The sequence below is a fragment of the Saccopteryx bilineata genome, chromosome 7, assembly GCF_036850765.1.
Source record: "Saccopteryx bilineata isolate mSacBil1 chromosome 7, mSacBil1_pri_phased_curated, whole genome shotgun sequence".
Classification (NCBI taxonomy): domain Eukaryota; kingdom Metazoa; phylum Chordata; class Mammalia; order Chiroptera; family Emballonuridae; genus Saccopteryx; species Saccopteryx bilineata.
This window is the reverse complement of record NC_089496.1, coordinates 49,867,776-50,117,570: the sequence shown is the minus strand read 5'-3', so window position 1 is coordinate 50,117,570 and position 249,795 is coordinate 49,867,776. Positions and strand designations below refer to the sequence as shown.

At 46.1% G+C, this 249,795-nt stretch overlaps 2 protein-coding genes, 1 long non-coding RNA gene and 1 other non-coding gene across 5 annotated transcripts; 1 reads left to right on the top strand and 3 right to left on the bottom strand.

Annotated features, from left to right (window-relative positions):
• Positions 1-11,461: 11,461 nt before the first annotated feature.
• DPY19L1 (dpy-19 like C-mannosyltransferase 1) lies at positions 11,462-84,872 on the top strand. Its single transcript, XM_066238717.1, has 22 exons — positions 11,462-11,952; positions 25,772-25,796; positions 26,405-26,492; positions 28,390-28,527; positions 30,615-30,735; positions 32,093-32,186; positions 42,550-42,607; positions 49,178-49,269; positions 50,380-50,479; positions 52,438-52,515; positions 56,600-56,686; positions 58,112-58,171; positions 58,717-58,797; positions 64,617-64,718; positions 68,154-68,225; positions 69,686-69,735; positions 72,745-72,769; positions 73,704-73,823; positions 75,335-75,509; positions 76,312-76,411; positions 77,899-78,024; positions 83,695-84,872. The coding sequence occupies exons 1-22, from the start codon at positions 11,664-11,666 to the stop codon at positions 83,849-83,851; spliced, it is 2,238 nt and encodes a 745-aa protein (XP_066094814.1). The 5' UTR covers positions 11,462-11,663; the 3' UTR covers positions 83,852-84,872.
• Positions 66,464-79,469, bottom strand: LOC136310300 (uncharacterized). Its single transcript, XR_010726540.1, has 3 exons — positions 79,140-79,469; positions 68,677-68,858; positions 66,464-66,604 (listed from the first exon to the last, which is right to left on the bottom strand). It is a non-coding gene; the product is annotated as an uncharacterized lncRNA (long non-coding RNA).
• Positions 84,873-109,161: 24,289 nt separating the features above from the next.
• LOC136311320 (U6 spliceosomal RNA) lies at positions 109,162-109,263 on the bottom strand. The gene has a single exon (XR_010726723.1). It is a non-coding gene; the product is annotated as a U6 spliceosomal RNA (small nuclear RNA).
• Positions 109,264-110,382: 1,119 nt separating this feature from the next.
• On the bottom strand, positions 110,383-210,205 carry NPSR1 (neuropeptide S receptor 1). Of its 2 annotated transcripts, XM_066239764.1 has the most exons (9): positions 210,062-210,205; positions 195,617-195,749; positions 146,119-146,222; positions 134,546-134,639; positions 130,167-130,368; positions 118,584-118,660; positions 111,889-111,975; positions 111,292-111,472; positions 110,383-110,473 (listed from the first exon to the last, which is right to left on the bottom strand). In XM_066239764.1, exons 1-9 carry the CDS (start codon positions 210,203-210,205, stop codon positions 110,383-110,385), a joined length of 1,113 nt encoding a protein of 370 aa, XP_066095861.1. The 2 variants fall into 2 exon arrangements, with proteins under 2 accessions (XP_066095861.1, XP_066095863.1); XM_066239766.1 differs by lacking the exons at positions 134,546-134,639; positions 146,119-146,222.
• Positions 210,206-249,795: the final 39,590 nt, after the last annotated feature.

The window sequence follows — 249,795 nt, the reverse complement described above, 5'->3', positions numbered from 1 at the left end:
TTGTTATGACCAGACATGTATAACAAGACAAAGAAAATGCTATCATGCGTGCCAAGAATCTGAAAGTCCATTTTAAGCCAAAGTCAGACAATGAATGAAAAAGCAAGTGATCCCGTTCCTGCTATGAGCCCGAAAGAGGAAGGAGCCCGGAGGACAGAGACTGATTCTCTGCCTTGAGGGACCAAGCAGACACACAGGCCGGCAATCACGGCCACTGTTACAGGTGATGGGGGTAGCAGCGGGGAGAGGTGTTTCTACAATGTGAGCATAAAAATAGGACACTGGGTCATTGTGATTCTTGGGAGTTGACCAATATGCGCATGAGCCGCAGGTGGACTAACAGACCTCTCCCCTGACAAGCTCTGGGCACCTCTCCCAGAGCTAACAGAAGCCAGAGTGACCTCGTTCATACCCACCTGGTGGAGAAGCCCTAGAAAGAAAAGGCAAGGACACTGATGATCAGTCATGAGCATCTACGGAGTTCGGACCATGGGCCAGGCCTTACACTTAACATTCGAACCACACTATTTACCCCTTCTCAGTCCTGGACCCTCTGGCTCCTCCCTCCTCCCTCCTCCCTCCTCCTCCTCCTCCTCCTCGTTCTCTTCCCTCCCCCTCCTCCCTCCTCCCCCTCTCTCCTCCCTCCTCCTCCTCCCTCTCACCCCTCCCTCCTCCTCCTCCTCCTCCTCCTCCTCGTCCTCCTCCCTCCACCCTTCCCCCTCCTCCCCCCTCCTCCCCTCCTCCTCCTCCCTCCACCCTCTTCCTCCCCCTCCTCCTCCCTCTTCCTCCCTCCTCACTCCTCCCTCCTCCTCCTCCTCCTCCTCCTCCTCTTCCTCCTCTTTTACTGAGTAGAAATACCTTGATCAAAAGAAACCTAAAAAGCAGAAATATAAATTTGGCAATGAATCTTATAATTGGGCTTGGATTTCGTGACAGGCAAAAAGAAGCTGGCTCTCATTAAAAAAAGAACATGTAATAGAATTAATACTAGGTAAATATTTGTTGATTTAATTCATGAAACATGTGGGTGTTTAAGAAAATACATTACACATGCCCCAGAATGAGCAAGATGACTTGTTTTTATCCAGCTCACAGTATTGCAGCGCTGCCTCCCGCAGAGCCGCCGAGCCACCGTGGCCGTGACTCCGGCCTCAGGGCAATCCCAGGATGCTGGGTGAGTGCTGGCCTCCCTGCAACCCTGAGTTCATTGTAAGTAAAAGTGATTTTTTTACTTTTTTTTTTAATTTAATTTTTTTTCCTGTATTTTTCTGAAGCCGGAAACGGGGAGAGACAGTCAGACAGACTCCCGCATGCGCCCGACCGGGATCCACCCGGCACGCCCACCAGGGGCGACGCTCTGCCCACCAGGGGGCGCGATGCTCTGCCCCTCCGGGGCGTCGCTCTGTTGCGACCAGAGCCACTCTAGCGCCTGGGGCAGAGGCCAAGGAGCCATCCCCAGCGCCCGGGCCATCTTTGCTCCAATGGAGCCTTGTCTGCGGGAGGGGAAGAGAGAGACAGAGAGGAAGGAGGGGGGGAGGGGTGGAGAAGCAGATGGGCGCCTCTCCTGTGTGCCCTGGCCGGGAATCGAACCCGGGACTTCTGCACGCCAGGCCGACGCTCTACCACTGAGCCAACCGGCCAGGGCCTTTTTTTTTTTTTTTTTTTTTACATATTTTATGCCTTTTTACCAATCTATTGGCAAGAAGCAAGTGAAAATTTACCATTTTAGCAGAGAACGATTACCTTAGACCAGAAGCCAAATGGGAAGATCAGCGGGCGCGCAGAGCGCACATATTTTTCCTGCAGACCCTGCCGAATGTGCGCTCGGGGAGTGGGCGTAATCCCGCAGCCCTGCAGCGCTCCACGGGCGGGCTGCGTGGCGCCCACCGACCTTCGCAACACACCTGCCTTCAGTGGCAAACGCAGCGGGGGACCTGTCAGGAAAGGACTGGGGGGGGCGAGGCTGGCAGCGGGCTGGCACGGACCTGTGCTAGCAGCCACCTGCACACAGCGCGGGGCAGAGGACCAGCCGCGGCGCCCTGGAGCCAGTTCCTCCTAGAAACCAGCAGGGGCGGGCGCCTCTCCCCACCACAGCGTGGCCCCTCTGTGTGGCCCTTCCGGCGTGCCAACTTTGGGACAGCTGGACTTCTTACAAGAAGGCTCAGCCCAGAGTGATCGAATCTTGCGCACTATGTGCTGTAGCTCCCAGGACTGTCGTCAGCAGTCTTGGCAGACGGCAGGGTGGCCCAAAGCTCATCCCTACGGGCACAGCTGCTCCAGAAAGCCGCTCATCTGGGAGGCCGGGCACAAACTGCTGGTGCGACGTCTGTGCCCCCTCCAGCTCCCTGTGCCAAGGGCGGCACACAGACACCTCTGCGCTCAGCTCTGTTCCCAGGCTGGTCGTTCCCACGGGGATGCTCTTGCCGTCTGCCTCTGCCGCGGGGTGGCCGTGCCCTGTCCGCGGAGGTGCGAGTCATTTGTTACTAACAGTAGAGTTCCCAGGTCTGCAAACCACTTACTTTCCCATACATCAACTAAAGAGAACCCAACTTAATCCCCGGGCTCTGAACACATTTTCTCGTGAAAAGCCTGTAATTGCCCTGGCCGGTTGTCTCAGCGGTAGAGCGTCGGCCTGGCGTGCGGGGGACCCGGGTTCGATTCCCGGCCAGGGCACATAGGAGAAGCGCCCATTTGCTTCTCCACCCCCCTCCCCTCCTTCCTCTCTGTCTCTTTCTTCCCCTCCCGCAGCCAAGGCTCCATTGGAGCAAAGATGCCCCGGGCGCTGGGGATGGCTCTTTGGCTTCTGCCCCAGGCGCTAGAGTGGCTCTGGTTGCGGCAGAGCGACCCCCGGAGGGGCAGAACATCGCCCCCTGGTGGGCAGAGCATCGCCCCTGGTGGGCGTGCCGGGTGGATCCCGGTCGGGCGCATGCGGGAGTCTGTCTGTCTGTCTCTCTCCGTTTCCAGCTTCATAAAAATACAAAAAAAAAAAAAGCCTGTAATTGTTGGATGGGCTTTTAGAGCCAGGCTTTTCAAGGAAGCTATTTATTTATTTTTTTTAGCGCTTAAGGGAAACCACCACTCGTGGAGCCTTTTATGAATGGTCCCCTTTGATAGACAGCACGGAGTCGAGGGTGAGGCGGAGCGGCCCCGTTGCGGCTCCTCTCCCAGCATCCTCTGCGGTTCGCTGTCCGGCCTTGAGCGAGTTTCCCAGCCTCTGTGCTGAAACCCAGTAAACCGGGGATAATAAAAGTATGCACCTTGTGGGTGGTGTGACAATGCACTCAATGTGTATGAAAGACAACGGTGCCGGGGACCTGGTGAAGGCTAGTTTTATAGTTTTATAGTAGCTCTTCGTTATTGTGAGAACTTTCTTTCCCCAAGGGTTTTTCCTGGATGTTTTTACCTTTTGTCATTTTGTCTTTGGACATAAAGAATACTTGCGCATGTATCGTTCCACTTGGGGCACGCCTGCACAGAAATACACAAGGTGCCTCCACCTGGGTTTCCTTTGTGCTCAAGATACGTGTAACTCCGTGGGCCTCTTCCTACGCTGCCTCCAGAAATGTGTCTCGGGCTTGGGGAGCCCCAGGGAAATGGAATTTGGCACCGGGAGCTTCTCTCTAAACTGCTTCGTGACTCTCTCTACCAGCTCCTCACACTTGCACCTTGATTCATTTTTTTTTTTTTTCTTCCTCTACCCATCGCTTCCCAGTTTATGCTCTTTCTGGCCAGACTCCTGCTTTGAGTTGCCAAGCTGTGGCAAAGCTCAGATGAGTCTGGATAGCAAATGCTGGCATTTCAGGTTGAAGTTCCAAATGATGTCTGGTTGTGCACTGGGGTTAAATTAGCCGCTGTGACCTGATCTAAGTATTGGAGCGACTACAGAGGAGGGACTCAAACGGGGACCAGTGGTGGGGACACAGGTCTGCTTCTGCTGTGTGAAGGCCACTTCTGCGTCTTGGTCAGACTGCCACTCTGCATTCCTTGTTCCCTCGTTGTTTTTTTCTTTATCCCGGACAAGACTCTGCACGAAGATAAATGAGTACATGTCAGAAACCTATCCTCTAAGCAAGGAACGAGAACAGAGAGGCTTGTCTTCTTTCCCTGAAGCTGTGGGTCTCAGCTTCGCCCTTTGGCAGTCGCCTCGGCAGCTTCTAAAAGGTGCTGGTGCCCTTCCTGTCCGTTGGCCAGGGTGAGCCCTGGGCATCGGCGTCTGTTCAAGGCTCCCAGGTGATGTTAACATTGCCGGGGCTCGGGGAGTGAGACCTGGAAGGCCGATGGGTCTGCACTGAGCAGCTGTCAGTGTCCCCACACTTCCTTCCCCTGACTTCAGGTTCCAAAGAAAAGGTCAGGTGACACCAAAGATGCGATATAATATATATTTGTGTTGCCTCTTCACAACAGGTTTATGAGTCGTACATGGCCTATTGTTACCTGCCTCATTTCTTGGCAGTATTTTCAAGACCTGCTTCCAAGATCCATCTTAAACTACTAAAGAAGAATAATTGTGGACATTCAGTAGCTGTTCCTTCAGCACATGACTCCAAGAAGAAGGATGAAGCGTAATCTTGGTGAAAATGTATCTCTATTGCTCTCTCCACTTGTTCTCCAGGCAGAATTTGTTTCTGCCTCCTTCACACGTGTATAGATTATTAAATATTAATAATAGAGGAATTTGAGAAAATATTTGTCTTCAAAAAATGCAAAATGGAAGCAGAAGAAAGAATCTTAATGTACTGTGGAACGTGATCTCCCAACACTCCGAATGGCTTCATCTGGAGCGAAGGAGTCTTAAAGCGCCAGTGGCCAGGTTTTACAAGGTGTGGTCAGGAACCTCCTGGCTAGAATGACAGGTGACCTTTGACCTCACCCTGAACTCCTCACTCCTAGGGGCAGGGGCCAGTAATCTGCATTTTAAGCGAGCTTCCTAGGTATTTTGCCTGACTTTCATTCTTCATAGCGGCAGTGTCTTCATTGCAATAAAATTGTCCACAGGATCCCAGTTGAGAAGCTGGTGAAGGTGGAGTGCCTCTAGCTGAACAGTTGTGACGAGGCAGGTGGGGCTCAGCAGGGCCAGTGCTGGAGGCGCAGGAAGCTTCCCTGGGTCCCACACCTGGCTGCTCGGGGGCTGGGGGACCCCCCAGGACAGGACAACGGTGTCCTCTCTGCCTCTGCCTCCGCACTTCCACTGAGCCGCCCACCCTCCAACCTGCCCACTTCCTTCTCTCTCCGCCCTAAGGGCTGACTTGGTGAGGCCCTCGTCTCCACACACTTCTTCTTTCTCAACCATCTGACACACGCGATGGCTTCCAGAATACACGCATTCGTCTGATTAGTCGTAAAAGAAATTAAGAACGCGTGAGAGGCAGTGAGATGAACTTGAAGTGTAGAAAAGAAAGGCTTGTAACATAAATAATTTTTGGCAAACTAACTTTCTCTAAAGCAAAGAGACTTTTAGCAGGATTTACTCTTTCTGAATAGATTCCCTATTCCTGGCCTGGGGGCCGGTTTCCCAGACTGTGGCCTTGGGCTAGCTTTGCAGCAGCAGGTGTTCTCAGAGTGTTTCTCCCTGAATTGACCCTAGAGACAAACACTGTAAGAAAGCTGTTTCACTGCTTTGTCTTACTGTTATGCTTTCTTCCCTTCCCATTCCTCGGTCAGTATGTGATTCTCCCTATAAAAGCCAGCCCCAAACTGTACTCACCGCCGCATTGATTTGAACGACTTAGATTTCCATGTGGTCTGTGTAGCTGGCAAATTAAAGACTCCTAATTTCTTAATTTGGCTAATGGATTGACTGTGTTGCAAGACATCTTGTCTCGCTGTTCCGATACAACAAACCGGTATTTTATAACATTTGCAGGGAGCACGTGATTAGGTTGAGAGGAGAGGACAAATTGTGTGGTGTGTCCTTGTGCTTACTCTGGAGAATGGGAGTGGGCCACTGGCCACAGAGGTCTAGGAATCAGCCCCCTCCCTATCTGTGTCTGGGGGCAGGTGTGAGAGTGGCCCAGAGGGCAGGGGTAGTGTCCTCAGCAAAGGCCACTGGGTGCAGGCAAGCCCTGGCCCAGACCACAGGCTGGAGTGGGAGTCCCAGGCTCCCAGAATCCCTAGGCCACGTGGGTGTAGGGGAATCCCAGTATCCTTCAGGGAACTGTTGCTGAGGCCTGGACGGATCTGCAGGGCTTTGGAAGCCAGGAGCCATGGTGGATCTGGGCATTTCATGCTCCAATTATTGCTTTGTTTATTGATTTGCTTTTTTTTCCTTCGTATTTTTCCGAAGTTGGAAACGGGGAGGCAGTCAGACAGACTCCCACATGGGCCCGACCAGGATCCATCTGGCATGCCCACCAGGGGGCGATGCTCTGCCCATCTGGGCCATTGCTCTGTTGCAACCAGAGCCATTCTAGCACCTGAGGCAGAGGCCACAGAGCCATCCTCAGCGCCCGGGCAAACTTTGCTCCAATGGAGCTTTGGCTGCGGGAGGGGAAGAGAGAGACAGAGAGGGGCGGGGGTGGAGAAGCAGATGGGCGCCTCTCCTGTGTGCCCTGGCCAGGAATTGAACCCGGGACTCTTGCACAGCAGGCCGACACTCTACCACTGAGCCAACTGGCTAGGGCCAATTGATTCATTTTTTGATTCTCTTTTAAACCATCTGTTTATTCCTTAAACTTAACATTTATTGTTTCTTCCCTTCCTCATTCCCCAAAGGATTTAAAGGCATCCACTATGTGCCAGGCACACAGGGTTTCTGATACAGAGGGATTTTTACAAGTGTCCTTCTGTTCAAACAAAACCTGTTGCTCTCACAAGGCCTGGACCAAGTCTCTTCTCTTCCCCCAAACTTATCAGTCACGTCATCCATGGTCTCTTCTCTTTGGAGCTCTTTCTGTCCTTCGGCTCTGAATCACGTGTTTTCCTATACAACCATATTTTGTTCCAGCTTACGCCGTTTCTCGAACTAAACAGAAAGCCCTTTGGGGATGGGGACTTGGAAGATTTTTGGTGTCACTGATACTGAGTAAGGTCCTGAGGACACTGTAAGCCCTCAATAACAGGAACTGCATTTCAGAGAGACAAGGCCCTCCGCCACGAAGTGGTTCTCGACGAGGCACTCTACCCAGATTGATAATGGACTCCGAGTTCCTCAGAAACACTCCATGGAGCGTGAACAGTTTAAATTACAAGGTCAGCTATGAGGAAGACAGTAGATAAAATTTGAAAAGCAATAAAGTAACGATTTACATCTATCCTCACCAGAGACCAGAGAAATCTGACACTGTGACAAGTTAATGTTGGCTTTCTGCTGAGAGGAGAGTGTTACACAGACTCTGTTGCACCGGTTTGCAGTTACTAGGAAGTGCGATACTTTGTTGCACCCATTGTCGGTCACCGGAAAGTGGGCTGGGAGTAGGCGGGTTCCTCTTTTCAGGGGAGCAGCTAGCTGGCTGGGGGCTACAACTGCCAACATCCAGACCTTGACCCCAGGACACTTCTCTAGGAAGGAGCTCCAGTGACCTAATCTTGGTGTTGAGAAATCAGAGCCACAGACAAGGTTCCCCTTTGGCTGTCACTCTATGGGAGATGGGAGAAAAGGGAGAAATTTGGGAGTTTTAAATGGGGCATTTAAAATACCAGTTTATAGAAGAAGGAAGCTGGTTCCCGACATAGTCTTTCTTTGGCCTAATCTGCCTTTTCCTTATCTGTTTAACTTATATTTTAGTATTCCTGTGCCTTATTTGAGGCAATTTACTTGTCTGCCTTTATTTAATTTTATGGTCTTCCTCTTTATTTTATGCTCATTTTCTCCTTTTAATCTCCTTCTGCTCTGTCCCCAAAGTTTTTAAAAATTATTTTTTAATTTAAAAAAGTTTTTAAAAAAATGCCCAATGTGGAGCTTTTAGTGAGAAAAGGATTGAGTTTGCAAGGTGGGGACCAGACGAAGGCTTCTTCCTGAGTGGTCACTCTGGTGGGCTCCTGTCCTTGGAACCTGTCTGCCTTGGCCCAGGATTTCCAGTGTCACATAAAGAAACACCTTCCTGGTACACCTGGAGCCTCTGGAAAGAAGGGTGGATTAAAGGTGGTCAGTGACTGCAATGCTTAATCTATATTCATTCTGACCTTGAGTCAGTTCATAGGCCCACCTGCCCACAGTGCCTAACACAGCGTTTATGTTCAGCTTTCAGTTTCTATCCCTTTTTCTTTTTCCCAACATCCACCACTGTGTGGCAGACACTGGCCTAAGGATGCCGCTACGAAGAAACTGCGTTGCTGCTCTGGTAGAGCTCCCGGTTCAGAGACAAAATGAAATCTGACATATAATCTTCCACGAGAGTCCTAGATTCTGCCCACCACCCGCCCTGTGTGTGAAAGATCCTCCTCCTTTTGGAGGGGGCCAGTGGAAGGAGGGCAAGAGGCATTGCCTACTATTTTATCTAGGCTTAAGGACCCCCAAGTGGGCATCATTTGTAAAGCACACCTGGGGGGGCAGGGAACTCCAGGGCAGGATCCACAGCTCAGAGGGCAGAGAGCCATGAAGCCCAGCGGGACTGGTCCAGAGATGACCCGGTGGTCCCCGCTCCTCTGCACTCCTCCCCACTGCCTCCCACAGTCCTGGACTGTCCTGGACTGTCAGCCTCAGGCTCGGGAGGACCAGGGACCTGCCATTTCCTTTATATAGCATCCCCTGCTTTGAACGTTTATTGAAGAGTTACTTCCATGGAAGTAATTGTTAGATACATACATGATCTTATTTTCTTTACAAATCTCCCATGTAGATGTTTTTAATATCCTCACTTTAAGGATGAGGAAACCAAGACTCAAAAAAGTCTAGTAACTTGGTCAAGGTCACAGGGCTGTTACGTGTCAGAACAAAGACAAACTTGGGACAAAAGTTACCATGTTTTTAAACTGATACCCTACACTGATCTACTTTGGGATTCTCTGCTTAGTAGCTGTAAAGCCAGTAGCCACAGCCACCATCACAGCCACCTGGCCCATGCAGGTTCACATTAGATTCAGACAGATGGTAATGAAACAACAGAGCCAATAACTGGTGGGCCATTAGCTTTAACCCTAGCTTGCACCCGGCGGGCAAGTAAAAACACACTGGGCTCCAAAACCCACTTATTCAGTGCTCACAAAGCTACTGACTTATCCGAGTTTCCTAGAATCAAAGGTTTCTAGCTCACCAGCCTTATTCACCTCTGTTCCCCATCTCCTTCCTTCTCCCTGCACAAACTCTGCACAAACTGGCTTCTCCTTAAGCACTCCACCATCTTGGCTGCTTCTCCTGGCCTCCTCCACATGGCCTCTCTCTTCTCTCCTCTCTGCCCTCTCCTCTCTAATGCTAATCTCAGGAACAGAGGGAGAGCAAGCTCCCGGCCTGCCAAACCAAAACCTTTAATCCAATATAAAAACAAGGAAGTCTCTGATACAAAGTCACTCATCTGAGGCATAATGGGATTCCTCATGAGAGTGCACCACTCCACATCAAAAACGGTGGGAAAGGCTTAGTCCCAAAACCAAGCCCCAGGCTACAAGGATCCTGCCTGCCCACAGCCCGCCCCCAACACACATTAATATAATTACGCCCTTTCCAAGCATAAGGGCAACTAATATCATCACATGGGAGATGGGCTTCCACGTGGGCAGCACCATCTTTAACAAAGTGAGCATAATATATTTTATCTGCCCAACAGTAGCCAAGCAAAGAAGGGGACTTGTCAGCACTGGTGGGTCTGAGAAAAACCCACTGGCAGTGTCTTCAACATAGGTGTTACTCTTTCAGCTCAGTTCAACAAGCTGCTAAGGTCCGGCTCTGGGGAAGGCTCTGGGGAAGGCTCTGGGGGACAGTATGATATTGAGTGAGAAGGATTCTTTGTCCTCTAGAAATTCAAGCCCATGCAAGAAGAGGGTTAGAACTAAGTGACTTTCAAGTGTACTACAGAACACACAGCCTGATGAATCATTGTTTCTGCTATCACCTGACTTCATTCATTCAATCACTCCTTCATTCATCAAGTAAGTGTTGTATGATAAAGTTACAATGGTACCAAGGAGGTAGTTCCTAAATCCATGCCCACCATGTAAAGGAGACAGATAAGTGAGTCAATATTTCAAATATTAAACTTATTTTTATATGTTTTTTTTCCTAAGCATTAAATCAGCCAACAAATTATTTATACAGCATTACCTTTAATAGCCATTTAATTAGGCTTCTTTTCATCTAATGGGTAATAAATTCAAAATTAACCCAACAGGGTAACACTGGATTCATCTGACACATTGTTTTAGAATGTAAGCATTATGTAATATCACTTCCAATCTTTTTTGTAAAAGTGTCTAAAAATAGTTGTTCCCTGCTCCAATAAATACATCTGAAAATCCAAATTCACAAAATGTACAGTATGAAGAATTATTAATTAGTATGGCAAAATAAATTCCTTTAACAAAGAATCCATTGTCCTTTTAAAGGGCGTAATAGCAAATGTCAGTTGTCAACTTCCTTAATAATCCGTGGTCGGAGAAATTTAAGAGTGGGGAGCCAAAGGCCCAGGAAGACTGTAAGTACGATGCATTAATAGATAAATCAGAGCGATGTGGCTTGGATGACAAAACCAGGACTTAAGGAGAACTTTTCAGAGCAAGGACTGGAACTTCGCAGTTGTTATCCAAAAGGCTGCAAGACTTTGCGCAAAGAATGCGAGGGTGAAGGGGACCTGGGATAACTGGGATCCCTCCGATTTTCCCAGTCTCCCTTTATTCATGCATTCCGAGGCTAAGTGAAAGAAAACACGTTATCGACCGAAGTTTTTTATTTTATCAGCAAATCAAGTTCTGCTTTCCTGTAAGTCACAAGGTTACAGCATGTGAAGCTGAGAATTTGGCTTTGCAAAGTTGGGCGGCACCGTCCGTCGCAAGAATCAACCAGGGGGCTGCACGCCGCAGCCTTGTAAGTTGCGAGGCCACACGTGGGGTAGTAGATGTAGCGGAGTGATTATGGGACAGGGCTCGACTTGATCCGCCCGCCTTCCAGCGCGGGCACGGAGGCTGCAGAGCGCACGCACAGCGCCCCCGCGTGGTCATTCCGAGAGCCTCTCCGGGGTCCAGCCACCCCGCTCCGCGCCTCCTGAGCCACGCGGGCTCCGCAGGGCTCCGCGCGCAGCCCTAAGCGGGTCAAAACTTCGACCAGCGGCCCCCGCCCCAGGGGACCCTGACTTCTCGCCACTCCTAGAGAGACGGGCGGCTGCACCCTCGGCCCGGCCGAGTTCCGCCCGAATGCCGAGCTTGACCAGGGTCGCGGGGAGGTAACGAGGTTGGCTCCCGCCCGCGCCCGAAGTCCGCGCGTGCGCGCTGGGCGGCCGGGAACGCGCGTCTGGCGCGGAGGGGCGGCGGGGGCGGGGCCGCTCTCAGGGTGTCCCCGCCCCCGCCCCCCGGCGTTCCGCGGTCGCCGTGACAACCGGAGCGGCTGCAACGGCGGCGGGCTCGCGAGTCCGGCGCCGCCTCCCGGCCGCCGCGCCAGGCAGGCAGCCGCCGCCCGGCCTTGCAGCTCTCCCCGCCTCCCGGCCCGCGGGGAGGGACTGGCCCGCCCTCCGCCGAGAGTGAGCGGCGCCCCGGCCGCCGTCCGGGCGCGCGCAGCCAACGGGCGCGACTATGCCAAGATGGTCCTGCAGCCGCGGAACAAGCACCGGGAGGCGGCCCCCAGAGCGCCTCGCGCCTCGCAGTCGCCGCGGAGGGCGGCGCGGGACGCCGGCGCCGGGGAGCCCGGGCCCGAGCGCGCGCCGCCGTCCCCCGGACGCAAGGGCGCCGCGGGCAAGAAGGGGCCCCGCGCCGAGCCCGCCGCGCCGCCCTCCGGGGGTGGCCTCGGGGGGCGCCTGGCGGCCGGGCTGCGCGGAGCGCTGGGCCTGCGGCGCGCGGGGCGCGGCCGGACCTGGACCACGCTCCTGCTGGGTGAGCAGCCCCGGCGCGCGGGCGCCGCCGCCGCACGCGGAACTTTGCGCCGCGGGCCCCCGTCCCCCGCGCCTCTCCCGCTTCCCCGCCACCCGGCCCCGCCCCCGGCCCCCGCCACTTTGCCGCCCTCTCTGACTTTTCCCGGGACTCCCTGATCTCCGCCTCCCGTCTCCTCCGCCTGCCCGCGGCTCCGGCCGTCTCGCTCCCTTCCCACCCGCTCCCGGTCTCTGCTTTTTAAAACATGGCCCCGAGATCAACAGCTGCCCGGCCTGGCCGCGAACTAGCAGGTCTGCGCTAACGAGACTGGGGTGCTGCTGATTGGCGCGCACCGGCCGCCTTGTCCTTATCTCGGTCCTTGCCCGGGAGGGTGCTTTTGCTCTGGGTTACGAGCGATCCGTGGAGCCCAAAGCAAACAGCACGTTCCCTGTCCTAAAAAGTTGCTCAACTCATCATTGAATTTTAGCGTGCTTTTTTCTCCTTGGCCGCAACTACCGCTGGTGGCACTTTATTTGTGATTCCCTTCGGCAAGTCACTTTCCAGGGTGTCCTGTGCTCCCGAGCGTTAACCCTCTCTGCTGACCTGGGGACGTTTGGTGTGAAAGACTTCCCTGCCCTCCCGCTTCCACGCACAGAAAGGATGAGGTGTAAGGAGGCGCTGAACAAATTAAAGTTGAAACAGTCACAGGTTCTGGGCCGACGTCAGGTTTCCTTTGTTTCCGGATATGCATTCCGATAAGGCGACGCGGAGCAGTTTGGATAACAGGCCTAATTTTCCTAAGTCAGCCGGTAAAATTCCCTAACACTGCTATTCTTATATAATGCCATGGATGCACTTTGGCTACTGAATTATTTAACTATTGGCCCTTCAGATTCCCCTGAGTGACCCCAAAGAATTTGCAGTTCAATATAGGCTGAGAAATAGAACACAGCAAATCAACTTCCCCTTCAAGATACAGCTGCCACTAGAAGCCACTCAATCATAAAAACCCAGAGTCATCACTGTGTGTGTATGTGTGTTAGTTAATGGGCTCAGAAAGGTTGATACTGTTACTGGGGTACTTTTTATTCCTATTGTACAGTCAAGCCTAGAAACAATCAGAATTCCAGTACTGTTCATCCCTCCTGTTTTCAGTCGGGAGCCTGACCATCCTTGCTGGTGTGCAGGTTAGGGAAGCTCACCTTGGGGAGGCAGCGTAGTACAGCAGATAAGAGGCTCCACATTCCCTTCAGTGGTGAAGTTCCATGTGAATTTCAAGTTACTTCCTTTGTGAACCTTTCCCTGGTATGTCCTGAGCAGCAGGGGCTAAAGGGTGGGCAGTATATGGAAAGACACTTCGCTTCTAAAGCATTTAACAGGTTTTAGTTACTGTTACAAAGGCACATGCAGAATACAGCTAGTGCTCGACTTAACAACCACTATTGGTTCAGACAAACCAGTTGTAACACGATTTGGTCTTAAGTTGAGTAGGCTATATGTACAGTACTGTGAAATGATGTTATAAAAATCTTTAAGTCATATTTTATCATAATTTTCTTTCATTATTGTTATATATCATAATTTTCTTTGTTCATTTTATGCCATTTGTATCATCTGTACACCATTTTGTTTCTTATTTTTACATTCGTCAGATTTAAGTAAAACACTGCATTACCAGTACAACGGGTTTAATATTTGCAAAAAGACAATTTCCTCTTGGTAGACATCTTGGGAGGGGTTTGATGAAAAATATCCAAGACACAAAACACAAATTGCTGTACTGAGTCTGGGATAACAGTTGAAATGGTGCACGTGGAGATGGTAGTGCTGCCGGAAGCTGGTCCGCACTGTCCTACGCCCAGCTGGGCAATGCTTGCGCTGCCAGACGCGGAGCCACGGTGGCTAGCGATTGTGGTCGTAAAGTCGAATGGTCATAAGTTGCATAGGTCGAAAGTCGATCAGTATTTGTACCTGCATTCCTGCGACAGAATGAAGTTGCATTTTTCTTGAGTGGCCAGTATGAACATGAACAACTTTGTAGTGGAATAGGAATGGGGTCGCTTCTTCAAGGAGGTCACATTAACAAGTCAGAGAATAATCTCCATTGCCATTTTATTTTGTACCTGTTTTCTTATCATAGCAGTTCCTTCAAATCTTTTTTATATTGGATGGATTATATTTGGATTTAGTAATGCCCATACCTAAACACAGTTTTGTATTAATATAACAATGTGGCACTTTGCTTGACTTACTCCCTCTGGCCGTTGGAAGGAGGCACGGTGAAGGAACTGTTCTTGGGTGCATGTTGGCCACTGGCCACCAGAGGAGTGAAGGTTTGATGACCAGACCAAGGTTTAGAGACTCTGTCCTGGCTAACCATGTACATATGGCCACAGGACAGCTTGAGAGATGGTTCTGGAGAATGATTGGGCCTGGAATGTCTGGTTCTTTCTCTAGCCGTTTACCCTTGGATCTTGCAAAGAGGAGCAGAATGTAGACAGTTTTGAAAGTTGCCTCATTTTCTTATTCCCCCTCCCAGAGCGTGTGAGGTGGGGCTGACCGCAGCGAGCCTTTATTATGGGGCCTTGCTACGAAGGCAGTGTTGCTACCGAGGGGCCTTCCCACTGTTGGGCAGTGTTAAACGTTGCTTAAAACCCATCGTCATAGGGCCTGACCTGTGGTGGCGCAGTGGGATAAAGCGTCGACCTGGAACACTGAGGTTGCCGGTTTGAAACCCTGGGCTTGCCTGGTCAAGGCACATATGGGAGTTGATGCTTCCTGCTCCTCCCCCTTCTCTCTCTCTCCCCTCTCTCTAAAAATCAATTAAAAAATCAATAAATAAAAAAAAACAAAAAAAAAACCCCATCGTCATAAACATGTGTTTTTCTTATTTGGGGACATGATTTTCAATTTATTTAATGCTAGCCATTGTAAAGAAGGGTTCTTGAAATTTTTTTTAGACGTCTGAACCCAGTAGCTCCTTGTATCATCCAGGGGTTGCCGTGGTATAGTCAGAAGAACCGTGACAATGTTTCTCAAACTTCTTTGACCACAACCCAAGGAAACAGTCCAGTTTGCATTAAAATCTGCTCACACTCCTGAAAATGCACCCCAGTACATATATGCAGGCACTTGTCTATTTCCGCAGGTCAGTGCCCTGTCAGGAAACATTTAATAAAAGGGCTGTTTTCAGAAGTGTGAACAGGCTTAAGGAATCCACAAAGGACCCTGAAGAAACCAGGCCCTGTGAACACAGGAGGGTGCTGCCAGCTCCGGACCCGAAGGGGAAGGGCGGCCGGCTTCCTCTGGAGCTTTGTCAGGTGGGATGGAGGGAGCATCCGGGTGGGATGGAGGGAGCACCCGGGTGGGATGGAGGGAGCACCCGGCGTTTTCCAGGCTGATGCCCTGCCTCTCCTTAGAAGCAGACTGTCATCCCTGAGCTGTGACCCTCGGGAACTAAGTAAATCTCCTCCCCCTTTTAAGTGGAGACACGGTCCAGTTTGTGAAAATGTCTCTAATGTCTATTGTTTTTCCAAAATGGGCTCTGAGTTGCCATTTATCATTTGATGTGGCTGTTATTTATTTAGAGTTGGGGGAAGAGTGACAGTCTCTGTACCCATGTCCCTCGTCACAGCAGGACATGAGGATAGCCCATGGACTCGGTGGGTCAAGAAGTAAGGAAGAGGATGTTTCCCTTCACAGAAGGGGAGAGGTTACATGTTAAGCATGCAAACAAAGCTTGTCATTGGGGAAAGACCTTAGTGTAAGATGCCATTTACAGAACAAACATCGTAAGAAAGGAACCTGACTGGCCTGTGGTGGCGCAGTGGATAAAGCCTCCACCTGAATGCTGAGGTTGCCGATTGGAAACCCTGGGCTTGCCCGGTGAAGGCACGTGTGACAGGCAATTAATGAACTGCTTATTGATACTTCTTGCTCCCCGCCCTCTCATTGTAATATCAATAAATAAAAAAAAATCTTAAAACAAAGAAATGTAACCAAGTGTGGAAAATATAGATGATAAAAACTACTGCTCATCCCTCACGTGTGCCCGACTTGCCTCATGTCCATCAGCGGCCTGGTTCTCCCGGCTGATGGCACCTGCTCTCAGCGGGCTCTTGACTGTCGTGGCTTTGCAACCTCAGCACCGGGACTTCGGGTCGATGAATTCTTTCTTTGGGGTGCTGTCCTGTGAATTGCAGGATGTGTAGCGGCATCCTTGGCCTCTACATGTGAGATGCCAGTAGTCCCTCCCCAGTTGTGGCATCGAAAATACTTCCAGATACTGGCAGATGTCCCTTGGGAGGTGAAATCACCATGTTTACAATAATTTATCATCCGTTACTTAAGAGACCCTGGAACCCAATATCCTGGGGTAGACATGCAGCTTCCAAGAGGCACGGGTTGAGTCTGGATGTTGAGAACCGGGGCAGGTGGGAGGGAGCTGGTGAGCTGGAAGCTGCCCAGGCATCTCAGGACCAACCTGCATCTCGATCCGATCCTCTGTCTGCGCTTAAAGATGTAGGTCTCTTAATATTTGTTACTCTTAGTTGCTTCATCTTAAAATGGTGATAATAAATGCTTCACCTGGTTGTGGCAAGGAAGACATAAAACAATATATGTAAAATAACTGTAGCTTCAGTCACATTCACCAAGTGTTGTTGACCACCTACTTGCCAGAACTGTTTGTTGGAGAACAAGGTACCGGTAGCTCTTGCCTCCATGAACCTTTCATTCTCATGAGGCAGGGTGGGGGGGCAAATAAATAAAAGTAATTGCACATTGCAGGAAGTGCAGTGGAGGGAAGAAACTGGCAGAGATAGAAAACCCCCCAGGAAATTTCCACATTAAATAAGGTCAAGAAGGCTTCTGGGAGCTAGGCTTCAGCTGAGACCCAGCAGAAGAGGAAGAGGGCATTGTGGACGTAGTGGACAGCATGGTTAAAGGTGGGTAGGGGTAGCATGTTGGCAGAAGAGAGGCTGGTGGGCCACCAGCACGACATGGGCACACACCCGGTTCCTGATGGGAGCCACGGAGGGGTCGGGGTGGGGGACAGGTTTGAAAGAGAGATCAAGAATTCTGTCATATGTTGGGCAGTTTACCTTTGAGACATTTGTGAGATATCCAAGTAGTAATGTCAAATAGACATTAAATAGGGGGTCACCCACAAATCCGTGGTCTTAAATTCATGGGAATTGATAATAGCATCTTCATCTGTACCAAGTGAAGATGAATGCATGGTTCTGAAGAGCTTTAGATCAGCGGTTCTCAACCTGTGGGTCGCGACCCCAGCGGGGGTCGAACGACCAAAACACAGGGGTCGCCTAAAGCCACCTAGCAGCGTGGTCACCACAGCCCTGTGCAGAGAGGCTCCAGTGTGCGTCCTTGTCCTGACCGAGGATGCCAGTGGTTTTTTCTGCAGTGTCACCAGCTAGATCTGAAACGTGTGTAAATCACTTGACCAGTTCCTTTTGAGAACCTGCCATTTGACAGATTTTTAAATTTGAGAGGATTGTTATAATTGAGAAGAGTGAGGCTTTATTCATATCTTATACTAACTCATTTGCCTAAATGTTAGTGTTCTGCGCTACGTTTTCCTATTGACTTCCTAGCAGTAATCACTGCTTTTTGTAATGCTGTCTTTCAGGGTTGGAATTGTCAAATCTCAGAATTTTTCCCCATGTTTTAATACTAATCATAAACTGCTTATATAACTGGCATAGTGCTGCTGTGTGTGTTTCCACTATGTTTAACAATTTTTTAAGACCTTATTTCTCACCCTTTTTTCGTCTTTGATCTCCATGGAAATTTCATAAAAGTCTAGGACTTAAAAGGTTACCTCCTGCAATTTCACAGGGGAGGAAGCTAAAGTAGGCCAGGTGGCTGGCCCACCATCATTAGTGAGTTCGCTGGGGAAGTTGGGATTGAAGTTCAGGTGCTGGCACGTCTGTCAGGGTGTAGGCTTCAGATCTGTGGTCTCAGGCAGCTGTCAGAAACACATCAATGGGACGGTGACCTCCTGTGTTCCAAGATCTGGTGGCTCTTCGAGAGAGCTCTACTTAGCTGGCTTCTCATCTGGGGACTCACTGATTTACGTCGTATGGTTCACCTATCAGTCTCCATTTTGTCTTTGCATAACTATTTCTTTTGAAAACTGTTAAATTCTAAGTTGTTTTTGATTGTGTTAGTTGGTTGACATCAGTATAAAAATAGGATAGAACGGTAAAAACAGTATCACAGTTTTCTTAATCATTTAAAGGGTAAGAAAGGCAGTTTGCAATTTGGGGAGAATCCACCATCTTGAAATTGGAGTGGTTCATCGGTCAGAGAACTTGTTCAGATCTCTTGCTGAATCCTGTGGGCCTCCGTGTATATGGCGTGTGTGTTTCCTCTGGTGAGGAGACACAGCCTGCACATACACTGTCCCAGCTGGTTTATGAGAACTTGGCAGTTTCTGTGCTTACTCAGAAACATTTATTGAGCTAAGCCATTACTTTGGGTGTATATTTTATCTAGCGATTTGCTCTCAAAACACTGATATGCATTTTTGTTAATAAGGAGGAAGTTACTTTATGAAAATTACTAATGTAGGGTACTGTTTGATTTAGAAATATTTGTGCTTATGTTCTGTCAGGATAAGATTTTTAAAGGAAGTTAGAATGTTACTAATGTAGGTTACTGTTTGATTTAGAAATATTTATATTTGTGCTTACCTTATGTCAGGATAAGATTTTTAAAGGAAGTTAGAATGTAGTTCTTTAAAAACCCATATATTGGGTAATTACTGATAGATATTGCCTATTTTAAAATATGTGTATATATACTTTAAAATATGAAAATGTATGTATTTCTTTGTTTAGATGCTTGATTATGTTCTGTGGGGGGTGGTGATACACACTTTCTATGCTCCGTTTTTATCAATAAATACTCACCTTAAACCTTGGTCCTTGAGTTTCCGCGTGTTTCCGTGGAGTTTCCTCCAGCACGTCAGCGCGTCAGCACGTCAGGGCGTCCTTTTGGCTGCAGGACTGCGGTCCTTCCGTTCTCGGGGCCTGGGTGGCGCTGGGCCCCAAGCTACCTGGGGCCCAGGGCTCTCTGAGAGCCTGGCGCACTGTGCACAGGTGTGGGCGATAGTAGGCTTACCGTTGTGGTACAAACAAAAGTAACTCAGTAAATAATAATACAGAATAAACTGACACACACGCTTTTATTCATAAGTGTGAACCTACTTCCGCCCAGCCCTGTGCAGAGTGAGTGGGCCCTCAATAACTATCATCACCCTGTGGTCATTGCCATGAGTATTCTCTACCGTCAGTACTCGTGGTGAGAATTATTTTAGTCAGGTTGGATGCAAGTCAACCTCCAGCGTCTTTATAGCCGTCTTCTTTTCTGGCTGCTCGCCTTAAACCCCACCGAGGTTGTCATCGTCCCATGAGCCGCCCTCCCCCACCCCGCTTTAATAAGCCCTGCCCTGAGAAGGTTGCTGCCAATTTGCTTTCTCAGATTTCTTACAGTCCACAGACTTTGTGCCATTTGCTTGAGTGCCTGATGTATTCTCTGGTTAATTTATGGATCTAAACCTTATCTCACCATGGCTGATTGGCTCACTGGATAGAGCGTCGGCCTGGCCCATTGGACTTCCGGGTTTGAGTCCCAGTCAGGGCACACAAGAGAAGCGACCATCTGCTTCTCCTTCCTCTCCCTCTTCTCTCCTTCTTCCCCTCCTGCAGCCAGTGGCTCAATTAGTTTGAGCATGACTCAGGTGCTGAGGATAGCTCCATTCAAGTGCGACAGCCTCAGGCACTAAAAATATCTCGGTAAACCAGCATTGGCCCCAGAAGGGGTCGCTGGGTTGTATCCTGGTTGGGGCACATGTGGGAGTCTGCCTCACTATCTCCCCTCCTCTCACATACCAGTCAATCAATCTTATCTCTAAAACTTTAAGTTTAAGGGCACAATATTCACTACTATTTCTTTAATGTTGTTCAGGGTTTCTGGGACAGTGCACTGTGCAACCAGTAGGCCTTCAGATACTCGCTGAGGTTAGGGCACTAGTTACTCAGACACAAATCCAGGTCTGGGGCGAAGGAAGGCACTGAGCTCGTGGTGCCCTTCTGGCCCCCTGGCCGGGTCCCAGAGAGTGTCACTACACAGACACTGGGCTTTGTTTTATTCCAGGCACTGTAGACTGGAAATATTCCTCTTGATGTATTAATATTATCCTGTATATTTATCTTCATGTCATGGGGAGTTTAGCACGCTTAGATACTGTCTTGAGGTGTTTAGGTTTTTATTTGAGCGCATTCTGTGATTTCTCCTACGTGGTGACGGGCACTTGCCAGTTCAGCCCGGTGCGGTGCCAGGCGCAGTGCCGGAGCTGCAGACACTGAGGTGGAGTCAGCACAAGCTCAGCCTCACGGCGCTGGCTTTCCCGCAGAGGACGCTGATGTGTGCGGGACTCCCTGTACAGGGGCTGTGATAAAGGTGGGACGCTGGGCTGGGGGGCAGGCTTCACAAAATGCCGCCTTTGAATTCCCTGGGCTTAGAAGGGCAGGCAGAGAGAGGCGAAGGCAGAGCATCATTAAAGCACTTGGCGTTTCAGGGGGTTGTTGCCAGTTCAGCCCGCCTGAAGGATGTATGGTGGGGGTCATGGAACAGGCCAGTGCACGTGTGGGCTCCGTAGGGTGAGCCAGGGAAGGTCAGGGCTCTTTCGACAAGGGAGCAGGTGCTAGGGCTGCACATGGAAAAGTTGACTTCATTCTCCCAGGTGAGTGAAGATTTACTGGTACCCCGGCTTCTGGAAAGAGACCTTTCAACTCAGAATGGACATCTGAGACCAGTAAGAAATTGTTAGTCATATCAGGAAGGGTTTGAATATGGAACTTGTCAAGGTAGACTTGAAAACTTTGTTGAATAAACTTAAGGGATGTCCTTAACTTTTGTCATTTTGTCACTTGAGTGTTAGGGAGGCTAAAACTCTTTAGAATACTTTAAGCATGGATTAACCTCAATTTAGAAATAAGTTGTATTTTTAAAATGTGCAAGTCATTTTGGACTTAGAATACATTTCTCCAAATAAATGTTGTTACTAGGTGATGTCATCAAATGCCCAGGAGAGGAGCAGCCCTGTCAGGGTGGCCGAGAGAAACCGAGGTGTGGAGTGAGGACCCTGGGCTCCCACAGTTCTGGCCACGCCCAGCTGGGTGCCTTTGGAGAAGGGAGGCGCCCCTGGGAGGCCTTGCTCACTACTCGCAAGGTCAAGGTCGTTGTAAGAATCCAATGAGAGAGCCTCTGAAGGTGCTCTGTGACTTTCAAAGCATGCACTGGCTATAAAGTCACGTGTAGGGGAAAAAGTGACTGAGGGGTGGGAACTGTGTTGGTGTCCAGGAAGACACGCATTGGGCTGCATAAGACGAGGGTGGCCTGCAGGTTAGCAGAGAGGGGCCCGGGAGAAGCAGCCCATCCTGGCTGCAAGTTCCTGCTCTCACACCTTGAGGAGGAGGAAGAGAGAAGAAGGACCTCCGTGTATGGAACTTTCAACTGATGAGTCCTAAAAATGCAGACCTCAGGGCTCTCCTCTCAGTGATGGGGCGGGGGCGCTGGCGAGGGATCCAGGACTTCCCTGTTACCTGCTGGGGGCGGCAGCTTGGGGAGGGGAGAAGGCTGGAGAGGAGGTGAGACAGGTAGGGGGCTCGGCGCTGGGCGGACAGGGAACGGGGTTCAGGAGCCCTTGAGGACTGCTCAGAACAGTAGGGAAGAACCCTCTGTCCGATTTCTTCCTGGGTTCTTGCCCTCCGTGGCGCTGCTGACACCGCACCAGGCATGGGGGCGGCAGGGCACTGGGCTTGCCCGTGTCGGGCGATGGGAGGGAGAGAACAGAGGCCGTGGCTGGAAGGAGAGCCATCAGGGGGAGCCAGAGCTGCCCAGGGCCACGGGAACCCCGCCATGGAGCACAGCCCTGCTCCCTGCTCCTGCTCCCTGCCCCCCAGCTGCCAAGCACAGGAACCGGGGTTCTAATTGGCACTAAGCCAATGGTCACTATTTTGGGGGGACAAAAACCACAACTATTACATGCATGTGTGTGTATCCATCAAAGTAGATTCAACTTTGGTTTATTGTATGGTTATGATTGAGAATTATTTCATTTCCACCCTTAATTATGTCAACTTGTGCGCATTGATTCAGCAAACATGTGAGTCTGGCTGTGTGCTCAGCTGTGTGCTACAGTTAAGTTCAGTAATTGTTTCTCCCCAGGGAGTCACGTTCTGTTTTGTTTAAACAAGACTGATAACAGAAGAATTATATTCAGTGAAGAGCCTGCTCAAGTCCCATAGACTGAACATTGATATGTGACAAATAATCTGGTACAAAATTTCTCTAGTCCGAGAGCGGAAAGAGGGTCCGATTTAGTTTTCAGTGTTGGGAATGTATGTGCGTCCAGCAAAGCATGGGAGCTTCCCACGTTCGCGGCCGTGGAATTCCATCTTTGGAATTAAACCACAGAGCGAACCTTTTTTTCCTGGAACACCTATCTGTTCCAGGATAGGTTCAGAATTTTTGAAACTTAGTTTTATCTTCTGATTTAAAAAAAGAAACTTGCTATACTTACCTTAGTACCTTGGAATGGCAAAATATAGCATGTGTTAAAATGGGAAGAAAAGGATGATCAACTTTGTGATGCTCCCGAAAGAGTATAAACGGGTTTGATAATCACTGCAATAAATTTAGAGAAAATCAATTTGAATCTCTTGTAGGCAAGAAGGCAAGAAAAGTTCTTCAGGGGTACCACCAGAAGTTCTTATCATTTTATATGTTTCTGCCTAAATTACGTGCTCACAAGGCAGTAGCTAATGCGCTCCCATTTTCAAATGACATCGGCATATAATTTATTTCTATTTTGAATAAATTAAAGCATAGCTCTCCATTTTTATGTAAAAATAGCTGCCATAATACATACTGCCTATGTCAACAGATGAATTGCAACTTTTCCTTTTTATCTTTAATATAAAAAAAAAGAGGAAGAAGGAATAAGACACTTGGGGGGAAGGAGGCGTTGGCCTGGTCTCCCCCGCCCCTGTGTCCCTGCATTATGGCTCTGGGTCACAGTTCCCATCTGCAACTTCCCTTTCTCTCTTTTCCCTGCTTTGTTTCCCTCCTCAAGGCGCTGAAGTTCTCTGGGTCTCGCATTTTCATCGGCACTGTGTACCGGGGAAATGTGTGTGCCTCCGCACAGGGCAGCTGTGCGGATTTACTAGTTAGCGGCACTGTGTACTGGGGCACTGCGTGTGCCTCCGCACAGGGCAGCCGTGAGGATTTACTAGTTAGCGGCACTGTGTACTGGGGGAATGCGTGTGCCTCCGCACAGGGCAGCCGTGAGGATTTACTAGTTAGCGGCGCTGTGTACTGGGGCACTGCGTGTGCCTCTGCACAGGGCAGCTGTGAGGATTTACTAGTTAGCGGTACTGTGTACTGGGGAAATGCGTGTGCCTCCGCACAGGGCAGCTGTGAGGGTTTACTAGTTAGCTCACGTAAGGCACTGGAGGGTCCTGACCTGCAGTAACAATTCAGATGTTAGCCACTTTCTGATCATTACTACTAAGTGGGAACGAACAAAGGAATTCAGAACATTGGGCACATTAGTAATTGGCCCAGAGACCGTGAAAGAGCGCCATTCAGATGCCAAGCACCCTGCGCTTTGTGTGCGCTAGTGCTCTGAAGGGGTAGAGTGGGCACCACGGCCACTTGGTGCCTTCCGGCCTTCTCTTGAGTAGTCGTGGTAATCCGAGGAAGCAGCGGGGTAGGAACCTTGGGAAGTCCTATTTATCACTCCAGAATCGGCAAGGTCAAACGCCCATTTCAAGGCGTGATGTGAAATGCATTGCTGTTCAAGTCAGCAGGAGACACAGCCCTCTTTTACAGAATCATTTAGTATTCTGGAAATGTATTATTGTCAAATGGGAAGAAGAAACTAACAGTAAAATTATAAAATAGGAGCAAAAATAAAATGGGAAATTGAAGATGATAAACCAAAAAACCTCCCAGAATTAATAGTTTAGTAAATAAACTACCATACATATTACAAAGTACACTTGAAAAACAAATATAGTAACAATATCTCATGTGTAATGGAAAAATGATTTTGTGAATATTAGCAGAAACAAAATTGTTAAATTCCCAGGAAGACTTGGTAAGAAATACAAATTGACTATGTATTAAATATGTATTGACTCTACTGGTAGGATTTTTGTCAAGGGCAGCTGAAAAACAAGATGAATAATTGAAGGTAGATAGCATGTTTATGATGTGAGTGTATGGATTTGTATTGTGAACATGTAGATTCTTCCCAAATTCATTTATAAGTGAGATCCCAATTATATTCTCGAAGGGATTACCAAAGTATGTTAAGTTTTCACTATGATAAAGGTGACATTGACATTCTGTGAAAGAAGAATGATTTATTCAGGACATTATTGTTTAGATCATTGAGAAAGTAAAGCCCACATTTTATTATGGTGGGGTGAAATTTTTAACAGAAAAGAAAGCTAATGGTAGGTTACTCAACAAGAAAAAAAATCAAAATTTCCAAAGGTCAAAGTGGCATACACAAATGTGTCAAATGACAAACCTACTTAAATATTTGTGGCTTCAGTGATCTTTTAGAACCTAGTGTGTTTTTTGAGAAATATAAACATTTCTTTGAGAATACGGCAAAAGATCTGAGCTGTTTGGTTTTCATTGCTAAGAGTATTTTCATAGTTCAGTTCCTTAGTATTTATTTAATCAGAAGCCTGCAGTGAGATGAACCTTGTGATATAAGAGAATTGGATGCTATTTTCTGGACTCATCTTAATATGTTCTTTGTACTTGGACAGAAAGTGAACGATTTGATTCTGTTAAATAAAAAGAAGTTGACCGAGTAAATTTTAAAGATCTAATTGGCTTTATTGAATGATTCATGAATTGGGCGGCATCCCATCCAGGGAGTAGAAAGCTCCACTGGGCTGGAGAAAAGGGAAGGTTTTTAAAGGTGGAAAGGGAGCAGAAGACATTATTAGCAAAGAGTGCATAGGTTCAGCCAAGCTTGCCTTTCGAAGGGGAAGGGCCATGGGCTTGCGCAGGCTGCCTCACTAGTGCTGACAGGTAACTGCAGGTTGACAGGTTAAAGGTCATATTCCTGGACGGTTTGAAACTGCAATCAAGTTAGGCAATGTCTTGGTTTGCTGATGTGGAGCTTAGCATGAGTGACTCCATGTTTGGCCTATTGTCGGTTTTTAAACAGTTCTCATAGATTGATTTTATTATTAGCTCATTTTCTCTCTTTTAGCTTTCTTCCTTTTCCCTCTTCATCTCTTCCTACTTTATTTCATTTTAAACTTGTTTTTAAAAATTGTACAGTTGATCATAGAAATTTGAGTATTTCCAGTATATAATAAGTGACTGCTATTTTAACCATCCCTAGTCCTGTTCCCTGAAGTCAATGTACTTCTTTATTCCAGCTTACCTCTCCCCATTGGTTCTGCTCCTCTCACAGTTCTGTTTGTCGATAGTTCCATCAGAGGGAACCTTGTGCAGTTTTTGGCAAATAATAGGCCTTCATATATTTTGTTGGAAAAGTGAGTGAATGAAAATTGTGGACATACGCTTAATTCCTTTATAATTCCACCTACTGGTATTTTAAGCATAGCCCCGGGGCTTCTTTTGAAGAGTCAGTGGTGTTCTCCCAAACCCCTCCCCGGCCAGCATTTACACACCCCTAACCATGTGTATCTTTGGAATGGCTTTCTGTAAGTGGAAAACATTTCTTTATGTTAACATAGTAATTTCAATTTCTTTTCTCTTCCAGCTGCCTTTGCCGCAGTATTGCACTGGTAAGATTTTCTCCTGTGGTCTCTTTTATGCAGATGGTTACAACTCACCATAGCTATTTCCCATAGCTGTAAGGGAATAATTTCAGTATGATAAGGATGAATAGATATTATCACATACAACACAGTCTGAAAAAGTAGTTTAATTGATAAGTCAGGGTCAGAATAATATCATTTTAATAAAAAAGATTTATTATTGAAGAGGTTAGATATTTGAGATTCTACTTCGTTTAACATTAGTATAGTGTTCATGTGCAGAGGAAGATTAATTTTTTTTAATCTTCTGGATAGGGAGAAATGTGAATTTTATTAATTAGACATTTCTGAAATGGTAACTCAGTGACATTTATAGTTTATGATTTTATTGTACTCGGCTTAAAATACAATTCTGGTTCATTCTAATTTTAAATCTAATTTGAATATGTTCTTATAGAGAGAAAGTTTAGTATAAATATAAGATATACTAAGGGGAAAAACAAATATGGGTATTGTTGCATTTGAATTTCATTACATAATTATCTGCAAATGATTAGATCATTTAATTTTTGCTTTCAAAAATGTTACTTAGCGTGAGTCTCAGCACTGCTTTGGTTGCTCTTCTGGTTCTGCAGGAGTCATATAACACACCTCTTTGAAAACGACCGTCATTTCTCTCACCTCTCAACATTGGAAAGGGAGATGGCTTTTCGCACTGAAATGGTTGGTTTTCATGTATTTTATTGTACTGTTTTAGGTATTTAAAAATTGTAAGCTTTTCCTAATAGAAGTTTTCAAAGATGTTCCAAAGCAGAAAGAGTAGACACCTTTCATCTTTGCGCTCATATACATAGTATACATATATGCTTGAGTGACCTGTTTGTTACAGTTAGTGTGTAGGTATGTTTGAAGGCGGAGTCAAACAGTGTGTCCATCACATTTTGTTGATGTACCTTATTTCTCTCTTAAGTCTTTCCATCTGTAGATCCCTCTTCCCATTTTTGTTTTGTTTTCCTTGCTATATATTTTTTGAAGAATCCTGGCTGCTTGTCCTGTAGAATTACCAACAGTAGTTCATGCTATTTATTATGCTGCACAGGCCCGAGTTCCCTGAGATAAGTCTGGACAGCTGAAGGTTTGATTTTTTATTGGGTGAGAATATGTCCTAAGTCGTGCTGTGCCACTTCCTGTCCCACAGGAAGAGGCACAGCATCTCTGAGTGTCTCACTTTCTGTGATGTGGGAGGTTGATCAACAGCTTCAGGTATTGTCAGCACCTCGCCATCAGCCTGGCTCAGTGATTTCACTAGGATTTCCAAAAGGTGATTATGCTGTCACCTTTTCTGCATTATTAACTGAAATCCTTCTATAAAGAACCTTCCCATATACTGCTTTTGTTTGGGTTAATTCCTGACCCTTTCTACTCACCACTTTTCAGAAAAATGAGTTGGTTCTCTAGCACCTTCTCATGGTGACCAATGGGATTCCTTCTGTAGAAGTATCATGACCTGATGGATTTTAACACGGTTTTTAGACTTACCTATCTTTAGGTGGCGAAAGCCTTCGCCCTTGGCTCTGTGTCCGCTGACATGACCTTGTTAGTATCTGTAGTTCCTTCTTTCCTGGCGCAGTGAGACATGCTGTCTCCTGGCCTGGAATCGTCCATTTTCCCAGAAAGCCCTGATTCCTTTCGGTGGTGAATGGTACTTAGAGACCACAGTTTTGGTGCCAGAGATACTCCTGGCTACTACTTTATATGTTTTTAGTAAACAGAATTAGGAAACAACTTTTTAATGAGAAAAAAATCATTAATGTATCTTCATATTTTTAAATTCAAATTTAGGATTTCATAGTTTTTACTTATTTTATATTACATTTGTATGTTTTCTGTTAGCCTGAGAATCTTGTTTGAAATTACTTTTGAGGAATAACTGTATTATTAAAAGTAGGATAAAAATATGATTTCTGAAAACAATGTAAGACTTTCTTGCATTTCAGTTTAACTTTAGAATATATAGTAAAATATACTATACAGTATACAGTAAAATTACTGTGTCCTAAAGTTATTGGAAATCCTTTTTCAACCTGATAGCTAATTTCTTTAACATTTTTTTTTTTTTTTATATTTAGGGACTAAATATTTTTATTTTAAAATTCAGTTGAGTTATTTACCTGATTCCAAAATCAAACCTACAAAACAAGGATACAAATAAGCAGTTAGGGGAAACATTTTTGACTAGGGAAGAATTTGTGGTTCCTGGTAAATTTCAGTTCCATGGTAACCCTCTCACCCTATTCATAAGACAGCCTTCTCTAGCACTTACATTCTATGGGTAAGAGAGTCTTCTTAAGTATGCAGAATTATATTATGTTTTTAAATGTAGAAACTATTTCTGAAGTGCTTTTGAGCCCAAATGTTTCCATTAAGACAGGCTATGCTAAAACATAGGTTTTTTTGCAACCTATGTTTGTCAGTGGTTAGAAACCTGTGAAATTGATTGTAGCCATTACTTGTTGATTGCTTTGTTTTTCAAAAAGTGTATTTTAAGTTTTTTAAAAGCTAGTGTGAGGTATAGTAATTCTGTACTTCTTATTATAACTGTAATGTATGCTTATTTCAGGGGTTATATTATTCCTACTTCAAGACTATTGTGGAAGCACCCTCCTTTTTGAATGGAGTGTGGATGATTATGAACGACAAGCTGACGGAATACCCCCTTGTTATTAATACATTAAAAAGGTTCAATCTTTATCCTGAGGTAAGCGACTTTTCAGTTGTGATTTTCTTATTTTTAAAGAAAGTGTTATTTGTATTAAGTGCTAATTCTAAATCTAAGGTATGATTCAAGACATTAAATAAAATGTATCTTTTCATGGAAAGGAATATGAAAGAAATTATTAATATGGAAGGACTTTATCTGATTTTGTGGGAACTGTTATGATGGCGTGGTTTAGAAAATTTGACAATTACCTGGATGGTGTACTTGTAGGGATTATGGCAAGGGACACCGTTACTGTTACCTGTCATTGGCCAAGTAGTGTTTCTTCCCTGAGCCCCCGGGCCAATGAGTTAGCCTGATTGATTAGTGAGCAGACAGAGACCAAGAAACAACCACCGTGGCTAGGGGTCTTCCTGCTTACCGAGCACTTCCTGTAACCAGGCACCCATTTTCTTTTATAGAAATAGGATCACGCAAGAAAAATGGGGTCACATGGTACATGTTTTTTGAATAAGTGCCTTTTGTCTTTTGAGACTATTTATAACCATCTTCCTTTGTCTTCTTTCTTTTTAATGGCCACGTGTACAATGTACCATTGTTTATTTAGTTCATCGCTGAAAATTCTGCTTGTTTTCAACCTTTTAAAATATTCTAACGCTGCATCTTTGAACTAAGGCTTCACACGTATCCCTTTTTTATATATTATAACTTCGTTAATGTGCAGCTTACTTAATTCAACAGAATATATATATACTTTACTGATTGTGGTACACGTTGCTAAATGCTTTCCAGCTCACCGACATTCCCACGAGCAGTGTTTTTGAAAATGCTTGCTTACCTGAATCCTTGCTAATTTGATTAACCTTTTGCTCTCTCTGTGTGTATGAATTTATTAAAAAGTGCATTTTTATTTTTAAAAAAATACTCTTTAATTATAATAATTGTGTTTTTAGCATTTACATTTTAATTTATCTGGAATAATTTTTTTTGGCATAGTGTGGGATAGGAATCTAATTGTACATTTTTGCACAGTGGTCCTCTGTGTAACCTAACCCTTTGATGTATGGTCCATTTTCTCCCCATCTTCATTGTTAGGTACAACATTAGTATACATTTGTGCTTGCTTCTGTTTTTGGACTTGGAGTTTAGTATTGCCCTCAGCTGAGGTCAGGAAGCAGACTTGGAGTTCGAGATTTCCCGCAGGAAGTGCATGTGCCTGGGGCTTCCGTGGGGTCAGTGCTCGGAGGGGGGGAAGAAGGAAGAGGACAAGGCGGGAGGAGGGGTCGGCCTGTGAAGCAGCCACAACAGAGGCCATCGCCAGCCCCACGGGGGCTCTGGGGCCGGGAGGGCTCTGCAGCATTGTCCTCCCTCCAGGTGAGGGCCTGAGAACTAGTCCATCAAGGGGTGTAGCTGCCCTTGGGTAGTGAGTGCGACCTTTAGTGTATTAACGCTTTAGCAGAGGGTAGTTTCCAGAGAGGGACCGAGCTGATAGCTATCAACTCCAACCATCCAGGCTGCCGAGGGCGTGAGCCCTCAGCCCTGAAGGGGGAGCTGGTTGGCAGTCCACCACTTCCACAAGGGTTGCTTGAATCTGTTTGGATAGATATTCTTGTGTCAGTAACATACTGTTTTCATTGTGAGTAATCCATTCATGTGTGATACACCTTCTCGCACCTTCTCTTTAGTCGTCTCCTACTTGTCGTTCTTCGAGAGAACAGTTCTACACAGGCACTTGGGACTTGGATTAGTACTGTTTTATGTTTATGAATTAGTTTGAAGGAGAATTCACATCTCAAAAAATTAGATCCATTCAAGAAGACATAGTATCTTTTTAATTGTTCAAATCTTCTTTTATATTCTTTAGCTGAGTTTTATAGCTTTTGAAAATATAAATCTTGCAAGTTTCTAGTGATATTTCTTCCTTGCCTGTGGGTGAGCGGTTGAGGGCCGGCAGTGCAGAAGCCGAGTTGGAGAGTCTGAGGCTCATCTCACTAGACTTTAAAGGTGTCAAGTGAATGGTACGGGAAGAGAAATTTTGATAATTATCGTATCTTTAAAACATTACTGGAATGAAACTGTTGAAGATAATATCTTTTCTCATTATGTCTCTATTTTTTAAAAATTAGGTAATCTTGGCCAGCTGGTACCGAATTTATACCAAAATAATGGACTTGATTGGCATTCAAACCAAGATCTGTTGGACGGTTACCAGAGGAGAAGGACTCAGTCCAATTGAAAGCTGTGAAGGCAGGTTCTTCCTGTGTCCTGTCAAGTTACTGCCGCCGCCTAATAAACTGACCCCAGACTTACGGTGTAAACACCGCCCTTTTATCCTGCGTCTGACTCGGTGGCTCAGGGGTTTGGGCTGGGGTGGCAGGGCTGGTCTGTTTCCGTGACGTTGGAGGCCTCAGTGAGACTCGGGTGGGAAGGCTGGAATGAACTGGGGGCTGCTGCACTTCCGTTCTGGTTCCGGGGCTGGAGTGACTGTGGGGCTGAGCTCAGTGGACACCTGTTCCCTCTCTATGCAGTCTGGGCTTTTGTACAGCGTGGTCCCTGAGGGCGGTGCGGCAGTTCCTGAGGTAGCTCAGTCCCCATAGACACTGTGTGGCCTCTGATGCCCTGGCCTTCCGCAGTCACATAGTGTGGCCTCTGATGCCCTGGCCTTCCGCAGTCACATAGTGTGGCCTCTGATGCCCTGGCCTTCCGCAGTCACATATTGTGGCTTCTGCGCTCTGCTGAAGCAGTCCTGGCCTTCCGCGGTCACGTAGTGTGGCTTCTGCGCTCTGCTGAAGCAGTCCCGGCCTTCCGCGGTCACGTAGTGTGGCTTCTGCGCTCTGCTGAAGCAGTCCCGGCCTTCCGCGGTCACGTAGTGTGGCTTCTGCGCTCTGCTGAAGCAGCCCTGGCTTTCCGCGGTCTCGTAGTGTGGCTTCTGCGCTCTGCTGAAGCAGTCCTGGCCTTCCGCGGTCTCGTAGTGTGGCTTCTGCGCTCTGCTGAAGCAGTTCTGGCCTTCCGCGGTCACGTAGTGTGGCTTCTGCGCTCTGCTGAAGCAGTTCTGGCCTTCCGCGGTCACGTAGTGTGGCTTCTGCGCTCTGCTGAAGCAGTCCCGGCCTTCCGCGGTCTCGTAGTGTGGCTTCTGCGCTCTGCTGAAGCAGTTCTGGCCTTCCGCGGTCACGTAGTGTGGCTTCTGCGCTCTGCTGAAGCAGTCCCGGCCTTCCGCGGTCACGTAGTGTGGCTTCTGCGCTCTGCTGAAGCAGTTCTGGCCTTCCGCGGTCACGTAGTGTGGCTTCTGCGCTCTGCTGAAGCAGTTCTGGCCTTCCGCGGTCACGTAGTGTGGCTTCTGCGCTCTGCTGAAGCAGTTCTGGCCTTCCGCGGTCACGTAGTGTGGCTTCTGCGCTCTGCTGAAGCAGTCTGAACTCGGAGCCCTGGCTTAGCCCACAGCCTGCTGCCTGCTCCTCTGTGTCCCGCAGTCCTCTTGTGTGTGGATGGGAGCCAAGGCCGCCATTGGATACCCGGCAACCATTTTCAAAATCAGCATGTTTTCATATAAATTGCCAGACACATAAAGTCATTTTTAGAACTACGTTTTTTTTTGTTTTTTTTAAAGGATTGGGAGATCCTGCTTGCTTTTATGTTGCTGTAATTTTTATTTTGAATGGACTGATGATGGCATTATTCTTCATTTATGGCACATATTTAAGGTAAGACTGTTCATTGAGAATATTTCAGCCTGTGTTTATTATAATGTATACTAGAATAATATAAATAGTGAGATTATCATTAACGTTTGGCTCAGTTTTATAAACAATGTCATTTCTAATGTATCTACTTATAGATAAAATTTACTTCCCATTTGGATGATTTCACCACTGTCATGAGCAGCCAAACTAAAAATAATATTAGCGGCTTAAATAGAACATGGTGGGCATATTTGAAAAAATTTAGCTATTCATAGGCAGGAATATAAGCAATATGTATTATTTACATAAAATAAAGGGAAAGGACCCTCATTATCAGATGCTGTTAGTGGCTCTTCACTAATGTTATGACAAATATATTTTATTGCAGATGCTTACCAACCAACCTGATTTACTTTGTAATTGAGCAACATTTCTAAAACTAAAAGACTAACAATTTTTCTAAGTGTTTTTCTAGTAATTTCTCTGTTTTTGGAGAATTCTCCACATCGTGAACTATTTTCACCATGAGAGTAACCTTAGAGTTTTCCTTTTCACTGCTTGCTGACTCGGCATCGTTCAGAAGTATGCGCATAGGTATAGTTATGTTTTCAATTTGAGTTAATGAGTTTGAATCTGCTGTTCTCCCATTATTGTCTTTGCCTGGGAAGTGAGGCGTTTTCACTTTAGTGCCTCAGTTGAGCTCTTAGCTCAGCATCTGAGTATATGACAGTTACATGATAAATATTTATCAAATGAGATAGCTATTAGATCAATTGAGAATATATTTGCATGTAGATCTAAGATATTTTGATGCTAATATTTCTGACTTAATTCTGAGAAAGTTCTTTTAATTATTTAACTGGAGGTGACTGAAATGAAAATGCATGATTAAAAGATGTGAAAAATTTTGTTTTTTGAAACAAGATAACTTAGCCGAAAGCGTGTGGTAGCCAGAAGAGGAGCCGGACTTGGGGGGGTGGGGCGGGGACAAGGACGGCGCGCCTGGAACCGTGACGAGCACAGCAGAGACGCTGGGGGCACTTTTCTTTTGGCTGAGGACTGCCCATCTGTCTTACAGATAGCTTTATTACATCTGAGAGAGTAGATTTTAAGTAAGGGAGGTTAAAGTGTGGGACATGACATTATTGCTAAGCTGCTAATCTATAGTATGCTACTTTTCTCATTGCAAGAAGAATTTCCATGCATTTATTAAAGTCATCATTCAGTATCATTAAAATGCCTTTAGTTATAACTGTCACTTCAAAGGTTGAAGGTGCGGTACCTGCTGCAGAGCCTGTCCCTGGCTGTCTGGCTGTCCTTGGCTGTCACAAGTGAGACTGGAGGGCAGGAAAGCTGCACGGGCCTCTGAGTCGTGGGTGGAACCTGTTCACATTGAGTTTTTATATAATTTGAATAAATGACCTGAGAAGAAAGAGTTACTGCCAGTTCTTTGGTTTGCCTTTACATTATAAAAAACTATATACTGTAGCAAAGGTCTTTCAGGGTTGTAACAGAGGCAAAGTGTTTTGCCAGGTTAACTGAAGTGCAAGTTATATAGAAGAATTTTTAAGAAGTGATTGGCTAGGAAGGACCAGACCTCTGTGGGTTAGGAGGCACTGTCTTCTATGTGAGAATCGGTAAGGTAGCATTTGCAAGGCACCGGAAGAATGCCTGCCCTCAGAAAACATTTTTTAATTGAATGAAGTAAATAAATACATATTGCAAGGAAAAGTTAGTTCTTGGTCATCATATAGGAAAGGCACAGTAATAACATATTATGTACCACATAAACTTATTGGCCTTTGTGGTTTTAGGAAATATTTTCCAATGAACTCGTCTGAAGCTTTCCCTCTGCAGATCTTCTCTTCACTGAGAGCTGTATGTTTCCTGATGAAGTACATAGATAGGAGCTATTACTTACCTTGCTCTAGTCTAAGCTCTTTACTGTCATAAACCCATTTAACCCTTAGGATTAGCCCTGTGAGGTAGGTTAACTATTTTATAGATGAGGAAACTGAGGCACAAGGACATGAAATAACCCAAGGTCATGTGGCTAGTCAGGTGCAGAGCTGGGATTTGAACCCTGGCTGCATTGTGTGTGCTTACAACTACTGCCTTCTGTTACTTTTATGAATACGTTTAAGTATTCTTTCCAGTAATAATTCAGTTATTTGCAGCTTGAGTAATATATATTTAGAGACACTATGTAATGAAGAAAAAGATCTTGATTCCATTTCCAAAAAGTGTGATACTTGTATTTCATTAAAAAATTTTATAAAAATATTTCAAAGCCATGGCCTTCAGAAGGATCTAGACGTTACACTCTCTTTCCTGCACTAGTTTGTTTCCGGAAGGTTCTGCGGCTGCAGGATGTGCTGTTCTCATGCCGGTAGCCCTACAGGCATCGCTTATTTCGGTTTGCTGCGCACGCGTGAATTCTCTAACGCTGCCGGTTCTCAGGGTCCAGTCTGTCTCCACGCTTGGTTCTCATACGTGCACGTGATGTTACCGCTCTAATGGTTTCTCTGTCAGCTAACTTTCCTTACAATCATTTCGTTCCTGCTCTATAAGGTGCAATGAAAGGTGACCGTTTGTGCGGCGTTTCTGTTCCTTGTCTGCGTTTGTGATCACATGTTCCCCGCGTCATCCTCCACTTGGAGCTGGGCTCCGACCTTGGAAGTTCTGATGGTCCGACGTTTTGTGCGCTTTTAGCCTGTTTTGAAAAAAGTTTCTCATCTAATAGTTTTCAACCCCAATTTGATAAAACACAGTAGTTGATCTCCTTTGGTGGTGAATATGAACATGTTTGTTGTTTTTTTTTTTAAATTTTATTTATTTATTTATTTTTGTATTTTTTACAGAGACAGAGAGTGAGTCAGAGAGAGGGATAGAGAGGGACAGACAGACAGGAATGGAGAGAGATGAGAAGCATCAATCATTAGTTTTTCATTGCGCGTTGCAACACCTTAGTTGTTCATTGATTGCTTTCTCATATGTGCCTTGACCGCGGGCCTTCAGCAGACCAAGTAACCCCTTGCTCAAGCCAGCGACCTTGGGTTCAAGCTGGTGGGCTTTTGCTCAAACCAGATGAGCCCGCGCTCAAGCTGGTGACCTCGGGGTCTCGAACCTGGGTCCTCTGCATCCCAGTCTGACGCTCCATCCACTGTGCCACTGCCTGGTCAGGCATGAACATCTGTTTTTAATGTGACCTGGAAAATTTCTTATGATTTTTTCCCCCTCATAGCTCTGACAAGTATCAATAGGTCCCCAAATACGTTTATTTAGCAACTCTCTATTACTGTGCTCTATACCTAGGCGTGATATTCATTAGGATTTAAAAAAAATTGATGGTCATTATTTTGTGCGCACAGACGTGGCTTCGGAATTACTTGACATTTTGTGACGGAACAGAGCAGCAGCCCCTTGGTTCATCCGCCCTGCCTCCCACCCATCCCTTTGTCCTGAGTCACTTGCTGATCTTGGGAACCTCAGAGACTCTAATGTGTGAACCAGTAGTCCAGACTTACGTTATCATGACATCTACATTATTATGACAGCATACAGACTGCTCACTGCCGAGCGCGTAAATAATTGTTTACCTGGCAACAGATTTCTTCTTTAGTTAATAATTGCCTAATGTTCTGTTTTTCTTAATTTTCTGTATATCGGTTAGTTCCAAATATACAACTGAACTGTAAAGCACTTTATACTTGACAAACGTATGAAATTCATCACTTCACCTCTTCCTCCCCAGCCTGGGGCCTCCCCCCTGGAGCCCTGTTCCCCTGGTCCCACCCCAGGCTGGTCGTTTTCTAGGTGAGCCGCCCAGCTCTGTCCTGGGACGTGTGGTCCCGCCGCCCTGAGGATCCCCTTTTTTCCCTGGGTCTGATTCCTTGTTGCTTGAGTCCTGTGTTGGCTTCTTTCCTGTTTTTTTCTTCATTTTGGAGGATCTTATCCTCAGGTAGTTTCCAAGAAGGAGTACAAGGAGGTAATTTAAAAAATATGTGTCTTGTATGTTAGAAATGTATATTACTTTTATCCTTGATTGAGGGTTTTACTGGTTTTAGACTTGCGTATTCACTTAGCCCTTGTTCCACCGAGGCTGTGTCTTCCGAGATTGAGTCTAGCTTGTTCCGGGTCAGGCCTCGTCCTGTGAGGGTCCCTCTTCCGTGAGGGCTGGATTCCCCTGGCCACTTTCGGGTTCTTTTTATTTTATTTTATTATTTATTTATTTATTTATTTATTGTATTTTTCTGAAGTTGGAAACGGGGAGGCAGTCAGACTCCCGCATGCGCCTGACCAGGATCCACCCGGCATGCACACCAGGGGGCGATGCTCTGCCCATCTGGGGCGTCGCTCTGCTGTAACCAGAGCCATTCCAGCGCCTGAGGCAGAGGCCATGGAGCCATCCCCAGCACCCAGGCCAACTCTGTTCCAGTGGAGCCTCAGCTGCAGGAGGGGAAGAGAGAGACAGAGAGGAAGGAGAGGGGGAGGGGTGGAGAAGCAGATGGGCGCTTCTCCTGTGTGCCCTGGCCGGGAATCAAACCCGGGACTCCTGCACGCCAGGCTGACGCTCTACCACTGAGCCAACCGGCCAGGGCCCACTTTCGGGTTCTTCTTCCTTGTAGCCCAACGGTCGTGATGGGGTAAATCCAGTTCAGTCTTCTTATCTGGCTGTGGCTCCGTCCATCTGGATGCCGCGTGCTCCGTTGTGGGGAAACTCTTCCTCTGTCCTTCTGTCACCTTTTCTTCTCGTTGTCTCTGTTTTTTTGAAACCCTATTGTCTGAATACTGGAACTCTTGGGTTGAAATCTAATTTTTTTTTTCCCTCCCATATTTTATCTGTTATGTTTTATCATACTTTTTGTGAGAGTCTCACCCTCCTAATGAATTTTTTTTTTAATTTTTATTTGTTGATTTTAGCGAGAGAGGAAGGAGGGGGGAGAGAGAGAAAAAAACAGGAACATTTAGCTGAACTGCTCCTGTCTGTGCCCTGACTGGGGATCGAACTGGCAACCTCTGCGCTTCAGGACGATGCTCCAACCAACCCAGCAATCTAGCCGGGGCCCTCCTAATGAATTTTGAGCTTGAAATTTTTTTAACCTCTTGCATTGTCCCTGTTACCTCCAAGCTGTCCTTGAATTTGTGGGTCTGTTTTTCCACATTGAGAGCTTCCTCTCAGCCTGGTAGTCCTCAGCCTGGATTTGTATATGAGGTCACGGTGGCTTGTCAGGGCTGGTTAGAAGGTTTCAGGTGGACGGACTTACCGCCCAGTGAGTTTTCTTAGAGAATGATCAGATTGCCAGTACGTCTGGGGGGGCTCCGGGCTCCCTTCACTTGGAGCCCCTCCGTTTGCCAGGCCCAGCCAGCTCTGCCAGCGGCAGCAGACAGGGAGTCAGGCTTGTGGCTCCCTAACCTCCTCCGTGCCGAGGGGACACTGGGTGCCAGTGACCACCCCGTCCCCGACGCTCACACATGAGCGGCCCGAGTGTGCTCCCCGCGTCAGGGTCCTGTGTCCCTGTCCCTTTCCCCCACCCCTCCCCCTGTGGTGCTGAGACTAATGGCTGAGAGAACTTCTTAGTGGTCTTTTCTACGAACCCTCCTCATGTAGCGCCTGCTGCTCGGATCGCTGTGCCACTCGGACCTTTTCCTCCCCTTTTGACTATTTCCCTCTGTCTGTCTGTCTGTCTGCACCCAGCTCTCCATTGCTTCCCAGCCCTGGTGACAAAAGCAGGGCCATCCTTTCAGAGACCTAGCAAGTCCCCAGAAAGTGCCTTTTCTTCTCGCGAGGAGCCAGCTGGCCGGGAGTTCAGTGCGTTCGTCGTCTGGTCCCGTTTTCTCTGTCGTCTTCTGCAGGCAGGGGGGTTCACAGTCGCGTCTCTGATACCAGACAGACTTCTTAAAAACTACTTTATTTCTAGATACGCTCTGGAAGCCCTGAGGGCCTGGAATACTAGTCTGTGTCTCAAGCCTCCCTTCTGATCTTGCTAACGGGCCCCCTTTCTGCCCTGCAGTGAGGATAACAGGTTGCCCAGCCCAGCCGCGTGACCTGTGAAGTGACTCAGTCTACTTTGCAGACCCGTGGGCGGAACAGACCAGCTCTTTATACCAGTGTGTGTGTTCCTCTCCTAGACCCCACGTGTGCTCAGGAAAAGTGGAATTCTATATTCTTTATGCAGGTTTACTTCCATTGTTCTATTTGACTTTTTTTTTTTTTTTTTTGCTGTTCTTTGTTAAAAAAAAAATTAAACCTTTACTGTGTGTGCAGGCTGGATTTTTGGCTACAAACGTGTCTTAAGTAGACTGTGGCTTGCGCCAGCTCAAACCTTTCCATCTCTGTGGTGTTTCTGGAATGTTCTGCTAACTTGGCCTGCTAGCACATTTAATCATTTGTTCTAACAGTTGTATATGAATATTTAAAAGATAAGTATTTCTCTTTAGTACCCATAAATTGATGAAAGTTAATGGTTGAAAATATTGGCATCTCTTCTCCAGAACCTGTCCCCTTTTCTGTCCCTGTATCAGCAAATGACACTGAACTGGAGTGTGTGTTCCCAGGTCAGTCCCGTGCGAGATACCGTGACTTTCCTCTCGAATTACTTCCTAAATCTAACCAGTGACAGGACCCTATGGGTTTCTCCCCTCAGAATAGCTCTGGCCTCTTGCACTTCTGCAAAGACAGCAGGGTTTCACTGAGGGTCCCTGAGGTGTAGGTGTCGGGAAGTGGCCCCAGGACCGTGGCCACACCCCCGGGCCTGTGCCTCTGGGAGCAGCTGGGTGTTGGGCGCATTTTCTGGGGAGGGGTCTCCAGGGCAGGAGGCCAGGGAAGCATCTGGGTGGAGACCGAGGGAGCGACCGTCCCCATGGAATGAGGTTCTGGAGGGCACAGGCGAGGTCTGGAATGGGGTCGGGGTGTGGTGGCCGGGTCACAGCAGAGCTCCACTGAGCGCATGGCGCTGAAGACGAGCAGGAGCCTGCGTCCGGGCCGGTGGCCGAGGGTCCAGGTCGCAGTGACAGGAAGGGAGGTGTGTTTGACTGCACGCGTCAGGAAAGGGAGGCCAGCAGTCTTCTGACTAAGAGTGTTTGTGTCCTTTCCTGTGTTCCTCTACTCCTCACACACTGCTGACTCCGCCTCGGGCTCCGCTCAGGACTAGACGCTGGCCACTGCAGTCTAGTAAATAAATGCTGTTTCGGGGCCTCTGGCAGACAAAGATTAAACTAAAGGCATGCATTAGTTGCTTGTAACAGACTGGCAGGACTAAGCTGAGAGCTCTTCTCACCGTTCCCCCTTATCCCCATCCCCTCCCACCTCCCTGTCCCTGTCCTCGCTGGTGCTCTGCCTGTGCCCCTGCTCCCGAGCGCCCCTGCTCCCGAGCGCCCCTGCTGGAAGTTCAGTCGGGGCAGGTGCTCAGCTGTCCCCCGGGCTGCGGGCACTCCCGCCGGCGGCAGCAGGCGCTGCTCCTCGCGGCCAGACCCAGACTGGACTCGTCTTCATTCAGTGCTTTCCAAGTTGTTATCTCGTTCTCTCTCTTCAGCATTTGCACAACGAGGACACTAACTCCAAGAGTTCTTTAAAGAATTATTTTTAATTAACTATGATTACTTTTTCCCCTCTTTGAATGTTGGACTTTGCACGGCTCATCGTTCTTTGGTAAATAGAGGGAAAGCCCTCAGTGATCCACAACGCCTACTGAAACGCGATGATTGCTTTGAGTCCACGTCGCTGATGCATGTCGGAAACAAGGAAATTATAAAATGATTAAGTGTCAGAACTGAAAAGTATTTTGAAGATCATTTACGTTCTTACCCCTCATTGTATATCTAACAAAGTCAAGGCTCAAAAGGTGAATGAGATGTATGAGCAAATGTGGTCAATGTTTAGCAAGCTTAGAGTATTTAAAATTTGTACAGTAGCAGCTTTCATAGTTTTTGACAGTTAGTGGTAATATTGCAGAAGAAACTTTTTTTTTTAACCACTAAGGAATGCTGAAACATCAACCGATCCACTGTAATGGGAAAAAAAAAAATAAATTTTAACTGTTCTGGTTAGTATATCTTCTCTATTTAGCAAAATGATACGACCTCCTTCTAATGATCAGAGGGAGAGGAGGGAGAGAAATGCTGGAACCGTGCCTAGAATCATTGGAAGTCACATCACGTCACAGTGGTTGTAACTCAGAGCGTTTCTCGTGGAGAAGTCGAGCACTGCAGTGTACCGGGAAAGCTGCCTCCCTGCTTAGGTCAGCAGGGCCGTCTGTGTTCATGGAAGATGCTGCACAGGCACCTGCGTTAGGGAAGGACGTCATACAGAATAATACGAGGTGGGGAGACCTTCACAGACAAGACAGGAAGCCAAGAGAAGTTGAAGGAAAATACTGACAGGTCACTACACAAAATGAACTACATAAAATTTAAAATTTTGGGCACAATACATTATAAATTAATTGTATCAAAAGACTTTATCCCGCATAGGATAATAAATAAATTGATTTTCCTAATCTCTAAATTGGGAAACGGACAGTCCAAGAGGAAATTGGACAAGAATGTGAACAGGCAACACAGAAGAGAAAATACACCTTGTCGAAAAAACAACAGCAAAAAGACCCCACTAAAATCATGCTCTGTACAAGTAGGCAGGAAGCACTGTTCAAATAACAGTATTAAAGTTTCCACCTGCCTCCCTGGTGGGCAGAATGGAAAGGCCTGGCCCAGCAGGGGCTGTGCTGGGGAGGAGTGGCCCTCAGACGTGGAGCGGGTGGGATGAGCACGACGTTTTCTGGGAAGTTCAGTTCTTGACGTGGCCGTCTCATAGTTAGGGCTAATCTCTAGAAACAAAAGCCACCAGTATTTACATGTACAGGGATTCTATTTTAATTTTTTTATTATAATAGCAAAGGATTGAAAAATTACCCATCTGTCCAATAACAGGGAAAGGGCTAAACAGAAAAAATTGCAGGAGATCGATTAGAAAGGGAACGCATTTCAAGGATGTGAATAGTACATCATTGTAAGATGTATGTTTGTGTGAGTTTGAGAAAGAAACGGAACAGTGGACAACACGAGTGTCATTGGCAATTTCAGGTATATAGGATTGGGGGAGAGTGGCAGGGAGGAAACCGTTTTAAAAAATATACAGACCTCTGTACTTTTTCTCTTGTTTCTAGTAAGTTCAAAATATTAAATATATCTACCTAATTATTTAAAGCCATAATGATGAAAAAGGTTAGAAAGGCCTCACCTTTCTGACGTGTCATCCGCGCAGTGAAGCCCGGGATCAGCCTGCGTGCAGGTCCTTTAGAGGAGACGTCTGTGCCCGAGGAGGGGCCCCTGCTCCCGGGACCTGCTCCCGCTCCTCCTGGCAGCGCGCTCTGCCCCTCACCCTGTGGTCCAAATGACGTCTGTGCCCCGAGAGGGCCCCCTGCTCCCGGGACCTGCTCAGCTCCTCCTGGCAGCGCGCTCTGCCCCCACCCTGTGGTCCGTCTCTGCAGCTAGTTTCTGGCCAACATGCTGTTTCCTTACCCCTCTGCGCTTCCCTCGTGCCAGTCCCGGTTGATAACCTTGGAGAAATTCACCCCGTCCTACCATCTGCGTCCCTGTGAGTTTGTGGCCTTGAGCTTCGGTCGCTCCTATAAAGATGGCTCTGCGACCCTTCTGTTTTCCCTCCTTACCTCCCTTTTTACACGCAGGTGGTGTTGCAAACACGCCCTGTCCCCAGACCATCGCATGCCACCTGCTCTTCTGGGCAGCACGCGGCTGTGCCCTGACTGGGGGGAGAACGCCACGTCTCTGGTCCACTTGCCACTGACCCTGCAAACTTCACCCTGCTCTTGTTCCTGGCCGACCTGCCCCCTGTGCTGACATTTGTGTTGTAGTTTACAATTTCCTGAAAACAAATGAAAGATAAAACTTTCTCTGTAAACTAATGTTTCCCAAGCAAGTTCTGTAGAAAAGTAGCTAGGGTGTGTTGGGTTTTCCACCTTATGAGAATGAAGCCCTTCTCCGTACCCCCCTTCCTAAATGTTATCAATGTCCCAAGAAACAAAGTGTCAGAAATGCTAAAGGACACAGATAAATGCATGTGCTGCCAAAGAAGCAGCAAAACGAAAAAGAAGGATCAGGTTGCATGGTGCAGGGTGACGTGACGAGCAAGAATTTCTTAGGCAGTTTGTGTGTTTCTCTGTACTGTTGGAAGATGGAAATGACTTTTAAAAAATGAAACTTGTTTTGACTAACAAGGCCCCAGAAGAAATGTTATTTTGTTGGTAGGCGTAGTGGCGTGCTAGGATGGCTGTGGTTTCTAGCATTGGGAGGTGGTTGTGTTGTTTCCGGCTTGCTGGGACTGACCGGGACCTCTCTCCGTCTCCTCTCCTCTCCTCTCTTCCAGCGGCAGCCGGCTCGGGGGCCTGGTCACTGTGCTCTGCTTCTTCTTCAACCACGGAGAGGTAGGTGGCCACCAGGTTCCTGCTCTTGAAACCCCAGGGGCCTTTACTTCCAGAAATACACGTTTAGTCTAAATTTAATTTCTTTAAAATCTGCAGTCACATTCTTTAAATGTTTGATCTTACTTTGACTCGAGTTTTAAACACTAGCACTTATCTTAATTTTTCATGATAATGTACCTTTTATGTGATGTATCTATTAGTGACCTGAAGAAATAGTGGAGCTATATCAGGGCTTTGTAAAATAATTAAGAACTGAAGGCTCACGTCACATTTCAGTGGTAATAGACATAAGCCAGCCATAGACATAGTTATCGTGGGGTAGCTCTTTGTTGTAGGGGCTATGTTGTACATTTGTTTTAATGTATTTATATTAAACTCTGATATGCTTTTCAGTGTCCTTTGTAGAATATTTTATTATAGTTATAGATTTGCACATACCAAAGGGCTTTCTAAGGAGATTGCCTTGTAAAAAGCATAGGCCTGGATCCAGTCTCCGAGTTCAAATCCTGGCTCTGCCGTTTAGACGCTGTGTGACCTGGACAGACCATTTCATCTTACTCACCTTAGTTTCCTCTTTGTCAATGGGCATAATCCTGTTACCCATCTCATGGGATTATTGGGGACATTAAATGAATTCATATGTGCAAAGTGCCTAGAACCATGTGTGACACATAGTAAATTCTATTTAATTGTTAGTCTGTATTATTACTAATAACTTAAAGCCGAGTATAAGTTCAAAGTGCCAGTGAAATCCTTTTACTAAATCAGAGTTGTAATTGAATTTCTAGTAATAGATCTTTGTCTGCCTTCTTTCATGTTAAATAAGTTTTGTGTAGAGGAAAGAAAGGCTTTGTATGTTTATACTCTAAATGCCAACAGTCTTTGAACATGACATGTTCCAAAGCCCTAAGAGTAGTCATACTAAAATTTAACAGTGGAGTCAAGGCTGAACTTTTAAAATATTCAGTGAGTTACTAATAAGTATTGAACTAACACACGCTTAGTATTTAGAATCACAGAAGTTTAAAGCTAGAGTGACCTCATAGATTAGAGCATTTCGCAAATGATTGCAATATAACATCAATTGGTTTGGTCTGAGTTTTGAGCAAAAAAAAAAAATTATTTGGCTCAGTTTGACAGTGGACACTGCTTGGTGTCATAGTGCAAAGCATAAAACATGAAGCACAGATTCCGTAAGAATGACCTGAGAAACGGAATAACCACTCAGCAATGGAAGAAAGGCGCGTTGAGCGTTCATGTAAGATATTGGAGGGAAGAGGTTATTGAAAACCTACATAATTTTATTAAGTGGTGTCACCCAATAAATTTAGGAGAAATTTAAAGATTTGAAACCAAGGTATGCAGTTTTAAAGACTGCTCTCTGTTAAGCAGAAAGGTATAATGTGCTATCCTTAGTGTTAGAGGTTATTAATTCCTGATCTTATGTTTTTCCTATAATTTTGATACTCATGGAGCATGACCTATTCCTTACAAAGACTTTTTAGTTTTTAACAATGAAACCATTCAGTTCATTTTTCAGGTTGATTCTTAAAATATTTTTCAGCTACTTCAGTTTAAATGTTTATTTAAACATGCTTAGTTACCACTTTCTACTCAGAAAGAGGTAAACTCAGTGTGATTAGAATTGTAGTTTTACTGAAATAGTCAAGTAGATAGTTGTACTCGTATCATTAACTGCTTAGAGTAGAACAGTGGCCATTTTGCATAATGGCGTATATTAAAATTGAGAGCATAAGCTGAAGTTTTGGGTAAAATAATGATGAGAACTCAAGTAACTGAAAACTATTTTGTTACAATTTTATATTCATTTTGTTTTTCAGGTTGTGAGGTTTTTTTCTGACTTGTAAGAATGTTGCCCTAAGTATATAATTTTTATGTGGGGAGAGAAGCAGGTGCTCTTGTGGTAGCTCTTCAGGCAGGCGTGAATAGCTTCTCTACAGTATCACAGTGTTTTGCTCGCTGGGCTTGCTGGTGGCTAGCTCACTGTACCCTTCTTTTTAGAAGAACTATTTTAATCGTGTGTGAGTGGTTTAGGCACCAGAACAGAGATGTGAATTCTTACTTGCTTTTAAGTTCTATGTCCATTATTTAGTTTGCTGCGTACTGAAGTCTACGATAGCAGAGGACATGCTTTTAAAAATAAGGATCTCTCACATGGCTTCACAAGGGAGATTTTTGTCTGAACAAAAGAACTACACAATGTGTATAATATTAAAGGATTAACCCACTTATTTAAAACAAATTTAAATATGAAACATGAAAATGCAATGAAGGAATGTTCAGAGCGATGATTGATGACATTGAGGTGATACATTTTATAATAAGATCATGCAGATGTTTCACTTACCTAGGGTTTGTTCGATGTTGGTTCTGCCCCTGTTGAGAACTGTTGCTAAGCTGAGCGCTCCGGTCTGCTCGCATTGGGAACATCTTGCTAGGAGGTGCGGTGCTGGAGCATGCTCAGTCTGCAGCCAACTGCAAAGCATTCCAGTCGGTTTATAAAAACCTAAGTATTTTCCCAATTTTGACTGTTCAGAATTTATTATATGTGAAATAGGTTTGTTTTGCCTTTTCACGATGAGATTTAAAAACTGTTACCATGACTGATGGTGTTGTATATAAACCATGTTCACAGGTACAAAGATATGCACAAATGTAGAGGACAATCCCTTTCTATTTTTTTAAACCAAAGTAATTCAAAGTATATAAAAGGATTGTTTTAGAAGAAGATCTAATTACCTCTTTATTACCCATAACTTATTTTTCTGACCTATATTAGTTTCTTAAATATTTTCAAAGTGAACTGATGAAAATACAAATAGAAATTACCTATTTCTAATTACTTATTGACATAGTTATGTTATATATATAAGATTTGGAAAGAAATTCTCAGAACACTTTGAAAACAGTCTCATTAGTCCTTCTAATATTCTTGTATGGTAGATTCTGATATGCATTAAAATGGAAACGCAAAGAGATGAGGTGTTTAGCTCAAGGTTGCTAAGCAGGGGGAGGATATAAAGTTTTCCGACTAACCAGTAATCTCTCCAACCTTCTCTGAACGCATGTGACTCTTCGGTAGGGAGTAGGGTTTCAGCGACAACACCACTGTTTGTCTTTTCCAGCAGAAAAGTCCAGTGATCTTTCCTAGCCAATAGTGAGAATTTTTTTCCCCCTTTTCTCTCTCTCTCTCTCTCTCTCTTTTCCTTTCGTCCTCCCTCCCTTCTGTCTCCCTTCCATGTCTAGTGATGGTGAGGGTTGGGCCAGGACATTTATTCTGGGTCTTGTGTTTATGCGGCTCAGTTAAAACAACAGGTACTGAGAGCCTGTGGCACATACACCAGGCACTGGTCGATGCTGGGCATGTGTCAGGTGGTGAAACAAAGATCTCATCCCTGTGGATAGTTGAGTGAAGTGGGACGATCTACTCAAGGGGGGAGGACCGGCTCATTGGGAAGTAGCAAGGGGCTGTTGTGACAGGACCGATGTGGAAGGGATAAGGCCAGACAGTTAACTGTTGGAGCTGGGGTGTGGAGGGAGCCGACCCGTTGTCCTGGTCGGTGGCGATAGTGAGGTTCCCTTGGAACAGATGGAAGGCCACTGGAAGGTTGCATGCAGAAGAGTAACATGATTTAAGTACTTTTTTTTTTTTTCATTTTTTTCATTTTTCTGAAGCTGGAAACAGGGAGAGACAGTCAGACAGACTCCCGCATGCGCCCGACCGGGATCCACCCGGCACGCCCACCAGGGGCGACGCTCTGCCCACCAGGGGGCGATGCTCTGCCCATCCTGGGCGTCGCCATGTTGCGACCAGAGCCACTCTAGCGCCTGAGGCAGAGGCCACAGAGCCATCCCCAGCGCCCGGGCCATCTTTGCTCCAATGGAGCCTTGGCTGCGGGAGGGGAAGAGAGAGACAGAGAGGAAAGCGCGGCGGAGGGGTGGAGAAGCAAATGGGCGCTTCTCCTGTGTGCCCTGGCCGGGAATCGAACCCGGGTCCTCCGCACGCTAGGCCGACGCTCTACCGCTGAGCCAACCGGCCAGGGCCGATTTAAGTACTTTTTACATTTATTTTGAAAATAGTATAAGTGCAAGATGTATTATTTATTCAGCCTATTGAGTGGTGTACCTATGGATTTGTAAATTGACATTAAACTTAAATTCACTCTAGAAAGTCGTCCCCCCCCCATAAAAAGAGTGTGCTAATCTTTGTTGGGTATGAATCTGTGGATGTAGATTAGAAAACTGGCCTACAGTGTCTTTCCTAACCTGGTCACTGTGGCTCTTACCAATCTAAAGGCTGTTGTCTTTGCTTCAGGCCTGTCATCCTTCCTTCCTTCTTGTTCCCAGGAAGGGCCATTCCTTTTCCTTCCTCAGGACCTTTGCACATGCTGTTTCCTATGCCCTGCACACTTCCTTCCCCTTTTGTCTCCTAACGAGTGTCTAATTAATTCCTTGTCATCCTTGACAGCTGGACATTTCAGTTTGCATTTAATGGTGTCCTTTATTTCTTCCCATGGATCTGGGTTTACAGCTGATATCATTTCTCTCAATTCTTAAAAATTTTATTTAGCATTGTGATGAAGATCTACTGCCAACAAATTCTCAAAATGCCCTTATTTCACCTTCATTTTTTTGAAGTGTATTTTTTCCAGATAAGAGTTCTAGGTTGATAGCTTTCTTTCAGCACTTTAAGTATGTCATTCTATTGTCTTATGGTTCCATTGTTTGATAAAAACTCTGCTGTCATTCTTAGTGTTACCCTGAATGTAATGTGTCTCTTCTGTGGTACTTGAAGGCTTTCTTTCTGAAACCGATTTTTATTGTTTTGATGGTGATGAACTTAGATGTGGTTTTCATTGTACATATCCTGCTGAAGGATCTCTGAATATATTGTCTGTGTTCTATTATTTTTTAAAATCAGTTTTGGAAACTTTTTTTTTTTTTTTGTATTTTTCTGAAGTGAGAAGTGGGGAGGCTGAGAGACAGACTCTCATGCGCCCGACCGGGATCCACCCAGCAAGCTCACCAGGGGATGATGCTCTGGGCTACTGCTCTGTTGCATCCGGAGCCATTCTAGCGCCTGAGGCAGAGGCCATGGAGCCGTCCTTAGCACCTGGGCCAGCTTTGCTCCAATGGAGCCTTGGCTGCAGGAGGGGAAGAGAGAAATAGAAAGGAGAAGGGGAAGGGTGGAGAAGCACACAGGTGCTTTTCCTGTGGCCCTGGCTGGGAATCGAACCCAGGACTTTCACACGCTGGGCTGATGCTCTACCGCTGAGCCAACCGGCCAGGGCTAGTTTTGGAAACTTTTTAGCAATATCTTTTCTTTAAATATTTCATCTTTTTTTATGCTCTCTCTTATCTTTGAGGATTCCAATTCCACGTATGTTTAACTTTTAATGTTGTCCCACAGATTTATTACACTTTCTCTTTTTTTTCTTTCTTTGCCTCTGTGTGGATGTATTCTGTTGCCGTGTCCCCGACCCGAGTTCACAGATTTATTCTGATACATTCAGTCTGCTAGTCAGCCCATCCAGTGAGTTTTCATTTTAGATGCTATGAATTTCAATTTTACAATTTTATTTTTTTAGAGCTCCCATTTCTCTTTTTTGAATTCCCATCTGTTTATCCATTTTACCCATCTTTTTCTATAACATTTTAATCTTAATTATTATAGTTATTTTAGGTCCTTATCTGTTAACTACTTTCAGATTATCTGTGAGTTTAATTCTATTGACTAGAATTTGCCTCTTGATTGTAATGCTAGTCTTTAAAGGAGCCCCGCTTGACTCGAGAAAGATGTAATGATTTCTTCTAGTGTGACTAGCTTAGTAGCAGTAATACCAGATTGTTTGTAATTAATCCAATGCAGTTCTTAAAAAATTAAATGATGGACTTATTAATACATTTATATATACACAGAAAAATGATTGCGTTTGAAAACTGGCAGAGTATGTTATGTCATTAAGTCTAAAGTAAGCTCTTCAGAAAGGATGAAACTTGACTGCTTTAGAACTTTTGTTATTTTTTCTGATTCTGCCACTGTTAAATATTTTGCAGCCCAGGGAAGCTTGGGCAAAGAAGAAGTAAGAACAAAAATGGAGGACACCTTTTTAGGAGCATTGTGGGTAAAAATGCTAGCACTGAGTATGACAGAGAGCTTTGAAATTTCAGTTGTAGGTTGTTCTGCTGAAACTCACCTGGAAGAAGACAAACTGTAGTTAATGAACACAACCAGTTCAGACGAGATCATTCAGGCTTGGCAGAGCGCCTTCCAGCGGGTCCTTCCCCGCTTCCCTTCCGGGCTGCCGTGGAAGTGTTGTAATATCACGATGTTAATATTTCACACGATCTGTGCTGCATGTGCCGCCCTCTTCGTCATGTTGCTCACTCAGCCTTACTCTGGGTGGGAATTCAGTAGCTTGTTTGACAACACACCATTGAGATTATGTGGGAGAAGAACTTCTCTCTGTACTGTGAGGAGCAGCTTTCACGTGGTGTGCGTGCTTTAACAACCTTGGCCAACACCCCCTCCACGTGGCCTTTTCGCAGTGTACCCGTGTGATGTGGACGCCGCCTCTCCGCGAGAGCTTCTCCTACCCGTTCCTGGTGCTGCAGATGCTCCTCGTGACGCACATTCTCAGGTAACTCCGGCGGCCCCCTGGCAGTGGTTCCGAAGGAGAGGGGATCCTTAGGGAAATAAGGGGAGATGCTCAGTGCATCTCTTTATCCTAAGGCAGGGGTCCCCAAACTACGGCCTGTGGGCCACATGCGGCCCCCTGAGGCCATTTATCCAGCCCCCGCTGCACTTCCTGAAGGGGCACCTCTTTCCTTGGTGGTCAGTGAAAAGAGCATAGTTCCCATTGAAATACTGGTCAGTTTGATGATTTAAATTTACTTGTTCTTTATTTTAAATATTGTATTTGTTCCCATTTTGTTTTTTGTTTTTTTACTTTAAAATAACATGTGCAGTGTGCATAGGGATTTGTTCATAGTTTCATAGTTTTTTTTTTTATACTCCGGCCCTTCAATGGTCTGAGGGACAGTGAACTGGCCCCCTGCCTAAAAAGTTTGGGGACCCCTGTCCTAAGGGTTTCTTACTTTGTCCACGGGGCACGCCTTACAACCGCAGGACTTTATGCGAGCACTTCACCTTGTGGAGATGTTAGGCGTGCTGGAGGCTTTGCATTGGCTCGCTGATGTAGTAGGTAGTCCTAAATCTAAAACTAACAGGAAAGGTAAAAATCACCTCGCCCTCCTAAAAATCCCCTAACTCACAAGTAGGACCAAAGTGAGGCCTCTGGTGGCTCCAGAGTGACCCTGCCATTGTGTGCTCTTCCCTTCTCTGTGTCCTGCCCAAGCAGGACCTGCTTGTCTCCCTCATCCTCCCCGATGCTCCTTGGGGTGCTGGGCCTGTGTCCCCACAGGGCGTGTCTGCAGAATCCTGTGTCTGTCAGAGACACTGCTGTCTCTCCCAGAGAATCTGCTGGGCGGACCGCTGAGTGTGTTTGATCCTGAATGTACCAAAATAGAATTCAGTGGCTGTGCCGACCGGCCGCCCTTTGTCTGTGTCTGTAGTGCTAATGGGCACTAACTTCATATGGAAACTGTGACAGAGTGTCCGGAGGTGTCGTTTCTAACCCGGGGTTCACTCTGCCCCGTGTGTGTGACAGACGGTCGCGGTGAGACATGCGGGTTTGGAGCCGAGCCGGGACGTGTGGGTGGGCTTGCTGACGCGCGTTTCTCTTCCCCAGGGCCACCAGACTCTACCCGGGCAGCCTGGCCGCGCTCTGCGCCTCCAACGTGCTCTTCGTGCTGCCCTGGCAGTTCGCCCAGTTCGTGCTCCTCACGCAGGTGGGCGCTGGTTCCCCGCTCCGCTCAGCCTGTCACGCGAGCTCGTTGGTACAGAATGACAGAACGGAGATGTTATATGAGTCTGAGTCCTAAATGCTTTTCAGTTAATGCTTTTTATTTGCATACTAATAGAACACATTTATTAAACCACCTTTGTGAGAATGCTTCTTTTCATTACTCAGTACTTGTTAGTGTGCTTTAAGGAGGAGAGGGCTGTAACTTCAGGTTTTCTCTTAAGTAGGTGTATTTCCTGCATGAATAATGCTGTAAGGTCTTACAGCAGGTGACCCAGGACAAATAGTTGGGCAGCTCACACTTTATGTGACCGCCTGCTGGTGTGTCCTGTGATTTCTGTGTCGTCTTTCCATGTCCCCGTCTCCCTTTCTGTTCACACGGAGGTCTGTAAGACAAGGTGAAGCTCGGTGTAGAGAGGGGGGTAAACGCAGGGCTTATTTCTCCTTGCCCCCCCCCCGTCCCCACTTTCTTATTGTGCTGCCATATTTATATCCGTATAATGCAATCTAAGAGTTGCTTTTTAATGTTCTTTGAAATTTGTTGCTAGAGAAAAGAAGTGAGACTGGACTTGAGTCCTGAGAAGTCAGACTGGACTTGAGTCCTAACTGTCCACTGGCTTCTCAGCTTCTGGTTTCAGTTTCCTCATCTGTGAGATGGAGGAATTGAGAGCCGGCCTCGCTGGGCTGTGGTTGCGGGGCCTGGTACTTCCGCAAGATGTCAGCACGTTGAGCTGCTTTCACCGGTGGTTTTTAAAAACGAGGCTCTATTTGTACCTTTTTTTTTTTTTACCTTATCTCTTACACTCCTTTGTCTTTTTTCATGTGATGACATTTCTAAATGATTCTGGTTCAGAATGTCCCTGAGAGTCACTCCTTAAGGTTCTGCCCTGCCAGTGGCTGTGTGCTGCTTGGACCCCGGGGGGCGAGTTCCCATTGCTTCCTGTTAGGAGAGAGGCTGCTTTTCGGGGTGGGGGTCTGGGGGCTTCCTGAGTTGGGGAGGCGCTAGCAGGCTGCTGTGGGTCTCTGTCCACTGTTCCTGTGGGTGATCAGGTACTGCAGTGGTCCTGGGGGAGACATCAGGGTGAAGGGAAGCATGGTGTTCTAGCTAATGGGAAATTTGCTGCGGATTGTTTGGAGATAAAACATTTGATGAATGTTTGAATATTTAGCTGTTTGCAGGTGTGTTTACCCTGTTTGCATAGTAGGAGGAGCACGAAATTCACTTTGAATGCCCTTCTCCGTGGAGAGGGCAGGGGGTGTCATTTGACATGATGCCTCTACGCTTTACCTGAGGTGTGCGTTTCCGATTTAATCAGTTCACTGAAATAACCCGGGACTCTTCAAATTCTTGGTTAATGCGTATACAGTTTTCTTCAAAACTATAAAGAAAGTTCAAAATAGCTTTGTAGTGAAGGTACTAGCTAATTTGAAATTTGATCAATTTAGTAACACTTGAATGTGTGTATAAATGAAAGAGAACGCGGAGATTCTTGTAAAGAGTGACTGACAAGCACAGCTTAATGTGTTTATGCACACAGGCATACCTCCTCATTTTTGAGTTTAATGTACCTCTCCGATTGTGCACTAACTGTTGTATGTCATAATTAAATTTTCATTGCTTTTTGATTAGGCAAGGCACTTTGTAATTATACATGCTGACATAGAGTCACCCTGAGATTAAAATGAGTATTTTTTTTGGATAATCCACCAAGTAGATAATTTGAATGGTTCATTGAGAGAGCTGCATATGGAAAGGAAAAATCAACCAGTGTTTGCTATATTAATATATTGACCATATTCATAATAAATTATTAGGTAAGAGGGAAACTAAGGAATTCACTTTCAAAATAAATATAAATCTATTTGAAACAATAAAAATAACCTTTTTTCATTCTTATAACTATTATGTATAATTTTTATTTCTAACTTCTTTTTCAATTTCAGATTGCATCATTATTCACAGTATATGTTGTGGGATACATTGATATATGCAAATTACGGAAGATCATTTATATACACATGGTAATGATTTTTAAAATTTTTTTCCCCTTTAAGTTTGATCATAAAACAAACTCCTGATTAGTATTTGATTTGTTTGTGTTTGAACTGGTTATAACATGATTTTATAACTAAAACAAGCATCATTCAAAAACTGTGATATAATCAACAGACTTCGTGTTAAAAAGGCTACCTAGGAGTTTTAGTTTGGGTCATATCATCTGATTTGAGGTAGTGCCTGACCCACCTGTGAAAGAGTCCCTTCATGAGAGAGAAGAGTGGGTGATGCGTTACCCAGCGGCCTTCTGTTGCAATGACGGGGAACGTTCGTGTACTGAGCACCGACTGCCCAGGCACATGGGGCGCACCCGGGAACAGAGCCACAGGGGTCCCAGCACACCTGCTGGTCTCACTCCGACAGCGTGGAGGCAGGAGAGAAGACGGGGTAGATCACAGGTGTAGGAAAAGGGTAAATTGTACAGAGTGTCAGAAGGTGATAGGACTGAGGAGAAAAGGAAAGCACCAGTCATGGTACCCGAGGGGGTCGGCAGTGCCGGCGTGGGCGGGAGACTGAATCAGGAGCGGCAGAGACTGGGGAGGAGGGGGCGGGGAGTGACTGAAGGAGGCGTCATGGAGAGGAATATTCTGCGCTGGCGAAACCACTAGAGCAAGTGTCATTAGCCTGGATGGGTGGTTCTGACGAGCGTTTATTCTTTAAAACCACTTGCCTTTTTTTTGTCATTAGTCCTTACAATTCTAATGTTTTTATAATATGCTGTTATTTTTAATTCTGTAATGATTAATACTTGTACCAGAACGTGTATAATGTCGAGGGAAGTTATCAAAATTATGAAATGAACAGCCATGAGTTTGCCCTCTAATTAAAGACTAGAGCCATTGTTAGTTCGAAGCCCTGCGTGCCCTGAACACATCCTCCTCTGTTCCCGAGATATAACCACTGTCCTGACTTGTTAAATTCTTCCTGACTTTGTACGCATTCCTGAATAGTCCACAGTGTGGGGCAGAGGTTTACAGTTGTTCGTGTGGAAGATAATGCAGTAATAAAGAATAATACAAGAATAAACTGTTTTGTGCATTTACAACTGTAAACCTACTTTTGCCTCACCCTTATTTTAATTACTAAATAGTATTGTTTGTAAGGTTTGTAAAAATGGTATGCTTTTATGAGACATTTTTACTTGGATTTCCGAGATTTATAAATTACTGGAGTTTAAACACTTTCTTTGCTTTATAATTTCTGTTATATAAATAAAGCACAATTTATTTATCCATTTTCTTATTGAAAGACACTTAGGTATTTCCCATCTTTTCTTTTATGAACAGTGCTGTACATTTTTACACATACTTGCCAGGGTGTATATGTTGAGTTTCTCTAGGGTGCTTACACACAGTTGTATATAGAATTTCTGGGTAGAAAATTATATACATTTTCTTTCTTTTTTTTTACAGAGACAGAGAGAAAGTCAGAGAGAGGGATAGACAGGGACAGACAGGAACAGAGAGATGAGAAGCATCAATCATTAGTTTCTCATTGCAACACCTTAGTTGTTCATTGATTGCTTTCTTATATGTGCCTTGACCACGGGCCTTCAGCAGACCAAGTAACCCCTTGCTTGAGCCAGTAACCTTGGGTCCAAGCTGGTGAGCTTTTTGCTCAAACCAGATGAACCCGCACTCAAGCTGGCGACCTTGGGGTCTTGAACCTGGGTCCTCGGCATCCGAGTCCAATGCTCTATCCACTGCGCCACTGCCTGGTCAGGCTATATACATTTTCAACTTCATAATTTAATGCTGCATTATTTTTCAAAAGTGATTAGACTACTTCAAACAATAATGTAGAATAGTTCATGTTTTTCTATATCCTTTTATATTTTGTCAATCTGATAAGTAAAAATGGTATTTTATGGCATTAATTTGTATTTTCTTTTACTCTCAATAAAGCTGAACATCTTTTGATATGTTTATGGACCCTGTGTTTCCTTTTTTATGACATTCCTATTCATATCTTTTACCAGTTTTTCTCTCATGTCTAAGAGAAATGGCATCTGTTTTATTCACTGCAGTATAATCCACTAATTTCATTATTTATTTTGAGGCGTGAGTCGTTCCTTATTGGGCCAACTTCAAGCTGGCGTCTTTGTCCTTTAACTTGTCTTTGTTGTGCTTTGAGTACTTTTTAAAAGAAATTGATAAAGGCTAAACTTCATCAAATGCTTTTCTGTATCTTTTTAGATAATCCTGTATATTTTTCTCTCAATATATTACAGTGATGAATTATATTAATTGCTGTTCTATATTAAGAAACCTTGATTTTCTCCTAAATTCAACTTTTATACATTGCTGGATTTACTTTGCTGTTATTTTGTTAGGATTTTTAAATACCTGTTCAAGAATTGGATTAGATAGTAATTATTCTTTTTTACACTTGGCTTATTTTTTCTCCAAATTGTTTAATACAGTTTTTTTTTTAACATTGCAGTAAAATCTCAGTGCATTTTAGTTTCATCAATCACACAATCACCTAGGCAATCGTGGATGACTTTGACTCATAGTTATAAAAGTACATTAGTGATATAAAGGTACATATAGTGATAACATCACACAGGTTTACTTTATAGTGGAGCCTGCGCGGGTGGTTTATGCTTTATGGTGTGACTTGCTAACTATGGAAAGTCTCTTTCCATTATTACTTTACAAATTCCTATAGTTACATAAAGTAAAAAATATATATAGAATTGTCCCCGAAAAGGATTTTCCCCATTTTTTTCATAGTAAACAAAATAGTATAAAATTTACTATCTTAATCTTTTTAAGTCCACACAGCAGTGGCATTAAGTGCACCCAGACTCAGGGGTAGTAAGCAGCCTCCACCACCATCTGCAGAACTCCTCTGAAACTGAAACTCCGTCCCTCTTCCTCTTCCTCTTCCTCCCCCAGCCCTTGGGAACCCCCATTCCCTTTCTGTGTCTCTGATTTTAAGTACTCTGGGCACCTCATATATGTGAAACCATGCCGTATTTGTCTTCTCCTGAATGGATTTTTTCACTCAGCATAAAGTTCTTTAGGATTGCCTTCTTTTTAATGGCTGAGTAATATTCATATATATATACCTATTCACACACAGACACACATATATACTATCTTTTCAATATCCATGTGTAGGAACTATTTAGTGTTTGCATGCTAAGGAGCTACGTTCTCTAAAGAGAGCTTTTAGGGAAAGTAACTTAAACCTAGTAGAAAAATGGGCAGTAGGAATAGATAGTTCACACACACACACACACACACACGACACCTTAACAACAACATAAACAGCAAATAGAAGAAAAGAAGCTGTGTGTCTTATTCATAATTAAAAGAATAAAAAAGTGAAATGAGAACACTTTTTGGTATCAGATTGGCAAATATTTACAAGGATAATACACAGTGTTGGCAGGAATGTGTAGCAACAGGAGCCCCGTGCCTTATTGATGGCAGAATAAATTGGCACAATATTTTGCATGGCGATTTGTCAATATTTTTTTCAGATTTTTTAAATGTGTGTACCGTTAGTCCATCAATTTCACTTCTAGTACTTTATCTCTTAAATGACATGTATGTAAGATATTCACAGAAGGATATTGATCATAGGATTTATAATAGGAAAAACAAAATAACAACACTGGGAAAGCACGTAGGTGTTCAGCACTGGTCAGAGGAGTGCTGTTTAATTAAATTAGGTTGCAGTCTGGAGTGGAATACTCTTCGTTTATTCAACAGAATGAATGAGATTGGTTTGGGCTGATATCAAAGCTCTCTGAAGCAATGAGTAAAAACAAACACTAGCATAGCTATGGGTTAAGTTTCCATTTGTGGTTTTAAAAAATATACACGTGCATGTCTGGAAGGATACCCAGTAAACCGTCGACAGTGGTGATCCTTCCGGCTTTGCAGCGTGGGATAGATAGGACACGGGCGGTTTTCATTGTATGCTCCCTTTGAACAGTTTGAATTGTGTTTATCATGAACATATGCAATTTCCAGAATAATAATCAAAAATTTTTTTTGTTTGCTGTGCATTAATTGTATTTTTCTTGGATTTTTCCAGATTTCTCTTGCACTTTGTTTTGTTTTGATGTTTGGAAACTCAATGTTGTTAACTTCTTATTATGCTTCCTCTTTGGTGATTATTTGGGTAAGTGTTCTTTTAAGTGCATACATGGCTCTTTTGGAACTGAGTGGTGTATCGGTGTCGCGGGCCTGGGGTGCGTGGGGGGTTTTCTGTGAGCAGCATCTCAGTGTGTGACTGAGTGTGGGTGGTGGAGAGGATGGAAGCCCTCCCTCACAGACCAGGGAGGAACGGCGAGGGTTAATGTTGGAGAGCGGAGCAGAACACCTGCCTGGTTGTCTGATTGGCCTTTTCTTTCTCCTTCCTCATCTTTTCTGTCTCCTTAGACTTGGTCCCAGGGTTAGTTTTTAGAAAAGTGTCTGTGCTTTCTTCTCTTTCTTTTTGTCCTCTCCTCTTTTCAGTTTTTACGTGATTCCTGCTCCATTCTGACCACTTTCCCCCTGTGGCCTCTCACCTCCTTGTTCCTCGGATCAGAGCCCTGAGGCCTTGGTGTTCACGCTTTCCCGTGTTTAGTTGTATGAGATAGTCAGATAGTTTGAGTCACCTGGTGACTCAGTTACAGTTTGCTAAATCACTCAGGTTCGGGTTATCAGGAGACCGTTCTACCGAATGAGAACAAACAGTAAAAGGCCTCCTGACGCCTTTGCTACTTTGGTAGAATAAATTGTCCTGAATTTATGGACTTCCAGAGGTGGGCTATGCCTTTTTCATCAGTGGGTTTTACCATTACAGTGTCTTGCCACTCTAAGAAGAAAGAAATCTTTCCTCTCTTTGGTATAGGTCGGTATCTGGAGGACAGAAGCAGATTGTACTGTCTTCATTGAACAGTGTTTGGTGTCAAATCATCTAAGTTACTCAGATCATTTTGTCTTTCTTGATTTCTAGAAACCATTAGCAAATTTGGAACCTCTTATTTCTTTGTCCCATTTTACAAGTAATATTTTTCATATTTTTCTGTTCATACATATTCAGAAACTTCTGAAAAGATTTAATTTGGGTTTATATTCTTATGTTTTGATCTCTTAACCATATTTTTGTTTGAAGTAGATTTAGATCACTATGTGTATTACATTTCTGGAGTCTATTATATATTTGAAAATAAGATTTGATAGAGAAGTATTTAGTTGTTCTGTTAAAAACTGATTTATAGTTTCCTGAGTTAATATTTAGCATAAGAAAAACCATATATGATTATAGGACATCTGTCTTAAATTCTGAATTTATATTTTTTGATTCTTAGGTAAGTCAGAGATTGAAAATCACTCATAAAAATTATTATTTGGTGATTCTATTTTCAACTTCACGAAGTCACTAACTGACCTTTGGTTAAAATAGGGCTGGTTCTTGAAGTCAGTGAGCTTGTGGTGACCTATATTTAACACCGACAGTGTGCTACATTTTAGATTCTTGAGAGTCTTATAATTCAGAAGTACTTCCTGGCACTTGAATTTATAAGGATTAACGGTATGCTATGCTGTTTTCTCCACGCAGGCTGTACTGGCGATGAAACCACATTTCCTGAAAATAAATGTATCTGAACTTAGTTTATGGGTAAGAATCAATCTATTTGAATGCATACATTTTTCTTCTCCAAAATATGTCATTGGTTTTATGTTTTACTTTTAAGGAAATGATCTGTGCAACACAGGGGATCTGACAGTTTTATAATGTGTTAGAGCTCAATGTTAATGTACCAGACTGCCCTTTTCATGATGCAAATTAAGATTAACATTTGATTGGTAGTTAAAGAATTCAAGTTTTATTTATTATCCATGTTTTTTTTCTAAGGAGTAGTACTTGTGTAAGAAACTGTTAGTAGAAGGGGACTTTACCTGCAATTGCTGTATAATAAATCGTCTATAAAGTATATTAATTTTTATAATAAGATCATATGTTTACATTTTTATTTTTAGTGATAGCTTCTTGATTTTGTAGTAATGTTATTTTAATTAAAGATGAATTTTTTTTAGCAGTGTCTCTGGATGTGGAGATAGTTATTTAACATGTGATCAAACCATTTTTTCCCCTAGCTATGTCTCTGAAGTGGCTATATGAAGCATCAATTTATTTTTGTTTTGTCATATTTTCTTTTGTAGGTTATCCAAGGATGCTTTTGGTTATTTGGAACTGTCATACTCAAGTATTTGACGTCTAAAATCTTTGGCATTGCAGATGATGTAAGTGCATTTTTTGCTTAAACTTGAAAGACTTGAAAAAAATAAAATAGGGTAAAAACAAATTATTTGAGTTATTAAAATACCACTATTTAAGCCAAATTCTAAGATGAAGATCTGTTATTTTGTCTATTTATTATAATAAAAGGTAAATGTGACTATGTATATAGTCCGTATTCTCCAAAATTAATTTCTTGATAGTTATTTTATTGATCTTTCTATAATCACAAAGATTTTTTTTTTTTTTACGTGAGAGTAAAGGGGAGATACAGGGACAGTTTCCCGCATGTGTCCCGACTGGGATCCACCCGAAGACCCCCGTCTGGGGCTGATGCTCTGTCCATCTAGGGCCATGCTCACAACTGAGCTATTTTTAGCACCTGAGGCAAAGGCTCCACACAGCCAACTTTAGCACCCGGGCTGTGGTGTTTCAACCAATCGAGCCATGGCTGTGGGAGGGGAAGTGAGAGAGAGAGAGAGAGAGAGAGAGAGAGAGAGAGAGAAGGAGAAGGGGGAAGGGTGGAGAAGCAGATGGTCACTTCTCCTATGTGCCGTGACCAGGAATTAAATCCAGGACATCCACACACTGGGCGATGCTTTATCACTGTGCCAACCAGCCAGAGCCAATATCACAAAGATTTTAAAATTTAAAAGCAAGAAAGCCTTAGAGACTTCAGCTTATATTCTTTAAGGCCTATACCGTTCTTTTTCACTGGTTTCTTTATAATCCCCTTTGTCACAGGTAAAGTCGCTGTCTCCAAGAGCCTTGTAAACTGTGGATCATATTATAGTCTTTTTCTTTTCTCCCTCAGTTTTCTTGTCAGTGCTTGTGAAAGTTTTATTTATAAGCCTTTATTTGTAATTTATCCAAGTTTTATTAAGAGAGCGTTTTGTTCTTTGTTCTGTTTTGTTTGGTATTTGGGTAAGAGAGAAAATAAAATGAGAATTCTCCTTTATAACATTAAGGGTTCTTTCTACCGTAATTTTCTCTGCGTTTTTTACTTTGCTGTTTAGTTAACATCTTAACTAATTTTAAAAAGAAATTAACACAGCCCTGGCCGGTTGGCTCAGCGGTAGAGCGTCGGCCTAGCGTGCGGAGGACCCGGGTTCGATTCCCGGCCAGGGCACATAGGAGAAGCGCCCATTTGCTTCTCCACCCCTCCGCCGCGCCTTCCTCTCTGTCTCTCTCTTCCCCTCCCGCAGCCAAGGCTCCATTGGAGCAAAAGATGGCCCGGGCGCTGGGGATGGCTCTGTGGCCTCTGCCCCAGGCGCTAGAGTGGCTCTGGTCGCAATATGGCGACACCCAGGAGGGTCGCAACATGGCGACGCCCAGGATGGGCAGAGCATCGCCCCCTGGTGGGCAGAGCGTCGCCCCCTGGTGGGCGTGCCGGGTGGATCCCGGTCGGGCGCATGCGGGAGTCTGTCTGACTGTCTCTCCCTGTTTCCAGCTTCAGAAAAATGAAAAAAAAAAAAAAAAAAAAAAAAAAAAAAAGAAATTAACACAAGAACCAACAGAGAGAGAGTAAGTGAACCACATATTCTTTCTCCTGTGATTTACTTTAATTGGCTTTCTTTGTCCTGTAACAGATGAAAGCTGAGGATTTGGGGCTGGGTCTTGGGAAGTCCTGGGGCCTCTCCAGACTCTTGGGGGGACATCACCTCCCAATCTCCCTCCTCCCCCCTTTCCACTAGGCGGTTTAGCTTTAATTTCCTACACATTGGACATTTATACAGGTTTTCATATGAACAAGGGGATTTGGGGCTGGAAAAGGATTGAAAACAACTCGGCTATTAAAGGCTGGTCTAGATTCTGGAAAGACTTTTAAATGTATAAAACTATGGTCTAAAATATGTTCATTCATTTCTTTTTTTTTAAATTTTTTATTGAATTTATTGTGGTGACATTGGTCAATAGAATTATGTAGGATTCAGGTGTACAGTTCTACAACACCTCGTCTGTCTATTGTGTTGTGTGTTCACTGCTCCTCGCCTCTCCCTCCATCACCATCTGTCTCCCTCCACCCTCTCCCGCCTCCCCCACCTTTCCCTCCTCAGTCCCCACACTGTGGTCTGTGACTGTAAGTTCTATTTTTTTTCTTTGCTTAATCCCTTCCCCTTTTTCACCCAGCACTCCCAACCCCCACCCCTCTGACAGCTGTCAGTCTGTTTTTTATATCTATGAATCTGTTTCTATTCTGTTAGTGTATCTTGTTCATTAGATTCCATGTAGAAGTGAATTCAGATAGCACTTGTCTTTCTCTGACTGACTTATTTCACTTAGCGCAGTGCTCTCCAGGTTCCTCCATTCATTCAGTACACACCTGCTGTGTGCTGGCACTCCCGTGCATTTAGAGACAGCGCCCTGGTCAGACACGGTCTGCTGGGAGGTCGGGTCGAGTCCTGGAAGCTAGGATGCAGTGTAGACCCTAAGTGCTGCCTGCCACAGGGCTGCACGACACGGTTTGCTGGGAGGTCGGGTCGAGTCCTGGAAGCTAGGATGCAGTGTAGACCCTAAGTGCTGCCTGCCACAGGGCTGCACGACACGGTTTGCTGGGAGGTCGGGTCGAGTCCTGGAAGCTAGGATGCAGTGTAGACCCTAAGTGCTGCCTGCCACAGGGCTGCACGACACGGTTTGCTGGGAGGTCGGGTCGAGTCCTGGAAGCTAGGATACAGTGTAGACCCTAAGTGCTGCCTGCCACAGGGCTGCATGGGGTGTCAGGGAAGCTCTGGAGTCAGTGGGAGGCTGAGAGGAACGATGACCGAGTCACCAGTACGTGGACAGTGACCACGGAGAACAGTGAGTGAGCCCAAGTCCTTCGTGTATGGAGTCTGTCGCCTTACTGGGACAGACAGACCAGCTCAGGTATTGATTCGGGTTAAAATTCTTGCGTATATATGAAATGTCTTTAAGTTTTTTATTTAAATTCCCCTATGTGGATTTGCAGTTGATGTTATATGTTTTCTTTTTTGTTGTTGTTGTTGTTGTTTTTTTTTTTTCTTTTCCATTTTTCTGAAGCTGGAAACAGGGAGAGACAGTCAGACAGACTCCCGCATGCGCCCGACCGGGATCCACCCGGCACGCCCACCAGGGGGCGATGCTCTGCCCACCAGGGGGCGATGCTCTGCCCATCCTGGGTGTCGCCATGTTGCGACCAGAGCCACTCTAGCGCCTGGGGCAGAGGCCACAGAGCCATCCCCAGCGCCCAGGCCATCTTTGCTCCAATGGAGCCTTGGCTGCGGGAGGGGAAGAGAGAGACAGAGAGGAAAGCGCGGCAGAGGGATGGAGAAGCAAATGGGTGCTTCTCCTGTGTGCCCTGGCCGGGAATCGAACCCGGGTCCTCCGCACGCTAGGCCGACGCTCTACCGCTGAGCCAACCAGCCAGGGCGATGTTATATGTTAATATTTTCAAAGCACCACCTGTTTTTAGTTCCCTTTGGTTTTGTTGTGTTTACCTTTGTCCCAGATCCTGTGGTCCTCCTCGCCTGCTGCTTGTTCTTCGGGCATTTCTGTAGCTTTTTCTGATGCTTAAGGGAAGGTGTCATTTCACCCTCTTATTTTCCAATTAATGCATTTAAAACTATAAATTTCCATGTAAGCAGTTTTTGTGTCTCTTACAAGTTAACTATTTTATGATTTTCTTTTTAACCTGAAGGTTAAGTTTTATGTTGCTTTCTAGCCAAAAAGATTTTTAAAGCCCTTTCCAGTTATCATTTTCACATTTTACTGCATTTATGATTAGAAAAATATAATTAGTATAATATGACTTTGAAATTTATTGCAGTGTAACGTGAACATTTTTTTTTTAATTTTACTTTTGCTCAAGAATAATGTGTATTCTCTCTTTATGAAGTTTCCTATGTTTGTGAGCTTATTAATACTACTCAGCCATAAGAAATGATGACATATTGCCATTTACGACAACATGGATGGACCCTGAGAACATTATATTGAGTGAGATGAGTAAATCAGAAAAAGCTAAGTACTGCCCTGGCCGGTTGGCTCAGCAGTAGAGCGTCGGCCTAGCGTGCGGAGGACCCGGGTTCGATTCCCGGCCAGGGCACATAGGAGAAGCGCCCATTTGCTTCTCCACCCCTCCGCCGCGCTTTCCTCTCTGTCTCTCTCTTCCCCTCCCGCAGCCGAGGCTCCATTGGAGCAAAGATGGCCCGGGCGCTGGGGATGGCTCTGTGGCCTCTGCCTCAGGCGCTAGAATGGCTCTGGTTGCAATATGGCGACGCCCAGGATGGGCAGAGCATCGCCCCCTGGGGGGCAGAGCACCACCCCTGGTGGGCGTGCCGGGTGGATCCCGGTCGGGCGCATGCGGGAGTCTGTCTGACTGTCTCTCCCTGTTTCCAGCTTCAGAAAAATGAAAAAAAAAAAAAAAAAGAAAAAGCTAAGTACTATATGATTTCACACACAGGTGGGATATAAAACTGAGACTCATGGACATAGATCAAAGTGAAGTGGTTACCAGAGGAAGGGGGTTAGGGGGAGGGGAGTAAAGAAGGACAAATAACACAGTGATGGAAAATGATTTGACTTTGGGCGATGGGCACACAATGCAATGAACAGTTCAAATGCTATAGAGATGTTTACGTGAAGCGTGTTTTTATGGACCAGTGACACCTCATTAAGTTTAATTTTTAAATAAAATAAATAATAGCATTCATATTTTATATTAACATTTTTTTTCTATTTTAGAGGGAAATAATAGTTAACATTTCTATTTAAGACTGTCCACTTAACTATTTCTTCTAGTTTTTCTTGGGTTTTTTAAATACAAATGAAATCTATACTGTTTGGTGTAAATACGTTCATGATCCATACGCTCTTGCTTTGCCGCGTTGACCAGCGTGTAACACCATCCTGGGTCTCCTTCCATGGTCCCTGCTGGACCTCAGTTTCGCGAGTCGCTGCCGTTGCTGACCTAGCTTTCTCTGGCTCGATCTTGTTCTCTTCTATTTTCAACCTTCCTGCATACTTTGGTTTAAGTATGTCTTAAAGCATTTGCATTGTGTATATATATTTAACACATAGATACAGACAACGATGTGGTGATAGCCAGAGGGGACAGGGCTGGGGGGTAGGCGGAGGTGGGAAGGGGGATGGGAAAGGGGCGTTGCTCGGGGTGATGGCGCACAGTGCAGTGTGCAGATGATTTGTTGAGTAACGCACCTGAAACCTGTACCCCAACAAATTCAGTTTAAAAAATAAATAAATGAGGAGAAAGGAAAGTGTTGCAAGCATCTTGTTTGTTAATTGCAAATAATCTGCCATTCTCGCGTGGCTTTTTGTGGGGAGCGGACAGGGAGACGTAGGAGAGCACTGGGTGACGTGAAGACCGCACAGAGGTCAGAGGTCGGTCGGAAGGTGCATGCTGTCCCTTCTACCTCTTCCCAAAAGTCTTCACTCCCCTTTTCAGGGACCTGAATTACTGTTTCCTTTTTTTGACTGTCGCACTGTGGTTTCTGAGTGACAGAGGCGTGCGTGTCACCAGGCACGCCTGTCCTGGTGGCTCCAGCACGGGAGACGTGTCGTGTGCTGCACCAGGTTCCGCACGCTGAGCGGGAAGCCGGGGATAACCGACCTTGGTTTGCAGACGGATCTGGGAAGCCAGGCGTGGCTGGGCCGTCACTTGTCAGCAGAAGAGGAGACGGTGGTGACGTTGGAGGGCGCCACGCCTTCTTACCTCGCAGCAGCTCGCGGAGTGGGGACAGTGAACTCTGAAATGTAGTGCAGGCTGTTTTTAGATACTTAATAGATTAAAATGCATCATTATAATATGTGGTGTGATCTAATGGTGCCTCACTTTATTCCTTACTAGGCTCATATTGGCAACTTACTGACATCAAAATTCTTCAGCTACAAGGATTTTGATACTTTATTGTACACCTGTGCGGCGGAGTTTGACTTTATGGAGAAGGAGGTAAGAGAGGATTCCTCGTTTTTCCGCTGAGGATCTGGTTCATTCATTTTTTTCAGACAAGGTGTTCCTGTTCTTTCAGCCTCTGTGCTCTGCACTGCTGTGTAAGTTTGAAGGAAAGAAGTTCTGGCCGCCTAGAGGAAGCCGTTCCGTTTGCATTGGAATAGCTCCCTGAAGTCCCCGGTCTTTTCTCACTTTAGTAACTGAGCAGCGGCACTGAGACCAGCAGAGTTTGGGAGGAGTGAGCAGCATTTCAGGTTGGCTCGTTCCAGGCACAACACTAACTCAGTGGGGCTTGGCCTGTGCATCCTCACTCCGGGGTGGCTTGTCTGGACCATCTCATTGCTTTGAAATACCACCTGGGGCAAGTTCCTTATCCTAAAAACATTTTTCTAAGACTGGACTCAGATATTTAGAAGGAAACCAGAGAGTAGCTTAGTGAGTCATCAGAGTCTGCAGTGTCACTTAATGTTCTTGGTGTCACAGCTACTGGTTTCTAGTAGCGCGCGGCAGACAGATGAGGAGTCACACTGAGGCACGCAGGAAAGCACGTGGCTGCTTCCGTGACACTTCATAGCAAGTGCCGTGTTGCCGTGCCGTACGAGCTGGTTGGTTTGGTAAACGTTGTCTGTATGGCCTTTTTACACTACTCCTGGGTCCTGACTGGTTGTGATACTTTCTTCAAAACTGTGTGTGTGCGTGTGCGTGTGCGTGCGCCCGCGCGCGCACTGAGCTGGCCGACAGTAGTTGGGTGGTGCTTCCCTTTTCTCCCTTGGCTCCCGCTGGGCTAGCCGTGTCCCGATAGCGGCCGGTGGGCGACAGCACAGCACACCGGGAGCTCTGAGTCACCGGGCACACCGGGCCGGGCCCTCCCTGCAGGGGCCTGTTGCCCCGTGGGCCACTCAGGCTCCACCCTCTGTGTTATGGCCGATGGCTTTGACGTGTCCTGGCTGAGGAAAGGGCACGAATGATAGTGTTGGCCCTGCTGAAAGAGAGGACAGTATCTTTCAAGACATTAAAAGCATGTCCGTAGCGGGTCACGGCTTCTTCAGGAAGGTGGTAAAGGAAGGAGTGGGTACCCATCAGCAGAAGATCCGGACCTGGCAGTCGTCTTGCAGTGATGAGGACAGACCGGCCCCTCCAGCCTGAGCGTGTGAACCCCCAGTTATGTGCTGGAGAAGCGGTTCATCGAGTCCTACATGACTTCCATCACTTTGGAGAAAAAGGCAGAAGTTCCTCCCTACCTGCCATTGCCCGTGTCCACGGGCACCTTTGCAGAGCTGCTCCGGCGGCTGCACCCACTGCGTGGCGCGTCCCGTCCCGTCCCGTCCCGTGTTGGGGAAGGGGCAGTCCAACGTGATCGCACACTGATTTTGGAAAGGCACTTAAGATGCACAGTGGAGTGAGCAATGTGGTACAATCTTATGTACCTATAATTAACACACATACCTTAGTGTGTGAGAGCAAAATTTCAACAGCAGTTTCTGGGTAGAGAGAAAATCAAATTACTCAAGTTAATGTTTTTGGTAATTTGCATTTCCTGAATTTTCTATAATAATCACATTAGTTGTATTCTATTAAAAGAAAGGAAAATCCATAAGGGGATTGTTCCCTTTTAGATATGAAAATGGACTGCAACGGTATTTTAGAAGTGTAGGGAACCAAGAGAGAACATTTTTATGGCCCAAAACAGACAGTGCTGGCTAGAGCCATCTGTACATACTATGTTTGTGGGTACTTACTGTGAAACGAAGAGAGCACACTGATAAATGGGTAAGATATGGAGGTTGTTTCGGCTGGATACCCGTCTTTGACTCAGTTATCTTGAGTATCTTAAATATTTTTTGGTCTGAAGTATTTCTGTCAAAGTCTGATGTTGATCTGTTTTTCTTTGAAAGAGAAATATTTAAAAATACATTTTAAACTTTTGGAATATGCTGGTAAATTTTTTGGAGCACTTTGTTAAATTTTGTTAGATACTTTTAGACAGTTATGATACATTGCCTTTTAAGGTAGACACCTGTATTTACAACTTTTGTGACATTTGTTAGTAGTTATTAGCAAATACCTAACTTTTAATTTTTTTTTTTAATTTTTCTTTATTTATTTTTTACAGAGACAGAGAGTGAGTCAGAGAGAGGGATAGACAGGGACAGACAGACAGGAACGGAGAGAGATGAGAAGCATCAATCATTAGTTTTTCATTGTGCATTGCAACACCTTAGTTGTCCATTGATTGCTTTCTCATATGTGCCTTGACCGCGGGCCTTCAGCAGACTGAGTAACCCCTTGCTGGAGCCAGTGACCTTGGGTTCAAGCTGGTGGGCTTTTTCCTCAAACCAGATGAGCCCGCACTAAAGCTGGCGACCTCGGGGTCTCGAACCCTGGTCCTCTGCATCCCAGTCCAACGCTCTATCCACTGCGCCACCGCCTGGTCAGGCAGCAAATACCTAACTTTTAAATATTAAAAGTCTCAGTTATATGATTTTTGCTTAGATTAAGACAATTTAAAACTTACAAAATAAATATATATTTTAAAATATTAAGTGCTATGCAAATGCTTACTTATAAAGGTAAATAACAAGCTAAAAACAAAAATTCTATTAATAGGGCTTCTAACTCATGAAGTATGCGTTTTGTGTAATAAATTATCAAAACTACTTATCAAATACGGAATAATAAATGAAAGAAATCAGAAAATGCTACTCACTGTATACTTTGTAGAATTAAAATGTACCAGTATTTTTATAGAGTTGAAATGAGATTTCTCTTTGAAAACTTATTAGGGAAAGTGTACTATTTGACTCAATAATATAGAATTGTTTTGTGAGGGAAAGCGGTGGTGGTGAGCAAATCAATTGCAATTTAGAAATTTCAAGTCCAGGACTGTTGAAGACTGTGACCTCACATTACTGAGATGTGTATAGCGTTGCAATGTGTAGGGCTTTGTTATTTAAGTTCTTTCTGTACTTTTTTATCTGTCACTAAAGGAGATGCCAAAACGTTTTTATTCTTCTTGTAAACGTCAGTCATTATTTGTGTGTGTGTAGTGAGTTTGTGTGATAGGATAATGGCTAAGATTTCTACCCCCCACAAAATGTGCAGGGACAGTTCATGCCATTTGAAGGTGTTCTACCAACTGTGATGAATGTTACCCTTTCGTTAGGAAAGTGGTGTGCAAAGGGTGAACAGTAATTTCTCTAGTCACATTTTATACTTAAACGTGCTTGGGGACTGTATTTGTCAGTGTTTTCAACTCACTAGTTTGGGGAAGTTTTTTTCTATGGAAATGCATCTTCATTTTTATGATGGGGGACTGTGGTTAGATTGGACCCCAGCTGGGTGAATGCTCATGTTTCAGTTCCCTTTGTTTATTATTTAAAATGAAATTTTGTTCAAAATCACACTTTCCTCTGACAACCCATCTCTGAATTTCAGACTCCACTGAGGTACACGAAGACATTGCTGCTTCCAGTTGTTCTCATTGTGTTTATTGCCATTGTCAAAAAGGTATGTCTGTCACTTGAGAGATTTTCCTTATAACAAAACGTGTTTCTATGTAGCTGTTGTATATGCTAGGCTACATATTAATCTGACACATTTTATATGGCTTTGTTAAAACATAATCTGTATTTTCTTACTAATAGCCTCTGATGAATATTTACAAGCCTTAAACATATTCTGCAGCTTGACCTGTGGTGGTGCAGTGGATAAAGCGTTGACCTGGAACCCTGGGCTTGCCTGGTCAAGGCATCTGTGGGAGTTGATGCCTCCTGTCCCTCCCCACCCCTCTCTCTCTCTCTCTCTCTCTCTCTCTCTCTCCCCCCTCCCTTTCCTCTCTAAAATGAATAAATTTAAAAAAATAATCTGCTCTCCGCCAACTTAAGCTAGGCATAGGAAAGTGTGGCTCTAATTTTGATAGTCATGCATTTGAAAGACCAGATCAAAGAAGCTTACTGACCCAGATGCAGCCTCCGCCCAGTCCACTGCACAGCGAGAAGCCGCTGTGCCCCTCCCCTCACGGGCTGTGTCGTGCTCGGCTGTGGTCCCACGGCCCTTTCCCACCTGGTCAGCGGTGGCCAGTCAGTTTCTGCTGCGGGCCAGGCTCCCTTTGCCCTTCTGCACACTCTATGTGGGTCTGCCCTAGAAGGAGATAAAAAAACAGTCGATGTTGGCAATCCAGATGCGTTACAAGGACAGCCATCTGGATGGCTACAGATGACAAAAATGATTAATTAGATTAGGTTAAAGAAACGGAGATGTTTGAGGAAGAAAGATTCTAATGGAACAAGGATAATTATTTTCACATATTTAAAAGTCTGTCATGTGGAAATGAGATTACATTCATTTTGGCTCCTTGGAATTATGGCCAATTCCAGGAGGTAGGATCTATGACCAGAGCTGACCCGACTGACTAGCAAAGTATCATCGATACAGGCAGCAGCTGGGTGGTTCTTCTAAGAGCCGGCTTTACACCTGTCAGCAGCGCCTTAGGGGACGCCATGCCGGGGACAGGGTGTCAGGTTAGATGGCCTCCCAGTTACTGCTGACGGTGAAATGCCGCGGTTGGTTGGTTGTGCTCGTCAGTCTCTGAGCCAGTTCTCCAGGCGTGTGTGCCTGTAATTAAGGGAGGCCTTGCCGGCAGCCCGGGATGGTGGCGGTCACTGAATGAGAGTCGAAGCCAGAGGTCAGCAATGCTGACCCAGCAATGCTTTGCCACCTTCCGGGAGGTCAGTCAGTCCATCTGAGCTTGCTGCGCGTTCACACAGTGAGGACAGGACGGGGCTGCTGGGTATTGAGTGTGCTCAAGTACAAATGTAAGATTATGTTGTCGTAATTACTGCTCTCTGAGTTAGTGCTCATCTCTGTACTTTTACTTAAGTAAAAGTTTGAAAGCTAAGAAGACACTTCAGTTAAAATTTTGCTTTCCACCAAACAGCCATTTAAAATGTTTCAAAATCTATTTGCAGATTATTAGTGACATGTGGGGTGTCTTAACTAAACAGCAGACACATGTCAAGTAAGTATGCGATTAACAATTTTGTTACTCTCTCCATTTATTATAAAGTAGATAATTGCCGTGTGTTAATGGTATCATTAGTGTTGTATATCAATGTTTTCCATTGTTGTCAAAACCTCTGCTTTTCTCATTATTTCTTACCTGTGCTGAGCTCACATGTCACTCGTTCAGACAGCCAGTCCGTCTATGCAGTGTGACAGTGGCCCTGCACATAATCTGCTCCTGATGGACACAGGCTGTGCTTCGGTTTAGCAGGGACAATAAATTATTCTGTGGGTGGTTTCGGGGCCAGGGAACTGATAGATTTTTAAGAGAAGAGCAGGGAAATAAAAAGTGGACTCATACCTCATATTTTATGCCAAGTAAATTCCAGATGGAGCAAGGATTTAAATACGAGGTGGGGGTGAAACCTGAAGATGAACCAAGAGATTGCTTTGCTTTTATAGTTTGAGGATTAGGGAGTGCTTGTTAAGGACTACATAAAACCTGTAAGCTAGAAGGAGAGATGACAGGGTGATGGGAGACACGCTTTGGTTTGGTAAGATACTATAAGCAGTGTTCAAGGGTTTAAAAGACAAATTTGGGAAGATATATGTAATGTGTGACAAAGGGCTAATGATCATCATATATAAAGAAGTTCTATAAAGTAATAAGGATAATGGTTAAACCACAGTAGGAAAACAAGTGAAGGATACAAACAGGCAACTGAGAGACAAATCAATTCTCATCTCCCTTTCCTGCTGCCCTCCTGCCATGCGGACCCCCTTTCTTCTGCTCTTGACCCGTGGCATGGTGTCCCCTGCCTCTGCCGTGGGCGGTGGCTGTGCCCCAGTCCGTAACTGTGCCCCCACTCCCCACAGCCTTTCATTGTCCTTAAATGTCACCGCCTCCGGGAAGCCTTTTCTGGGCGGCTTCCTTGTTATCTTCACCGTGACCCCCTTTGTGTTGCTCTCAGCGTTGATCACCATTTACGCTTAAATATGTATCTCCTAAAATTTGACAGTCCGCAGCAAAACATAGGGCGGGGCTGTTCTCTAACCTGCAGCTCTGTTCATGCACGTGCATGCTCTGAATGTGCTCATGGGGACGCAGAGACAGCGGCACGGAGGTGCCCATGGGGGGGGGGGAGGCGCGAACAGTGGAAGACACTGAAACGTCCACGAGGGAGGGGTTGGTGTCATTCCGACCCACTCACAGACGAGTGCTAGCCATCTTCATGGAAATACCTCATCATTCATCATCGAGTACAGAAGTTACAGAACAGTGTATAGGATGATTCTAGTTTGTTCACAGCGTGAAGGTTGTGCATGTTGATCTGTGCGTTGGAAGGTTCTGGAAGGATAAGACCTGTAATGGTGGAGAGCATGGAAGTGGCAGATGGAGTGAAGGAAGCTTTCATTCCTCCGTGGTTTTGTCAGATTTTTTTTTAGGGGGGTAGAGGTTGTTAAGGTTTTGTGTCCGCATTTTCTTTTATCACTTGAATACACACAGCCTTATCTGTAATTCTCACACCTACAAATATTGCCAGCCAGCATGAATTACTGCAGGCACCCCGAGACAGCCCTGGTTCTCATTTAGAAGCCATTTGCTTGTAGCCTTGTAGCGGGCCCTTGTTTATACCTGAACCTTTCCAGGGCAGAGGAAAGAGCTTCCGCCAGGTGATGCCAACATTTCTCTTCGTTTGAGAAGGAAGTTTCCCTGAAGAGCTTGGGAAAGTGTGATGGACTAGGGTTCCACGAGGTCGTGGCCGTGGTCCTCAGCTGCAGAGGTGAAAGGCGGACCCAGGCAGAGCCGCCGCCCCTCGGGAACATCCCAGCTGTGGGAATCCCCACAGAGTACCCTGAGCAGAGTGGGGTTCACCTCAAGGATGGCCAGAGCTCTTTCCTGCGGGGAGGATGGCACGCTGACATAAGCACTTAAGGCGTGAGCCGCGTGGAAAAGGAGGGGGAGAGGGGACAGCTCAGTGATCGGAAGCGAGACCAGCACCCTCTGTGGTTGCTTCTCCTCTCCTTCGACGCCTGTGAGCTGTGGGAGGGCGAGGGCTGCCGTCTGGCTTCCTGCCGTGTCCAGGGTCATCCGTGCCCAGTGAGATGAGTGGGCGGGTGGACCCGTACGCTGCACTCCTGAAGGGCTCATTGCTGCAGGGAGAGTCAGATGACAGATGAACCAATGACAGAGCTGTTTTCCACGAGGGGAGGAAAGGGAGGTGAAGTAGAAGCTGTGGGGGAGAGGGCAGTGAATATGGGGGTCGGGGGCACCTCTCTGCGGCTGCAGGGAGCAGCGTTCGCCTCGTGTGACTAGTGATGGAGAGGGAATGGTTGAATAGGAGTGTCGGGACGAGCGGGGAGAGCAGCGTGGGGAGACTGTGGAGCAGGTCAGGGATCTGAGCGTCTATTCTTTTACAAAAGGAGCCATTGGAGGTTTTGAGGAAGGGAGAGGCTTGGCTGGATTCCATGTCCAAGATTGCCGTCCCCGCTGTGGCGGCATCTCTGGGGGTGGGACGCAGAGCCAGATAGGAGGAGGACAGGCGGGCCCCTGAGCACGCCTCCTTCCCCAGGGAAGTCCGGCTGTCGTTAAGGCGAAAGGTGGACGTTTGAGGCTATTTGTCCATCCCAGAGATGCTGCTGTGAGCATTCTCCCATGTGGCTTCCAGTGTATGGGGGGCTGGGGGACCCTGGGGTGGGAAGCGGCACGGTGAAGGCAGAGCCCCCACTCTGCTGGGGTGTCACCAGGGAGGTGTCTGACACCCGCGGCGGGCCGGTCACTGGCCTGATCCATTTCCATGAAGTCAGGTCTTCTGTATGTGCAGCGCGTTCTCACTGCCCCCAACGCCTGTCTGCAGAGACGTGGCACAGTGTTGGGTTATAACCCTTAGTATGTGGATTTACGTACCTGTGTCCCAAGGGAATATTACAGAAGTTATAACACTTGTATTCGTAAGACAAAAATGCGGATATTTGAGGTAAGTGTATCCACAGTGATTTAATAGTATTTCCTTTTCCATTTCAGAAAGCACCAGCTTGATCACGGAGAGGTAAAGACTGCACGTTCCTAAAATGTAGCTTATTGTAATGTTGGTATACGTTTGGACTTTCCTTTCTAATTCCAGCTTCTAAGTTTATTAGTAAAGGTCACCCGTTATCTTCAGAATAGGCCTGCAGGGCTTTTATGAGACTCCTACAAATAAGATCATTGATTTGTTAAGTCGGAAGCTCATCTGGTCCTCCCCGATCACCCTCCCGGTAACAGCCGTTCATTTCTGGGGCCCATTTAGAGGCCTTGGGACTCTGGCAGGACTGGAGGTCACTCTCCTCTCTGCTCCAAACCTTGCCTGGGGTTTGGAGGTGTGACTAGTTGCTGCTCACATCTCCTGGTGACTCAGCCTGTTTCTTTGGTATGTTTTTGTTGTTGTTTTTGTTTTTAAATTGAGGTATAATTGACATGTAATGTATTATAGTTTCAGGTCTATAACATAATGATTCGAATGTGTATACATTGCAAAATGATCGCCACAGTAAATCTAGTTAACATTTGTCACCATACTTACAAAAATTACTGTTTTTTTCCTTATGGTGAGGGCTTTTAAGATCTACTTTAAGATCTACTATCTCAGCAAAAGCACGATGACTCTAGTTAATTAATGACACAGGGTTGCAGACCTTGAACAGCAGTTGCCCTTGCTCCTGCTTGCCTGCTTTGACCTGAGGGAGCACCAGGCGGGTCCAGAAACGGGGGCGGGGGATATGAGGGGCGGCTTTGTGAACAGAGGGGGCGGCAGAGTTACAGAGCTGCTTGATTTAGAGACGTTACAGTTGTAGCCCTCAGGCGACATGGAGAAGCTGGAAAGTGAACTTTAAGGCTTGTTTATTAAATTAAAGTATTGTTTCTATAGAAAAGCACCATTTTCTGTATAGTCACTGTTTTAACAGTCTATTCTTAAGCTTCACAGTACCTTCTTTTCCTTTCAGCTGGTTTACCATGCCTTGCAGCTGGTTGCGTACACAGTCCTTGGGATTTTGATTATGAGACTGAAACTCTTTTTGACTCCACACATGTGTGTTATGGCTTCCTTAATCTGCTCGAGACAGGTGAGGTGACGGCCACGTTGGCACTGTGACAATTCTACAGCCTTGGTGATTGAGGGGCCCTAAGCTAGTATTGAATTACTCAAAGTTCTTGAAATTATTACTGTTAAAGTTCTTCATGGTTTTGTGCTAATTATTCCTCAAAAGTCAGAACTGTTATTCTCTATTCTTCTAACTTCTAAGATAGTGCCTAACGAACAGCAGTGAGTACAGTGAGTTCATGACTGGCCAGTGCGGACGGTGATAGAAGGCAGCTTAACTGTAGAAATCAAGTTTTTGTTTTTACATTTATATCACAAAGAATTCTAACAATTAATTTTAAGTTATAAGTATTTTCAAATTATCTGTTCTTTCCGTATTAAGATTAATTTTTTTTTCATTGAGTACCTCTGTGCATGCAAATGTGCACTCAGTGTCAATGCTTTTCAAAACTGAGCTGAAGCCATGCTGGCTATTTGGTGCCCACCCTTCCCGGGTAGCTGCCCCCTGCTCTGTATTCACAGTTCTGCTTGCACAGGGTCAGCTGGGCACCAACCAGGGTACAGCAGCCGAGCCTCCTTTAAACTTAGCACTATTGACTAAGCGTCCAGACCACGTTCTAGGGGTAAGGTGGAGAGGTTAGACGGAAAAACCCAAAAGCGAATGGTTCTGCATTTGCTCTCACAAAGCCGTCTTCAAGAGAGAACGACAGACAGAGTAGTGTTATTGAGAGTGGGCTCCGTGACTGTGGAGAAAACCAGCCAGGCTCAAGGTTCCAGGCACAGTGTTGTGAAGTTAGTGAGGTGTTGCTTTCTGGAGCCTGGCAGAGGGCGAGGTTGCTGTTCCCGGCCCCTCCCAGCCCCTTGGGCCCACAGGAAGGGAGGCTGGTTGGGAGCTTCTCCCCTCAGCCCCACCTGCAGTGTCCCTGACGACCACAGACACCCCGGGCTGGCCTCACGGTGCGCAGTGCTGCGTGCACAGGGCCCGCACCGAGGAGGACCCTGCACCAGCTTCATGCTCTGTTGTTGCTTTTTTTTTTTTTTTATCTTAGTCTTCAAACAGGGGCCCCACAATGTCATTTTGCCGTGAGCCTGGCAAGTTTTGTAGGTAGGCTGGGTGTTGCCTGGCTCTGGGCGTTGCCTGGCTCTGGGCGTTGCCTGGCTCTGGGCGTTGCCTGGCTCTGGGCATAGAGAGGGCAAGCAGAGAGAAGAGCATCTTAAGTCATGTCCCACTTGTACGAGGCTGATGGTGGGGTTCTTCTTATTCCTAAGTCACTGTTTCTAGAACTTGGCGTTGCCTGGCTCTGGGCATAGAGAGGGCAAGCAGAGAGAAGAGCATCTTAAGTCATGTCCCACTTGTACGAGGCTGATGGTGGGGTTCTTCTTATTCCTAAGTCACTGTTTCTAGAACTTTTCTGTGGGGCAGTTAACGCTTTATCTGGGACTCTTGCAGAGGCTTGTTGTTCTTGGGAAGAACTTTTGCTTACTGGATACATGCTGCTTTCCACTAACAACGGGCCTCTGACTTGCTTCCAGCTGTTTGGATGGCTCTTCTGCAAAGTGCATCCTGGTGCTGTGGTTTTTGCTCTGTTAGCAGCGATGTCCATACAAGGTTCAGCAAATCTGCAAACCCAGTGGAACATTGTAGGCGAGTTCAGCAATTTGCCTCAAGAAGAACTTATAGAATGGATCAAATACAGCACCAAACCAGGTAAAAAAGCAGTATTCAGGCAGTGCTTTACCCCAGTTTTATACATCACTGCAAAGTCTACGCTGCTGACAGTCTTACTGTTTCTAATCAGTGCTGCTTCTAGATTTCCCAGAGAGAACTGTCACTCTTAAGTGGTTTGCAAAAGAAATACTATGCATAGTTTCTTAGTTTTTTGCTATTTTGCATAAATTCTAATGTTTTCAACGTTTTACATGCCATAATTTAAAGTACATTTTATGCTTATTTTCTTAATGAATTTTTAATCTTAGCCTTTTAGATTCCTTCTTGAAATGAACTCGTGGAATCTTCATGTTTAAAGGGGGAGATTTTATTGTCATTTGAGTATCAAATGACTGAATGTTAAATCGTCTTCAGAATTTTTTGGTGCCATAAAAATCTTAGGCAATTTGATACTTCTTTTTTCAAATCAGGAATGATATCCAAAATGTTTTTAAAAAGTTCTCCTGTTGAGATGATGAGACTTTGCCTTCCCAGGAGAGTGGTCTACCCAAGCGTGGTCGTTGGTTGCTACTTTATTAGCCATCAGACTTTGTTCTGGTTCTGCCACCTGATCTTTAAGTCACAAATCTCTTCCGACCCCCGCTCCCCAGCCGGGCCCCCGCTCCCCAGCCGGGCCCCCGCTCCCCAGCCGGGCCCCCGCTCTCCAGCCGGGCCCCCGCTCCCCAGCCGGGCCCCCGCTCCCCAGCCGGGCCCCCGCTCCCCAGCCGGGCCCCCGCTCTCCAGCCGGGCCCCCGCTGTTTGGAGCTGGGCGTCTTGCTCAGACTTGCTTCCTGCTTTGCAGACGCCGTGTTTGCGGGCGCCATGCCCACGATGGCGAGTGTGAAACTCTCTGCTCTGCGCCCCGTTGTGAATCACCCACATTACGAAGATGCAGGTTTGAGGTTAGTGCACAGTTCTCATGTTATTGAAAAGAAGTTTTTCATCAAACAGTGAGAGAAAAAGAGCAAAATAACCAGAGAAACCTCAAAGAGGATTACGGTGGCCTGGGGTTTACGGAGTTGGGGGAGGGGTGCTGGAATCAGACGCCACATTAGAGACAGAGCTGGTGAGGCTCCGTCGGGCACCACAGTGACAACCCATGGGGCTATCTTCTCTGCAGGCAGCAGAGAAGTCACACCTGCCACTTTCAGGAGGCTGACAGGGCTGCAGACCATGCAGGCTCTTGTCATTCATCATCATCCTCCTCGAGTTCCCCTGAGGGTTCATCAGCCTGTAGTTTCTGTGAAGTTATTTTGGGGCCATTTTTTTCTTGAGTTCTTAAGAGTTAGTTGAAATGGCATCCCATCAAAGAGGGTTTTAACCAATATAACATATTAGAATGGTCTTGTTTTTTGTTTTTACTGTTTTTCTTCATAAACACAAAGTATGTTCCCTTTGAAAAGAAATAGATTTTATTTTTGTGCAATTTCTAGGTTAGGTTAAGTTATTAATTTCTTAAGGGACCAGGTGAATCTTGTTAATATATTTTTTCTGACATTGGGGCATACAATTTATAAATAAAAAGTTTTTTCATTAAAAACAAATCAATTCTGGCAAGCTAATTTCCAGAGAAGTTACAATGAATAAACTAAAAAAATCTAGGACTCAAACAGAGAGCCACCAAATGCCAGTTGTTGGCATGAAGTTGGGGCTGCCACAGCTTTCAAGGGGTCCCGCAGCCGAGCCTGTGGGGCGCACCCCCGTCCGCATACAGGGCCTACTCTTACTGGTGATGCAGTGATGGGGAATTTAAAACGACACGAGCAGACAGACCGACTGAAAGCCCAAGCGTGGCCCTGGCCGGTTGGCTCAGTGGTAGAGTGTCAGCCTGGCGTGCAGGAGTCCTGGGTTTGATTCCCGTCCAGGGCACACAGGAGAGGCGCCCATCTGCTTCTCCACCCCTCCCCCTCTCCTTCCTCTCTGTCTCTCTCTTCCCCTCCCACAGCCAAGGCTCCATTGGAGCAAAGGTAGCCCGGGCGCTGAGGATGGCTCTATGGCCTCTGCCTCAGGCACTAGAATGGCTCTGGTTGCAACAGAGCAACGGCCCAGATGGGCAGAGCATCGCCCCCTGGTGGGCGTGCCGGGTGGATCCCGGTCGGGCACATGCGGGAGTCTGTCTGACTGTCTCCCTGTTTCCAGCTTCAGAAAAATCCAAAAAAAAAAAAAAAGAAAGCCCAACCATGGCAGCCCCTTCTCCAGGGACCCCCATGCCACCTTTCCTCCCGTTTCTTTCGACCTGCTGCTGCCCCGAGCAGGACTCCTGTGAAGAGCTGTGACCTGGGTCTCCTGTGTCATCCTTCTGCTAGCCCCATTCAGTGCTTTCTTCCAGACAGATCGATTGCACCCTTTGAATCGCCACCGTCTTCTGCCCAATTCATCTCTTCTACAGAGCCAGGACGAAGATCGTGTACTCGATGTACAGTCGGAAGGCAGCGGGGGAGGTGAAGCGCGCGCTGACAAAGCTGCAGGTGAATTACTACATCCTGGAGGAGTCGTGGTGCGTGAGGAGGTCCAAGTGAGTACTCCACAGTGAACGCCCCTGATCTAGAAGAGCAGAGCTGTTTGACTCCGTGGCAGGGGCTTTGCTAAGGCGCATGTGTGAGGTGCACCTCACGTTTAGCAAAGTATAAGTGGAAACAATTTTCTAAGATAACTATTTGAATTGGAGTATTTTTCTGTTCCAGGCATTATAAATATGTTTCCTTGATAATGATTTGCACATGAACGCTTCCTTAAAGGTATTAGATAGGCACCGATTGATAATTTACTGAATTATTCTTATTTGCCTGTGATATTTAAAAAATCTTTTATTTTAAGTTGGCTATATTTTCTTTCAGAAGACTTGCGGAGTCTGAGACTGAATAATGGAGAGTCGCGTTGTAATAACGTTTAGTCGGGCGCTGAGGGTCAGGACCCCCTTTGTCCCCACCGCATCCCTGCACCCCATATGGCCTGTGGTGGCCGGACGCCCAGCGTCAGCTTGGACGGGATATGCCCTCTTGCTGTGGCACATCTTATTTGAGTGGGAAACTAACTTTACTCTGGCCCATATGCTCTTGGGTTTAGTTTTTTTAAAAAAACCTGCATTCACAACAGCACGGCAGCCAGAGTTAGTAAGGCCTTGGGGCGACAGTGCGTCCGCGCTGCCCGCGTAGCTGCGCCTGGTGGCCCGGCAGCCGGTGACAGCAGCCCGCCATCGAGCCAGCGGAGCACTGGCCTCGGGAGGAGCGAGACACGAGCAGCCGCATCAGAAGTCAAGGTTGTTTTATGGAATGCTGTTATCTTACTAATTCTCACTGCTCTTTAAGCAGAAGCCTTCAGGAGATCCCTGTACCTGTGGCTTAGTCACACTAAGTCACCATGAATTTCAGTGACACACATGGGTGTTAAGAAAAAGTATTAAATACTGACTCCGGAGTAAAAATTGTTCTGACACAGTTTGCCCGTCAGCATTCCCCACAAGGAGACTCGAACAGTGTTGCCTGTTGAAGGGTGTTTCTATGACTACATCCTGAGGGACCTGAATTAAATTGGGATCTATAGAAAATGTTGTTGTTCTTAGGGTCATAATTTAGAAAATGCTTTAAGTCCTTTTGAACATAGGAATGTATATGAAATTCACACACTCACCTTTAATCAACTGTGTTGTGTAAGCTGAGGACAGAAACGCTGTGAGCCTGCGCCAGTGATTTCAGGAGGACGTGGGACTGAGCGCACGGGGCTGGCGCTGCCCCTGTGCTCTCAGCTCCTGGTGGAGCCGGCCGTCCGCACTGCGATCTGCTCCGTCACCGTGGGCCTCACTCTCCAGTTCGGCTGCGCCAGCCTGAGCCAACTGTAGGTCACCTGGACAGAAATGTCATGTTTCATGACCTTCCCCCCAGCCAATGACGAGCCTGGGGTCAGGATTGTTGATTTTTATCCTGACCCTTGCATAGTATTCTGAATACGTGGAAATTATAGAGGCTGGGTGCTTTATGTTCTAAGACAGTGATTTTCAGCTGTGTGCCGTGTGAATTTTTAAAACATTGATACCTGACTGTTCAGTCGGGAGGCACTGACCTCTTCCCTTAGATTGTCAAATAAAAAAATAACAACAACCAGCACAATAGCTGTCCAGTGTGAATGCTCTGTCTGGAACCATAACTACATAGGTCATGTAATAGAGCTGCATCTTATTGGTCATGTTGCATAATAAGTTTGCGTCTGATCAGTTAAGTCTTAGTACCAGCAATCCTTATATACAAGTATAGGTACCTAATTTTTTAAAAGTCACATATTATCTTTTGTAAATCAATCAATACTATACCTCTTTTTTGTCATATCGGCAAAAAATATATTTTTTGGCGTTCTGCAGTTTTAGTCATCAGTTTGTGTGTGCTACGAGATGAAAGAGGTTGGAGATGGCTGTCCCGAGATGTGGAGGGAGCTGGCTCCCAGGGTGGCGTGACTGCAGGTGTCCTGTCCTGAAGGCAGAGTGCTGCTCTGGACACGAGAGGGATGAGGAGACGACGTTAGCAAGTGTGGCCGTAAATCTGCACACAAACGAAGTCAGCGCGAACTAGCTGGCTCAGGTCATCCTCATCTAGAGCTCGCTGATGGCCCTACGACTGAGATTGGGGTGCGGGTTGCTGATTCCCCATCACGACCTCGACTTGCCCTTGTGTGCATTCAGGCAGGAGTGGAGAGCCAGGAAGCCGGGGGAGGGGCTCTCTCTGATCTGTCCTCCCCCCTCAGTAACTCAGCACTCCGTCTACTGCAGGGGTTCAGCCAGACGGTGGCCGCGCTCAGGAAGCCTGAGATGGGGGACTCTGCTGAACCTGAAACAAAACGCAGCATGCTTTCTGTCCCCACAGGGAAGCAGATGGACAGCTGGGGGGGGGGGGGAGAAAGCTGGTATTAGTGCCTGCATTTGCGGTGGAAGAGCTGAGTTTCCTGATGGACTTCCCACCCGCATTGGGACCCTCTTGACTGCCTAGGCCCTCACGCGCAGTCCTGTGACGCGGGCCGGAGGCAGCTGTGTGTTACGGGAACGGAAAAATGTGTCAGAGCTGGGGGTGGGGGGTGGGAATGCACACAGGAGAGTGAAAGCAAGGGACACTAATATTTACCTAGTGTTGGACCGTGCCCGCTCTCGGCTGAGCCCTAGATTATGTGATCTCATTTACAAGTGGCTTAATTGTGTGCCTTGATTATTCCTTAAATACTTGACACCATGCGTTCAAATAGACGTACAAAGCTACAAACACAAGTCGTAGATGAGCTTTTAATGAACTACTCTTTATTTTCAGTTCTCTGCTTTCTTTCCCATTAATCCCAATAATAGAAGGTGAGGTGAAATTAAAATAAATGGATTCAGAGGAAAATTATTGAGGTTTGCACTAATGCCGCTTGAAGCGGCCTCTGGCTGCCCGGGGAGCCCCCGGGACTCAGGGTTAAAGAACGCCACACAGAGGCAGACAGAGCAAAGGCAGCTCTGCCCTAGTTCCTCCCAACAGCAGCCCAGCCCAGGAGCTGGAGAGTGTCTGCTCGCTGCATAGTTTGCTCTCTGCTGCCATTGGCCTGCAGTGTGGCAACCGCTTGCCCTTGGCACGTGTGGGAAAATGAAACGGTGGAAAACCCAAGCCCGGTCCTGTTATCACATGTGCTCAACGTTGGTGGCACCTGCTGTCAGCTGGAGTGTGCAAAAGCGCGCCGAACGCTCGCCATGGGCACACTCACCGGGCAGACCTTTTGTGGAAATAATTAGACGGAGGCAACATGAAAATTGATAGCCCTTTGTCATAAGGATAGTGCTTCTTCTAGAAGCTTAGCTTGCAGAAAGAGAGAGGCACAGAAATGTTTATGTAAGCATTGTTTTATTATGGTAAATGGGAAACAATTAAAATATCCATTAAAGAGTGGTTAAATAATACATAGGAGTACTAGCAACAACTAACAAGAATAAAGTAGGTCTTTATGTAATGAGATGGAAAATGGCCCCATTTTATCAGCGTGTGAGGAACCCCAGAACAATGTCTTTGTTGTGAAAGCACCCCCGGGGGGGCAGTGGTGTATGAGCATGTCCGTGCCCGCGTGTCTGAGTGTGTGCCTGAATGTGTGTCTGAGTGTGTGTCCGAGTGTGTGTCTGAGCGTAGATCAGCATGCTCTCGCAGAACGTGTTGGGCTGTCCACAGACATCACCACTGACAACAGCACTGGAGGTGACGGTGACTTTCTTACTTTGATAGGTCTATTGTGGCACTTTTCAGATGATTAATTACTTTTCAATTAAAGATGCTGATAGAAGGGAAAAGGGTTGCATTCCTGTCATCTGGCCCTCCTGGTGGCGGGCAGGGGAGGATGACCACTGGGAATAAGGGGACTTGCGGGGAGTAGTTTTGTCTCATTAAAAAGAGTGAAGCAACTATGACAAACCGTAAACAGTTGTCAATGCTGTATAATTTTCCTTGTATTTTTCTGTTTTGTTTTTGTTTGTTTGTTTTTAATTCTCAAAGAGCGAATAAGTAACAGTGACCTTCTTTTACCCTTTCTGATTTTATTGCTATTTTGGAAGAGTCCAGCCTGTTGTCTTGTAAGGATGTCCCATATCTGCATTTGTCTGATTTACTCCTCAGGATTAGTTTCCGTTTGGCTAACCTCGGCAAGAGAGGGTGTTGTACTGTTCATCCCGTCTCTTCAGGAAGTAAACATCACTGTGTTCTGTCATCAGTGATGCTAAGTTCGATCACTTCATTGAAGTTTTGTCCTCCCACTCTCCAGTTTAAGGAAACACATTGCCTTTATGATGAATAAGAAGTCTGTAGAGCGATACTTAGAGGCCATTTGTTGCTACTCTTTTTCCACAACCTTTCACCAAATATTTCTTGCACCTAGTTTTTATTCTTGCCTGAATAAATTATTACGTTAGTGATTATAATGAGGCAATACAGATTTGAATAATATGTTACTTACTGATTAGTGGGTGTAAGGATGAATTTGATAAATAATAATGGAACCAAGAGCTATTAGGCTATCTATATGGAAAAAGTTAAAATTAACTCTCTACGCCATACAGGAAAATTCCAGATGAGTTATAGGGATAAATGTGAGAAGCAAAGCCTAAACTTTTATAGGAGAGTATACAATGTGTAGATGATAGGGAAGAATTCTTTCAACAAGACATAAAAATCATAAGCCCTGTAAGAAAAGACGGACATTTTGGAATTTAATAACATAAAAATCTTCAGTACTGTATACAAAAGCCAAAAAAAAAATTATGAACCTAGTAAATCCCAACAATTATATTTACAATATCTTTTATTTTTTATTTTTTTTTATTCATTTTTATAGAGAGGAGAGGGAGAGACAGAGACAGAGAGAGAGGAGAGACAGAGACAGAGAGAGAGAGAGAGAGAGAGAGGAGAGACAGAGAGAAGGGGGGAGGAGCTGGAAGCGTCAACTCCCATATGTGCCTTGACCAGGCAAGCCCAGGGTTTCAAACCAGCGACCTCAGCATTTCCAGGTCGACGCTTTATCCACTGCGCCACCACAGGTCAGGCTAGTTACAATATCTTGAAGAACTGATTTGGGCAAGTATCACATAAATACCATTTTATTTCTATTATTGTTTAAAAAATATATTGCCTTTGAGATTTAATTATGCATTTAGTGAAGATGTGAGGTTGAGACTATGGGATTTCCTTGGAGTTGACTCACTCTGGATGCAGTTAAAGGGAAGTTGCCTAAATACGAACTGAGTGTATTTGCTGATTATAATTTTTAAAATTAATGTAATATGGTACCTCTTACTGGATGCCGGGCACGATTCTAGACACAGTCTGCCTCCCAGTTCTCATAACACGGCTGCACCGTGGTGTTTCTCGTTTCACAGATGTGGGGGTGAGGTTGAGTGAACCGTACAAACCCCCATTTGGGGGCGTAGTCGAGGCGGAATTAACCAGGATCTTAACCCCCTCGCTGGCGTTCCAGTGGTCTGGAGGTCGGTTTCTTTCTTTAGAACCGCCTTTGCGGTGTCCCCTTCTTCTGAGAAGGATTTGCGGCAGCTGACAAGGATAGGATTGTTTAAAAACTGAGTTAACCTGAGCAGGAGGAAGGGAAGGAGGGCAGGAACGCAGTGTGCTGGTCTCTCTGCCGTCGTGGGCCACGCGTTGACTTCTGACCTGCGCGTGGCGCGTTTATCTTCCAGGCCTGGCTGCAGCATGCCCGAGATCTGGGACGTGGAGGACCCCGCGAACGCCGGGAAGCCCCCCTTGTGCAACCTGCTGGTGAAGGACTCCGAGCCTCACTTCACCACTGTGTTCCAGAACAGTGTTTACAAAGTCTTGGAAGTGATAGAAGAGTGACCGCGGCCCCCGGGAAGGACATCAGCCCTGGTCTCAATGTTTTGCTAGTAACTCATGCCTTGTTTTAATTCAGATCCCAAAAACTTTTATGGCTAACTGTCTTCAGATAGAAAATGTTTATTTGGTCTATTTGAATGTCATTCTGATTGTAAAAATATGTATATCATTATCAATTGGGTACTATTTCAACACACCCCTTAAAATTTGCTATGCAAATGAGTATATGCTTATATTTGACTTAAATATTTGTGCTAAAATGAACAAAGCTACCTGTATACAAAATAGGATGGATTATGACAACAATGACAGGAAAATGTAGTCAATTCTAACCTACATAGGGGCCGATTTTACAGCTTATGGACTAGTAATGCCCCTTGCTTTTGTTTCTGCCTCTTGCTCTTGTTTTTGGGACGTTCCAGTGGTCATGTCCCTCCTTAGCCATCTCGTCCCTGTCATTAAGAGTTGATGGGGCTGACATGGGTGTTTACTACATGGATTTACCTGTTTATTTCCCTTCTTGTTTATTTGTCCTCTGTTGCTCTTGTTAACGAAGCATTTTCTGGCCATTATTAATCCAAACTCTTGGACCTAGTGGTCAGGACCAAATTCCTGTGCCAACCAACAGTGTGGTATTAGCTTGTCATCTCTAAGTATCTCTTCTTCCCCCCACTCCTCCCGATAATCTTTGTCAAATAAGTGGTATTTACTCATTTAGTTTCTAATCAAGTACTTATTCTTGGTTAAAAAAAACTTAATGGCAATTGTGTATTTTCTCATTTTTAGTATTATTCAAAAGTGTATATTTTAATACCTTTAAACCACTTTAAAAATTTTTCATGTTTAATGGTAGTTTTAAGAAAAAGTATTTTGAACAACCTCAGATGTAATGCAGCAAGAAACTAATGTATATTTCTGCAAACATGATGTAGAGTGGAACAGGAGACATAGTGTGTTATAATTTTTCTTTTTCTGTTAAGATATAATAAAACATGACTAATTTTTCTGTCAAAAAGGAAATGAATACTAAGTGAATAGAGTTTTTATATTTTACTTTTAAAATTTCCTGTCTTTAATAAGACAAAGCCTTAAGCCTTATAATTTTGGTTCTAAAAACCATTTTAGTATGAGGAATGAATATATTCAGCCTTTCTCTTCATTGTTTTGTTCTTATTTATTTTTATTTTGAAAATTTTCCAAACCCGCTTTGCCTTCCTAGTAGGAATTTTTGTTTTCTAGAAGTTAATTTGTGTGAAATGAGATTTTTGAAAGCAGTGAATCCCTTACAGCTCTGAGAAATGTTTTGAAGATTTTAAATTCAAAGCCGACCATGCCTCTGGCAGACTACGCATTTAGTTACACAGTGTTCTCTCGATTAACCGCAGGCAGGCCAACCTCATCGGGGACTGTCCCTGCGACCCGGGTCCTCGGGGAGGGTTCCGGGCCCCGCCCAGGAACCGCTCGGCTCTGTTGTCGCCCTGCTTCTCCCCAGAGCCCAGGGCGGGGCCTGGCTGGGCGGCTCTCACTGAGAGCCCCTGGCAGAGTGTGCGGCCCCGCCCACCCCAGCCCACGCTTCCCGGGACCTCCTCCCAGCCCCCACCCCCCATTCTCTGTCCTCAGGTTCCCGCCCGTCTTCCTCGCTAGCTGGGTGACTTCTATTTCTTGGGTTTTGGCCAGTTTCAGAAAGCAGGGAAGCAGCGGGGGGCTTGTGGCTAGGACTAGGGTTTGAGCAATGACGCCCCAACCCGGCAGAATGGCAGAGGCCCTGGGAGGGCGGGGTCGCGGGCAGGAGGGGCTTGCTCGGCTCTCTCCGCAGCTGCTGCTCGCCCACCTGGGCTGTTTGTACATTCAGCTGCATTGTTTTTTTAAAATGGTACTTTTAAAGTTCTTCTCTATTCTTCCCACCTCCCAATCATTCCCTTCCTAATGAGTGCACATGTAACAGTTGGAACTTCTGTACAGGAGAAGCGTTAATATACTGTTACAGCTGTTTCCTGAGCTGGAAACAGTAGAAGTAGTCAAGTGTGCTTGCTGTCAGAAGGTGACCTGTAACAGTGTTTATTGATGTAACTCCCCAGCAGCTCTGGTTCCGTCACAGGCTGGACTGTGAGAACAGAGGCCCGGGGCCACTCTGCACCTCAGCCCTGCTCACATCTGGTGGCAGCTGGTGCTGTAGACTATGAGTCTCTTTTATGGCAACATAGTGTAGTGGTGGGTTTGATACACATGACAAAGCAGTATTAACGCTGAGTATTTTACGCATTTTTAGCATTGCAAAATATTTTTGTTTTACTGTGAGGATGGGAAGGACAGGCTAGGCGGCGGTACAAACAGCTGTTCCTGCGACAGGAGGACCCACAGCTGGGGCGGTGTTTCTATGAAAAGATAAGCCCGGAAACACCTAGCAGCTGCGTGGTAAGGCGACGATTTTAAAGAGAAAGTGAAAGGCCGCATCAGGAATAAAGTGATACTACATAGGAGTGTTGTATTTTTATGAATTTTATGCCAGTTGTATACATATACTATGTATGTTAAATAAAAAAGATGAAAATACAGAAAGTGGGTTTCTTTAACTGTTGTTTTTATTCCCCCCCCCTGACTGGGCACGTGCATGGTCAGCCTCACCGTGTGGTCAGGTGCCCGGACAGCCTGCGGGGGGCACCGCCCTGAGTGATTGGACAGCCTGTGACAGCGGGCCTCCGCTCCAGTGGGGGCCGGGGGCACCCACCCTCCTCTCACAGCCTGGCATGACGCACCTCCCTGACTTCATCATGTACGTCACAGGACACAGTCGTCCTTTAAAGCCATGCTTCGGGGATAATTCCAGAGCTGCTGAACGCTCTGCCTCCTACGTGAAACCACAGTTTGGCCTCGTGGCATTTCCTGAGTCACAGCTCCATGTGTTTCCCTAGTCCCTACGTCAGCATTAGTTTCTGTCCACCTGGAGGAAGACAGGCTAGGTTAGTTCATGCTTGTGTGATTAATTCCCTTCCACGGTGACACCTTCCTTCTCTGCCATCTGTGGGGAGTGAAGTGCTGGGACCCAGTGGCTCAAATTCAGTGTGTGTCAGGGTCACGGGAGGGCTGCTGGCAGAGAAGGAGAACCCCATGGCAGAGGCGCCATGGCCTGGGTTTGTCTCCCCAGAAGCCCGAGGCTGAAACCCTAAGCTCTGATGTGAGTGTATTAGGATGTGTTGTCTTGGGGAGGTGATTAAGTTATGAGGGTGGGGCCCATATAAAAGGAATTAGTGCCCTTATGAAAAAAGTGTGAGAAAGTTCCCTTGCCCACAGGTGCTGTCTGTGAACCAGGAAGCCAGCTCTCATTGTTTGCTGAATCAGCCAGTTCCTTGACCTTGGATTTCCAGCCTCCCGAACTGGGAGAAATGGATTTCTGTTGTTTATAAGATATCCAGTCTGTGGCATGTTGTAATAGAGTAGCCCCAACGGGCTCAGGCAGATGTGGTCCCAGAATTTGCATTTCTAACCCATTGCAGGTAATGCTGATGCTGTTAATCCGGGAACCAAAGTTGAGAACCAGCTGTAATGAGTGGGAACGGACTCTGGAACAGTGACCTACAGGGGGCGCCCCGTTCCTGACAGCATTTATCCCAGCAGGACTGGATAGAGAATCCCTACAGTGGGAACTGAATTTTGCAGAACCCCTTCTAGTCTCTTAGGGGGGCATTGCCGCAATGAAACTTGCAAGGAGCAAAGAACAGACACGGTAGCATTTAACCAGTGCAAAGTACAGCTTATTTCCCATCCAAGTACTAACCAGGCCCGACCCTGCTTAGCTTCCGAGATCAGACGAGATCGGGCGCGTTCAGGGTGGTATGGCCGTAGACAAGTACAGCTTATTTGCCTGGCGTTTGTTGAATAGGCGACTCATAAATATTTGGAAGTTGGACTGGGTTGGACCTGCTTTTCTCACTTCAGAGATAGAAAGAGAGAGAGTGACATCCTTTGAAATCGGACTTCCTTTTGTAATCTTACTTTGTCTAGAAGAAAATAGATAATTTAGTGATATGTATGGATTTTAAAACTTCATTTTCCACTTTACTGCTTTTGTTTGGACCCAGAAATGCTCCATCTTTCTCCCTCTGTCAGGGAGGAGGTGAGCCCCCTGGGTCACCTACTCTGCTGTGACACCTTCTGCTGTCACTTTCTCCTTCCCCCAACTACAAGTTTCTAATTGAAATCAAGAAAACTGTGCCTTGCCCTGGCCGGTTGGCTCAGCGGTAGAGCGTCGGCCTAGCGTGCGGAGGACCCGGGTTCGATTCCCGGCCAGAGCACATAGGAGAAGCGCCCATTTGCTTCTCCACCCCTCCGCCGCGCTTTCTTCTCTGTCTCTCTCTTCCCCTCCTGCAGCCAAGGCTCCATTGGAGCAAAAGATGGCCCGGGCGCTGGGCATGGCTCTGTGGCCTCTGCCTCAGGCGCTAGAGTGGCTCTGGTCGCAATATGGCGACGCCCAGGATGGGCAGAGCATCACCCCCTGGGGGGCAGAGCACTGCCCCTGGTGGGCGTGCCGGGTGGATCCCTGTCGGGCGCATGCGGGAGTCTGTCTGACTGTCTCTCCCTGTTTCCAGCTTCAGAAAAATGAAAAAAAAAAAAAAAAAAAGAAAACTGTGCCTTAGCAAATAAAGTGGAGCTGCCTTCAACCTTCCTTGCCTTCTTAAATTGGTCTTTATTTCACAGTGCTATCTCAGAACAAATACATTTTTACATTTGAAGTTGAAAAGGACATTAAGGTCTTGAAAATGCTTTTCTTTTAACCCTTCTTCTCATGAGAGAGATCTTAAAGTTCTGAATGGAGGAGTTGAAGACTTTCTCTTAAGACTGAGTCATTGTAGTATAATTAAAAGGTAGATTTTTTTCTTTTTTTTGTCAAGAGATTAGGATACTATTGATATTGGCTCTGTTTCTAAAGTAATAGTTTCTGTACTCAATGATCTCTGACATCAAATTCTGATTAAATAAGCAACATGTTGGCAAAACGGCTTTCTCCTAAGTGGGAGTGCTACTGAGTATCATTTAAGCAGGCATGTTCTTTTTAATTCAGCATAATATAGTCTCATTGATGTTTAAGTACCTGAGCTTTTTTTCTGTATGCAAATTTAATATCTTGAAAGAAGGTGGAATGTAGCAAAATTAAGCTCATTGAGTTGTTATGCTGATTGCCCTTAAAGCTTTGGTGTACTTACTTACCTATTTCTAAAAGAATAGAGATGAAAATACAGCCATTTCTAAATAGATTTGGCATTGGGCCATCAAAACTGATTTTAAAAAAGAAAGTGCTTGGAGGCCAGGTCTTCGGCTGAGCTTTGCGATCCAAGCTCTGGTCTCTGGCTCCGCCCTTGGGGTGGGGGGTGGGTGTCTGCTCAGGGCTCCCCACTCGGGTGTCCGTTTATCAAGCAGAATCCAAACTCAGGGGTCTCCCTCTTGCCCTGGCATCCTCTTCCTAAGAGCAGTTCAGCAATCCCTCCAGCCCTTTATGTCTGTGATGAATTCCGCTTTGTCTCACAAAGACCCCTTATGGCCACTCCTGTCTCCTTGGCCTGGTTTGGGTTAGGTGGCCCAGGATATCGTGATGGCCAGCCCCGGACCAGTCACCGCTGGCCGGGAAGCGGGGCACTCAGAGGAAGAGTTTGGTTGAAGTCTGGAGGAGGGCATTCCCAGAGGATGGGGAGAGGCTGCTGTGCTGTTGGTCGATGAGGATATGAGAGACGGAGGACAGCAGTTGTGCAATTAGTATTGTCATAATTGAGACAACTAAATTGGAATCCTGGACCCACCCTTTACAAGCGTTGTGAGGTCATCTGAGAATCGGTTTTCTTGTCTTTCAGAAGGATACGCCTCCTAGGGTGGTAATGAAAAGCAGACATAGATGTCCACAAACGCACAGGGAATTTTAAGGTACTTCTCTTAGAAACTGATATACTAAGAAATCAGGAAGGCAAGAAATCAGGAAGGATATATGTGATTCGAGTCATAAGATAAGCAACCCTGAATTAATGGTCTTACATAGAACAAGGGATCCTGAATTAATGGTAATATATAGGGGAAAAATAAACCACCAAAAAAAAGAAGAAAATATATTCTATTCAAGCACGTAGGACATTTCCAAGAACCAACAACAGAGCACGAGCTTCGGGACGTGACTCTTCCATCTCCTGTTCACTGCTGGAGCCCAAGCACAGAACAGTCCCTGCCCTGTATGCATGTATGTATCACATTTAAAAATTCCGGTCACGTGTTGATAGATGTGTGTGTTGTTTCGCATCTTGGCTTTCATGACTGCACGAGCCTGGGAGTGCTAATGGCTCTAGCTCTCTGTGACCCTGATTTCAATGCTTCTGTCTAAACTTATCTAGGTTATCTATTCCTAGGGGTGCCTCACATTCATAATCAAACATGTCTGTTAGCTTATTTTTCCCAACCAGGGGATCACGACGCTCTCTGAAATGAAATCTCTATCGAGCTCGAATAGCAGTTGGCTTTACAAAAGTAACCCGTCCCTCCCTCTCCCTTCCCCATCCGTCTCTGTGCTCGGCACCGATGGGCATATCGGCTGGATCTGATCACTAACCACGTTTAACACTGACAACCTCAGGTTGTTGTGGGTTTTTTTTTTTCTGTGTGTGTTTTTCTTCCCGGGTGTCTCCCACCTCCCTTCTGGAACACATTCTTGCTATTCCTCTTTGCTTTGCATTGTGAATGGGAATAATTCATCCAAGCACGAGGAGAGAAAAAAGGCTGGGAAGAGGAGGGGAGGGGAGGAGAAAGTCAATCCCCTGTCAAAATAGTCTGTCTCCACATCTGTCCCTTTCACTCAGCCCTTGCTGAGTGGGCCCGACTGGGTGGGCTGGGCCCCGGGGGCTCCGTTACCAGAGCGTCTGTCACTGCCGCCAGAGCCAGGGCTGCCTTCTGAGCTGAACAGGAAAGTGACTAAGCGATGACAGGGAAGCGGCTGCCAGCTCCGAGCAGAATTGCCACCTCAGAGAATGCACAGCATTGTCCTTTCAGATGGTGTTGTCACAATGGGCTCTCTCTCCCTGCAGAGGCTTGTGTGGGAGCTGAAGGTCTGCTGCCTGTCCAGATGCCCAGGCGGCCCCTGGTTCCAAGAGTTGTAGAGATTCGAACTGGTAACATCCTTGAGAGCGAAAGGCAGACTTGTAGGCTGAGAGACGGGCTTCGGAAGGAGAGGAAATTCTTAAGGAAGGTTTCAAGAATTCCAGGGTTTCTGGGTGAATGCTTAGGAAAGAATGCTGGACGTGGTCCAGAAGACTTAAGTTGCTCGCGTCTGCTCTGACACGAACAGAGAAAATGGCTTGACTTCTCTGGACTTCAGTTTTCTCATCTAGAAAATGAGAACATTGAAGGGGATCAATAATTTTCAAACTGTGTTCCAAGGGTCTTGTAGCCAATAAGCTGGGCAAATCCGGGGATGAATGACAGAATACTTCAGTAATGACCTCCCGAGAGCCTTCACTGTGCTAATAGGCACCATGACGGTCCAGGATAAGGATAATGTGTAAGCTTTCAGAGGCATCCAAAGCCACCTAGCGGAGCAGGTAGCTGTCGAGCCATTTACTGCTTTGGTAATACTGGACGTTCTGGACGTTTAGGTACACAGTTCAAGAAGGTGGTATAAAGAAGAGAAGCATAAGTCCTGAAGGCACAGAGAACGAGTCCCATGGGAATAAAAACCAGCAGAAAGAAGGATGTTCAATTAGAAGGAGAGGTGGGTAAAAGGCGCTCTAAGTAATCTTCACTAATATGCAGGGTTTCAGTGAAGAGTTGAAGGTCACGGAGGGCTAAGTAAATGAAGAGAGTGACTTAAAATTTAAATAATAAGAAAAAAAGTACATGTTTGCTCATGTTCTTACTAGCCCCAGTGGCCTTTGTGTGGCTCCATATTTCCATCAGATATCATTGATCCTTTTCCTTCTGCTTTAAGGGCTTCCTTTCCCACATTCCTTGTAGTGCAGGTCTGCTGCTGAATTCTTCCAACTTTTATACGACTAAAAATGTCCTTATTTTGTCCTTGTGTTGAAATAACGATTCTACTGTGTAAAGAATTCTAGATTGACAGTTGTTTTTTCCAGCACTTTAAAGCTGTTGCTCCATTGTCTTCCTGCTCTCACCATTCCCAAGATGAAATCTGCTGTCATTCTTGTCTGTGTTCCTCTGTTGGCAATATGTTATTATTCTCTGGAGACTTTTAAGATTTGCCTTTTGTTACTGCTTTTAAGCAGTGGGATTGTGATGTATCTTGGTGTAATTTTCTTTATGTTTCTTGTGCTTGGGTTTCACTGAGCTTCTTAAAATTACTATTATTATTTTTTTGATCCACAGGCTTAGAGTTTCCAGAGTTTGGAAAATCACCCACTGTTGTTATATCTTCACATACAGTATATTCTCTCAGTTGTCTGTTCTGGAGACTCTGGCTACATAAATATAAGGCTGCCCGTGATTGTCCTGCAGCTCACTGATGCTCTGTTCGTTTTGAGGGTCAAGAGGAAGGGATTCTTTTGACTCTCTGTGTTTCATTTTGGGTAGTCTTCAAGTTGACTGATCTTTTTCCTCTAAGGTGTTGCATCTTCTGTGGATGCCATCTAGTGCATGCTACATCTCAGACATAGGTTTATCCCAGAGTTGTATTTGGGTCTTTCAATAATATTTTCCGTGTCTCTGCAGAATATCTGAACATATTGGAATGCAGTTCATGTCTTTCTCGGATGGTTCTTCCATCTGTCAGTTCTAGGTCAGTTTCTATGGATTGCTCATTTTTACTATGGATCATGTTTTCTTGCCTTTTTTTTTTTAACTCATCTGAAAATCTTTGGTTAGATGCTCAACATTGTGAATTTTCTCCGTTTGGCACTGACTAGTTGTATATTCCTATAAATATCCTTGAACTTTGTTTTGGAATGCAATTACATTACTTTGAAACGGATAAATCCTTTTGGATCTTGCTTTTATTATTTTTCAGGTGGGTTCATAGCCATGCTCAGTCTAGGACTAGATATTCCCTACTACCGAGGCATGACCCTTCTGCGTACTCACCCCAATATGCCATGGATTATGTTTCTTCCCCTCTGACTGGTAGGAACAGGCACTATTCACAGCGTTGTGTGAGCACTGTTCTCTAATCCCTACTGGGTTTTCCCCAAACATTGAATAGTACCTGAAACACATACACTGATCAGTATTGTGCTGAATGCCCAAGAAGGAACCCCTATAGGATCACTCCCCTTTTTGGTATTCTGTCTGCAAGCTCTAGCTCCCTCATCTCCCAGGACTCTCAGCTCCATTTCCCCCATTCAGAGAGTCCACTGGGCTCTATCTGGCTTTTCCTGTCTTATGCTGCAGGCACTAAACTTTCCCAAGGCTATAATGTGAGACAGTTATAGGCTCACTCCATTCATTAGCCATCTCAGGGATTAGTATACATCACTGCCTAGTATCCAATGACTCGCAAAATCTTTGTCATTGTTTTGTCTTTTGTTTTTTTGGTTATTTCAGTCGGAAGGTAAATTTGGTTCATATTACTCTTAACTTAGGGGGAAGCAGGAGTCTTTAACATAAAATTATAGTAGGTGGTCTAAGTTAAACATGAGATTTTTTTTTTTTTTTACCAGCACTAGTAGAAAAACAAAAATAAGAGACTCAGAAATAATTTGAAGTCTTCATGCTTGGATGTCTTAATAAAGGGGACAAGTGGCATTAGTTATTTATTAAGAATCCTTTCTGAGGTAGATGACAGAAGATAAATTCAAACCTTCCTCCAAAAAAAAAAAAGAAAGATAATTTATTGGCTTAATATTTTTCTGGGAAGTCCAAGGAGTTGGGCCAGACACATCTGTCACGTCAGGAGTGAATGATTACTCCCACCCCACATCTTCCTCTGCCTGGAGAGCCAAGACATAGAACATAACCCTCTCCCCAGGGCAGGGATCTGAATGGCCACGTGAGTCACGTGAACACTGGGACACAGCCAGATTAACTACTGTTTCCAAGGAAACAATTTAAATTACTCTTCCTGCTTAGTTTGGATCATGCCCCCCAAAACTTAGTGGTTTCAAATAGCAGAAATCTATTTGCTCACCGTTCTAGAGACCAGAGTCTGAAGTCAGTATCAGAGGCTGGAAGTCAGGGTGTGTTGCGGGCAGGCCTGTGCTCCCGCTGGGGCAAGAAACACCACTGGGTGCCTGGAGTTGGAGTGTCGTCCTCAGTGGTGGGAAGGGGCACCGGGCCGGGCCCAGGGTCGCCACAGCGAGGGGTGTGAGCGGGGACCCAGCAGGAGCCTGCGGCTGCGTGTCTGTCTGGTTCCATCCCTGAAGGCACCGCCCGGTCGGCCTCCCGGAGCTGACAGGGAAGAGCGAACTCTGGGAAAGAAGGAAGATGTATGGAAGTGGTAGGGACCTGGGTCTTCCTACGTGTGACCGCAGTTTGGTAACTCGGTTTGACACAGAGCCCGGCCCCACCCGTCTTTCCCCTTCTGAGGACAGCACGCAGACTCGCTGTGCCCTTAGGGATTTTTCCTGCCGGCCTCTCTGGTCAGTTCTTTGATCCCCATCAGCTCTTCCTGGAGGGCCAGCCCTGTGTGTGTGTGTGGGGGCTCCCTCACAGCCTCAGCAAGCCCCTCAGGACGGCAGCTCCAATCCCAGCGAGGGCTCAGCCCTCATCAGTAAAACCACGGTCCCGGACCAGCAATGTTGGCCTGATCTTGGAGCTTTCTAGAAATGCAGAGCCTTGGGCTGAATCCCAGCCTGCGTTTTCCCCAGAGCCAGGTGCTACCGGTGCACACCAGAGACCGGAAGCCCATTCTAAGGGGTCAGGTCTGCCACGCACAGAGTGGCCTCCGGTGCCCCGCACCCCCGGGCCTGACCGGGGCTGAGAGCAGAGGCTACGGCAGGCAGGCCGGCCTGAGGGGCCAGGGAGGGGGCCGGGCTTGCAGCTCCACAGCCCGCCCGCCAGCCTCTACCCCGATTGGCCTGGAGGCCCTCACGTTCAAGGTAAGGGATCGGGCCATTCTCTGAGAGCCGGGCAAGCCCCAGCGCCACCTGCACGCGCATGCCCTGGGCCGTCCCTGCTTGCTATTGTTCGGGAAGAATAAGGACGGGGGACAGCGCGCTGCCCATGCAGACTGAGCAGACCGGCCCCTGTCTGCTCTTGGATGGACAAGGAAGGAAGCACAATGGCTCTTTGTGCAGCGGGTGTGACAGGATTTCAATGGCAGGAACTAGCCGGACAGGCCAGGGGCTGATTAAGAGACAGAATGCGACACATTGTGTGTGCCTGCTCCGTCTGGCCCTAAAGTCCCATCGCAACAGCACTGTTCACACCGCTCCTGCGGGCCCAGCACCTTCCTCAGGAGCTCCGAGGGCCTTTCACTGCCCAGGGCTAGTCTCCGGTTCTCAGTTCTTGGGGAAGAGGGGCGTGAAGCTACAGCAGAGTCTGGGAGGGTCTGGGAGGGCCGGTGGGGACCGGGAGAAGAAGGGGCATTGGACAGGTAGGACAGGAGGTGACAGTGAGGGTGAGTTAGGTCAGAGACCACAGCCGATCAGGGAAGAGATGTACCAGGGCGTTGAGAAGGGGAGAGGAGGGAGAGGGCAGGAAAATGTCACCACTGCGCGTCCACAAGGCAGGATGGCAAAGGCCGAATGCAACCCCTCGCCCCACTTCCGACAGGCAGGTGGCTTCAGCATTTTGCATGCTTTTTCTGAGTCTCGTCTTCCTCGTCTGCAAAATGCAGGTACTGAGGTTTGCCGTGTGAGGGACGCGACCGTGAGATTTATGAGCACAGCGACAGGAAGTGCCTAGCACAGCACTTGGCACAAAACGCACGCGTTCTAGTTCAGAAAGACGTTGCTTTCTGTGACCTTCAATTAACCCGCCACCCCCTCCGCCAGCCCCGAACCGTTTCACCCCCGAAGAAGGGTTCAAGGTGTGATTCCCGAAAGCCGTAAGGGGGAGGGGCGAGGAGAGACGTGGCTGTTCGAACGCCACTGCCATTGTCCCAGCCCAGCCGCGCTTAATGACGGTCTGAGCCAAGGCGGGGTGTGCGGGGATGGAGAAAAGGCAGCCATCGGAAACAGCATCTGATGTCACCCAATGTGCGCTTTTTAGAACCGTCGCTGTGAATGAATGAGCCTGTGTTTTCTCCCCTTGAGTCATTTGATTGTTTCACTTGAATTGTTTTATTGTCCGGTCCCTGTGTCACTGGTGTTTGCTTCCACCTGGTAATGAAGGACAGTTTCTCCCCTGTGGCTCCAGAGGGTGTCACTCTGGAGCAGTTCTGCCGGCGACCATATTGTCAGGCCTGTCTCGGAGGGAGGCAGGATGGGACATCTTCCTCCCATGGTCACAATGGGACTCGTTTCCTTGGAACACTGACCCTAACTGCTAATCAGAGTGAGCTGTTCATGGGATATCTTTCCGGTTCTTCGGGAGACGCTGGTCTCCATCCCACGTGGGGCCGCGGCTTCCGACAAGCAGGCTCGATGCTGCAGACTGATGACCAGTGTGGAAATGCATCGTTCTGTGGGACAAGGCACAGTGCTGCACGCGGTCAGGGCAAGGGGAAGGGAGTGACTGGTTATAAGAAAGGACAGGGGAAGAACTGAGCTACTGTAAGGAGCCCAGACACCTCTGTGGCTTGTCCTCCAAACCCTGTTCTCTCTCTCCCTCTCTCTCCCTCTGTCCATGTGCATTTCTCTGCACAGCTCTACCCTGGGTCTTCCTCTGTCAGTCCACTGCCTCTGCTGACTCATGGGTCCTGCTGTCTCATTGCCATGACCCATTGCAATCCCTCCTGTTGAAATTAGGGATCGTGAACTGTTTCAATGCCCATGAACTGGCCCAGTCTCTTGGCAGTAGTTTGCTGCCCACTGTACGGATGAGCCCCCATGGATTGGGGGTCGACCTGGATCTCATCCGCTCTGGCCAGCATGTACTAGACCGCATGGAACCCAACCTTGGCCAGTGTATTAAGAGCTGTGCAGGACAATGTCCCTCAGACGGGACTGTGGGTGTGGCAGGCACACTGCAGGCCTGTCCCAGGTTTATTCTTGCTATGGAGAGGGGCAGACCTTTCTCCACTTCAAGTAGAGGCAGGAGACAGAAGGTGTTCCCCACTGCAGGCAGACTCTGGGAGTTGCTGAGGGCACAGACTTCCCTCAGAAACAGCCTGATGATCCCTGTGCAAACGCCACTATTCTTTAAAAAAACAACAACAAAACAGAACATGGCAAGTGTCTCCTGAGAACGACCCTCTGAGGACTCTGGAAACTAGAGCAGGTGGGGAGGAAGGTCAGGAAGAGTTGGTTGCTCCTTGAACTTCTGCCCAGAGAGGAGTATTTGACTGGGACCCACGGGCTAGTCGCAGAGAGGAGCAAGGGCTCTCCCCTCTGTCTGTCACCCACTGAAGAAAGGAGGAGGAGGGGGTGTGGGGAAAACAGCTGTGTTAGGCTTGCTCGCTGGTTTACTGGCTGCAAGCCCTTTGCCTGATTAGTGCCTGAGCACGTGTCCGCTCCAGGTGTGTGTAAGGCTACCAGTGCTTGCACTCAGAGCAGATCGCAGATTGCGGGTTGACTGCCCGCCCCTTGTGAGGGGCCGAAGGGGCCGCTTTGCTGGTTGTAGGCCTCAGGAGCAATTTCCCTGTCTGTTGGCTCGTCCGGCATTGCAAGGCTCTGCTAAACGGCAGCGGCCCAACGCTCTGCGGCTCCGCGATTTCTCTACCGTCGCCCGAACCCAACGTGGACCTGCCTGGCCTGGGCCACCGGCATTCCAGGCTGAATCTTGGGAAAGAGCCAATAAACCTGGATGGGGAACCAAGGAAAGACTGCAAACAAACAAGGGGTGCACAAGAAGAAAACTCAATTTTGGTGGCGAGATAATTTCCTTTCAGGAGGAGGGGCACCCACCCGCCTCTGGAAAGGCTCCTCCTCGCCCGCGGGGCGGCGCTTACTCCACTTGGTTTGGAGGTGGGGAGACTGGAGCCTGCTCAGCTCAGCTGCTGCCTCTTTCTCTGGGCTTGGGCTTGGGCTGTCTACAGGGTGAAGGAACCTCTAACCCACAGCCACAGGGACACCTGTCCTAAGACGATGCCTCCAAGAACTCGGTGGGTACAACAGACAAGGTAGGCTGCGTTCGTGCTGCGAGGAGCCATGTCCAGGAATTCAGTAGCCTTGCCTGTTTCTAAGCCATCAGAGTTTCCCTCCACTCAGCTCACAGATGGGCTGGGGAGAGGGAGTCACAAGAAACACTCATGGGAAGTTTTTATGGATCCTGCTAGGGGGCTATGCAGAACTTTTTTCACGATCCATTGGCCAAAACTCATAGGACCAGAGTTAACTAACTGTAAGAGAGGCTGAGAAATACACAGTGTAGCCGTGCCCAGGGGAAGGGGTGAATTAGACACCGGGGAGGGGGAGGAGGGGAAGCCTGATTCTAGAGCTCGCTATTGGTAGGCTGTCCTGCCTGTAGGCACAAGCCTAGTTTATTAGGAGCCAGGGTGTTATTTCTCTCGCTTTCCTGTCACCCTTTGTTGAATTTTATAATCTGTTCAAAGCTCTCACGGGAAAGAGAGAGGCTATTTCTGGATCCCTGTGCTCCAACAATTGATGCATGGCCTTGAAACACCGAGAAATAAAACATAGAAGTTGAATAACAAATTGGGAGGCGATTTTCTTTGAACCCTAAATCACAAGGGAAAGAGCATACGATTTTGGACTTTAAATCCTTTGGACTTGAACTTAATCGTTGACTTGAATCGTTGAACTTTAATTTCTTCCCAGAAAATTCATGATGAGAAGGGGTTGATACTCAAATTCGGAACATTTTCTAATTGGTATTTTATTGCTGGAGTATCTTAACATCATTTAATTTCATTGTGGAACATATAATGGTCTCTATTTAGAGAGGCCATATAATCTGTCACCCAAACTGGGGTAGTTTTGAGAGAGAGAGAGAAAGGAGGTCCCTTTCCTAATGGTGCTGGGATAACGGGCGTGAACCTGGTCTGTTGTGGGTGAATTGGGATGTATGGTCATCTCGGTTTATTGGACAGTGTGGAAGGACGTCATTAGGAAAGAGAAACTGAGTCGAAATGCATTTCCAGGTATGAATGTAGTAGATTTAACATTAGTGAAAAATTTCTGACCCACGTAAGAGCCCTCTGGGGAGCAGTTCTAACTTGTCCACTGGCGGTTTCAGGAGAATCCACAAGAGAGCTGGCCCAGTCAGGGGCCACCCAGTCAGGCAGTGAGAACCATCGTGGGTATTTCAGGTAGAGGAGCCCTAACACAGGGCATTGGGCACAATTCTGTGCAGGTGTGGGAGGGCTGAGAGAGCTAAGAGGAAGAGTAGCGTACAGATTAGTAACTGCAGGGACCCTGCTGGCGTTGCCAAGACCGGGCGGGACAGAAGGAAGGAGTGGAGTGATCCCGGGAGTCCAGAGGAGAGGGCCCCGGGCGGGGGCTGGGACCCCCGGGCACGCGCCATGCAGCTGCGGAGTGGCGAGAACGGGACACTGCTTGGGACTCTGAGCAGGCGGCGAGGCTGGTGCTCGGAGAACAGAAGGAAGCCCCGCCCCAGGCTCCTGGAGCCCTGCCGAGCCCTGCCGCTCTCCCTGTGGCAGACCCCACCCAGCAGGAGCCCACTGTCGGGGGAGACGGGAAAACGGGGTTTGCAGAGCCCCCAGCCCAGTGTCAAGAGCCGAGTGTAAGGGAGGCTCTGGGCGGAGAAGCAGTAGGGACAGAGGACGTAGATGCTGTGGATGGTGTGGGGGAGGGGTGCCGGGTGCGGGGTGGGGGGCGGGAGGTGAAGGGCTTGACAGAACCTCTGCTCTCCTCCTCTGAGGAGGTGAACCGCCGCCCCCGGCTGACCACAGGCTTTCTGGTTAAGCACAAACGGGTTGACAACAAATGTGGGGAAAGTCATGATGGATGATTCTTCTCCAGTCCTGATGCCTCCTTCCCCGTGGAGATGTCACATTCCCAATGTCTACCTGCCCTTCAGTCACCCAAGGCAGGAGGAGGAAGGGTCTAATCTGTGTCATGAGTGTGGGCAGCATAAACTGAGCATGCTCAGCTCAAGGCCTTTCCCTCGTGGGGGATGGGGAAGGGAGGAAGGCTGCCTGGAGGAAGTGGCCGCCCTCCTCTGCCCCTCCGTGTGTAGATCTTACCAGCTCATTCAGAAAGCTAACACTTACTGACACCTTGCCTATATTCTCGGCACTGTTGGCACTGTTCTGGTCCGGGGCTGTGACAGGGAACAAAACAGACAATAAATATATTGTCTCGTGAGAGATACAGGCAATAAATTTGAAAAGCAGTAAATATTATACTGGAAGGTGATAAATACGTAGTGCAAAGAAAAGACAATGGCGAGGGGCTGGGGACGGCTGGGTGGCCCGCCACAGGGATGAGGAATGTGGTCCGGTCTGGGTCGCCAGCCTCACTCAGCCCGTGCATGGGCGCAAACGTGTCCCACTCAGGACCTTCACAGGTGCCTTGCTTTTCCATCCAGTGGCCCTGGGTCCAGTTGGAATGAATGTTGATTATTTTGTTCTTCAGTCCAAACGGTCACTTGTCCCCAGTCCTGGACATGCCCTGAGTGGCTTGGATGAGTAGGTTCCATCAGCAGGTTCATCTGCTGAGGGGCTGCCTTGGAGCAGAGCCTCAGTCAGAATTGCCTGTAATTAGTGCTTCAACCAGCTTTGCAAACAGATGCAAATTGTGCCCGCCCGCCTCATGGTCTGAACTGTGCATCCAAGAGGGCAGTGGTCCAGCGATGGCCAATGCTGCTGGCAACCGAATGAGCAAGCACTGTTTTTCTCCAAGGCAGTGGTCCCCGAAGTGTGGTCCTGAACCTGGCCGGTTGGGAGGGCCGTGCCTTTGACAACCTCCCAGAGAACGTCTGTGGGGTCAAAACTCTCCTCATCACAGCACTCGGATGCTGTTTGCCTTTTATTCTCTCATAGGCACGGTGGAATTTTCCAGAGGTTACATGGCATGTAATAACTGAACAGATTGACTGCAGAACCAGATTAACATACTCCTTTTTTTTTCTAGCTACGTAGTTGTGTGAAACCTGACTTTCTTTATATATTTCCATCAAAACAACACATTGCAGCAGAGGGGATGCAAATCCAGCTGTCTGTTAAGTCGAACTGAAAGAGATTTTGCAAAAAAAAAAAAAAAGTTAAAACAGCTTCTCTCCTTGCTAGAAGTTTTTGGGGTTTTTTGGAGAAATATAGTTACTTTCTGTATAAAAGATATTTATGTTAATACGTAATACATGTATTATTTATGAATACGCTCATAAATAGTAAAATTTTATTTTTTTTCAGTTTTAGTTTTTAATGTAGTAAATATCAATGGATGTACGTAATCCATCTGAGCCGGGCTGCTCTAGAGGGCTTTGTTATGCAGTCACATCCACACCTGTCCCCCGGCCCCAGACTCAGGGACATCCGTCCTTGTTCCCAGACATCACGGCCATACCTCCCCACCTGACTCTCTCTCAGGCATCTGCCGTATTTTTGCTCCATAGGACGCACTTTTTTCTCCCCCCAAAGTGGAGGGGAAAATGCCCATGCATCTTATGGAGCAAAAAATACGGTATTTCATTAAGTATTTTAACACACCATTTGGTTCAGAATATTTTTTTTCTTATTTTCCTCCTTAAAACCCTAGGTGCATCTTATTATGCTCAGGTGCGTCTTCTGGAGCAAAAAATACGGTATATCCATGCAGAGCTACTTTAGATTAAGGTCTACCTCAATGGAGGAAAAAAGCCGCTTTTCATCCAGAGTGGCAAGAAGAAGGAATGAAAGCTGCCCTGGGTGTTTGCCTAACGCTATCTGGATAGTTGCGAGGGGTCAAGTGGGCTCTCAGGAGAACACATTTGACCTCAGGTGGGACCCAGGGCAACCTGGTGGAGGTAAGCGAAGGATGCCTGCACACTTCCTGGCACTGAGAAACCGGGGCTGTAAGCACCCGCATGCTTTTGTTCACTGGCTCTGAATTTCCAGCCCATGGAATTGCAGAGCGTCACCCGAGTGACTTGTACACACAGCTGTCCGTGCTCTGTCCAGCACCCAAACAGCCAGAATCTCTGGGGCTGGGGATCTAGACGTCGGTCGGTACGTTTTAAAAACTCATTGGGTGATTCTGTGATCCAGCCAGGTTTGAAACTGATCAACCACCTTAAAATCTGTCAGGTAGTTATGGGCATGTGTGAGTTATGTGCTGTTTGGCTCCAAATATTCTCCCAACTTCCTGCTGCTGATTAGTTCTTGGGGTTTAAGGCAGCCCTCTCTCCAGTGTTCTCTGTCTACGTGTAAGTCTCCCAGGGACTGCTGCATTCTAGGTGGGCTCTGTGAGTAACATCTTAGAAGGCGGATTCCACGCTTGCTCCACGCTGAGGCTCGAGGAAGGGTGGAAAGAATGGGGACAAGAAGGAGGAGACTTTTTGAAGGATATGGAAGTGGGAGGCCAGTAGCAAAAAACTTAGGGACTCCAGGTGCCCTGGGCAAGCAAGGGAATGAGAGATGGGTATTCACTTCTGCTGAGCTGACTCCCGAGGCTCTGTGGAGGAGCCAAGATGTTTCTGCAGACTGGAAGACGCTGGCATCAGGACCCCCTGTTACTGGATGCTCATGAAACACGTTGACCCCGCATGCGGAGGAGGAAGCCGGGTGACCTGCCAGCCAGCCGTGTCTGCAGTTGCCTGTATGTAACTGAGACCCAACTCACGACCTTCCTGTTTCCAGTCGGGATCTCTCTTCTGCAGTATTTCTAGAACAACCGTTCTAAAAGGCTTTTCACACAGGTTTTAGAAACTCTCTTTATTATGAAATAGAACACCTTCATAAAATGCACAAAAACACAAGTAGATATAGATGAACAAGTAATTCGAGTGGACACCCTCGTACCCGCCACCCACAGCAAAAAACAGAGCCCTGTAAGCTCTCTCCCAATGCAGCTCGTCCTTCCTGCAGAGGCGCCCACTCTTGGATTGTAGCAAAGGACATTTCATTGCTTTGCTTTAGAATTTTATGCATGTATCCTTGAACACAACAGTTTCCTTTTGGCTGCTTTTGAATTTTCTGTAAATGTAATCAGATAGTATCTTTTAATATTTATCTTCTACCTTATGTTTTTAAAGATATTTTCCATTTTGTGTCAAGTAGCTGTGGCTTTTTTTTTAATTTTGTTGCTTCAGAGTATTCTATTTGTTTGAAATATACCGTAATCTGTCTGTTCTATTGTTGGTGAGCATTGGTTTTGCCTCCAGTTAGGGGTCTTATGGTCAATTTTTGCACATGTATCAAGGTGCGCACAATTACATTCTTCCTCTGTAGTATGTGCATCCAGGAACAAAACATCAAGGTCAGAAGGTATATGTATCTTTAATTTTCCTAGTTAAAAGACCATAATTTTCCAGAATGGTTTTACTAATTATTTACCTGCTAGAACAAAATGAGAATTTCTGATAAGCTACATCCTTATAAACAATTGATATTGTTAAAGTGTTTCATTTTTGCTAATCTAGTGGGTACAAATTAGCATCTAATTGTGTTTTAATTTACTTTTCTCTGATGTTTAATGAGATTAAACACCTTTTTTATGTGTCTATTGGCCATGGGTCACTTCCTTTCTGAAGTCGAGTGCTGCCCATTTTTCTATCTGTCTTCTATTATCTTATTGATTTGCTTGAGTTTTTTAACTGGATCTTGGTCAATTGTGTGTGTTGCAAATATTTCCCATTCAGTAGCTTGCCTTTTCACCCTGGTTGTGATGCCATTTGATGAACAGAGTTTCTCATTTTAAGTAATCAAATTTCTCAGGCTTTTTCTTTATGAGCAATAGTTTTATATTTTGTTTAAGAGTTCTTTCCCCTATGATAGATCTTAAAGATATTCTCCTATATTATTTATTCAAGATTGTTTTGTCCTATGCAAATATATCCATTCTCCACCCAGAACCAATTTTGCATATCATCCACTAGGCTTCTATTTTAATCTTTTTCTCACATCAATGCCCAAATTGTCTTATCATTATGTATTGAAAAGACTACCCTTTCCTAATCTCTCTGCAATGCTACTGCTAAAATGTGTCAAGTTTTCCTGTATGTAGTAGGCACCTTTTTCTAGACTCTTTTTCTATTTTATTTGCTAATTTGTTCACTCTGGAGAAAATACCACAAACTTTATTACTATGACTTTATGATAAATTTTGGTATCAAGCTTTCCCAGTTTTTTCCTTCTTATTCAAGAATGTTGTGGCTATTCTTTTTCTTTTCTTTTTTTTTACAGAGACTGAGAGAGAGTCAGAGAGAGGGACAGATAGGGACAGACAGACAGGAAGGAGAGAGATGAGAAGCATCAATTCTTTGTTGCGGCACCTTAGTTGTTCATTGATTGCTTTCTCATATGTACCTTGACCAGGGGGCTCCAGCAGACTGAGTGGCCCCTGGCTCGAGCCAGCGACCTTGGGGTTTAAGCCAGTAACCTTTGGGCTCAAGCTAGCAACCATGGTGTCATATCTGTGATCCCATGCTCAAGCCAGCTACCCCACGCTCAAGGTAGTGAGCCTGTGCTCAAGCCAGTGACCTTAGGGTTTCAAACCTGGGTGCTCCGCATCCCAGTCCACTCTATCCACTGTGCCACCACCTGGTCAGGCTGTCTTAACTATTCTTGGCCCTTTGCATTCTTATACAAAATTTTAGAGGCAACTTAGCAAGCTCTACAAAATTCCTGTTGGAGCTTTGCTTGTCATTGTATTAATATTATAGATCAATTGGAGAAGAATTAATAATTTTATGATAATCAGTCTTTCAAATGATAATCATGGTATCTATCTATCTAGCTATAATTTCTATATTATGTGATCTATATAATTTTTAAAATAGCATTTATAGTTTCAGTATGTTTTGGTATAAACTTGATCATAATATCCACTTATTTTGTCTTTATTGACTCCAGGACCTACAATGATATCCTTAAAAAATGATACTGCTTATTTGTGTCCCCTCCCCCTCCCCCTCCCCCTCCCACCCTTGACCAGTCCCACCAGAGGTTTATTAATGTTACTGGGTTTTTTTTTGTTGTTGTTGTTTTACAGAGACAGAGAGAGAGTCAGAGAGAGGGATAGACAGGGACAGACAGACAGGAACAGAGAGAGATGAGAAGCATCAATCATCAATTTTTCGTTGAGACATCTTAGTTGTTCATTGCTTGCTTTCCCATATGTGCCTTCACCGTGGGCCTTCAGCAGACTGAGTAACCCCTTGCTTGAGCCAGTGACCTTGGGTCCAAGCTGGTGAGCTTTTGCTCAAACCAGATGAGCCCTTGCTCAAGCTGGCGACCTCAAGGTCTCGAACCTGGGTCTTTCGCATCCCAGTCCGACACTCTATCCACTGCACCACCGCCCAGTCAGGGCTTAATGTTACTGTTTTTAAAGAACAGACTTATATCTTTGTTGAGCTTTTAAAATTATGTTGTTTTCTAGATTTATTAATTTTACTCATACTCAGTCTTTTCTTTTTCATATTTCCTTTGGTTTTATTTTGGTGAATTGTCTAACTTCAGGGGATAGATAATTTGTTCATTTACTTTAAATTTTTCTTCTTTTCCTTTAAGTATTTATCTGTATCCCACAAATTAGCTAAATAATTTTATTACCATTCAGTACAATTGTTTCCTAATATCCATATACTTTCTTCTTTGATCCTAAGTCAGGGGTCAGAAACCTTTTTGGCTGAGAGAGCCATGAATGCCACATATTTTAAAATGTAATTCCATGAGAGCCATACAAAGACCCATGTACGGTACGCATTATCCAGTAAAAATCTGGTGTTGTCCGGGAGGACAGCTGTGATTGGCTCCAGCCACCCGCAACCATGAACATGAGCGGTAGGAAATGAATGGATTGTAATACATGAGAATGTTTTATATCTTTAATGTTATTATTTTTATTATTAATGATTTGTCTGCGAGCCAGATGCAGCCATTAAAAGAGCCATATCTGGCTCACGAGCCATAGGTTCCCGACCTCTGTCCTAAGTTATTGAGAAATATATTTCTTAATTTCCAAACACATGGGAATTTTCTAGTTGTGTTCCTGCTCTTAAGTTCTAGCACAATTGCCTTGCAATCAAAGACACTAGACCGCTGAGCTCCATCTTTTGCAGGTATTGAAGCTGGGTTTAGGGTCTGGCACGTGGCCCCGTTCTGTAACTGCTTCAGGTGTGCATGAAAAGACGGATTATTCTGGGGCAGTGGGGCCAAGTGCTTTTCCTGTTATTCATGACATTCAGATTGTCCAGGTCATTACTAATTTTTTGTCTGCCTCAGTAACTGGAATTGTTCTTTTTTTTTTTTTTTTTTTGTATTTTTCTGAAGCTGGAAATGGGGAGAGACAGACAGACTCCGCATGCGCCCGACCGGGATCCACCCGGCACGCCCACCAGGGGCGACGCTCTGCCCACCAGGGGGCGATGCTCTGCCCCTCCGGGGCGTCGCTCTGCCACGACCAGAGCCACTCTAGCGCCTGGGGCAGAGGCCAAGGAGCCATCCCCAGCGCCCGGGCCATCTTTGCTCCAATGGAGCCTTGGCTGCGGGAGGGGAAGAGACAGACAGAGAGGAAGGAGGGGGGGGGTGGAGAAGCAAATGGGCGCCTCTCCTATGTGCCCTGGCCGGGAATCGAACCCGGGTCCCCCCGCACGCCAGGCTGACGCTCTACTGCTGAGCCAACCGGCCAGGGCCAGTAACTGGAATTGTGATAAAATCCCCTACTGTGTCTGTGATTTTGTTTGTTTTGTAGTTTTTTTTACTTTAAAAAAAAAAACATTTTGAGGCCATGTTGTTAAATACATAGACATTTAGGATTATTCTATCATCGTATTGAACTAAGGCATTGGTCAGTTGACATGTGCCTGTATAACTCTGCTCAGACTGCTTGCCTGAGACTCTGTTCAGTCTTATTCCTGTGGTGTCACCAGCTTCCTTTTGGTTTTGTTTCAATGGGACCCCGTGGTCAGTGCTTTTACTTCAACTTCTCTGTAGCCTTGTGTTCTAGGTCTGTCTTTTGTGAACAACAGATAGCTTATTTTATTTTATTATTTTTAAATCCACTCTGACCATCTTTGGTTATTAACTGGAGGACTCGATCTGCTTACAGGGATTATGGTTATTGGTATATTTGGATAAAATATTCTCCATTTTCCTATGTGCTTTCTACTTGTCCCAGCTCCTCATGTTCCCGTTTCTCCCTTTTCTCGCCTCCTTTTGGACTGCTTGAGGGATTTTATCACTCGGTGTTCCTTCTCTTTTAGTTTGGAAGCTCTAGACCTCTTCATTTCTATTATTTTAGTGACTACAGCATGCATTCTGGAAATTACAATGTTCATTCTTGGTGTAACAATGTCTAACAGTAATCTGTCCTCTCCCCTCATTCTGGGTAATTCAAGGGCCTTTAAACAACTTACACTTAGCTTACTCTAGATGTGTGTGATACTGTTGTATGTACGAATATTAACACCGAGCCAGCCTCTTGGAACCTCTTTGGGGTCCCCGAGCAGTCTGAATAACCACGAGATTAGATGATCCAAACCTTCATCCACTTTAATATTTGATGAACTTGGAATTGCACTTTAAGAATATTAACTGGGCTAGCCCTGTTGTGGATAATACATTCTTAAAAGACAATAGCAGAGAAAGGAGGCATGGGTTTTTCATATTTTCAAAAGCAGGGAGGCTGACACCTAAACATGTAGGGTTTATCTCCTTTCAATTAATGCAGCCGAAAGCTTCGGGGAACCCTGGTGGACCTGCTCATGAAATGAGATAATATAGAAATGACGCTAAAAGAACCGCAGTGGCCGGCCAGTCTGGGGCTCACCTGCGGTGATTCTACAAGAGCAGAATCACTTAATTTCCTGCTTCATACATTTCCGTTTCCCCAGCAGACGCGGCCGGTGGTCCCTTCCACACTGCCGGCGTGGAAGGGAGAGGCAAAGCCACTTCGGCATATGGTATCCAAACAGAGTGAGGAAGACAGTTTAAAACTTCATGTCTGTTCAGTTTAAAAGGGATACATTCCTCCCCCTCCCACCTCATGATTAATTACAAGTTAAAGCCATTAAAAAAAGGTGGTGGTACCACTTTGTGGGAGGAAAAAAGATGGGAGATGTTTTTTGGTGAGATTGAACTTCAATTTAAACTATGCCCCCTAAATGCCCTTGGCAGCAGAGAAGTTTATACCATTGTATTTGATTTAGTTCAGTAAAGTGGAAACATTTTCTGCAGTGTGGCTGAATATGTGAAGCACACCTACTCTTTTTTTTTTTCTAATTGAGTTTATTAGGGTGACATAGTTAACATAATTACACAGGTGTCAGGTGCCCGATTCTATAACACATCTCTGTGCACCGCATTGATGTGTTCACCCCCCCCCCCAAGTCAAGTCTCTGTTCATCGCCAGTTATCTCTCCTCCCCTCTCCTCCACCTCCCCCACTCCTCACAATCACCGCAGGGACAGCAGAGCAGTGTGCCGAGCAAACCTGGTCTGGCTATCCTAAATTTTCACCTGTGCCTGAAGCTATGTGACAATGTAACCAGAGACTTCTTTGATATCTTGGTGTGGGAAGTAAGTGTCTTTATTTTTACAGAGCGCCCTCTGGCTCCGTGACCCCACTTGGCACCCAAGGCTACAAACAGTGACATCACAGCACTAAGCTTCTCATTCCCTTCAAGAGCCCCCACGTATTTCTGGTTTTTCTCCACGGAGGAACGATGTCACTCCGGCTTCATCGTGAACTTCGGGGAAGTTACCATTTCTAAAGGGCAAGTGACTCAGCTCTCAGTCACTGAGTCATTGGTCCCCGGGGGAAACACTTCCAGAAGCTCCGACTCTCAGGATATAATGTAACTCTTGTCTCAATCTCAGAACCCGTAATCCGTGAGAAACCACGCGGCCCTCTGCTCCAGCCTTCCTCCCTTCTCATCTGACAGTGGAGACCACGGATGCCCAGAAACACTGAATGACGAGGTGTCCAAAGTCGTAAGACTGCTAATGACCGGTGTGCTCATACTGTTGAAATCCTGTTTCACCACACTCAGCAAATACCTGGAAACGAGGATTCCAGAATCCACACTGGCATAAAGCGAGTTTCACCGTAACGGCAACGTATCCTGCAGCCGCTTGTAGCATTATCTTTTTTTTTTTATTATAAATTTTTATTAATGTTAATGGGATGACATTAATAATTCAGGGTACATATATTCAAAGAAAACATGTCTAAAAATATGGAACGCTTCACGAGTTTGCGTGTCATCCTTGCGCAGGGGCCATGCTAATCTTCTCTGTATCGTTCCAATTTTAGTATATGTGCTGCCGACCTCCGGTCTCCCGGGGGACGGGAGGCACCGCTGACACTCGTGTTCCCAGTTTCTGAAGAGCCCACCGCCTCACTCACACTCTCCTTCACTTCCAGAATCTATCGCTGGATTCTGATGGTCGGCATGCCGTGTCTTTTGCAGACCAGGATTTGACAGAGATTGCAAACTAGTCAAGAGAGCCCGGGCCTCCTGTTTTGCCGTCTGGGACACCGGCCAGGTTCTGCTCTGTTAATTGGCACGCCTGCAGGCGGCTGTATATTAGCCACGAGTCTGTGGGTCTTCTGCGGCCCATCTCGATTTAAAGTGAAACGTTGAAAAGCCCTTCTCAGCCACTCCCCGCTTCCAGGGATGCTCAGGCTCAGGTGGCTGGGAGGGAGGCAGCCTTCCAAAGGCGCGCATTGCCATAAAACCAGAGTGCTCAAGCTCTCGGCTTCAGAAGATAATTCTCAGAAAGATGGTGACGGAGGAATCTGATTTCTGCCCAAGGAGATACTTCCCCTCAGGTCACGTAGAGTTGAAAAGAGGAATTTATGGAAAAATGCCACTGTGACCTTAAACATGCAGTCTCTGGGTTGTCATCGTAATGAGGAATGGAATGCTATTAAAATATACAGCACATTTTAATGACTGCACCAGGAGTGGGCCAAAAAAAAAAAAAAAAAAGTTGAGCTCAGAATAATTCTGGGAAGGAGGATTTTGCCAAGGAGATTTTAATGTCAAGGATGTATGTGAGGCTAAAAATAAGCAGCTCACACGCATCCCGGAGCTGTGGGTGGAGAATGTATATATAATCAAATTAAATTCTTCCATTTCCCCTTATGGAAAAATCCGGTGGTAAAAATCGACTCGAAAACATTTAGTATATATTCGCTTGGAAGATTCCGAAAAATGCCAAATTCCAGACTTGTCAGAATAAACCCCACCAGCGCTTCCTGGCTGAGGTGTTATGTTAGTAGACGACAGCGGCCAGCGATATACAAAGAAATGATAAAGCGCTTACAGCACCCTCACGCCTGGAAAAGCCACAGGGGTTCCGCTCAGGCTCCATGATCTTGTTCGAGGTGGTGACGGGGACCCCAGGAGAGCTGACGGCTCAGCCCAGCACTCCCACGGGCCCCGGGTCTAGATGAACTCTGGCTTGGACAGAACCTGCATTTCGTGCTGCTCGTTTCTCGCTGGCCCAGTCATTCTGGAATCCTGTGACCTTTGCGCCCTAGAGCAGAGTCGGAAAATAATTTGACTTGACACACAGGGAAGTAGGAACGTTCAGAGAGAACAGTTAGGGAGACTGTATTAAGGAGCGGACACTGTGCTAAGCATTTTCTGTGTCACACGCCCGACTTTCCATCTGCACTAATTACATCCCCTCCTTCCTCTGGTTCCTACCAGAGCCCACTGAACAGACATCACTGGCCAAGAGGGAGCCGCTGCTCTTGGCCCCATTTTACCGGTGAGCAAGCGGACGTTTATGGAAGTTAAATAACGTGTCCAAGGTCACAGAGAGCTATGAGTCCGCAGTGGCAGAATTTGAGCCTCAGCTACTGGGATGAAACCCAGCCTACAACCCTGCTATCATTCTATTTTATATGAATTTCTCCTCCCAGCCCCTGTGGCTTGTGCCGGCAAGCAGCTGAAAAACAGCAAAATGACTGAGGAGTTGTGGGAGGAAGATAGGTCAGGTCTGCGACTAACTACTCCGACAGCCTCAGTCGTGTCCCTTAGCCGGGTGGGCCTTCGTCTGCCCCTCTGTGAAGTGGCACTCACACTCTGTCCCTGCTGTGTGTGGAGGCACTTCGGGTGCAGATGTTGGAACCAAAGAAAGGTCTTCTCTCTGTGACCTGGTGACGATTGCTCGAGAAGGTGATGTGGCGTGAGACCCAGGGCACGGGCCCTGGCCTGGGTCTGCGTTTCCCTTTGTTGAACTAGCTGGACCTTCCTGACCCTCAAGTGTCTCATCTATAACCCGTGTGGGGAGCGCTGGGACGAGGAAGACTCCCCCCGCCCCCGGGGAGTGGCTGGCACGCCCCTGACCTGCGGGGGAGGCGGAAGGAGCTGCTGAAGGTTAAGTAGATGAGGGGGTTGATGGCGCTATTCAAGGCTGGCAGGTTCTGAATGATCACAGAGGCGTAGAAGCGCTCCTTGGTGTCCGGAAGGAGGCTGAAATTGTCCAGCATGTCGAAGAGGAAGTACGGGCTCCAGCAGCAGATGAAGGCTGGGGGGGGGGGGGAGAACCATGAGCTCCCCGAGAGGCCAGGACCCAGGACCCGGGACCCGTTCCTTAGCAACCGGGATTCCTCAGAAATACTTGAAACAGTTGTGTGTGGGAACCTTCATGTCATGTTTCCTTACATACACACAGAGACGCACAGACACACCCCTGCAGGTGCGTCCCTGGAGCCCGTCCCTCTGTGAAGAGGGGGTCCCACTTGACCACTGCTGTGACTCTTGATTGAAAGTTTGGGAACTTCTGGAGAAGTTCCACACATTCCTCTCGAATCAGACAGAGGCGGAAGTGTGTCCGTAGACAAAGCCCCTTCCCCTGCGGGCTCTCCCCCACCGGGTCCTGGGGACAAGTGTGCTTTTGGAACCCTCGCACAGCTCCGCAGCACGAGCGGGGACATTGCTTACCGAGGATGATGACCATGCTGTACTTGATGGCCTTGATTTTGGCCTTTGAGATGAGCCCCCGGTTGTAGCTGGCGCACAGTTTTCCGTCTGTGGACATGAAAAGCAAACGGGAAAATGAAGTGCTGTTTCTGCCAGTACATACATTGAAAGTCAGCTCCACAGCCGTCACGGGACCACTTCTATCCTGCTCACCCGGGCCCGGGAGGACCTCCCCGGACGTTTTCAGAGTAACCATGGCTCGGGGCTGGATGCTGGAAACTGCTCAGTTTGCAGCTTAATAGAAAGTGCAAATATTTTGGGACATCCAGAGTCTCAGGAGGCTTGGCTGGATGCCGAGCCAGCTGAAGCTGGAATGAGCCACGGGACCATGAGGGACGGTGCAGAGACACCCATCCGGTTGCTCTGGCAACCGAGGGCAAAGCCATTTTCTTAGACTAGTTACCCCCCCCCCCAACTATCTCCTGCATCTGACTCGTGCATCTAACTTAGAAACTCCACTGTGACAAAAGCTCAAACCAGGGGGATATTAACAAACAAAAACATCCTAAAGATAAACATAAAATCCACTGGGATATCAGCTTGATGGAGACAGGACCCCCCCCCCCCGCATTCCTGTATTCCCCGAACTTAATGAGTGACGGGTATTTTTTGAATGAATGAACACAAACCCCTCTCCAGTCAAGCAGTGGTAAAATGAACGTTGATGAGCGCAGGCAGCCTTCAGTGTAATTGCTCCTAGTGAAGGGAGCAGGGAGCTGGGAAATTTGGGGTGCAGATGTTGGGTGCGAGGTCCCCTGGTGCTGTGCAGGAGTTTTTACTGGGGGAAGGGGCCCTTCCTCTGGAAGCATGCCCTGCCCAGAGCATACCCTCACTGAAGGAAGCATGGGTAGGATGCCAACCCATGCACCTTCAGCTGGTTGCCATTGATCCGGGCTCAATGGGCACAACCTTAGTGGTGGCCCAGGTCAGAGGCCCACCCCGGGCATCTGAGTCACACAGGGCAGGGCACTTGTATCCTAGAGGCTGGATACTGTGCTCACGTGTCTTCCCTACATTGTTAAGATTTCACGTTTAAAGTTTATTTCAACCCCTTTGGGAACTGGTATGGTTACTTTGGCACTATTCTGACCCCCCTCCACTCCAATCAAGTCCAAATCCCCTAAGCATCACACATCTGCTAGAACGGAACAGAATAGGCTAAAAGAGAGACCTCCTGTTGTCCGGGAACTTGCAATTCGGCGTGAAAGATCCCACACACCCCACAAAGCTGGACAACACGAGAGAGAGACAGACACCACGCGCGGACGGAGGAGAGAGCCGCTCCCCCACCGCTCTCAGGAATAATAGGAATAGGGGCTTTTCATGTGCAGTGAGCCGACATGCTGATTGTAATTGATTCTTTACTTCTTAATGCATGTCTTGTATTAGACCTTCACATTAATCTGTGCTTGTCACAGGACCACGAAACTTCAGTGGTATAAGGAAGCAGATGCTTCCGATGCATCGAAAGCAATGGTTCTCAACTGGGGGCAATACTGCTCCCCTCCTTGAGGTTATTTGGACGATGTCTGGGGACACATCGTTGGTTGTTGCATTGGGGGGAGATTATTACTAGCACATAACAGGTAGGAGCCGGGCTGTTCTGAAACATCCTTCAGTGCATAGAACAGCCCCCCCCCACCCCACAACAAGGAAGTGTCCGGTCCTGAATGCTGATGGTGCCCAGGCCGAGACACCCAGGTTCCAGGGTGGTATCCCGGGAAAGGCACAGGCTCCGGTGTCAGACCCGAACACAGCCCCGGCTATACCAACTGCTAGCTGAGTGACCACAGGCAAGCTGCCTCCTGTTTCCAGCCCCAGTTTTAAAAATGAGACATGAAACACCAAGTTCACAGTTATCTCGAGGATTAAAAATAAAGAACTGTTGTCAGACCCCATGCTGCGTGTGTCAGTTCCACCGGATGAGTCGGATGAATGGGGTTTCAACTGTGTTTCAGGAGGAATGGGAGCTGCCTTTATGGAAGTGGACAGAAGGTGTTACTATATTTAGACGGTTTATTGTGTGTGCTACATTGTTATCTGTGCATAGGAATTATAGACATCCAAAAATTATCAGGGAGGATTAGACCCACGGGAGGCAAGCAGAAGGGACAGCAGACCAAATTGTATCCTTACAAAGTGTCCTCATTTGCTAAGAGTAGCAGCTGACTCCTAGACTGAATGGCCCGGAAGACCTAGCTGGTTTTTCAGAAAAGTTCTCCAGAATGGCTTTGGTGATCTGAAACATGCTTTCAGTGGAAACGTTCAGGCCTTTCCACAGGGCAGCTGGGTGACAATATAACCAACAACCTGCCCTTTAATCTCCAGGCGAGTTCAGCGAGGGGCATCTTTGACCTGACCACTGAGGACATGCAAAGCCTCCAGCTCCTAAAGAAGGCTCTTCAAAGACAGCCCCACGACAAAATGCTGCTGCTTCTCCTTTATTGGGAGATAAAAGGATTAATTCTACCTGGTCGGGGGCCCTGAGCTGGAGTGAAAAGCAGTCCAATTCAGCCGTCACTGTGCATTAATAACTGGGGGAGCTTAGGGAGGGCAGGTCCATTGAGTTCGGCAAATTGCCTCGGGATGTTTAGTTCTGGTCTGAGTCCCCGGGGCCCACGCTGGAAGTCAGTCCCCAAGTGGCCAGTGCCGCCTCACCTGCCCCACACTGCTGCCCCTTGTGGCGCCACTGGGAATCCACTCCTGCGGGTTGAACACAGAATGGGGGGGGGGGGGGGGGGGGAGTGTTGTCCTGGGATTTTAAAACCAGGCAGAATTTACCCCTGGCGGTAGGGGAGCCGGCTGCGGACCTGTAATGAGTGCAGGCGATTTAGTTTGTTAACAAGGAAGTCTACCTAGTAATAGTTTGAATATTTTTCGTATGTTGGGAACTTTGTATATTTTTTCCATGTGTTGAGAACTTTATCTATTTCAGGTTGATTTTCAAAATTAAATATTTTTAGAAGGTATATCTGATGGCAAAAAATTTTTTTTAAACTTGACATTCGTTTTTGATTTCTGATCGTTGACAGCCTCCTTATCTACAAATATAACCCACGTATTACATATTTCTGCTCAACTGTGGCATGTTGGCTACTTCTTGCCCTAGGGTGGTTTTTCTTTTTTTTTGACCTTCTAGCAGTCCCAGAGGTCACAGCTAGCTGTGGGGATGTATGACCCAACGGACCTAGCTCACAGCCTTTTCTGTTCCTCAGCTCCTCGGCTCAGGCAGAACCAGGACCCCTGATGAGGCCTAAAATCATTGTGGCAGAGACAGGTTAGCTTCCATCAAACCCTCTCCTTTTCCCCCAGGGGCATACAGCTAGACTACATTTCCCAGCCTCCTTTTCAGCAGGCTGTAGTCATGTGACTAAGTTCTGCCTATGGGAACACAGGAAGAACCTTTGTATACCAGACCCAGGCCTGGTGCAGATACCGCCCCCCCCCCCCCCCAGCAATCCACCATGGTGTCTTCTCCCCACCCCGCCTGCTGGGTGTTGATGCAGAGGGACGCCTTAGTAGCCATCTGTTCTGGGTGGTGGATTCTTCAATCTGCTGTGTTATTGAAAACCGGTGTGGATCAGTGCCCTTGTCTTTGACCTTTACTGTCAACTGGCCTTTGATTGAGCAAAACCCAAACTTCTGTTCCATTAGGGCTACAGTATTTTGGGCTTCTCTGTTGTAGCTGCTAATGTTTCCTTAATGGAAGCAGAATTTGGTACTGCATCTGAAGTGCTATTGTACTGAAAACCTGATCCGTGTGGCATCGGTCTGGTGGGCAGGCGGCAGGTGGCCAGAAACCTGATACTAGAAACTGGGATGCTAGAGAGCCATTGGGCAGCACTGTCACACGTGATACTTGGGAAGGCAGATGGTGTCCCTACTGAGCCTAAAACCCAAAGGACAAGGTTGGTGTAGTGGTCAGTGCTCTCCAGAGAAACAAAACCAATGGAAATACATATGGATAGATACAATGATAAGGGAGCTAACTGGCCCTGGCCCACAGATTAAGCTACAACATTGACAGGTTGTGAGCAGCAGAGGCCCATTATCAATTATCACTGAGGCAGCGATCAGACCAAGGACGCTGCCCCTCACCTGCTGTTTCTGGTGGCCTCAAGCTAGCATCTATTAAGTTGAAAGACAGGAACTGGTTGAGGAAGCGAAGGACAAGTCAGACCTGTGAGTTCTATTAACAAAGGTTTTTTTTGGCTATGGTTGCTGGCCCATGAAACTGACCAGAAGCAAATAGATCAGAAGCCTACTGAGTTTTTGAGAAGTAATATTGCCAAGTAAACCGTGAGCTCGATGTCTTTGTCAACACTTAGAAATATCAGACTTTAAAATTGTTATTAATCCTGTGGGTAAAACATTGTATCTAACAGATTTAAATGTGTACTCTTCTGATTATCAGTGAGGTTGAGAATCTTATTTGTGGCCATTACTCCTTTTTCCTTCTGTAAAATGCCTGTGTCTGGCTCAGTTTTTTCCTATTTATCTTTTTAAAAATTTCTTTGATTTTTTTTTTTTAGGACTTCTACATAAATTCTGGATACTAAGCTTTTCCCAGGTAATGTGTTGCACAAAATTTCTTACCCTTTGTGGCTTGATTTTTAATGTATTAACAAAGTCAAATGTATCCATCATTTCTTTTATGGCTTAATGTGTCTTGTTCCTTGGTTAAGAAATCCTTCCTTACTGTAATGTCATAAGGATATCGCCTTTTCTTTTATAAGTTTTTTTAAAATTTTTATTTATTCATTTTTAGAGAGGGAGAGAGAGAGACAGAGAGAGAGAAAGAGAGAGAGAGAGAGAGGAGAGAGAGAGACAGAGAGAGAGAGAAGAGGGGAGGAGCTGGAAGCATCAACTCCCATATGTGCCTTGACCAGGCAAGCCCAGGGTTCGAACCGGCGACCTCAGCATTTCCAGGTCAATGCTTTATCCACTGCGCCACCACAGGTCAGGCCTCTTTTATAAGTTTTAATAGTCAGACGTTTCACATTTAAGTCTTGAATTCACCTTAAATTTGTTTGCCTATGAATTGAGGTGAAAATCCAGTTTTCTTTCTTTCCCTCTGATCTTCTGATATATAACAAGTTTGCATATACATGTAGTTCTGTTTCGGGGCTGTTGTATTTTCTCTTTGTCTACTGTATTGTGTCAATACCACACCCTATTGGTCACTCTGACTTTATGCTCCATCTTAATATTTAGTACAGTACACCTCTCCTATCTTGTCCCACTTCTTCGGCAGTACCCTCGCTGTTCTTGGCTCTTAAATTTTTCATGTACATTTCAAAATTGGCTTGTCAAGCTCAATAAAATACTCCACTTCAATTTTGATTGGAACTGTAGATTGGCTGGGGAGAACTGACATCTCTTTATGCTATTGAATCTTACTATCCACGAACATGCTGGAAGATTCATTTACTTACGTCTTTACTTTTTTTTCCCCCCAAGAAGTTCTTTATATCTTTCACTAAATGTAGTTGTTGGCAGAGAAGCCCGTGTTACCCACGTGTACTGATGAAAAAGGTGCTAAGAGCAGTTCATGGGCTTATCCTAAGTCAACAGAACCCAAACCCAGCTCCTCCTCCAAAGCTGTTCTGCCCACCTCACTCTGCTTTGTTCAACATGCCATTTGGATAGAGCAGGAATCACATCCTGTCTTCCAAGTCATAAGGGCCAGACACAGTTATATCCAGATGTTATACTTTGTCTTTCCATGGCTGCGCCTCCCCCATCTCCTGCCCCCATGCAATACATCTGCTATCTCGTAGGCGTGGATAGGTACCCCTGCACATCATGAGCATGCTGGCTTATGAAAGATAACGACGCACAAGTGTGGGAACCCCATCTTCTCTACCCCCCTGCCCTCCACACTTGTTTGTGGGAAAGTCTACTGATCATGTATTACATAGTTCATTTTCCTGCTTTCCTTTGAGGGGGGAGCAACTAGACATATTTGCCAGTGAGAACAGTGGTTAAACTAATGATGACTTGAATTTTGCAGCCTGCGTTTACCAGGTGAACTTCAGTTCACACTGATCGTGGCTGACACCCCCGTGGCTGAGTGATCAGCCCGGCATGCTAACACCACCGGAGAGCGTGTCTCCTGGCCAACTCCTGAGCTGCTTGGCGGTGATGGCAGATAGGAAATACTATATGAATAAGATGCAGAGGATACGGCTTCTCAGACTGCCATCTGCTCTGCACTCCGGAGGGGGTCCAGGCTGTTCTGTGGATCAATGGCAGCTCTCTCCATCTGTGAACTCAGCCCATCACAGATGTCTACTCCAGAGTTTCGGTGTTTTCTTGGGACAGTCCTGTCTTTTCACCCCAGTGTCCTCCTCATAACCAGGCCTGAGAGGCTGGGGTGGCCCTGAATTCTGGCTCAGAGGCTGCTTAGCAGGACCCTCTGCTGGTACAGCCTGGCCAGGCTGGAAGTGCCCTTGCCCCCTCCCAGTTTCCAGGGAGGCCGGGTGGGGAAGGCAGGGCCTCCCTGGGGCAGCCTCCCGTGGGTCGGGTCTGCCCCCAGGCGCCAATATGACAGTGCAGGCATGTTCTACTCAGAGCCCAGGCTCGTGTTTGCTGGGGGAAACCCTCTCCAGAGGTGACATCAGCCGAGGGCTGGGTAATTCAGGTTAGAGATTTACCTGAGCAGTTGGAAATCACCATCTCAGAAGTTTTGCTTTTAATCCAAATGGTTCGGATCACGATGGCATAGATGACGCTGTGGGGAGGAGCAGAGGGAATAGTGAGATGGCGAGTGGGTCCCCAGCAGGAGGACACAGGGAGAGCGCCACTCCCGCTTCCCGAGCGTGAGGTGCGGAGGTAGGAGTTGCCCTGTATTCGCCGATTACAGAGTACGGTTGAAACTGAAAGCCACCAGAATGATCAGTTGGATGCAGAACTATCTTTTTGAAGTGAGGAGGCTAAGAGTGGTGAAGTTACATTTCTCTAAGATCGCCCCAGTGGGTAGAGGTATAGCTGAGATGAGAATCCGAACACAGGGTTTTAGATTTGTAAGTGACTCCACTACCTGCTGGTGGCATGACGGTGACTTTAGACAGCCTTTACTGTGGCCCCTTGCTTCCTGTCTCTGGTGGGCAGCCGGTTGTGTAATCCTCTCCCGTTGAGTGTGACGAGACCTGCGACTTGCTTCTCTAATCGATGTGTTGGGGTGAAGGTGATGGGGTGCTTGTGATAACAGAAGAGCGTGGCATCTGTCTTACTAGTGTCTGTCTCCACCGCTGGCTTTGAAGAATCAATTAATTTCTGAGACTGCAGGATCGGGCATCCTACAGCCCCTGGAAATTAATTCAATGAGAGATGGGAAAAGATCCTCCTTCAGTGGAGCCTCTGACGAGCACCCCCGCCCTGGCTGACACCTTGCGTGTTGCCCTGCCTGAGCAGATGACCCAGATAAGCCATGTGCAGACTCCTGACCCACAAGAACTATGAGATAATACAGTGTGTTGTTTGAAGTCACCAGGTTCACTATCCTTTGTGATCAAGCAATAGCTAACAAATTCACTAATATAGGCTGAATGTATGTGTCCCCCCAAAACCTCTGTGTTCAAATCCTAATGCCCGCTATGAAGGTATATTGATAGTCTGTGGAGGTGGGGTCTTTGGCAGATGCTTTAGTCATGAGGGTGGAGCCCTCATAAATGGGATTAGTGCCCTTCTAAAAACAAGCCTTAGCCTATTCCACCATGTGAGGACACAGAGAGAAGTCTGCAACCTGGAAGAGGGCCCTCACCAAACTGTGCTGGCACCCTGATCCCAGACTCCCAGCCTTCATAACTGTGAGAGATAACTTCCTGTTGTGGATGGTCTGTGAGAGATAACTTCCTGTTGTGGATGGTCTGTGAGAGATAACTTCCTGTTGTGGATGGTCTGTGAGAGATAACTTCCTGTTGTGGATGGTCTGTGAGAGATAACTTCCTGTTGTGGATGGTCTGTGAGAGATAACGTTCTGTTGTGGGTGATCTGTGAGAGATAACTTCCTGTTGTGGATGGTCTGTGAGAGATAACTTCCTGTTGTGGATGGTCTGTGAGAGATAACTTCCTGTTGTGGATGGTCTGTGAGAGATAACTTTCTGTTGTGGGTGATCTGTGAGAGATAACTTCCTGTTGTGGATGATCTGTGAGAGATAACTTCCTGTTGTGGATGATCTGTGAGAGATAACTTCCTGTTGTGGATGATCTGTGAGAGATAACTTCCTGTTGTGGATGGTCTGTGAGAGATAACTTCCTGTTGTGGGTGATCTGTGAGAGATAACTTCCTGTTGTGGATGATCTGTGAGAGATAACTTCCTGTTGTGGATGGTCTGTGAGAGATAACTTCCTGTTGTGGATGATCTGTGAGAGGTAACTTCCTGTGGTGGATGGTCTGTGAGAGATAACTTCCTGTTGTGGGTGATCTGTGAGAGATAACTTCCTGTTGTGGATGGTCTGTGAGAGATAACTTCCTGTTGTGGATGTTCTGTGAGAGATAACTTCCTGTTGTGAGTGGTCTGTGAGAGATAACTTCCTGTTGTGGATGATCTGTGAGAGGTAACTTCCTGTGGTGGATGGTCTGTGAGAGATAACTTCCTGTTGTGGGTGGTCTGTGAGAGATAACTTCCTGTTGTGGATGGTCTGTGAGAGATAACTTCCTGTTGTGGGTGGTCTGTGAGAGATAACTTCCTGTTGTGGGTGATCTGTGAGAGATAACTTCCTGTTGTGGATGGTCTGTGAGAGATAACTTCCTGTTGTGGGTGGTCTGTGAGAGATAACTTCCTGTTGTGGGTGATCTGTGAGAGATAACTTCCTGTTGTGGGTGATCTGTGAGAGATAACTTCCTGTTGTGGGTGATCTGTGAGAGATAACTTCCTGTTGTGGGTGGTCTGTGAGAGATAACTTCCTGTTGTGGGTGATCTGTGAGAGATAACTTCCTGTTGTGGATGGTCTGTGAGAGATAACTTCCTGTTGTGGGTGATCTGTGAGAGATAACTTCCTGTTGTGGGTGGTCTGTGAGAGATAACTTCCTGTTGTGGATGATCTGTGGCCTTTTGATGTAGCAGCCCAAACGAACAAAGACAGTGAGCACCAGCTGAAACTATAAAATGGAGTTAATAATACAAACCTCTGAATAGTCTTTTAAGATCAAATGTGACAACATTTAAAGTGCCAAGGCCAGCGCTTGAAAATCAGCAGAGACTCAGTAGCTGTCATTTTCTGTCCCTCTTTCTCCCCCACTTTTCCTGTGATATCGCATCTGCTCTTGTGTGACTGACTCTGTGCCTAACAGGAACCACAATGTATTAATAACTCAGAAGCATTGGCAGATTTTGTCTCCTGTGTCCCTTTGATGAATGTAAAAAGCAATGCCCTTCTTTCCTGTCATTTGACATTTCAAATATATTAAGTCTCTTGTCTAAAAACTTGAGGAGAAAGCACCGCTTTCTTATAAAAACCACACCAACTTCCCTCTTGAGAATCACGGGTTAGGAAAAAAAAAATCAGAGCTCTAGTTTGCAGCGGCTGACAAAGCACTAATTGCTTTTAATGATCTTTAGGATATAACTTAATTAATGACTGCGTTAAAATGTTCTGCTGCTTCAAGCTTTGCCTGCCTCATTCGGCCAGCCCCTCTGAGCGCTCCGAGAAAGCTCACAGCTGTTTGGGACCATCCCCTCATTCTCCTCAGGTATCTGCCTGCCCAGGGAGATGTTTTTCCCCTGCAATTTGTATGTCTACAATAAGAAAAAATGAGAGGAAAATGACTAATAAATCTATTCTTTACTTTAAATTGAGTACTTGCTAAAGCAAGAAAGCTTTCCCCAGGTAAATGAAATCCAAGGAAAGGTTACAACCACCATGAAGTGCTGGGTATTACAATCACAAGCCTAGAGCTTGATTGATCAATAATTCAAATACTTATTGACCATCAACCACAGACTTGATGGATATTAAGAAAGGTCTTATGTGCTAGGTCTTATGGTCCTATGTGCTTGTCTCTGATCTCACCTTTAAAGGACCAGTCAGGACCAGCTTTTACTGTTAACCAGAAAAATGCCCAATAAGTAGAGTGCCACTTTAATTTATTACCCAAATCAGGCCATTTCTCAGAGGTAACAGTCATGCATCAGTGCTACTGCTGAATTATAGCTGTCCCCTCCTCCTTCCTCATTCTTTCTTCTAATTACTCCGCAAGTTCTGTGGACTGTCCCTTCAAAATATCTCTATTACGTGGACCATCCTCTCCATTCCTGCTCTTCCGGACCCTGACCATCTCTTTTTATGTGTGTTGATGAGTGTTTATGGTGGGAAGATAATCATAACATGAAATGTATCACATGAACCGTTTTTTAAGGGTTCAGGTCGGTGACACTGAGTAAGTACGTTCACACTGGCGTGCCACCATCGCCACCGTCCATTTCTGGAACTTTCTCATCTTCCCAAATGGAAACTCTGTATCCACGAAACACAAACGTTTGGAAAGCTTCCTGAATTTGTAGCTTATTCTTACCCGGAGGCCACCCCAATCTTTTCCATATCATCCCAATTTTAGGATATTTGCTGTCCAAGCAAGTACCCCTTGCCATGTCTTGCTTGATTATTGCTGCAATCGTCTGAGACCTCCACTCTGCTGCCGCCCGGATGCCCACAGCACTATCAGAGCTGGTGCTTCAGGGCAGAGCGCCGTTCCCTGGCCTACAGGCCTTTCAGTGCCTACGCTGTCCTACGAGATGACACCCGGTCTCATAGGCCAGGCGTCCAAAGCCTCCCCTCCTCTTCCTCAGCCTTCCTCACCTTGATCAGGATCATCCTGCCCATAATCATACATCACACACCTCATGTAGACCACATCAATATCTTTTATATAATCCATTCTATATGATTACAAAGGAGCAAAGTGCTGTGAAGAGATAAGGTGGGGTGAGAGGTAATAGGGGCCCTCACTTGTCCTGGAGGTTGGGGACCCCCTCCCCAGAGGAAGTGAAGTCTTGGCTATGATCTGGAGGAGACAGCGGCGTTTTAAACACGGAGGGCGCTGGTCACTCAGGCAGAGGGAACGGCAGGTGCCCAGCCTCAGAGGCCAGAGGGAGTGTGGCAGAAGCAGGTGCACAGGCCGTCTGAGAGCCGGAGGTGAGGCTGGCCTCGTGCACAGCGTTGGAGGTTTTTGAACTTTCTCATTGAACGATGGAAATTTACTAGAGGGCTCTAATCAGGAAAGTGAAATAATTGATTTAACTTTTTTTTTCCCCCAAAGATCAGACATTTTGTTTCTATCAATATATAGATGTAGAGGCTAAGTATCTGAACTGAACGGTCCTGGACAAGTATACAAGAAATTCTTAACAGCGCTCCCTCTGTGGGGTGCCTGCTACAAGGGAGGAAGTGGGAGGAATATTTTTATTTTCCATCTCGCACTCGATTGTCTGCTTAGTGATTTCCCAAACAAAACGATCGCTCTGACTGCTGGGTGGAATGGGAACTGCAGAGGGGTCAGAATAGATAGGATGCTATTGCAAGAGACAGAATGAAAGATGGTAAGACCGCTGGGCGCGTGTTCCGACTCGACTGTCCCTGCATCTCATCCTATCTCCTGGGGAAATGACTGCAGTCACGTGGCCTAATGATTTAGGGGAGAGAATGTGCTCCCAGAACAACTGAAGCTGCTGGATGTGGCGCAGGAGCCCTAAGATGGGAACAGAGTCGATGGCCTCACCTGTCACCCCGGTGAGCGCATGGTTGGGGGGAGGCGGGGAGCAGGCAGAGCTGGGCCCCGCCCTGGGCCCTCCCCTCTGTACAGTGCTTGACACCCGTTCTCCATTGGTTACCACGGGGCGGGGCCCTCTGTGGTCAATGCTGACTACTCATGGATTGTGAGTTTTGTTTTCTGCAAGTTCTTATTCTATGATTTCACATGTGAACAATGGGAAGTTGAGTTGATTGCCCCATTTTATCGAGGACAAAGCTGAAGTCCCATGAGTAAGCAGGGTCAGAGACCAGATTCCAATCCGGGTCTGCTGGCCACCAGAGCTGGGATGAGATATTGTGACGACAATAGGGGCGATTAGCTCACCGTAACTGTCCACCAATAATCATGCCAAACCCGTCATGGAAATGACCCCGTTTAATCTCTCCGACTTTATATGGTTGATGCCGGTGTCATTCCTGTTTTCTGCGTGGGAAGGCTTCTGTGCCTGTCTGAGCTCCGCCCGCTAGAGGAGGGGGGCTGGGCCAGAGTTTGGGTCCGCTGACGGCCAAGTCCCGTTAACAAGCGCGCGCTGCTGCCTGTCAGCAAGGCAGGGGCAAGGGCTCCTTTCTGGGTGGCATTTGGGCCGCACCTGCTCTGTATGGTTCTAGTTCCTACCTGGGTGCTTTCTCTGGTTTCTAGACCAGGTTAGCCCCGGCTGCTTGGGCCTCAGGGCGCTCTCTATTTGTCCTGCCGTAACACTCATCACACTGTGTTATAACTTCTCTTTTTTCATTGGCTGCCTCCTCCGTTACACAGATGGTTTCTGAACTCAGACCCCAGGAATGGTTGGTCATTTCTGTATCCCCCTTTGCCTGGCCCACTGTCTGGCAGAGGGTGAGTGCCCTGCAGGTGTTTCTAGAAATAATGAGTGAATGGAAAGAGGCATGAAACAAACAGTCTAGAGAAAGTCACTCCCTGCACTGATGTGGCAGGTCACCTCCTTGGTCTCAGACCTCCTGTCTGTGGACTATGCTGGCCAGGCCCCTGGGACCCTTTTGGCCACCATGGCCTTGTACTCCACGGGGCTGGTACCAACTCCAGCATGGGGCTTTCCCAGTCCCCAAGTAACAGAGATGCATTTGTTTCATATAACATGCATCCTTGCTCCATGACAAATGTGCTTTCTTCCACTTACTCCTTTGCAACTGCCGGCCCCGGACCTTTTATGCTTCCACCGTTACCTCATGGAGAAAAAATGAGCGGAGAATGAGGAATCAATTAGGTAGCAAGAAAATAAACAGAGCTAAAGCAGAGCAATTACACCAGAGCTAATCACCTCCCCTGTGACAGTGGGACAGTTATGCCGAGTGAATTTGGAAACAACAGAAGTTGTGTTGACCCTGAAAATCATTGTATTGCCTTCCCTGTCAGTCAAGTCCTGGGAGCCTGATTTAACTGGTGACAGAACGGCTAAATCTTTATTCACGCACTGCTCTCTCACGGCTTTGCCACAGAAGATAGGACGCCTTTCTTTTTCTCTCTCACCTTCCTTCTCTGCCTTTCTCCCTCTCTCCTGTCTTTTTTCCTCCCTTCCTTCTTTCCGTCACGTACAGCAAAACTGAGCGAGGTGGCCCTGGCCGGTTGGCTCAGCGGTAGAGCGTCGGCCTAGCGTGCGGAGGACCCGGGTTCGATTCCCGGCCAGGGCACACAGGAGAAGCGCCCATTTGCTTCTCCACCCCTCCGCCGCGCTTTCCCTCTCTGTCTCTCTCTTCCCCTCCCGCAGCCAAGGCTCCATTGGAGCAAAGATGGCCCGGGCGCTGGGGATGGCTCCTTGGCCTCTGCCCCAGGCGCTAGAGTGGCTCTGGTCGCAACATGGCGACGCCCAGGATGGGCAGAGCATCGCCCCCTGGTGGGCAGAGCGTCGCCCCTGGTGGGCGTGCCGGGTGGATCCCGGTCGGGCGCATGCGGGAGTCTGTCTGACTGTCTCTCCCTGTTTCCAGCTTCAGAAAAATGAAAAAAAAACAAAACTGAGCGAGGCACTCAATGGCCAGATATGTCCACGTTAGGGGTGTGTGTGAGGGACGGCGACGTGTCCCCTCTGTCCAGTGCTTGATGCAATGTATCAGGCAGGCCTGCCTTGGTCATTCAGTCTGGCATTTAGGGAGTGTCCGTTGTGTGTTGGATTTGGAATCCAGAAACTGAGAGATAACAGTTCCTGGACTCGAGAGGTACAGCCGCACAAGCCGGCAATGACGGGACCTCGAAGCCTTCACGGCGACACAGACAAGCTGAAGGCGGAGGTGAGCGAGGGGACACCTGAGGCAGGACGTGGCCTCGGGTGGGCAGGGGCAGCTGCATTGGAGTTGGCATTTGATGAGGGAGTGGCAGAAGGTGAACTGGTTTGCCAGGAGCAGGGCAGGGTGGGCGTGGGGTGGCTCGGGGCCAGGGATGACCCGTGCAGGGCACCAGGTGAGAGGAGCCTGGGGCATTCAGGAAGCACAGGTGGTCGGTGGGTTGGGGCTGTAATACGAGGTACAGGGGGTGTGTCCCCAACTTCCCCTGGAGCAGCTAGGAATCTTTAAAAGTGACAGTGATCTCATCCTAGCAGATATGAATGCAGAGCAAGCTACAGCAATGAAAACCATGTGGTCTTAGGGGGCAGAGAAGCCGCTAATTTAGCTGTGTGTGTGTGTTTTCTCAATTATGCCCATCGCTATTAACTAAAAATAAAACTGTATTCAAAATTAGGGAGGAAATGGCAAACTAGGGAAACACAACACATAAAAAAGCTTATTGTGTAAGGAATATCTCTAAAGGTAGAGAATACAGAAAATAACAAAATAAAGAGAATAAAAGCTAAGGAACAGAGCACTTATAAATATAGATATGTAAACAACAGAATTGCCGTTTCATACCAAGGAGAAGAGACAGATTTTTCTGTGATGTTGAGGCAAGTGACCTTGCATTAAAAAAAAAACCCCAAATTTAACAGATCTCTAATTCCTAGCTACCATCGAAAGTAAATGGCATTGGGACAATTGGCAAATCAAATCAAATGTATTTTTAAAGTGATATTTTTAACATGCTTCCGACATTAAAATCATTTTCAAATAATTAATATCATAAGTCATAAAAAACTTAAAGTGTAGAAAAGTATATTTTTATCATTTCATTTCTTAGGAATAAAAAATACAGAGACGCCTGGGTCGATGTGAATACACTAACAGGTAAAATTCCTACCTAAGTCACAGAAGCCGTGTGTATTTCACTCATATTTTCACATGTGTTTATACAGAGTTTTGCAAAGTGCTCTCCTCCTTTTAACATTTGGCTTTCTCACTTCTAATGTTACTATTCACGCTCTGTCTATTCTTCTTCATTATGCCAGTCTTAGGATCCCAAAGCAAAAGAAACCATATTCAACAGGAAAGGGCAAATGACAGATTAGGAAAATATCCTCAACATATAATAAAAACAGGAGGAGTTTACGTAAAGAATATCTCTGGAGTATAGAGAAAATAAAATAGAGAAAGATGGGTGAAAGAGTATCAATAGGTAATTGCCTTAAAAAATAAAAATGATAAACATAGGAAATGTGTTCAGCCTTATTTGTAACGAAAAAATGTAAATTACACAACAACAAATACATACACGTGTATTTGCCTATGAATTTGGTAAGGATATATAGCTATACACCTTTGTATCTATCTATGCATATCTATATCTATATCTCTATATCCACATCTATCTATCAAGGGTATATAATGTACAAAGGACAATAAAGCATGAGTGATCACTTTGACTTGCTTTTGTCCTTTTAATCTTAGAATTAAGAATTTAATATTATCTAAAAGAACTACAAATAGCAGAATCAAGGTCTGGGAGCCATAGTGTGAGAAATAAATAAAGAAAGAAAGAAAGAGAGAGAAAGAAAGAAAAGAAAGGAGGGAGGGAGGGAGGAAAGAAAAGAAAGGGAGGGAGGAAAGAAGGAAAGGAAGGAAGGGAGGGAGGGAGGGAGGAAAGAAAAGAAAGGGAGAGAAGAAAGAAGGAAAGGAAGGAAAGGAAGGAAGGAAGGAAGGAAGGAAGGAAGGAAGGAAGGAAGGAAGGAAGGAAGGAAGGAAGGAAGGAAGGAAGGAAGGAGAAGAAAAAAAAAAGAGTTGAACCTTAGCTGTGACAGATATGAAATTGTAGCAACTTATCCTGGGATACAGCTGGGAAATTCCCTCTGAGCCTGGTCTTGTTTGGGGGGCACGGTAGGAGCTGAGGGTGCTGGGTTCGCCAGAGAGGAGCTCTGTCTCTAACAGGAGGACCCTGGCCACTCAGGAGTGGCGGTCATGACTGAGCAGAGAGGGAACGCTACCGCTACCGAGAAGCTCCAGGGCAGAGGGAGGTCACTCTGAAGGCTCCTGGTTCCGCCCAGGCAGGAGGCAAGGAGGAACATTTGAGGAGGCCTTCGCTGGACGAGCGCTGAGTGAACCCCGCCATGGGAGTCATGCCCTTTAACCATCCAGTTACACTTTGCTCTCCCCAAGGACAGCACAAAAGCACCCGAGTTGGGCTGTAGGCAAGTCTGAGGAGGAGTCCCGGTGGGAAGAAGCAGCTCCCACAAATGGGGCCCGTTCCAGACAGTGAAAGACCCACCGGGCAGGTCCGGGTGGACAGCACAGTGGGAGCCACGTGGTTCACACACGTATACACCCTTCTGAGCAAGGGCTTTGATTGGTTTCAGGAACTGATAGGAAATCAATGAGGAGAGAAGCAGGGACCCATGTTGCCCCTGGAATCGATGAGTCAGCTACCTGTGACAAGCTGAGCTTTCTTCCAAATCCTCTCTCATGTCTGGGACAAGCATCTCTTCTTCCCACCTGCCCCTTCTAACGTTGCTATGACTCGCCTCTAACTGGTCGTCTAAAACACCTGCGTGGTTCCTTCAAGACTCATCCCGAGTTCCGCTCTGTGGAGAGGAGCACAGTAAGTTGAAATGAATTGTAGATGTTAATTTATCAGTGGGGCAGCGATGACTGCACAGCCTCTATTCTCAGCAAGGCTGTGGGCTGGCTCAGGGGGCTCGTTCCGCCCCGTCTGACCTCAGATGGAGAGCGAGTCCTTTTGCCTCTTTGAGCCCTAAGTCTGTTCTTGTGGAAAAACTTGGGAGTTGAATGATGGGATGACTAACATTCTCTAGCGTTAGTGTTTCCCAAGACTACAGGTGAGCAAAGCGCAAGAACGAGTGATTCCCATATTATCAGAAAACAGTTGAAAAATACTTAACCACATCACGATAAAAGAAATGCATATCGAAACAGTGGAATATTTTTCTTTAAACCCTATGATTCGCAAAGATTTAGTAAAGAGATGGCACCACCTTCCACTGGGCAAAGGGAAGAAAAACCCGAGTTCTTATAGGCTGTGTGTTGGCAGGAAGCCACCGTTCCTAGAGGACAGTTCATGAATATGCATAAGTCTTCCAATGAGCGTGGGCTTTGATCTAGCAGCTCCACCAGAATGAGTTCTGAGGAAATAACCAAGGACCCAAGCGATTTTAAGTGCAGAGATTTTTATCCCAAGATTATTTATACTACCAACACCAAAGGCTGATCTTCCTTTGCCCAGGACAAATTATGTGACACATTGTGGCAGGCTGGGGGACACTCGGAAGATGCAGGATTGTGAGACCAGCCTGTCCCACATTCACACAAGACACCCAGGTATCTTCCTGCCACCCCCACCCATGCAGAACCACCTTTCCAGAGGTGGCCCTGCCCTGTCCAGGTGGCTGCGGTCTTCTCTGCTGAAAGACCAGCACTAGCCCCCCCCCTGCTGGCCGCAGGACAAAGGGGACATCCAATGACTTAGTTGCTAAGGCCCTTCATAGTTGAGCTTGACCCACCTAGAAAGAGCTTATTGTCAACTTCTCTCCCACTGGCTCTGCCTGCCTGTCCTCTTCTGTCACCAAACTCACTCTGACCTCCGGTCCCCAGGGAGCCAGCTATCTCTCCATTTCCCCCTTCTCCTCTCTGAATCCTTCTATATCCTTCAATGTGGCTTCTGAGAAATGTTTCCTGCCAGTACCTGACCTCGCTGCACACATACTCTGCCATATCTTTTGTGCCATTGTGGTTTTTGTTCGGCTTTGTTTCAAGTATGTCTATCTTTTCAATGATAAGATCTCTGAGACTGGTACTCTGTCTTATATCTGAAAGGCTGAAGAAAGAACAGGGTATGAAATCAGACAAACCTGGGATCAAATCCTTTGTGATGTTTTATTAGTCACTTACCCTCTCTGAGCTCGAGTTTTATCATTTATTAAAAGGGGACAGCAGTAGGTATTCCATAGATTTGTTGTGTGGTTAATGGGGTAATTGTCAGCCACTCAGTATAATGCCTGTCCCATGGTAGACACTCAGAAAACCTTAGTTTCCTGCCCCTTATTCTGCTTTGGAGAAGCTGGGCATAGCACAATCCCCCCACCCCCGGAGAACACGAGGAACCGTGAGTGAGTCGTTGCGGGGGAGAGCGTCAGTTGGACCGGGAGAGCTTTTACCTGATGATTGCCAGAGGGAGGAAGAACACCAGGAAGGCCACGATGGTCATGTACGGGGTCCAGTAGGAGTCATCGGGCCACAGCGCCCAGCACTGCACTTCGCCGTTGGCGAGCTTCCTCTTCCCAAATATGATCAGGGTGGGAATGGCGAACAGGAACGAGAGGCCCCAGGCGACCGCGATGAGCACCTTGGCTTGCTTTTCTGCTCAAAGGAAAGAGAGGGGGGCTGGGCCTCAGGATGCATTCTTCGGGAGGGCACTTAGAGTCCAGTGTAGAAAAGGGTCAGCATGCGAGGGGAGCTCTGGGCCGCTTTGAGCCTCAGTTTCCTCATCTGTGAAATAAGGACAGCAGGTCCTACATCTAGGGCGGAGGCATAGATCACTTACATGTATCAATATCTCTGTCCTGTTCTAATGATTTCCTCAGGATGAACTCTTAGAAGCAGAAGACTTTGCCAAATATTGTTACATTTCCCCCCAAAGTGTCTATGATGTAGGGCTCCGAGTGAAAGTGCATGGAGCTCCGGCTCCCTTACACTGCGAGGAGTCTTTCCCTTAATGTTGGCATCTACTTGGTCAGATTTCCTGTCCAAATGTTTAATCTTGCCGTCCTTCCACTAGTAGTCAAAAAGAGCCTGTCTATATGTCCTTTCTATATGTTGTGTTTTTTAATAATTTTATGTCCTGTGCCCACGTTTTCAACTGGTATGTTATTTCTTTGCCAGAGTTCTTGATAAGGAAGATATTAGCCCTTTGCCTGTGATATATAAATACTTCTGATTTGTTATTTTTACTGTAAGTATGATTCTGAGGCTTATTTATATAATGAATTAAATTTTTTTGATATATTAAAAACTATCTCCATTTCCCCTTATTGTTTCTGCTTTGGGTGGTGTTCCTAGAAAGCCCTTTCTCTCCCACAACTTATGAACGTTTTACCCTCACCCCTCCCTTTCCACACTGAACAGGTTCATTTTTCTCCTCAAGCTGGAATGCGCTTTGTAATCAGTTGTGACAGGTGGTCAGCTGATGTTTTTTAAATGCTTAGCCATTTTAACATCATATACTAGCTCTTTCTTTTCTTACTAATTGGATGCCCCACGTGCTTTACGCAGGTTACTTGGTTCCAGCCTCCCATTATGTTAATTATCACAGTATTATATTTTGTTTTAATACTGCAGATAGCACTGTATATCTCTTCATTGTTAGGATATGTTTTCCTAATTATTTCATATCTACGTTTCCTAATGAATCTTAAAATCGCCCATCTCTGTGGAGTTTTTGGCTACAGAAACTACCATTTTAATAAAAAATAAATCATTAAAAAAGTAATCAATGGAACGTGCCCCCCCCCCCCCCCTTTCTCCTCTCCTTCCGTTAGGTCAGGAGCCTCGTGCCCGCTTAGCCGCAGGAGGGTCCCGCCGGCTTCCCCCTGGTCCGCTCTCCACAGAAAGGCCGTGGGGCTCCTTGGGGAGTCTTTTCTCCTGCCTTCCCTCAGCTCCGTGCCCCCCACAGTGGCCCCTGAGTCCCTATGAGTTGCGGGTCCACGGTGACGCTGGCGTAGGGTCCCCCTTACGCCCTGGTCTCCCTAACTACCTCCCCCTGTAATCAGGGGCATCTTTGCCGCCTCCCACAAGGCCACCCAGCTTTCCGAGGGGCGTTGGCATTTCTGTTAAACCTGCTCCCTGCGTGCTGGGGAGGCCTGGAAGTTCGGGTGTCTGGAGGGCTCCTTTCTCAGGCGTCCATCCCATGCCTGCATCTTTCCCTGGCGCCACGGGAAACGGCGATTTCCCAAGTGCCCTATGTGGAACCTCCATTAATTTTGTGCTGAGGAAATAAATTGCTTTACGTATCCGAAAGAACACCATCACCTTCGTCGCCGCCGTTCTATTCAATAGTAATTTAGAGCGCTGTTCAGAGCGATGCACAGTGTCTCCCAGAACTCGTCGTATTTGCCTTGAGCTACATAGCGGATAAATATTTATATATATATTTTTACCCAATGAATATGGGGAGGCTTGTCACTGACCACGCCTCCCTCTCGGCTATGGATTCAAAGCCGTCCTGAGACACCCCTCACACGTTTTCTTTTCTTTTCTTTTCTTTTTTTTTGATTATTTATTTATTTTGTATTTTTCTGAAGCTGGAAACGGGGAGAGACAGTCAGACAGACTCCCGCATGCGCCCGACCGGGATCCACCCGGCACGCCCACCAGGGGCAACGCTCTGCCCACCAGGGGGCGATGCTCTGCCCCTCCGGGGCGTTGCTCTGCTGCGACCAGAGCCACTCTAGCGCCTGGGGCAGAGGCCAAGGAGCCATCCCCAGCGCCCGGGCCATCCTTGCTCCAATGGAGCCTTGGCTGCGGGAGGAGAAGAGAGAGACAGAGAGGAAGGAAGGGGGGGGGTGGAGAAGCAAATGGGTGCTTCTCCTATGTGCCCTGGCCGGGAATCGAACCCGGGACCCCCCGCACGCCAGGCCAACGCTCTACCGCTGAGCCAACCAGCCAGGGCCACACGTTTTCTTTATGCTTACTTTCCCTTCTCTCCTATTGCTTCACCTTAAAATGCTCCGGTGGCTGTCTTTTTTTGTACGCCACATCCAGTGCTTCCTGGAGCCCGCTGGACATAAAGAAATGAATGGTGAGCACAGCACAGGGTTGTGTGCATGTATGTATGGTAGACCGTCTCTCCCACTCCTCTCATCCCACTCCCTGCCTCCTCTCTACACAGTCACCAGGGCACGGCAGTGCCAGAAAGCTTGGTGCTGGCACACATACATGCATACACACATATAACCTAACCTAGAAGAAGCCTAAGAAACAGGTGTAAATTCTATTTTTAAGTTATTTTTAATTGCACACCATATACGGTATGTTTCTGGTTAAAAATTACCTTTTTGCATGTAAGTCCCTGTGGTCACTATGGCTAGTCCAACTCCCTTCCTCTGAAGCGAGGACTAGTTGGTGTGTGTCCTTGCAGGCAATTGGATATTATTCTGGGATCTCCCTTTTTCTTACATCCTCTCTCTCTCTTTCTCTTTCTCTCTCCCTCTCTCTCTCTCAGCATTGAATCCCTGCTATTCTAAGCAATGCTACAAGACACAACACGTGTACACATGCACACATGTGGGCGTTCCTCCAGAGAAGAGACCAACAACTAGAATTTCTGTGTCAAGAGGCTGCACGTTTTACATTTAATTACATATTGTTAAATTGCCACTCAGAGTACCCATGCCAACGCTATCTGATGCAACCTATGGCATTTGAGGACATTAATTGTGCTTATTCCAAAGTTCTGCTTGCTCTATTAAATCTTGCATCCTGAGGTGTAAATTCTGCAAAATGGCATTTTAAATATATGACCTATCTTCCACAGTTTGGCTTTTGTCACATTTTTAAATGAGACTTGATTACACCTCGTAGGCAGGCTCTTACTTTAGGGTCTTTATTTTATCAGTTTTCCCAGCCTGCTGGGAGAGTGCCATGCAGAGTCACTAGATGGTGGGTTCTTACTTGCTTTCAGGGTTGGGAAGAAGTATAGGCTCTGCCTGTGGGCAGAGAAATGAACAGCAGTCCCATGACTAGGTACCCAGCGCGTCCTCCCGGACACCACTGCTTCCAAAATGTCACTTTGCCTCTTCGAATCCAGCATCCCCACTACTTGCAAGCAGAGACCACTGTCCTTTGGGGACCGGGAGGACAGCAAGTAGGGAGACATGCTGTGACAACCTTCCTCCCTCCGCCCCAGGAGACCCCCTGCTGGCTCCCGGAGTCCTTCCTGTGCTGGGCATTTGCACGGTCTATTCGGGAAGCGCTCCAAGCACGCGGCCACATTGCTGCAGTGTCGCCTGCGGGTATCAAGGCTGTGTGGTTCCCGCCTTCCCTGTGGCCCTCTGCTTCCATCTTGCAGTGACTCCTCACTCTCCCTGGATCGAGGAGGGGTGCCCTTCTTCCAGTATGATTATCAGTTAAAGACATCTTCCCATTTATTTCTATGGTTTGGGGGGTAAAGAGGGCAAAGTGCTTGTTTCTGGAAAATGAACAAGTTGAAGTGGGAGAGTTGGTGTCTCTGAACAGGAACGTGTATCAACACTCCTCTAAGGGAAGAATCTGGGGGCACTGGCATCCAGGAGAGTGCTCAGCGGGCCCCGCCCTAGTGGCTCTCGGCCATCCATGGGACCACCAGCATCTCTCCAGGCCTCAAGGCCTCAACCTTTCCTCTTTACAGATATATTTTTGGACAATCAGACCCAGAACTGAAGAAGGGGGTAGAGGAGCAGGAGAAGGGGATAGGAAGAGAACCATTATTAAGTTTAACAGTGAAAACACCTCCCCGCCCAGGATGATTCCCTATGAAGCAGCAGTTGGTTGAACAGCTCACCTCCTTGCAGGAACTTCATGGGGTAGACGATGGCGTGGTATCTATCTATGCTGAGGGACACCAGCACGTAGGTGGAGGCGTAGAGCAGCACAACCTGCAGACAGAAACGAGGGGGGTGCGTGACTTCACAGACATGGGGGGGCATGGAATGGAAACTGGGAGTTTCATGCTGCGCAGCACACTGGACCCAGGGAGGGATGAGGTCTGACTGAGGGAGAGAGAGGCTCATTCCTGTCCTAAGAAGCAGGTTGCTATTCCTTTTTTTTTTTTATGACAGAGATAAAGAGGGGGGCAGATAGGGACAGACAGACCGAAAGGAGAGAGAAGAGAAGCATCAATTCTTCGTTGAGGCTCCTTAGTTGTTTATTGATTGATTTCTCATATGTGCCTTGACCGTGGGGCTACAGCAGACTGAGTGACCCCTTGCTCGATCGAGCCAGCGACCTTGGACTCAAGCTGGTGAGCCTTGCTCAAACCAGATGAGCCCGCGCTCAAGCTGGTGACCTTGGGGTCTCGAACCTGGGTCCTCCGCGTCCCAGGCGGACACTCTTTCCACTGCGCCTCTGCCTGGTCAGGCAGGTCGCCATTCCTGGTGCTGGAATTTGCATCGCTAAGTAGAGACAGCTGAGAAGGCTCCCAGCTCTCACTTGCTCACTCATTTCTCTTGGCTCCTTGGAGACACCACATTTTAGAATCAGTCTCTGTTTGGACATTTGCATGGTGCAGCTGTCGGTGATTGACTTTTAAAACTAAACTAATTTTCTCTGGCACAGTGGACATTCCAGAATAATGAGGAACTAAAGTGCATTTGCCTTTTATCAGCGTCAGCTGCTGAGAGGGGATGAAAGAAGGCTTTTGGTGTGAATGCGCTGGTCGACGTCACTCCTCGCCGTCTGAGTTGACACTAGTGGGCGCCCCTTTCCTCCCCGACGTCTCTAGCAGAGCCGTTCCCTGCGGTAGGTCCTTGCCTCTCCTTTCCTCCTCCCCGCCCTCTTTTATTAACCTCACCCGCGCCCTCTAATTATCCTGTGTGCAGTGTTATTTGCATACTTTGCAGAGAAGGAAATTAGGATGTAAGACCTTAATACCTCTTATGTGAAGAGCATACTCAAAATGTAATTAAATGGAATAGCTCTGGAAGGATGAGGAAGGTGAGAAAGATGGTCAGCCAACTTGGAGACTCGTTTCCACTGGAGTCCGGCCCCATCTCTGCTTCCGAACCTGGGGGGTCAAGCCCAGAGCGTGTGGGCGAGAAATGGGAAGATGGAAGTCGAAAGGCGAGTGTCTGAACTTTTTCTACAATGTCATAGAAATAACGTGACTTTGGCAGTAACCTCTGTCTGAATTTGGACCTTCTTGTTTTTATTCCCTGAGCTCAGGCGGATGCCAAGCTGCTACATTGTTGTACGTGGTCGTTATTTCTATTACACAACTGCTAATGCATCCCGGCACTAATATTCTGGAAGGTGTCCCAGGGAAGGGGCTCTGAGGTCCTAGGAGAGGTTGAAGGTTCCGTGAGGAATAGGAGAAGAATTTTCCTCTTTTTTTTTTTCTGAAGCTGGAAACGGGGAGGCAGTCAGACAGACTCCTGCATGTGCCCGACCCGGATCCACCCGGCATGCCCACCAGGGGCGATGCTCTGCCCATCCGGGTGTCGCTCTGCCACAACCAGAGCCACTCTAGTGCCTGGGGCAAAGGCCAAGGAGCCATCCCCAGTGCCCGGGCCAACTTTGCTCCAATGGAGTCTCGCTGCGGGAGGGGAAGAGAGAGACAGAGAGGAAGGAGAGGGGGAGGGGTGGAGAAGCAGATGGGCGCTTCTCCTGTGTGCCCTGGCTGGGAATCGAACCTGGGACTCCTGCACGCCAGGCTGACGCTCTACCACTGACACAACCGGCCAGGGCCGAGAATTCTCCTCTTGCTAAAAAGGTGATATTGGAACAGAAAGAACAATGATGGCCAAGTTTAACTCCCCCCCCCAAAAAAAAACAAAACCCAGGTCACTGTCTCCCTGGAGGAAGTTGGGATTTCTATGTGTGTGACCCATAAACTCACCGTTGTTAGGGCTGGCCACACACAGTTGAGGAGGTGACATCAGAGAGGGGACGGGAAAGAGAGCTCCCCAAGGGCAAACCCTAGAAGGTGATGTGCCAGAGGGTGTGGAGGTCAGAAGAACCTTGACCGTCAGAGAGAGTACACTGAGTGCAGTAGCTGGTGCCCGTTCCAAATCGGGAGCAGGAAGAAAGGTCACAATAAAGAGTGCCCGGAGAAGCAGGCAATGTTGATAAAAAGAAGGAATCTGCTTTGAGACACAGTCAAAAAGAGCATTTAATTTCAGGGCTCTTTAAGCATCTACGCAGGGGTAAAATATATATATTAAAGGACACAGAAAAGAACCGCATCCTTCTTTTCTCCACAAAAAATAAATGTCAGAAAACAGCATAAAAACATGTTGGAGTATTGAAATAAAAATTGCAATCCGAGAATTTTGTGAATGCATTTTGGGGCCAAGTCTTCTCTCAGATTTATAAGAACAGAGAAAATAGGACATCATATCCTCTCCCTGAAAAAAAAAAAATCTTCCTTTTGGAAATATTTCTGTTGATTGGGAATTGTTTTAAAATTAAGAACTCAAGAAGCAGAAAGGGGGTTGAATAATAATAGCTATGATAAGCAATGAGTCAGAAAAACACAAAGTGTTTACAAATAGCTGTGAATGTAGTTATAAAAATAGTTCAGAAAAAACACCCGGGGGTTTGAATGAGAGAAGAGAGTAGAAGGAAGAAGTCACATTAAATTTCCATATGGACATTCTAGACATCTCTCTCTCTCTCTCTCTCTTTCTCTTTTTACTTTGATAAAGACATAGGAAATTTAAAAGGAAAGATAAGCTATAATAGAGTGACTTAAAAACAGAGAAAAAATAATTTACTAGTTTCCTATGGCTACTATGACAAATTGCCATAAATTTTGTGGCTTAAACCAACATGAACTTATTCTCTGGCGTTTTGGGAGACCAGAAGTCCAAAATCTGTCCCAGAGAGTCAAAATCACGGTGCTCGCAGGACCACCCTTTCTCTGCGCCGTCCAGGAGCATCAGGACCCTGTCTCTTCCAGCTCGGGGTGGCCGTCAGCATTCTTTGACTGGTGGCCACACCAATCCCATCTCTGAGTCTGTGGTTACAATGTCTCTTCTGTCTCTGTGTCACATCTCCCTCTGTCTCCTTCTTAATAAGGACACATATGATTGTATTTGGACCCACCAGGATAATGCAGAATAATCTTCCCATTTCAAGACCTTTATCTTAGTCACATCTGCAAAGTCCTCCCCCCCGCCTTTGCCATAGAAGGTAACATACATAGGTTTCAGAGATAAAGGTTTGGATCTCTTTGGGGGCCATTTTTCAGCCTATCACAATGACTAACCAAGTAGAAAGAAAAATACAAGTAAATAGGAAAAAAGTTTGACACGCAAGATTAAAATGAAGTGGCTGAAATAACACCAGTCACGACTTGTGACCATAAATAAAAGTGACTTGAACATCTTCACTAAAACAAGAACTATTTACAAAACCATTCTTCAAAACCCAACTGTACACTGTTTAGAAGAGAAACCTCTAAACCCAAATGATTATCAAAGTTTACAAAGAGAGGGATGGCCTAAGTTATATCAAGCAACTAAAAACTAGAAGGAGGTTATTCATTATAATGCTACTGTTAGACAACTGAAATTTAAGGCAAATAGCCCTGCATAGAATAAAGGGATTATTTATATTAACAAAAGATACAATACATCATGGCAAGAGAATATTAGTAAACCTATAGGAAAAAGGTAAGATAACACTGAATATAAACTACCAAAATAGTCAGAGTTTTACAGAGGAAAAACAATAATACATAGATAGAAAAAAGTTAAACAAACTTTAAGAATACACATTATTAGCCCTGGCCAGTTGGCTCAGTGGTAGAGCGTCGGTCTGGCGTGTAGGAGTCCTGGGTTCGATTCCCAGCCAGGGCACACAGAAGAAGCACCCATCTGCTTCTCCACCCCTCCCCCTCTCCTTCTTCTCTGTTTCTCTCTTCCCCTCCCCCAGCCAAGGCTCCATTGGAGCAAAGTTGGCCCGGGCGCTAAGGAGAGCTCTGTGGCCTCTGCCTCAGGTACTAGAATGGCTCTGGTTGCAACAGAGTAATGCCCCAGATGGGCAGAGCATCGCCCCCTGGTGGGCGTGCCGGGTGGATCCCGGTCGGGCGCATGTGGGAGTCTGTCTGACTGCCTCTCCGTTTCCAACTTCAGAAAAATACAAAAAAAAAAAAAAATAATACACATTATTGTAAAGTATCTGGGTAACATTGCAAAAATTGGTCATAAACTAAACTACGAAGGAAAAAAAAAAACCTCAGTAGATTCCAAAAGTGGAACTTATGGGATTTACATATTTAAAACAAGCAATAAAAGCTGAAATTTTCTTTAATACCATTTGAAAATTTAAACACCCTTATAATTAACTTGAGTCAAGAAGGAAATCAAAGTACAATTATAGTCAATTCATAAATGTCAACAATGAAAATTCTCCACGTCAACAACATATGGGATACCATTTGGAGAACAGACGGCAGTTTGAGGACATATGTTTGAATTCTCACCACCCTACCCCTCAATTCTGACAAAAATGACCTAGGAAATAGGAAACCAAATAAAATCTTGCAGAGACGTGAGACTTAAACAGAGGAAACTTAATGAAATTTTATTTTTAAAAATACCAGACTGGATTTATTTAAAGGAGGATTCCTGGACTGACTGTTAGAAAAATTTTAATGTACTTTATATTTTCAGAACAATTTTAGATTTACAGGAGGAAAAAATTGGGCAGGTAGCATAGAAAGTTCCCATATTAAGCACCCCCTCACACACACTTTCCCGTATTTATTAACATCTCACATTAGCCTGGTCCATTTTTAAAAGTAGATCAGGGGTCCCCAAACTTTTTACACAGGGGGCCAGTTCACTGTCCCTCAGACCATTGGAGGGCCAGACTATAAAAAAAAACTATGAACAAATCCCTATGCACACTGCATATATCTTATTTTAAAGTAAAAAAACAAAACGGGAACAAATACAATATTTAAAATAAAGAACAAGTAAATTTAAATCAACAAACTGACCAGTATTTCAATGGGAACTATGGACCTGCTTTTAGCTAATGAGATGGTCAATGTCCGGTTCCATATTTGTCACTGCTAGCTGTAACAATTGATATGACGTGTTTCCAGAGCCGTGACGCGTATATCTGGCATCACCGGAAGTAGTACTATACGTGAACGATGCCAGGCTTTGCAGATAAGTACTCCACATACAGTGCATCCGCATCCTGTGCTCCTCTCACTGACCACCAATGAAAGAGGTGCCCCTTCCGGAAGTGCGGTGGGGGCCGGAAAAATGGCCTCAGGGGGTCGCATGCAGCCCGTGGGGCTGTAGTTTGGAGACCCCTGAAGTAGATGAACCAATATTGACACATTGTTATTAACTGCAGCCCATGGTTTTATTAAGATTCACTCTTGGTGTTGTGCATTCTATGGGATTTGAAAAATGCATGATGATATGTACCTGCCATTACAGTGTCCTACAGGAAAGTTTCACTGGATGAAACCTGCCCCCTCCCATACTTTTTACTGTATTCAGTCCCTCCAAGTCCCTGGCAACCACTGATTTGTTTTTACCGCCTCTGTAGTTCTGATGTTTCTATACTATTGAATAGTTGTAACTACATAGCATGCAGACTTTTCAGATTGGCTTCTTTCACTTAGCAGTGTACATTTAAGATTTCTTAAATGAACTTTTACCTCTTGATAGCTCAATTTTTTTTATTGCTGAATAATATTTCATTATATGGATATACCATAGCTTATTTATGCTGTGTGTGTGTGTGTGTGCGCGCGCGCGCGTGCGCGCATATGTATGTATGTGGTTTGGTAGCTCATTTTGTTTCATCCCCAAATAATAGTTTATCACATGGCTGAACCAAAGTTTATTTATCCATTCAGCTTTTGAAGAACATATTGCTTCCAGTTTTTGGCAATTATGAACAAGTTTTTATGAACTGCTATAAAGATTCTTGCACAGGTTTCTGTGTGAAAATAAGCGGTCAGCTCAATTGGGTAAATACCTAGAAATAGAATTAGTAGATCATATGGTAAGAATACATTCAAATTTATATGAAAATACTAAACTATCTTCTAAAGTGGCTGTACCTTGTACATTCTCACAAGGAAAGAAAGAGATTTCCTGTTACATTCTCTCTAGCATTTCATGTGATTGGATTTTTTCCTTGGATTGTGGTCATTCTAATAAGGAATGTAATGGCATCTCATTGTCATCCTAATTTGCAATTCCCTAAAGCCATATAGTGTCAAACTTCTTTCCATAGGCTTATCATCTGTATCTCTTCTTTAGTGAAGTGCCTGTTCAGATATGTGGCTCATTTTCAGGTGCGTTGTTCATTTCCTATTATTGAATCTTACAAGATCCTCGTATATTTTGGATATAACTCCATCAAATAGGTGGTTTGCAGATATTTTTTCTTATCCTGTGCCTTGTCTTCTTGGTCTCTGAACAGTGCCTTTCACAGAGAAGTTTACAATTTTCATGCAATCCAGTCTTTCAGTTTTTGCTCTCATGGATTGTATCTAAAAAGTCATTGAGACACCTGAAGTCCCCTAGCTTTTCTGTGTTATCTTCTAGTAGTTTTATAGTAGTGCATGTTTCATTCAGGTCTACCAGTTTTTCTGAAAGGTGTAAGGCCAGTGATTAGATTCTCCTCCTCTTCTCCTTTTTCTCCTCCTCCTCCCTTTTTTTTTTTTTTTTATCCTCTTCTTCATCCTTTTCTTCATGTAGATGTCAGTTAACTCCAGCAGCATTTCTTGAACAGGTCCTATCCTTTCTCCACTGAATTGACTTTGTTCTTTTCTCAAAAACCAGATGACTACGTGTGTGTGCATCTGTTTCTCATGTCTATTCTGTCCCATTGATCTACTTGTTGATTCTTTCACCAATTCCATGCTCTCTTGATTACTGTAGCTTTATAGGAAGTCTTGAAATCAGACAGTTGTCAGTCTTCCAAACTTGTTCTTTTTTTCCGCTATTTTGTTGGCTATTCTGTGTCTTTTGCCTGTCCATATAAACTTTAGTTTGTTTATATCTATAAAATAACTTGGTGGGATTTTGATTGGAATTGCATCGAATTTGTAAGTCACACTGGGAAGAGTTGACATCTTAACAACAGTGAGTCTTCCTATATGAACATGGAATATCTATCCATTTATTTAGATATCCTTTGATTTCTCTCATCAGAGTTTTGTAGCTTTTTAATATTTATCTTGCACACATTTTGTTAAATTTATACCTTAGTAAATCATACTTTGGTGCTAACATACATGTTATTGTATTTTTCATTTTAAAATAAAAGTTTTTTATTGCTGATATATTGACCTTTATACAGTAACTTTGTATTCTGAAATCTTGCTATTTTACCTAACAGTCCTACAGTTTTTTTTTTTCCTATTCTCTTGGATTGTTTATATAGACAACCTTGTCATTGGTGAACAAAGTAATCTTTATTGTTTTCCAGTCTGTATCCCTTTTACTTTATTTTCTCCTCCTGTTGAATTAGTTGGTACTCTCAGGGCAGTGCTGAATAGGAATGGTGGGAGGGGATATCTCGTCTTGTTCCCAGCCTTAGGAGGAAAGCTTCTGGTTTCTCATCATTGAATATGAGGTTCTCTGGAGGATTTTTTTTGTAGATGTTCTTTATGAAGTTAAGAAACTTTCCCACTTTTAGAGTTGTTTTATGTTCACAGCCAAATTGAGTGGAAGGTACAGAGACTTCCCCTCCCAGCCCATGGGTAGCACATCCTCCCTTGCTATCACAATCCCATGCAGGAGTGGTACAGTCAACGAACAAACGCCTGGAACCTGTATGCCTTCCAGTCATTGCAGAGAGCCCCTGTGTGACCTTTGGGGCATAGTTTTGACGCTCAGCCAGACAGCGGCCAGTTCTGCCTTTGCCTTCACTTCCTGCTTGCACACAGCTTCAAGGTCAGCCAAACGTAGGAGCTAAGGGCCTTCTCTCCTTCTTCCTAAGCCCGGGCATCATCCTGGTCATCTAGATTCTCAGGTCTCTCTTAGAGATTTTTCAAAGCACCTATGGCTATCTCGTTACTCAACTTATTTTGAAAAATATGGTTTATATATATATATATTTTTTATTTTATTAAATGTATTGGGGTGACAATGGTTAATAAAATTATAGAAGTTTCACGTGTACAATTCTGTACCTCAGCTGTCTAGTGCTTTGTGTGTTCACCACCCTAAGTCAAGTTCGCTTCTGTTTTCAAGCTTCACGTCAGTCCATTGTTTCCAGCTCTTATCCAAGACCTCAGGCGCACGTGAAGTTAATCAATTGCCTGTAATTTGTTTTGACAAATGCCTCCAGGGAGAAGGCTTTTCACAGTGGGTGAGTTCTGAATCAGGTACGATACAGGCAGCCTTGCAAGTGCGGTCTTCCAGAGAACCACCAGACAACCCGGTAACGACGCTCTCCCAGGAAGGAGGCTGTTAGGGGCTCTGGCCCTCTGCGGCTCTCTTCCCTGGCTGCCAGACTATTTGTTTTCCTCGTAAATGCAGGCTGTTAATTTGCCGGGTAGGCCGCAAAGCTGGAGCCTGGAGGACGAGACTGGCTGAAGCTAAAACACCTCGAATGCCATTTTTCTTACTGAGACCCAGCCATTCTATTGAATAAATGCTCCCTGGATTATTGCAAATTTTGGTTATCCAGAGTGCTTCAAATTTTGATTCTGACAGTTTTTTTTAAAACAGTTTTCTTGTTGCCTTTATAAAGTAGTGAATTAATCAGACTATTTTTTATATTCAGCCATTTTCACTGTATTACCAGAATATATTACATATATATATATACACATATATATATGGTGTTACTTTGATTTTCATTATACATACTATTAGAAGGAATATTACGACATGAATAACTCTTGCTCAAAAAGGTATTTTTAAGTTAGCAATTAGAAAAAAATGTAGGTCATAATGCGTTTTTGAAAGACGTGAAGGGAAGTGTCGCTACCTCGGTGATCCTTGCCTCCTGGTCCCCCACCCGCCATTTTGTCGTTCCCTTGTGTCTGTTCCAAATCAGGGATGACTCATGTGACTGATAGAATAATGCGGAGTGATGATGTATAACTTCTGAGATGAGTTCAGAAAAATATATGCCTCTTCCACACTCTCCTGGACAGCTGAGTCTTGGGAAAGCTGGTTGCCCTGTGGTGAGGGCGCTAAGGAAGATTGGTGGAGAGGCCCACGTGGAGAAGAACTGCCTGTTCTGTCCAGAGCTGGCATGAGCTTGCCAGCTAGGTGCGTGAGCACCCTTGAAAGTAGATTGTGTAGTCAAGGTCAAACCTGCCAGTGACTGCAGTCCTGGGCAATGTCTGATCAAACTTTGTGATAAGCCTTTAGCTAGATCTACCAAGCCAAGCTGTTCCTCAATTCTTTTTCTTTCTATCTTTTTTTTTTTTTTATTAAGTGAAAGGTGGGGAGACAGAGACAGACTCCTGCATGCATCCCAACTGAGATCCACCCGGCATGTCCCTACCAGGCGATGCTCTGTCCAGCTGGGCTGCGGTTCTGTTGCTTGGCAAATGAGCTATTTTATTGCCTGAGGCTGAGGCTATGGAGCCTGGGGCCAACTCTGCTCAAACCATATGAGCCATGGCTGTGGGAGGGGAAGAGAGAGACAGAGAGGAAGGAGAGGGGGAGGGGTGGAGAAGCAGATGGGCGCTTCTCCTGTATGCCCTGACCGAGAATCAGACCTGGGACTTCCACATGCCAGACTGACATTCTACTCCTGAGCCAGGGCTCTCAATTCTTGACTAATACAAAACTGTGAGATAATAAATGTTTATTGTTTTAAGCTACTAAATATCGGTATAATTTGTAATTGGTGCAATTCATAGAGTAAGCCATTGAAAATATTTATCTGTAAAGAAGCAAAAATCCTTAAGAAGAAATATGTTTTAAAATATTACCCCTGAGAAAATACCAGCCCCAGTCAGTAAGTAATAAGGGCTCTTTCACATCTACTAAAATTGCAAGGTTAGATCAGAGTACAAAAGGTTTTTAATTGTAACTATTTTCTAGTTCTGAAAATGGCATAATTTTATTACCAAGATTTGAAAATGATAGGACAAATGGAAATCATCTTACTTATGAATATAGAGGCAAAGGTTCTTTAAAAGAATCATACTAACAAATGGAGTCTAACAGAATAAGGCTTTCCAGAAATGTATTATACTTCTGTAAAGCTACAATAATTTAGACCTAAAGTACTGGCATCAGAAATAAAATATATTAATGGGAAATTATTTTAGGAACTCAAGAACAGAAGACACTTTGTTCCTAATACCAGTTATAAAATAGTCCATTCTTTCCATACTAAGTGGATGTGTCTTAATTTATATATATATGTATGGTGTATTAATAATGAAATATATGTATAAGGTACAGAGTTAATACTTTACATCAAATATATGTGTTTTTAAAATTATATTTTTACATTGAAGCATGTTTGACAGGCAAAGAGTGAAATGTCTTCAATCTAAAAACAGATGTTAGCAATCACTGAGCAAATAAGTATGCCTGTTATAAAAGAACTGAAAAAAGGTAATAACCAATTTAGAGAGGAAGAAATTGAATTAACAATGGATATTTCCAAAGGTCCCACTTAGGCAGTGATACAAGCAATACAAGTACAAGCAACCGGAGATAACAGCTACTTTCTAACAAACTGCCTATGTTTTTTGAAAAGAATGATAGCTAGTCTTGGGTTAGTTTGATGGAAACAGAACAAAGAGAAATTGGAATTTTTTTTTTCTGGAGATTATTCAGCTAGTGTTCTATCTGGTCTAAATGTGTATGTCTTCCCCAAATTCACATGTTGGAGTCCTAAAGCCCAACTTGATGGCATTAGGAGGTGGAGCCTTTGAGAAGTGACTAGGTCATGAGGGTGGAGCCCTTAGGAATGGGATTAGTGCCCTTATAAAGGGGACCCCAGAGCTCCCCTGCCCCTTGCGCCACGTAAAGAATCAATGAGAAGTGCACAGCCGGAAGGAGGGCCCTCACTGGACCATGCTGGCACACTCATCCCAGACTGCCAGCCTCCAGGACTGGGAGAGATAAATATTTGTTTTTTATAAGCCGCCTGCTCTGTAGTATTTTTGTTCTAACACCCTGAATGGACAGAGGTAGCCAGACTATGTCAAAAAATTTCACGTTGACCTGGAAATTGTATTTGATGCTTGAAATATGGATGTTGGTATTCTTAGTATTGCTTATTTGCATTTTCCTTATATAGGTCTTATTTTTTGAGCAAAAAGAAATACATTTTTTAAAAAAAATCTTACAAATGTTGCTTGTCCTGTCAGCTAGAAGGAACTGAGCAGTTTGCTGTGTAGGAGGGAGAGCTTTTCTATTATTTTCCCAGGAAGAATCCCGGAGCCGATTTGCTACGTACCTGTAAATAGCGGACCACTCGACACACCAGATCAGGTGCCATGAAGTCCCCGGTGAATCGCCAGATAATATCTGTCAGGATGTTAACCAGTCCTGTGAAAGAGTCTAACAGAAATACACAAGTGATTAATTTCCATCTCCGTAGGCGGCCGCCATGCCACAGTAGAAATGAATCAGGAAGCTATGGAGGAAAGAAGTGAGGTGAAGAGTCGCTCGGCTTTTATTATTGGAGCTTGTTATGTGGCCACCCAGGAAGGATTTAGGGAACGACTGCAGAGGAACCATACTACGCACAGCGTTGGTCTTTTAAGAAACAGAAGAGAACTTTTAAGAAGGTTTAGACTTGTGCTAACACAAGGGCTGTGTGAGGATCAAGGAAAGGAATAAATTTATCTTTGAGAAGCTTCTCAAAATTCTCTTTTCAGAATCCATTACTTTACAGCTTGGACCTCCGGTTACCTCCCTTCCCCCCGATTACAGCCCCTCTCTCCCTGCGTTCCTCTGCTTTCTTCCTTTCCATTTGTAACATCTGCCCTTGGACACAATCAGGCACGTTGATCTAGCGATTTAACCCACCTGACAAAACCACAGAGGGACGGAGGCCAAGGTCATCTTGACTCAACCCTGTAGCTACAGACTGTCTAGAGTTGTACAGATGTCTAGAGCAGGAAGGGTAAACTATGGATGTTTAGAAGTGCCCCTTTTCACCCCTTCGTGACAGAGAGCACTATGGAGCACGTGATCCAGCATCTTCTTCAAAACAGTGCAGTAGGGATTCTCTGCTGGTTGGTGGATGGGACCGGAACTTAAATCTGGATGAACAAGAATGCACTGAGACATGGGATATAATACTGACAAGGACCCAAGAACCAGGGGCAAACTCATTGCTAGGGTAAGGTCTTCGAAGCTTAGAAAGATCAATGGCCCTTCCTAAACAAAATGGAAATGCCTGAGTCGCCCCTGGCAGATAGTAGACAAAGGAGTAAAAAGACCCTAGAGCATGGGCATGCTGTAATTGATATATCAGGCGAAGTCAGAAGACCCACCAAGGAATTCTCTTCCATGGAAACTCTCAGAAGACGCATCATTCACCAGGTGCACTAGGAATGTACTGGTGAGAGAGGGACCAGCATTATGAAAAGCTCAGTGGTGGTTCCCACCTGCGGGCCAGAGCAGAGGGTAGGAGAGGTGGTCATAGACTCAGGTCTATGTACTGTAATGATCCCCCTAGTCCTTCCCCAGAGGAACCTATGACCATTTATTTGAGTAATTTGACACTGAGGAAAGAGGCATATCCATCCGTGTTGCGGAGTGTTAGGCATCGGATCTATGTTAACCTGATATCTAGGGACCCGAAGTGTCATTATGGCCCCACCACAAGAACAGAATCTTACGGGAGCAGGTGATAAATAGAACCCTGGCTGCAGAGGAAGGGTCCTCCAGATCTGCAGACCTTTTATTGATCAGTTCTCTAGCCCCAGAGTACTTAATTTGAATGAATAGATTTGACAGTTGGAACAACTCCATGTTGGTTTTCCCCGGGACAGTGGGAAAAGGCCAAGTGGAAGTTTTCAGTTCGTTCAAGTCATTGAACTCAAGCTGATCCCTGCAGAAATGGGATGGGTCCTGGAGAATGGCGGCAGACTCACCAGCTCAAGCAGGTGGTGGCCCTGATCGTAGGTGTCAGCTGCTCAGACAGAGAGACGACAGAAGCTTACTCTGAAGTAATCCGTGTATTCCCCTGGATTCAGGTGCTCAGAAAGCTGAACAGCTGAACAATGAAACTGCCATTTGGGGGTGAAGCTGGGGCACCCATACTTCCACTGCTAGTGGTTTATGTTTGTGGCTGAGCTTCTCTGCTAAGGAGGAACAGCAAAGCTGAGCGTCGCGCTGCTGTTTGTTAATGACTTCAGTGAGCACCAAACGATGAGGTTTGTTAGTGCGAGAACGGGCGGGAGGCCGGCATCTTGAACAGCGCAGGTCACAGAGTAGATGCTCAGAACATACTTAGAAGAATTGTCACTGTGGTTCGGAAAAGGCACCATGGCATTTTATTTTCATTAAACTTTTTATTTTGAAGTCATCAGACTCACAAGAAGTTGCGATATCAGTCATTACCAGGAGAGTCCATGTATCGGCCACCCAACTTGCCCTACCAGTGACATCTTCTTACATCACTGCAGTTCACTTCGTGGGTTAAAGAAGTATTACTCTCAATCCACATTGAGCATGATCTTAAAGGATGTTATTAAGCAGTAATTCTATCCTTGGCAAGATTCTAAGTATTTGAAGTATATAAATATTATTTAATCTAACAAAAGACTATGAGATAACCCCCCCCCCCATTTTATAAATGAGTAAACTACGTGTGGTTAGAACATTTTCTTAAGATTTGATAGCAAGTTAGAGGGGAAACCTGGCTTATAACTCTGACTCTTGGATGTCAGTGTTTATGGTCTTTACCACATTACCTGTATTTTCCTTTTGTTTCTCTTCTTTATTTCCCCTCCCTTCCTTCCTTCCTTCCTTCCTTCCTTCCTTCCTTCCTTCCTTCCTTCCTTCCTTCCTTCTTTCCTTCCTTCCTCTGTAGTACTTGTTATATATGTTCTCTTTTATTTTAAAGTGCAGGCAGAAGTCTTCCTCTCGTCCCCTTATTCCTGCCTGGCTGCCCTGATTTCTCTTTTAGCCCCTCCTATTTACAGGGTCCTCCACCCATAAAAATTGCTTTTATTCCTTTAGAGACCTGGGAGGTAAATCTTCCTTATCTCACTGTGAACAGAATAAAGCCTAACCCACCCCCAACCCCCAGGTTAGCATAAAAGCCTTCTCCACCACCCGGCCTTGCCTGATCCCCACCTGGCATTTTTTAGACTGAGCACCACATTGAGCACGCAGCTGTGTGTTTCAGGGATGCAGTTTCTCTGCGTGGAATGGCCTCCCTCCATTTATCAGTTGATTGAATTCTTATCTACCTTCCAATACCTAGCCGTCATATCCCCTTCTCCAGAAGCTTTCCTCAACCTGTCACATGTCACGGTCTACCCCAAAAGGGCGTGTGACCCCTCCCAGTCCTAGGCCTGCCTGTCCCTTCCTCTTTGTTCCTCTGTAAGTAACAACACTTAGAAGCACTGGCAATCCTTTGATGATGCTTGAAGTGTCAAAAGTTTGGTGAAGAAATCCCATGGCAGATCTAGGCAGTCAGAGAAGGTCTCATTGAGAAGGTCGGACTTGAGCTGGGTCTTAGAGTTCTGGGCTGTGACCCAATCACATAGGAATGCCATGCAATTTTCCTGGCAGGAAGGGATGGATGGATGAGTAGAAGGGACACTGGAACAACTTGGGCATTCTCTCTGGGTTCACTTAGTCCTTCATTTAATGTGACAAGAGGAAACCCGAACTCCTGTCTCTCTAGGTCAGGGGTCTCAAACTCGCGGCCTGCGGGCCGCATGTGGCCCGCCGAACAATTTTGTGCAGCCCGCAGACTAATCCATGAAGTTCAAAATATTTTGGATAAAATTAAGTAAGCCTAGGGGCCTACTTGTATTTTTCATTTCTCTAGCATCCTAGCTAGATATTAGCTTAGTTAACAGCAGTTGTGATGCGAACTACAGTTTCTGGTCGTTTTGTGACACTGAGTAAACTGCATGTACGATTGTGCTTGTTGTACTGATTTTTTTTTTTGTTTTCAACTGCAGTAAGAAAAGTGTTGCCTAACAGTTGCCTTTTGTAGACCTAGTGCGGCCCGCCGAAGGGCTGTGATCTTGCTCTGCGGCCCACATGCTGAGTTGAGTTTGAGACCCCTGCTCTAGGTTGAAGTGGCCATATGAGCAATGATAATGGACTCAGATAAAATTTCTGCTTTCCTCTGGAGTTCAGCCTTAAATAAACCCATCCCTGGGAGTAGACTCTAAATGGAAATAAGCATTTGTTATTTGCTATTAAGCAAATGCCACTTTACCTGATCAGCAGAAAGCTATTTAGTTGCCTAAGTAATTGGGTACATTGCAAATAAACTTTTCCTCAATGGTAATGAACAGGCCCCAGGGAACCAAGGGTACACTTTAAAGGCTTAATCACTTCTCTGTTATCACTCCTATTTTTTTTAAAATTTATTCAGTGAAAGATCCCAGGAAACTGTGATACTCAGAGAAGCCAAAGTAGGTTCCCAGCAGGCTTCCTCGTTTCTTTGGTGCAGTTTCTTGCAAACGTGAAGGTGGGTTCCCAGCTGAGCAAGGCGATGGGGTTAGGGGTGGGGGGAAGCGAAGAATGAAGTGACCCTGGGCTGAGCCCCAAAAGGTCGGTGAGCACAGGTCAGGGGAAGAGGCAGTGGAGGACACTGGTTCCTGGCAGAGGTGACAGCACGCACAGACCAGCGGGGGTGAGAAAAAGCGAGAGGAGCAACCACATGGCTCGTGGACCTGAGACAACTTCAGTTCGTTGCTGCTGAAGCCTCAAATGGGAGCTTGGAAGTGGTGGGAAACGGGCTGGAGAGAAGACCCCAGACCTTTTAGGGTCCTGTGTGCCAATTAGAGGTGCTTGCATTTTCTGTGTATACTGTGGGAGCTACGGAATATTTATGTATTCAAACACGTGTTTTGAATAGATTTCCTTAGTTACTGGGGTGGGTTGGGGGGCTCAATTTGGTAGATGCAGTACTGAAATTACCATTGTACTTGTTAGGGAACTGTGCCGACATTCAAGAACGAGATAACTCTACCTTGTGCAGGTCACATAGGGTCTAGAGATCTAGACAAGGATGCAGGCTTGAGATACATTAATAAGGTGAAACGAGGAGAATTTGGTGGCTGAGGATTAGATGTTTCAAATGTGAGGTAGAAGAAGTCTACAGCATACTATCGGTTCCTGGCTGGGGTGTCCCTGGGGGCTACTGGTCCCTCCTGAGAACACAGGAAGATAAGCTCATTATATTTGGGTTATTTTCAGTTTTGGCTATTCTAAATCAAGCTGATTATGAACATCCATACATAAGATTTTGTGTGGACACAAGTTTTATTTCTTTCTCTCTCTCTTTTTTTTTTTTTTTTTTGTATTTTTCTGAAGCTGGAAACGGGGAGAGACAGTCAGGCTCCCGCATGCGCCCAACTGGGATCCACCAGGGGGCGACGCTCTGCCCACCAGGGGGCGATGCTCTGCCCCTCCGGGGCATCGCTCTGTTGCGACCAGAGCCACTCCAGTGCCTGGGGTAGAGGCCGAGGAGCCATCCCCAGCGCCCGGGCCATCTTTGCTCCAATGGAGCCTCGGCTGCGGGAGGGGAAGAGAGAGACAGAAAGGAAGGAGAAGGGGAGGGGTGGAGAAGCAGATGGGCGCTTCTCCTGTGTGCCCTGGCCGGGAATCGAACCCAGGACTTCTGCACGCCAGGCCGACGCTCTACCACTGAGCCAACTGGCCAGGGCCAACAAGTTTTATTTCTCAAGGATAGATCCCCAGGAATAAGTTTGTTGAGACACAGGGTAAGTGTATGTTTAACTTAATAAGAAACTGCCAACAGGTTTTCAAAGCTGTACTACTGTGTGTTCACACACGCACACACACACATACACACACACAAGGTGTGCAAGACAGAGTGGTTCTGCGTCCTTGCCCACCCTTGGGACAGTTGTCCCGCTTACCCACAGGGGATATGTTCGAAGACCCCCAGCAGATGACGAAAACTGCAGATAATACTGAACCGTATGGATGGTATGCTTTTCCTGTACATAGATCCCTAGGATACTGTTTGATTTATACATTATGCATAGTAAGAGATGAACAACAACAACTCAAAATAAAAGCAATTATATCCATATACTGTAGTAAGAGCAATGTGAATGGCTTTAGGGCCATTATAAAATAAAACAAAGGTAACTTGAATGTAAGCACTGAGATGCGACATGATTTGACAACTGAGGTGGCCATCAAGGGACAAAAGGGAACTTGGCACGCGATTACATCTTGCAATTCAGAACGGCGGAATGTGCCCTGGCTGGTTGGCTCAGCGGTAGAGCATTGGCCTGGTGTGTGGGGGACCCGGGTTCAATTTCCGGCCAGGGCACATAGGAGAAGCGCCCATCTGCTTCTCCACCCCCACCCCCTCCTTCCTCTCTCTCTCTTCCCCTCCCGCAGCCAAGGCTCCATTGGAGCAAAGATGGCCCGGGCGCTGGGGATGGCTCCTTGGCCTCTGCCCCAGGCACTAGAGTGGCTCTGGTCACAGCAGAGCGACACCCCGGAGGGGCAGAGCATCACCCCCTGGTGGGCAGAGTGTCGCCCCCTGGTGGGCAGACCGTCGCCCCTGGTGGGCGTGCTGGGTGGATCCCGGTCAGGCGCATGCGGGAGTCTGTCTGACTGTCTCTCCCCGTTTCCAGCTTCAGAAAAACAAAAACAAAAACAAAAACAAAAAACAAAAAACAGAACGGCGGAATGCAATTCAAAACGTATGCGTGGCTCATTTCTGAAATCCGCTGTTTAATATTCTCAGATGGCGCTTGACCACGGGCGGCTGCTGCCACAGAGAGGAACTGCAGGTGAGCAAGCTCCTGTGTGGCTGGTGTTTTCTGTTAGTGGCTCTACTGGGTGCGAACGCCTCGCCTCGTAGCTTCCATTTGTGTTTCCCTAATGGACAACAGTGAGCATCTTTTTCTGTGCTTATTTGCCATCCATAGTTTTCTTTCATAAAGTGTTTTTTTTTTTAAGTCTTTCTCCATTAAAAAAAAAAAAGTGTTTGGCTATTCCAAAAACAAAAAATCAAAAACAAAACACTGATGGGTGCATTCCCATAATTATTTTAAAGTTTCTACCTCATAGTTCTAGCATCTGAGTCACCTGTCCGGTTCCGCTGATGGCTCTGGCTCTGGAGAGGGGGTGACATTTTTGGGGTGTGTGCCTCATACGTGTCGGCTGAGTGGGGGGGGCATTGTGTATAGAAATTCAGGAGAGGTAAAGCTGTGGAGTCCTTCTGTCTCGCACCTGCACACGTGTCTGAGGCTGCGGGGCGTGGTGCTGCGTCAGTGTATACGCAGGGACCCCACAAGGCTCGGGACCTGTCGTTGCTGCCGTCCCTGTCAGCCCCCTGCAGGCTTTACATTCCTCTCTGGGGGCTCCAGGGTGGGAGCTGGGGTACTGGGGCGTCTCAATGCTTCCCTGTTCCTCTCTCAGGTGCATAGTGTTCCCATAACGTGGCTCTGGGCTGTTGCTCCAAGCACGCTGGCGGGTGTGTGCAGGGAGGGCTCTGTCCTGTAACGCGGCTCTGGGCTGTTGCTCCAAGCACGCTGGCGGGTGTGTGCAGGGAGGGCTCTGTCCTGTAACGCGGCTCTGGGCTGTTGCTCCAAGCTGGCGGGTGTGTGCAGGGCTCTGTCCTGTAACGCAGCTCTGGGCTGTTGCTCCAAGCACGCTGGCGGGTGTGTGCAGGGCTCTGTCCTGTAACGCGGCTATGGGCTGTTGCTCCAAGCACGCTGGCGGGTGTGTGCAGGGCTCTGTCCTGTAACGCAGCTCTGGGCTGTTGCTCCAAGCACGCTGGCGGGTGTGTGCAGGGCTCTGTCCTGTAACGCGGCTCTGGGCTGTTGCTCAAAGCTGGCGGGTGTGTGCAGGGCTCTGTCCTGTAATGCAGCTCTGGGCTGTTGCTCCAAGCACGCTGGCGGGTGTGTGCAGGGCTCTGTCCTGTAACGCGGCTATGGGCTGTTGCTCCAAGCACGCTGGCGGGTGTGTGCAGGGCTCTGTCCTGTAACGCGGCTATGGGCTGTTGCTCCAAGCACGCTGGCGGGTGTGTGCAGGGCTCTGTCCTGTAACGCGGCTCTGGGCTGTTGCTCAAAGCTGGCGGGTGTGTGCAGGGCTCTGTCCTGTAATGCAGCTCTGGGCTGTTGCTCCAAGCACGCTGGCGGGTGGGTGCAGGGCTCTGTCCTGTAACGCGGCTATGGGCTGTTGCTCCAAGCACGCTGGCGGGTGTGTGCAGGGCTCTGTCCTGTAACGCGGCTATGGGCTGTTGCTCCAAGCACGCTGGCGGGTGTGTGCAGGGAGGGCTCTGTCCTGTAACGCGGCTCTGGGCTGTTGCTCCAAGCACGCTGGCGGGTGTGTGCAGGGCTCTGTCCTGTAACGCGGCTCTGGGCTGTTGCTCCAAGCACGCTGGCGGGTGTGTGCAGGGCTCTGTCCTGTAACGCGGCTCTGGGCTGTTGCTCAAAGCTGGCAGGTGTGTGCAGGGCTCTGTCTGGCCCTGGCGCGGCCTCAGTCTCACAGAGACCCGTGTGCCTGGGCCTTACAGACGGGACATTCTCAATATTCCAGTCCCCGCCCCATGGCAGTCAAACTCCCGCCTTGCATCTGTGTGGGGTCCTGTGGGGGAGGGAGAGGTTCAGGGCTGGTCCTTTTAGTGCCCCCGCCTCTAAGAGCTGAGGCGCGGCTATGGTTTATTTCTGCGCCTTTCCTCCTGTTCTGCGGCAGCAGGATCCGGTCCCTCGGTGGCTCAGGGTTTTCCTGGAGGGAAGTGACTGGTGGAAGGGAGGATTCCATGGCTTCCTGGCAGGCCTGCCCTAAACCTTCCTGTATTCCTACATGCCGTCTCCGTAACAGCTCCTCAACTCCGCTGTTGCAGTGTGGAAGCAGCCATAGACAGTCCTGTAGCTGAATGGGCATAGCTGTGTCTCAATAAAACTTTATTTGTAAAAACAGGCTTCAGGCCGGAGTTGGCCTGTGGGCTACAGTTTGCCAGCCCCTGGGCTACAGATGAGCTCCAACTGCCTTACTGTGACCCTTGGAGCTCTCCTGCCTCCCTCCTCAGCCTGAGCTTTTCTCATCCCACCCCAGGTTCATACTACAAGGGAAACCCTTTAAACTGGTATATTCCTCCTGGCAGCTGGTTAGTTGATGAAAACACTGGCTAAAGAGAGAAGTGCGTGCACACTCACAGTCAAACAGTTGACTAGAGAAGATTAACGTGCACATATTTGTCATTTCTTTAAAGCAGGGCCAAGACTTGGATTTGATTTGATGCATCACCATTTTGTGCATAAAATACCCCTATAATGCATCTTTTATGATTTATAGTTTCTGTTCCTTTAAGTTGGAGCGAGAACTGGAGATAGCAAAGCAGTCTGAGGCGGAATCTCATTGGAGGGACATGTATCCTCCTTCATTCCTTCATAGTTGCACCCTCCCCCTGAGCTTCATTCTCCTGACAGTGTTCCCATTCTATTTATTTCTCTATTGTTTATCTTAGCAGAGTATTTCTTTTATTCTACTAAGCTCCTTTAAGTGACTCAGTAAACAAACAAATAAAAAATACCTCAAGTCTTTCCAAAGTATCCAAGTTCATTTTTTACGGAAAGAACCACTCTTCAACAGTATTCATGTTACATAGTTTCAATGACGAGCACCACGGGCACAGGCTGGCTGGGGAACGAACACCTCTGACTCGCAGAACCCAAGAGGTAGGAACAGAAACGGACGGGCCCGTGAGGGACAATCCTGCCAGCTGTGGGTGCTCAGGGGTGAGGGTGTTTTGCAGAAAGATGGGAGAGTGTTGGTTACTCCAGGAGGAGGTTAAGAAGAGTAGCTTAGAGAGTGTCTGCTGGGAGCTCTACCTGTCCCCTGACCGTCCCAGCCATCCACCCTGCTTCCCTGTCTCTTTATGCGGCTCCCTTGACCCGGAGGTTAACGCCTCCAGCTGAGATATGTCCGAACTCTTCGAGGTTCAGTTCAAGGTGAGCTCCGTAGCCTTTTCTGGCCACTGAGTTGGGGCCATTCCCTCCGCGGGGCCTCTCCCTGCTGTGCTTTCAAAGAGCAGCTAGAGCACATTGACACAGTTCAGGTTTTTGTATATCTCATTCCACTCTACTGTGGGGGCAGAGAGGTTATCGTATGTTCACCTCACGTCCCCGGGTCCCACCACTGTCGTAGGTCCTAGGGACATAGGAAGTGCGAGGTAACTCTGTTTGAAGAAGGACTGCACGCTTACTGCCCTGGCTGGGCGGGCTGCAGAATGAGCCCCGGGACCACCCTCCTCGGTGTGGATGAAGACCCTGATTACAGAGTCAAGGTGCTGAAAGCAGGAGCACGGTTGGGAACCTGGAGCCCACAGCCGGTTTCTAGAAGAGCTCTTGAGATTCTCAGGTCTCTGCTGGGTTACAAGCTCCTGATTGGCGGTGACTGTTCCTTACTCACGTCTCTGGTCCCACCCCTTTTCACAGGGTCATGCAAGATACTCAGGGCTTGCTAGATACAGGAGGAAATGTTGCCTTGCTCCACGGATGGGTAAACTTCTTGAAAATTCAAGGCCGCTAACATTGGACTCACCCTACACACAGAGCAAGTTGAAGGCCATTTTGTAAGATTCCTACTTGCTCTCAGTTGGTGTTTGAACTTTTCCACATAGAGCAGAACTGTAGGAATAAGGCACATATAGCAAGTCGAATAACTCTTCTTCTTGACAAGGGAGAAGCTCACGAACGTTTATTGCACTAGATAGCGGGCTAGTGAATATAAACATTTTTCTTATGGTGACACTGACATTTCTAATAATATAAGATCATTTTAGCTCTGATTATGGTGTTACAGCTGAGAGGTGCTCTGGTTTTCCTGGAGGGACGCTGTTGGTAACAAGGTCAACTGTGACTCTAGGGCAGTGGTCGGCAGTACAACGATTGAAATTTCTTTTGAGAGCCAAATTTTTAAAACTTAAACTATATAGGTAGGTACATTCTTTATCAAGGTAGCACCCACACGTGGTATTTTGTGGAAGAGCCACGCTCAAGGGGCCAAAGAGCCGCGTGTGGCTCAGGAGCCGCAGTTTGCTGACTAAGGCTCTAAGGCAGTGGTAGTCAACCTGGTCCCTATGGCCCACTAGTGGGCATTCCAGCTTTCATGGTGGGCGGTAGCGGAGCAACCAAAGTATAAATAAAAAGATAGATTTAACTATAGTAAGTTGTTTTATAAAGATTTATTCTGCCAAACTTAGCGAAAATCTGACATAAAATACTTGGTAAGTAATTATTATTATATGCTTTCACTTGCTGTGACTCTGCTTTATAAATTTTGTAAAGTAAAGTTACCTCCCTACTTTATAAATCACCATTACTGTGGAACCAGTGGGCGGTTAGCAAATGTTACTACTAACAGAGATACAAAAGTGGGCGGTAGGTATATATGAAAAGGTGGACTACCCCTGCTTAGTCTACTCTAGGGCATCCAATGCTTCCAGCTCTACTCAGTGTCTCTAGTGATACTTTGTTATGAAAGCAAGGAACGTGATACTAGGTTTCTTGCTTGCAGTTCCACAAGAAACTATTGTTGATGTTGCTAAGGGTCCTTCTCTCTCCCACTTTCTTTTTTCATAACCTTAAGCTCTAAAGAGAACAAAGTTTGAAGATTTTATGTGAGAGTTTGTTTAATGATAGAATTTGCATTGCCCAATCTGATGTCAGGTGCTCAGCTGTCAATCACAATTATTTCTCAAAAAAGTAAGTTCTTGCATCTCTAACTTTTGGGCTGATTTTACAACACCACTATAAATCCTGGCACTGTGCCCTTCTCCAAGATTGAAGTACCAGCTGAGTTTTAATGGCCCAAATTGTCACCCTTCCAAACTCTTCATTAATCCCCAGAAAGTGGTCCACACCTCAGCCATTCCTGCTCAATTAGGTAAATAATCATCACATCCATCCTCGTTAGAGCGCTCTCTTCACAGCAAGCTTTGTTCCTGAGATTTTGAACTAATCTTAACAAGTCATAAATGTCAGTAGTGTCTCTCTTTCTGCATTGGTCTACCCCAAATAAAAACCATGTATCTATAATTAAAGAAACCCAAGTCCTCCTAAAACTTATTCTTTTTGCTTCTATTGTGGGTAAAAGCTAAGACTCTCATTGAATAAGGCCAGCTGGCCTGCCTGGGCCGTTGGTCACTGCTACGTTGGTGATGAATTCTCACACTCACGTGCAAACGTCAGGTTCACCAAGAGCACATGCTTCCTTCAAACGAGAAAAAAAGCCGAGGGTTGAGTCACCACCATTTCTCCTCCCATGCCACGTGAAGGTGAAATTTCCTGAAGCCAGGTTGTACAATGTTGCACAACATACGGCTCAGAGTGTGCGCTTAGCATTAATAGAAGAAACTGACACCTTGTTTCCTCTTTCAATGCCATTTTTGTTTCCCTAGTAAGAAAAATTGAAACCAATGGTCTGGGATGTTTGGAAAGCCATGCGGAGGAGAGGAGAGTTCCACCTGTAGTTATCCAAGAGATGAGCTCTCTGAACATCTCCTTCTCTTTGCAGTTCTTTCCCAGGGACAGCGGAGTTGTGGCAGGGAGGGGTGGAAGTGGTGGATCAGGGCAAGAAATGTTTGGCTCTCATCTCACCTGGCTTCAGCCAGGCACGGGCTTCCACCCACATAGGGAGGTGCGGCAGACATGGAGATGTGCCCCTCAGATACCTGCTCAAGAAAAATACTCCGTGCCCAGCTGTGAGTGTGATTCACAGGCATCCTCCAGCTGTTGGGCTACCCCCGGCTTGCCTCAGGTCTCTAGTTGAGGTGACGTGGTAAGCAGTGAGGCAGTCATGAGCAGAGCAAGGACAGTAGGCCAGGCACAGGAGGCCACCAGGGCAGGAAGCCCCTGGTGCTTAGCAACGGGTCAACCTGGGAAGCTGAGGATCTTGCCCCAGGGTGACCTTCCCCCCACTGGCCGATTGCTGGTCAGGTGGTTTAGACCCCCTGGTTTCATATCTCTGGTCATGTGGTTTGGACTCTCCCTGACTTCTCCAACCCTGGCATGTTGCTAGTCATGCGCGTTTGACTCTGCAGCAGGGGAGTGACCAAGGAGGCCAGAGAATTGCCCTTCAGCTTCAGAACCCCCTGGACAATGAGGTTCCAATCCGCATCAAATACATCTGGGCCTCAGTCGTGCTCCAGCTCCAGGCCCAGAAAGGTAGCAAAACCTGACATGTGATGCCACAGCTGCTGACCTCTGACCGGCTGGATGGACTATGGCCCCCTGCCCTGGCTCCGACCAATCAGGGGAGACCACGACCCTAAAAGGACACACCTGGAGAGCCGCTGAGTATTCCATTGAGATCCTCCCCTGGGGCCACCCCTAAGACCTCCACCCTGAAAATCTCTTAGGACTAAGACCCCTGCAAGTCCCCTCCCAGCAGGAGCGTGGCTGCACTCTCCCCTCCCCCCTTCTTCCCCCACAGGCCTCCGTGTCCTACACTCTAAGGCTCCTCAGGACACTTGCAGCCAGGGGAGCAGTGGGCAGTGGCAGCTGGCCCCGGGTGACCCCCGCCCTGTCCCCAAGGCCCCCTTCCCTCTGACTTCCCCGGGAGCCGCAGCGGGCCTGCCTGCCCAGGCTCTTCTGTTCTAGGCGCCTCCTTGTTTCCCTGTCCCCACCTTTAATAAACGTACTCCCCAAATCTCCTAAACTGGCGTTGTGAAATTTTTCCAGCACGAACTCAAGAACGCACAGCTGACCAGCTGGCCCCAGGCAGACCTGAAAGGCCCGAGCCCCTGTCCAGTAACAGTTATGCTGTGGGTAGTGCAGACTCTGACGATGGCCGAGCAAGGCGCAGGGAGAAGGGCCTAGTCATTCTATCCAACATGGGAGCCCGTCGGGAGCTGTCAGGGCCTCGCAGGGGGCCACTGTGCTCTGGTGGGTCTTTCTCTCCTGCTTCCTCCCTTCTTTCCATTGGTATCGTTTCCACCCAGAACCTTTGCATGGCTAATTCTGTTTTACCATCTGTTTCCCCCCAAACCAACATGCTGTAGGAGGTTGGACAGTCAGGAAGGGACACCGGTCATCCACGGTCAGGGGATGCTCTTGAAGCCCGTCTCTTCCTGATCTAAGACCTTAGTCCAAGTCCTCTTTCCACAAAAATAAAGCCACTGCAAAAGCCGCCGGGATCTGGAAACCACTGTGAATGATGACTTCTGTGCTCCAAGCCCACCTGCCACGCGGCCTGCATGCCTGTGCTTGCGCCCCGTGATGCTGGCTCCTGTTGTTGGTCGGTGAGAATCTCTGACTCACCCGTTATGGGGATGTTGGGGATACTTTAGGGATGTATTATCAAAGTCCTATATATACCCTGACCAGGCGGTGGTGCGGTGGATAGAGCATCGGACTGGGACGCAGAGGACCCAGGTTCGAGACCCCCAGGTCGTTAGCTTGAGCACGGGCTCATCTGGTTTGAGCAAAACTCACCAGCTTGGACCCAAGGTCGCTGGCTCGAGCAAGGGGTTACTTGGTCTGCTGAAGGCCCACAGTCAAGGCACATATGAGAGGGCAATCAATAAAACAACTAAGGTGTCGCAACGAAAAACTAATGATTGATGCTTCTCATCTCTCTTCATTCCTGTCTGTCTGTCCCTATCTATCTCTCTCTCTGTCTCTGTAAAAAAAACAAACAAACACACACACACACAAAAAAACAACAAAAAAAATTAAAAAAAAAAAAAAAAAAAGCCTGACCTGTGGTGGCGCAGTGGATAAAACATCAACCTGGAAATGCTGTGATCACCGGTTCGAAACCCTGGGCTTGCCTGGTCAAGGCACATATGGGAGTTGATGCTTCCAGCTCCTCCTCCTCCTCTCTCTCTGTCTCTCTCTCTCCTCTCTCTCCTTCTCTGTCTCTCTCTCTCCCTCTCTCTCTCCTCTCTAAAAATGAATAAATAAAAAAAAAAAAAAAAAAAAGCCCTATATATAAAGTGCCACAGGATCAATGTTCTTGATCAGGAAACATGTACTGGGCATTTTTCTCAAGTCTTGAAGGAATCATACCCGAGGAATTTCGCCCTTAGGGTTGACCACCAGGAAGCGCAGAATTAAATATGTTCAGCGGCAGTAACTTGCTAGCGCCTCAAAGCCTGACTTTTTGTTTCTGTCGTTGGAGTTGAACATTTGCTATGAGCCTCTTATCTCGTGTTTTTTATTTCACTGGGACTGGGCGTGACCCTGCCTGTGTAGGCAGTGGGTGCAGCCTGGGCCCTGGAGCCCCACGGCAGGGTCTTTGAATAGCTGTGCGATCTCGGACCTGTTACTAACCGCGCCGAATCAGGTCATTTGTGAAAGCTTCGCAGTGAGGGTACCTGGCCTCTCGGGCTATTGCGAAGGTTAAATGAGATAGTGCCTGTGAAGTTCTTAGTGCAGTGCTGCACGCAGAAACCCCTGGTCCATCTTCACGGGGCTGATAGAATGGACAGCGCTGAATGAACAGATAGAATCGCAGGGACCGGAACAAGAGGGTGAGTTTCACCACAGCCCTGAGCTCCTAGCCAATTTGCTGGAAGATAGTTTTCTGAAAAACAATTATAAATAAAAAGATGAGGCTTCATTTGAACTAGATCTATATAATAGAGACTGCCAATTTTATATGCTATTAGGCATGCTAATTAATTGAACATGTTTGACATCCACTAAAAAAAAAAAAAAAAAAAAAAAGAACCAATAACGATAGAGGTTTAAAATGAACCGATTGCCTGTCCAGGCGACTGGGACCAAGCCAAAATTTGAGCGAACAGTTTGAGCGAACAGAACACAAGAAAGCTGCATTGCGATGAGTGCTGAGAGACAGGAGCACTACTCGTAAGTCAGCAGGGCTGCTGTTAGTGGGCAGTTCTCCGTCGGCCTAGCCCAGCCTGGGCAGGGCTGGCATTCCGACATCCTCAGACTGCGGAGTAGCTGCGAAGGACCCAGGACTGCCTCCACTCAGAATCCCCGAGGTGGGGACGGACACTGGGGGTCAGACTGGGAATACCGCCCGGTGCCCACGGGACAGTCCTAGTTCAGACCTCATCATGACGACGCCTACGACCTTATCACCCAAACGCGTCCTGGTCTGCGTGGCTCCTGGAAACGGTTGATTCCAGGCCTGGAAAAATACAAGGAAGTAAAGAAGTGTCCCCAGACGTGTAGAGAAACATGCCGGAAACAGCAAGAGCCTAAGGATAGGGCTCTCTGTGGCCAACGGGCAACCCAGTCATCACGATAGGGGAAGTGACCGGCTTCAACCGTGAGTGCGCCCGGGAGCCGGGACCCAGAGCCAGAGGGTCGTTCCAGAGTCCAGGCTCTGTCTTCTCCATCCTGCTACCCTGCCTCTCGAGGGTCTCTGAGCAAACACAGATCTTTCCGGACTGTTCTAACGCAGCGAGCTGACACACCCACGGCCAGCGTGAGTCAGGAGAGTCTGAGCGGCCGCGTCCCATTCGGGGGCGGAGGCGAGTGGTCTGTGCTGCATGGGGACTGAAGCCACAGCTCAGCGGAGACACGGAGGGCAGGCAGAGGAGAGGGGCGGAACCGAAGGGCTGGGCCGGAGCGGGCTAAAGGACGTTGACCGCTGTGGGGCCGCCGGAGCAGCAGAGTGGGAGGAAGCAGTGCCCAACCAGCCAGGAGGGTGACTGATCAGGTGGAAACTGAGGGCCCCTCCTGGGAACACGAGGGCTGGCCAGGCTGCGGAGTGGGGACTCCCCGCACACTCTGCACTGATTTCCTTGGAAAAGGTGTCGGTGTTCAGCTTGCATTTTAAAGAAAGCTTTGGTCTCATCTCTCCAGATGACACTCACCTTTCCCAAGAAACGGCTCCCTGAGTCTCATCCTTGTCACTAAGGAGGGTGGGGACAAATATTGGCTGACTACCTTCGTGCCAGGCATTGTGCTAGGCACTTGACATATATTATCTTACTTCATGCAGCGTTTTGTAAGAATGTAACCCGAGCTGACCTCTCAGCCATGCACATTAATGGAATTATGACCACTCAGGGCGTGCATGCAATTTTCGGTTCAGTGAAATGTGGGTTTTTATGCAATTGCAATTGAATAGAATAATTCTAATTAGATGAAACAATTCACTCTAATTACAACTACAAATATTCAAAAAAAAAAAAAATCACAGCATCTTAGAAGAAGCCAAAACACTATCATTGAACCAACATAGAGGCTTCTGCATACAATAAGAAATCATCAGTAGATGGATGGATAGATCTCTTTCCGTCACTGTAACTATGAAGAGTAGCAATAATGTCATTTCTACATCTTGGGGTCACCATATGGATTGAGTGAAGCATAGAGAGCCACAAGCAGGCCCTGGAAGCACGGCCCCTGCCTGTCCATCTCCCCAGGACAGAAGTGAAGCCGGGAGGGTGGAGGCCATGTGCCCGAAAGCCACCTAAGTCGTCCAGGGTGGAGCTGAGATGCACACCCAGGTCTCCGGACTCTTCCCCTTGGTTCTGTCCAGCTTTCAAAAGATGAATGAGTTTTTAAAAAATGCTTTAATGCTTGAAAACAAATCAAAAGAAGAGAAACACTTTGTGGCACATGAAAAGTACATGAAATCAAAGTTTCAGCATTGACACAGGAAGTTTTGTTGCGTCCTGGCCATGCCGCTCGCCCGCGTTGAGTCCGTGGCTGCCTACGTGACACGGTGGCGGAGTTGAGTGGTTGAGACGGGGACTGTAGGGCCCCCAAAAGGCTAAAATGTGGACTCTCTGGCCCTGTGCAGAAAAGGCAGGCTGAGCCCTCTCTGGACCTCCGACCCTGAACTTGCTGTCACGCCTGCGTGCTGGGGGCTGGGAAGTCCTGGTGGCCTCCCGCCTCTCGGGCGTGCTCCAGGAACAGTTTAGCCGAGCAGGTCCCGCTGAGGGGCTCCCTGCAGGCGGCCACGAGAGAGTTTGGAAGGAACCAGATGGGACCAGATTCCTCCTTCTCATCTTAACAAAAATCCAATCTCGCTCTTTCATGTTCGGGAGGATTTGATTAATTAGGGCACGGAGGGGGACAAGAGAATTCACGCTGTGGGGCTGGGCTGAGCTGCCCGTGTCAGCTGCTACGGTTCCCCCCTCCCCCCCCCGCCCCCCCCTGGCTTCCTGCGTGTCCTGCCCCACCTGTCTCCCTGCGTGTCCTGCCCCACCTGTCTCCCGGAGGCTGTGAACCTGGAGGTCGGAAGCACACGCTGTGGAGTCAAGGGCCTTTGTTGGTGCCGCGCCTCTCCCCTTGCTGGTTGACTTTGGGCCAGTATTCCAACCTCTCCGCCTCAGCTTCCACGGGTTGAAAATGGGAGCAATGGGCTTATCTAGCTGGGGCACAGGTCACTGGTAGAATTAAATGAGAAAATGTATGTGAAGGTGTTTTAATTTGTTTGTTTGTTTGTTTGATTGTTTAGCAAAGGATTGGCTGAGTGAGCCTTCGGTAAATGTTAACCATTAGTATTTTTTTCTGCCTACTTGTCCACAGGAAAGGAGCTGAATCTCAGATCCTAGTTAAAATGTCCTGGCTGGGTTGTTTTTTGTTTGTGTGTTTTTAAGTGATACAAGCACACAATACAAAATTCAAGTAGTGCAAATAAGGGTCTCATGAAACAGTGTTGTCCAGAAAGTTCAAGGTGGCACTACTCATCATGGCTCTAACCTGGAAATGACCCACATGCCCACGGCCAGCCGGCTGGGGAGATCAGTGGTGGTCTATCCTTACCAAGGAATACCAGAGAGTAGAGAGAGCAAACAGCCCACCACCGTGTGCAGCCATCGCGAGGAATCTGCAGGTCGGGATGCTGTCGGAAAGAAGCCAGACACAAAAGCGTACAGACTAGAAGATTCCGTCTGGGTAAAATATGAAATCTGGCCACCCTCATCCTAGCCTAAGGGGTGACCCTCGGGGGGGGGGTGAGAGGTAACGAGTAGGAGGCAGCTCGGAGGGGTTTGGGGGTGGCTGGCGATGCTTGCGTCCCTTGATTTGGGTGCTGGTGACAGAGGAACATTCCGTTTGTGAATATTCATCAGCTGATACTGATATGCGCCTAGGATTAGACTTTATATCTCAATTTCAAATTTAAGAATAAGAAGGGCGCCTTATCCCTACTCCTGACCCACAGTCACTCCGTCCCCGCCCCAGAAGCGGCCGCTGTGACCATCCAGGAGAATACCCAGAGAGAGTCACTGCACGTGCTAAGAATAGGTCTGCGTGGGTGCGCTAAGTACTTCTTTTGTTCTGATTTCCCGAGAGCAAGTTTTTGTTTTGATTTTATAGTCTTTGTTTGTAGAGCAGTTTTAGGGTCCCAGCAAAATAGAGCGGACGTACAGTGAATTCCCACATCCTCTCCGCCCCCCATGGACCACAGCCTCCCGTTGTCAGCAACCCCCGCAGGGCGGTGCATCTGTTCCGACGGATGGACCCACATGGACACGTCATTGTCACCTGAAGTCCACAGTTCCCATGAGGGTTCACTCTTGGAGCTGTGCATCCTCCAGGTTTGGACAAATGTATGATAACATGTGCTCATCATCACGGCACCGTACACAGAATTTTCACTGCCTTAATAGCCGTCCTCTGTCCGACAGCAAGTCTTTCTGCGGCTCACCCTGTGTCCCGCTGACACCTGCTACAAAGGCAGACCTCGGCAGAGTGTCAGGAAGAGCAGAGGCGAAAAAGGAGCCCCAGCGCTGGGTCACCCTCTGGACCTGGCCAGGTTTCTGCAAATGTGTGTTGGGCTGTCAGAGTGGACTCAGGGGCTTCAAGATGGCGGGACCTTCTTCCCAGTGTTGGGCTGGGACCCAGATAAAGTCCCCGTATGGCTTCTTTGTGTCTGAACCTCTAGGTGTCCCTCTGGGCAGCCCTGGTCTCAAGCCCTTCTGTTCATGATGAGCACCTAGCTGGGTTTGTGATCCATAATAACGTCCATATTCTCTGTGAAACCATTCTTCTCATTGTGAAGTTTTAACACTATTATAAGGCGACAGAGTGAGGAAGTTGAACCAGGACCACTTGGGAAGGCATCCTTGGATTTCTGAACTTTTTTTTTATTTTATTCTGTCTTATCTCTGTGGCTGGTGACTTTCAGCAGCATCAACAACCCGAGATGTTATTCATCCTCTGAGACCCAATGCAGGTTCCACCCCTTCCGTACAGTTCCCATCACGCTTCCCTGGGGGACCCTGATTCGCATCATTTCATTTAGCACTTCTTTCAGTGGTTGTCGGTCTGCAATTATTGATTGCAGTTTACCAGGCTGCAGACATCATGCCATGTGCTCGTAACACAAAGAAGAAAACGCCTCACCTGCCCTCAACTTGCTCCTATTCTAATGTGCCAAAGAGTCATGTAAAATGATTGAACATGGAGTATTGCGTGGTGTCGGTAGAGAGGGTAGGTGAGTGGTGAAATCTGTAGAGTAAGAACCGAGAGGACAAGGCAGACCTCACAGGGGTGCCCTGGAGCTTTGCACCTTGAAGAGTGAGCAGGGCTTTGCTAGAAAAAAAAAAAGCAGAGCAAGGGAGGGGCATCCAGTGTGAAGACATGGGAGCCGGAAGCCCACGTTGTCCCCTGTCATTTACTATGTCATTTAATTTACTAGTCTTTCCAATTAGATTGTGAGAGACTCATGGGTAGGACTCATAACTTAGGCTTCTCTAGCCCCCCCTCCCCCCACCCCGCCCCAGGAGACACCTAGTAAAACCCTGAACACTAGACTACACAGACACAGAAGATTAAGGGCAAATATAAGAAGAGTCTTCTTAAAAGACTTAACCAAGGGCCTCAGTTTTAAATATTCAACAGATCTCCTTTTTAAGAATGTGAACTTCCCATCAGACTTGGATTATAAAGGAAACCTTCAAAAGACGTGAACTTGAATTTTAATTGGAGCAGTCATTATCACCAGGGCCAAACTGGGACCGGCAGCCTGTCTCTCAGCACTCGCTGCCCTGTCCATCACCCCAGCCCTGGGTCCTTGGGGCTTGGCTCTCTGGCTCTCAGGCTCTCAGGAGGGTGAGAATTATTTTTAGTGTAACTGGGCCTGGCCTGTGACAGAATTTGTTTTCCACTTAATTGCTCTGACGTTGGGCAACTTATTTAAACACCCTGAATCTCAGCGGCTACATGATAAAATTGAGATGAGCCCACTTACTATGTGCAGATTGTCATTTAAGTGTTTGGAATATAATAGACTCTCAATAATGTAAGATTTTCTTCTTTTCTTCTCCTCACTTGCCTTTCTGTCCCTTCTCTCTTTCCTTGGGAAGTTTAAGAAGAAACTGGGGGAGGGGGCAAGAGAGCTTATGAGACAGCGGATGGAATGATTTTGAGCGTCTGTCAGGGACTTTGGGAGAGGTAGATGGATCGATAGAGGGATTTAAAGATGTGTTGCTGTGTTCCGGCAGTTTAGCACCACTGGTAAATGTCACCGCTTCTGAGAGGTTTGGTTAAGACTGAAGTTGGATGCTTGTTTGGGGCTCAAGCACCGTCAGGCTGAGCCTGGGCACACGGGGCTCAGTTCGGCTGGGTTGCCCATTTGGCGGAGAAAGGATAGGACATTTACCGGGAGAAGACTCACTCTTGACCTTACTGAGTGCCTGTGATCTGTGCCCAGAAGAGCTGTCACTTGGGAGAAACATTAGGCTTCAGATGATACTAGGCTGGGCTCAGGGTCTTTTCTCGGTAATATCTTGGTACATCCAAATAGCTTGCTTCAGGGGAAAGCCATTATCCCTGTTACGAGAAGCATTATGTAAGGGTCCTCCGTCTCTCTGTGGGGCACTCAGGCACTGGTGGGAGAAGCATGCCGTGACCCAGGCTAAGTCTGACAGACCTTTGTCTGTGATTCCATAATGACTCACGGTCAGCCTTCTCCCACCTACTCCCCCCCCCCCCCGTCCCCCCCCCCATCCCTTGTCAACCCTCCAGAACCAATGAGCTCTCAGCAGTAAACAAATTCCAGCAACTCAAAAATGAGTCCTAGTTCTCCAGGGCTGATGGCGAACACCACCTAGTCTCTCAACAGCGTTTTCATTTTAACGAGGGTCACCACACCTCGGCTCAGGAGACCACCTCTAAGGGAGCAGTTCCAGGAAGTGTGGAATGCAGAAAAGGAACAGGATGGGTTGGCCACTTGCCCAAGGTCACACAGCAAGGTGGTGGCAGAGCTGTGACTGCAGCCCAGCCGCCCCGACTCCCAGTCTCACACCATTGCCCCCCCCTGAGGCGCACTGGAGACCTTCTGCCTCAGCCTCGAACCCCATTCGTGCCTGTGGCCCAGCCCGAAGAGGCTGTGACGTGAGGCCCACACAGCCCTCCCTCACTGCCAGGGCCTAGCGTGAAATATAGCGGGACGCTTGATCAATAGATATTATGCAAATGCCCAGAGCAATAACATTCCCTTCCATTACCAAGCTAACAGTCCCGGTAAAGAACACGCCTGCGTGCCGACAGTTTTATTTTTCCTGATTTGTCAAGCTGAAACCGGGGTCTGACTGATGTGCACATGAAAGCATAAAAGGTACATGACTGGCAGAGGCCCAATTCCTTTTTCTCTGAATTAGAGGCCCTTGCGCCGGGAGCTGGCAAGCACCCCGGCTCCGTGCACATCAATTATGCTCTCTGGCTGAGAGCCGTGCTGAGCAGAACTAGGCAGTAAACATGCCTACAGCCACAATGAGCCTCATTTGAGATGTGGTCCCCACGGAAAGAGAGCAGCAAGGAGGTGGTACCCAGGATCCTTCCCTCCATCCCTCTTCACCTTCTCCCCACCTGTCACCACCAGCTAAAGGGCCTCGGAATCGAAGCATCCATTGTACTTTTGTTTGCAGTTGTACAGGAAAAACAGTATTCTCTATCTTCTGAAACTGATATTAATTGCTAGCATACACTCCTACTCTGCTAGATGTCAAAAACTTAATTGCAGACGGAAAAAAAAAAAAAGCTACAAACCAAACAATGAATGGCAGGCGTAAATCTTTCCTTGTCGGTAATTGCTTTAAGTGTAAATGGATTAAACTCTCCAATTGAAAGACAAAGAATTGATAACAAGTCATTATCTAACCATATCTTGTTTAAAAAGTGACACAAATAGGATGAAACTAAAAGGCTGTGAAAAGTATTCTATACAAACAGCCACCAAAGGAGAGTTGGTGGGACATTACTAATTCATTCACCCAACAAATATTTATTAAATGCCCGCTCTGTGTCAGGCATTCCTCTAGGGGGCAGTGAATAAAATAGATAACAATCTTCTTCAGGTGACATTTACACTCCAGTGGTGAGGAATAGAATAGACGATAAACTGAGTATGTTTAGGGAACTTGAGCTCAATTTGAGAGGACTCCTGGGTACAGATAAAACTTTGGGCATCTTTGACACAGAGATGTTTTAAAAGCCATGAGACAGGATGATGCCACCCAATGCTGATCAAAACACTGATCTCAGAGCTGAAGACATTCTATGAATTTGAGGTCAGACTTAAGAAAAGGAACCAATAAAAGAGACCAAGAGAGAGCAGTCTTTAGGAAAAATGCAGGCCCAGGAGATTTTTGGTGGCTGGAAGCCAAGTAAAAAAATATTTTCAGAAACTTCAGGAAATGGGAATGATCAGTTGTGTCAAATACAAATACTGTAAGTTCAACTAATTTGAAGTTTGATCATTGGTCCCGCGGTTTATGACATGAAGGTCACTGAGGAGACTTAAACCAAGCAGGTTTACGGGACGGTAGGGGCACAAGCCAGACTGATGTGGATTTGAGTGGGAATGGGAGAGGACTCGGTTTCAATGACTACAGACAACAGCTCCAGGAAGCATTCCTCTGAGGGTGATATAGAAACAGTGCTCGCTGGAGGAGTGAGGGAGGTGAATAAAATGTTTTGTCTTTTTTGTTTGTTTGTTGTTTGAGGAATGACAGAGCCTGTTAAATGCTGATGGTTACTGTCTAGCAGAAAAAGGAAAGAATCAGGGTGGAAGGAATATTCTGGAGTAATGAACGGGAGTAATCGAGTGGCGTCTAAAGCAGGGGTCGGGAAGCTTTTTGGCTGAGAGAGCCATGAACGCCACATATTTTAAAATGTAATTCCGTGAGAGCCATACAACAACCTGTGTACGTTATGTATTATCTAATAAAAATTTGGTGTTGTCCCGGAGGACAGCTGTGATTGGCTCCAGCCACCCGCAACCATGACCATGAGCGCTAGGAAATGAATGGATTGTATAATACATGAGAATGTTTTATATTTTTAACGTTACTTTTTTATATTAAAGATTTGTCTGTGAGCCAGATGCAGCCATCAAAAGAGCCACACCTGGCTCGCGAGCCATAGGTTCCTGACTCCTGGTCTAAAGCATGAGAAGATGGGTTTGCCTTGGGGCCATAAAGAATGTAGTCACATCCCCAGGTGGGAAGGCTACAGGTATGGAGGTTAGCAGAAGGGTATGGGGCTGTGGGAAAACAAGGAGGGAGTTTCCTTCCCTGCTTCCATTTTCTGAGTGGAGCAGGAAGCAAAGTCTTCTGGTGGGAGGGAGGAGAAGAGAGAACAAGTTAAAAGTTGGAGGAGAGAGAAGGTAAGAGATAATTTAGGAACATGAGGGAGGTGGTATGAGATAGCTTTCTTACCACAAGGTCATATGAGGAAGTGAAAATAGTTTTTAAAATTTCATTACAACCTTTGGTAGGTAGATGACGTTTTTATTTGGAGAATTCAATGAACCGTCGGCGAATGGGCATATGGTTACTGGGCAGGATTAATGGCTTGTGTGAGTTCGAAGTTATTAAACTAAGGAGAGTCAGCAGTATTATATGGTTTGGTATGGTTTTTCCAGCCTGCTTTATCCAGAGATGACGAAGAAATGGAAAATGGGATTTTACCAAGGTTGTGGTTTCACCGAGCAATATGATCAAAAGAGGCGAGTTAGAGGGAACAGAGGGTGTTAGAAAGATTAATTAAAAATGTCTATGGATGACCAAAAAAGAAAAAAGTCTATGGCATTTCATTTCTTATACAACTGGAGGTCATTGTGCACGTAGAATTTTCTGTCTCGCTTTTCATTTACTTGATGAGATTTTTTTCCTGTATTATTAAGGATTTATTATTAATGATCTCTTTTAATAGTACATTCCATGCTTTGAGGGGGTGCAGCATGTGTTTTTTAACTGTCTGTTCAATGCTGGATGGTTAAGTTGTTTATAGTTTTCTGCTGTTATAAATAGCCTGGTGGTGAAAATCTTTGCAAAAAAAAAAAAAAAAAAAAAAAGCTTTATCAGCAGTTCTAGAAGACCTCCTCAGGGTAGATGATCAAAACTTTAACTACTATTTCAAAGAAATAAGCGTTTTTAAGGCCCTGTCTGTGCTTTTGGAAATCAACTCCTTAAGCATTGCTTTCCACCAGCCCGTTCTGTTTTCTCTGGATCCTGAGTGGGGAGCTGTCACTTTTTAGCTCTTCTATTCCCACCAACACTCAATTTCTGTTTTAGAGAAGAGAGGGAGGACTGGTGTGGGGTTTGTGGGGAATGTGTGTGTAGGAGCCGAATAGATATTCATTTAATCGTTCATTCATGGATTCATTTATCAAAGTCACTGAAACCGAGGCGAGGCACAGGGCTCTGGGGAAAGAAGCAGGAGGAATGGCCCCGTCCTGAAGGGTGTAAGTTGGCCTTTATTTTAGCTCTGATCTCCAGGGTGGTCTTTCTCTGATACCTGCAGAGCCTGCTCATGCAGCGTGGCCATCTCTGCCTCAGACGTGGCCAGGCGTGGAGACTGGAGAGGAGCACAGATGTCCAGGGACCATTGCTGGGGTTCGCACAACCACGGTGAGGCCCGAGGGGGGGTGGAGAATTGGAGACCCACTGAAATTTCCCTGGCCACCTGTTGTTTCTGCTTACCTTATATATATTTCTGCTCTTGAGGACAGTATCTCAATTATCCTGCCCCAGCCAGGTCTTAGTCTACATGATTTGGGTGCTGTTGGCTCAATTCTCTGTCCCCCCCCAGCCAGGGTGAAGTCATGACCCAGGCCTGACCAATCAGAGTAGTCCATCCCATGGCCATACTGGTTACTAGCTCTAAGGATAATGTAAGCCCAGTGCTGCTGGGGTCCCTTGAGGAGAGATCGTGCCTGAGAGAAGCAGCATCTCAGAGAAATGTACAACCATTAAACGGGGAGAGAGCAGCAGGGCGAGACCAATGAACCGGCAGGAGATGGCACAGGACACACTTGCAGGTGGACGTGGTTTTCAAGGAGACTGACATGTGATAATAGTCGTGAAACTTCATGTGCATTTAGACCAAGATGCTGACAAACACTGTCCTCTGAGGAGACACTCCCCATCAGTCTAAAGAAAAGAAATGATAGGCCTGGTCGGGTAGCTCCGTTTGTTAGAATGTCATCCAGATACACCAAGGTGGTGGGTTTGATCCTTGGTCAGGGCACATACAAGAAGCAACCAATGAATGTGCAACTAAGTGGAACAACCATCAGTGTTTCATCTCTCTCTCTCTCTCTTCCTCCCTCTCTACCCTTCTTTATTTGTAAAATAAAAAACATTAAAAAAAAAGAAATGATAAATCTAATTAGGCAGGAACAAAATCCTCAAAACGAAATGTTGCTATTTCTTTCTTTAAAAATTTATTTATTTATTTATAAATATTTATTCCTTTTAGAAAAGGGAGAGAACGAGAGAGAGAGAGAGAGAGAGAGAGAGAGAGAGAAAAGAGGGAGGAACAGGAAGCATCAACTCCTATATGTGCCTTGACCAGGCAAGCCCGGGGTTTTGAACCAGTGACCTCAGTGTTCCAGTTCGATGCTTTATCCACTGCACCACCACAGGTCAGGCATAAAATGTTGCTATTTCAATATCCAGATCTCCTTGAGAACAGGCTTCTATAGTCAAGTCATTTCTTTTGTGTGACTTTAGAGCAGACATAATTTTTCCAACAGGAGAAAAGCATTATTTTTCAAATAACAGAGGCTCTTTTTGCTAACTGCCACTTCAAATTATAGGTTTGTAGGGCAGGTTAGGTTTTGAAGAGACTGCAGAGTAGAATACATTCAAAGCTTGAAATATGTTTAACTTTGAGAAGGTCTTCCATATTTTCCATCCTGGGAAGTGCCACCCTCTCCCCTCAACTGTGAAGTTGACATTTCACACCTTCAAGTTAGATGCTTCCTGTTCTGCTATTTCTGTTAGTCACCATGAAGTCCGATCCCCTAAATGTTTTTTGACTGGACCCGCATCTATTGCTACGACTCGGTTTAAAGCAGAATTCTCAACTCTCATTTCGCATCTGCATCATCTGGGAAACTTTAAAAAATATTGATGCTCACGGGTCACCTTAAAAGATTCTGATATAATGGATCTGGAATAGTATTCGGAAACTTAAAAGTTTCAAAAGCTCCCCAACCGACTCTAAAATCCAGCCCAGGCTGAGAACCACTGGATTTGAGTCTAACCTGGGATTCTTATCATCTTTTACAAGCATTAGTCTCCTGAGTTGTCACCTTGACGCCTCCAGCCGGGTCCTTTACCAGCCTGTCTTCCACACCACTTCTGGGGACACTTTCAGGAAACCTGGTTTCCAGGGAAACCTATCTGATTCTGTCACTCTCAAAGACTGTAACCTTTCTGTGACCGTAACCTCTAGGCATGGCTTGAAACACAACCTCATGGTGGGCTTCCCTCCTCATCTTCTCTGTATCAACTCCTGTGCCCCCCCCTCCCCATTTATCCTAGAGCGGTACCAAAGTCGTCTTCAGTTCTCATCTGAGAAATATCTCAATGCAGCTGTGAACCTCTATTTTTTGAATGTAATATAGTTTCTTTTCATACAATGCAGTATATTGTAACTGACAGATTTATGACTTTCATCACCCTATAAATGCAGAACTAAGGTAATTTTTAACAACAATTATACTTTATTTCATCATGAAAATAATATCCACATAGCATTGTATTGTATCTCTATAGTAACACTGACCAAGAATGATGAATGATATTAATCATTCCTATAGAGTCCACACTTGTGTGATTAAGAAGCCCTATCCTCACAAAGGCCTAAATTCTGTGAAGAGAACAATATTTCCTAAAATTTCCAGCTAGCTTATTTTTCAGCATTGGCAATCAAAGCCTTCATCACACTTTTGTTGCACACAGGTTCCCGTTAAGAGTCAGACACCTGCTAATTCTCTAAGTTAATTTCATCACTCGTTTATTTTATCTCTAACTGGATGAACAATTTTGAATTGGTTGAAGCAATCATTCAAACAGATTCCGGAATCACCTCTGCTTCTTCCTAAATGCTGAACTTGTTGTCATTTAAACTTTAACAAATAAACGAGCTCATCTTTCTCTTCTCTGTCATTTATCCAGAACTCCTCTTTTCTGCCCAAGCACTATCAATCAATCGCTCTTCACGGCCACCACGAGACCTGGCAGGTAGCTTCTTTCTGTGCCTACTTCTCACAAAATCACAAACTCTTTAGAAAAGTGTGCATGTGTGCGCGCTGATCAATACACCAAAGGAAGTCTAGTAGAACTGTGGCTGAGGAGTGGTCCCCCAGCCTTACTCAGCAGTTGAGTGATGTACTCTGCACACCGCTCTCCTTAGAAGCGTGGATGTGTCCAATACAGCCTCAGTAAAATTATGATGACTTTTACCGAGTGTGGGTACCAGAGAATGCGAAAGCAGTCCTGGGGTTCCGTTATGGATCAACAGAACGGTCCAAAAGCTACCCTGGGAATTCTCATTCAGTTTCTGGATGATGAGTCATTGAAGACAATGGATTTTCCCCATGTGGGAAATCGTAAAAAGCTATACATCTTTCAAGACCAGCATCCACTTTCTTTTGTTTAAATATAGATTTAGTTTTCTTTTCTTTTTTTTAATTGATTTTAATGGGGTGACATTGATAAATCAGGATACATATGTTCAGAGAAAACATCTCCAGATTATTTTGACATTTGATTATGTTGCATACCCCTCACCCAAAGTCAAATTGTCTTCTGTCACCTTCTATCTGGTTTTCTTTGTGCCCCTTCCCTCCTCCCACTCTCTCTCCTCCCCTCCCACCCCCGTAACCTCCACACTCTTGTCCATGTCCCTGAGTCTCGTTTTTATGTCCCATCTATGTATGGAATCATATAGTTCTTAGTTTTTTCTGATTTACTTCTTTCACTTAGTATAATGTTATCAAGGTCCATCCATGTTGTTGTAAATGATCCAATGTCATTTCTTATGGCTGAGTAGTATTCCATAGTATATATGTACCAAAGCTTTTTAATCCACTCATCCACTGACGGACACTTGGGCTGTTTCCAGATCTTCACTATTGTGAACAATGCTGCCATAAACATGGGGGTGCACTTCTCCTTTTGGAACAGTTCTATAGTGGTCTTGGGGTATATTCCTAAAAGTGGGATAGCTGGGTCAAAAGGCAGTTTGATTTTTAATTTTTTGAGGAATCTCCATACTGTTTTCCACAGAGGCTGCACCAGTCTGCATTCCCACCAGCAGTGCAGGAGGGTTCCCTTTTCTCCACATCCTCGCCAGCACTTATTCTGTGTTGTTTTGTTGATGAGCGCCATTCTGACTGGTGTGAGGTGATATCTCATTGTGGTTTTAATTTGCATTTCTCTAATGATTAGTGATGTTGAGCATTTTTTCATATGCCTATTGGCCATTTGTATGTCCTCTTTGGAGAAGTGTCTATTCATTTCTTTTGCCCATTTTTTGATTGGATTGTTTGTCTTCCTGGTGTTGAGTTTTACAAATTCTTTATAAATTTTGGTTAGTAACCCCTTATCAGACGAACTGTCGAATATGTTCTCCCATTGTGTAGTTTGTCTTTTTATTCTATTATTGTCTTTAGCTGTGCAAAAGCTTTTTAGTTTGATATAGTCCCATTTGTTTATCCTGTCTTTTATTTCACTTGCCTGTGGACATAAATTGGCAAATATATTGCTGCGAGAGATGTCGGAGAGCTTACTGCCTATGTTTTCTTTTAAGATGCTATGGTTTCACAGCTTACATTTTTATACACCAACAATGAACTGTCAGAAAGAGAAATTAAGGAAACAATCCCTTCACTATTGCAACCAAAAAAAATAAAGTACCTAGGAGTAAATTTAACCAAGGCGATTAAAGACTTGTACTTGGAAAATTATAAAGCATTGATAAAAGAAATCAAGGAAGATACAAACAAGTGGAAGCATATACCGTGCTCATGGTTAGGAAGAATAAACATCATCAAAATATCTATATTATCCAAAGCAATTTATAAATTCAATGCAATACCAATTAAAATACCAATGACATACTTCAAAGATATAGAACACATATTCCAAAAATTTATATGGAACCAGAAAAGAACACGAATAGCCTCAGAAATCTTGAAAAGGAAGAATAAAGCGGGAGGTATCATACTTCCCGATATCAAGTTATACTACAAGACCATTGTGCTCAAAACAGCCTGGTACTGGCATAAGAACAGGCATATGGATCAATGGAACAGTACAGAGAACCCAGAAATAAACCCACACCTTTATGGACAACTGATATTTGACAAAGGAAGTAAGAGCATACAATGGAGTAAAGATAGTCTCTTTAATAAATGGTGTTGGGAAAATTGGACATCTACCTGCAAAAAAATGAAACTAGACCATCAACTGACACCATTAAAAATAAACTCAGAATGGATAAAAGACTTAGATTTAGTTTCTTTAGAGCAGTTTTAGGTTCACAGTACCACTGAGAGCAAGGTTCAGAGTTCCCATATGTCCCCTCCCCCTATGCGTGCACCTCCCCCCCACTGTCAACATCCTGCATGAGAGGAATGTATTTGTTACAACCAGTGGACCTTTATTGACACATCATTATCACCCAGAGTCTATAGCATTTGTTCTTGATGTTGTACATTCTATGGTTTTGGACAAATGTATAGAATGATTTGTATCCGCCATTGTGAGATCACGCAGAAGAGTTTCACTGACCTAAAAACTGCTCTGTCTGATCACCCTTCCCTCTCTCCTCCCCTCTAGCAACCACTGGCATTTTTACTGTTTCCAGTTTAATTTTGGAATAAAATAATTTAGAATGGTTTTGTCTTTTCCAGACTGTCACATAGTTGGAATTACACGGTATGTAGTCTTTTCAAGATGGTAAGTAGAAGGAAAATCGCCCCCTCCCACACACAGGCAGATGTATCAGTTTGTTTATCCATTCACCTGCTGCAGGACATCTGGGTTGCTTCCAAAATTTTGGTAATTATCAATAAAGCAGTTATAAAAACCCACGTGCAAGTTTTTGTGCGGACATAAGTTTTCTGTCCACTTAGGTAAATACCAAGATTGTGATGGCCCGAGGGTGTGGTGAGAGTATGTTTAGTTATATATATATATATAAAACAGAAAAAATGACTCCTGAGGTGCCTGCACCACATTAAGTTCCCACCAGCGATGGACGAGAGTTCCTGTTCTTCCACATCTGCGTCAGTGTTTGCTGTTGTCAGTGCTCTGGATATGGGCCATCCTAACAGGTGTGGAGTGGCATCTCACTGTTTTAATCCCACATGCGATGTGGGAGCACCTTTTCATATGCTTATTTGCCATCTGTGGAGATATATCATATATATATATATATTTTTTTTTTATTTTTTATTTTTGTAAGGTGTCTGTTAAGTCCTTTTGCCTGTTTTTAAAATTGGGTTGGGCCCTGGCCGTTTGGCTCAGTGGTAGAGCGTTGGCCTGGCATGCAGAAGTCCTGGGTTCGATTCCCGGCCAGGGCACACAGGAGAAGCGCCCATCTGCTTCTCCACCCCTCCCCCTCTCCTTCCTCTCTGTCTCTCTCTTCCCCTCCCGCAGCTGAGGCTCCACTGGAGCAAAGATGGCCTGGGCGCTGGGAATGGCTCTTTGGCCTCTGCCCCAGGTGCTAGAGTGGCTCTGGTCGCAACAGAGCGACGCCCGGAGGGGCAGAGCATCGCCCCCTGGTGGGCAGAGCGTCGCCCCTGGTGGGTGTGCCGGGTGGATCCCGGTCAGGCACATGCGGGAGTCTGTCTGACTGTCTCTCCTCGTTTCCAGCTTCAGAAAAATCCAAAAAATAAAAATAAAATAAAATCGGGTTGTTTGTTTTCTTACTGTTGAGGTTATAAGATGTCCTTGAATATTTTGGTTGGGAGCCTTTATTAGATGTGCCTTTTGCAAACGTTTTCTTGCAGCGGGCGGCTTGTCTTTTCATTCTCCTGTCCCTTCCATTAGCAAGCCGGTGGCGACAGTTCGTCAGGATGGTGCAACAAACAGCCCCTCCACTGGGGTTTGCCCAGAGTCAGGGGACCCTGCTTTGCTCTTGACTACATGGGGCAGTTCTGTGTGAGGGTTCTGGTTACATGCACAGGCGCTGGGATCTGTTAACCTGGGTGTAACTGGTGTCACTGTCCCTGAGGTATGGGGCCTGGCAAAGTTACTTCAGCTCTCTGTCCACGGCACCTTCAGTCACAGAGGCGAGCAGACCAACACGTGCCCTAAGGTAGCACTCAGGACAGAATGAGCGGATACTAGTTTAGGACTTGGCACAATTGATGAGAAACAGTAAATTCTCTACAAGTGTTACTATAACAAGTATTGGGATGTCCCTATCTGGCTTTAGGGTCTCAAGTACTAACTGCGTAGACTTACAAGTATTTTCTCTTTTTACAACATGAGTGATTTCGGGAACGTTTATGAAATTGTATCTGCCGTCACCTTGTGGGAGGGCAGTGGGCAGTCTACCGTTTTGAGGTCTCTGATCTTTGTGCTGAAAAAGTTTTTAGAGGTCCCTTTCCGTCCTTTTATGTCCCTTTTTTTTTTTTTTTGCATTTTTCTGAAGCTGGAAACAGGGAGAGACAGTCAGACAGACTCTCACATGCGCCTGACCGGGATCCACCCGGCACACCCACCAGGGGCGACGCTCTGCCCACCAGGGGGCAACGCTCTGCCCATCCTGGGCGTCGCCATGTTGCGACCAGAGCCACTCTAGTGCCTGAGGCAGAGGCCACAGAGCCATCCCCAGCGCCTGGGCCATCTTTGCTCCAATGGAGCCTTGGCTGCGGGAGGGGAAGAGAGAGACAGAGAGGAAGGCGCGGCGGAGGGGTGGAGAAGCAAATGGGCGCTTCTCCTGTGTGCCCTGGCTGGGAATTGAACCCGGGTCCTCCGCATGCTAGGCCGACGCTCTACCGCTGAGCCAACCGGCCAGGGCCTTATGTCCCTTTTTGAACTGGAATTTAAATGGCTATCTGTTGGGTTAGCTCAGTAACACGTGTACTCATTACTGTTGGATGGCTCTCTTGTCTGACCCCATGGCCAACGGACATTCAAGGATTTGTGTTTAATTCTTTCTGTCCAATAAAATAAGGACCTTGCTGCAGACTATCTACAGCACTATCTAGTTTGCACTTACATGTAATAAAATAATAATAATGATAATGACTTTCATTTATTGATTACCTACTGTAATACAGTCACTGTGCTATATAAAAGCACTTTGCATATATAGTTACCTCATTAATTTTTATATATTATTATGTCCTCTGAATAAATGGAAAATTGAGACTTAATTGACCTGTCATGTTTACCCAATTAATGAGATGTAGAACCTGGACTTGACCCCAGATGCCATGACTCCATGTTCAAAGCCACCATGTGCATACCACAACTAACTCCTCCACTCCAGGGAGTCAAATCATTGTTCCAGTCCCCCCCCCAAGTGACAATAACTTTGAGGGGGTGGTTAAATATATCTGGCTTTCCAAGACATGCCTCCCACCTCCCATAAGACTTATCAAATCAGGCCATCTGCTTCCTTTGCCTTTTTGAACACACCTTATCCCCACAAATGCTCTCCACTTTATCAGATGAAAGAACCCTTCGGATGCTGGTGGGGGAGGGGGGAGTGCAGTTGCCAGGAAGTGCAGTCGTGCAGGCTTATTGGTCAAACTGAACGAGTTTATAGCCAACCCTGAGCAAAGATGGCCAGATGGTAGGGGAAACACTGAAATAATATCCTTTCTTTCTCTAGAGTTCCTGGGTTTAGTTTTCTGAATCTGTTTCTGTGGCAATGTGGCTATTATTGTTTAGAGGTTATATTTTATGTGGACTAGACCATTTTTCCAGATCTACACATAGGAGGTGATAAAATGGAAGGTCAACGTTAATTACACTTTTGGAGAAACCAGCCGAGCCATTCAGATATGAATGACTCTGAGGGCAGAGGTCAAAGCGAAAGTGTAGTAGTTTTTTCTGGATAACAGCCCCTTCTTTAAATTAAAAGCCTGACTCCTCAAAGTGGGAAGTATCAATAGATATTTGGTTGAACCAAATGGACCAGTCTTGTCTCTGACATCTGGAGAAAGCGGGTTACCTTCTTTGTGTGGCATAAAGATAAAAAAAATGTGATATGTTCCTAATAAGGTCTGGCAAACTCACAAACGTTCACAGTGTTTTAGATCGATTGTCATTATGTCTGCTATAAATTATAACTGGTAAAAAAAAATGTTGACTAGATCAAAGTGAAAAGAGACATCTTTTGATAAAGAACTTGTCCCAGAACTTCAGTGTAAATTTGAAAAGGGAATACCCACAACTATTCCTACGTCAGACGTCTGCTAACAGTGGGTAGTTACAGGTCGCCTTTCCTTGTAGCATCGAGACTTGCGTGTCCCCACATTCTTCATATAAAAGGATGCTTCGATCGGATCCTCAGGCACGAGGAGTCCTCAAGGAGAACCTGTCAGGGTGATGAATCTCCATGTCCTGACAGGAGCTCAGTGTGCGAGGTAGTGTTTTGGAGCAGGTCCTTGGGGGAAAGGACGCTTCGTTGTCAACGAAGGTCACAGTGATTATTGCTGGGCAATGGGACGTTGCTCTGCTATTGTCAGTCATTGGGGTCAAATGAGAATTTCCTGGAAACGGTAGCTGAGCAATGCGTGGCTGACTCAGAGTTCCCAGGAGAGCTGCATTCAGGAGTAAATGAGGCGCTCAGCGGAGAATGCCCCTCTCTGCCGCTTCCTCCGGCCGGGCCGCATTGTCTGGGGACAGACTGCTGTGGCCGGGATGGATAGAGCCGCTCTGACTTAATGTGCTCAGAGCTTCCAAAGACAATGTGCTTTCCTCCCCCTTTGAATGATGATTCGCATTTGGTGAGTGTGTTTGCAATTTGTCTGGGAAAAGCCACTGGGAGACAGGTCAAATAACGGGACACATACTTCTGGCTGAAACGGCCTTCCCCTCCTCTCCATCTGGCTGACTCTTCTTTGTCATTTAAAGCTCAGTAATTATCTGCAACCTCCTGCCCCTATCTAACCAGTCTCCGGTCTCATTGGTGCTTGGCTGTGGAATCACTCACATCTACCTGCTTTCGTCCGTCTGTCCGGTCCCACTGCCGCTGCCCGGCTCTGGGCGGCCACCCATTGCGCACCTGATTAGCCTCAGTTACTGTGCCTCTCATCCTGACCCTGCAGTCCAGACTCCATCCTTGAAAATCCAATTACGTCACAGTTTTGTTTACATTTCTTACATGTAACTTGCAGAAAACCTAGAAAATCTAGAGAAGCCAAAACAAACCAACGTACAAAACAGCAAGCATGCCAGCTCTTGCCGTCCGGCTATATCAGCTGTTAACTGTAAACCCCAGAGACTCCCAGACTTCAGTTTCTATTAATAGTATTGTTGAGTGAAGTGTATGGACATTCACATGGATTTTTTTCTAGTATAATATTTGACCTATCTATATATAATAGTTTCAGTTTACAACCACATGTGCCAATTACATATGCTTATCTGTATTTTAATTATTTCAGGCCTCTGTACCATTTCTTCAGTCTTAAACCTTTAATTCTGCTTGAGTCCTCCATGGGTTGTAGAACACACTTAGGTATATTTTTAAACATCCAGTAGTAATGCCATGGTTCTTAAGCCACCGCATAGCTGCGTTTGCCTGTTACCTTCACGCCCAAAAGGTCACTTGGCAGTCCATGAAATCATGGACCACAAACTATCCCCTTAAGACGTCTCACAATGTTCCGATACTTGGCTTTGCAAAAAAAATCTCAAGTCACTGTGAGTACTGTAAGTAAACAATTTTACCTAAAACTTTCTTTGGGGGACTTCTTCTTGAACCTCTAAAATGGCAGTGCCAAGCACATCAAATAATAATGAGTGAAGAGATAAATGCTTTGCTGAGCTGTGTTTAGAGGATGTGGCAATGGGGGAGGGGAGCTTATATTGCCGCCAAATGGTGAGGCTTGATATCTGCAACACAAGCCTCTCTCTCCTTTTTTTAAGCTCATGAAAAAGACCTCTTCCCTTATAGATTTGATTCTGTTTTCTTCTATTTATTCTTGTTTCTCTTCCAGGACTATTCTTTGCTGTATCCCATTCATATCTCTGCTTACTGTGTTTTGATTTTCTATCCTTTCCCTTGGCTTTCCGGAAAGACTCCTCAGATGCCTTCTTCCAATAACTGATGGGCTTTCCCACACCATGACTGGGTCCGTTTTGTTGTTGTTGTTGCCTCAAGGGTATTCCTTATGCCTTTCCTGCAGCGGCTCCATCCGTATCACCCTGTCTTCTTGCTTATGCCATACCGAGTGACGCCTTCTTACATCTTTGGATGACACCAAAGCCTTGCCTTGATGCTCCACTTATTTATGCATTCATTGGTTGACTCTTGTATGTGCCCTAACCAGGGATCGAACCCACTACCCAGCCATGCCTTAAAATATCTTTTTCTGGTCATCAATATATATATATTAGAGCTATCCTTTTTTTTTTTTTTTTTTTAAATATCCTTTTCTTCAGAGCCTTCCAGACTCTGTTTTGTTTTCTCAATCTAAAGTATTCTTTTATTGTTCTAAATTATGGATGGCTTCCTTATTTTTCTTTTCCAAAAATAGCCAAGTTTCTTTTTAGATTTGATGATTGGAAGCAGATATGGCCGATGAATTAGTCTTATTCCTGTTCTCTGATCAGCATATGGTGCACCAAGAACACATGCCCGTTATTGCGCTGGGAGGTCAGGTCAGCAGCACCAGCAGCTCTGGGCCAGGTCCAGGTTTTGATGAGTATTTACCATCTCTCTCATTTGACTGCCTGAATCTTTAGGACTCTTGATTATTACAGTTAAGTGTACACACACACACACCATTCCTTTTCCACATACCACACACACACACCATCATGCATACACACCACACATACTACACACGTACATATAACATCAACCACGCCCCTCCACACAAGCCACATACTACTCCTGACAAAGCAGTGTTATCAGAGAACTCGTCTCAGCTCACACCGCCAGCACCTGGCCTGGGAGACGACCCATCGCATTTCCTGAACCTGCTTCTCCATCGTATGATTGCCCCCTGGGACTTGTATCCCTCTCCAGAAAGCAGTCAATGGAGTAAAGAGAACACCCTCTGCTTACATCGTAGCCCGGGAGCATCCACAGACAAGCGCCTCCCCGTCAGGTGGGTCAGCAGGACACAGGCAGTGACCCCGGCTTGCATTTGTTGACTGTTTTGTGAAACTGAGCCAGGGCTGGGGTGGAGGGCTCCTTGGCTCGGCGTTTCTCAGTGTGCCTCTCTCTGCCTTCTCCATAGTGCTCATTCCTCTCTGGTTCTGACATCAGGCTGTCTGTTGGTGGCGGTTTACAGGAGTAACAGGAGTTTCCCATATTTTTAAAGCGAGAAAATGCAATAGGCTGCCTCGAGGGCCGTGAGCCAGGCACAGTCTTGAACTGGAAGTCCATCTAGATCTATTTTTTTTGCATAAGAGAATGGAAACAATCTGTCTGTGATTGAGGAACACGTGGTGGCAGCAGCCTCAGAATACATTTCAAACCCTCCTTAAAGAACCAGGTATGAAATACCCATTTATTAGGTTAAGTGCCAGCTGTGGGAAAAGCCCCTTAACTTGTTTCCCATAATATTTCTGAAACTTGTTCGCAGAAACTGCACCAAGACAGGGTGTCATTGTTATCCAGGGTCAGCACGTGGTTGGTGTTTTCTTAGGGCAGGTCTTTCCTGGGGCACCTGCTGCTTCTACAACTTCGAACAATCGGACATGCTAACCATGTGACTCCATTCTCCTAACGACATCGGGAGAGAGAAGCCGCTTTGCACGGAACTACGCCAGTGTCTAAATGAAGGAGAGGAAAAATCCTTGCTCCAACCCACCCCTGACAAGGGCGGACGTGGGGGGCGTTTGCATACTAGACGCCCCCAACTCCACCCCTCTGACAACCAGCTGCTCACTGCATAGACCCCCCCCCCCTACTCTGGGTGGTTATTAGGGACTGAGGGCTCACACACTCCACCCCTCTGACAACCAGCTGCTCACTGCATAGACCCCCCCCCCACTCAGGGTGGTTATTAGGGACTGAGGGCTCACACACTCCACCCCTCTGACAACCAGCTGCTCACTGCATAGACCGCCCCCCCCCCCACTCAGGGTGGTTATTAGAGACTCAGTGCTCATACACTCCTGGCATAGTTACCACGTGCCTTGGGCTCTGGATAAACTTCTAGAAAAAACTCCACCCTCCACCCCTCTCTGATCCCTGCTGACCCTGGACGCCTTCCCACCAAGTCAGCGGGGCTGGGAAAAGCAGGGGCTTTGAGGTCAAGCAAACCTGGGTTCAAAGTAGCACTGTCTGGTGCTTAGTTGAGGCAGAGGACTTGTCTGTTGCATTTATTATGTGCTTACACTTCCCAAAGGGCCCCAGTGGCACTCTCTGGGGGACCAGAGGATCCTAAGTCCTTTAAGTGAATGAGAGAGCAGACATTTGACATGTTTGACGGCACTTAAAATGTCCCATGCGCCATGTGTCCTAAGGAAAACGCCTTTATTTCTGGAGCCTATACTTGCTGGGTGTACACACCGATTATTACTTCCTGTTCGCTGATGAGTTACCATGACACGCACGGACATCCCGGGATCCAAACATCCGTTCTTCCTAAGATGTGACACTTCGTGGTCCCCTTGCATCCTGGCTGGGCTCTAACTCCTGCTTGACCAATGGCAAGTGGCAGAAGTGACACTTGGTAATTTCTAAGTCTGGACCACGGAATCCTTGAAGCTTCTGCCCTGTGCTATTGAAACCCAGCCGCCGCCCATCAAGGAAGCTCTGGAGGGACCCACGCGAAGAGGAGCCCAGGACCCTGTGAGAAAGAAGGCCTGGCTAAGCTCCCATCAGTCATCCAGAGCTAACACACCAGCCACGCCCAGCAGAGTCCCAGGCTCCAGGGGGCGAAGGTGGGCAGCCTCACTGTACCCTGTTCGATTTCCCGATCTTCAGGGACATCAGGGGACATCAACTGATGTGTTAGGTTACTCACATTTGGGTTCGTTACCTAGCAATCAATGACCAGAAGGAAGGACAACTATGGATGTGAAGAACGTTTCCCCGAGGTGTCCATGGACACCGGGCCTGGCATGGGCGGGCAGTGACCTTGCGATGCCATTTTCCGAGGTTCCTATAGGTGGAGGGACTTGACACAAAGCCTGGGGTAGCGGGGCTGGCTTCCCCGCCCCTGGGGAGGGCTTCCGTTTCCCAGTCGCAGACTGTGCAGCCGACCCAGTTCCGGCTTCACCCCGGGAGACCGGGTCTGTGCCCTCGTCCTGAGCCCAGACCTCCCCCAGAGAGGAGAGAACGTCCCCTGAACCTTGTATATAATCCCCACCATGTCCGCAGAGCCGCCCTCCCCTCGCCTTCCTGCCTGAGGGTCTGTCTGCTCATTATTTCTGGGCGGGGCAGGTCCCACTCTCTGCCTTTGAGTTAGGCAATTGTAAAGCCAGTAGGCAGGGCCAGGGCCACTATTATCAAAGCAGCCCAGCCAGTGCAGGTTCGCATTGGATTCGGACAGTCGGTAAAGAAACAGCAGAGCCAAAAACTGATGGGCCATAGTCTTTAATCCTAGCTTGCACCCGGCAGGCAAGTAAAAATACACACTGGGCTCCAAAACCCAGTCACATTCAGTGCTCACAAAGCTACTGACTTATCCGAGTTTCCTAGAATCAAAGGTTTCTAGCTCACCAGATTTATTCACCTCTGTTCCTATCTCCTTCCTTATCCCAAATACAAAGTCTACACAACCTGGCATCTCACTCAGCACTCCACCATCTTGGCTGCTTCTCCTGGCCTCCTCCACATGGCCTTTCTCTGCTCTCCTCCGCTCTCTCTTCTAATGATAATCTCAGGAACCAAGAGCCAAGTCCTGTTCTGCCTCCATTTTATAGTGTAGAAATCCAAACCCTTAATCCAATATACATAATAGGGAAGTCTCTAATACAAAGTCACTTCTCTGAGGCATGATAGGATTGTACCACCTCACACCAAAAAGGGTGGGACAGGCTTAATCCCAAAACCAAGCCTCAGGCTACAACAATTCTCAACACACATTAATATCACCTGGGCAATGGCCTCACATGGGCAGCGCCTATTTTTAACAAAGTGAGCATAATACATTTTATCTGCCCAACAGCGATTCATTTTATTTTTATTTTATTTTTTTTTTATTTTTTGCTGAGATAGAGTTTTCCTTACTTCAATTGGTTCAAATTTCCCCCCATAATCTCCTAGATGATGTTTGTCAGTGTCTTCTTTAAAAAAAAAAAAAAAAAAGGAATCTATTGGGGGTGAAATTTGCTAATAAAATTATACAGGTTTCAGGCGCGTAGTTCTACAACACGTCATGTGTGTGTGTGTGTGTGTATGTGTGTGTGTGTGTGTTCACCCCCCCACCCCCCACCCCAAGTCACGTCTCCCTCCATCTCCATCTGTCATCACTGTTGTAACTATGTTTTGTTTTCTCCTGAAAGTTCTATCTCGGAGTGGAGCTGAGGCTGGCAGGCCAAGGGGACGTTCCGGAGGCTGTGCACTCTGACTTTTTAACTTGAACTCCCCACTTACTTTCTCTCTGAAATATTTTTGAGTATTCACCCCCCCCCCAACCCCAACCCCAACCCCAACCCCAACCCCAACCCCCCACACACATCATAAGATTCTGCTAGCAAAACCATGAACGTGCTCACTCCTTGGAAGGATGCAAGTTCACTCAGAAAAATGAAATTATGCTGTTAGATGATTATAAGTTTGCAGTTGTGTCCTATTGTTTGTTCCACCAGGGTAGATCTGACCATTGGGACTCTGTTGCTATGGGGACTAGCCATGGCTGTGCGGCTTTCTACAGCCTCGGAAGAGCCGTCCTCGGGATCAGACCCACCCCTGATCCACCGCCACTGCCGACAACAGCTAACGGGGCCAGGCTGCTCACACGCACCTCCCAGATAACATGGGGGAACTTTCCCCCCCTCTTAGATTTTAATAAAACCAGCAGATGGGAATTCAAACTGTAACTTTCAGCAAGAGCATTAATATACTGAAACGTGCCCCTTTGACAGATACTAAAATGAGCATGAGGCTATCAGGGCGAGCGGATGGAGGAAAAAAAAATAATTATGGAAGGAAGGAAACTGGAAACAGAACTAAGATGATTATGTAGGTCCTCCGAGAAATGCATGAAACCTCTCTCATAAGTAATTACGTCTCCCCCTCACATCCACAGGCGGTGCTCTGGCCTACATGCTTAAACACATCTCTGCTCAAATTGCACCTCTGCTCAAGAGCTTCCGTGATGACCCAGTGTCCTACCTGATTACGCTCCGATTCCTGGTCCTCAGAGCCCTCTGCAGCCGGGCCTGCACTGACCCCCGGAGCCGTGATTCCTAAGCCCTTCTGCATCACCGGGACCTGTAGAAATTCTGGACACCCTCTCTCCCACACACAGAAACAGGTGGAATGTGATCATTCACGTGTGTGTTAATCACATCAATATATATATATATATATATATATATATATATATATATATATATATATATAGCTGTTTACACCCACCACCCAGCTTCGGTAATGTTAATGAGTTTTGGAAAGATCACTTTGGCTCCAGGGTAAGGATAAAGACTTTAAAATCAAAGCAGCCACGAAAGAAAACACGGCCAGGAATGTGAAGTAGATAACTGGATTGGAGGAATTGGAGTGTTTCCGACAGATAGCTGTGTTCTCAGACAGTTCATTCAATTAATATTTCTTAGCTAGATCTATCCCTCTTGGTATCCTGTTTTCTAGTCCAGGACAGCTCCTGTCTCTCCGGGACACCTTCCCATCACTAGAGGGCCTTTCTGATTTTCTCTATGCGAATGAAATTTCACCTTCTTTCTTTGAAACCCTCTTAGCTCTTGCCTTTATGGATATTTTCCTCATGACATATTCCTGTCTGTGTCAGTTCAATTACCAACTTTGATTTCTCCCAGAGATAGAGGGGGCTTCAGGGAAATGACTATTTTCCACTAATGCCACTCTTCCCTGCTGGGACTAGCAGAGGACCCGGCGCGCAGTAGACCCCAAATTAACACTTCCTTGCTGAATCTGTTCACAGACCAAGGAGAGTTTCTCACCCAGTATCAGGACAAATGGAAAGGGCTTTGTCTTATTGGCTAAAGGTCTTGAGTCTTCATGGCCTTTGAGACTTCACTTGGGAAGCGCGAAGGGAAGTTTAGTCCCAAAATAGTGGAATCTAGAAATAGGTCCTTTACAGACAATACAGCAGAACGTACCCAGGATGTGGAACAAGGCTTGGGGGGATGCCTTCTACCTTATCAGAGACAGGGTCCTCGGCATCATTGCCGAATTGCTAAAGCGAAATCAAGCCAAGGCTTAGTCTGCCACTGACCTTCGCATGACAAAAGCAAATTGTCCTCTTGATTGCTTTATTGTTTGAAGTGTGGCTTATCACCAAATCACCACTTTGCCCTGAGTACCTAGAACCATGCCTCATCACAGTTGAGTGCTTAATAATATTTAACGAATGACTGACGGAAGGAAGGGAGGGAGGGAGGGAGGGAGGAAGGAAGGGATAAGCCCTGTATGGAACTGTAGTCTGTTGACCTGAGAAGCCCACTGAGGCTGCGAGCCACAGGGGGGTGAGTCAATCTTCTTACTCCATTCTCTTGGCCACATTCCTCCTCTGTGGGCCATGAGCCAGAGGCCGCCATTATGAAAGAATAACCTAATTCATAAAGGCGACTGGGCTTCATTATAGCAAAAATTCCTTAATGAGCAGACAGCTGAAGATGTAAAAATTCCCCTCCATGTTTACAACTGGAAATTTCTAATTAGGAGCCCAGGACTATTAGAACCAGATCACGTCCGGCCTCTTAAGGTCACCTAGAGACCGCAGGTAACACGCAGGTAACACCATCATGTTAGCGACGGGATAACAAAGGCTTCCTGAAGGTCGGTGTCTTTCTCCGGTCACGCAGTGGCTGAGGGTGGAGCAAAGGCAAGGGACAAAATGCAACCCAGTTTCTCCAAAAACAGAATAAAGCTTTCCTGGGAGAATAGTTCACTGCTTTCTGTTAAACCGTTCCCGTGGTGAGAGAACAATACCTCCCTCTCCTGCTCGAGAGCAGTGACGTCCTGCACCGACAGGCACCGTCTCTTCTCAGAGCAGGGCACAAGGACAGCATTATGCGGCCGCTGCAGGAGCCAGCTAATGAAGGGCCTGGGCGTCAGGTCAGGTGTGAGCCAATTCCACGGTGTTTGGTGGAATGAGTGAGTCGTGTGCTAGAGAGAATCTCGCGTTAAGTAAGTAGAAGAAAGCACACAAACATCAGGAAAAGAATATATCGGGTCTACTAGAAAGTTCTGCCCGTTTCTATCACAACAAGTTTCAACACGTAAGCACACGTTTATTTGGCGCATGTGTGCCTCTCTATTTTTATCACTTAATGTATACATACTGACGTAGCAAATGAACTAAAACAAAGTTGATTCACGTTAGTCTTATGTGTGAAGCGATAGTGTGCCCACGGCTACTGATAAAGTTCATTTACGCCACTGTATTGTATACGAATTTCAACAAGGAAGAAATGCTACAGAAGCATATCTGTTGCATCCACCATATTCCCCGGACTTAGCACCCTCCAACTATCACTTGTTTTTGTCCTTACAAAATTTTTTGAAGGGCAAAAAATTCAAAAATGAAGAAAATATCAAACAAGCACTGGTTCAATTTTTCACATCAAAAGATAAAACATTTTTCAAAAATGGGATATACAAATTGCCCTCACGCTGGCAAGAAATCATTAATAATAATGGCAATTATATTATTTAATAAAGTTTATTGACGGTAAGAAAAATTTGTATTTTGTTTTATTCCAAAAACAGACAGAACTTTCTGGTAGACCTTATACATTCCAAAAAAAAAAAAAAAACAACCCCTCCTTTTATTCAGTAAGTATGTTTACATTTTTAGGCAGGGTGTTCTGGGTTCCTTTTATGTTTTATGGACTAAAAGGGGAAAGATAAGACGTTAGATGATGGTGAAAAGGGAAACTGAGAAGTTGACAGAGTGAAAAAAGTACTAGATAATATAAAAAAGAGGATTTTTTTTGAAATGATCGTCAGAAAAGCAACTTTTAAGAAATATATATCAGAAATGATAAAAATGCAAGTAATAATGGAATAAAAATTTTAAAAAGTGATAAGGAAAAGCTTAAATTTCTTCCCAATATAGAGCAATGGGACCAAGATACTTAAATGATGACAGAGAAACACCATAGTTACTGACATGTGAAGAGCTAAGTGTCCCTGAACACATGGAAGATAAAAATATTCAGACATAATAAAATGAGCTAAGAAATCCCTTGAATCTGCAGATCGAAAGAGCTTATTTGGCAAATAGTCGAACTGCTCAAACAGGCTAGTAAATAGATACAACCAAGTAAAAGTATAAATCTTCAAAGAAGAAAACAGATGAAATTTGATAACCTAGCAAGAAAGAAATCCCAGACTGACTTGACACTTCTCCTTTATAACATAAAATTCCAGGAGTCAATGCCGCCGCACCTATGGAGATTTGAGTTGTGAATTCCACATACCTAGGCAAATACAGTCAACTAGGAGTTAACAAGAGATGCAAGAATACCCAGTGGAGAAAAGGATAGCATCTGCAGTAAATGGTGCTGAGAAAACCGAGTATTCACGTGCAAAAGAACGAGTGGACCCCTATCTTACACTGCTCACAAAAATTCACTTGAAATACGTTCAAGATAAATGTAAGCCCTGAAACCACAAAACTCCTGGAAGAATACAGAGGGGAAACCTTCTTGATATCGGTCTTGCCAACGACTTTATGGATTGACAACCAAAGCACAAACAACAAAAACAAAAAATCAACAAATGGGACTGCACCAAACTAAAGAGCTTCTTCTGAGCCAAAGAAATAGATGATCCACAAAGGGAAAAGGCAGCCTTTGAGACAGAAGAAAATATTTACGAACTGCCTATTTGGTAAGAACTTGATATCCAAAATATTTTTAAAACTTATACGATGCACTAGTCAAAAGAGAAATAGTCCATTTAAATCATTATATTGTAGCAGTGGTTTTCAACCTTTTCACACTTGGGGCCCAGCGCAAATAGGACAGTTATTTTGGGGACTGCTGAGGCATCTGAACTTAAGCAAATTCTACTAAGATCACGGGGTCTAAATCTTCATACAACGTCAGGCTGGCTGGCTCCAATTTCGTGGGCTGGCTAAACATTTCTGGGGACCAGTTCATGGATTTTCCAGGGGTTGAAAAACACTGCATTATAGGACCTGAACAGACATTTTTCCAAAAAAGAGATTCAAATAGCCAGCAGGCACATGAAAAGGTGCTCAGCATCACTTCAATCAGGGAAACACACACATCAAAACCACAGCAAGATAGTGCCTCATTTGATAGAATGATTAGTAACAAAAAGACAAGTGATAACATGTGTTAGTAAGAATATGAAGAAAAGGGAAGCCTTCTCCGTTGTTGGTGGGATTGTAAATTGGTGCAGCCACTATAGAAAAACAGTATGGAGGTTCCTCAAAAGATTAAAAATAGAACTACCATATGATCCAACAATTTCACACTTCAGTGCATATCTGAAGAAAATGAAATCTCGATGAGGAGACAGCTGCACCCCCATGCTCACGGCAGCGTTGTATTCAGTAGCCAAGACACGTAAACAACCCACGTGTCTATTAGCACATGAATGGTGAATGGCTAAAGACTATTTGGTGTATATACACAGTGGAATATTATTCAGGCATAAAAGAGGAGCGAATCTCATTTATGACAACATAGATACAATTTGAGTGCAGCAAGTCAGACAGCGGAAGACAAATATTGTGTAATTTTACTTGTACATGGAATGTCAAAAACAAACCAACCAACCTGAACTCACAGAAACAGAGAGGAGATGGGTGCTTGTCAGAGGCGGGGCTTAGGGCCAATGGGTAAAGCTGGTTAAAGGGCACAAACTTCTAGCTATCGGATGAATAAGTTCAGGGGGTATAAAGTATAACACAGTGTCTATAGAAAACAATATTGTATATTTGAAAGTTGCTCAGAGAGAAGTTTTTAAAAGCTCTCAACACACACACATACGCTGAGACTGTGAGGAAATGGATACTAAAATGATTGTGGCAATCATTATTCATTATGTACATGTTGCTTTGGGCTTCTTAAGCTTACACATATTCTTCATGCATTGTATCTCAATAAAGGTAAAAAAATATAGAAGTAAAAGAGCAGAATTAAAACAAAAGAATGAATTATGCAATTCAAAACTGCAGGGAGGGAAAATGAATGAAATCAGCAGAGAAAAGTGAGATTGAACTCATATGGCCTTGGCCACCCCAACACTCCTGGTCTCGCCTCCCTTGCTGAACCTCTCAATTTTCTGTTTTGGGCTTATTAACAGGAGAGCTTAAGGGTGAAGAATTTTTTAGTTCATTAGCAAAATTGCTCTCCAGAAAGTGCTTTGTGGCAAAGCTAATTTCTTTTACTAATATGAGAAGATTGGGCTCTTTCAGAAGAAGGAAGTTATTTGGATATATGCCAAAAATATGTTTTCTGTCGTTCCTTTGTTGAATGCTCAGTGGGAGTGATTCTCATTAACTCCCTTATTTATCGCGTTTGAATAAAACAGACAAGTCAGTCTTGAAGATGTTAAATGACTGAGGCATTTTAAGTGGCACTTAAGCTCATAAACTATAAACAGTCATTAAGTTTATCCAGAAAATTGTTAGAATCTGAAGTGCTAAAATTGCAGAATGTGCAGAAATAGCAACTTCCAGATCTTCTGGTTTCCTTCCACTCCCAAGAGTAATCCTACAGCTAACATCCCAGTGGATATGAGGAAGAATTAGTTAATGAGTCAGAAACGTGGAAAAGAGGAAAGTGAGTCAGAACAGGTACAAAATTGAAACGCTCCCCCTGTTCAAATGTTCTGGTAAGTGGTGTGTTCTTTGTTTTCACAAATACGGGGGCACTGCTGTAATCAGTGTGAGACAAAAATAGACAAATTAGGCTCGGATTCTTCTCTGATACATCAGTGACCATGGAAGAAAACGCTCCTTTTCAAATAAGCAAATTATGCTTGAGTATGTCTGTAAGCATCATTAACAGATGAGCAGAGGATCCCTGCCCTCAAGAAACTGATTAATGTTCTGTAACTATTGAAAGCCAATACGGCTTTTGTTTTCAGGGAGGTTTTAAAGCCAGACTCAGTGTGCATCTCTGTTGGTGGCTTCTAGAGCATTTGTCTTATGACCTTTTCTATCATCCTGTAGTCCTGGGTGACCTAAAAGGACATTGGTCAGTTTGAACGCCACAATTCAAAAACTGTCTTTGATGCAGTAAGTCCACTTCTGTGAACTTCCCTAAATAACAAAGAATGCTCACAAGATTTAATTGTGAGAATGTTCACTGTAGATTTGCTTATAACAGCCAATTTTTCTTTGGAAAAATAGAAACAGCCAACACTAGTATATCTAAATAACGGGGCAATCATCTCTATCCCGGGGTGTGGAGAGCATGTGGAGGGCTGATATGCGGAGGGAAGAGGCAAGAAGAGGAGAGCCTGGCTCTCGGGAGGAAGCATTCTCAGAGCTGGAGAATGGGTGGTCAAACAGACATTCTTTGTATAAACTTCTTTCTCAATGAAAGTATGAAAGAGACGCTACGCAGAGACTGCTACTTCCCGCTAATCTCTCGTTCTTCCCTAGGAAAAGAAACCTGGTTTTATACCAGCCAATGGGCCCAGGTTAAAAACCAACAAGCAAACAAACAAACAGCTTTTTCTTCAATTAGAGCTGACAAATGAAGTGCAAGTAAAGATGAACAGATTAGAGTTCTAGGAAGGCCGGCTAAGAGGGGCACAGGTAGCTGGCAAGGGCCCCTCCTTTCCTTCCTCCTCTCTTCCTTCCTATTGACTAGAAGTTGGGCACAATGATGGGAGTTCTAGCAGCCATCTTGAACCAAGAGCCATCTTGACCATGAGCTAACCTTGAAGAGGGAAGTCTTTTAATGGTTTAGAAATATAGATGAACCTGGATCCCCAGTGATCAGGGAACACATTATGAACCCTGACTGTTTACTTTCAGAACTCCTTATGTAAGGTGAAAATAAATCCTTATAAAAGTGAATCTCATTAACAGTGAAGTGGATAAAGGAATTGTGGTAAGAGGATACACCGGTGGCCAATAGACATATGAAAAGATGCTCAACAGCGGTAATCATCAGAAAAATGTAAATTAAAACCACCATGAGCTATCACCTCACACCCGTCAGAATGGCTCTCCTCAGTCATCCCTCAAACAAGAAGTCTCGGTGAGGATGTGGAGAAAAGGGAACCCTCGTGCGCTGTTGGTAGGAATGTGGATTGTGGATTGTGGCACAGGATTAAATTTCCCAAAACTCTCCACTGCCATTACTAGAACACAGTACCACCTGACAAGGTTGAAATGTACCAAACACTCCTTTCTGACAGTCATTTACCATTGCTTCTTGTTAGCACTTAAACTTAGTAATTTTTTTTTTCATTTTTTCCTACAGTCTGATTCAAATTCGACTCATATGTCAGCCGTCTTGTTCCCAGAGCTCAGGACTTCAAGCTCACCTTAGGCTGGACCTCTGGGCGTCTCATCTGCCCTCCCTTTCTGTGGAATCAGACTCTTTCCTTGGTTACGTTTTGCTACCAGTTTGAACTTGACCCATCTCTGTGCAGGTCTTTTTTTTATAGCCCATTTTCTTAACCTGAGAATGTTTTACCATTCCCCCTCTAGATGTGATACAGACATACTTCAACTATACTGGCCATTCTCCAAAAATCCATATTTAAGCATCTTGGTTATTATTTTAAGGTACTTATACCACGACTACCAGTGATGTTGCATGTCAGTTACATTTCAAAAGCAATGCCCACGAATTTAAATCTGCAAATAATCTTCAAATAATCTATTTGAGACTTCACTTTTATTATTGAATAGGGATCATTCTGGTCCACTTTCTGGGATTTCTTCTTTATTATAATATGGTATAGTACCATAATATAACCTTAGTGAGCTAGGGAGGCTTCTGGGCACAGGGAGGGTAGAACCTTCTAGAACCCTGTGGTGGCACTAATATTGGTATTTTCAACTCTGTTGTGTGTAGTAAGTTATTTTTACAAGGGCATCTCATGGATACTTAAATGTGTTAAATTTGCTGGAAGAAACATTCAGATATGGGTTTTATATCCCTGTAGAAATTAGTCCCAAATTTTCTGAAGTCCTTTGGACGGATAGGCTACCATGTCTGTTGGTAAAATATTGACAGCGAGAGGCCTTGGGAACTTTTCACACAGCTCATTTCTCTCCCAGCCGCAGCGACATACCTGTGATGGCCAGCTGAGTGACAAAGAAGGTCATTCTTGACTTCCTCTTCCTCCTCCACGTGGAGAACAACACAATGGAGTTTCCAACCATGGTGAAAACAAAGAGGACCCACAGAGTTATCAGCTGCTCAGTCTGTGAAAAACAAGCAACAGAAACAGGTGCACCGTGAGGACCAGGGCATCTGCAGAGCGTACGCTCAGCTTGGGCGCTGGACTGTCTTCCTTCTGCTCTCCTGTCCCCACCTGTCAAAGCTCTCCTCTCCAAAGACCAAAGACCCATGGTCCTCATTTACACCGATAACTGTGGAAATTGGTGCAAACTTTTAAAATATCTGTTTGGCCCTGGCCGCTTGACTCAGCAATAGAGCGTTGGCCTGGCGTGTGGATGTCCCAGGTTCAATTCTGAGTCAGGGCATGCAGGAGAAGCAACCATCTGCTTCAACCCTCCTTTCCCTCCTCTGCCTCCTCCTCTCTCTGTCTTCCTCTCCTGCAGCTGTGGCTTGAATGGTTTGAGTAAGTTGGCCCTGGGAGCTGAGGATGGCTCCATGGCCTCACCTCAGGTGCTAAAATAGCTCTGTAGCCAAGCACCAGCCCCAGATGGGCAGAGCATAGCCTTGTAGGGGACTTGCCAGGTAAATCCTGGTTGGGGCACATGCAGGAGTCTGTCTCTCTGCTTTCCCACCTCTCACTTAGTAAAATAACTAATTAATTAAAAATAAATAATATATCTGGCAATGTATGTCAAGAGACCAAAAATGTAATATATTCTTTGGCCAAGCAATTTTAAGTCTATGTGATAAAAGTCAAGGTGTGAGAAAGAACGCTATAATCACAAAGATGTGCATACTTATTGTAAGGAGGAACTGGAAATTGTTTAAAGATAACAGGATCATTAAGTAAATAAAACACTTCAACTCAGTGAACAATTATGTAGTTATTAACCATGACAGCCATGAAGATTATGTAGCCAAATTAAAAATGCCCATAATGATAAGTGGGAAAACATGATAAAATTATATACTGGGTATGATTACAACTGCAAAATTATATATGTAGGAAGAAGACAGAAGAATACTAAAATGTCAGGAGTGGTTATTTCAGGGTAGTGTAGTTATGGGTTTTCTTCATCTTTTTCTTTTGACAGGATTTTATAATATAGTAATATTGAAGTTCTACTGAAGAATGTACAATTAGTAAAAACGAAGGAAAAAAGCAAGAATGCTACTCGTTTAAAATGCCAAGTCCTTCATTAAAACGTTTTCCATGACTCCTTCAAAAGAAGCTATTCATTTGTTTAAGGTCCACAGCCCAGAAAAAGCAGAGGCTCCAGGCACCGGGATGGGCGGGACACGAGGCTGGGTGGTGGGTGAGAAGCTTGGGGCCGAGAGGGTCCGGAGGCAAGCCCCAAATCAGACGTCAAGAGGCAACCGAGCGGGTCCGGGCAGAGTCCTGGTCTAAAACTGAAGCCTGAGTGCTGTTTGCAGGAGAAGGGAGGAAGCCCCGCCAGAGGAAGCCCCTCGTGATGGTATACAAGGCTACATCGTCAGCCTGGCTGGGCTGTGGGGTCCAGCCTGGTCAGGCCCCAGCGTAAGATGCTGACGAGGACGTGGTTGACATCTACCACCCTCGACTGTGAATGAAGCGGATGACCTGTCATGTGTGGGTGGGCTTCATCCAAAGAGTTGAACATCTTAAGAGCAACAGCTGAGGTGCCTCAGAGGAGAAGGCATCTTCTTCAGTGATTCCGAGGACAGGAGACTAAGCCTGGCTTCCGGCCTGCGGCTCCTTCTGTGGACTTCAGTCTGGCCAGTCCCCATGGCCCCCGGGCAAGTTCCTCAAAACGCGTCTCTCTCTCTCTCTCTCTGTCTCTATCTGTCTTTCTCTCTCTCTGTCTCTCTCTCTCTCTCTCTGTCTCTCTTTCTCTCTGTCTCTGTCTCTCTTTCTCTCTCTCTCTGTCTCTCTCTCTCTGTCTCTGGAGAACCCCAATGACACACACCCTGGAATCTCAGGTATCACAGCAGCACTGTCTCTTATATTAAATGAAGTTCAAATTATGCAGTAACTGATGAATAGATTTTCCTTTAAAAACTAGAAAAGTGCAGAGAAAGCTCAGCTCCCCTTTGACACGAACTCTCCATCATGATGAAGTCTCTTCTCCCAGAAGGTAAACATCATTTTGATTAACTTGTGTTTCCTCCCAGTCCTTTGAAAAATACAAGATAAGAGTGCCCGTGTGCGCGCACACACACACACATACGTATTTTTTGTGTGTGGGTGCCGGTTTGATATTTACTGGACATACTGTGCATAGGGAGGGACGGCTAAAGAAAAGCTGATATTTTTTACACAGTGAAGTAAAACATGTCAATGGAAAGAAATGGGCTTCGACCCCAGCCGGACTCGGGATCTGATGCTTTGCTACTTGCTAGATGTCTGATGTGTTGGTAAGCGATAACCTCTCTGAACCTATTTCCTCATTGATAAAATGAAGACGAAAAAAAAAAAAGGTCTGCCTCAGAACACCTGTGATGGACACGTACTATGATGGCAATGCAGATCGCTAGTTCCGTATCTGATGAACAGCATACGCACACTAAAAATAGGGTTATCGCCTTCCTTCGTCTCATGGACAGCGGATACATAGGTTTGGGAAGTGATTTATAAATAACTCCCAGCCTTTTAAGAACAATGCTCAAATTCACCCTGTTCGCCCTATTCTCTGTTGGAATTTCACCTGAGCCTAACAGGATTCTCCCTCCACCCCCTCCACCCAGGTACTGATGTGGTCCTCGCACTAGTATTTCCACAACTACTGCAGAATAAAGTTGGGGATTAAATGCTCCCTAGTGGTCACAGGAGGGAAAATTCCAGCCAGACGCTCAGTGCTGAGTAGAACAGGTGAAACCCGGAATTTCTCAATGACAAAGCGCTAGAGTTATGTGGACGCAGCTGCACGGTTGTGGTCTCAGGGCTAATTTACTTTGAAGCTCAAGCTCTTGTGGCCACTCATTGCAGTCGGCTCTCTTCAGGCCAGAGTCCCAACATGGGATTTAGAGGGATGAATCGCAGTATTCCCTTCTTGATGTTGGTGCTGCCACAGGGCTGGTCCCTGGAATTTGACTCCATGGGATATGTTTCCCATGAGGGCAAAATTGTTGCCCACAAGGGCAAACATTAGGTCTGGGTCACTGTTCCAGGTGGCATCCTTTCTTTCTTGTTCAAGGTGCTTGGTAAGTATCTGTAGGATGGCTGAATGGTTGATGACAAATGCAAGGGTACTTAGACGTATTCTAGGAAATGTTATTCGACATGGGGCTTATCTCAGGAAATACAGAACATTTCGTTAGGTGGCTCTAGTTGGAACTGAATAGGACAGACTTGTCTGGAGAGGAAGACACGATTTATCCAAACCCTGGAACCTGGAAGGAAAAAATGTCTAGCCTTGGCCAGATAGCTTGGTTGGTTAGTGCATCGTCCTGAAGCACAGAGGTTGCCAGTTCAATCCCTGGTCAGGGCACTTACAGGAGCAGATCAGTGTTCCTCTCTCTCTCTCTCTCTCTCTCTCTCTCTCTAAAAATCAATAAAATAATCATTTAAAAATGTCTGAAGGATCTTTAACAACCGTATGGTGAATGGGCACCCACATTATTTGAGCGACTCCATTAATCTCGCTCCTGACCTTGTCAGTTTGCAACGGACAGTAGGTGATCGATAAATCTTTGCTTCGATTGTCACGTGCCGAGCATTGTTTGAAATGCTGTACTTACTGCTCACTTCATCCTCACAACCTGACCGATGACATGTCACAGTCCTCAGTCTCCCAGGGAAGAGATGGGGCTCAGAGAAGTCCCTAACCTGGTACACGTGGTTCAGAAGCAATGCAGCTGAGATCTGAATATTGTTTTGCTTAACTGGGAATTCCGTGCCCCGCCTCCTGTCGCGGTTTTCTGCTCTAATATGCGGCTGGACATGGTGAGGTTGCCTCATTTACTTTCAATTTTCAAGTGGGAAACAGATCTTCATTTTCCTTCTGACCCCAAATTTGTCTGAAGCTGGATTTCTGGAGCTGGGTTGGTTTTGTGACGTTACCGTTTGGCTGAGGAGAAGACCTATCTATGCTCAATGTGCGTTTGAACGGACAGACACTGGAGCCCTGTATGGCTTCCACACGACACCCTCCTAAATGCCACACGAGATGCAGCCACATCCTCTGGCCCGGCGATCATGGAGCCTTTCGTACCCCTCACATTTTCGTGGTTTATTGCCTGATTATTGTTACTCCTGGGGTGTTGAAGAGGAGTATCTCAAACACAGGAAAGAGCAAATACATCTTCCTTCCCAAGAGAGGACATAAAGTTCCCAGAGAGGTTATAATTCAGCCTCTGTCCTCAGCGAGCAGGCAGAGGAACGGTGCTGACTTGTCACTGAGACCAGGGGGGCACCTGTCACTCACAGCGCCCAGCCTCTCAGGCTGCTCAGAGCCTCTGTAATTTGCAGAGGTGGGTTGGAAATACCAGGAGCAGAGATCTGAGAACATCTAAGGCCATTGCAGATGAATCACCATGCAACACAGGGAGCTCACGATTTAAAGCGGGACAGGTAGGAACAGACGGCAAAGCTTTGGGTTCCTTAATTGGGACCAGGGAATGAGACACAGTCGGAGGCTCCGGAGACCCCTGGAGGGCAGCCATGTCTGAACAGTTGGGAACCACTCAGTCAGGCGTTGGTCCCAACAGGCCCGTGTTTCACCCTGCCCGCTGCTTCCGAGGGCACCGCCAGGTGGGAACAGCCAGGAGCAGGGAAGCAGGAGGCCCAGAGGGAGGACTGCGCGTGCTCGGCAGGGCTCCCCTGGGCTTCTTCCCCACGACCACCTCCTCCTGATGACACTCCCTTTGAAAATGGGCACTTTCACCAGCCTTTCCTGGAACTCGGCCAGGAGACACCCTTGCAAATACAGTTGAATTCTCGTCATCACACCCTCTATCTGCATTCACCCTTTTTGATGGTTTTACCTAGGCCTAGAGCTATTCTATCTTGAATTATCCAGGGCATTCTTTATTTCTCTTATTCAATGATAAAAAAAAATACATATAGGCCCTGGCCGGTTGGCTCAGCGGTAGAGTGTCGGCCTGGCGTGCGGGGGACCCAGGTTCGATTCCCGGCCAGGGCACATAGGAGAAGCGCCCATTTGCTTCTCCACCCCCACCCTCTCCTTCCTCTCTGTCTCTCTCTTCCCCTCCCGCAGCCAAGGCTCCATTGGAGCAAAGATGGCCCGGGCGCTGGGGATGGCTCCTTGGCCTCTGCCCCAGGCGCTAGAGTGGCTCTGGTTGCGGCAGAGCGACGCCCCGGAGGGGCAGAGCATCGCCCCCTGGTGGGCAGAGTGCCGCCCCTGGTGGGCGTGCTGGGTGGATCCCAGTAGGGCGCATGCGGGAGTCTGTCTGACTGTCTCTCCCCGTTTCCAGCTTCAGAAAAATACAAAAAAAAAAAAAAAACCCAACCAAACAAACAAAAAAAAAACATATAAAACAAGACATTTTAATGCATTACTATTACAAAATATAAAAAAGTGATATAGCAACATAGAAGTGGGAATGTTAATTCAAGTTTTATATTCTTGTAAAGCTCCTCATCGTTACAGGTATTCAGAGCAGGAATGCTGGTTGCACCCTCTGACTAGGGGCTGGTAGGACAGGTTGATGGGGGCTCAGGCAGGAAGAACAGAGAACATGAATGGGACGGGAGGTATTGGCACAGCCTGGGTCTGTCGAGGTTGACAGCAGGGCTGTGGACCAAAGTGGTTCCACATAATTGTGGACTAGGCCATTCACTGAACTCTCTGTAGGATATTAGAGGGGGAGGCATTTATCCTGAGGGAGACCCTAGGCATATATATTGTGGTGCAGAAACGATACTCAGGCCAGAAGTGGGAAAACTGTTCTTTGAAACCACATTGTTTTTTTTTTTAGTTTTTTTTTTTAATTTATTCATTTTAGAGAGGAGAGAAAGACAGGGGGAGGAGCTGGAAGCACCAACTCCCATATGTGCCTTGACCAGGCAAGCCCAGGGTTTCGAACCGGCGACCTCAGCATTTCCAGGCCGACGGTTTATCCACTGCACCACCACAGGTCAGGCCGAAACCACATTGTTTTGAACATGATTATACTGGCTTGTGTTCTGTATACTTAAGTTCAACAAACATTTATTGAGAATCTTATAGCAAAGTTCAAAATACTTTGGGGATGGAAGGAAGGCTAAGACAGGAGCTCGTAGTCTGATGGGGGAGGCATATATGTAGAGAAAAATTTTCAGTGTGACCTACTGTAATGGAGAACTTAGGAAGAGGCTGGCCAGAAGGTATATATGTCCTGGACAATTTAACATGTGAGTCATGTCGGAAAAAGTGAGTAGAAAGTAGCCAGGCAAAGAAGCAGGATACCTGGCCAAGTATGGGAGAAAGCAGCGGACAGATGGGGACATCCCTGAACACTAGGTGTGGTCACAGAGCAGAGAAAGGCGTATATGTAAATGAGAAACTGAACCAGTGTTCTGAAAACCAACTATTTCAAAAACAGGGCAAGGTCCACCCCACGTCTTTGTCCTGAGTTGGAAGAACTTTGCCACCAAGAGAAAAAGATTCTTCCCCATCTGGAATTTTCTTCAGTCGTCATCCTTGCTGGAGTAATGGCCTTTGCCCTACCTCTCAACGCCATTGTCACAGGTGACAGAATGCAGCTGAGTCGCCTCTCTCAGACTGGGGCTGAACAGGGAAGCCATTCGCTAGTTTTGCTTCCAGGACATATTAAATAACTACATCAGCTCTTTCTACTCTGACCGGAAAGGGTTAGGAGTCCACGGTCTGGCATATTTCATCATTACTGCTGGGGGTCAGAGTTCATGTTCAATTAGCAATGTTAATTCCCTTCTGCCTAACTGTTCTCATTTCAACCAGTTAGGTGCATAGGACTCCATTTGCATAACTGCCTGATTGTGCTTTCTGGTTGCTAACAAATCCTCGGATTTCACCAGAAACTGAACCGCCAGGTGTCCCACGTGCATTTAAATGGGAGTCACTTTCTGTGTCTCATTCTGAGATCACAAGAAGCCCTCTAGGTTAATCACAAACAGGAAACTTTGGAAACTTTGAGGCAATTAACTTCTGGGATTCTATCTGAATTCTTATAATACACCAGACCGGGGATATTAGACACCATCTGAAAACCCGCCGGGCTCGAGGTCCAGGAGGTAATTAATATTTGTTGAACGAGTGAATCATCTGCCGTGTGCTGAGAACTGAGATTAACATTTATATTGCTATTTGAGTTCTAGACCCTTCAAATATTGAAAACTAGCATTTGCTTCAAATTAGGTCCAAATCCCTACAAGGTAGTAGAAACCAAGGTAATTACTGGGAAATAAAAATATCAAGAAACTATTCTCTCTGATGACCCATGTAATGAAAAAACAAGTCTGTGGGATTTTATTTTTTTGTTCTGGAGGTGATAATAAACAGTGGAAACTGACCGAGGACACTTCCCCTCCCCCGGGGGCGGGGGAGGGGCTTAGCTCTGCTCACACCTCGATACTTTCAGTGGATGATTTCCAGGCCAGCCAGGGGGTTCAGAAGAAACTGGGGCAACTGGGAAATGGAGGAGCAGAAGCAGGTGTGCGGCCAGGGCAGGAAGCTGAGCATCCTGGTAGGGGACAGGGAAAGGAAAGGGGTGTGACAGGGACTCAGCAGAAGGATTCCAGGTGGAACGTCCTAGCTCACATGTAGTCAACTCCGGGCCTCTCGCTGTTCCTAAGGTTTCACTCCCTAGTATCAGTCACGTAACTTTTCATGACCGCCCTCCGGAAAAACGTCAGTTCTCAGCGTCATCTGTTGGGTGAGTGAACCACGGCACGGGCAGATGCAAACTGCCAAGGTCATAGAGCCAGATAGGGGCGGCGCTGGGACTCGGGCATTGGGATCTGGGCCTCATTAAAATGACGAAGAGTGGAGAGCCCGAGTTTATACCTGGGGATGACGAGGCTATGTTTTCTGTGGTCAGGTGGCCTGAGAGGTCCAGAGAGAAGCCGGATGCAGTTAGAGAGAAAGAAAAGTTAGGTGCCTTGTCCACGTGGAGTCCATGGCTGGAAACACTCTTCCCGGCTACAGCAACAGGGAAGTATTTCAAGGATGTCAAGATGACAGTTTTGAAGCCTTCATGGACGAGCTCAGCCCCTCTCTGTTGCTGAAACCTCCCCAGCCAGGCAGCCAAGGGCTCTGCTCCACCCGCTCACAGTGGAAAATCTTCGCCCTGTCTATGTGGACTGAGGAGAAGCGGTCGGCATCACGCTTGCAACGTGCCTCTCGGAGGAAGGAGATCAGAGCCGCACGGAGAGAAGTGGCTTCTTCCCTGGTGAGGAGATGTGCCTTTTGCACATGCAGAGCAGAGAGCCCGGAATAAGAAGTTTGGAAGGAGAGTGTGGTCCATTTCCTCACGCCAGAGAAATTAGCTAAGGTAGTGGTCCCCAACCTCCGGGCTGCGGACCGGTACCGGTCCGTGGGGCCATTTGGTACTGGTCCACAGAGAAAGAATAAATAACTTACATTATTTCCATTTTATTTATATTTAAGTCTGAACGATGTTTTATTTTTTAAAAAATGACCAGATTCCCTCTGTTACATCCGTCTAAGACTCACTCTTGACGCTTGTCTCGGTCACATGATACATTGATCTGTCCCACCCTAAAGGCCAGTCCGTGAAAATATTTTCTGACATTACAGCGGTCCGTGGCCCAGAAAAGGTTGGGGACCAGTGGGCTAAGGGACACAAGAGTGTTACAGGGCACAAGGGGAGACAGGTGTCAAGGAAGCAGGACACTGTTGAGAGAACATTCTGGTGCCACCTCCACAGGTTAGTCCAGAAAGAGGGAGGAAGAGACAGAAAGAGGGAGGAAGAGACAGAAAGAGGGAGGAAGAGACAGCGCCCGCTGAGTGTGGGGCTCGGGATGAGGGGCGTGCGGGATTGAACCCGGGGCGGGGCCGCCCCCGGGGATTTTCCCAGCTCTCCTGGTGTGAGAGTCGTCCAGTTATGATGGCCACGTGAGGAGAGAAAGAACCGGAGATTCTTCTGCCGCCCAGATTTGGGAGTGAAGGAAGTGAAACGTTTCATTCCCAGGGAGGACTCAAATGTTGAGCCAGGACTGAGAGAAGGACCTATGTCCCCGAGGGGAGTATGACCAAGGGACGCTGTAGCAGGAGGCAGTGCGTGCCTGACCATGGCCAGTGGCGATCTACACAAGGGTCAGGGCCAGGGTGGTTCTTCCGAAGGCCGGAGGAACGCCTCAATCTCCGAGGCCCACTTGGCTCAGCTCCCGCCTGGGGCTGGCCACCTGCCTTGTCCCTGCTGCACGCGGGAGCCCGCCAGATGTATCAGTCACACACAGGGACGTTTAATTGACAAAGCTTTCCTTCCTCACAACCAGAGCGCACAACTTGGGAACTTCATCCTTGTGGGTCCAGCCAGCAACATCTGTGCCTTTCTCAGTGACACGGAGAGAAATTGGCCATGGTGGAGCTTATCTAAGGCAGGGGATTTGAAAGTATGGCTCCAGGTTTGTGGAGCGGAAACGGGCAGTAAAGAGCAGGCCTTTAAAAATTACTTGCGACAACATGGATGGACCCAGAAACTATCATGCTAAGTGAAATAGGCCAGGCAGAGGAAGAAAAATATCATAAGACCTCACTCATTTGAGGAATCCAAGGAACAATGTGAACTGAGCAACGGAATTGAGACAGAGGAGGGATCAAAGGGGCCAGAGGGAAAACGGACAGAGGGAAAGGGGAGGAGAGGATGGGACCAGAGAAGGGAAAGAGATTGGTGAAATTATATATACATAACACAGCGTTATAGAGAGCAGGACAGCAAATCCTGGAGGGAAGGGGGAAGGGCGTTGGGGGGAGGGGGGCAACGGGGATGTTGAGGGGAACACAGGGATGAGGGGATGTATTCGGTGGGACACTTGAATCTATGTAAACACAATAAATTAAAATCAATAAAAAAAAACCACACAGAAAATAAATTATTTCATTAAGCAAAACGAATAGTAATTTCCTTTGAGCAGCTGTAGGATTCAACTGTAGAAACTCCAAATGAACAGCACACGGAGTGGAACTGATTAGAAGAGGATGAGAAACGCAGGGTGTGAAATCAGTATCCCTTGTTCAAAGGTGCAGGACATATACCGGCCGCCAGGGGGACCAAGAGCTGCTGGGATCCGGAAGGGGCATCACCGAGGTTGTCCTGGGGTCCAGGGCAGGGTGGGAGGCTCAAGCAAGCCCTGAAGGGGTGTGATGCCACGAGAGGGGGTTTCCAGGAAGCAGCCCAGTGGGCGGAGAGGAGCCGAAATGACAGTCACGAAAGGGGGAAATCATGGTCCTCAGTAGGCAGACTGAGTTCTTACCAATAAATTGTCAAACTAAATATATGACGAAAACCAGCCCAATGCAAGTAGTACACTTAAACACCATACACTGAGCTCCTGCTTGAAGCCTAGTGTGAGATAACTGGGACATGGGTGGAACGGGAGTTTGCTTTTGCTTCACTGACGGAGGAAGGGCATGTTAGAAAGTGCACAGTGAGAGCCAGCAGGGAAAACCCCACAGAAAGGGGACGGACCTCACACTTAGAAGCTCCCGTTTGCAGACAAACAATGGTTAGACTAATTGCGGAGCATTTGTAACTACCCACTTAGGGAGATTCAATAAAAAGATTTGTCATTAGGTGACACCTAGCTGTCTTGTTGCTGTGTCTCCCCTCACCTTAGAGCAATAAAAGTGAATTCATTTGCATTATTGTATAACTTAGGCAATTTACTAATTGAGACAGGTTCCCTGCCCAGTTACTTTGAATTAATTCTCATCTTTAAGAATCAAAAGATTTAGAAAACATTGCTCGCGAAATGCCTGGCAGAGTTCACGGCTATTATGAAGAGGCGATTCATCATTCCATCTCTGTCTGCCCCTTGGATGGCTTTATCTTCAGGTGCCCAGTTTACTGTCTGATGAGACCTGTCCCTTCCTCTGGGGAAACTTCTGGTCCCCTTCTTGAAGCCTGGATAATCCCTTACTGCTGGGGGTTAGGACGTGAGGAAGTAAGCTGGACAGGACCTGGGACGTGTGAGAAATTGGAAACTGGGAAGGGGAACCCGGGCCTGAACTGAGGACCTTGACCCCAGGACCACACAGTGTTAGCCCCCTGAGGTTCACGATAGAGGAAGAAGGCGGTGGACTCACTTCTGACCCCCTGCTGATGTCCGACGACATGCTCAGGATGGCAGAGTCGGTCTCCAGGGTGGGGAGCAGGGCAAGAATTTGGGGGTGGAGATGGAAAGGCGGAAAGGGGTCTGAGCCTAGAAGCGCAGAGCGAGTACGATCGAGACCGGGATCTCCTGTCTTGGCCACAAGAGCGCCGGGGGTCAGAGGAGAAGTAGAGGTTGGTAGGGTGCTAAGAAGCCCAGACATGCAGTCCGAGGCAAGACAGCTCAGTCTAGACAAGGCTACAGCACAATGGCTATAGGTTCCCTGTGGTTACACTGGGTAAGGGGCTATCAGTCCATGGTGCCACAGCGAATTCCATACCCCACCCCCCAGAAGCTATAACTTACCTGGGTCATGTAGGCTTCGAAGTAGGATAAGGATGCCCTGAATGTCCCTGTAGAGAGGGACCTCGGAGCGTGTGGCTGGCAGAGGCCAGACAGGGTAGGGCAGGGCCAACAGGTAGAGCTGTGGTTAAGAAGGCCCCCACCGCTGTCACAGAGAAAGCAAGCTTTCTGTCGCCCGCGCTGACAACACGTGGGCGATGGACAGAAACAGAACCCCACCCTTCACTTCTGCACCAAATGTTTGTTGCGTGTGCCTGAGATGGTGCTGGTTTCTGGAGAGGATCTAAAATGGACTTCAGAGGCTGCTTGCATTTGAGGAACTTAAATACTGAAAGGGCAGATGGAGACAGAGCTGGATGAAGTAGCAAAGGGGAGAGGGACACTCTATGACACTACTGGAACTCAGAGCAGGGAGGATAAGTCACGGGGGGCTTCAGGGAGGAAGCAACCCAAAAAGAGCCTTGAAGCGCAAGTGGAACTTAGATAAACACAGAGGAAGATGGAAAGCAATTCCGGACGGAGGGACACTCCATGAATTGTGAGGATTAAATGAGCTACTTCGGTGAAGTCATTTAGAAGGGTTCTCAGAGAGACAAGATGGCGCTGGAGTAGGCGGACGTACCAACATCTACCTCCCAGAACCAAAGTGGATTAAAAGGGTTCCCATCACCGAGGAAGCACACAGCAACTGAGATGTCTGGCCCTAGCTGCTTTTACTGCTGTTACCATTTTTATTTTGATGATATATATTTTTTTGGTAAAGGCAACGGGGGTTAAAAGGGCACACTTGGAAGAGAGCCAAGAAGCCCAATTCCGACTTTCTTCTTGGGCTGCATGTGGGATGAAAGCATCCCCGTGAACAAGGGTTTGTCTTAAACTTGATTTTGTCAGAGCTGTTTCTGTCTCACCAGGGCATCCAAAGTGCTTATGCTCCAAGGGGCCGTGGAGAAAGGTGACAGTGAGACGTTTAAAGTAGATTCCCAGGAACACCACCACTGACTCTGACTGCCATGTTACTAAAAATCACTGTTTCTAGTCAATGCTTGCCTCTCTCAAAACATAAAACGGGACACGGTAGGTAAGCTCTTGGCCTGCCCTCTTTTTGCTTCTCTCTGCACCTGGTGGTCCAGCTGCTTGGTGGCAAATGTATGTGCCCATCGGTATGAGATATAAACGAGGTGACTGCCATTAGCGCTCCGAGGTAATGTTGCTGGGACAGAGCAGAGCCACTGGTAGAGAGAGGACGGGGATTTGTTTGTCCGAATATTCAGAGTAGCCCTTTAGGAGCTGTTATTATTATTATTATTTTTTTTTAAAAAAATGGCAAACGGCCTTTCAGCCAGAGAGTGGTTATTGCCTGGGTCTCAGAACGAGCGCCTCAGTGCTGACTATTATCCCTCTCGCTCGGCCGGTCCCTCTCCACTCCGCCCGCTGTCGCGTTCTATAAATATCAAAGAGGCTGCAGAGGCAGCAGCTCTGAGAGCGTCCCCGTGCATCCTGGGCGCACTCAGCCGCTCCTCCAAGATAGTGTCGGGGCTGCAGGCGGCTTTTATAGGGGGGCTACTCAGTTACCAGTAAACGGCAATGAACTCTAATTTCAGTGTGCTAATTGTGTGTGTATGTGTGCGCGTGTGAGTGTGCGTGTGCGGCGCTGACCAGCTGGGCTGCACCTGTGCGTGCCTTCGGAGGTGACTCCAAGGGACAGGCTCCCGTGCAGCCAGCCTGAGTCAAGTGACTCATCTGGCTCCACTTTGCTACAGTGCGTCTTGGCCCATGGGGAGCGCGAGGCTGGCCCTGGGGACGGCTCCCCACTGGACATTTTATTCTTGAGCGTTTGCACAGAAGCAGAGCTCTCTCATAGAGAGACTGTGGTATTACAGTCATTCTACCTTGCTGGCTTACACCGTATTATTTCCAGGACACCAAGAGGGTTTTTCAAAAGAAACGGCTGGATTTTTTTTTCTTGAAGTGTTTTTCCTTTCGGGTGTAAAGGACCAGTCTGAGACCTGGGAATTATTGCTAATGATGGGACGCACGGCGGGGAAGCGTGTGAAATACCCTGACGTCTCCAGCTTCCTGAGGCCGGGAGCAGGAGACTGCTGCTTTCCTGACGCCCGGGTTTGGTCCCGACCACACGCAGCCTTGTTGCCGAAGAGGGAGCGGTATTCTCTTAACGGGAACCCTTTCCTCCCTGTGGCCCCTGCCTGCTTTCAGGTTGAAATCTCACTCTGATTCTTTTATTTGTTCTGGGAGAACACTTGTTGCGGTCACACCACTCACTGCTGTCCAAGAATCGGTTTTTTTACTGATAGTCAATGCAAAAAAGCATCGACAAAGAAAGGGTGGTCCGTCCTTCCTTCCTGGGTCTGTGTCTCTGTCCTGGCATCTCCTGTCCTGGGGGTGTGGGGTTTACCACCCCTCTGATGTTTCTAGCAAAAAAAACCTCACAGCAATAACTCCTACAAGACAGACATTTCAAGCACAACTATAGGATTCATTAAAAATACTTTCACTTAAGGAAATGAGAAAAACTTAAAAAAAAAATCATCCACTCCTAGTCACACATTTTTATTAGCAGCAGTAAAAAAAAAAAAGAGCTGTATTCATAAAAACCTACAATATAGGTCCTTGCATGATAGACACAACTTGTGGGTTTAGCTTATCAGTTTCATTCTTTTAATAAAGGAATATAAACGGCCCGCATTTACAATACTGGCTACTTAGGTTTTAACGAGGTCTCTTAAATTCTACTTTTCCCATTCTTAGCAGTAGTGTTCAGAAGGGGCAGGGGGCACTCACCCTGAAGGAGGAGTAGAAGGAGCCCCACTCCTCTTCTTCCACCGCTTCCGAGAAAGTTGTGGGGAAGCAGACGGCTGAGTGAGCGTCCAGGGTCTGCGTGGTCCCGTTGGAATCGGGGCCGTCCTGGGTGAAGTTGGCTGGCATGGCTCAGGTAGGGTGGAGCCCGGCTGTCCCCGCGCCCACAGCCAAGGCAGAGGGTCCAGCTCCTCCTGAGAGCCGGGCAGCAGCTGCACCTCCTCTGCCTCCCAAGGCTTCTGGCTGGAGCTCGGCTCGGCAGCGGCACAGAGCCCTGCCGGAGCCCACCTCACTGAAGAGCTCCGCCTGACGACAGGGAGGACTCACGTGCTGCTCTCTCCTCGGAAGCTCTGATCAGGAGCCGGCACAGCCTCCTCCGCCCACAGAGCCGCCCAGGGCCCGGGCCTCACCCCCGGGGGCTCGCCAGAGCCCCCTGCAGCCATCCACAGGGCGCCCTGGACAGGCCTCCCTGCCCGGTTGTGTGTTTCCTTCTAGGAGGGACTCCTCCCACACACCCTTTTGCTACAGTTTCAGCAACAGAGGAATTGGGACTGATCAGCAGGTTGATTAATTCAGGTCGTGGTTGCACTTCTGAAACCCAATCATAATTGTGCATTTGATTTGTTTCAGCGGAGGTTGCCTCCGACTTCCAGTCCTCACTCAGCCGTGGACTCAGTAGCTTGCACTTGATGTCAGTAAACGTGGGCAAATAGCACATTTGTACGTTACCCTGCCGGTTCCACTTTAGATCTGCACAGGGCAGTTCTCTGAGAAGCCTGGGGTCCGTGTCTGTCAATAAGCCACGGTCCCTTGTGACGACGGGATTCGTGCCTGGGAAACACTTTATTTTATTTTTATTTTTTATTTTTTTTGTATTTTTCTGAAGCTGGAAACGGGGAGAGACAGTCAGACAGACTCCCGCATGCGCCTGACCGGGATCCACCTGGCACGCCCACCAGGGGCGACGCTCTGCCCACCAGGGGGCGATGCTCTGTCCCTCCACTCTAGCGCCTGGGGCAGAGGCCAAGGAGCCATCCCCAGTGCCCGGGCTATCTTTGCTCCAATGGAGCCTCGGCTGTGGGAGGGGAAGAGAGAGACAGAGAGGAAGGAGAGGGGGAGGGGTGGAGAAGCAAATGGGCGCTTCTCCTATGTGCCCTGGCCGGGAATCGAACCCGGGTCCCCCACATGCCAGGCCGATGCTCTACCGCTGACCCAACCGGCCAGGGCCTGGGAAACACTTTAAATGCCTCAGGGTTGTGTGTGTGTGTGTGTGTGTGTGTGTGTGTGTATGTGTCAGAGATGGAGAGAGGGACAGATAGGGACAGATAGACAGGAAGGGAGAGAGATGAGCAGCATCAATTCTTTATTGTGGCTCCTTAATTGTTCATTGATTGCTTTCTCATATGTGCCTTGACTAGGGGGCTCCAGCAGAGTGAATGACCCCGGCTCAAGCCAGAGACCTTTGGGCTCAACCCAGCGACCAGGGGGTCATGTCTATGATCTCACGCTCAAGCCAGCGACCCTACTCAAGCTGGTGAGCCCGCACTCAAGCCCCTGACCTTGGGGTTTCCAGTCTGGGTCCTCTGTGTCCCAGTCTGGTGCTCTGTCCACTGCGCCACCGCCTGGTCAGGCCCAGTGTTTTCGTTCGGCATCCACACCCACCCGTGAGGCAGGCAGGGCGTGTACCTGCGGGCTCTCACTGGACACCAGACAAGTCTGGCTCTGCGAGGTGGAGTGACTTGTCCAAGATCCCACAGCCGGTGATGGAAATGGGAGGTTAAGCCACGTCTTCAGAAGTTCCTGGACAGTGGTGCTTTTACTGCAGTGGACACTGAGCTGCACCAAACATCCCGAGTGCCTATGTGGGCATGAGTAAGGGTGGCGGCCAGGCGTAAAACAATAGCAGCTAAGCTGTTCATACGGCAACCACGCATATTATTAATACCTAAGGGTCACTGACAGTGAACATACTCTGTGAGCCCAATGAGCACAGCAGCTGGTTATGACACCTGGTCTGAGGGGTAGCAGCTGGAGTGATGATCGTAACAGACTGCAGACCTCACGGTGGCTCCTGGGGAAGCTTTAGCACCACCCGGGAAGCCCAGGAAGCATGCAGTGTGCTAGAGGGAAGAAGAGATTACCTCTGTAAGGAAGGGGCCGCGGACCAGCTGTGCAGGAAACCACGTGAGCTGTCGGCTCTTAGAGAAGGGGGGGGGTATCAAGATGGGAGAACAGCCCAATAGCAAAATGAGCGAAAAAAACATCCCCCTGGCAAATGAACATGAAGAGATGCTCAGTAACAGAATGGCGACCTATCGGTGTTGTATATAATCAGGGTGTGACGACCCCAGGGGCTGACAAGGACGGCAAGAAATGAGGGTACTTTTCCACTTCTGGTGTAAGAGTTGGTTGGCACGTCACGTTGCAGAGCAATTTGGCGGGATGAGTGAAGATGAGATGACCTGTCCTGTAATCATGCCGTATCTCTGTGATGGTCATTTTCCATCTCTTGATCTGGGTTACTTTGATGGGTGTCCAATTTAGGAAAATGCATTCCACTCCACGCTTAAAATGCAAGCGCTTTTTGTTCCGTGGGCATGTTTGACTTCAACACACATTTATAAAACAAAATCTGCGAATAACTTCTGGGAGAGGGCCGACGCTGGGTAAGTTGAATTGTGGTGAGGGTGGAGAGAGAGGAAGTGGCAGACGCCATGGACGGGGAAGGGGTAAAGGGGAAGCTTTCTGGGTGTGTTGTCCACTCACGATCCAGACGGTCATTTCTTGACCTGTGGCTTCCCAAGAGGAACATCTATATATATGTATAAGGAGACACAAACAAATCAGAAGCAACTCAAAAGATTTACGGTGACAATATCAACAAGACGCTCCCAACTGGAAACTGCCCACATGTCCATCAGCAGTAGACTGGATAAATACATTTCCACGTGGTCACACAATGACAGAGTGAGAAGGAACGATCTGCAGCCAATACAACGTTATAGATAATACTTACAGTAATATGAAATAAAGTAATACACACTTTTCCCATGAATATAAAGTATAACTGTATGCATGTATACAGGCATACATATGTATTTACATACACATTCACGATGGAATACTACACAACAGTGCAAAGAAAGGGTTGCAGGCAAGATGGCAAACTAACAGACGTATGTGGTGGTTCATTTTATGTATCAACTTGACTGGCAGCAAGGTGCCCAGACATCTGCTCAAACGTTATTCTCCATGTATCTGTGAGGATGTTTTTGGATGAGATTAACTTCTGGATAGTAGACCGGGTAGAGCCGACTGCCCTCCCTAATGTGGGTGGCCTTCGTCCAATCATTTGAAAGCCTGAATAGAAGAAAAAGGTTGAGCCTCCCCCAAATAAGAGGGAGCCCTTCCTGCCTGGCTGCTTTGAGCTGGGACATTGGTCTCTTAGGGCCTTTGGGTTCAAACTAAAGTATCAGTTCCTTTTGGGTCTCAAGCCTGACAGCTTTTGGAATTGGAGCTACATATCTGTTTTCCTAACTTTCCAGCTTGCTGACTACAGATATTGGGACTTCTAAAGCCTCTATAATCACATGAGCTGATTTCTAATAATTATTTATCTATTTATCCATCCATCATGTATGCATCCATCCACCCATCCATTCACCCATCCACCCATCCACCCATCCACCCATCCATCCTACCTCCTATTGGTTATATTTATATGGAGAACCCCAACTAATACACATGGTATCTAGCTCCTTACCTGAATTCATCCCCAGAGATTCTACAAATAAAATAGGAGGGGCAGTGATGGATCACAGGCTGTAGAGTAAAACCACGAGACACCTGCTACCAAGGCTTAAATCATGAAGACGGGAGACACCGTGTGTTGGTAAGGACGGGAAGGAGGAAGAACTGTCACACTGCTGCAGTGCTGTCAATGGGCACAAGTGCTTTGGAAAACTTCTCGGTGCTGTTATCTAAAGTTGAACATATGTATATTATTTGACCCAGCAGTTTCACTGCTAGGAACATTTATGTCTATGTAAAGACGAATAGAGCACTTCTGTTTGTAACTGTTGCTACCTGGAAACTACCTAAGGGCTCATTAACAATGAAGTGGATACAGAAATTGTGGTAAGAGGACCCATGGGTGGCCAATAGACATATGAAAAGATGCTCAACAGCAGTAATCATCAGAAAAATGCAAATTAAAATCACAATGAGCTATCACCTCACACCTGTCAGAATGGCTCTCCTCAGTCATCCCACAAACAAGAGAAGTCTTGGTGAGGATGTGGAGAAAAGGGAACCCTCATGCACGGTTGGTGGGAATGCAGATCAGTGTAGTCACTGTGAAAAGCAGTACGGAGTTACCTCAAAAAATTAAAAACGACACTGCCTTATGAACCAGCAATATCATTTCTGGGAATATATCCAAAGAAACCGGAAACACTAATTTGAATGGATATCTCCACCCCTATGTTCATTACAGCGTTATTTACAACAGCCAAGATCTGGAAGCAGTCCAAGTGCCCACCAGTAGATGAGTATGTTAAAAAGCTATGGTATATTTATACAATGGAATACTACTCAGCTATATATATATATATTCCTTCTATATATATATAGAAGGAAACCTTACCTTTTGTGACAGCAGGGATGGAGTAGGAGACTTTTGTGCTATATGAAATAAACCAGGCAGAGAAAGACAAGAACCATAAGATTTCATTCAGCTGTGGAATCCAATGAACAAAATAAACTTGCAAACAAAACCGAAGCAGTGTCATCGGTACAGAGAACAGACTGACAGCTGTCAGAGGGGAGGGGGGCTGGGGGCCAGGTGAAAAAGGTGAAGGGAGTAAGCAAAGAAAAAAAGTTCGTAGACACAAACAGCAGTGTGGTGATTACGGGAGGAGAGGGTGGGGAGGAGAGGCGGGAGAGGGGAAGTGGGGTACATGGTGACGGAAGGAGACGTGGCTCGGGGTGGCGCCCGTGTGGTGCAGTGCACAGATGACGTGTCACGGAACGGGGGACCAAAAACCCATGTAATTTCTTAATTTTTATTTAAAATTTTTTTATTTTTGGTATTCCTCCGAAGCTGGAAACGGGGAGAGACAGACTCACTCCCGCATGCGCCCGACCGGGATCCACCCGGCACGCCCACCAGGGGCGACGCTCTGCCCCTCCGGGGCGCCGCCCCGCTGCGACCAGAGCCACTCCAGCGCCTGGGGAAGAGGCCAAGGAGCCATCCCCAGCGCCCGGGCCATCCTCGCCCTAATGAAGCCTTGGCTGTGGGAGGGGAAGAGAGAGACAGAGAGGAAGGAGGGGGTGGGGGTAGAGAAGCAAATGGGCGCCTCTCCCATGTGCCCTGGCGGGGAATCGAACCCGGGTCCCCCACACGCCAGGCCAACGCTCTACCGCTGAGCCAACCGGTCAGGGCCCCCATGTAATTTCATTAACCAATATCACCCCCAATGAATTCAACTTAAAAAAAAAAAGAATTAATTCATAGGATGCAAAACACCTGAATGACAATGGTCTACCGTGACAGGTGGAAATCTCACAGTCATAAATTTTCAATTATTGAAGAGTTAGACACCAAGGGATGTGTGGTGTTTTTCATTTATATAAAATAAAAGCTAAGAAACCCTTAGGTGAGTAGAAACCCTTAGGTGACCGGAACGGGCTCACAGTTTTCCTATTATTTGTTTAGCTTTTGCTTTTCTGCTCCTATTTCATACTTGCTATGTTCATTCAATTCACAGTCTCAAATCTCTCCACTCCCTCTGGAAACGGGGGGCTGTGTCCAAGGCCTGTCGACGGCATGTTCCCTGCTCCCCAGGACAGGTGCGCCCTACCTGTCTGCACGCTGGATTAACCACAGGTGCTCTTAAAGAACACTTATGCTTGGGTCTCCCCCCAAAGCTTCTGATCAGATGATCCTGGGAAGACCAGGTTATCTTGGGTTCTGATTAGATTATTTCCCGGGGCCGGTAGTTTTTTGAAGGTCCCCAGGTGATTCTAATGTACGTCCAGGGAAGAGAAACCCTGCCCCAGGAGAACAGCCTCTCCTGGTCACTTCTCCCACTCTGTGATTTTTGCCCCTGCCTGTGGTCTTCATCCTGGGGCCACTGTCCTCAATGTCTGCCCCTGCCAGCCCCGAGCGCTGCTTCTGTCACTCTTCGGACCCTGCAGAGAGCCCAACATCATTCCCGGCTCTCCTTTCCCAAGATCTCCATTGAGTCACTGGGCACCCGTAGCCTCTGCAGAGCAGAGAGTGGGCGGGAGCTTTTCCATTGCTTTACGTATTTTGGGGCCACCAGGCTTTCCTCTTCCTGTCAGCAACAGGAAGTCTTAGCTAACCTGCACCTTGGAGGCGTGCAGACAGGCCACTGGATCACCTTTCCAGCACTGTCACCGTCCTTAACAACTGTCCACCCAGAGCCTGGGAGGAGAGCTTCCAGGTAAGGAAGGGAGTCTGGCTCACAGAAGGCCAGCTCCACCTGTCAGATTTTCTTTGCTCTCAGGGTGGTTTGGAAATTCACTCTGCTCTCCTGACCCCAGGGGATGGAAGGATAGGATGAATCCTTGTGCATTCGTATTAACGGCTTCCTCTTCCCCTCTGAGAATTATGACTGTATTTTGATAGTGTGTGAATTGTTCCGGGCTCTTCGTTTTAGTCTCAAAATTCCTGAAGGGCGGGAGCTGCCCCTTTTCTCTTGGTGTCCTCCAGCCACATTGAACTTGTCACCTCAGCCTGCTGATCCTGGAGAACGGAGAAGGTCACCATTTCTTTGTGTTTTTGAAACAGCTGACTGCAATTGACCGTCATTCCCCCTGTGACTCAAGCTCAGACTCACGGATGGCCCCTTGTGGGTCATCGGCACCTACGACCACGCCAGACACAGACCCTTCTGTTCCCTTTCTCTGCCTCATAAATGTTTAGCTAACTGGTTCAGTCCCCACCGATCAATCGGAGGAGAATGCTGGGTAGACAGACTTGGGTTACGATGCAGTTCTTCCTCTCAGCCTGAGCCAGTGAGCCCTTCACTGGAACCGGCTGACTGTCCGGAAATTATTCCCCCCGCCCCAGGGTCAGACCATGATGCCTGCTTTTGGCCAGCTTTGTGACCCTTCTGCTCCTAAGCCCTGAGGCGTCCGCAGAGGCCTGGGAGGGCCAGTCTCCCTATTGCAATGGTCCCTTTCCTGCCCTTGCAACCGTCTCTTCCATCTCTTCTTACCAAAGTGCCATGTTGTTTGTGCTACCTCTGACCATTCAGAGATTTGTGTTCTCCTGAATTTTTGAAAAGCAGTATCGGTTGTAAAGAATCTATTTAAGCAATTGCTGTGTGAGGACTGTGTGATTATCCGGTGGCGTGGGGAAGTTCAGGTGTGGTTGAAGAGGTCACCCGGGCTCTCTCCCCGGCGGGATCGCAAAAGCCGCAGGTGACTCAGGTAGAGTGTGACTATTCTAAGTGAGCAGTCGAGAGAATTAATGTTCTGGGCTCCGGGAAGGCAAGGATCATGGTTTCGAACTTTAAATGTAGGTTTGGTTTCTTTTAAATTACTTTGAATGGAGCACACCACTTTTCTTCTTCCACCAGGGTGGAGAACAGGTTAAGTGTGGGTTTAGGACAAAGTTCCTCTGGGGGACTTTGATCCTCTGATACCAACATTTGCCGCTGCCTGCAGAGGTTAACTTTCAGGTGCTAACAGACGCTCCACCCCACGGATTCTCTCTCAAAGGAACAAGCCGACGTCGTAAGCTTGTGGTAGTCATGATGTCTCACCTGTTACCTAACGCGGATCCAGCAGCACAGCTGCTGTGCTTGGACGTCTGTGTGCCTCTTTTAGAATCTGTGTAAATACAGAGTGGTTAGAGGAGTTTTAACCAGGCAGGTAGAGGTAGAGCAACACAATTAGAAATAATCACTGACTTCCACGCCGGTGAACCTTGCCCCAGTTCCTTTGTCTTTGCGCTGTGTTCTGATGTGATGGTGAGGACTCTCTCAGTCCTGCGTGTGAAATAATACTGGCCTCTGAGAGAAAACTGCTTGGACAGCAGAGGGAAATCCTTGGGATCCCGGAGAAAAGATAAGTGCAGTATTACATCTGGTAATTGCTTGCTCTGATAGGTACGAGAGGTTTCACATGTTACAATGATTTATGAGATACAGTCCCTAGAGACATGGGTGGCCATGCTCTATTTTAAAGAGGATGCACAAAGAAATATGATTTAGCAGTCTGTGCTTTGCGAATTGTATCGCTCTGATTTTAACAGGAAAACTTGCCTACTCTAAGCAAATACTTGGACATGCAAAGACACAAGTTATATTAACTGCTAATGTATCCCTCAGTCCCCAGATGAGATCGGACTGTGCAGTCGGTTTGGCATTCTGCTTTTTAAATTCACATATTGTCGGCTTTTCTATCAATAAATATAACGAGTATTTCTAGTGTCTCTCTGTAATGCTAATATGTAGTGTTGCCAGGATTTATTCACTCATCCCCATATAATTGAGATTTAAGTTGTCTGGTTTTTCGAAAAAGTATGCATTGAACATTCATCTCTGAACACTTGTCTTGTAATTTCCTCAAAAGATTTTTCTTGAGGTGCATTTGCTGCAGTTTCTTCTTCCTCCATTCCTTCTGCTTGTCTTAATTTTGCTGTTCTTTATCTGAAGCCTTGGATGAAATGCTGACATTTATTTTCATTCTTTAGTGTTTAAGGCAATGAATATTCCTCTGAATATGCTTTTAGCCATGTTGTCTAGATTCTGATACATATTATTCCTTCTTTCATTAGGTTTGACAATGTATGTAATTTGTATTTTGATTTCTTCTTGGACCAAAGAGGTACTTGTGAGTGATTTCCCAATGTTGATATCTTTGTGCAATCCAATGCCATTTCATATTTTTATTTATTTCTTGAATTGTGTTTCAAAGGCAAGATCAGTATTTTGAAATATTTAAAAATTTTTATATAACTGGCTTTTAAAAAACATGGAATTCTCTTTACAATACAATAAAATAATCACACACACAAACACTTTCATGTGCCAATATTTCAGGGCAACCTTATTAATCTTTCTATATTCTTTAGAACTTCATCTTCTTCACCTATTAGTTGTTTTTTTTTATTATAGAAAGTTCCTTTCAAATGTGAATATCAATGAAAAAAAAATAGATCAAGTTTGATTTTTGGTCCAGAATTAGTTTACAAATAACTAGGGACTGATGCCCAACCTCTTCACATATTAATTACTCATCTATTCCTTGGTCTTCATCTGAGCTTTTTTTTTTTTAATTAATTTTAATGGGGTGACATTGATAAATCAGGGTACATATGTTCAGAGAAAACAGCTCTAGGTCACCTATTAGTTTTTGTTCACATGCTTTTCTCAAAGACTCAGACAAGCTTGTTTATGTTCCCCATTGTTGTTGAAATCCTCTAAGTTTTGCCTTTTGTTTCCTACATGGACTCAGCTCTTTTTAAAGGAGCTTTCCTACAAACCCCCGCCAGTACCGTCCATTTCTGTTTCACTATTCGCAAGGGAAGGTGGCGATCGTCATGCCCCATACAACGAGGGCTCTTTAATAAAGCCAGTCAAGCACGGATATCGGGGTTGGCCGAGATCAGTTCCCGACACATATGCCTTTATTAGGTAGGCACTGGAATTTCTGATGCTCTCAGGAAGGTAAATATGAGAATAATCTTTCAAGAAATATAACATGCTCATTTTGCCCAGACACAGCATTTGCTAGGTCAATTTATGTATAATTTGATTTTAAAATGAGTTCATTGCCCACTGCCAGTACATCATGGGTGCTCCATCTATGTGTGGGTTGACATCAAAGGATTGGAGGCGTCAGGGTGCTTCCATCGTTAGCGAGAGAAGGACAGTAGAAGTGAGAGGTAACTCCTAGGATGCTGCCCATTGCCTGTATGCCTTGGAGAATGGACAGAGACAGTGGAGAGAGGGCACGATGGCGTCCTGGGTGTGGGGAGAAGTAGAGAAAAGCTGTGCAGACAACAGTGGAATGTAACATTAGAGATGAGTGGAGACTTCAGGCTCTGAGTAAAAGAAGAGCTGGTTCTGAAGGGAAAAGGGAGACAGTGGAGATCTTTGAGCAAGGAAGTGGGATGATACCATTTGATCTACTTGAGAGAGACCTTTCTTCTTCATGTTTAAAGACAGGATTTTAATGGCTAGTTGATGGTTTAAAAAAATAGCTGTTGGTTGGCTTGTTCTTAAAAGCAATTTTTACCTCATATCAAGATATTGGTAATTTTGGTTTATTAAGCTTAGATACTGCTGCAAAGATAAAAACGGGTTATCGCCAAAATATAACAGCAAACAGGGTTTGTTCCCACGCAGGTTGGCTATGTCACTTTGCTGGAACAATTTGGATGTCATATTGATATTAGAATTGACCTATACTCGGAAGACTCACACCAGATTAACTGGTCCAAATCTCGGCTTTGTCACTGTTAAGCGACCTTTGGAAATTAACATCTTTTCTACTCAGTTTCTTTTTTTACTAACAGCAGGGTTTTTATTTATTTATTTATTAATTTATTTATTTTTTTGGTGACAGACAGAGAGAGTCAGAGAGAGGGACAGACAGACAGGGACAGGAAGGGAGAGAGATGAGAAGAATCAATTCTTTGTTGCGGCACCTTAGTTGTTGATTGATTGCTTTCTCATATGTACCTTGACTGGGGGGCTACAGCAGACTGAGTGACCCCTTGCTCGAGCCAGCGACCTTGGGCTCAAGCTGGCAACCTTGGGGTCCCGAACCTGGGTCCTCGGCATCCCAGTCTGACGCTCTATCCACTGCACCACCGCCTGGTCAGGCTCTACTCAGTTTCTTAATATGTAAAATGGAGTTACTAATAAGTATGTACCTTTAGATATAAAGCACTTTAGTAGGTGCTTCACATGTGTTAATTATTAATAGTAATTGTTCAACTTAATTTGTCAATGTGTTTTACGTTATTAATCCTAATTTAATGACAGTCTCATTAATACTTGCAACAAAACTTGATGTGATCCTGGCTGGGAAGAAGAAACTTGTATTTAGGGAGCATCTGTTATGTAGCAAGTAGCATCCTCACTGCAGCTACTTGTTAAAAACTTAGGGTGTGCTGGTAACTGTGCCAAGATGTTTATATATTGTTACTTATTATCTTGTTGAGCAAACTGAAGCTCAAGGGGAGTCTTAAGGAATTTAGCTAAAACCACTCTCATCTAGCTAGTTAAGAGATAAAATTCCTACTGAAGTGTGTCCAATACCAAGACTCAAATTAATTCCACTGAGGACATAATGGAACACACAGTGTGCTGGGCATTAGGAGGGCTGGGTACCATTCTGCATACCAGCCCTTGATAATGCTGTAATTTTGTAAAATTATTTCGTCTCTCTTATGCTGGTCATAAAAATGGATATAATATTATCTGTTGCAGAGCTGATGTGAAAATTAAAGGAGGTAATAAATGTGCAAGTGTTGTAAAAGCATCTAGTGCAAAATAATCTAATGACATTTGAGTGAAACATCATTATCGTCACTGTCATCATCATCATCATCATCATCATCATCATCATCATGGATAAATGTAGGAAGCCAATTGAAAATTTTCAGGAGGAAGTGGGAGTCATGTGTGAGCCTCATGCCAGCCTCATCTCTCAGCTCCGTAGTTTTCTTTTGAAAAATTTTTAAATGGAGGAATTCATGTGTGACATAGATCAGAATATGTGAGGAATTCTATGACAAGTTAGACAGGCATAACTTTTGAAAGAAATAAACAACGATTAAATTAAAAGGATATTTACCCATGGCTTATATGAAATTAGTTTCTCTAACATCTGATTATTGACATCAGTTAAATCTTCAAGTGAAAAAAATAATTTTATTCTTGTGAATCGAAAGACAGACTGTGTTTTAAGAAGTGACACATGCCAAAAATGAGTTTGAGCTGCTTAGAACAGTTCGAAAAATTAAAAATTTATAAACATAGAATATAATCATATATCTGTTTTTTGTTAAAGACCATATGTTGCCTGGATAAGAATTCATTAATCTCCTCATTGTTTTTTAGTTATTTACTTTAGTTTTTTTCCAATTTTTTTTATTACTTTAATAAGACTTGAATCATTAAACATGTGTGACCATTCTTCAGATCCAGTGCCTCAACTTGCTCATTACCATGAAAATATCTTTTGGAAGAGAATAAGTCAAGTAGTAATATCTATTTATTGTCTATTTTAAGACATTTAGGAATTGGAAGGGCAACTGATGCTCTCAGAAACATACTGTAACCATAGAGTCCTCTTTATATTGAGTTTGTATACTCTGGTTTCTAGGTTACTTCCTGGAACAGAGAGTGTTGGGAAGGATCAGAGAGAATTCTTTCACCCATTGGAAATATTGTTGGTCTGACATTTACTATGCTAATATATAAATAGAGCATACATATCAAAAGATTTTTTTTTTCCAATCCACAATTCCAGTTTTTTGGGATTTTCACAGCTGAGCCAGATAGCAGATGAATTCTCTAATCAGGTCTACCGCTGAAAAGAAACAGAGATTATAACTACATTTTGCAGATAGAGTACTCACTTTGCTCCTGAAAAGCTTGTACAAGTCAAGAAAGCTTCAACAAAGAAACAATTTACATCCTTAAAAAGATAGAAACAGTTGTAGTTGTGCTTTTTTTTTGTCCACAAAGACTTTGAAATGGAAAGAATGCCTAATCAAGGCTTTAAATATATGACCAGGAAAGGGGACCAGGCCATGGATACTTTAAATTCTGTTAGAACAGTGATTGTTAATAACAGCTTCCTGAAGTGTGTTATTATGAATATCATCATATTCATGGCTTCACTACGCAGGGGTCTTTCACATGGAAATCCACGCTAGACAGTGATCTGTTTCTTATAGCAACTCAAGTAAGAGCTGACTAAACATGGCGGCTCCTAGATGGAGCGAGCTTGGTACTCCTTGCACTGCTTCCACTCTGCTGAGATGTTTGCAACAATTCCCACACTGTCTTTCAGTGTCTTTGAGCTTGTGCTCCAATCCCTTTGAGGTTTTCCGTTTTTACCTCGCCGCAACAGAAGGAATGGCGAATAATAACCACCTCCTTTATACAGCTGGGAGAAAGACGTGTGATTTTTCGAGATCTCATGAATTAGGAGGAGGAAAAGCAGGATGTCCACTGAATTATGGGAAGACAAAATAGTAGCATTATTAGAGTTTTATGTGTAGCATATTTAGAACACGGGTTGGACTCTGAATGTGGAGAAGACTTAGAAGTTCTTTAACCTATGAATTTCATGTTTAGCGTCACCAACCCTTCACCACAGGCAGTGTCCTCTGCTCAAGGGGACTTCGTCTTAGTTACTCAGGACCTCTCCTCTAAGCATGTAAATTGTACTGATCGCAGCCCCTTCTGTTTGTCCTCCCAACCCTGGACATGGTTACTACTTCTTCCAGTTACAGCCTTGGCAATTTCCTTTTCAGTTCTCCAATATGTAATTATAATGAACTATTTTGTGTTAACTTATTTCTGTAAAAATACCCGGTGTGATCACTGCTTTTTTACTGAGTACCAACTGAGACAAGTCTGGGGGGGCGGCTATTACTGATGGAGCTGTAAGAGGATCTCATTTTCCCATTTCCCATTGGCATCAGAACTATCCTCCCAAACAAGATCTCTATTCTAATACTATCCCAATAATGGGATAGTGTCTGGAGGGGGAAATATTCAAACCGATAGGATAGACAATGTATGTTTTAAAATAAATGATACTGAACTATGAAAACCATAAAATGGAACTGTCTGAATTACAGAGGTTAACATGATAAAAATAAAACAAATGTGAAAGGAATTCTTAAAGGCGATGATTCATGATGTATTAAGAGATAAAAATGAATCAGCTATAGTATACCTGGTTATTTCAATTATACGGGTAGGTAGAAAAGGGAGAACGGAAGTAAGCATATATTGAACGTTTTGTCTAATGGTCAACATCAATAGATGTAGTTACATATGTCGTATTGGAAGACAAGTTTATGTTCTTTTTTCTTCTCTAAATTAAAGGCTGTAAACCTAATAAAGATAGCTCATCTTTATCTTCAGTATTCAGGAGGCCAGCAACCTGGTTGCTCTCTTCATTAACAGAGTAACCAATTCTCCTTTTATTATTTAAAATCACTAGTGTTACATATTTATTTTAGAATAACTAGAAGATACAAATAACCCCAAAATAATATCATCCAGACACATGCTAACTTTAATATCTTGGTGTACGCTCTCTAGACAAGTTTTTTTTTCTTTTAAGTTTTTTATTGAATTTATTGGGGAGACATTGGTTAATGACAAGATTCAGGTGTATAATTCTATAATACACCATCTATTGATATATATTACATTGTGTGTTAACCACCCCTAGTGAGGTCTCCCCCCACCCCATCTATACCCCTTCCCCCCTCCTTCACCTCCCCTTTCCCTCCTGCAGCCCCCACACTGTTGTCTGTATCTGTTAGGTTTGTGTTTTTTTAGTTTAATCCCTTTGCCTTTTTCTATGTGTTTATGTACGTGTGCATATATTCATATGCTTATTTGGACACTAGACATTTTCATAACCGGTTTCTTTCCTTAAAACACGTCACAGCTATGTTTTCTTTATCAACAAGTATTATGTAACAGTTGTGTGGGCTTGTTGCTGTTTTCTCTCAGGTTCACTCCTCAGCTTTTATTGTTCTGCCCCGCATTGCCAAGGGGACTACCTATCCCAGACTCCCTGCCTAAGTTCCAGGTAGATTCGCCAATGAGTGGAGAAGCCAGGCTATTTCTCTGCTTTTTTTCTTTGTGTTGAGTGTGCCCTGGGGTAGTAACCCGTCTCCTCACGGGCTCCACCGGCCAGCGCAGGACAGCCCTTTCCTCTGAGGTCCCAAGTTCCTCCAGAGCCCTGGCTTTCCCACGAGGAGCTCTTAACTCCCATTGCAACAGCAGCACCAGTCGTTCTCGAAGTTACTCAGCTGGGTTTTTCTCAGTTCAACAGGTATAAAATGACAGCATACGAAATTAGTGGTAATTTGTCTCCTCTTTTCCAATATTTATCACTCTCAGTTTAACCTTTTTTATTTTCTTCCTTTTTTAGTATGGGCAAAGAATTTATTGCCTTGGCCCAAATATCCAGAACAATATATATTTAGTAATTTAACTGTAGCAAACTATCTTGGATTATTTTTTACTTTCGTAGGTCTATCTTTAGTATTCAGCTCAAGAAGGACTGTTTTTTTATCTTTTTTCCAGTACCACTTGAGTGTTTTTTATTATTATTATACTTTTCGATCCATTTATATAATGAATTGCCATAGAGGTTTTCTCATATTGAACTATATTTTATTTGTGAAATAAACAGCACATGATTACTGTGCCAGTTTGCCTGTTTGCTCTAAAACCTCTTCCCTGCCCTTGCTCCACTAGTGAACTCTGGACGGGCCCTTGCAAATGGAATTCTAATTAAATTTGGCTACTGGTTCTCTCCATTCATGTTGCCAAGTACTCAGTAGCTTTTTTCATCTGAAAGTGGAAGCTTCCCACATTTCAGGGAGTTTCTTTTTTATTACTTAACAAAAATTATTTATATAATTCTGTCTCTCTTATGTATTCCTTCTCTTGCTCCTATAATAGGTGAATAAAATTTCCTGGTCCTTTCAACTGTGTCTACCTAGACTATGCTCGTCAGAGTCCTTGTGATTTTTCCCCCTTGTTACCAAAAAATTCCTTAAGCTTTTCATACAAGTAAACAATTTCAGTGTTTTAAAAAATATATATATTTTGTCATTCACAGCCTCTGTTGTATTTTCATCCTTATTATATGTTGATCATGCAAGGATGGTCCTTAACCCAGATTTTTAACTTCTCAGAGATACACATTTCTCTTGCATCTTTTGAAAACACGAACAGAAATTGTTTACAATGTATATTTTCTTTGACTTCCTCTGTGATGGGAAGCCTTTATTCTGGTTTCTCAGAACGCTCTGTTTCTTTGGAACTGTTGACTGTTCTCATTGATTTGTATCTTTTTCTCTATTTGCCCATTGTGGTAGAGAGACATCCCATCTATTTTGCTTTTGTATGGATTCAGGGAGAGATTGTTTAGATGCCTGTTCAAATACATTGTCCCAGACCAAGGGACAAGGCAGTATTCACGATGTGTTTATTTTATGGTGAAGAAAGAGCCTGGATTGCTCGGGGGAGGGCGCAGAAAGGGGTTTCGGCGGGACGGTGACAGAATCCATACAGAGCACCGGGGTTTGGCTTCTTTCCCACGCGCACAGCTGCGGACACAGGTACCTGGCGCCGCTTTCCGGGCTCGAAAGGGAACACTGCGTGCACTGGCGGATGGGCTCCAGCCCTTCATTCCCTGGGCTGCAGTCCCTCGTGCATTTGGCTTCTTCCTAACGCTGCTCCCGGGGCGCTCGGGTTTGAGGCTCTCCAGGCTGGAATCGCGGTGTTGAGAGGATTGTGTCCCTCTCCAGAGACTCTAGGGATCAAATCTGCCTCCGAGCTCGTTCCGGCTGCTGGATGAATCCGCTTCTTTGTGGTCGTGGGATGAGGCCCCCGTTTTCTTGCTGGTGGTCAGCTGGGGGCTGCTCTTTGCTCCTAGATGCTACCTGAGTTCCTTGTCACACTTCCCACATGGCCAGCCCCTCCGTTGTTGGCCTGTGAGGTCCCTCTCACACGTCCCATCTCTCCCACTCCCTTCCGCCCCATCCTCCTGGCTCCAGCCGGAGAATTCTCTCCGCTTGTAGGAATTCATGTGATTGGATTGGCCCACCCGGATCATCCTGGGTGTCTCCCAATTTTAAGGTCCATAACCTTAACCACACTTGCAAAATCCCTTTTTTCCCCGTGGAACATAATGTATTCACAGGTCGAGGGATAATGGCGCATATATTTGTGGAGGCCTCCTGATGACCAGAGGCTCTGGGTTTCCCCCGTCCTCACCGGGTAAAGAGGTGGAGACACTTCTCACACTAAAGAAGGCTCCAGTGGTATGAGCCAGGTAGGCTGGGCTGGACTCTGTGGGCAGCCTGTCACTGAATTCTGAAAATTAGGTATACTCACTTCCTTATTACCAATCAAAAATAAAGTCTCTGATGATTGGGCTAATAAACAGATAGTTTCTTTTAATAATAATGATAATGATAATAGCTAACACTGTGGGTATCGTGGGAGAAAGGCCCGTGAAGTGACAAGAGTGTTGATGGAAAGTCCAGCACCACCGTAGCAGCACCTGTCAGCGAAGCAGAGCAAGAATTGGGGGACTGAGTGATGAGGTCATAAGGAGGTTGGGCGGTGGGGAGGGGCGGGAGGGTTCAAGTCGTAGGAGCAGGCACTTGGCACTGAGTTTCTGAACAGACTGTGTGTCCGAGTGTGCCCTCCACAGGTGCCCAGTGAGGGCAGCGAGGGAGCGGGCTGCAGAGGCTGAAAGGCCTTAGAGCTGGACCTCTGAAGGTCACCGAGACCCTGGTGTCCTCCGAGCCCCTTTGTGGAACCCCTCACCCACCCCGTGAAATAGCCATCAGGAAACCTGCCGCTGAAATGAACGAAGCTTTACCCAGGGGTGCTATGAGCTATGAGCGTATGAAAGGTAAACCCATCCCCTAAATATATATATATATATTGTATTTTTCTGAAGCTGGAAATGAGGAGAGACAGTCAGACAGACTCCTGCATGCGCCCGACCCGGATCCACCCGGCACGCCCACCAGGGGCAACGCTCTGCCCACCAGGGGGCGATGCTCTGCCCCTCCGGGGCGTCGCTCTGTCGCGACCAGACCAGAGCCACTCTAGCGCCTGGGGCAGAGGCCAAGGAGCCATCCCCAGCGCCCGGGCCATCTTTGCTCCAATGGAGCCTCGCTGCGGGAGTGGAAGAGAGAGACAGAGAGGAAGGAGAGGGGGAGGGGTGGAGAAGCAGATGGGCGCTTCTCCTGTGTGCCCTGGCCGGGAATCGAACCCGGGACTTCTGCACGCCAGGCCGACGCTCTACCACTGAGCCAACCAGCCAGGGCCTCCCTAAATATTTAAAGGGAAACCTGGAAAGATAATATGAACAAACCAACAGGAAAACACAACCCCCGCTAGGCGGCTTCTTGCTCCAATCGTACTGTTATCTCCGTCAAGTGGAATCTTTTCTCCGCGGTATTGTTTTTTGCTGCTTAGGAATGACAGGACTAAGATGTCCGAGCCGCTGCCTCTCTGCGGGCACCCAGGCTGGGTCTCTAGGAAGCCAGCCACGGTTCTCAAGAGGCAGCAGGAGACTCCCACCCCACCGGGCTCGACTCTCCCAGAGGTAGAAGTAGCAGATAGGGATGTAAATCCTAGAATCCCTTGTGAGATCTTTAAGCCCTTTCCAATTAGTCAGTGAGGAAAATTAATTCTGCCTATGTGTCATCCTAATCAGTAGAGTGACTCTGGCATTAAAATGGTAAATAACAGGGTTTTTTTTTTCCTTTTTCAATTGAATTGATAATTAAAGGAAAGAAGAAAGGGACTCAACTGTTGTGACACATTTTTCTTGTTCAGCGCCACTTCTTGGCGAAGAAGCAGGCTGTTTCAGAGGAAACATCAGGGGGGCAGATTAGTGATCCAGGACAAGTCACATGCCGGCATCGTTTCTTTTCTCTGTAAACACGGGTCTTCTCTGGCTCCCAGCCTGCTCAGGCAGTTTGCAGACACAGCGTGAGCGACATTGCTCACTGGAACCGGCAGCACTTGGTATGAGACCTGGTACAGCGTGAGGCGTAATAACAGCTCACACACATGGTGGGACTGTGCTCCAATAATTGCTCCAAGCCAGGAGTTCCAAACGTTCTCATTTCGTGGCATTCATAGTGACAATATGTTTTCTGCCTGGCACATCTGGACCAGAAGAAATACCCATCACATCCACTTATTATGTTGTTAGGTCTTAACAACCTGATACATATTTATGTCCTGACAACTTAAGTAGTCATTTGGGGGGAAAAAATGACATCCATAAATGAAAAGAAAAGAAAATATTTTTTATTTCCTTTTTCAATAACACGATGATTTACAATGGAATGTGTGCACCTGTTGGGTCTGCACAACTTCGCAAACGTAGCGATCAGATTAGACCCTGTCCCTCATTCCCTGAAAGCCCAGCTTTCGGAAAGATCTGCCATCATCAAAAGGAACGCCATGTGATCTGGTGTTGGCATCATGAACTGCTTTGAGCTAGTAGTCCACTCAGTGTCTGACAGATGTCAGGTATTACCACTAGTCCCGTGACAATTTTATGTGTCCCCAGCAACCCTCCATGACATTCACACAGTGCCGTGGGGCAGCTGGGCACGGTGACTGGGAATCACTGCCCTGAGAACTTAAAATGTATCCATCCTCACAATGCCCCGTGACTTCCTGTCTCTAGTGCTATTCCCCACTTCGGAGATGATGACTTGGAGACACGGAGAGATGAAGAAACGTGTCCAAGGTCACGTCGCTAGTGGATCCAGAATTCGAACCCAAGCATTTTGCTTCTGAGGTCCTCACGCTGCACAAGCGCATAGGTTAAGATCAGAGAAAGTTGGGTCTATCTCTCAGGGCCTCTGTGGCCGTGGTCAAGCCCAACGACCCCTCGGGGCCTCAGTGTCCCCTTCAGATAAACAGGAATAAGAACAGTTGTCTTAAGGATTAAATGAGAGAGGAGAAACGTGAGACCTGAATGTACTGCCGTTGCTTAAAACTGGAAACATTTTGCAGAAGGCTGTATTTACCCATTGTGATAAACCCTTTCCCCTCTTTGTGAGAGAGAGGTCAGCTCTAAGAACCCACAGCCCGGAGATCATTCAGAGAACATGGCAGTAAGCCTGTGGCTCACTGCTCCAAAGCTAGCCCTTTGGGTACAGATGCTTTTAAAAGGCAATTAAAAATCTTTTTAAACTTATTGATTTGAGAGAGAGAGAGATGAAGGAAGGTAGAGAGAGAGAGGAAAAAAACATCAATTTGTTGTTTCACTCATCTATGCATCACTGGTTGGTTCTTATATGTGCCCTGACCGGGGGTCAAACCCACAACCTTGGTGTATTGGGACGATTCTCGAACCAACTGAGCTACCCGGCCAGGGCTTCAGAGTATTATTTCCTTAAAGTGCTCTTTCCCACTCAGGCCTCTGTGGAGAGGGAAGCACTGAGCTTGAAGTGGAGGGTTGTTCCTGTCTCATGCTAAGATTTTGAGAATTGATAGGGAAACATCAAATACTTTGATTCAGAAAGCATTGTTTTTCTGTTGATACAAACAAAAGAGAAAGTGAAAAAAATGTTTAGAGTCTCATCTGACAAAATAGAGAAAAATGTCTCAGTATGGCTCTAATGCCATAATAAGTAAAAAAAAGAAAAAAGAGAATGAAAGAAAATAAAAGAGAGATAGAACGGAAAGAGAAAGAAAAAGAGAAAATAAGAGAAAAGAAAATATCTTTTTCAAATCAAAGCATGAAGAACTGAGAAATAAATTGTCCTCTAACCATCGACCAATTTCTTTCTTCTGCAAAGTTGAGACTGTTTATTCACATCCCACGTGTCTGAAAACCACCTGTACAGGGTAGGTGCTCCTGGCCTCATGCCCCCAGGGAAGCCTTGGTGCCACCTACTCTTCCCCCAGAGCCCTGCGCCCCTTTCTGGAAGGACATTCTTCTGGTGCAGTTAGCAATGGCTTTGTTAGCCGTGGGCTCCTTCTCTGTGGTACCCAGGAGAGTTCAGTAGGAGGAGGATCAGTCTTGAAGCGAAGCAAGCCCTGTGTGGTCTCACTCCATTCTGCCCCTAACAGTAGTTTGAACTTGTGAAGTCTCGCCTTTAACTGGGACTTGTGAAGTCTCACCTTGAGCACCATTTCCTCACCTGTGATCCTGGGGTACAGGATGCCCCCTTCGTTGTCATTGGGAAGAGTGCCTTTCATAACCAATGTGAAGGTGAGGTCTTCAGTAGACGCCGTATAGCGGTGGTCTCAACTGAAGACAGTCTAGTGACGTTTTCTCAACTCTTTAAGACTCGGTTTCTATTTTCCGATCACCTCCACCCTCAGAGAAGAAGATAGGAGTTCCTGGGCTATTTTCTTCAAAGATTCTTTTTTTTTTTTTTCTACCTTAAGCATTTATTTTACTCATAAATATTTACCTCGTTTCCCCTAAAAAGTAACACAGAAATGGATTTCCGAGCTTATCTTAAAGGAGTTCGCACGTGCTGTAATTTGCATAGAATGTATTCATTTGGGTCCCCTTTCATGAAATGGAAATGGACAGGAGGTTGTGAGGATGTCAGAGAGATAACGGAGAGGAGATTAATGAACCAATCCAGGTTATTTTTTTCAAAACAGTTTCCCTCACAGTACGTTTTCCCCAGCCATCTTTGCACTCTTTCGGGATGAATAATATTTTAAAAGTTTTGCTTTAGAGCACCTCCTTTGCTGCCGTTCCTCTCCCCCCAGGAGCAAGTAAGGTGAATGAGACTTGCATAATTTAATTCTTAGAAAGCAGAGGGGAGATGGGGGGCTTGATGGCAGAGACAGACAGAAGGGAGGGTCGCTGGGATGCTTATCAGCCAGCCCCTCTTTTACTTGATAAATTGAGTTCAGATTGGCAGGTGCTCTGGTTTCGATTATTTAAATGCAGAGGACTGGGACCTGCAGTTAGGGTATTTGGGCCATGATGGTGGCAGAGCTCGCTCATGGGCGGTGGTGAGGCTCAGACTCCAATAATAAAAATTGAATCGCTAAGAAAACGACAGTAATGTTTGTTTCCTGCTCTCAGCATTGCAGGTACTGTGTTCAGCACTTTCACTTAACCTTACTCATCCTTTGCAGGGAGGCATGGTAACTATCTCTGTTTTACAAGTGAGGAGGATATTGGGACTTAGCGAAATGAAAAATTTGCTCAAGATCTAGTACGTTAGAGGGCCAGGATGGTTCTCAATCTTAATTTCACATTGATCTTAGAGACAGTTGGAAAAAGAAAACAACAAAAAAATCTGTTTGAGCTCTTTTTCTTTTTTAATAGATTGATGTGAATAAATTGGGTGGAACCCAAGAATACAAATTCTAATAACTCAGGGAGTTTTCAACTGCCATAATTTACCTGGGGACCAAGGATTAGGATCTCTGAACAACAACTGATTTATTATATCAGCTAAACATTCTACTTATAAAATGCTACCTTAGTAGAGTTTTCTTCTTCTTATAAGTAAAAGGAGAGGAGATAGAGAGACAGACTCCTGCATGTGCCCCAACCATGATTCGCCTGGTAAACCCTGTCTGGAGCTGATGCTCTGCCTATCTGAGGCCACTGGCATCGGAGCTATTTTTAGTGCTTGAGGTGGAGGCTAGCTGGATTCATCCTCAGCACCTGGGGCCATCATGTTTGAATCAATTGAGCCATGGCTGTGGGAGAGAAAGAGAGGATAGGGGAGATAGTGGGGAAGAGGAGAAGCAGATGGTCCCTTCTCCTGTGTGCCCTGACTGGAAATCAAACCTGGGACATCCACACGCTGGGATGATGCTCTACCACTGAGCTAACTGGTCAGGGACACTTTTGATTAAATTATACTATTTAGCTTTAATTTCTTTTTAATTTTGATTAATTGTGCTATTTATCTGACCCTAGCAGCATTGGTTTACTCTATATGCTCATAAAGTTATGTTCAAAAGAAACACTCCTTTTATTTATTCCATAAATTCATCTTTTTATTTATTCTATAAATGATTGATTGATTATTAAGCACCTACTATGTATTGGACTCTCCTAGGGCTACAGAGATATAAGAAAACACGGCCCTTGCCCTGAAGGATTTCAGGAAAGTGGGGTGAGCCAGAAAGACACTGAGAATATAAATATAGTGAAATGCTGAACGGATGCACTTTCTTTAGGGTTACCAGATTTACCCAACAGGCACCTATGCCAGCTGCGGGAAAAGGGCTGAGGAAACAGGGATGAGTGAGATGGTCATTATCCTTGAGGTTACATTCTATTTGGGAAGACGCCACATGATAAACAAGGAGTCAAAATGCCACGTGATAAATCCTAGGATAGTTATGAACAGGACCCGTGCAACCCAGAGGAGGGAGTGCCAACCTCCACCTGAGAGGGTAACTTTCAAAGTTGGGTCTTGGGTGAGCATTTGCCGGCCGGAGGACTGGATGAGAAGAGGCCAGGAATGGCATCCCGGACCCGAGTCCTGTGTGCAGTGTCCCAGAAGCAAGAACTGTTCACAACTGTCCAGAGTTTTGAAAGGAGTGATGAGAAATTCGCAGTTACTAAGACTTAGGGTGGATTGCCATGGCCAGGGGCGGAACCCAGTGAGATATATCCATGGGCAGGAGGGACCCAAACAGCCACCTAGAACCAGCCCAAGCAAGCTGCCATCTCTGGTTTCCAATCCAACTATAGGCTTGGAAGAGGGAGGACAGAAATGATTCTTTCCCCAACTGAATAGTGCCAACTAACAGTTAATGGTGCCAACTAACAGTTACTGCGTATGAGGTCCGTGGTCTAGGCATTTTGTCATTATATCTTTCACTATCCACAGCAACCCTATATAAAGTAGGTGCTGTTTTTATCTCCATTTCACAGACATGAAAACTGAGGCACTGAAAAATCAAGTAACATGCATAATGTCACATAAAAAACAGCTTGGCCATGATGCGAACCATGTCGGTCCTGGGCTAAAGCCTTTGTATTTCACAACAACGCAATTCTGCCTCTGCTTGAAAAACCACCAAGGGACCAGGGAGGCGCACGTCCCCAGTTTTCTGGGCTCTATCTTGGGCTAGGCATTGTGTGTAAGGAACAAGCTGGTCCTTCAGTTTCTAGCAGAGCCTGTGGGGAAGAAAGCCAGACTGTGTTTTCATCACTCATTAATTGGATTTAAATAATCTCATGCAGTTATTAAGACCTCCCTCTGCTCTCTGCAGTGACAGTGATGAGAGAGAGAGAGAGAGAGAGAGAGAGATAAAAATAAGAAAGCTCCTCGGCTTTCCTTCTCTGTGATCGTGTCTCCCCCGCCGGGACCCTGTCCGCCCCTCTTCCTCGTTCCTGGATTCAGGTCTTGCCTGTTCCTTGGATGCTTAGCAACCGTGGGCATCAGTGAGAAGGCACCCTGGACCACGAGGACATTTCCAGAAGGAGAGAAGGCTTTCCCATAGGGAGTTTCCAGAAGCGCCTCAGCTTCCAGAACCCTGTGTTACCCCACCTGTCGACACAGCGGTTGCTGGGATGAACTGTGAGGGGGACTGCTGGTACTCCGGAACCAAAGGATGCAAATCTTTTAATTTCATCAGCAATTAGGCATAATAACAGGTGAGAGATGAGTCTGTTATTAGCACTTGAACTCCGAGTGAGAGGGACAGAGGGCGTCTGAGGTATTTCAGTTGGAATTGCTACGACCTTCCACATACAGGTTCTTGGCCGCGGGCAGCAAACACCACTCCCTTTTTTAAAATTGAAAGTTGTTTTTTGTTGTTGTTGTTGTTTTTTACAGAGACAGAGTCAGAGAGAGGGATAGACAGGGACAGACAGACAGGAACAGAGAGAGATGAGAAGCATCAATCATCAGTTTTTTGTTGTGACACCTTAGTTCATTGATTGCTTTCTCATATGTGCCTTGACCGTGGGCCTTCAGCAGACCAAGTAACCCCTTGCTCGAGCCAAAGACCTCGGGTCCAAGCTAGTGAGCTTTTGCTCAAACCAGATGAGCCCGCGTTCAAACTGGTGACCTTGGGGTCTCGAACCTGGGTCCTCGGCATCCCAGTTCTACGCTCTATCCACTGCGCCACCACCTGGTCAGGCTAATTGAAAGGTTTTTAAAAAGCTTCTATTCCTGTTTTCTTTAAAATGACAACTTTTATTTATTTATTTTTTTAGATAAGTGCCTGATTTTATTGTTTTTATAATTAAAAATGCCATGCTAAAAATTTTTTGTGTGTGGAGCGTGTTTGTCAAAGTTGAGTTCCACTCACGGGTTTGTGCTGTGCGAGTGAGCAAACGTCAGTGCAGCTGCCTCGGGAGAACGCATTGAATGACATCTCTGGTGCTCCCACTGGCCGTCCTGGGGCCTGCCCTTGCGGGGGCCAGCTCCTGTCACCCTCCTTCTAAGGAAGAGATCCTGTTCTGGGACCCCCCAGCCCCATGCTGGGCACCTGCCATGAACAATTAGATCAGCCAAGAGCGTGGGGCCGCACAGCCACGCTGCAGTGTGCTGGATGGTGACGGATGGGGCCCGTGGTGTTGGATCTGGAGCCTGGGCTCTTCTGCCGCCACATGCTGGCCGGTGGTTTGGCACCTTTGCCCTCACGCCTGTCCGAAGCCCTCCGCCCTCAGCCCAGGATGCCCGGACACCCTGCGGGAGCTGCCGCCACAGCTCGGGGCCCTGCCGGCACTGCCAGCCCGCGGCAGAGCGCCCCCTGCTGCCGTCCTCTCAGCGTCTCTGTCCCTCGTCTCCTGACGTCGGCTTGCGTTAAACCCCGGGCCCAAAGTGGCCGTAATCTCCTGAGGTCAGGGACTCCTCGCCCTGCCTGTCTTGAACCCTTACTCTGTATGGAGTCATGTTGACGAGTAGTAAATACATGGACACCTGTTGACACGAATTATTGAAAAATTAGAGTTAATTCTAAGCGATGTCATCAAGGCACATCCTAATTTTGCCAGGACGAGAAGCTTTTCTGATGACTGGACTTCTGACAGTCTCTAATATATTGGGCTTAAGTATATCTACTCTTACTTGATATGTGTCCATTTGCTTTGTTCCCAGCCACTGTAGTCCTGGGGGGCATTTGACAACCCCCCCACCCCAGTCTGCGTGGACAGCTGCAGCTGGCCTGGTGTCGAAGACTCAGCTCATAACTTCTCCCCGCAGAGTGAAGACCACAGATTTGCAGGTTACCTCTGGGTCTTAGGTACCAGGAAGTAGAACCAGTCAGCGAGGTCGTGCATCCCAGAAACAGCTAGATAGGATTTCCCGTTTGCTGGGTCTTAGGTACCAGGAAGTAGAACCAGTCAGCGAGGTCGTGCATCCCAGAAACAGCTAGATAGGATTTCCCGTTCGCTGATTCTGGAAAAACCCAGTTGTCGGCTTTGGCTTGGTTGTCCCGCAGGTCAGGCTTGGCGTGATCAGAGCGCTGGGGTTCCCTGAATGCTCTAATAGCCCCACACTGGTTTACGGAATTCCTGGTTCATATCTTTCCATCCCTGGGCCAGCATACGGCTGATGACATGGAAAGGATATTGTCCGGTTCCAGATGAAATAATTTTCTTAGGTAAGCACAATGGAATTTGGTTATAGAACGGAGCCGTTCCACCTTGGCTTGTCCTCTTAGTGCTCGAGGTCTCTCACCCCCTTTCTTAAAGCGGGCTCTTCAGTTTTCCGAGCTGCCTAGGGAGAGTGCACAATGATGCACGTACTCACTCCTGACAAGACAAAGGTGTGTGATTGACAGTTCCTAAGGGCCTCTCCTAACTCATCCGAGTTCAAGGTCTTGTGGGAGGAAAGACACATCAACAACGCAGCGTCACACAGGGCAGAATGTGGGGAGCACTGCTAAGGACCCTACAAACAGGGAAATCTCTCTGTCCGGAGTGCCTGAGGAAGGTAGGGCACAGGAAAAGGAACTTCCTGCAGCCGGGAGAGGAAGGAGGAAGACACCAGAGCACCGGAGTTTTGGAGGGGAGGGCATTGCAGAGGCCGCCTCGGCCAATCTCCTAGTTGTCAACCACTCCCGGCCACCACTCCTTCTTACCCAAGAATGCCCTCCCAAACCTCCCTAACAAGCGCTCCTCTGTTTGAGCCCTCAATGGTGAGTGCTCCCTTCCTACGTAGGCAGCCTCTGTTTGCTCAGAGCCCTACCTCACACCAACCAGCCTCCCTCGGCAGCAGTAGTAGATCCAGTCCGTTCCCTGCGTGATGGTCCTTTCTGCATTTGAGGACACACACTCTGTCTTCCACATGTCTTCTCTTCTCTTTGTTTTTCAATAGTTCCCCGTGACAATACTTCGACACCTTGCCCATCTTGGCTGTCTTCTTTTGAACTGGCTCCAGATTGTTTGAGTAGAATCCAGAACTGAACCGTGTCATAAAACCCCAAGTCCACAACGGGCTCAGCACACAGTGGGGCTCTGACTTTGTTTTTTCCAGATGCCACACAAGCCTAAGGCTTCCATCAACTGTAGTGGAAGCCACACAGCGTTGATGATTTTCTCTGAACTTGGAACTAAGTAAGCACACGACGGGCTGATAGAGAAAGGCTCCCAGCCGACGACGTGGTGGTCCATACTGGATGCCCGTCCAACCCTCTGGCCTGTAAACAATCTCTGCTTTTCATGCTGAGGCAGCCTGGGTGATGCCCAGCCCCCCTCCCCCAGCCCTCCCCCGCCCCTGCTCCTGCCCATGTTCCATCATCTCAGGTCAGGGTTATTAGATCAACATACTATTTCTATCCACATCCCAGTCATTAACATAAATATTGAACAGAAAAAAAAATGAAAAAAGAGCAAACCATTAAAGGCGTTGTTTTCTTTAACGCACTGTTCTCAAAAGTGAAGACTTAAGACAAAGTTAGACAGCTAACTTTGAACATGTCCTTTTGATGATATGACCTCTGTGGTAGATAGTGTCTGTGCAATCTTTCAAAACAGTCCGTTTTTATCTGCACATTCATTCACCTACTGTTTCAGTTTTTATTGCAGGAAAATAAAGGATACAGGAGTCTGACAATTGGGATAGTTTGCTAACTGAATATTTATTAGGGTAATTTCCAACTCTCATTTGCAACTTTCTAATTATAGTATTTTCCACAGTAACCTTTCATCGAAAGAGGGAACATAGTTTTTGATGAAGTTTTGCATTTTGTTTCCTAATGAGACTAGAGAATAATTTTAATGAGTTTCATTAAAAATGTGTTTCTTTCCTCTCTTAAGAAAGTATGTGAATAAGACTATTTTACCAAACTAAAAATTTCCATAAACCCAGGCACTGAAATCTTTATTTTTCTACTGTGGATAGAGAGCTAGTTTCTAGATGATTCAGGGAACTGGAGGAAAGAGAATAGTGTGGTCTGTAGAAGTGAATGATTGTGTGTGTGTGGTTTTTTTTGTTGAGCCTTTCATACACACACACACACACACACACACACACACACATACATACATAAACTTCATTTTAAACCCCACTTTGGCCGCACCTCCATTTCTTTACATAGATCCTCCACAAGGAAGAGTATGGGGTTGTCCATTGTGCATTGTTTGTGATAAACAGGTCCTGGAGGCAATTAGGTACCCTTCCTAAAGAATGGATTATTTATTGTACCATGGTGTGTGATTACTGCAGAAAGAGGGAAAGGGAATGAGGATTGGAGATATAAAGGAAACAAATAAGAAAGTCAAAACCAAGAGACGGTCCTTCCCTGTGTGGATGATGCCACTCACTGTTGCATGATTTGAGAAGTGTGATGTATTTGACACGGCACCTGCAGTTACAAAATAAAACAAAACAAAACAAAAACACATCCTCCCTGTGATGTGTATAAGTACCCTGCGATGTGTATCTTTGCATTCCAGCATTAATATGTTTTAAAGAAAGTTTCCGTAAGTTGAATTGTTAGGTCAAGGATGATATGCGTCTTTGATTTTAATAATATATTACCAGCTTCTTTTTTTTGCCATTTCAAAACTTTTTATGTAGTCTGATCCATTTATACTTTTGGCTGAATATAGAGCAAATTAGTTTTAAAATAAACCCATGGGAATTATTGTTACAATTGCATTCTAAGAAAAAAAATTGCATTCTAATAAAAAAAATAGCAACTTAGAATTACATTAAATGAATAGCTTTAATTTAATAGGGTAATTGACCTATTTTTCTAGCCAAAGAAATACCTTATAAGCATAAAAATGAAGAGGAAATCATAAATGAAAACATTAAAATGGTAACTGTTATTTTTTTTCCTTGGGTAATGAGGCTGTGTGCTATTTCCCCTTCTGTCTAGTTTTCTGGGTTTTCCAATTTTTAGTATGCATGTTTTAGTTTTATAGTGAAAGCGTTTATTTAAAAAGGGAGCCATCCATTAATAGAGCTAGGAAGGAGGACTATTTCTAAAACTTCCTCTTTTCTTCTCTTTTTAATGAGAAGGGAGATTTGAGAGCTGCCTTTTAAATGTCAGAAGCTATTCATCAAAATTGGTTGTCATGATTAGAAAAGTAGAAAAATCGATACTGTAGTTTTAGGTAAGTTAAACTGCTTTCTTATTTGTGAAGCTATGTTCCAAAACCAGCTAGGTCTTCTGTGGCATATCCCTCAGGACGGTGTTACCAAGGTTCTCCCCATGAATCACGGAGCAAAAATGGTCAGTTGTTTGGTCCGAACATATTTAATGCTCAGAAGGTCCCAGAAGGCAGGAGGAGTTGATTCTTGCTAGGAGACCTCAGCCCATCTGGGCAGAGGGGTGGTCCGCGGGGAGACTCGTGCTTGTCTGAAAGCGAGGGAGAAACTTTTGGGGTGTGCTCTTATTTAATGACAGATAAACCTGTGTATCAGATGTTGAGTTTGCTAGTCCTCTCTGAGCTTGTGGGAGCGTCCAGGGGAATGTGACATGGACGCAGTAGGTGAGACAGCATCCCATCGGCCATCGGCACATCCCACCTGCATCCGAACTCTGTTGTTCAGGATAATAAAGGAGGAGGAAGCTGGGAGTTGGAAGGTGCAGAGGTGGTGCAGAAATGAGAAAGCCCAGGGTCCGACTGTGGTGGGAATCCGCGACAGCGAACCCTGGGCCTCAGCCTTGCGCAGCGGGCTCCGTGGGACCGCAGGGAGGCGCTCCTGCACGTGGGTGGCTCTCCCACCACACCGCGGGGAGGCGGCCGCAAGACAGTGGCCCTCCCACCCCACTGGCTGGCACGCGTGTGGGCGGCTCACCCACTCCATGGCTTGGGGGAGTTCGGCTGGAAGCTGAACGTGAAATGAGAGAGAATAAATCGTGGGCTTTAACAAGCAAGGGTGTTGTTAATCTTTGAACTGGAATTTGATTAAGGGAGACGTTTGAATAATCAAATTTGGGACGTCTCTATCTGGTTGGCAGTTTATTCGTTCATTTTTATTGCAGAACCTCTGATACGCTGACTGGACATAATTTGGTATGGGAAATAAAACAGCAAATTTTAGCCTCAGGAACTGAACGACCTTGGGGTTGTCCTAGTTAATTAATTCCTGAGCCCGATGGAGACAAATTATGTATTGCCCACCAGCATTCTGAAGAGGATACACCACAAAGCGGGGGTGGGGGGTGGGGGGGGAGGGAGTGTGTGTGCTTGGGCAGGGGCAAAAAGGGTGTGAACAGGTCTTCCTGAACCCCGATAGGGCAGCCACCCCCCCCCAGTTGACCGGAAGCTTAAGGTCAACAGACAAAGACGAAGAGAGTCTAGGCAATGTGGGAAGTGAGGCTGGTGCTTTCTCTCCCTTCATGTTGAGGGATGGCCAGTAGGTGCTACTCCCGGCCCCGGGGTGACTCATCTGATCGGTGAGTTCTATGGGGGAAGCATGCACAGTCTCCTCCTCCTTCTTGGGATAAGCTGCTCCGAGCAGCAACATTGAAATTCTCATGCCTTCGCAGGACCAAGAATCCACAGGCCCTTTCGGGAGCTGAACTTTCGCCCAGTATTGCTACCTGAAGTGATCGTATCATGTTTTCATTTTGCTGTTGAATCACATCGATTTTCAGATGCTAAGCTAAACCAACACATGCCATTTCCGAAATAAATCCCATGTGCTCACAATGGAGTATCCTGTGTAAACCCAGCCAGGACTCGATGCTATTGTTTTACTTAGCATTTTTGCACGCATACCTGTGAAAGACATTGCTCTACAATTTTCTTTTCTAATAATACATTTTCTGGAAAAGTTTTAAAGTCAAAATGATGAGAAGTCCAATAAAAGGCCTATGCAGTTTGTTCTCTATTCCGTGGAAGAGTCAGTCAGATAGGTACCTGTTTACTTCCAGTCTTGGTCTCCATCTCTTCCTCGCTCCGAGCCCTCTTGGGGCGCGATTCTCCTACAGGAACATGAATCCTCTGAGTCCCCTCCATGCTTCCTCTTTTAAAGGTGTCTACTCCTCCAGACCCTTGACCTTCAGGGAGTTCTGTATTTGGAAGCCCATTGGATCGCAGACAGAAGCTCTGCGCTCCCGTCCTGCCTCTGACAGCCCGTTCCTTTGACCAGGTGTTCTGCGTGCTCTTTGACTTATTTTCAGGTTGGGTAGGTCCCAGCAACCCCGGAGTGTGGTAGAAGACAACCTACCTGGCCTGTGTGAAGACTTCTCACCTACCTGGTCATGCTCTTGATGCCTTGTTGTGTTTTATTCATATGATTTGGGGTTCTCAGATAAGCAAGACAGGAGACGGGCATTCTTGTTAATGTCGGCATAGACTAGGAACAGACAGTGTAGGTTTCAGAGCTCTGACTCAGTTGCTCAAGGCAAGTCCACTCCTCAGCCACATAAAAGAAGTCTCCTTTCAATAAGAGCCTTATGTAGATAGCGCCGAGTGTAGCTTCTGCTCCAAGGGCCACTGGAAAGCCGGAGGAAGCCTGTTGGAAGGGACTATACATATGGCAGCCCCAAACTCACTCACTGTTCTGCTAGTGCAGAGGGCAACTAAAGCGCTGCTTTGCCTGTGAACCCACTTTAGTTTATGCCTCAGAACTTGTAGTCGACTCGCTCAAGATTAATACTCAGGCCTGACCTGTGGTAGCGCAGTGGATAAAGCATCGACCTGGAAATGCTGAGGTCGCTGGTTCGAAACCCTGGGCTTGCCTGGTCAAGGCACATATGGGAGTTGATGCTTCCAGCTCCTCCCCCTGTCTCTGTCTCTCTCTGTCTCTCTCTGTCCCTCTCTGTCCCTCTCTGTCTCCTCTCTAAAATGAATAAAAAAAAAAAAAAAAAAAAAAAAAAAAAAAGATTAATACTCAGAAAGAAGAGGCTGAATACTTCTACAGTTCCAGCAGTCAGGAGGATCCGAGGGAAACCATGCCGCCTTTGATGTTGGCTCCCAACTACCCTCCCCTGAATGTGGTTTGAGGTGGGTGATTTAATTTCAAATTTATACAACGTCAAGGAACTTTTTAAAAATAACGACGTACTTTCCATGGTGCAGCATAGCGTTATAAATAAGAACAGGAACTCTGGAGCCAGACACCGAGCTTTGAATTTCAGCTCCATTGCTCACAAGTTGTTCAGCTTGAGAAAATTACTTGTGCCTCGTGTGTCTCTGTTTTCTCATCTGTAAAGGGGATATTTGGCCTCATCAGCATTAAATAAGTTACTTTTTATAAAACTTTAAACTAGTCCTTACCGATAGTAAAGTTAAATAAAATATATCTTAAAAATATTAATCATAGCAGTGCGTGGACAATCCCCAGCTATTCAATTCAGCAACAAAGCCAATAAAAATCTTTCATGACATTTAATAGATGAGAAAGATGAGAAACAGAGGCTCCTAAAGGTTAATAATTTCCTAGAGCCAGAAGGGGAATCGGATCCAACAGGGTCTGGATCTCTGACCTCCTCACTGTGGTCTCATGATTTGTCCTCTGCATCATACACTGAGCTGGAGAAGTCGGACGTGCCCAATGACGTTGTCCTCAAGGTGCAGAGGGGCGGGGTGGATACCACAGGACAGAAGCCAGGATATGCACAAGTGGAAAGCCTCACCCTGCCAAGTCTACTGTCTTATCCCTTTTCAGATGTTCCAGACGGTTTCTTTCTTATATTTACCCTTCCCACTAAGAGTTCTGATGTGAGTAAAAATCACATTGTTTCAGCTTTGGGGTCCTTTCCTTCTGCCAAGGGGTGGAGAGGGGTCTTGGGATTTTTGTCTATTTAATTGCTTTTTAAAAAACATGATTCTTACAACAAGTATATTTTGGTTACATATTGCTTTCCAGAACCACCTACACACACACACACACACACACACACACACACACACTTATTTGAAACTTTATTTCAAATATTTACATATATATTTATCTCAAACTTTAATTTTTTTTTTCAAATGTCTACCATTTCCCGTGGACCACTGACCCTTTCCCACTGTGTTGAATTTTGATAAAGTTTTTATTCTTTACATTGAGTTTATTCTGCTCAGCTGAAGTAATCGGCACCATAACTCCGTATTTCTGTGTGGTTTCTTTCGAAGGACGTTGACCCTGTGATTGAGCCGTGACCAGACCTGAGTGATCTCTTGGGCAGTGTCGGACATTCTCATTTCTAGAGCTTTCTGGATGGGGAAATGCCGGCTGCTCATACCTTTCTGCCTGCAGCCCTGCAAACATGGTCACGTGGTCGGCACACTGTGCTGATGGCCCCCTGGGCATGGCAGAGGGGACTCATCAGTGTGCATCTGAGCTGCCCGCCGGGGACTGGTGGATCTCTTTCAGTTGTCTGTGCCTCGACCTCCCCAGTGGTGAGATATTATCTTCCCCAGCTTCTCCAGAGGTCTTGAGGCCATTCCTCAGGGGAGGGGTGGAGGGGAGGGCCCAGAATGTGGGCCAGCAGCCCCACCTCTGCTGTGAACTTATCCTCTTATTGCCTTTCTCATCATACGTCATCTGCAGAAAGAGTCCAGTTACTGGAAATATTTGGAAGCAGCGGTGCGTGAGGGAACAGCGCGGTATCATGTCTGAAATCAGGATCGAGCTTCTGTCAAAACAAGTAGTGACACCTTGGGGAAATTATTTAACTTTCTGAGGCTTGGTTTCCTGGTTTTAAGAAAGGAAGGGACTTGACGAGACGAGCTCCACATGTTTTTCTCCCACTCCAGCTTTGTGTGACTCACTGGGACTCATTGAAGAGCCGTGATGGGCGGCGGCACAGGCTGTTATTAACGTAGAGGTGTAGCTAACAACATGCTGGGGGAGGTGAGTGAGCGAAGCCAGGAAGGGAGAGGCGGAAAGGGAAACCCAATACGTGCAGCATGAAATATCAGCACTATGGGCCCATTTTACAGGTGAGGAAACAAGGCTGGGTGACCGCGTATGCCCAACGTGGCCCAATCACCCCATGAACTGTTATTAGATTTTATCTCAATGCTTTCTGTTGACAAGGAGTTCCAGCAGGTGCTGGGCGTGATGCTGTACATTCGGAGCAGAATCCCAGAGCTCCATGAAGAAGGAAGTTCAGTCCCTAAGAGAAGTCATGGTGATTACGTACCTTGATTTATCAAATACTTTCTAGAATTCCATTTTTGGACAATTAGACAGGCTTGAGAATTTCAAGGACTTGCTTAGTTAAGAGTAGGGGAAATAAACATTGAGATCTAAGTATGTGAGGGGCGGGATTTTTAAACTCTGCTGAGACCTCAGTTTCTGTATTTGCTTCATTTTGGGGGAAGAATTTTAGAATTTCTACCTGTCTCTGCTTCTCTTTTTTTTTTTTTTTTTTTTTTTTTTTACTCACTTGGGAGGAATAACTGCTGAGTGCCAGAGACTCAAGTGGGAGCTTTTAATCTTTCAAAATCCAATTAAGATCCAAAACAAGATGGCGCACAGCTATGGAGATAATACCTATATTAACAGTTAAAGAAAAAGGACACAAAATGTATCTGGTCAGATATGGTAACACCCTGGTTCTTACAGACAGACATTTTCACAGACCTCCTTGGAACTGGACATGAGAAGTAGGGGCTGGCCCAGTGATAGGTTTCTGAGTCACATCCAGAACTCAGCCTAACAATTTATAATGTCCTGGTTTTGTTCTTTCCTTTGATATGAGTGCTTCGTGGGAGGGGGGAAAGTCTCTTCATATTGGTTGCACAGAACTCATTTACTTCATTCTCGTGCAATGATTTTTCATTTTTATGACTATAAATTATTGGAGCTGTTCCGTGCCCCAAAGGCCAACCAGCTGGTCCTCAGAGAGCCAGAACCAGACTGAGGTAAACAAATGTCCTGCTGGTTAATGGGCCCTGCTTCATGACTTTGTCTAAAGTTTCTCAGGTGGGCAGTTAGCTCCTAATTCCATTTGAGCAGAATGAGAGTTGAGGGACCCTGACATAGTGCCCTTCAATCATTTCATCCGAATGGCTTTCAACTTGCAGGGAGTTAGTTGTACAAGGCAAAGGGGGAAGCTCGATTTCTTTTTTCTTTTTTTTTTTTTGTATTTTTCTGAGGTGAGAAGCGGGAGGCAATCAGACAGACACCCGCATGCGCCCAACTGGGATCCACTCAGCATGCCCACCAGGGGGCGGTGCTCTGCCCATCTGGGGGTTGCTCCGTTGTGACCAGAGTCATTCTAGCGCCTGAGGAGGAGGCCATGGAGCCGTCCTCAGCGCCTGGGCCAACTTTGCTCCAATGGAGCCTTGGCTGGGGAGGGGAAGAGAGATAGAGAGAAAGGAGAGGGGGAGGGGTGGAGAAGCAGATGGGTGCTTCTCCTGTGTGCCCTGGCTGGGAAACTTTCACATGCTGGGCTGATGCTCTACCACTGAACCAACTGGCCAGGGCAAAGCTCGGACTTCTTAAAAGTCCTTGAAGGTGATGGACGTTTCCTAGACAACTTGTTATGCACTGAGCAAAGCTGTCAAGTGAGTGGTTTCTTAGCACGTCCTCTTTGCCTGCTGTTGGCTCAGCCCTTGTCTTGCCAGGTTTTCTGGTTGCTTGTGGGTCCAGAAATGACCCTCAGACAAAGAGTAAGGAGAACTGGTGTCATCACTTGCAGACTCTAGGCAGCAGGCAACTTGAGCGTACAATGCCCAACCACACCTTTCTGAACGTTTGAATGTTTTCATAGTAACATGTTGGATGAGATGGCATTGTGGAAGACCAAAGATGGGCAATACTCACTGTATGTTGTTCAGCGAACACAAAGTAAACATTACTAAATAGTGTAGACTACGATCATAATTTTGTAAATATAAAATGCATATTATATATATATATGCTAACAATACACACACATATATATAAAGAGAAAGACATATAGATATGTGTATGCCAATTTCAATAACTTGACTTGTATTTCTGGAAGGAAAAACAGCAAACATAGTATCAATTGTTTGCTGTGGGTAGTGGGTATCTAGAGAATTTTTAAATAATTTTTTTACCACTTCTCTATAACTTCCGTAATTGCTTATGATGTATCAGTTTATATAGTCAGATTTTAAAAACCTATTACTTACAAATTGTTTTGAAGAGTCTTCGAAGAGTGTTTAATGATGGGGGGGAAATAAACCTATCCCTAGATATTATTTTATGGTGTGATTACAACTGAAAAACAACATACGTGAGTTTGAAGGTTTTCAGAGCTTTCCTTCGCTGGTAACTAAAAGAGTATTTTGGAAGCTAAATCATAAAAGTAACAATGCTTATCTCTGAGATGCATTTTTATGGAGAACTTTTTTTTCTAATTCTTAAAGCATTTTGTATAGTCAGCTTTGCTGCAGGAACGTTTATTATTTTTACAAACAAAACATTCTACTTTAAAGGGAGAAAACCTAAATTTCTATTCCAGGACCAACACATCTCATCTCTTTATCTTGGAGAACTGTCTTGAGTTTCAAGTCTATGAGAAAATACTTTTTTTTTTTTTTTTAATGTAGAAATGAAGAACTTGTAACATAGAGTAAGGTAGTTTTCCTACCACTTTTCAAACTCACATGATTATTTTAAGCATTAAGAACTTGAAGCTCTCGCTACAAATAAATTTTGGGGCTGTACTGATTCACCTTCTGTGAGACTCATTTTTCATTGATGAGGCAGAGCATAACAAGCTTCCTAGTTATTCTCTAAATTGCAGGGCAGTAAGAGCTCACAGCAGGGGCAGACTTTATTAGTCCTGTGCACACCAGGGCTCTCTTTCACACTCGGAGCCCAGGGCAACATCACTCAATGGAAACACACAGACCAGGTGGATGGGTTTGAAGTTGGTACACAGAAGCATCCATGGGGCAGCTCAGATGCCTGAGAGAGAGTGTGTGAGCTCCACCGCCATCAATCACTTCCCTTCCTGGACTTGCATGCCCATTCTCCACGGAACAGAGGCATCTACTCCTTCGCCGTCTTGATTCTGGGCTAGCCTGAATGCACTGAACAATAAAATATGGTGGAAGTGAGGTGCCAGGGTTGGGGCTAACTTTGAGGAGGACTGGCAGTTTCTGCTTCCTCCCTGTTGAAGCCCTGAGCTGCATGGAGGAGATCCGAGCTAGTCTTCTGAAAAGAGAGGTCACGTGCAAGAGCACTGAGGTACCCAACGGGCGGCTTCTGCCACCTGGAGCATTCTGTCTCTTTCCCTCTGCTGTGTGTAAAGCATCTAGCTAGGTTGGGGGACCGGGAGGTCAGCCAGCTCTGTTGGTGACCAGGTTGGCAAGTTGAATTTTTATTCTGCAGTGGCAGTGACTGGAATAGATGGTTCAGGGTGCCCCTTGGGCTCCAGCTCTGAGCTGCATTTCTCTGTCAGCGTTATCAGCAGCAGAGCTCTTGCATTCTCCATCTATCTGACGACTCTGAATTCTCAGCCTAGAGGTGGGGGATCGGGGATGAGGTTTGATTTATTACCGTCCGCTCAAACCTCGACACTTCTGAGGATTTTCCTTTATCTTTGTAATTAGAAAGATTTCCAGGATGCATTCTAGTGTGGGTCCCTTGTCATTGATCTTGTCTGCGTGGTGGGAGCTGTTTCAATTTCATACAGATGTCTCCAGGTCATCAGAGCATTCTGATACAATTAGCCCTTGCCATAAAGTGTCACCAGATGCAAAGTTTTAGCCACCGGGCAAAAATACACATACATTTTTATCCTTAATATTAATGGGAAAACTGCTGTGCTTCTATTAACAGAAAAGAAAGTTCAAGCAATTAAGCTGTTAATATATCAATAACAAGTGTTGGTAATTACATACTGTAGATAATTATAATCTCGATCATTATGCAATTAAACTTAAAATACTCCTGAAGTAAAAGGGATTGGGGGAAGGATGGTGACATCAGTTTTTGCCATCTTGCCAGTTTTTTTTTGTTTATTTGTGCAAATTACTAGTGATACTTAAATGTGTCTAAGACATAATTGTGTAATAAATTAAAATACTGTTAACAGCGTGGTAATTGCAGGGAGGGTGGAGGTGGAGGAGGTTACAGGGGAAATAAATGGTGATGAATAGAGGCTTGCCTTGGGGCGGGCGAACACGGAATATGGTGTACAGAAGACGTGTTATAGAATTGGGCACCTGACATCAGGACAATTTTCTCACCCAGTGTCACCCCAGTACGTTCAATTTAGAGCTAAAATAAAACATTGTTAAAGATAATAACAATTTTGATCTTAAAAGTTGAAAAAAATACACGGGCAAAATTTGCTGTCACATGCCTCTGAGCTGACCACAGCCAGACTGAACATTGCAGAAATGAAAAACTAGAATCCTGCATTGTCTAGCAAAAGCGGGCGGTTTCCAGATCGGCGGGCGAAGCGTGTGAAAGCGTCAGGGTCGCAGATGAATGGGTGGATGTGTGTCTTCGAGGGTAGCTTCTGCCACGCTTGATCTGACAGCTCATTCTCAAGCATCAGTTACTCCTATCTGTCCTCCACAGTCACCAGCTTTCTTACTGTTGGAATCTCTGCTTAGTTCTTGACTCTTCCAGGAAGCCATCTCATTATGTCTCCGTCATTATGGGCGATTCTTGCATTTCTGTGCTTGTTTCACGAAGATCATAGGCTCTCACGTGATTTAGACAGGTGATAATGCCGATGCTAAAAGCCTTTTGATAACTAATCATGGGCTACCTCCTACAGTTTTTTGGGTGTGTGTGTGTGTGTGTGTGTGTGTGTCTATAATCCCCTTGCAGGTGCCAGGAGTCTGAATCTTAGGAAGGTCATGCAAACCATGCCGGCTCTTACAGTTATTCCCGTCCTGCTAGGATGGGAATGCAAAACCTCGATGTTACAATGTCTAAACTCATGTTTTGAACGAGATTATGCAAAATCAACACAGTTTCTTAAAATCCTGGATCCCGCCTAGCTCATTTTCTCTGAATCACTCTTATCTTGGGGCCATTTTGCTTTCTCCTCAACTAATAGAAACCCTAATAGGCTTAATAGATGTTTTCTCTTTCCTTTTCGGCGGAAAACATAAATTTCCTTGCTTCCATTCTCCATTTACGTTTAATCTGCCAAACATAAATTAATTCCATTTGTACGTCTTTTTCCCTTTCCATTTTTTTTTTTTTTTTACAATGAGAGGTTCCTCTTCTTGCCAACAGTTCATTTTTCCACCTCCCCTGCGTCCCCTCGGGGACTTGCTCCATCATCTTTCTCTGTTCTCGCTGAAAGTTTCCCCCCAAAGGCATTTGGACAGTCCTCTCCCATTTAAAACAAAACGATAACAGCAACAGACACCCTCCTTCCACCCGTGTTTTTCTCTGACTGCTTCCCTCTCTCTCCTGTCACAGCCAACCCCCCTTGAAAGAGTGTTCTAAACTTTCCGTCTCTACGTCCTCATGCCATGTCCATTCCTGGAGTTGAATAATGCGGGTTAGCTGCCCCCACCCTGCCCCACGACAGCACGGCCCCACCGCGTGCTTCTCACTGACTCAGAGGGCCACCTTCTCCTGTTTAGCTCATTTGCCCTTATATGGCCTTATGTACAACCCACTCCCGGAAGTC

Coding starts and splice junctions, on each gene's coding strand:
- NPSR1 (XM_066239764.1), bottom strand. CDS start 210,205: ATGCCAGCCAACTTCACCCAGGACGGCCCCGATTCCAACGGGACCACG. Junction 134,640..146,118: donor GAGTGGTCCGCTATTTACAG/GTACGTAGCAAA, acceptor TTCTGTCTGCAG/GTTGTGCTGCTCTACGCCTC. Junction 111,473..111,888: donor CAGCATGGTCATCATCCTCG/GTAAGCAATGTC, acceptor CCCCCCCCCCAG/CCTTCATCTGCTGCTGGAGC.
- DPY19L1 (XM_066238717.1), top strand. CDS start 11,664: ATGGTCCTGCAGCCGCGGAACAAGCACCGGGAGGCGGCCCCCAGAGCG. Junction 42,608..49,177: donor TCTTCTTCAACCACGGAGAG/GTAGGTGGCCAC, acceptor GCCTTTTCGCAG/TGTACCCGTGTGATGTGGAC. Junction 58,172..58,716: donor TATCTGAACTTAGTTTATGG/GTAAGAATCAAT, acceptor TTTCTTTTGTAG/GTTATCCAAGGATGCTTTTG.